This window comes from Odocoileus virginianus, chromosome 11 (genome assembly GCF_023699985.2).
Source record: "Odocoileus virginianus isolate 20LAN1187 ecotype Illinois chromosome 11, Ovbor_1.2, whole genome shotgun sequence".
Classification (NCBI taxonomy): domain Eukaryota; kingdom Metazoa; phylum Chordata; class Mammalia; order Artiodactyla; family Cervidae; genus Odocoileus; species Odocoileus virginianus.
Window position 1 is genome coordinate 55,810,164 of NC_069684.1, and position 288,358 is coordinate 56,098,521.

The window sequence follows — 288,358 nt, forward strand, 5'->3', positions numbered from 1 at the left end:
ATTTTGCAATGTTTTGAAAGTACAAGATGTATCTTGGCTATCTGACAACTAGGTGGGAAACTCCAGCAGGAAGTGTAAAACACAGATGTGGAGTGACAGTGAGAGCCTGGGACCAGAGATATAGCTATGGAGCCAGCTTTTCAAAGCCATAAAAGTAGAAGATCACCCCAGAGAGAGAATACAGTCTTCAGGGTGGAAGACTTGAGTCACCAGAATCAGGGGTTAATCAGTGTCGAGTTCTATAAAGATATCAAGTAAGATAAAGACTGGAGTAGGTTATGGGATTCAGAAGTTAGAACTCTGATAGAAATGGTTCTGATGTAAAGGCGGAAGTCATTACAAAGTCTTAAATCTGTGCCAGTACTTAAAAATGAGGCTGGGTCTGCTATTACACTGAGGCAGAGACCACTACATTCATTTAGCAAAATGGTAGAAATGGGGCCAAAAGGAGCCTGAATAGAAAATGTCTACAAAGGAAGGGAAATGGCTCTGAACCTAAAATGTTTGAAATTTATGTGAATATTTAGCTATATCTTCTGGATATAATGTGGCATAATGAAAGTTTCAGTCCTCTTTATTCAGGACTATGCATACATCACCAACTGTCTCTGGATCTCAGTTTCAGTATGTGTAAAACCATCATCCCTGAATTCTCTCCAGCAATAAAAATTCTTTGATTCTATGGCAGAACTAAGACAGTGTTAACTGGACGCCTTAATACACACTTGATGTTTCACAGGATAATTAAGAAATGTTAAAAAAAAATTTAGCTACTATTTGAAATCAGTATATTTTTTCATTTGCCATTTAAAAATTCTGGTTCGAAATTTAACTAGAGATTTATTGATGTTGAGGTGAAATTTTTAAAGAGAACCATTTATTTGCTTCTGCCAATTGCATGCTGTGGACTTAGGTTTTAAAACTTCTCTCTTGCTATATGATAGAGAAAATGGCTTAATACTTCATGCCCAATGGGAAAGACTTCCGTTGCTCAGGAACACCCCCACCCAATTTTTAAATAATTTTATTGGCAAAAGAAAGCATACCAGAAGAGGCCAAAATTAATATGTCAAGTAACTAATATGTCAAATGTTTCTCTAATTTCTATTGGACAAACCATTAACTGACTAGAAAAAATTGAGGTGGGAAGAAAGAAACAGAAAATGAAAACAGAGTGATTTTTTACTTAAAATAATACTATGGCCTTAAGAGTAGGTAGTGAAATGCCAAAATAAAACAAACAAATAAGTATGAATCTTTTATAAAAACAAAAACTGAAATAACAAGCTGTTTTGAAATCAGCTCTAAAATGAATTCAAAATAGAATAAAAAAGCATCAAACTTTCTCATCATTTCTTAAAGAAAAAAAAGAAGGAAAGAAAGATCCCAGAGGCTCTGAACTAAACTATTGGCAAAAACACGTCTCTTATGGGCATTTTGCCCAAAATATGATTTCTTCAAAACAGGATGTCCACTATTCATCATAGACCCATTAATTCTATTCCCAATATAAAAATCACATATGGCTTTTGCAACCAATCCAAGACTAAAAGGTCGAAATAATATCACAAAGGTAATGTATATAATAACTTGAGGATAGCACAAAGAAAGTGTATTTTAAAAGAATATTTTACATTTTAGTAAAATATCCACCCAATATTTCAAGTTAAATTTCACACTCATTTTCTAGAAAGGAAAGAATGAAGCTTTGCAGGGTGGTGAGCAGAATTTGAGGGAAGTCCAAGGGAAATGGCAACAAACACATTGAAGAAATTGTATGGTCAAATGGTCTTCCAGTTTAGTTGCTCTTAACAAGGAGAAATTATATAACAGAGAGGGACAAACCTGACTCCATATTAGAGCTAGTCTCCCTCCTGTGCCAAGTCATACTGGCTCTGCACCACTGTGGCCCATAACCTGAACTATAGAGGATAGTCCATGCTCGGGGCTCTGACCTCCATTTACATAGAGATAAAAAAGTGGCAGAGCAGAGGATAACAGTTGTCTTGTTGGAGATTTATAGGAACATATTGACCTGACCTGCATGGGCAGCTGCAAGAACAGAGGATTCCTACACCCAGAAGTTTGCCACAACTAACCACACCCCTCCTTCACCTTGCCTTTAAAAGTGTTTTGCTGAAACCCTTCAAGGAGTTCGGAGTTCTTTGGCCACGAGCCACCTGTCTTCTTGCATGGCTCTGCAATAAACCTTTCTCTGCTCCAGACTCTGAGTTTTCATTTTGTTTGGCCTCACTGTGCATCAGGCATACAAACTTGTATCCAGTAACAAGTAGGGAGGCCGTTGTGGGCTAACGAATGGGAGATCCAGACAACTATCCAGTTGGTACTCTGTTCATTGCTAATTCTTCTCCAGTGGAATGACCTTGGTCAATCTCAACCGTGGGCCCACCCCTTTAGAATAACTGATACTAACATTCATTCTGTAGGAGCAGAAGGATCTTCTCTCTTTCAGACAATAGTTACAGAGACAAGTACCTGCCTTGAATATGAAGGAGTGAAATTCACAACTTGTTTGAGGCAATTTCAGGCAAGTCTTCAGAATGTTCTCCAATTCATCGAGTAGATGGGGAGGATCTTGCACAAATGCTCCCCAGGGAGGAACGGAACAGCTGGGCTGGCTTATGGCTCAGACCCTCTTCCAGTCTCTTATCCCAAACGTATATCTATTTGAAGAAAGGAGTAAACCGCCTTGGAGCTTTGTTTTACTTTTTTGCAGTGGATCCTGCCTGCTTTCAGGGAGCTTTGGCCCTCTGGGAAAATTTCTCTGAGACAATTTCCCATGGGAAACCACAGATAGGTCATTGACTGCCACTGAGGCTTTCCTTGTCCTACACTTGGTTGACAATGCTGATGAGGTTGATCCCCTGAAGACAGAGAAACTGACTTCAACAATCTAAATAAATTATTGAATGCCTCCCAAAACAAATGTGACTTCTTGATTGCTACTGCATGGAGTTACTCTCCCTCAAGACGCCCCTGTGACTCTCCTGTCTCCTTTCACTGACCTCAGCTGGTTTAAGGAGCAAGATGGTTAGGGCTAGGTAACAGTGTTCCCAAAAGGGATGAGAAGTCACAATCCACCAAATAGGTTAGGGAATGTCAGGAAGAGAAGCAATTCAAATTTCTGTGGCTCTAGTGCATACTGGCAACTATGTTACCATCCAACTGGGTCCCATTAGTGAGTTTATGGCCAAATTCAGCTGCTGGGGTTTGGACAGAGTTCACAGTAACAAAGGGAAGTTAATATGACCCACAGAGTGGAGTCCTCTGTGCTGATTCAATGTATTATTGTTCTGGCTTCCAGTGCTGAATGTGTAATCTGTTTTACATGCTTATATTGTAAATGCCAATAAGATCCAAAAGGATCTTCCTGTTTGGGAAGAGCTGCATGTAGAGAGGTGCTGATACTTCTGGGGCCCTACATCTTCAGTGATCCCTTTGAGCTACAAGTCTCTGTGACTGATGATGTTGCTAACAGGAGCTTCCAGCAAAGGGAAGTGGCTTCCACTTGGAGATGCCCTTTAGGGTTTAGACTCATTGACTCGTCGACACAACTACCAGTTTTATCTCTTCTGAAAGCAACTCTCAGCTTACTATTGAACTCTTATTGAAACTAAGTGCCTGACCCCTGGAGGAACTGTGATTCTCTGTCCTGGTATTTCCATTTTGGGATAGACTGACAGACTCAGTGACTAACAAAGTGAAAAGGATCCAGTAATGGAAATGGTACCTTCGAACATGCGGCCAGCCTGGCCCCAGAAGCATCTTGGCGCTACATGAAAAAATGGCAGCTATTCCACTCCCCACCTGTAGCAAAGTTGCTGGCTCAACGGCACCCTTGATTCACAGAGGTTCCCCATAATGTCTGGGCCTGCTTCACTGATGGTTTGGCTAAGCTGACATCTGGTGATGTCCACTGGGCAGCTGCAAACAGTCAGGCTCAGGGCCAGCGTATTCAGAATTCAAAGTGGACAGGGTCATTCTGCTCAAGAAACTCAAGGTCATTATTATAGCTCTGGCAAATATGACACTTGATAAATCTCATTATATTTTTACTGATTCTTGGGTTGTGGCCATGGCCTGATTATTTGGACGGTCACTTGGAAAAACCACAGACTGGAAGATTCAAGACAACCCCCTTTGGCACTGCTAACATAGGAAACAAATAGTGCCTGCTGATTGAACCGTCTGAGTCATGCACGTAGGGGGACCCATTTGCTGCTGAAACGGACTGGAATCAAGCTGCTGGTTGAGCCTGTGGTGCCAGACTGTCAGTGTTGCTTACTTGAACCATCATTAGACTAGACAGGTGACACATCAACCATTATGTTGTAAACAAAGTAAAAGAACTTATGTTTTTGATCCACAGGCTACCCTTGCATGCCAAACTTTTGAGTCCTGACTAAAGCTGACCTAGTTGTCTGACAGCAAAGGCAAGTACATGGCAGGGGCATCGCCCATACTTGGTCCTGACACATTGATTACAGCTGACCTTTGACCTCTTCTTGGGGTTAGCAGTGGTGTCTCACTGCTTATTAATACTTGTTTAGCCTATGTGTTGCCGTTTCAGTGGGTCATGAAACTAATCTAATATTTTTGGCTTATATTTCTGGACGACTTTCAGTCTGGCAATGGTGTGCCTTTTGTTGCAAAACAATTCAACAATGAGCTGGTAGTCAGGTATTCGGCAGGCTTTGAACACTCCCTGCAGTTCACTGGGATTTGGTATTGTTGAGAATTCAGGGATTCTTTCTTGTCAAAAATGGACTCAAAAGATGTCTGGCTCTGCCTCCTTCACTTTCTTCCGGTCCACACACCTTGGTAAGGCAGTCTGGTCAAAGAACACAGCTGTCCTCAAAAAGGGACCATCTCCTCTCAACTGTTTTCTGAGTAAATAAAAAATGGTCAGAACAAAAGTGTTGGGAGATTATATAAAGCTCTTTTGAGATTCTGAAGTTCTTCTTGACCACAGAGTGTGATGCTTCCTCTTTTCCCCATTGGCAATCAGGCAAGTCTGGTTGGTAAACCTTCTGGAGGCTACATGTAAAAGCAGACAGGGAATTCAAATTACTCTGATTTACAAATACAGATTTATTTCAATGACATGATCTTAGATAAATAAGATGACTAATTGGCTGAGCACAGTGTTTGCTGAGTCCCTCTGTAGTGGGGAGCCAAAGTGTGGGGCATGATGGGTCTCTGCAGGTTTTATAAAAATACCTTTGTCCTGCTTGTACCCAACCTGCCTGGATGAAAGGTCTGGGTGCAAGTAATGGTCAAGTAGAGAAAAGATGAAGTTACAGCTGCTGGAATAGGACATATATTGGGAATAAATGGAGAGAAAGCAAAAGGAAAGAACGTGTTTAACTCCAGGAACTTACAGGAATGAGAGGGACATTGATTGTTGTCTTCAGGACTACCCCTGGAGCTTTCCTCAAGCTTAAAAACACCCTGGTGAGTTTCCCAAACTGTTACAAGCATCTTAAATTTAATTGACTGCTGGGCCTGCCACCTCTCTACCTCCTGCCACCTTCTTGAACCTCACAGAAGATTCAAGACTTGCTTACCAGTCTTCTTTACTAGTCAATCCAAAAGGAAATCAACCCTGAATATTCACTGGAAGGACTGATGTTGGAACTCCAATACTTTCGGCACCTGATGCAAAAAACCAATTCATTGAAAAAGACCCTGATACTGGGTAAGACTGAAGGCAAAAGGAGAAAGGGGCAGCAGAGGATTAGATGGTTAGATAGCATCACCGACTCAATAGTCATGAATCTGAGCAAACTCTGGGAGACAGTGAAGGAGAGAGGAGCCTGGCATGCTGCAGTCCATGGGGTCACAAAGAGCTGGACATGACTCAGCAACTGAATAACAACTTCTTAACCTTACTAAGTCTGTGGAAACAGCTGGGATGGCCCCCAGCTCCTGAAGAAACCCTTCCCTAACAAAAAACACCTGTCAGCATACCCCACCCTTTGAATTCTCTCTCCTACACCCCTTCTCATAACTGTCCCTTTTTCATTCTGTGGTATGGACAAATGCCACACACCAGGTGGTGTGGATAAAGAGCACAGGCCGGGGTGACTTCCCTTGGGGCATTTTCTGCAAAAACAAGGACTAAACTCGATTGTTAAACTGAACTGAGAACTTGGGCTTCTCAGCTGGTCAGGTCATGCTGGAGACAGTTATCTGTGGCCTTGGCTGACGCAGGTCCCATTTGAAGGGCCTGACAATTGTTATGTAGGTATTAACTTGTATCGCTGGAAAACAGAGTGACTTTCACCTGCCATAATAGGCTTTCAAGTGTGTTAGGAAATAACCACAAACAGCTCATGCAGGTCTAGGATGATTGGAGATCCTTCCAAGATGAAGCTACCTTGATTATTTGGGTGAGCTTACTAGAGAGATGATAACCAATTTGTTATTTAAGTACAGCCTAAAGGATGTGATCTTACAATGGAAACCATCCACTTTGAAAAACTGGTATGAAATTTGTGCCTATCTTGAGTTAAAATGATCAATGATACTATTTCATTCCTGGAAGTGTTCAGGTCCACTTAAATTCATGGCTGTGGCTGTTGTGGAGGCTACACTGTCCGAGATTGTGGCCTCACAGGCCAAGGTGGAGTCTGTGCAATTGCTCCCGCAGTGCCTGGGTGAATGCTTCAGTCTGAGTAGGAAGGTTAATGCAGAAACATAGGGACAGCTGGCCTCCTGGCACATCCTAACTAGGTCACAGGATTTGTCTGGCTGGACTGGACCCCAGCCCTGGGATCCACAGCTGAGGGCAGTGCTACAGGTTGACTGCATTCTGGCATTTGGAATCCTGTTCACAGTAGCCTTAATGCAATGCTGTATGAAACTCACTGAGCTGATCGGGTTGCAGCTAAATGGCAGAATTTAACAAATGTGACACAGATAACACATGTGGGGGTGTGCATCTTATCCTCAGTGTAGGAATAGGCTGAGACTACACCTCCCTTCAGAAGACTACACCCGTGTATACATACCCACAGAAACTATTTCTAAAGGGTAAATTATAAAGTAGAATCAAAATTTATACAACAGTACATTTGTTCTCTGTAAATATAATTCTAGCTTTTCTCGTGTTAAAATTATACACAAAGTTTTGTGAAGCAGCTGTCTTTGTGTATTATATAAACTGAGTTTTCTTGAAATGTCTGGATGGCTTTGGTAATTCTGTTCTCTTATTGTGTATTAAGAAATTCCTTTTATATGATAAAGACTTATGGTTTAAGCATATTCTGGCTGAGTGATATCTGGATATTTTATTTTACATATCAAAGTACAATGAATTGTCAACAACCAAATGGCTAGTATGCTTCATATTTTGTTCTGAGTACATCTTGCCATATTTTAGCTGAAGTAATTAACTTCCTATAAAGAAAACATTTAATTTTCTAACCAGAGGGTGAGCCTTCCTGTTCAGTCTTTAGTTGAGGAAAAATGCCATTAATAAACATTTCACTTCACTTTAAGGATTACAAAACCAGTAAAGCCCATTATAAAAATCCAAACATTAGAAATATAGAGTAAAAAGTGAATGTCTTCTTTCACTTACATGCTAGTTTTCTCTCTCCTCTTTTGCAAAATTCCAATCTCTCCAACAGATAAGCACGTATAATTTATTGTAATACTGATTTATGTTTTCCTCTTGTTGCCATTCTTCCTCTCCCAGGTAAAAAAGTCTCAAGACTGTTCCAACTCTCTTGCCTTAGGAAATGTTTATGTGGGTGAAGCAACAGAACAGGAAGAAAATGGCTGAGTGGTTTTCAGAGACCACTTGGCTTTAAGAGACCACCGTACGGATAATACTTATCTCAAGGTGAGTGAGCACTGGGTATTGGAGGGACTCCCCTGAAGATACTGCTCTATGCAAGGGGGCCCCAGACTGGCATAATTTGGAATGAGGTAAAACAGTAAAAGATAACTAAGGCTGAATATCCTATCAGCCTAATGGGTAGGGGACTAGAACTGGATGGAAGATTATCTATATAAAATATTTAGATATATCTTCTACGTGTAGACCAAACTGTGAAGACAGATTTATAACCATTACATGCACACATCCTGCTACCTCTGGTAAAACAAGTCTAGCAATACCTTTGATTTCTGTAACTTTATTTTAAAGGTTTTTACATGTGCTATAAAACTTGATCCTCAAACACTTTTACAAAGGAGTAATCTGTGGCAGAGACTGAGATTTATTCCAGCATACCTAATTATTAAGGGCTTCCCAGGTGGTACTAGAGGTAAAGAACCCACCTGCCAACGCAGACCTGCCAACGCAGGAGACGTAAAGAGATGTGGGTTCAATCCCTGGGTCGGGAAGATCCCCTGCAGGACGGCACAGCAACATACTCCAGTATTCTTGCCTGGAGAATCCCTTGGATAGAAGAAACTGGCGGGCTACAGTTCATAGGGTTGCAAAGAGTCGAACACACTGAAGCAACTTAGTACACACGCACATAATTAAGTTCTAGGACAAACATTCACCAATTAAATCTAGATTCCTTTCTCTTATACTCTATTTGGTATGTATATACTCAACATATATAAGCCTGACACCCTTATCTATGATATGTACATATGCTACTCTTAGGGCAAAGTGCAGCCAAAAGGGCTTTCAACATGAGAACAGGAATGATACCATGTATATTCAAGTCAGACCATTTAAAATTTCAAGAAATTGAAGTTCATTAAAAGCTTAAGATAATTAAAACACTGCAGAGTCTTCTCTGAGGGCATTATGGACTTTTAAGTCTCAGTCTCTCTTCTTCTCTCCTTCTGTTTCTTCCTCAATCCCTCCCTCTTCAAATTTATAGTTTATAGCTTCAAATAAAAGGAGAATAAGGGACTTCTGCTTAAGATAGCCAAGATGGAACAAGAGGGACCAGGTTTAGTTTTTGGCCTGAAACAACTAAGCTGGGCCACATCTGTATTTTCAGATACTGGGCACTGGTATTACAGGATGGTCACCTTTTAGGAAGGTTTAAGTGCCCAGCTTATTGTGTGAAGAGTTTTTTAGGCCACAGCGTGGAGAGGAGACTCAGAGGGAGCTGAGGGAGTCCAGAAGATCGAGAGGCTTAGAGTTACAGAACAGAGGATTAGAGAGTTGCAAGAGTGCCAGGGTTCTGCAGAAGGCCCTCTCAAATCTTTAGCAGAGTGTTCACCACCAGATATGTGTAAGAAAATAAGAGCCACCTAAAAGGAACATCGCTGAGGCTCAGAGAGGGCTGGAAAGGTCTGAGTTCCCACCAGTCAGTGTGTGCAACCTCACAATCCAGTATCAGCGCGGGTCTAAAGGAAGCTAGAGGGGCTATAACAATACCACACAGTGAGTATTTCAGAGCCCCCTCCCCCCCAAAAAATCTATCAGGGATAAAGATTATCATTTCATAAAGAAAAAGAGGCCAATTCATCAGAGGAACATAATCGTCTTACATGTTTATGCATTTAATAACACAGTCTCAAAATACATAAAGCAAAACCTGAAGGAATTGCCAAGTGAAACAAATTCACAGTTACAGTTCGAACTTTCAATCCTCCTCTCACAATAATTTATAAAATAAAGAGGCAGAAAATAGGTAAGGGTACAGTATATTTGAACAAAAATATCAACCAACTTGCCCTGACTGATATGTATGCCACCTAACATGAGCAGCATGTACTGTTTTCAGGGGTACACAAAACACCAAGACAGACCATATTCTGCTGCAAAGTCTTTTTTTTTTTAAATTTTTTATTAGTTGGAGGCTAATTACTTTACAATATTGTAGTGGTTTTTGTCTTACATTGACATGAATCAGCCATGGATATACATGTATTCCCCATCCCGATCCCCCCTCCCACCTCCTTCTCCACCGGATCTCTCTGGGTCTTCCCAGTGCACCAGGTCCGAACAGCATTGAAACATGTATATTATCTAGGGTGAAACATATTCTGGGCTATAAAAAAAGTCACAATAAATTTAAAAGGTTTCAATTCATGAAAAGAATACTTCTTAACCATACATTAGAAATCAACAGCAAAGATCTTTAGAAAATTGCCAGTATATTGAAACAAAATAACACAATTTTAAACAACCCAAAGGTTAAAGAAGAAATCAAAAGGGAATTTAGAAAGATTTGACCTGAAAGTGAAAACACAAAATATAAAAATCGTGGGATGCTTCTAATATAAAACTTGGAAGATTTATAGCACTAAAGGAGTATTTTAGTTGAAGAAAATATGAGAAAATTTTAGTGACCTTGGCTTTCTTAAGATTGGCTAAATAGGACTTCAAAAGCACAGATTATAAATTTAAAAAAATGAATAAACTGGACTTCATCAAATTAAAAACTTCTGTTCTTTGAATTACACTCTAAAGAAAATAAGGCAAGCCATGGATTAAGAAAATATTGGTAAAACATCTATTTATCAAAGGATTTTTATCCAGCATATATAAACAGCTCTTACAATACAATAAGAAAAACAGCCTAATAAAATACACACGAAAGATATGAATAAAGATATCATCAAAGACTTTATATAGATTGCAAATGAGCATATAAAAATTATTTTAAGAAAAAGCAAATTAAAAACACAAAGTGTTAGACGATATACCCACTAGAATGGACAAAATTTTTTTAAAAGACAGACCATACGGAGTACTGACTAGGGTCCGGAGAGCAACTGGAACCCTAGGGTTGGAGCAGAGCAGCAGTCTGGGTTCAGAGAACAGGAGCTCTGCTGGGACCAGAAAGCCTGGATTTTAGTCTTCACTCTTGAGGCTCTGGGAAAGTCTGTATTCCTTCTATCACTATTATCAAATACCAGTAACAACTGGTTCTGCTAACTTCATCAAGCTCTAGTGATGATCAGGTGAGATAATGGGAAACCACTTTGTAAACATGGGGTCCAATGTTATTTGGGCTTCCCTGTTGGCTCAGTGGTAAAAAAATCTGCCTGCCAACGCAGGAGCTATGGGTTTGATCCCTGGGTTGGGAAGATCCCCTGGAGGAAGAAATGGCAACTTGCTCCAGTATTCTTGCTTGGAGAATCCCATAAGCATGACAAAAGCTGGACACAACTGATCGACTGAGCATACACGCACTAATTTTATTCTTTCAAAAATAAAATAAATGTGAATACATAAACTTTAAAAAGGCAATTTAAAGAAAATGATAATGAAAATAATACCATGCTAAAATCGTTTAATGATTTCTCATTGCTGTTAAGCTAGTTTAATTATTGTAAAATTTCAATATTCAATTATTTACAAGGCCTCCAAATATTTAAAAAGAATTTGACAATACACCAATGTTTGCCTAAATTAATGTTTACCATTAGTAAGATCACACTACTCCCCACGGTGCTCAGTATGTTAAAAAAAAGTAAGTCAATAAACTGTTGATAAAGACACTACTTGTATATTAACTCATCAATCTTGACTTAGTCCGGTAGCTTTGTAAGAATCCATGACTTTAGTTTCTCTAGTTCCACTTTACTTAACTCATGGTAAACACCTGGAAAACTATGAAACTTCGTGCTCACTCCCAGAGATTTTAACATTGAATTTGTCTCTTCACCCCAAGAATGAAGAACTAACTCATCTGCAGTACCATGACACTGAAATAATTCAGGAAGAACACCGTCACTTTTCTGAAGAGCCTAGAGAAGAGGATATAAACATGGAGAAGTTTAAGAAATTCATTTAAGAACAGTATATACTCTTGGAAGTCAGGGAGGGCAGAAACATCTCAGTTTAAGCAAAGCTTCAATATCTAAAGGGGAAAAAGTGGTAGTGGCGGCGATGCCCAAGGTAAATACTGATGGCCTAGGCTCAGGAGCCTAGCTGGCTGATGGCACTACAGGAGCTGCAGTTGTGTGGGACCTGCACTCACTCCATAGAGGGCTGTTTCAAAACAGTCAGAGCACTTCCTGAAGAAACCCTGTGTCTTGGGAAGACAACCCTTTTCGCAAAGAGTGGAGAGAGGGAGGAAAACAAGGGAAAAATGGCATTCTTGTTCTCATTTCTGTACCTGCTGGTTCTATTCCTGGTAATGAGGCTGAATCACTGTTATATTCCATTCATAAATTAGGAATAATGCTGCGAAATAGGTGTCAGCTATGTAACTTATTCTTTGGTTTGATTAAGTCATAATTAGCAAACCGAGCTATAATTATCTATGTTTTTAATATGTAGACAGGACTCATATACATTATATACGTATTTTTTATCCTTTCCCCTTTGAGACTTTGATTAACAATATTGTTTGTACAAGGCATTTCCTAAACAAGAATGACCAGCTGGAATTAATCAATATAGCTAATTTGCCCATGAATTCCCAGGAATGCTCTGTGAAGCAACCGTTATTGTGTAATTATCAATGTCATTTTACTTTCAATGTGTGTATGTCTCATTTTTTTCCTTCTGTTTTGCTTTTTAAATCTGAAACTTACCTGGTAAACAGCAGATGCTTTATTCAGAAAACTGGAAAGAGCAAATACTCCTGCCACATCTTGATGATTTCTATATGCTAAATGCATTGCCATGCACCCTCCCATAGAAAATCCTCCTAAAAGAAGCAAAAATTCACTTATCAGTAAAATCAGAATAATGAAAATTTGGAACAAGATATAGCTATGCCAATCTTCCATAAATATCTGGAGACCTAAAAGTGATACAATGCAAAAGAAAAATTTAGTCTACTTTAGATCTTATGGAAAAAGACCTGCCACGAGTAAATAATACTATTCCAACTACATCATCACTAGTAAAATAATTTGCTATAAAAGGAACTAGAATTGTACTAAGAAATAAAGCTTGGTCATCAAGTAAAAATATTTATCATAATTCAAAATATATGAGTCATAACACAAGTGTTATTTACTTAAACGTGTAATGTCTACTTATATTTTGTTTATACTTATAGAAGTACTCATACTACAATTAATAACATGCACCTTTTTGTCTTAGTTGCCAAACTATAAGCTAGAGTTTTTCATATAACAGATGCTTAGTGATCTTTGAATTAGGAAGGATGATCAAAAATTTGGTGAGCTAATTAAAACATCTTTATATTATCATATTATTTTGGAAACTAACTTGTGATGGTATAATTAAAACATATATACTTATATGTACTTTTAAAAAAGCTTGGAAAAAATTCACTGAACAAAATTTTATTGTCTTTTATGAGCCAATCACTGTCACTGGAGTGACACTAGTCACTGGAGATATGCAAATTAAAATACATGGATCCTTCTGTTCGAGGAGAAAAGAGACACATCACAAAATGTGGAGATGGGGACACGTCACGACACAGCAGAGAGGGTGGCCTAACTTAAGAGATGTGGTGTGTTATTCCCCAGCTTGACTGAGAATTAAAAGACACATCTCATGATTTAAAAGAAATCCGCATGTTATAGAGAGCAAGCCTGAAAGAACACAGTTTTTATTTTTGGAGAAATTAAAAAGTGTAAACAATACTTTTGCCAAAAGTACCTAAGCAAAATATTGAATGTGACTAGTGTGACTGAGGAACTAAATGTTAATTTAATTTTACCTAGTTAAATTTTGAGTTTAAATACTCACGTGGCTAGGGGCTATCCGAGAGGACAATGAAGTTCTAGATAAACTAAGCTGCATACCAATGACTGGAAAAAAAGCTTCAAAAATTCACAAATTGAGCAAAAATGAAATTAATGTTTTATTAAGAAAATAAGGTAGCTGAGATAATTAAGACACACCTGAGGTCAGGGGCAGCGGCTGAGTGGAGCTACCCCACCTCCAAGGAGCAGCTGCTGCGGGGCGCAGGAGGGCTGAGAGGAGCTACTCCACGTTCAAGGTCAGGAGGGGCGGCCGTGAGAAGATACCCTCGTCCAAGGTAAGGAGCAGCGGCTGCACTGTGCTGGAGCAGCCGTGAAGAGATACCCCTCGTCCAAGGTAAGAGAAACCCAATAAGACGGTAGGTGTTGTGAGAGGGCATCAGAGGGCAGGCACACTAAAACCAGTCACAGAAAACTAGCCAATCTGATCACAGGACCACAGTCTTGTCTAACTCAATGAGACTAAGCCATGCCGTGTGGGGCCACCCAAGATGGTCAGGTCATGGTGGAGAGGTCTGACAGAATGTGGGCCACTGGAGAAGGGAATGGCAAACCACTTCAGTATTCTTGCCTGGAGAACCCCATGAACAGTATGAGAAGGCAAAATGATAGGACACTGAAGGATGAACTCCCCAGGTCAGTAGGTGCCCAATATCCTACTGGAGCTCAGTGGAGAAATAACTCCAGAAAGAATGAAGGGATGGAGCCAAAGCAAAAACAATACCCAGTTGTGGATGTGACTGGTGATAGAAGCAAGGTCCGATGCTGTAAAGAGCAATATTGCATAGGAACCTGTAATGATAGGTCTATGGATCAAGGCAAATCGGAAGTGGTCAAATAGGAGATGACAAGAGTGAATGTCGACATTCCAGGAATCAGTGAACTAAAATGGACTGGAATGGGTGAATTTAACTCAGATGATCATTAAATCTACTACTGTGGGTAGGAATCCCTTAGAAGAAATGGAGTAGCCATCATGGTCAACAAGAGTCCGAAGTGCAGTACTTGGATGCAATCTAAAAAACAACAGAATGATCTCTGTTTCCAAGGCAAACCATTCAATATCACGGTAATCCAAGCCTATGCCCCAACCGGTAACATTGAAGAAGCTGAAGTTGAATGATTCTATGAAGACCTACAAGACCTTTTAGAACTAACACCCAAAAAAGATGTCCTTTTTATTACAGGGGACTGGAATGCAAAAGTAGGAAGTCAAGAAACACCTGGAGTAACAGGCAAATTTGGCCTTGGAGTACAGAATGAAGCAGGGTAAAGGCTAATAGAGTTTTGCCAAGTCAGAGCAAACACCCTCTTCCAACAACCAACAGAGACTCTATACACGAACATTACCAGATGGCCAACCGAAATCAGATTGATTATATTCTTTGCAGCCAAAGATGGAGAAGCTCTATACAGTCAGCAAAAACAAGACCAGGAGCTGACTGTGACTCAGATCATGAACTCCTTATTGCCAAATTCAGACGTAAACTGAAGAAAGTAAGGAAAACCACTAGACCATTCAGGTATGACCTAAATCAAATCCCTTATGACTATATAGTGGAAGTGAGAAATCAATTTAAGGGACTAGATCTGATAGACAGAGAGCCTGATGAACTATGGATGGAGGTTGGTGACACTGTACAGGAGACAGGGATCAAGACCATCCCCATGGAAAAGAAATGCAAAAAGGCAAAATGGTTGTCTGAGGAGACCTACAAATAGCTGTGAAAAGAAGAGAAGCGAAAAGCAAAGTAGAGAAGGAAAGATATTTCCATCTGTATGCAGAATTGCAAAGAACAGTCAGGAGAGATAAGAAAGCCTTCCTCAGTGATCAATGCAAAGAAATAGAGGAAAACAACAGAATGGGAAAGACTAGAGATCTCTTCAAGAAAATTAGAGATACCAAGGGAACAAAGGGAACATTTCATGCAAAGACAGGTTCAATAAAGGACAGAAATGGTATGGATATAACAGAAGCAGAAGATATCAAGAAGAGGTGGCAAGAATACACAGAAGAACTGTACAAAAAAGATCTTCATGACCCAGATAATCACAATGGTGTGATCATTCACCTAGAGCCAGACATCCTTGAATGTGAAGTCAAGTGGGCCTTAGAAAGCATCACTACAAACAAAGCTAGTGGATGTGATGGAATTCCAGTTGAGCTAGTTCAAAACCTGAAAGATGCTGCTGTGAAAGTGCTGCACTCAATATGCCAGCAAATTAGGAAAACTCATCAGTGGCCACAGGACTGGAAAAGGTCAGTTTTCATTCCAATCCCTAAGAAAGGCAATCCCAAAGAATGCTCAAACTACTGCACAATTGCACTCATCTCACATGCTAGTAAAGTAATGCTCAAAATTCTCCAAGCCAGGCTTCAGCAATACATGAACCGTGAACTTCCAGATGTTCAAGCTGGTTTTAGAATAGGCAGAGGAACCAAATATCAAATTGCAATATCCGCTGGATCATCGAAAAAGCAAGAGGGTTCCAGAAAAACATCTATTTCTGCTTTATTGACTATGCCAAAGCCTTCGACTGTGTGGATCACAATAAACTGTGGAAAATTCTGAAAGAGATGGGAATACCAGACCACCTGACCTGCCTCTTGAGAAACTTGGATGCAGGTCAGGAAGCAACAGTTAGAACTGGACATGGAATAACAGACTGGTTCCAAATAGGAAAAGGAGTACGTCAAGGATCTATATTTTCACCCTGCTTATTTAACTTATATGCAGAGTACATCATGAGAAATGCTGGGCTGGAAGAAGCACAAGCTGGAATCAAGATTGCCGGGAGAGATATCAATAACCTCAGATATGCAGATGACACCACCCTTATGGCAGAAAGTGAAGAGGAACTAAAAAGCCTCTTGATGAAAGTGAAAGAGGAGAGTGAAAAAGTTGGCTTAAAGCTCAACATTCAGAAAACTAAGATCATGGCATCTGGTCCCATCACCTCATGGGAAATAGATGGGGAGACAGTGGAAACAGTGTCAGACTTTATTTTTGGGGGCTCCAAAGTCACTGCAGATGGTGATTGCAGCCATGAAATTAAAAGACGCTTACTCCTTGGAAGGAAAGTTATGACCAACCTAGATAGCATATTAAAAAGCAGAGACATTACTTTGCCAACAACGGTCTCTCTGGTCAAGGCTATGGTTTTTCCAGTGGTCATGTATAGATGTGAGAGTTGGACTGTGAAGAAAGCTGAGAGCCGAAAAATTGATGCTTTTGAACTGTGGTGTTGGAGAAGACTCTTGAGAGTCCCTTGGACTGCAAGGAGATCCAGCCAGTCCATCCTAAAGGAGATCAGTCCTGGGTGTTCATTGGAAGGACTGATGCTGAAGCTGAAACCCCAGTGCTTTGGCTACCTCATGCAAAGAGTTGACTCACTGGAAAGACCCTGATGCTGGGAGGGGTTGGGGGCAGGAGGAGAAGGGGACACCAGAGGATGAGATGTCTAGATGGCATCACCGACTCGATGGGCATGAGTCTGAATAAACTCTGGGAGTTGGTGATGGACAGGAGGCCTGGCATGCTGCGATTCATGGGGTCGCAAAGAGTCAGACACTACTGAGCGACTGAACTGAACTGGAGATATTGTGATTTACCTCTAATGTGGTAAAGATCTTAAAAAAATCATACAAAGACAAAATGCGAACAAAAATAGGTTGGTAAGCAAAAATATATTTAAAAACTATAATAAAAGCACACTACTGAGAAAATTTTACACATTAAATGCACCCAGCCCATCACTTCATTTTTATTGACTAGGGCAATCTAATCACTTCATGTGATTCAGAGTTCCTTGATGGGTCCAATCTAACAGGAACAACAAAAACTAAAAAGAAAACACTTTCCCACATATGAAATGTCATTATGAACAAAGGAATCCAGAAGACATTTAACCTCAAGTTCAATTCTCGTAATTTATAATGAAGAAAGATGTACTCACTGAAAATTATTATTTTAAGATTCAATCTAAGTCCCTTATCCATTTATAATCCTGTGAGGTAGTCTGCAATTCCTCACCGTGACCTCTGACGATACAGTCACCTTTAACATTGTGGACATCAGTGTGAAAAGGGACTTTATGTATTTTTTTCTTCTAATAGAAGAAAATTTAACACAAAGGACTAGTTATTTGAATTCAATTTCCATGTAAGTGTCTAAAATGCAATATAAAATATACTGTTCAATGAGTAAATACCAAATAGTAAACTCATTGTAGGTAATACTTACAATGTATATTTATAGTTGCTGGCAAAGTATTAAAATGTCAGGAGTTAACATTTCAACATACATTTAAGATTAACAGGCTGAATAAAACATGTTAAAAAAATAATAAACCTAGCTTTTATGAACTCTTTAAATGAAATAAAACAGTAACAATGTATAAAAACTACACTGGGAAAACCAAGCTAATCTATCTGAAAAGAAAGTTGGGGGAAAAAGGGTGAGGAACTTACAATTCAAGTTTATCATCAGTTGAATAGGATTTTTAAAATGCAATAAAATCCACCCTACATTCAAATTTCAACAATTTTTCCATTTGATTTATATATAATTATTCTTCAGACTGAACTGTGATAAAGTTTAAAAAATTTGGGAACATATAAATTATGCCAACCATATTTGTATATTTTCTCTTGTATAAAGTTTATAGGATAAATAAAATATTAATCATGTTCTATGGAAAGCTATTAAAACAGCAATCCCAAGTCTTAAAAGTTTTGATAATTGTTGTTAAAGAAACTCAAGTTATTTAAGACATATATATGTTGAAAGAAGGTAGAAAGATGCTATCACTTTCCAGTTTTACTCTAAAATCTTCAGAAGAAACATATGTAATGTCAGGAAAGTAAGCCTGCAAATTGTGGAGCTAGGTTTCATCTTGGTAACTGCAACCATCTCTTCATTTTAATTTTAAATCTTTCTTAAAATTAATATGCTAATATATGCCCACTGAGTAAAGTATTTCCATCATACAAACATAAAGAAAATGGGTTACTCAAAATCTCACGACTCATATACAATTCTGACATGTTTTAAAATTTTATTTTAGTAGTTAAACTCACTCTATATGTACAATTTTATATCTTACTTTCTTGTAATACTGATTTGAATGTCTTTAAACAGAGTTATGACATTCTATACTTATTTTTTTAATTCATTGAGCACACACTAAATATACCAAGTGCGTTCTAAATGTGTATATATAGTATATACTGGTTACATAACATTCAGTTGCATTAACTGACCATTATGCCCTTAACCGCTTTCCTCATAATGGGTATTGAGAGCATCCAAGTAAAATATTTAGGTGTAATTCCAGAAGCACATGATTATCCATGCTTCAATTCTGCTAATACACTTATATTATCAAAATTCTTATAATCTGGTCATTATCATTTGTCAGATTCTATACATCCTAGATCAAAATTAAACCTAAATTATGTCAATTTTCTCTTAACAACAAATTATCACCACCTAGTGGCTAAAAAAGGAATCTCATCATGGTACAAAGTTTCTGACTTAAGTCAATAGATCTGGGTTCTAGTCCCAACTCCATTTTAGCCAGTAATCTCTTTGAATTTTACTTTTTTCTTATCTGAAGGGTGAATAATCATTTTATATTTACCTATCAGAAGGGTCAAGAAAGATACTGTATGAAAATGTGTATAATTTAGATACTTTTTAGTGTTAAACTATACTTTTAATAAATTTTCTCAGAATGCAGGATCTGAATCCAGGTTTTAATAATACCTATGAGGCCAAATTCAGAAAGCAATTTAAAAGTCACTAATTATTGCTTGTGCTTCACCTAATTTTTACCACACACTCTGAAGAATTATGTGTGGTATAAATATATAAAAATACTCTTTCTTATATCTGATATTCTTAATGTACAGGGTGAGGATTCATGAGTGTCTCCAAGGAACACATTTAAAGATTTGGCCCAGATCCTCCTCCTATCGAATTGAAGTTTATTCTTTCCATTAAGAAAGAAATATATTCCCACTGATGAAAATAAGCAAAGGGAGAATTTATTTTTGCAGCTAAAACCTGCAGTTGAGCGCGGGGTCCTCAAGTGTAACCTTACAGCCTTGGACACTCAATGTACTGGCCTCTCATTCTACTGGCTCCACTGCCTCTTCCCCTGGCCTTCCGCCTCCACTGTGCTGTCAGCATACTCCTTTTATTTTTTTTGATAAAATTATTTTGAATACATGTAAACTATTTAATACAAAGGATTAGCAGCCAGCAAGCATAAATAACTTATAGAAATCAAGTAAGAATAACTTTAAACAACCAATATGAGAAACAAGCAAAGGTTTTGAATTCATGGGGAAGAAATTCAAATGGCCAATAATAGATGCTCAATTTCACTAGTAAAAAGCACCATAAAATGTAATTAATTAAATTTACATCCACAAAACTTGCAACAAACACGTTATTATGAGTGAGTAAATAGTAACTCTCATTCATTGCTAGTATGAAACAAAATTGGTCTGCCAACTTTGACAGTCGTTTTATAATAATAGTAAATTGATTTGAATAAGTGAAAATTGTAAATACTCTATGAATAGTCACTGAGAATGAGAAACAATGTATATTATTGATGTAATCTGACTCTTCTATATTATTTTAAAAGATGGACTAAATCTACTTGTATTAAATCAAGTCACTAAATTTAAAAAATAATGTTGACAAAAATATGTATTTAAATATTGAAGCAATCATGTAAATTTTTGGCAAAACAAAGAAATCACTGAGTTTCCCCAAGCTCAGTGGTAAAGAACACACCTGCCAATGCAGGAGACATGGGTTCAATTCCTGAGTTAGGAAGATCCCCTGGAAAAGGAAGTGGCAATCCACTCCAGCATTCTTGCTTGGGAAATCCCATGGATAAAGGAACTGGTGGGCAACCACTTGTAAAAGAATGAAACTAGAACACATTTTAACACCATACACAAAAATAAACTCAAAATGGATTAAGGACCTAAATATAAGACCAGAAATTATAAAACTCCTAGAGGAGAACATAGGCAAAACACTCTCCGACATAAATCACAGCAGGATCCTCTATGACCCACCTCCCAGAATATTGGAAATAAAAGCAAAAATAAACAAATGGGACCTAATGAAACCTAAAAGCTTTTGCACAACAAAGGAAACTATAAGCAAGGTGAAAAGACAGCCCTCAGAATGGGAGAAAATAATAGCAAACGAAGCAATGTACTCCTTTTAAAATGCTCATCCAACTGAGTCATTCTCTGTATGCAACTCAATAATCCCAGCAGCTGAAGTGCACACAAAACTAGTAGCTCCTGAGACATTTTAAGGTGTCGCTTGTTTTCTTTCATGAATGTGTTTCCCTTCTTGTTTACCAGGCATACTCTCATTCATTCTTTAAAACTCAATTGGAAATGATCTCTTCTAAGCAGTTCTCAGCTCCCCCTCCAAATTTATGTGTTCATTACTCACTGTTCACACTATATACCTCGTAAATCCTTTTACAATAATACTTGGATTGTATAAAACACTTTACTTTTGTTATCTCCCTCATTATAATGTAAAGCTTTTGATAGTATTTTTTTTTTCTTTTTTGGTACTCCAGCACTTAAAAGTTTTATGAATGATTTGGAAATTAAATTTAGTATGAGAAGCATCATTTTTGACCTGACTAAGCTGTGTAAACTACTGGAAAAGGGGTATATCATATACCATGAAAACATTGTTTTTAAACTAAGTTTAATATAATAAAATATCACTAATCAAAATAAAACCAGAAAAAAAGAATGGGCTGCCATTTATTCAAATATAGAGAATAGTTTTGTTTACAAAACTATACTGGTTAAAACCACAATCTCAGAGACAAGGGTTCCATGAGGATACAGTGTGATATTAAATCTGAAATTTTATCACATACTAAACAAAATTAATATGGATAATAATTTTGTACTTATTATCTCCATGTTTTCCTTTTTAATCCTTTAATTTTCAAGTTTTTTCTCTTAGAATTCATTAAAAAATACAACCTAACCTGTGTTGTTCATATATGTATTTCCTGCATCTCAAATGCATTGTTCTTTTAATAAAAATGACTCAGCATCTCAAATGCACTTTTCTTTGACTTCTCATTGAATACCTCCTTGATTAAAATGTTAAAAATAGCATTTAAATCTTAAACAATCTATGAGCAATGAAAATCAGCATGTATACCATTAGGGAAAGAGAACAGCTGGTGGGGAACGGACACTGAGCTCCTTGCGAGTCTCCCAAGGGCAGCGGGGTCCAGCAGAGCCTTCCTGCTGTGTGGAGAGACGACAGGGAGGTGGCAGGGAGAGTGTCTAACAACAGCATCATCATCACACACATGGCATGTTTCCAAGCATTTCACATGAATTAATTAATTGAATTATCACAACTCTATGAGTACTATTTATTATCACCCAAGCCCAGAGGTTAAGGACACTCACACACCCACAAAAATAGGCACTGGATCTAGGATTAGAAACTTGCAATTTGAGTGCACAGCCCAAGTTCTTAACCATGTTAAACTGCTGTCAGCTGCATTAGTGTGTTTGCAATTATGATATTTATAACTTGGGAAATGCATGTACAAACATTCAAATACATAATGATATTGCCTCATGTACCGCATTTTCAAATGAATTGAGAGTTCAGTCAGATAAAAGACAAAAAGAAAAATAATAATAACTACAAGAGAAAATCTGATAGGACTAGAATGCCATTTCTCTAAGCATCAATAGCCAACCATGTGAAGAATCCAGCATATGAAAAGGAGGCAGTATAACAGGTGTTTTAATAAAGGTCAAGAATCACATATATTTTGATATACATGTTTAACTGTATAGAAATGCTTCAAAGATTTATTTTCATTGAATGGTTAAGTAACTAACAGTATAGGTAACAAAGACAAACAACCTTGAATCTACACTTCTGTGTCTCTTTCACATCTCAAGCTATGAAAGAGGCTTTACAGGAGTTGATAGGCTCACCTCACAAATTCTAAATAAATTTTTCTCTTTCCCCATTATTTTATATTCATATAAGTGCATACAAATTTCCTATTACATATATTTTTGTAATAAATTGCAAATTTTATGATTTAGTAGTTTATAACTCTTCTAAGATGAAATTTGTTGTTAAAAATTCAATGGAGCTATGATAAAATAGCGATCTCATTACTGACTGCTTAATAAATAAGATCATCTTTTAACAAGGTTTTCTTGGTACTTCAGAAAATAATTAAAACCTTTCATGATACAGTAGAAAGAAACTAAAATAAATTCTAGATGAACCAAAGAATTACAAATTTAAAAAAACATTATGGAAAAGTCAGTAGAAAATCTATTTGAATATTTACTCAAATTCTAGAAGAATAACTTCTTAATCTGAGAAGTTATTTGGAAAAAAACAGACAACTAAAAACAGCTTTCTCATGTCAGAACATAACAAACAGAAATAAAAGGAAAGTAAATTAAGTGTAAATTAATTGCCAATTTTTACTTATTTTTATACTTTGGCCACCTCATGTGAAGAGCTGACTCATTGGAAAAGACCCTGATGCTGGGAGGGATTGGGGGCAGGAGGGGAAGGGGAAGACAGAGGATGAGATGGCTGGGTGGCATCACCGACTCGATGGACATGAGTTTGGGTAAACTCCAGGAGTTGGTGATGGACTGGGAGGCCTGGCGTGCTGCAATTCATGGGTCTGCAAACAGTCGGACACGACTGAGAGACTGAACAGAGCTGACTTATTTTTAGCAAAGATTTTTCAAGACAGTATCATTCAGCAAGGTATAATAAGATGGATATTCTAATAAAGGTGGGAGAAGAATCAACAGGTGCAGTGTTTTCATCAAAGGAATTTGACAGCATGTATTAAGAGTTTTACAAATATTCATACAAATGTTCAGTTAAACAGAAGAATCATGGGCTTTAAAATGAAGTAAACCTAGATTCACAATTCTTATCCACTCTCTGACCCTATAACAATCCATACATAGCCTCTTTTCAAAAATGAATAAGATGAAATAACTGATGGATATGGGGAAGGGCAAGGAGTAGGGATGGGAGAAGAGACAAGCAGTAAGTATCAATAGTTACAATTCAATGTGATACATGCTTTAACACATGCACATTAAGAGTACTAAGTGTATTTTCTACTTATTCACACTGTCATCACACTACTTCAGGATCTTACTATCCTATAAACATAAATTCAGGAACTTGTTCTTCCATACCCAACTTTTTATCTCCTCTCTTAGCCCTTCTGAGGATTAATTTTCCTAAAGCATAGTTCTGATTAACTATATGACTCAAAGACATACTTAAGTCATTGCTCCTCAATTACCTATAGAATAAAGGATAAAAGGGGAATCAGAAAGAATTTATTGAGATTGTAAAATGAGCCAAGTATTTGACAGACATCATCTTCTAGTAAGGGAGTTCCCTGATGGTTCAGATGGTAAGGAGTCTGCCTGCAATGCAGGAGACCCGGGTTCAATTCCTGGGTTGGGAAGAACTCCTGGAGAAGCAAATGGCAACCCACTCCAGTATTCTTGCCTGGAAAATCCCATGGATGGAGGAGCCTGGTAGGCTACAGTCCATAGGGTCACAAAGAGTCAGACACCACTGACTAACTTCACTCACTCACTCAGTCTCCCAGTAAAATAGATACTGTATCATTATTCCCAATTTACAGATGAGGCAGCAGAAAATCAGTGCAGGTTATTAAGTGATGAACCAGCTGGGCAATGGTGGACTTCAGATTTGAACCATTTTTGTCACTATGCCATCATGCTCTTCTAGCTGTTAGTCGAACTATGAGATCAATAGGCATTTTCAGTCACACAATAAACTTTCTGCTAAAATAATCTAACATCCAGTCAGACAACAACAAGCACTACTTTTTCTAGTTTTATTTGCCATTCATATCACTCTTTATATCTAGATATCCATACTACAATAGTTAAAATTTTATTTGCACATCTTAAAATCTCAGATGTCTTTGGCACTTCTTTCTTAAATTGTCTCCTAATAGACTTCATCTAAATTCCAATTACTTAAATCATCAGTTTACTGATCAGATCATGCCACTGATTATAAATGTTCAGTTCTGTGCCAGGCATTGCAATGGGTGCTGAGAAATAAAAATAAATATACATGATCATTCCCTTTGAAGAGCAGCCAGTTATATAGCTTTAGGACAACTTGTCGAGGCTAGCTGGCAGGACAGTTATTACAAGTACCTCATGGGCTCTTCTAGGTTATAAGCAATTGGGGCACATAGATCCTGTTGTATTTACCTGTTTCTCTTTGAGCATTCGACTTATTGCCTGACACACAGTACTTAGAAAATGTTTGCTAAATGATCGAATGACAGACTGTTATACACTCATATATCTTGAGTTCTATCTTGTAACTGTTTCATGATGCCTTAGATTGCACTGGAACCCCTTTAGTGGGTTCTTCACAACACTCCTATAATATTCTACATCCATATCTGTGACATGGTGTGAAACACAGAAACACAGTTAACACCGACGAGGAAACAAAGGCCCAGCAGGCTGATGTTACTGGGCTGGAGGGCCAGTTGCTTTTAACTCACGAAAGTGAATACTGAAGCCAAGACAGACAAGAATGGATTCCATCCATTATATCACACTGCTTCTTAACTCAATGAATAGCTTAGTACTTCAATAAACACAAAGGCAGTTTATTAGTTTGCTCAAATCCTGTCTGTACAGGATTTCAAAGTGCATTCTAAACTTCTTTACAACACAATGGTGGTGGTTTAGTCACTAAGTCATGTCCGACTCTTGCAAGCCCAGACTATAGCCCTTTTCACGGAATTTCCCAGGGAAGAATACTGGAGTGGGTTGCCATTTCCTCCTTCGGGGGACCTTCCCCAACTAGGAATGAAACCCACATCTTTTGCATCTCCTGCATTGGCAGGTAGATTCTTAACCACTGCGCTACCTGGGAAACTATGAATAGGTCTCATATGATATACAAAGTGCTTCCAAATAACATTCCAAGTAAAATCCAAAGTATAGAATTAAACAAGTGGATCAAAATATTTAAATTGCTAACATCTAAAAATCTTACCTACTAAAATTCTGTTCTTCTTGATGCCAGTTTTTACTTCATCATCAATCAAATCTGTAAGCACCTGACACATTACATCAATTGATTCAAGGTGCTCTGGGCAGTCATTTGATATTTTAAGTCTGTCAAACCATACATTGGAGATTCCTCCTTTCAAAGGAGTATATGGCCTGTTTAAAACCAAAAGAGAAAAAAGAAAAAAAAATTAAAACTTTTTAATTTCTAAAATATTAGTGCTTTGAATTAATTACCATTTCTTTCATGTTTTAAAAGTTAAAGAATTCATATTAAAGACATTCCCATGCTCGTCTTAACTCTCCTATACTTACATTGGTTCTATTAACATTGAGTAATGCCAGTTCATCATAGTCTCTCCAACTTTTGAGTTTCATACTCACCAGAAATTCCCAATGAAAAAAGAGTAATTATATTTTGCATAGTGTGTGTGCATGTTATTTTTTCCACTCAACTTAAATGATTAATTAATCGGGTCTATGACTTCTTTAAGTTTCTGCCTTGATATACTTTAATCTTTAAGTGTAAGGATCAATATTTAAGTATTCACAGCTAAATAAATAATGGCTGTCCATGCAAAAAGTCAGGCCTCAAGAGCAGAAAATATGATTCACCAAAATGCTTTTGAATGATGGTTAGTTTGTAGCACAGAAGTTTGAAGGCTGAGTTAATAATTTAAAGGTTTCTTGATCACATCCAGGCAGATTATCTTTAGAATAGGGGTCTTCAGGTTTTTTTTTCAATCAGGAGTTGGAGATATTTTATTTTTAAACCTTCTCAGAAACCTTGAAAGAATTTAATGGGATACAAATATCCACTGGCAGTGCTCTTCATACAGATATTCCAACACTGTCTGCAACACTCAATTTGGGTCTCAAACTGAGTGCTTTGCTGGACTTACAAAACATTCTATGTGCTAAGATACCCAGAGCTGGATGTCTTGTTGAACAAGATTGATATTTTAAGAAGCTTTACACTTAAATATCAGGTAGGATGGCTACAGTATTAGTGAATCTTGCTTTGGATTCTTTTAAGTATATGTGTGTGTGTGCACGCGTGCATGTGCGTGCATGCACATGCATGTGTATCCCAAGGTATTCCAAATACTCTGTTTTAATCAATTACAATGGGGTTAAGGGGTCTGGTGACAAGTCTTATGTCGGTAAATGTAATTAAGGGAACTGAAACACTCTTTCAGTTTCCTGTAGCAAACACAGAGAAGTTTATGGGGAGATATAGATATAAATATGTATGACACACATGGAGAACCAATGGTTTCTCAAAGATGAGGAACAGGATAGTTGAACGAAAAACACAGCTCTTCACTTAGCAAATCTTGCTTTCTATTTATGAGACAGCGAAAAATGGGTTTATGTTCTAAGTAAGAAGGCCACAGAAAATTCAAACAGTGACAGAAGTATACACTATAATTTGAAAGAAATCTAAAGCAATGCTGACCACAGATGCAGGGTTTCTTCTAGATCAACACTTCTATTGCTTTGCCCCATCTCAAATTAGCTATATATTCTCACCATCCAGAGTCAGTGAAATAAAAGCATAAAATGTATAGCCAGAACAAAAAAATGGAGGGCTAAAAGACACCAGCTGAGACCTGATTGTGCTTCCTTGCATATTCTTTAGTGAAAAACGAAGTGGAATCAACTGCAAACCCAAGCAGCTAGAGCTATTCAATTTTCATTCTGTCGTCCACGGTAGCAAAAGAACTCCACAGTCTATGCAAATCTGACTGTGGGGAACATCCAATTAATACTATCAATGGTGTGGTGCAGAAGGGAATGGGAGAACCATACAACTGTTGCTCTGTTTTAGTCTTAACTCTCCAAAATTAATGGATATCCACTTGAGGAACCTAAAAGTCAAGAGAAATATTCTGGAAACTTTCTCGGAGAAAGTGAAAGAAATCTAGAAACAAGAGAGTTGCTCAGACTCAGACTTGACAAGAACTCATCTGAAGAGATTCTTTCATTTACGAAAATATAACTGTGTTATAAACTTCACTCTGTAACATACTTTCTGCACTGTGAATGTATATTACCAGTATCTATATGCCAGCACATAAAACCCTAACATTCTTTCCTAGTTTATGCTGTGCTGTGCTCACTCACTTAAGTGGTGTCCGACTCTCTGCAGCCCCATGGACTGTAGCCCACCAGGCTCTCCTGCCCATGGCATTTTTCAGGCAAGAATACAGGAGTGGGTTGCCATTTCCTTCCCAGGGATCCAACCCGCACCTCCTGTGTCTCCGGCATTGCAGGTGGACTCCTCACCCACTGAGCCATCGGGGCCTCATTTATGCACATGTATGAAATGGTGCAAACATGGGATACTTCGTCTGCATGTGTTCTGCTCTGATGCTGACTGTCCTGCTTTTTTGTTGCTTATCTCTCTATTCCTCTTCTCCTCTCCCACCCCCTCACATATCTTGCCCTTCACGCTAGGTAAACTATGTCAACCTTCTCGAATATATCCCTCAGTGTTTTTCCCGCACATATATTAAAAGTTGTTTCTTTATATTAATTTGTTTTTTAACAGTGCTATATGCTTTTCAAAAATGAAATAAGCCTATCTGGTTTTCTTATGTGCATTATACTTTTCTCCTTTAACAACACCTCATGGAAACCCTTTCATGTGATGTAGTTCTTACCCATCTTTTTAAATAGCTATATAGTATCTTATAATTAAGATGCTCCATAATTTAATTGGCTACTCACTTACAAATGGGCATTTACTTGGTACCCAAGTTTTAGCCACTAAAAACAGTTCTGCATTAAACATATTTGTGTACATGTTTTTACGTACTTACATTTTTATTCTATGGAACAGAGTTTGTGGAATAGGCCTACTGGACTGAGAGGTATAATTTGATAATTTTATCTTAATAGAGGTTTCAGAGTTGCTTCCATGAAGGTTCTAAAAATTCACCTTTCTACAAGAAAAGTCAGAGAACATGTTTTTGCCCAACGGCTCTAATTACGATAGTTAACATACTTTAAAACATTACCACTGAAAGGTAGTAACTACACCTTTAAAATCAACTTTACTGAGATATAATTTACATATATAAATGTACACCTTTTAAATACACAGTTCAAAGACTTCTGACAAAGTATTTCCATCATACACAGAATATTTTCTTTACTTCAGAAAATTCCATCCTGTCCACTTGCAAGCAAACCCTATTCACTTCCAATGCAGCCACTATAGATTAGTGATGCCTTTTCAGAACTCTATGTGAAGGAATTACTTATTCATATCATTGGTTATTTTTTCCTATTGGAATTTTGATTTTTTCTCACTAGTTTCAAAGTGTATCTGTATATTATTCACCTAAATATTATTCATTTGTATTTCAAGTATTTTTTCCAAATAGATTTCTGCATATTGACATAGGTATATAAAGTATCTTTTATTAAGCCAAATCAAAGACTTCACAGTTGATATACTCTGAGAGGTATAATTTTAAATTAAACTGAATTAAATTAAACTAAAATTTTGGGTATTCTGATTTATTTAAGGTATGAGCAATTCATACACTATTACATGTAGAATCCAAGATTATCTTCTAAGATTTTTGTTTTCATTTTTACATCTAAGGTTTGAATTTTTCTGGAATTTATTTCCTGCATGATATGACCCAAGGGTTGAAATTCATTTTCTCTCCTATGTGCCAATTGTGCCTGCACTGCTACAAAAACAAAACACCTTTTCTCATAAAGGTGAAATTCACCTTTATGAGAATTTACCTCTGCCATATTGTAGTTCTGAAGAATCTAGTCTCTCTCGCCATAGGTTCTATAAGAGAACTAAACCGTGATGTCTAATACATTTACTACATATAATGAATGGACTTCTCTCCAAAGCATCTAGAACGGTACTAGTTCTATCCTTGGCAAAAATCAAGAAAATGACGAGTCATCTTCTGTTTTGTCACTCACTGGAAGAACTCTGGTTGAGAAAGGCTCTATTTTGTTCCACTGATTTATTGATCTACTCCTGTGCTGGGACCACACTGAGACACCACGATGGTTTTAGAGTAAGTTCTGAGGGTGAGTCAGGCGGTCCCCCCTCCCTACCATCACCACCACGTGTCTCTCAGACTTGTCCTGCCTATTCTTAGGTATCTCATCTTCTTTCTCTTAAAAATAGTAATCCAATATTTAGTAAATTTTAAAATTATTTCAAACAATCCCCCTTAAAAGCCCTTTGTGAGATTTTAACTAATATTGCATTATTGCCTTGGAATTAACATTTTATGACCTGAATCTGGGAGGAATGAAGATTTTTGCAGGATCTTTCCAGGATCTGCCACATTCTGGGCCTTACCTAAGGCTTCTCCTGCATCAACCCCTAGGCTCTCAGTGGGCGAGATAAAATCCCGCCTCAGCTCTGTATGGGGACTCCTCCTGCAGAGCCTAATTCTCCCTCATTCCTGTAGGTCTTCTGACTTCAGAAGCTGCTTGGCTCAAGACAGGGAGATAAATTGGAATCAGAAGGAGAGAAAGCATTCCGTCCACCCCTCCTCCCAGAACCCCCTTCTCAGGATTAACTTTCTTAACAGGACTCAGAAAATGAAAGCAGGTGCTTTCCATATAGCATTAATACCACCGTTAGACAAAATTAAATCCCAAACCAATAAAATTGCCACTAAAACCGCAATGATCTTCTGAATGAAAACAAAATACAACACTCGGGCTAAAGCCTGAATTGGATTGTGACTTATTTCTACTTCCTTTTTCATCTTATTCTATTTCTCTTAAGTGTTTACTTGTCTGTCTAAGCACTTAAATAAGGATGATATCATAGGCTAAAATATGAATCATTCTGGGAACTCAGCCATTAATAGAAAAAAATGACACTTAACTTTTTGTCTTTGACAGTGCCTTAATTAGAGATATATGCTCCACAGAATGTAAGTTTTACCAATTTAGCAGCTTTTTGTTCTCTCAGTTCTCTAACAAAACTAATTCTGTCCAAAGGGAGATAATAAGGAAAATGTGATGAGACAAAGAATAATTTAGATCTTTTTGTTAAGAAAACAATCAAGAATGCATAATTCTCCTAAGATGGTAGAGAAGTCTTTCAGTAAAGCATGAAAGTAAGATTGTTTTTTAAAGCAGCTAAACAAACTGGCACATATGGTATACTCATTCGCCTTCTTCCTCAAATAAATCACTTCATTAGCTGGCATGAGACAGCTCAGACATTATTACCATAAATAAGTATATTTGGCAAAGAACGTATGTGTGGCTTCTCAATCAATCGATCAATCAAACCACTACACACTGGTAAAATATTAAGCTGGAATAGATGTTCAAGGCCTATGAGAAGAAAAGAAGTTGCCGCTCAGCTTGTCACCAAGCTTTGTTCCCTGAGAGTCATAAGATCGCAAGGCCACTCGCAACCTCCCAGACGCTGTCTCTAGGCCCGAGGCTCCCTCTCTGCCCTCATCTCACTGCTCTCCCCCCACTCCCTAGGTTGCAGTCACACTTGCCTCGGCTCGCCTCAGAACCGCCTCACTGCTGACCCAAGGACTTAGCACCTGACATTTCCTCTCCCCGGAATGCCCCTTTCCACCGTGATTACCCCCACTGCCAAGAACAGGTATTTGTTGAACGATGCATGTCAATTAATTTTTGTCAGTGAGAAATAATAAAGATACCTAAAATTATTGAGCTTTGCTCTGCATATCTTCTAATTCTTGTAAAAACCCATTCTGTGATTTCTAGAAAAGGGTCAAATTTTTCTTTTGTTGATTTTTTTTAAAAGGACGTATTTCTAAGGAATAACATACTTAGAACACGTGTCTAACTCTTACAATCCCATGGACTGTAGCCTGCCAGGTTCCTCTGTCCATGGCATTCTCCAGGCAAGAATACCGGAATGGGTTGCCATTTCCTTCTCCAGGGGATCTTCCCAACCCAGGAATCGAACCCAGGTCTCCTGCATTGCAGGCAGATTCTTTACCATCTGAGCTATGGGGGAAGCCCAATAACACACTAATAGATACTTAATACTTAAAATACTTACAGAGAAGTAAACTACTTCTTCCAAATAGCATTCTTTTAGGACAGTTCCTTGCCAGTGAAGTGTACCTGCAGTACAGATCCACTGTTATCAGGAGACAGATCTCCTAATATCAGGCTTCAGGTATGAATCCTAAGTGATGGAGTGAAGACGAGCCATTACTGCTAAACCTCAATCAAAAGTGCCTAACCTTGTTCCAGAATATAAGTTTACTGAAAAATATAAACATGCACTTCACGTGGAAAAATAGTAGAGGCACGACTGACTGAATCTTGCTACTTTTAGAATTTTTCAAAACACTAAGAAACTGTATCATATAAATTATTAATAGCTTATTAAAAATTATTTTTAAAATGGAAATTCTACTAGTAAACTCAAACCAACAAGAACCTCTAATTACAAATACAGCTAAAGTATGTCACAGAAATAAAAATCTTTATTGAGCACTTCAATTAAATATAGTCTAAATTAACATAATAAAACAATGAAGCAACATTTTCCATTTAAATCAACACAGCAGCTAAATGCTGACTTTTACTGAGTATGCCCTAACTCAGCTGATTAAAAACATCTATTAAATAGGGTTGAGAAAAGGAATACCTTATAGCCAGAGTGGCAACTCACAGTTTAATCGAAACACACTGATCTGCTGTAAGAGGCCACAACAGGGTGTGAGCAGAATAGACCACTGTTCTCTTAAGTTCTTTAACGCATGTCTGACTGCTAGAAGCGAAAGCTATAACCTTGTTTGACAGAGTTTTCAACGTATGCTGATAAAACACATATAACAAGCAGCATGTATACATTAAGGAGGGGAAGATAAAGGAAGCTATATGGTTATAAGGCTTCTACATTTTGTGAAAAGTGGTAAAAAACTAACTCTAAGTAGGTAAAAGGTGTGATATATATCCTATAGTCTTTAGAACAATCAGGAAAAAAAAAACTATAAATGGTAACAAAGTATTAATTTTCTTAAATCCAAAAAAGATGGAAAAGGGAAAAAGAGAAATAAAAAGCAATAAATTTAAATGCACATATAGCAATAGTTACAATAAATGCAAATGGTCTAAATAAATCACTTAAAGGACAGAAACTGCTAGATTGATTAAGGAAAAAACAAAGCCCAAATTATGTTATATATAAGAAATAAATCTTAAAAATAATGGCATAGATGTTAAAAGTAAAAAGATTAAAAAAATATACACTATACAAACAGTAAACATAGAAAAGCTGATAAATCCTATATGATTATTAAACAAAGTACAGTTCAAAGCATTACCAGAGATTTAAAAATGAGCATTTTATAAGATAAAAGTAGCTCTTAATAAGGAAGACAGTAAACCTGCCTGGAAATGTACCTCATATAGCTTAAAAACCATGAGAGAAAAACTGGCAGAACCAAAGGGAGAAACAGAACAATCTAAAATCACAGTTGGAGATAACAGCACCCATTCTGTGGTAACTAATAAAATGACTTGGAATCACTAAGAAAACATAAAGATTTAAAATAAAAATATAAAATTTAGTATAATCACCTTGAACTACTGACATCTATCGAACCCTATACACAATGAGTCACCAAGAGAGACCACATGCCCATCGTGATACAAGTGCCAGTGAGCATCAAAAGAATGAAACTGTACAGAATACCGGCAGCAACAGAAACAAAATCAGGAATCAATAGCAGTAGAACACCTAGAAAGACCCCAAATGCTGGGACGCTAACAACATGTTTCTAAATAATTTATGGGTTAAAGAAGCTTGCAGAACTCTTGTTTTCCATATCTGGCCAGAAAAGTATCTTTCATCCCACATGTTCTTCTTACAATGTGACTCAGATGCTCCCATCAAGAGGTAGAGTCAATGTCTCTCTCCTTGACTCTGAGTGGTCCTCTGACTAGAGAGGACATAGCACTATGCAACTTCTTCTAAGACTAGGTCTTAAAAGGCAACACAGATTCCTTCTGGTTCTCCTTAGTGTATCTGCTCTTGGACATCAGCTTCCATGCTGCCAGGATGTCCAAGACATCAGACAGTTAAAAACTCATGTAGTTGTTACGGTAACAAGAGCAAAAGACCAAAGGAAGATCCCAGATATTATCGAGTACTAAGTGCCAGATACGAGCGAATCTTCAGATGATTCTAGTCATGCCCAGACTTCAAGTCTTCCCAACAGAGGCCCCAGTTTTCACAGAACAGAATCAAGACATTAGCACTGTGCCTTTTCTGAATTTCTAACCCATGGATGGATGACCACACAACAACTGTTGTTTGGGGTGCTTTAAGATCCCCTGGAGGAGGGCATGGCAACTGACTCCAGTATTCTTTCAGAGAAGGAAATGGCAACCCACTCTAGTATTCTTGCCTAGAGAGTTCCATAGACAGAGGAACCTGTCGGGCTACAGACCATGGGGATGCAGAGTCAGACACCATTGAGCAACTAACACTTTCACTCTCGTGAGCACATAGAAAAGATTTCAATATATTAAAAATACAAGAGAGAAAATTACTGGGAATTACCTAAGGCAGTAATAAGAGAGAAATTTAGAGCTTTAATATAAATAGAAGGAAGGAAATAACAAATGTAAAAGCAAATATAAACAACAGAAAAAGAGCACAAAATAACCAAGCCAAAACTCTATGAAAAGATTAACAAAATTAATAACCCTTTGACAAGATAAAGAAAAAAAGATATAAATTATTAATATTGGTAATGAAATAAAAAATATCAGCACAAATCCTAACATCATTAAAAAAGAATATGAACAACTTTATATCAATAAATTTGGTAAATTAAAGATACAAATTCTATGAGAAACACAAATGATCAAAACTGATACAGAAAGAAACAGAAAATCTGAATAGTCTCATTATATGAAAGAAACTGAATTTATTATCAAAACTTCACAGAAGAAAACTTAAGGTACAAATAATTTCACTAGTGAATTTTACTGAACACTGAAGGAAAAAATAATACAAACTCAGAAAACAGGAAGGTAACATTTTCTAACACATTTTAAGAGATCTTGGGAATTCCCTGGCTGTCCAGTGGTTAGGACTCAGTGTTTTCCCTATTGAGGGCTTGGGTTCAATCTCCGGTTAAGATCCTGCAAGTTACATGGCATGGCCAAAAAGTAAAATAAAATAAAAAGAGACAGTATAATCTAGATAACAAAACTTTATAAGAGAAAACTACAGATCAATATCCCTCATGAATGCAGATTAAAATTCTCAACAAAATCCTAGCAAATCAAATTCAGCTACACATAAAACAAATAATACATTATAACCAAGTGGGGTTTAAGTCAAGAATGAAAGGGTGGTTTAACATTTGAATGTCCACCAATGTAACAAAATAAAAGATAAAAACCACGATTATCTCAAAAAGTACAGAAAAATGATTTAACCAATTCAGAAAAAAAACTCAGCTAATTAGGCAAAGAAATAAATTTCCCTAATAAAAGGTGCACAGAGAAAAACCTGTTACAATATCATACTTAATGGTGAAATACTGAATTCTTCCCCTCTAAGATTATACAAGAAGGCATTCGTTGATTCTACTAAACACTTTTATCAGACATTCAAATAAGCACAATGATGCAAGACAATATAGTAAAAAGAAGATTGGGAAGGAAAAAGGAACACTGCCTTTATTTATAGGCAATATGATCATTTACACAAAAAACATAAAGGATCTACTAGATAATTACTAGAAATAAGTGAATTTAGGAAGACAGCAAGATATAAGAGTAAGATCCAAATGTGTTTCTTATATAGGGTACAGGGAACTATATTTGATATCATGTGATAAACCATAATGGAAAAAATCATAGAAAAAGAATGTGTTTATGTACATAACTGAGTCACCATGCTGTAGCAGAGACTGTCCCAGCACTGCAAATCAACTACGCTTTAATAAAAGAAAATTTAAAAGTGTTTCTATGGACTTGTAACAATCAAGTTAGAAGTCTAAACTTTTAAAAAATTCTCTTTACAATACAATGAAAAAACATGAAATATTTGTGACTAAATTTAGCAAAAGACCTCTCTACTGAAAATTCTATATCCCTGCTGAAAGAAATGAACAAAGATCTAAAATGGGGACATACCATGTTAACTTCCTGTAAATAAACCTGCTATGGATTACATGCAATTCTAATCAAAATCCAAACAGGTGTTCTGTCAAATTGGTAAGTGGATTCTAAAATTTACATACAAATGCAAAGAACCTAGAATGAAAAATGCTGAAAATGAACTTATATCACTTGATTTCAACATTTGCTATAAAGCTGTATTAATCAACCATTTTTGTATTGGCATAAAACTAGACAGACCAATGAAATAGAACACTCTAGATAAGAAGTCATTAAAATATGTTCACAAAAAGACTTACACAAAAGAGCTTTCAGCAATGATAATCATTGTTTTTAAAAACTGGAAATAATCCAAATGTCTATCAACAGTAGAGTGCATAAATAAATGTGTGGTATATTCACACATAACATCTACTCAAAAATTTTTAAATGAACTACTGATAGGCACATAAACACTATGCTGAGTGAAAGAAGACAGACACAGAAGGTTAAATTATCCCATTCAGTTGAAATTCAACAACTGGCAAACTATGCTCCAGTGATAGAAATCAGAACAATGGTAATCTATGCATGGTAGGAACGAACTGGAAGGAGGCATAAGAAAACTTTCTCGGGTGATGGAAACATTCTTGTAATTGAAGCAATTAAACAAGAACATATATTCATGAAAACAGACTGACCTGTATGCTTAAGGCATTTGCATTTCACTGTAAATTTTACTTGTAAGGAAACATACTAGGACTTCTGGTCATAAGATGTCATTACGGGAGTGAAAATGCAAACCAGACAGGGACAAGATGTTTGAATCTGTTTTAAAAAAGATAAATGCTTTAATAAATTAATAAGTAAAAGACATATAAAAACATGGGCAAACAACATGAGTGGATGTTTCTTTTGAGGATATACAAATGCTCAACAAATATAAGAAATAATACTCAGCATCATTAGCATTAGAGAACTACAAATGAAAAGCAGAGGACACTACTACACAGCTACCAGATTGGCTACAGTTAAAAAGACTGACAGTGGAAATTGTTTATGTGGATGTGAAATGAATGGAACTGTCAAGCATTGCTGGTAACAGTGTAAACTGCTCTAACCTCTGTGGAAATATGTTTGGCATTCCAAACCAGAGCCAACACAGCTAAACCTGCTTCAACATTTCATTCTTACTCATTTCCATAAATATCTAGCTTGGGTGAAGTTACATAACAGGAAGCATCATTTCAAAGATGGGAGACTAGATCCATTCTAGGACAAAACTGTGGTGAACAGGTCATTTAACCCTGCATACCAATTAGGTGGCATCAATGGAAAGATTTAAAAAGCCAGATCATATTTTCAGCATACTCTGGTAGGAATAACTTAGTCAACAAAATACTACAGTAGAGAAAAACTTACAGGCTTGCAGGTGATGGAAGGAAAAACAGGAGAGAAAATAAACACCATAAGATTTGGACAATGTCAGAAAGTGTGAAGGAAAATGTCAAAGCATGAAAATTTGCTGCAGTTTTAAAGTTTATTAAAATTCACTTTTATCAAGTACAAAGTGAGAGTTAAGAAAGGCATGCATCCACCACTGCCTCCTGATGCTATTTAAAAGATAGTAAACAAAGGAGATGACACAAGACTTTCTATGGGCAGCACAAGAGAAGTGTTACAAGAGATGTGAAGCAGCAGCTACTTGGTGCTACCAAATGAAGCCACATTATGCTACAAAAGCAAGGTCAATAAATCTGTGCCCAAACTCCTTGCCTAAACAGAGCAGACTGTTTGGAGTATCAGTCAGAGAACTTGAAACAGCAGAGTACACTGTAAATGTCAGATTCTTCTAATAACATACAGTCAAACAGTCTTCCAAGGTTTGGAATCCAAACTAAAAACTACAAACTGAGTGGCACTGCAGGCTTCCTCGATGTGGGACTTGCTGGTGAAAAGTGGTCCATGAAGCTTTACAGACAGCAAGTGACCTCATGCTCACTCTAGATTAATCCTACTACTGGTTAGGTCCTAGAACAAATAACTGCAAACTCTTAGGAGCTACACTTCTTATGTCATTTACTGCAAAAAAACATACTTTTAAAAAATGCATGTCAGTAGTTAAGTCATTACACAGTGAAAATATCAGTATTGATATAAATATCCATAGTTACACATTCCTAGAGCAGTATCCTTAATTATATCAAATTCTGTAAAGTCCTTCTAATTGATGCTATTTTAGGAACACCCTGCCAGTGTGCTAAATTAAAAATGCCTCATATAAAACACTGCATAATCAATCACTGAATGTACCATCTTCTTTTAGGTTTCCTATCTCAATATTACTGCCTTCCCATCCCCCCTAATTTTCAGTTTCTCCCAGTATCTGCTCTATATATCTACACCGAATTGACTGCAAGTCTTACATTTTCACAAATGTCCTGGATCAGGCTTTCATGATGGTTAGACTATCAGATCTCACTTTTGGATGTGTACTAAAACTCATGCTAGAATGAAGCTTTTAAAATATAAAAAAATCTTTCTGCTGTGGCTACATCCCAAACTGAGTCAAACTCGGGGGGTAACAAGTAGGTGGAATTGTAGATAAAACATAGGATACCAGTTACATTTTAATTTCAGATAAACAATGAATTAAAAAATTGTTCTGGAAAAAAAGGACCTCAATTTAAAATATTTTAAATACAGAATTAAGCTGCAAAACCATCCAGTGCTGTGTGTATATACATATATACATACATACATATATATACATATACATATATATACATGTATATATGTATATATATATATACATATTTTATGCCACAGAGTTATACTGAGTAATGATTTTAATGACCACATACCTGGGAGGAGCTGTTGGATAGATAACTTTTATGTGCTGGAATGCTAAATCTTGGTTTAAAACTTGCTTGATCCACGTTCTCAATCCTTGTCCAGAATCACCTGATGAATCACAAAGTCTAGATTAAGTTAAAACATTTTGCCAGCACAGTGTTTTGACAGAACAGTGTATTTAAAAGCAGTTTATAACTTTCAGGTCACATAGGCTGGAACAAGAAATAAAAACTCTTCATAAATAAACTGTATAGAAACCAACTTATCAATGTGGACTAACTGATCAAGCATCAATAGTTAGAAATAATTCTGATTATTTTACTCCTGACTCCACCCACTGATCACTTTAAAGCCCTCTTTAAGCTTTATTTTTTAAATTTCCCCATCTGCTTACATGATATAATAGGTATAAATAAATAAATTGATTTTTCTAAAAAAAATCCCATATATGATTTCAAACACTGTCATTTCTTATTTTATTCTTAAAAATAGTAAATTCCTAAAGTGCTTATAAACCTTTGCAATTGGAACAACCTAAAACAATTTTCTTGGTTAAAACAACAAATTCCTTCAAAAGATGTATTTAGCATACTTTTATTTTTGAACTTGAAAAAATGAAAAATTAATTTTGACAATATGTTTACATAATCTAAAATAATGATCATACATCCCATGGCTGAAAAATAACCAAGCCTCATGCAAGAATTGATATACATGTATTTCCATAAAAAAATTAAACTAGGTTCACTTTAGGTAGTCTTAAAGAGAAAAATTTCAAGTTAACAACTCTTAGTTTGTAATCAATCAATTCATTAAGATAGCAATTTTAAAAGTATCTACTGAATACCTATTAATGTGTGAGACATTATTCTTACTGCTAGAGAGGCAGGGACAGAAAGGTGATGGAGAGAAAGAATTCCTGCACTCATGGAGTATATAGCTTATTGTGAGAAACAGACATCAGTCAAATATCCATATACAGAAATGTGAAAGAAAGTGGCTGCAAATGTAACCACTGCAAAAGAAAGATACTAGGTGCTTCAAGGATTTCTTATATTTGGAATTACCCCCAACAAGATTCAGAGATAACTTCATTAGAATATAAGCTCCACAAGGATGGTTCATTTTGTGTTTAGCCACTGAGTTATTTGTTCATCAGATGCCTAAAACAGGACTGACACAAACTAGGCATCCAGTAGATAGTTGTGGAATGGTTTAAACTGAGATCTATGGGATGGTGAAGAGTCAAGTACAGAAGGAAAAGCAGCTCAGACAGCACAAGGCAGATGCTAAAACCCCGCAAAGGAAGGAGCAGCATGGCATCGAGAACTGAAAGGCAGAAAACGAGAGGAAGAGCAGTGAGAACATGGAGAAGCCGAGACGGTCATTTTTTGCAGAAAGGGGGCACACTTCTAAGGATTATTCTGGAATCCTTATTCTGGAAGCTGTGTGAAGACAGGCCTGAAGGAGGACAGAGATGTGGAAGAATCAGTCAGGTGGTTGCTGTTCAGATGACAGTTGCTTAGACTATGGAGTAAACAGAAATAGATACTAGACAAAATAAGGAGATGAAATTAACATCTCCTGCATTGGCAGGTGGATTTGACCACTGAGCCACCAGGGAAGTCGATGAAATTAACAGAAACTGGAAACACATTAGTTACCAGCGGTCAGTCATGACAGGTTTCAAGGCTGACAGCAAAAGTGTTTGGCCAGAGAGGAAACACAGGAAGCAGCAGGTCTGCAGACACCAAGTATGAGGTACAAAGGGCTGAGCCAACTACAGCCAGCTGGAGGACAAAATCCAGCTCCCTGAGGGCTGAGAGCTAAGAGAGGCTTTTTAAAGAATTAAAAAAAAAAAAAAGAAAGAAAGAAAGAAAAAGGAGAAAACAGAAGAGAAAAAGAAAAATATGTGAAGGAGAATTGATGCGACACACAAAACCTAAAATGGTCACTACCTGACTCTTTACATAAGTCTGCTGACCACCGCCCCACACTATCTGCTGCCAGAATCCTCCTCAGGTGTCTTTTCCTGCTCCTATCACTCTAGGCATCCTAGCCTTACTGCCATTCCTTGAATGTTCCTGGTCTTCCTCTTGTCTGTACAGTCTAACCCAATATTCACATGATTCACTCAAGTCTAGCAGCTAAAATATCGTCTATATGAAATCTATTCTGATCACCTTATTTAAAACTGTAATCCCATCATACATCTCATTTTCCTAATCTTGGCTTCTTTCTTTCCAAGGAATGTACTCTCTTTTACCATTAATACTTCCTCCAGTAGAAAGAAAGGCCCTTGAGAGCAAGGCTTTCTGTTGTTTTGTTCATTGTTGTATGCCCAGAGTCAGGAACAGTGCTTTGCACAGTGACCACATAATAGGTATTTCTTCAGTGAATGAATTCATGCATGCATGACTATTAGGCAATTGGATAAACAGGTCTAGCGCTCAAAGGAGATCTAAAATGAAGACGCATATTTGTTTCACATGAATGGAGATAAAAATAGAATCTGTGGGCTTGCATGGAATTTAGCCTGGGGAGAAAAATGTAGAGGGAATAAGAGAAGAGGAGCGAGGTATGAATTCTGAGGAAATCAATATTATGGCCAGGGAGAGGGAAATGAACGTGCAAAATAAGCCACAGAGCAAACAGCAGCAGAAAGAACCAGGAGGGTTTCCAGAAGAAAGCTGAATGCTGCTGACAGTTCAAATAAAAGGATGACTGAAAAATGTCCATTATATTTAGCAACACAGAGGTTACTGGTGACTTCAGTAAGAGCCGACTCAGTCAATTCACTAAGACCTACTATATGGGGAGAAAGCAAGTCATATAGGGTTTGGCTCTATGTGAATCTTAGAGCTCAGTGTGAAATAGACATTAAATTAGGTGAAGCATATAACAGTGTGAATTAATCTAACCTGAGAAGTAAATAAAGCTAATTAAGCTATCATGCTTTCATCATCCTGAAAGAAGATATTGGTATTGTAGTAACTGGAAATGCTAAAATTAAGTTGATTATATATAACACATTCATTCACACATGATGTTCTAGGTTGTTGTATTCTATAAGAGAACCTCAAGTTCTCAAGATTAAAAAAAAAAAAAAAACAAAATCTGCCTCTAAACACTTTTTTACCTTGAAAAGCAAAACTAAATGTTACAAAAGAGCATGGATCCATACATTCACAAAGGCCAATCCTTAAAAAGCCAGCACCTGATTCTAAGAGTATAGAAATTGTTAAAACTGGTTTGCCACATTTCTATCAATCAGAAGTCAAGCATATACTATACCACAACCACATATATCATTGTCTAGTGTAAAATCATATTCCCAGTAAGTTGGAGCACAAAATACATAGGAATTGCATTATACTTGCATAAGTGGCAGAATTCTTTGGATAAACTTTGTTGAAAGTACAAAGGGGAAAAAAAATTGCAGGTACAAGTCTGGGTTTCAGATACACACAGTCACAAATTTTAAAATGTCAGTAATTTGAAACTGAAAGGAGTAAGGATAGTAACTTTAAGCACAGTGGTCCAGGTGAAAATGAAGAAAAGTCTCACAGTATTTCCTAAAGATATTGTGGAATAATTTATTTATTAAAAGGACTGTAGCACTGGGGAATTTCTCGGTGTTTATTTCTGGCTGCTGTTTGCAGCCCCAAATAGTATTAGTATTAGTCTCTGAGTTATAAGCATTGCTGTCATCTTAGGCCTCTCATCTTCTAAGTATATTTCATCAGCCAAGTATTTCCCTTTAAATATCTTTGGCCCTTTTTTTCTCTATTTCCAAAATGATAAACACTAGATCACAATTTTTTTCACTTCACCTCTCCAGAGCAGTGATTTTGGAGTCAGAGATCTGGGTTCAAATTCCAATTCTACCACCACTGATTGCAATAGCCAAGTAACCTCAGACAAACTATTCAATCTACCAAGACTCATTTTAAAAATGAGGGCATTTCCAGGTTTCCACCCTGTACCTTTGCAATCCCCTCCATCATCCAATCACTGTCCTCTTTAAGCTTACACAAGTCTTGGCTCAAAGACCACTTCCTCTGTCAAACCTAACAAGCCCTTCATCTTCCAAAAGCGTTGATAACGCCTAACCATTTTTTTCCCCCTCTTAAAATTCATTTGGCAGTAAATCATGCCATCGTGGGCTCTGACCACTGCTGAGTAAAACTAAATGAACTGCCTTTACCTTTCGGTGGGCCCCCTAAGGACACAGGCTGCGTTTCATTTCTTTAAAAAACATTTCCCAAGAATTTACCCCAGGTTGCACTAGGAATGCAAAAATTCAAACAAGAGTTTGAACCTCTTGAGAAAGAGAAAGAAGGGAAGCGGGGAAGACAGGAGTAACTACAGGTGAGTGTAAGAAACGCTATTCAGAACTGAGTACCTTTATGAAAGGCAGGCAGTGGAAGAAGAACCTGCCCCTGGGGCTCCGCTTTATTTTGGGGGCTGAACGACAAGAGGGGCAAAGAGAAGAGGAAGGAGAAATGCGGGGCGGGGGGCACTTTAGCCCTGGCACAGTGTCTCACAGAAAGGAGTAATAATCCACTGTGGCTAAAACTCAAATCACTAATAACTGAGTATTTAAAGTACTACATAATGTATCTGTCTCTAGCAGAAAACGTATCTAACTTGCTCTGTTTAAACTTGGAGGAAGCGACGGGGCGGGGGAGGGATGTGTGTGGCCAAGGGCTGCAATGGAGAATGTGAACAGAGGGCTGACCAAGTGACGGGGCACAAAGGCCAGAAGCGAGGACGCGGGGCAGTGGCCGCAAGACAAAAAAAAGGAAGGCAAGGGGATACGGCTGTGGACCGGTTACCAGCTCCCGTGTCCACATCCGCGGGGGTTAACAAGGAGGCAAGGTCACCCGTGCCTCCACGAGGGCAACACTGGGGGAACCGAAGACGGGGGCGTCTCCCATGCTTCAGTAACCTGGACGGAAAGCTGTAATCCACCTGAGCCATGCAGGAAGATCAGCGAGGCGCTGTGACTCCCAGCCGGCGAAACCATGCAGCGATGCAGGCGTGCTGAGCCCGACGTGGCGGCCATGACTGCGGCCTGAACTAGAGCTGCGCGGGCCCCGCCCCTACGCCGTCCTGCGGGCCCGCGCACGTAGGCGCGCACGGGGCGCGCCTGGAGACGCGCTTGCGCAGCGGGGTTGCGCAGCCCGGCCTCTCGGCGAAGTCTGAGTCCGATTAGGCTGTACTGAGGGTTTGCATTTGCTAGGACTGGTGTCATACAGGTGACCCCTTTGGTAAGGTTAATGGATCTACTTATTTGCTGTAGGATTTTCAACTGCAGTCCTAAAATTCAAGATTGCTTTTTCATTTGGAGACATATAGGTGTTATGATTTACCACTGGGCCACTTGGGAAGCCCCATGTAAGTATCTGAAATAGGCAGATTCATCAAGAGAAAGTAGTGGTTACCAAGGGCTCAGGGGAGCAGGGAATGAGAAGATATTGTTCAATGGGTACAGAGTTTTTGTTTGGAATGATGAAAATTTTCTAGAAATAGTGGTGATGATTATACTACATGGTGAATGTATTGTATTTCATGCCACTGAAACTTGTCACTTATAAATGGTAAATATTTTGCTGCGTAGATTTTATCACAGTTTTTAAAATACAAAAAAAAAAAAAAAAAAATAGCTTAACAGTTTTCTATATCAAGCCCTAACAGTAGAGATCTTTTAATACTGATGGCTTCAGCCCCAGAAGGGGCTTCCCAGGAGGTGCCAGGGATAAGGAATCTGCCTGCAATGCAGGAGACTCAAGAGACGTGAGTTCAGTCCCTGGGATGGGAAGATCCCCTGAAGTAGGAAATGGCAACCCACTCCAGTATTCTTGCCTGGGATATCCCGTGGACAGAGGATCCTGGCGGGCTATGGTCCAGGACGAACACAGTCAAACATGATTGAGCAGGCTTGCATGCAGCTCTGGCAGGTGGCTCCTGCCTCCTGTAAAATTCAACAAGAAACTGCAGAACTTTTAAGTGCCCTTAAACACTAACCTCCCATTCATTGTAGACTGCACCATATTTAAGCAGTTGCCACTTTTATTTGCTCATGGTAATTTTGTTACTCCCAATTGACTAAACTGCTTATCTTCATGAATCAGATGCCAAGATAAGCTGTATGCTATCACAGTGTTATACCAATGCTGTCCACAGGAATGGCCCTAAATGCCATTACTTAAGCAGATCAAAAAAAGCTGAGTCATTTCTCAAGTCTCTAGACCTTCCGCAGAGAATACTGAGAACAAAGTAATTAAGGAGGAAAGGCTGGGATGGACAGAGCTCTGATAGCCAATTCTCAGAAATTGCTTCGGTGTCTAGAACCACCTTCCCCACTTGAATTCTGAATAACTTTCGAGAGCCAGGTGAGAAGAGGGTGGTGCTTAGGAGAGACCACTGGATGTATGCCAGGTAAGGCTTTGATTACTCTTAGAACTCCATTTACTGCCTGGAAAACTTTGCTGTGCCCCACCCCCCTGTGTTTGAAATGACAAGAAAAATCAGAAGCATAATTATGATGATTATTGTTGCTAATAATAATAATAAACTCCTGAAATTCATTGGGGGACTTACTAAGTGTGAAGCGCTGTCATAAGTAAATTCCTGTGAAACAGACAAGCTGGAACCTGGGCTCTGGGACCTTTTGCTGCAGTGCTTGCACCTGGATAGATGTCTCCTCCAGCAGCAAAATATTAATACAAGGAAACTATAAGGGACTAAAAATAACTGTGTGCATGTGCAGTTGGGGAAAATTATGGAGAACAAGATACAGAAAGACCAGCTGCCACTTAATGAAGAGCTAGGAGCTAAAGCAGGGGACTGCACATGCTTCATGCACATAACACCATCAAAGCAGTAGGCAAACCAGTTAAGCCACTCCTCCAGTCCAACATCTGGGCACACCCCTACCCTCTCCATATGGAAAGAGCTAGTTCATTACCACCATCCTCCCCCAACCCCCGCCCCCCACCGCCCTGCCTGGGTGAGCAGGGGAGCAAGGAAACCTCTTGCTTGTTCTTCCCCCCAGTCTGCTGCAGCAGGGCCTCCAATAAAGCCTTTGAATTTTTTGTCCAGCCTCTTATCAATTCCTATTGATTAAGGTGGCCATAAAACCTGATCTGTAACAAAGCTGCATACTATTACTCTGTTTTGGCCAGTGAGGCTCAAAGGGCTGAAGAACTTGGCTCAACGGTCATAACTGCTAGTCATTTGTAGAACCTGGATTCATATATTGGTTCTATCTGACTCCAAAGTCCAGGACCTTAACTGTTACATACATTTTATACATGAGTTTACAAAAATTAGTGTATGTTCCAACTATTTTATTTTAGGGAAAAAAAAAAGAAAAGTGCTTCTGGGATTTAAACTATAGCTCTTCAGAGTCTTATCGATTAGGAGTTCCTGTGTTTCTTCAGATATCCCCAAGTCTCCTGGTTTTAATTCCTGATTTGCTCCTACACCTTGAATAAGCACCAGTTCACCTTGAAGGAGCATTAGTTTAAGCAGGTACCTGAATGCTGGGATTCTGAGTTTCACCTAAAATTTGAGCCTTCCCAGATTTAGGATCATTATTGGAATAAGCCAGATTTTTCCAAACCTAATCAAAATACCCCTTTGTTTCCAGTGATTTCAATGCTTAGCTATTGTTGCTATTCCTTTCATCTTTATTTATAGAACAAACAGAAGGTTTAAGATTACTGTATTTAGAAATGCCATCTGGTAGGCAACTATTGAAAAAACTGTTTTGTTCCTTTCATGTAACTTTGTTTTGTAACTTTCATGGTCTTTTCATCCATTGCTTTGAAATGTAATTAAGTTTCAGGCTGGTTGTTTGCTTCTTTTTATGGTGGATCTTTTGCCCTTTTGAACTTGGGGGAAGAGTCATCCTTGGGAGATTCTTGCTCACACACTCTTTTACTCTTTTGTATCTCTTGTTGTTGTTGTTGTTGTTACTCATTTCCTTTCAGCTAATCTATGTGCCTTTTACTGATGCACTCCCTTTGGTAATTTCATTGTTTAAACTCAGAACAACAGGCAAATAAAAGCAAAAACAAAATAAAAATAAAAAACCAGTAACCAGCCCTCCCTTTTTTAAGCCCCATTTGGATCTAAAGATATAAATGGTAGTGTTGGTATTTAGTTTGCTGCTATATATTTAGAAATCCTTAAGGGCATGTTTATTAGTTTTTTAAAAAAGCTTGAAAGATTAGCCATTTAGAGTAGTATATTTGGTACTTTCAAATGATCACAGTTAAATGGAATCACTTTAGTCATGAAGACAAGACAGTTTTTATATTTTCTTTTGTCATTCTAGAGCATCAAATCTTACCCTCTCCATTGGTTGGTTTTTATCTGTTGCATTATTCCAATGGACAGAGAAAAATACACACACACACACACACACACACATACACATTTATAAATGATACATAGTGGACAGAATGTCTCAGCATTAGGTAACTTTGTAAATTTTGCAAGTTAGCAAAGTAAATTCCTTTATACTTTCTCCTTACATTTTATGAAAGAAAAACTAGAAAACACTTAAAGGTCCTGAATTCTTATTAAACAATAAAACTGAACTTTTTAGAAATGAATGGCTATATGAGATTATAAACTTTAGTATGGTCATTTTCTCAATTCTAGGGACCTTAAATTTTTTTCAGTTCAATGCTTCTGGATAAAGATGTGAAGAGTCCTCCTACTTTACCCCACTATTCCTACTAGATATACATGACATACACACATGGGGTCTTTGCAGACCAGGAGGTCACCTGGGGCATTGTGTGCTAGGCTGAGGCAGCATGGTGGGGATGATACATGACTTACTCAAATGTGGACCAAATACAGTCCTAGCACATGGGCACTTATCACTCCTGTTGTATTATTAACAGAGTGATTCACATCAAAGCAGTGTACAGGCCTTGGGTGAGGACAGTGGAAGTTTCTGCCTCAAACACAGGCTGGGTGTCAGTATATGTGACTGGACACTGGAGCAATGTTCTCAGCATCGTCATATGACTCTTCTTTAGGAAAGGGATCATCTCCCTTTTGACCACTTTGCATGATGAGTTCCCATATTCCTAAGCTACTTTCTGGAGACACCTCCTAGTCAGCTTTCTCTAAGTCCTTATAATCCTCTTGGGAATCCCTCTATTGATCTTCGTAATGTCTGTGGACTCTCCCATCCATTCTTGACTCTTGCATGACAGATCTTGATGGCTCTTCAATTTCAGAGCAAGAGTTATTAGCAGTGCCTAACCAGATCCCACTCCCTTGAAGGCACGGAAGGCTCAGTCTTCAGACTGTCCCATGGGCTGCGGGGAAGATGATGCTTGCCTTACATGTATATTTTTTGAAAAAAGGAAAGTAAAAAGAGAAGTTTCCCTATTAATACAGTTTGAACATTTATGTGCTGCCACATCCATTTAAGAACAGATGAAATATAAATGTAATCATAATAGCATGCAATGAGCAGAGTATTGAAGTGATATTCCAACTTCAGGAGTAACAAGCTGTATAACATTATACAGGCCATTTAGTCTCTTTGGACCGGTTTTTCCAACTGTGAAATCAAGGAGTAGGGCTTGGTAAGCTCTCAAGTTCTGTGATTCTATGATCATGAAAGAATTTAAATTTATGACACATGCCACTTTTATAAATATATTTAATTATGCTTTTAATATTATGGCTCAAAACTCTTTATTATACTGCACAAACTTTTGTTTAGTAGTATCAGAAATATCAGCAAATATAATTTTCCTTCTTCCTTGGGTGGCTGATTTTAGTACCTTTAGTCTCTACTTTCTTCCTGATGGTTTCTAAAAACCAGGAAAAAGAGAGTTTAAAGGATCTTTTAAAAAAACAATCAGATCATATGAATCCATCTTTGCAATTTATAAAGTAACTACAATTTATTCTGAAGTGAACTACTTTCTAGTTATCTATCTATCCCTATCATTGATCAATAGGAAATATTTATGTAAAGGTATGACAATGGATTTTCTATTGTCATATCTATATTTTATTAGAATATACAGAAACTGTAAAATCCTCTTCAATTCATATTGTAAAGGCAAATACCATTCCTTTGTCTAATTATATTTTCAGAGAGTTTTTTAAACAAAATTCTGGCAAAATGTAAGCCTTTAAGGGAAAAATTTTCTTTGTATAGGTTAAAAATGGATACAAGTAAATATATTAAAAATAACTGAAAGCAGGGTCTTGAAGAGATATTTGTACTCCTATGTTTATAGTAGTACTATTCAAAATGGTCAAGAGATGGAAGCAGCCCAAATGTCTATCTAGAGATGAGTGAGGACACGGTAACGTGTATAATACAATGGAATATTATTCAGCCTTAAAAAGGAAAGAAATCCTGTTACATGCTACACCTTGAGAGAACCTTGGGGACATTATGGTGAGTGAAATAAGCCAGTTACAAGGGGACACATACTCTTATGATTTCACATAGAGTGGTCAAATTCATAGAAACAGAAATTAGAATGCTGGTTCCCAGGGGCCAGGGCAAGTGAGAAAAGAAGTGTTGCTGTTTAATGTGTGTGTGTGTGTGTGCTTGCTAAGTCGCTTCAGTCGTGTCCAGCTCTTTGTGACCCCATGGACAGTAGCCCGCCAGGCTACTCTGACCATGGACTTCTCCAAGCAATATTACTAGAGTGGGGTGCCATTTCCTTCTCCAGGGGATTTTCCCAACCCAGGGCTGGAACCTGCAGTTCTTATGTCTCCTGCATTGGCAGGCAGGCTCTTTACCACTTGCGCCAGCTGGGAATCCTTAATGTGTTTAGAGTTTCACATTTAGAAGATGGGAAAGCTCTGGAGATTTATTTCACAGCAATGTGACTATACTTAGCGCTTCTGAACTGGACACTTAGAAATGGTTAAGATGGTAAATTTTATGTTATGTGCTACTGTCATTATTTAGGTAAATACATGCAAGGGACAAAACAGGAGTTTAAGGCAGTGATTATTCAGAAAGTTAATTTGGCATTACATAGTTTGGCATTACATAGTACATGAAACATTACATAGTTTCATTTGTATGCATTTTGTTTCATTTGCTTTCACAGGGCTTGAGAGAATATAAGGATACATGTGAAAAGATAAATTTTTATTAAACAATGTTGAAGATCTACAAACCCACAGACAATTTCAAACTAATTTAGACTGAATTGTCAGTGTTGTGTGGTGGAAGGTGTCTTTGCTTTGAGGTACAAAACCTAAATTTAAATACTTTTCCTGTCAGCCCTGTTACCTACTAAACTGTAATTTCCTAAGATGCAAGACCTATTTTACCTGCAAGAGCTATTTTACTCATCTTCCTGAGATGCCTAGAATGGAATCCTGAATATTACTTGTTGGAGTTAAATTATACTTTTAATTGAGTTATATTTTGAAGAAAAAGTGTGAAAGAAGGGTGAAACTCTACAACCCAATACAAATATACCTGACGTTGGTCAGTGTTGGCAGTAGCTGGGAAGAGCCAGAAATGTGGACAACCAGACAAGGCCAAAGCCAGGATGACAACATTAAGACTGGTTTCCAACTTCACTTGGAAAGCAGAACTTTTTGAAAATCACAAAATGCCTTGTCAAGAAATTGTGCAGTGGGAATACAGCAAACCTAGGATATGAACCTGAGTGAAAAGAAGAACCAGGTTGTAAGGACAAGGAAAAGAATGAGCCATAATCCAGGAAGGATGGTTGCTTAAAATGTGGCATATATGATTGGAGCAGATAGGATGTTGTCCTGTGACAAGGCTGTTGAATTGATGGTCATATTGGAGAGGGGATGGTCATGGTCTCCTTTAAGAGAGATTCAGCTTAAAGTTATGGGCCACCTCAAGTGAAAGGGACACACACACCCCCCAGCGCACTTTGGGGGTTTTCTGAATCCACCAAATGACTCCCTAGAAAAGGGTCGACCTCCGGCGCTCCATGCTCTTTGGTGTTTAACAATTAATGTTGACAGCAAACAGGGCTTATGAGAAGCCTCTACTTAAATTCTCAGCTAAACCTTAGCACTCTCCTCCTGGCACTAGCTATCATATCATCCAGCTTAGTTGGTAGGAGAAACATGATTAACTTCTATAGAGATTGTCTCCAGAATTTTTTCATTATAGACTTTGTCACTAAAAAGGTTTTAGCGTATCTCTTATATTTATTTATGTTATATAATGTATTATTTAGTAATTCATTATATGCGCATGCAGCATAAGTAAAAGTAGAAATCTGAAAGCTTGGGATAAAAATAAGATATAAACAAGTTTTAATATCTTCTTTCTGCAATCTAAAGGACTATCCTGTAAATTCTTAAGATCAAGTTACCCTATTTAGAAAACTGTTTTCTGGAAGATGATACTTGCATATCTGAGCATGGAAGAACAAGGAAATGAGGTCATTTTTATGGGAATGCTTCATTTTAGGAATGCATGATATACACCTCCAAGTCTATATATATCAGACAAATTAAATATGGTATAATTTGTATTCCAATGAGTGTCTATTTCTTTGACCTTTTGGAAGACACATTGGATTTTTTCCATCTTTCTATTCCCAGTGCCTCGATAGTAAAAGATTCCTCACAGTTCTTTCTTTCAAAAGTGCTTTTATATCTAATATAAAGTTTGCTTTTACAAAAGCAGTTTTCAAAACACTCTTCAGGAACACCCTCTATTTATTTTCCTGTATATTCTTGGAGACAACCAGTCTGTTCTACTCTTTTCATCGTGTTGAACAGCAAGAGTTCTCCCGATGTGCTGTGTCCCCTCTGGGCCCCTTTCCCCTTCCCCCTTTCCCCTTCTGATCTCTCAGCCAGGGATATCTCTCCCCTCCTTCACTTGCTCATTCGTTCTTCAAATCTCAAATCTATCTTCTCTTCCTTTGTCCAATCTTTATGGAGCCCAGATGCCCCACCTACCTGCTCCTCTGGTGTACACAGGCCACCACAAACCCCGCATTTGCACATTTGACTATTTACTTTCCTGTCTCCCACTTCCCACTCCCCCACAATGGCCCTAAAATACCAGTAAAAATAAAGATCTTGTCTAGCCTGGTTGCTGTATGATCACAGGAGACTTTGAAAGCAGACGAGGAAGGCAAAAGACCTGGTGGAAGGATGATGCAGAAAGGGTGATGCAAACCTTGAGAGTGACTTGACTCCCCGTTGCTGGCTTTCAAGCTGGAGGCAGCGGACTATAAGCCAAAGAATGCAGGCAGCCTCCAGAATATGAAAATAGCTGACAAGAAAATGGGAAACTCAGTCCTACAACCACAGGGAACTGAACTCTGCCCCACAGCCTGAATGAGCTTCACAGCAGGTTTATCCTCAGAACCTTGAGAAAAACTTGATTTTTGAATCATAGAGCAAACAGCCAGCTGAGCCATGCTGTGCCTAGACTTCTGACTTAATAAACGGCTGTAATTTTTAAGTCAAAAAATAAAGAGCTTCCATTTAATGTTGCCACTGTGCTAAAACCTATGCAATGATTCTCTTACTTGAAGGCAGGCTGAAGTTGTGTATTTGTGTGTGTGTGTGTGTGTGTGTGTGTGTGGGCATGTGCACACACACCTGCCCATGTGGAGATAGAATTGTTGTTTAAGTTTTTCTCCCATTCTCCCCATTAGTTTATATTTACGCAATTATTATAGAATGTGTAATAGACAAAGGACGTTCACAAATATCATTCACTACAGCTGAGTCATTAGGAAAAGCACAAGAGAGAAATAAGCAATCTACTTAATAATTTCCATTTTTAAAAACACTGAACACTAGCTTTTGGAACTTTCACTGGCAAAAAGCACAACTTCTTGCTTCAATTTGCAACAGTGATGGTCTTTGAAACGCTGTTTGTCCGGGTAGTTTATTTCTTTCTTCTAACAATTTGTATATTCTTCTTACTAGCATGGAAGTCTAAATGGAAAAACATTAATAATATTTTGTTTATGAACACAAGTGGGTTGACTCTAATAAAAATATTGATTCATGTCTTCCTTCTCTGTGAGAAATGCCACCCATTAAGTTAGCTGGCACTTGCTTCTAATAATAATATAATTTCATGAAAGCCAGAAAAAGTACATACCTTCCACTTGCAAAAGTGTGAATTATTTATTTTTCTTAACAAAAAAATATAAAGCACATCAGTGTTCAACGTTAGCTGAAAACAATTTAGCAGCAAATTATAACTAGACTATGTAAGACATCAAAAAGACTTGTCATAACATAGGCTGTAAGAATGTATATCCCTTTCTATAGAGCACAAACATAAAATTTTAAATCTAAAAAAGTTTAAAAGATAAGGAATAACCAGCTTTCATTGTTAGTTTATTTCCTGTTTTAAAAAAAGAAAGATTCACATATGCTATATAGATTTAAATCTTCCTCTTCTCCATGAAAAGTATCCCATTTATGGAGGTTTTTTATATCATGCAGGTGGAGTTGATAGACAAAAAAGTGTGCTTCATGGTTATGAAAATCATCACATATACTAACAATTCCCATCACTTACCTCTCTAGTCAGAGAATATTTCTGCTCAGTCACATGGCTAACATCTGGAAACCACTTGGGGTAATAGCTACCACCAATTTGTTGCTTATTCAGGGAAAACTTGGTAGAATGGGGCTAGAGAGAGTAAATTCTGTGTTTCCTTCAACACACACACAGACTCAAATCTCATCATTGTCTTTAAGCCATTCCTTAGACCAGAGAAAAGATTGAACTATCAATAAATATATTCCTTGTCTTAAAACAAACTTCCAGAAAACATAGTAACATGCAGCAAATGAAATGTCTTGATTATTTCAGTTCGCACAGGTCATGATTTTTCATTTCGACCCACGGCCCTGGTCATAAACACAAGGTACATGCAGTTTTTCTTACAAGCTGTGCATTGTGCAAAGCACCAAGTTTCCCTCATCACATCGTTCAGGGGCTTGTTCGTTCCTGAGTAAGGAAAAGAAGAAAACCAGGAAGTGTGGTATTAAAACTTCAGCCAGACTCTTTGGACCTAATGGCAGCCAGTTCTTACTGCGTCCCACTGATCTCCAAGGCGTTTTCAATAGGATCAATTCAAGAAGCCTCTAGGGATTTCATTTCAAAGATTCACATGATCTAAAGAAGAAAGAAAGAAAGAAAAAGACAAATACTGTAAAGAAACGTATTTTTTTCCCCTTTTCTATTGAGGTCCATGTCACAAGTTAGAAAAGATTTTCCTTTATATTCAAGGGTTATGCTAATCATGCCAATAATTTGGGGATCTGAACCTTAAAATGAAGTCCTTTGAAGAGAGAACTTTAATTTGTGGCTATGGCTGTTGTTCTCCAAGGCTGTCATTGTTTATAATTATTTTCTTTCTTAACCTGTGGTTGACTAAATCCAGTCCTCAAAAGATGTCACCACATGCCACATGGCTACAGTCCAGGCTGCTCTGCTCGGCTGTCTTGACTACCTCCTATATTGTTTGAAAAAAAGAATGCTTTATTTTATCCCTAGGAGGGTTTTTTTTTCAGGCCTGACTGTTTTGCTGTTGACTGGCTTAAGCTCACTTAAGCCTTTTGGTTTTTTGTGCCTAGTTCAATGAAGTTGTATTGTGATGGCCGTCATTTGAACTCAAGTAGAGGAAAAAAAATCTCATACTAAGTGATACAAAATCTCATCAGTTTAAAACTCTCTGGTATTCACCACTTCTCAAAATGAAGTCAGAGTCTTTTAAATGTATATATGTATATACATATATATATACACACACACTTTAATCTCTTCATATATATAAAATCTACTCTTCCAAAGTTTAGCCAAGTTAGATGGTGGTGGTTTAGTCGCTACGTTTTGTCTGACTCTTGTGTCCCCACAGAGTGCAGCCTGCCAGGCTTCACTGTCCTTGAGATTTTCCAGGCAAAAATACTTGGGTCAGTTGCCATTTCCTTCTCCAGGGGATCTTCCCAGTGCAGTGCAGGGATCGAACCAACATCTCCTGGACCACAGGCAGATTCTTTACAGCTGAGCCACCAGGGAAGGCAAAATGTCAATAGCACTGGTAGGTTACGAGCTATGTTCTGAGCACTAAAACAAAGATAACTGACAAGTCTATATTCTTAAAGAACTTATGGTTCCTCTCTATAGCTTGGAATATAAAACAGGGTGATGAGAAAAAAATACATTTCAATGCCACCCACTTAATAGTTAGAACCTACTACAATTATAGGGGACTGGAATACAAAAGTAGGAAGTCAAGAAATACCTGGAGTAACAGGCAAATTTGGCCTTGGAGTACAGAATGAAGCAGGGCAAAGGCTAATAGAGTTTTGCCAAGAGAACACACTGGTCATAGCAAACACCCTGTTCCAACAATGCAAGAGAAGACTACACGTGGGCATCACCAGATGGTCAACACAGAAATCAGACTGATTATATTCTTTGCAACCAGAGATGGAGAAGCTCTATACAGTCAGCAAAAACAAGACTGGAAGCTGACTGTGGCTCAGATCATGAACTCCTTATTGCCAAATTCAGACTTAAATTGAAGGAAGTGGGGAAACCCACTAGACCATTCAGGTATAACCTATATCAAATCCCTTATGATTTTACAGTGAAAGTGAGAAATAGATTTAAGGGACTAGATCTGATAGAGAGCCTGATGAACTATGGACGGAGGTTTGTGACATTGTACAGGAGACAGGGATCAAAACTATCCCCAAGAAAAAGAAATGCAAAAAAGCAAAATGGTTGTTTCAGGAGGCCTTACAAATAGCTGTGAAAAGAAGAGAAGTGAAAAGCAAAGGAGAAAAGGAAAGATATACCCATTTGAATGCAGAGTTCCAAAGAATAGCCAGGAGAGATAAGAAAGCCTTCCTCAGTGATCCATGTAAAGAAATAGAGGGAAACAATAGGATAGGAAAGACTAGAGATCTCTTCAAGAAAATTATGAGGTGGATGAAACTGGAGCCCATTATACAGAGTGAAGTAAACCAGAAAGAAAAACACCAATACAGCATACTAACACATATATATGGAATTTAGAAAGATGGTAATGATAACCCTATATGCAAGACAGAAAAAGAGACACAGATGTATAGAACAGACTTTTGGACTCTGTGGGAGAAGGCGAGGGTGTGATGATCTGAGAGAACAGCATCAAAACATGTATATTATCAAGTGTGAAACAGATCACCAGTCCAGGTTGGATGCATAAGACAAGTGCTCAGGGCTGGTGCACTGGGATGACTCAGAGGGATGGGATGGGGAGGGAGGTGGGAGGGGGGTTCAGTATGGGGAACACATGTAAACTCATGGCTGATTCATGTCAATGTATGGCAAAAACCACTACAATATTGTAAAGTAATTAGCCTCCAACTAATAAAAGTAATTTTTTTTTAATTTTCTTAAAAAAAAAAAAAGAAAATTAGAGATACCAAGGGAACATTTCATGCAAAGATGGGCTCAATAAAGGACAGAAATGGTATGGACCTAATAGAAGCAGAAGATAATAAGAAGAGGTAGCAAGAATACACAGAAGAACTATACAAAAAAGATCTTCATGACCCAGATAATCACGATGGTGTGATTACTCACCTAGAGCCAGATATCCTGGAATGTGAAGTCAAGTGGGCCTTAGGAAGTATCAATACAAACAAAGTTAGTGGAGGTGATGGAATTCCAGTTGAGCTATTTCAAATCCTAAAAGATGATGCTGTGAAAATGCTGCACTCAATATGTCAGCAAATTTGGAAAACTCATCAGTGGCCACAGGACTGGAAAAGGTCAGTTTTCATTCCAATCCCTAAGAAAGACCGTGCCAAAGAATGCTCAAACTACTGCACAATTGCACTCATCTCACATGCTAGTAAAGTAATGCTCAAAATTCTCCAAGCCAGGCTTCAGCAATATGTGAACTTCCAGATGTTCAAGCTGGTTTTAGAAAAGGCAGAGGAACCAGAGATGAAATTGCCAATATCCACTGGATCATTGAAAAAGCAAGAGAGTTCCAGAAAAATATCTGTTTCTGCTTTATTGACTCTGCCAAAGTCTTTGACTGTGTGGATCACAATAAACTGGAAAATTCTGAAAGAGACGGGAATACCAGACCACCTGACCTGCCTCTTGAGAAACGTGTATGCAGGTCAGGAAGCAACAGTTAAAACTGGACATGGAATAACAGACTGGTTCCAAATAGGAAAAGGAGTACGTCAAGGATCTATATTTTCACCCTGCTTATTTCACTTATATGCAGAGTACATCATGAAAAATGCTGGGCTGGAAGAAGCACAAGCTGGAATCAAGATTGCTGGGAGAAATATCAATAACCTCAGATATACAGATGACACCAGCCTTATGGCAGAAAGTGAAGAACTAAAGAGCCTCTTGATGAAAGTGAAAGAGGAGAGTGAAAAAGTTGGCTTAAAGCTTAACATTCAGAAAACTAAGATCATGGCATCTGGTCCCATCACTTCATGGCAAATAGATGGGGAAACAGTGGAAACAATGGCAGACTTTATCTTCTTGGCTCCAAAATCACTGCAGATGGTGACTGCAGCCATGAAATTAAAAGATGCTTACTCCTTGAAAGGAAAGTTAGGACCAACCTAGACAGCATATTAAAAAGCAAGGACATTAGTTTGTCAACAAAGGTCCATCTAGTCAAGGCTATGATTTTTCCAGTGGTCATGTATGGATGTGAGAGCTGGACTATAAAGAAAGCTGAGCTCTGAACAATTGATGCTTTTGAACTGTGGTGTTGGAGAAGACACTTAAGAGTCCCTTGGACTGCAAGAAGATTCAACCAGTCTATCCTAAAGGAAATCAGTCCTGAATATTCACTGGAAGGACTGATGTTAATGCTGAAACTCCAATATTTTGACCACCTGATGCGAAGAACTGACTCGTTGGAAAAGACCCTGATGCTGGGAAAGATTGAAGGCAGGAGGAGAAGGGGATGACAGAGGATGAGATGGTTATATGGCATCACTGACTCAATGGACATGAGTTTGTGTAAACTCTGGGAGTTGGTGATGGACAGGGAGGCCTGGTGTGCTGTGATTCATGGGGTCACAAAGAGTCGGACATGACTGAGTAACTGAACTGAACTGAACTGAACTACAATCACCAAAATCCTTCTTGTTTTTACCATTTCAGTGTATGTGATTGTAGACTGAGTAATAATTTGCAGTAGTAACACTGAGATTAATAACAGTTATGGGGAAATGGGTTCATTCTTGTAAATAATCTGCATTTGCACAATTTGCATTTGTTTGTGAGGAAATAGTCCAGTGATGCATTTTATTAAATTGTGAAACATAAAAATGATAATATGGCTGCACATGTAACTGTAGTCTTTGGTTGTGTCCTATAAAGTATATTCGAAATCTTTGGGGAGTTTGGGAAAGTCGCTTTTCAGTGACTTATTCATGTAATTCCACAATTTAAAATCTGTAGCCAGAGTTCCCTCATTTTTCCTATTAGTTATTAGTTGGCACATGATTTAGACTGTCTGCTTGGTACTTCCCCAATAGTAGTCATGCTTTTTAGTTTTCTCAATTAGTTTTTATATTTTTGTCTTTATTTGCTACCATAGTATTATCTGATGCTGTATTAGATTATGTATGCATTGACTCCACTGAAGATACTCATTCAACCAAATGATAGAATATTCAGAATGTACTCTGCTAAGTACTGTGGGTGAGTAAAGGATATATCAAACTTTAGTCTTACCCTTAGGAGTTTACATTTTATAGGGAGACAAGAGGTGTACATGTCTATAATGTAAGGTAAATACTCGTAACTTCTTTAATTAGGTTTCAGATACAGTTTTAACAAGTTTAGAGGAGAGACATTATATTTCTAGCTATGGAGAATCAGGTAAGGTATACATAAAATAGATAACCATAGTTATGTGAACGTAGTTGAGAATTCCCAGCAACATGGAGAAGCCTTAGAAGAGGGTCCTGAGTTGCTCTGCCACCTCCCTTCAGTGAGGTCCAGTGTCCCCTTTGGGGGTGGAATGTCCCGTGACTGTGTATGCTCTTGCCTCTGTGTTTGCTTACCTTGTTCTGGCTCTGTCAGGTGGGTTCCTAGCCCCTGCATAAAGGGATTTCTCTTCATGACAAAGGTGGGTCATCTTGCTTTAATGGTGTCACTCTTGTGACTTTAGACAGTCTAGTACGTTTATGCACTTGGACATGGTAAGCCTCCACTAGATGTTTGCAGATTGTGGGCTGAAGGAATGGCCGATGAATGAGAATGAGTGAATGGCCATCAGATAGGAAAGAAACCAACCCAAGGAGATCAGCTGTGTCCTGTTTTCAGTATTGAATGTAAGTTACCTAAGAGGACTCAGCCTTACTTTCTGAATGCTGTTATAGGTGTTTGATAAATGTTTCTTGTGTATGGGGTTCCTCAAAAATCTCAATGTGTGTGCATTCATATTATAGCGTTTACATTGTTAGGGAAAACTCAGTCTCCTTGTAAAAGGGATAATCCTGTTTCACTATTGGATAAATAGATCATTATTCAGTGTTTCCAACAGCTTTCCTAGAAATGACCCCTTTGGGGTTCAAAAAAGGAACAAAAGTGATTAGATTTTATAAATGTTATGCCACTTCTTATTACATATAGTATTCAATAAAAAGAAAATCCCACAAGACTGTTCTGTTTGTCCCAGGAGTCTAATACCATAAAATTTCATTCTTACAGCATCTACATTTTGCCATTTGTTTGTCAAAAATGGGGTGGAGGTAAAAGTATTCTTTTTGCCAGTTTATGTGATGCCATAAAGCAGCATTTTTCATTTTTCAACACTTATTAGCTCAGCTCCCCAGCTGTGTAGCACCACACCCTGGTGTGAAATTGAGAGCGAGAACTCTGACAAGTTTATATTTGCCTAAATTTATAACTTTTCTTTTAGATGGGGGAAGGGTTGTGTGTGTTTTTTTAAAAGAACATTATAATTGTGTGATTTTGTATCACGAAACTTCTATTATGTGGAGTAAATAGCTTATGAGAATGAGTTTCAGGATGTCATGTTTGGCTCCCCTAAACAAATATAAACAGCTATGTAAATAGAGAAAATGTGAAACAGGAAGTTAGTTAACTAGTTAATGAACTGATTGACCCATTTAATCTGGGTGTTTTTATATCCTGCAAAATATATATATAGCCTAGTGCCTTGCATGACAAATATGCTAGAAATTGTGAGCCAGTAGAGAAAAATATAAGTTCAAACTCTACTTAAATAGTTGGATTTTACTGTATTTATTCCTATAATCACTTCAAATCTATATTTTCCTTGTTTTTTGGAGAGAAATTTCAAAAGGAACAACTTTAAATTGATTTCACAGAAGGTTTGGTGTGGTCAGCAGAAAATGGGTTAAAACAATTACTGTAGCATGATGTAGCATATTAAAATGAAATGATTGACGACAAGCTAAAAATTTTAAGATAAACAAACTTAATCCTTGGCTTTTTCTTTCCTGCTCTCACACACACCCTCACTTGTGACGAACAAGGGGACGAGTCTTAAAGCATTTTTAAGATCCATCTTGAGTGAGACAGTACAAGTAAACTCAGATAAAGCTTTTTATATTTATGTTGTGTGAAAGGCTTAAAAATCAACACAAAATCAAGCTTTCAGTCTTCTATGAAATAATACTTTACACTGAGAGGTAGAGTAGAAGAGCCTTTACAAATCCTATATAAGGCTTGAAAAATATGATCAAATTCTCCCAGCTGTGATTGGTGGTGACTGGAGTGGGGAGATCCATGCATTAAGACTTGGATAATGCTCAAGCTGGCACTTATAGTGAATAAGAATGTTTATGTGCAGCGAGGGTAAACCAGAAGCAACTTTAATTGGCTTCATAGCTTAGTTTGCACATGTTTAATGCAAAATAACAATAGGAAATCTTCTAAAATAATTTCAAAAATCCAGGGTCTTCTTCTATGTAGTGAGTCCTTTTAATCCTAATCCTAATTTTATTCCAGATGGAAAGCCAGCATACTGGACATTTCAGTTTCAGCAAGTCATTTATAAAAGTGACATTAACTTTTATGCCAAGTGAAAAGATTATCCTATAGAAGTAAATGAGGTATCTTTAAGAGAACTCACTGAAACCCAAATTCCATCATTTGACATGGCTTCCTTGAGGTACAAGGAAACTGCAACAACAGGCAAATGAGTCTAGGATGCAACCAGTTACATGGAGAAACCTGTTTTGGAGCAGAGGGAACTGCATCTGGAAAGAGGAAGAAATGGTTTTACATATGTCATTGGAACTTTGAACAACAGAAGAAAATAAGAACAATCTTTCAAGTAAAAGCCACATGGCCAAAAGTTATACACTGGTCATCCCAACCAGCCTTTATAGGTAGACCATATTTTAACTTGGGAAGACAAAAAGGACAAGCTAACTTTTGAAACAGATCAGAGTTGATACTTCTTTTTAAATAGAGGAGTGACATGGTCATATATGTAACAACTAGCTCTGGCAACATAGAAATAACTTAAAGACACTAAATGGGTAGATTGAAAGAGGCTATATGGAGAGACTCATTAGGTCCTTTTTAATGGACTAGGGAGAGACAAAGATTACCTGAATTTAGGTAGTGATTTTCAGGATGGAGGTGAGGGCAGATTGGGAAATCATAATGGATTAGAACTGGGTTACCCACCGGAATTGGAGATAAGGTATAAGAAATAATCTAAAAATGACTGCCTGCCAGTGTTCTGGTGAAATTATTCCCAGGTGGTGCTAGTGATAAAGAATCCACCTGCCCATGCAGAAGACACAAAAAACACATGTTCAATCTCTGGGTTGGCAAGATCCCCTGGAGAAGGAAATGGCAACCTGCTCCAGTATTCTTGCCCAGAAAATTCCATGGACAGAGGAGCCTGGTGGGCTACATACAGTCCATGGGGCTACAGAGAGTTGGACACAACTGATCAATTAAACACAGCAATAACAAGCACAAAGAATATAGAAGAAGGAGCGAGAGTAAAGATAATGAGTCCAGCTTTGCCCAGGTTATTTGAGGTGTCAACACAAGTTGGTGACTGTTGGAAATACGTGTCTAAAGCTTAGACTGAAGGTGGAAGTAAATGTTGGGTGTCATCAATATTGGGGAATCAGATAAAGCCATGGGAGTTGAAGAAATTACTGTTAGAGAAATTTGGTAGTAGGAAGGAAGAGAAACTAGGAAAAAAACATTTTTAAAGACCCATATTAAAAGACTAGGCCAGGGAAGGGGAATCAGTGAAAAACTGATTATGAAGGTAGAAGGAAATATGGAGGAACGTCATGAGAGCAAGGAAGACAATTATTTTGAGACAGTTATTTAGGTAAACACCCGTGGGTGCTATAGAATGAAAATGAGGCCATTGGATTTAGTAGGTAGGAGGGAGACAACCAGGAATGTTTCCTTTTTTTTTTTTCCCCCAGTTTTATGGTTTTTCCAGTGGTCATGTATGGATGTGAGAGTTGGACTATAAAGAAAGCTGAGCGCCGAAGAATTGATGCTTTTGAACTGCGGTGTTGGAGAAGACTCTCGAGAGTCCCTTGGACTGCAAGGAGATCCAACCAGTCCATCCTAAAGGAGATCAGTCCTGGGTGTTCATTGGAAGGACTGATGCTGAAGCTGAAACTCCAATACTTTGGCCACCTCATGTGAAGAGCTGACTCATTTGAGAAGACCCTGATGCTGGGAAGGATTGAAGGCAGGAGGAGAAGGGGACGACAGAGGATGAGATGGCTGGATGGCATCATTGATTCCATGGATATGGGTTTGGATAGACTCCAGGAGTTGGTGATGGACAAGGAGGCCTGGCGTGCTGCAGTTCATGGGGTCACAAAGAGTCAGACACAACTGAGTGACTGAACTGAACTGAACTGAATTGAGATATAGTTGACATATAGCACCATATAAGTTTAGGGTATACAGCATAATGACCTGACTTACATGTATTGTAAAATAATTGCCACAATAAGTTTAGTTAACATACATCGTCTCATATAGATACAAAATGTTTTTCCCTGATGGTAAGAACTTTTATGATTTACTCTCTTATTAACTTTTAGATATACTCCACAGCAGTGTTAACTATAGTCATCATGTTGTATGTTACATCCCCAGGACTTATTTATAACTCAAAGTTGGTAACTTTTTGACCACCTTCACTCAATTCCCTCACTGCTCATAACTCTGGTAACCACAAGTCTAATCTCTTTTTCCGTGTGTGTGTTTGTTTTCAGATTCCACACATAAGTGAGATAATACAGTGTCTGTCTTTCTCTGTCTGACTAATTTCACTTAGTATCATGTCTTGAGGGTCTATCCATATTGTCACAAGTGGCAGGCTCTCCTTCCTTTTAGTGGCTGAATAGTGTTCTAATGTACACTTATACATTTTGGGGAACATTTTCCATGAAGCAGTGAATCTAGCCATCAGGTTTCTCAGGTTGGGAATCTGGACTGGAAAAGTGAGCACAGCCAGTGTAGTCTTTAAAAAGTTGACTTGTCAAATCCAGAAGGAGACAAAGGTTTAAAAAGGGGTATTTAAAAATATGGAATTGGTTTTAGCATATTATACAAGTTGACAAGAGATGCCAGGAGAGAGAGAACAATGGCTTGGACAAGAACTCAAAGAAGATGGAAGAGGAAGGGAACCAGAGCCTTACAGAGTAGGAATGCTCTTCCCTGTAAGCCTGGAAAGGAGCATAGGCACATTGGAATGTGGGGATCATGAAACCGAGCATGACTGTACCTTATGATGACCATTTTCTAAGAATGAAAAGGGTAGGACTTAAGAAAATCTGTGAAGGAAAGGAAAAGGCAGCTGCATAAGAATGGGGAAGAATTACTAAGTAATCATATATATATCATGCATATAGAAAATTTAAAGACACTGATATACATTGTCACCAAATTTGTACCCGTAGCTACTGAAAAGAGACCGAAGAAATGGCACAATTTATTAATCTTGTGTTGGAGTTGGCAAGGCAGAGGGTCAAGGGGAGATGGGACTATCAGTTGAACTGATGAGACTGTCATACTGTGTAAGGTAAGTAGGGAGAGCATCAAGCTGAGAACGGACAGGTAGACTGGGAAGATAACGAGAGAATAAAGCCCACAGATCCCAACAAAGTGTCTGAGCCAATATCGTGAGAATGAGGGACCGAGAAAGATGGAAGGACAAGCAGTTACATATAATTAAGGACTTTGAGAGTTAATTATTTCAGAGGTGAAATATTATTGTGTGGAGTAAAGTAGTGTGAGAAGATTCCCTGAGGAAGTAAGACTGAGCAGGATCTTTAAGAATGAGTAGAGTTTTGTTTGTTTGTTTGTTTGTTTGACACAACAGTGGGGAAGAGGGAGGACATTCTATGCTCAAAATCCAAGAAGAACTGGGGGCAGGCTGACAGAGTCATCATGCTTCCCCCAGCTAGAAAGGCAGCACTGCTATCCTGGAGTTTACAAGAACAAGCCAGACTGAGAGATACATTGAATTATGTTATAGAAGAGTTTGAAAACCCATTATGGGATTAGCACTTTGATCTAGTGGACAATTGGGAACCATAACAAAATATTAAGCAAAGAAATGCCGTGAAGCGAGTGATGTTTTAGGCACATTTGCCTGGACGGAGACTGTGGAAGGGATCTCAGAGGGGAGGTGTGCGTGCCCAAGGGGGTCCGTGAGCAGGATCAGGCGACAGAAGCTGGAACCATGACATGAAAGGAGGCTGCTTCAATCAAGAAGTGAAAGGATTTGGTGACAAACTAGAGGCAGGGAACATATGGAAGAAAGAGTTCAAGTGGTCCTCAAGTTCCTGGGCCAGGACACCAGAAAATAACCCTACAGCTGAGGGATATCAGGAGACTGGAAAGGAGGGTGGCGTGGAGATGCAGAGAGGGGGGCATGTGTACATAGAGTTTTCCATCCAGGAAGCCCTGCCCCAGTGCTTCTTGTTTGTGCTGTGAAAAAATAAGGTTCTTCTGAAGCCACTGGATGTCAAAGGCTCATAAACATAGTTATCATCATGTTATTTGCTTTATTAAAACTGACGTGTGATGGAGCCGTGCCCTGTTGAGAGGTGGCAGTAGCAGGCATCAGCCTGGCATGAAGGAGTCAGAAGTTGGGTGGCTCCTTTCGTCACTTGGAGCAAAGACTTCTGGTGAACAGGCTCTGTTAATGATGGCTGTGTTCCAATTAAAAAACCTTTAAGGGAGGATTATATGAAAAAGACTGTTTAATCACACCTTGAGTTTTTTCAGTCACAGCTGCACACGGATAGTGAGCACCATGCTGGGAGCACTACCTTTGATTGAAAAGCATAAAATCTTTACAGGTTTTTTTTTCCTACTAAGTTAAAATTTGAGGGTCTCTTCTGTGTTACACTTTGGGTAATAATCTAGGACAACATAGTCAAAAATGCATGAATGAGGCCAGTTAAAAATATGTTTTAAAATATCATCTTTGATGGTCCCTAGTTATTTAGGTTGTGGAAAAATGTGGATTAATGAATATTTTAAATAAACTTTACCATGTAATAGGTGCAAAACTGGGCTAGATAGATCAGTAGTAACCGAGAGTAATGAAAATATTTCTGGAAATGGTTGTTTGATGGCAGAAATATGACAGTATTTTATTATATTTTTGAAATTCATTTTTTACAATATATTTCCTTTAAGTTCTTTTTTTTTTTAATAGACTGTGTCTTTTAATAGCATGCTGTTTTATAATTACATGGAAGTATGCTACACAAGGGAAAAAAGTCCCTCAACACTTAAGTAGATTTTGTTCTCATTATTGAACCATCAAGAGTGAAAATAAATGTTGCCCGGTAATGACTTCTGCTTTTTCCATGTGGAATGTGATTAGTAGAATTTTCTCCCCCTGTAGAGTGCAATTTATAAAATTTTTAATTTAGTTCTAGATTTAGAATCTGATTCTTCAGTAAATTCTAAACCCATTGAAACACCTTTTCTAATTCTTTATGGAATAAGCAGTAAGAGTGTGGATTAGTTCTCTAGGGCTGTTCCAAGAAATTATCACAAACTGAATTGCATGAAAAGATTTAAGTTTATTCCCTCACAGTTCTGAAGGCCTGAAGTCTGATATTGAAGTGTCGGTAGGGTCATCCTCACTCCTAAGACTCTAGGGAGTCATTCTTTCTTGATTCTTCCAGCATCTGGTAGCTCCTACTGTCCTTGGTGAGTCATGGCCTTCATTTCTGTTTTTTTGTCTCTGGGTCTGAATCTCCCTTTCCTTTCTTTTATAAGGACCTCAGTCATTGGATTCCAAAATCTAGGATTTTATCTCAAGATCCTTAACTAGTTATATCTGTAAGACCCTTTTTCCAAATAAACTAATATTCTGAAGTTTTGAATAGACATTAATTTGGGGGGATAATATTCAATCCACAGTAAGTGTTAACAGTCTTGTCTCAGGCATGCATTATTTCACATCTTAAAAGTGGTCAGCCAGACCACCTGTGGGGGGGAGGGCCTGTCAGGATGAGTGGCCAAAAATGTGGAGGCCTCAGGATATAGCTCGGGAAGTAATATGGCAGTGGAACCATCCCTTGGGCCTTGCACGTTCCATGATGGAATTTGGATGGGCTGCAGCAAGATCCTTGGCCTTGCGAAAGTCTTCCAAGACCTCCTGACTCTTCCATACGTGGGCACATAGTCAGCAGCTTCTGCTATGATGTCTAAACCTAATTCACAACATACTACGTTAGACCAAGAAGGAGAAAATAAGAATAGGGCAGACCAGTCTAGCTGTCTAGGCAAGGCTATCATTTCTTTCTTAACAAATATTGCTAGTAGCTTCTTGCGTGCATAGTTGATTAATTGTGTCCAACTCTTTGCTATTCTTTGGATTGTAGTCCACCAGGCTCCTCTGTTCATGGAATTTTTCAGGCAAGAATACTGGACTGGGTTGCCACTGCCTCCCCCAGGGGGTCTTCCTGACCCAGGGATCAAACCTGCATCTGCTGTGTCTCCTGCATTGCAGGCAGATTCTTTACCTGCTGAGCCGTCAGGTAGCCTCTTAACACTTGCATGAAATGTGTTTTCTCTTTGAGACTCACACAGGTCAGTGAGGTGGGTGGCTGAAGCAGGATTCACAGACTTGTGAAAGAACATGTTGCGCAAGTGAGTTCAGGAGGTGTTTTATTAAGCATGTGTTTGGGTCTAGGCTCTGGCTAGAATGTCCCTAAAGTAGAACAGTGCAGGTTTGCCAGTCACTGGTCCAATGCTGTTTATTGTATCAAACATGTTATGCATTAGTGGTCATGAAATAGAGATTCTGGGCCTGGAATCTCAGTTCCTCCATTTACCTCTCTGAGCCTCAGATATTATACATGCAGAATGAGAAGAAAAAGAACTCCTTCATAGGCTTGTGGTAAAGATTCCATCAGTTTATACAAGTATTTAGAACAGTGCCTGACACATAGCAAGTGTTTGATAATGTTCAATTATTCTTACTACTCTATGCAAGGTACTTAAATTGAACAAGTGTTTATATAATCCTCAACTTCAGGGAGATTATTGGTATTAATACAAACATACTTACATGATACTTATATCTTGGTAGAATCTTCTTCCAATTCTTTCAAAACCCCTTCAATTTAGTCAGTAGTTATGGACTTGTGTGAAGTTAGGTGACTTGTTTAGTACAGCAAGTTAATGGCAGAGGTGTGCACTCAAATCTATATGACCTATTGGCCACACCTTAAATATTAAAAAGAGGGGGAAAACTTTGGTGGATATTCAGTAACTCTATTCCAGGCTTCAGTGATTTGGAGAATTGAACTGAGAGGCGTCCTGTGGAATGGAAAATATACTGGTTTAAAAGTCAGAAAGCTTGCATTTTAGCCTCTTCTCTGCCATTTGAGCCTGAAAATGATGTTCAATCTTTTGCAAAGTATCCTGACTATTCATGAGATAAATTCTCACCCCTCAAGTCCATGTAATGTATTTCAAGTAGTAGAGCTTTGAGTTGCAACAGGCAAATCCCTTTTTTTATTTGCTTAGTTTGTATTTTCTGGAAAATGACAGAGTCTAGCTCATGAAGCAAATGTGTTTGTATAACACGTTGGTTGCCATGCATTCTGGAGATGATCCCATGCACTGCTGTTGATGCAACAAGGAACGGGTTTTTAAATATTGGTACTATGAAAATGTAATGCAATTGGACTTCGGCAGGTGCCTGAACCAGACCACCCAACATATTTATTTTGCTGTTAAACACTTCAAACAAATTCACCTGAAGGGCTTTGAACTTTCTTGATAGTGAATAACTCACATTTCATTTTATATATGTGATGATATTCCTGCTGAAAGCTAGTTTTGGTGCATATTTTTTAGAGATCTTTTACTTTTTATCAATTTTATGTTTAGGATTTGCTTTGAAAGGGAGAGAAAAATCCTTTTTTTCTTTTCTTAACCTTATCATGGGATTTTAATCAATGTTCAAGGTGTTTGCTCAGAAGAATGATATACTTTGTTTTTTTCCTGAGTTTGTTCACCAGATCTAGTGACTAGGATCTGTTTTTTTCCCGTGACTCTTGGCCGTATGACATACCCTTCCATATGACCTGCAGGAAATTCTCCCATGAGAGACGAGCATTATGCCCAACATGTAGTGAGCATTCAGAATTTGCTTGATAAACACTTGAAGTGTGTGTCCATCTCACTAACACAGATAGTTCTGGGTCTTAGTTTCCTTTTAAACTAACCTGTTCCCCTGACTACTCCTCCTCCTCATTTTCCTTATGTCTTTTTGGGAACAAGCAGAGCATTAGGAAGCTGTCTCAGAAAGACATATCGAACATGTTCCTCTTGTTGATGACTACTTGGTGTCACAACTAGCTCTGTCTTGTCTTAATCTGCAAAGAAAGTGAATGGACCTCGTTCCTCCTCTTTCGAAAGGACTGAACTGTAAAGCAGGACTTCCCTGTAGCTCAAATGGTAAAGAATCTGCCTGCAGTACAGGAAACCTGGGTTCAACCCCTGATTCAGGAAGATCCTCTGAAGAAGGGAATGGCAGTTCACTCCAGTATTCTTTCCCGGAGAAACCCATGGACAGAGAAGCCTGGCAGGCTATGGTCCATGGGGTCGCAAAGAGTCAGACAAGACTGAGTGACTAACACACACAAATGTGAGGTGCCTGTCATCACCTACTCTGACTGTACAATTATTCTAAACCTAAGGGAGTGACTTTTCCCAACCCCAAGGAAACCGAATTCTCTAAGACAGTGACTTCAGGCTGGTGAGAATGACTTGGTCTGGAGGCTATACTTCCGTGTTCATTTGATTCTGAGAAGTCTCATATATCCTGGGCTGGCATCAAGGCATGTAAGAAATTCCTTGATTCTAGTTTCTAGTGTGTCCACAAAGAATATGTTCATTTCTGCTCCCTTAAATTTATATTTTTACCTAAGCCCTATATGGAATCTTCAGTTCCACTTGGATATCTACTGCATTATCTTAACTTCCCTATAACTCTGAGACTTCCCCCACACTGAGGACACAAGTCTCCTGGGTGACAGCACATACTAAGATCAACCAGAGCCGCCAGCTCCAAGAATGACATCTGTGGCTGGGGTGTAGTGGGTTTGAGAGCAGCTAAGCTTCTGTTGTTGTTGTTCAGTCACTGAGTTGTGTCTGACACTTGTGACTCCATGGACTATAGCTTGCCAGGCTCCTCTGTCCATGGGATTTCCCAGGCAAGCACACTGGAGTGGATTGCAGTTTCCTTCTCTAAGGGATCGTCCCAACCCAGGTCTCCTGCATTGTAGGCAAATTCTTTACCCATTGTGCCACCAGGGAAGCTTATAGCTAAGCTACTATTGTTCAGGAAAAGAATATCAAATTATATCTTCACAATGGCTTTAATAACTGAGAGTCAGAGACACACAGCATTCATATTTTCTCAGAAGTCTTCTTTTTATGGCAATACAATCATCTCTTTCTTTGAACTCCTTAGAACTTTGTTCTTTATCACTTGTTCTTGTCAAGCAGTTTAGCCTAGTGGCTCAGTGTGCAGACTTTAGAACCATGTTGCCTGGGTTTGAACCCAACCTCTACCATTTACTAATTGTGTGACCATAGGGAAATTACTTGTTTAGGTGTATCAGTTTTCTTATCTGTAAAATGGACCTAATAAGATACCTAATAAATAGGAACTAATAAGAATATTAAATAAAGAAATCTATATAAAACATGCTTAAAACAAAACCTGGTATTTTGCAAGTACTCAATACATTGTAGTCACTAGTCGTGGTCCCCCTCCCTGCTACCTCTACAGTAAGATCCCTAAGTCCAATTATGACAAATATGCACTCTTGGGATTCAATGGATTCTAAACAAAACAAACTGAGAAGCAAAAGGAAAGGTTAGGTCTCAAGAAATTTCAAAATAGAAACTATCCTTTATGCCCCTGATAGTTACCAGATATTGAAAAGGGTGAGGAACTGATGTTCCTCTTAGGCAGTGGTTCTCAAACTTTGCATGCCCAGAATTTCTTGGTGAGCTTATGAAAGTATGAGAGATTCAATAGGTTTGAAGTGGAGCCCAATACAGTGTGTTAAAACAAAGTCTCAAAAGAGTGAATGATGTGAACAGTCTACCAATTGCATTTTGGAAAACTCTTCTTGATTTTGGTAAGTTATTACCACCTTTCTCTCATGTACCTTTATTCATTCAGTGTATGTTTTGAGCACTTGCTCTGTGAAAAAAAAAATCCTGCTTGGTGCTCTGGGGGATCCAAGATGAATTAAAAACTACTTCTGTTTTTTCAAGAAACCAAAAATATACTAAGGAAGCTATGTCCCATAAAGATATTTTAATTTTGAAAGGAAATATTAATAAATAAAAATACTCCATTTTGTTTCCAGCTGAGCAGTGTAATTAGTGGGTTGAACTTGTTAGTTGGGTGAACATAAGAACTGACTCTCTAAACACCAAAAGGACACATCCAAGAATCTTAATTTAAGACTATGAATCATAATGTATTAAGAAAATGGGTCTTGAATAAACCATACAACCTAGGAAGTTCTCTATGTCAGAAATATGAAGATATAACTATGGAAGGTTTAGATGAATACTTACAAAAGCTGACTCTAAATTGTTAATTATTTTCTTTCTTTTTTCAGTTGTGACCTTGAGCCTTTATTTGCTCTCATTTTGAAGCCACTTTATTCAACTGTGCCCATAAACTGTGTCTTTAAACTCAGAAGCTTCTCCTGAGAAGGAGACACTGACATGTCACTGTCTAGGAAGGAGGACAAGCTGTTTTGGTACCCTCATTATAAAGATTATAACAGAATCGGAAAATTTATGAAGCTTTAAAATGTTCTTCTGCTCTTAGACTCCCAGCTCTTTGATGACAGTCTTATTCACCTGTTCAGTGGCAAGTCACTGTGAATTTCAAGTTCCTGGTTCTAATGTGTTCAGTGTACAGTTGGCATTTTGTCAAATAGGGACCACAGGCAGTACCTAATTTAATTTTGGACCTTCAAGTGAAAATTCAGAGACTCACGTGAGTTGTCCAAGGGAAAGCAGCTGAATAGTCACAGGTCAGAAACTGTGCCTCAGGTCCAGAATTACCAGCCCGGTATTTGATTTGATTGATTGATTGATAGGCTGATGTATATTTGCTGTACAATAATATCAAAGTCACAGGTGTACAATATAGTGTCACAATTTTTATAGGCTATCCTGCATTTATAGTTATTATAAAGTATTGACTATATTCCCCATGCTGTTTAACATATCCTTGTAGTTTATTATACCTAATACTTTGTACCTTTCACTCCTCTCCTCACTTGCCCCTCCCCCTTCCTTCTTCTCACTGGTAACCTTGAGTTTGTGACTCTGCTTCTTTTTTGTTATATTCACTAGTTTGTTGTATTTTTAAGATTCCATATATAAGTGATATCTTACAGTATTTATTTTTCTATGTCAGACAGGATTTATTTTCATAAGTCGATGGACCCGAAACCTATTTTTGATTTTGCATCTCTATTAGTAAAACAAAACAAAGGGCATTTGGAGCCTCTTCTTTTAATACTAGTGTATCTGTGAAATGTATACTTGTACTATTCAACTTGTATATTCACATTATACACTATATTTTTAAAAGAACATTTAAAGGAGGTTAAAAAATAAAATATATAGAAGTTCTAGGAATTTCTTCTTCTCCCTACTTTAGACTTTGATCTTAATAAGGCAGACTTTTATCTTAATAAGGCAGGATGATTTATGTAAATGGTGAAATAAAAAGTTTTTAATGATTATAAATGAAGGGTAACACACTTCCATCCCTAGTGCCTTATTTTCCCCAACACCTTGATCCAGGAATGTTTTATTAAACGAATGGCTTAGGACCCATTCTGCACGATTTTCTTTCACTGTATTTTTTTCCTGATAAAATTTTTTCCCACTCTTTCATTTGATAAAAGAAAAGCTCAGGACCTTCATTTATGAAACTCAGGAGGTACATTTTATGCTCTGTACTAAAAAAAACACTTTTTTCCTCCTGCAAATACCACGCATATCTCTTTCATCTCTCTCTAATTCCAGAGAAAGTTGATGAAAGAGAGCTGTTTTTCTCCCTAGGAATTTCCTTCAGATTATTCTTATTTCAGTATGCTAATCCTTTGTTTTTAAGTTTCTTCTACAGAAATTACATGTATCTCATAGCCAGAGGACTCTTATTTCTGTTTTTCAATGAGGAGCAGAAGAAAGGAATGCCTCTAGACCAAGATTTTGTCTCCAAAGAGTCCTTAGATGGAACAGGGAAAAAAGTGGAGTTTGGTGAAGAAGGACAGAGCAGGGGTGGGTGGAGGGAGAAGTAGATATCAGTATAAGCAGATTATCTCTAATGTATTACAGAGTCTTAAGGGTTTTTATAAACACAAACCACAGGGAAACTGGGACCTGACAAGCTGTTGGAGGAATGCCCGTGAAGGAGGAGGAGGAACAGGAGGTATGACTGCTAATTTCCTAAACCCAAATGTCAGCCATTTTAATGAGAAAGTAAAATCCCATGTGATGGTAGGCTAAGAGACATACTAGCCAATGGGGGAGCAAAATATCTCTCATTAAATACTCAGACATAGACCTTTAGTGTATGTTTTTCCAAGTTGGTAAGGAAAGGAAATGCATATGTCCCCATACTTTACATAATATACTGGGATTAGGTGAGTAAAACCAAGGAATTATCTGCTTGATGAAGTCATTAAATAGATAATTTTGTCCTTGTTCACACACATCCTGTAGAGAGTCAGGTAAAAATTTGTCTCTCTCTATATAGATAAGCAAACTGTAATAACTGTAGTGGTTGGGTCATGAGAGATTATAAGATCATACTGCTTGATCCTTTTAATTTACTACTGGTAGAGGAAAGCCTTTTTTTCAGACTCTGTGGATGAACAGACTTCCCTGGCAGTTGGAGCCTCATCCTGCGTAAACAAACAGAGCTGATTGGGTGTCAGCTGGTCTCAACGCCAACAACTTTTGCACCATCAAAGGCTTATAGTCTCTAAAATAAAAGTGACAAAAAATAGAGCCAGCTATCAAAATAATTCCTCCCAGCTGCAAGATTTGGAGCGAGGTGCCGTCAAAGGCAAAGTGTGCCTGATCCAGTTAAGAACTCTCTCATTCTTTATGGAATCTGAGTATTAAATAAGGCCCCAAGATTTCTGGGTTCAGGTTCTCATTGTTTACTAAGTAAAGTGAAAGAACCCACAGAAACTGTGCATGAGGCTTTGTGCTTCAAATCATTCTTACTAAACATGTTGATGAGTTAAGTATAAATGAATCAGAAACATACGGTTCACATTTCTGTGGAAATCCACAGGGTATATTAAGGGAATTAAAGGGAAATGTGTTAGGCCAAACATATTTAAGAATTTGACAAAACCAAAATCCACCAAAATAGTTTAACATTTTCTGGTGAGTCTGTTCCAGTTTATTCTTCTTCTTTAATAGTGGATTTTCTCAATTGCCTTAAACTCACATTTTCATGTGATGTGATAAATCTGTAAATAAATATCTTACAGTGAATTTACCCATCTACTTCCTTATATTAATCCCATGTAATGAAATTTATCTCAGCTAATGATGTGGTAGTTGGACATAATTCAAGTATATTGAAAACTCTGGGGAATTTGGGTCAATTGCAAAGAGGCTACATTGTGAAATGGTAAAGTCAGAGTAATATAATATATTGAACTTAAATCATTTCAAGTACCTCTACTATTTTAATTCAGCATCAATATTTAGTAGTGTTTAAGGCACTCTCCCTAGGTATTTTGGGACCAGGCAAATTTTAAAAAGTAAATAAATCAGACATGGATCATGCTCTCAAGGAATATACAAGACTTAGTCTGTGCTGTATATGGTATTCCTACTACACAGCTAAAGCAATATTGTAGGATTTCTTTGTAAAGTGATTCTTCTAAAGTGAGGAAGAATCTTATCCAGAAGAAGTTTGTGCAGAAGTGACAAACTTTCATATAATTAATATCTTTGTAACTTAGCATATTCTAGAAGGTATCTTTTCTCATTTTAAACATAAGTGGAAATTATCCTCTATATAAAATTCTTAAAGATGGTCTGGATTTTTAAGTAATAGTCATCTGAGTGAAAGGAAAGATTGGATCAGTTACATTTTATTTTTCTCACTGACATTTTAGAGTAATCCTTAATGAAAGTCTCTAATTCCACTAAAGCATATTATGCAGAAATGAATACATGATGAGGAGAGGGAAACTTAACTTCTTATCTATTTTCTAATACTAATGTAAAATCACTCAGAACCATGTTGCATCCAAACCATAAAAAGAAAAGGAAATCTGCACTTTAGGTATCAGAAATTAATACAAGATAATCCTAAAAAAAATTTCATCAAGCTATATTTTTTATTTGAATTTTGTGTAGGTGTATCCACTGAAGGACTTCAGTTCAGTTCAGTCGCTCAGTCGTGTCCGACTCTTTGCAACCCCGTGAACCACAGCACGCCAGGCCTCCCTGTCCATCACCAACTCCCAGAGTCTACCCAACCCATGTCCATTGAGTCGGTGATACCATCCAGCCATCTCATCCTCTGTTGTCCCCTTCTCCTCCTGCCCTCAATCTTTCCCAGCATCAGGGTCTTTTCCAGTGAGCCAGCTCTTAGCATGAGGTGGCCAAATTATTGGAGTTTCAGTTTCAGCATCAGTCCTTCCAATGAACACCCAGGACTGATCTCCTTCAGGATGAACTGGTTGGATCTCCTTGCAGTCCAAGGGACTCTCAAGAGTCTTCTCCAACATCACAGTTCAAAAGCATCAATTCTTCAGCGCTCAACTTTCTTTATAGTCCAACTCTCACATCCATATATGACCACTGGAAAAACCATAGCCTTGACTAGACAGACCTTTGTTGACAAAGTAATGTCTCTGCTTTTTAATATGCTGTCTAGGTTGGTCATAGCTTTTCTTCCAAGGAGTAAGCATCTGCAACTGAGGGACTTAGCTCCACGTAAAAGTACAGTTGTCATGGTGTTCATCATTTTCAGACTTTCCAGATTCCTTGGAGAGACCATTGTCCTTCTTACCTCATTTTTTTTTTTTTTTTTGAAAAGGCAACAGCTTAGGCTGACAATATCCATCAGTAAGTGTGTTACTGAACACAAATTTGTGTGCCCCATACATTTGAGGCCAAATTAACCAAAACATCAGAGTTTGTAGCTGAGAAAGGTTTGTTTAAGCAGGGCCATGCAAGGAAACAGGTGGCTCATGCCCCCAGAACCCCACACTCATTTCTAAAACCCCACAAGCATTTTTAAAAGCAAGGTGAAGGAGGGGCGTGGTGAGTTGTTGCAAACTTCTTGGTGTAGGAATCCTTCGTTCTTGCTTTGTCCTTGTAGGTCAGCTCACAATGTTCCTGTAAACCTTCAACAAGACAAATATTCTTTGTTCTGCAACTTTTCATCTCTACAGAATGGACTTTTAAAGCTCAGAGTCCTGAGAACAGACTATCCTGTATATTTCAGGCTATAGGCAACATTGTTTTACAAAAGGTACAGAGCCAGCATGGATAAGCTCGGGCAACAGAGCAGAAAGATTAAAGCAAAATGAACAGATCTAATATGGAGTTAGATTTGTTCTTCCCCATTGCACATTGTCCTTGTTACAGGCAACTCCCTCCATCTGGACGTATTCTGGAGCTGTGGTAATTTAGGGTCCCTGTCAGTAGGCAGTGTCTAGGTAGTTAGGGTCCCTGAAATAGATGTTCTGGTTGAGTTCAATCCCATTGGAGAGATGGACGTCTCAGGGGAATCTCGTTGTTATGGCTGGCATCTGGGAGCATGTGTGTGCCGGGAAGTTAGGGAGCAACTTCACCGCTGTGAGTAGACCAGAAGAGAGAGGAGGGGGGTACCAGAGCTCCCAGTCTGTGGAGGGAATCAGACAGGATGTTGGGTGTTTTTCATGATTAGTATGTTTTTAGCTGCGAGGTGTGTCATTTGCAGGACTTCTGAGAATGATGTTTAGGGGCAGTTGTGGGGAATGATCTGTGTAGCAGGAACTGTGGGCTCTTTAAAGAACATGACTAACTCTGATTCTGGCTTGTCTGGCATCAGTAGGCGAAGATCTCAGCAGTAGGTATGAGTAAGTACAGGAGGCGAATCTTCAAGGAGCTTTGGGTTTCAGCAGAAGTGCACAGCTGGGTGTTATCAATTAGGAAGAACTGTGTGAATCATTGAAAGCAAAAGAGTTGTGGTGTTGCAGGATTAGGGGAGTGGTAGAAATAGTGATGGGAATGAAGCGGCCCAAACATAGTTTGAAAATTAAGGTCTAATTTCATTCCAAGAAAATGGCAAGGAATTCATATAGGAACAGAGTATTGAGATAGTAGTAAGAAGTGAACGTGAAATTTGGTCAGTCTCAAAATTGTCTAATTCTGTTTATTTAAGATGTGAATTACCCAATAAAATGTTAAACATTAACTCAGAGAAAATTCTAAAGCATTTTAAGAAACCTATTAATATTTCATTGAGAATACAATAAAAGAGACCCCAATGATTTTAAGGATGGGAGGGACTAGCAGAAAGATGTTTAAATTGGTAACAGGCTAGTTTGTCTTTATAATAGATGAAGCTGCTTCATTATAACATTGTCTATATTAGTATTCTTACTCATTTCACTAAAGATTCTGTGAGAAGACAGACCATAGTGTGGCATTTAAAAAATTTCTCAAGTAACTTAAAAACAGGGATGGTAGAACCAGTTAATGCTAATGGAAGCAAGGAGAGCTATGTTCTGTAGGAAGAAGAAATAGTTCTAAGGAAAAGGGTGTAAAAAATGATTTTATTGAATTCTCTGTCTCCATAAAGTTTAGCCTTGCCAACAACTGAATCAAATATTTTATCTATTTTGCTGTGACTTTTGTTCAGTAAAGTCACAATACTTGGAATTTTTAACGATTGGCCAGTCACTTAAGCCATCCTGATGAAATGAAATCTACCTCCAGTGCACCAAACAATTGCTTAGTTATCTCCTGAAGTTAATATGGAAGTTTACTTTACTTCCATAAGGAAACAAATTTTTGGCTTCAGATTAAGGAAGATACATTTAGCATATGAAGACTTACTTTGCAGTGAAGTTGCAAAAAGAAATTAATAAGAGTTAGTGAATGTACATGCTTCTGTTTTGTGTGCCACTGACATTTAACTGTTAGTTATCTCACCCTTCCTCAGATGAATGTTTTCTCATACCATATATTTACATCTCTGTAAGAGGTGGCCTCCAATTTATCAATACTACCTAATTGAATTCCTGCTTACCTTTCAAGGAATTTCCTAAACCTGCTTCCCACCAGAGTTAGAGACGCTTCCCTTTCCTCTCACAGCATGTTTTTCATACTTTTAACAGCTCAACTTCATAAGGCTATGTACCTCCCTGTTTATTTGATCGCTACATAAAATAGTGGCTGAGAGACCATGGCCGCAGGTAGCCTAAATTCAAATCAGAGTGACTGGCTCTGTGATCTTTGGCAAGTCACTCAAATCTTGGAGCCTTTGTGTTTTCAACTTATAAGATGGGGATGATACTTAATCTACTTATAGGCTTTTTGTAAGGAATAACTGAGTCAATATATATATATATATATATATATATATATATATATATATAAAGGATGTAGATGTGTATGTATTTTCTCAGATTCATCATTGTATGAATTTAATACATATATTTGTACAGTTGATTTCATAACTTATTGGTATATAAATATTGCTGAAAAGTCTTAATCAAATACCTGTACTTCTTGTGCTATATTCAGAAAGCACAAAAAGGGAACCTGGTATTACACAGTTAATACCATAGAAAGATAATTTTAATAGTACAAGTTTTTTTAAAAAAAGGACTTGGAGGCTATCCATATTAAACAAATTAACCAGAAAATTACCAGATCTTTGGTACACACTGCTTGGGTGCCTCCTTTGATTTTAGATTCTCAACCTTTAGAAAAATAGTGTTTACTTCTGGTTTGAATTTTTACTAATCTAACCTGGCATAAGATACCTAAACAAGCTTACATCTAAACTAATTTTTTCTTCATTTCCTCTAAAACATGTGGAATATGTTTACTTTATTGTTTTAAAGGGTTGTTTTATTGATCCTTTTATATGACCCCTTTTCTCCAGAAGATGTTGACATAGTAGAACAGTGTGCTATTGATCTAGTAATAATAAGGGTATCGTATTAAGACCTGGTGTCTATTTTGCCTTATCTGTTTCTAGCCTTTTCACTGCTGTTTTAATTTCCATCATCTCACTTTAAAACATTTTTCCAGTTATTCCAGGAAATGGGTTCCCAGTGCTGGCCAACTCCCTTTTTTCTTGATCCTCCTCTTTAAGGAAGTAACAATCACTGGAGTTGGTATTCATGTTATTTTTTTCTCCCGTCTCTAATTTCTCATTAATATTTTGTCAGGAAAACAGCTTTTACCTTTGCTCCTTTATTCTGAAAATTTATTTCAAGAGCCAATTATTTTTCACTGAAATATTTTCCTGTGGTTTGGCATAGAGTCCTTTCACTCATTGCTAAAGCTAAAATCTTTTGCCTTGCTTCTACTTATTTTTACATATGGCACCTCCAAACCCTTGTACTAGCTTTCTATACATTTTTTGAAGGCTTTCTGCATATAAAAATTTTATATCCCTTTCCCCACTTTACTGTAGTGGCCTGTATTATTCTTACTCTGGCTAGGTTTAGCTTGAAACATTTTCTAATGCTGAATCTTTAACAGTTTCTTAAATGTATTTCATCTTTATATAGTAAGCTTTCCAGGAACCCTCAGAAAACCAGATCGGGGTCTTCTGTCTTTCTTTAAAAGACAGTTCTCTAAATATTCCCAACATATTTGGAACTGGCTATTGGACACATACTTAGTTATCTTATATATATTTTCCTAAAAGTTGGGTAAAATATATTTATGTTTCTCTTTCTTTGTGGTTTCTTGACCTCAAATACTTTTTAACATAATGTAAAATTGGGCCTCTGAAGCTTGCATTTTCTCAATCTAGCTGTTACCATGGCTTTTTGAAATGCTTTTGCTAGTGAGCAGAAATATGTGGGCTCATCATGAGTTTGAGTAAGCTCTGGGCATTGGTGCTAGACAGGGAAGCCTGGCGTGCTGCAGTCCATGGGGTCACAAAGAGTTAGACACGACTGAGTGGCTGAACTGAACTGAACTGATCTCTTACCCAGGGATACTTTAAAATGAAAAAAGAAAATAATTATTACATGCTAAAAGTAAGTGCTATATTCCTGTGAGGGAATTGAGAGGCCAATTGAAACCATTTACCTCAGATTGGGACTTGAACCCACGTGCTGGAACTCAGACCAAGCTGAAACCCAATTTGGGATTCGAACCCAGCCAAAACCCACAGTACCTGGTTTCAGGGCCTAATGAAGCTCAGGTTCTTTATGTTTCATCACAGAAAGAATTCAGTCAAAGACAAAGTGATAGGTAAGAAATGGATTTATCCAGATTCAGAGAGAAGTGCACTCCACAGACAGAATGTGGGCCATCACAGAGGGTGAGTGTGGTCTCAAAATGTGCTGTGGTTAGTTTTTATAGGCTGGGTAATTTAATATGCTAATGAGCGAGAGGATTCAGTTCAGTTCAGTTGCCTAGTCCTGTCCGACTCTTTGCAACCCCATGGACTGCAGCATGCCAGGCCTCCCTGTCCATCACCAGCTCCTAGAGTTTACTCAAACTCATGTGCATTGAGTCGGTGATGCCATCCAATCATCTCATCCTCTGTTGTCCCTTTCTCCTTCCACCTTCAATCTTTCCCAGCATCAGGGTCTTTTCAAATGAGTCAGCTCTTCACATCAGGTGGCCAAAGTATTGGAGTTTCAGCTTCAACATCAGTCCTTCCAATGAACATTCAGGACTAATCTCCTTTAGGATGGACTGGTTGGATCTCCTTGCAGTCCAAGGGACTCTGAAGAGTCTTCTCCAACACCACAGTTCAAAAGCATCAATTCTTCGGCGCCCAACTTTCTTTATAGTCCAATTCTCACACCCATACATGACTACTGGAAAAACCATAGCCTTGACTAGATGGACCTTTGTTGGCAAAGTAATGTCTCTGCTTTTTAATATGCTATCTAGGTTGGTCATACCTTTTCTTCCAAGGAGTATGTGTCTTTTTATTTCATAGCTGCAGTCAACATCTGCAGTGATTTTGGAGCCCCCAAAAATAAAGTCTGTCACTGCTTCCATTGTTTCCCCATCTATTTCCCATGAAGTGATGGGACCAGATGCCATGATCTTAGTTTTCTGACTGCTGAGCTTTAAGCCAAATTTTTCACCCTCTTCTTTCACTTGCATCAAGAGGCTGTATAGTTCTTCACTTTCTGCCATAAGGGTGGTGTCATCTGCATATCTGAGGTTATTGGTATTTCTCCCGGCAATCTTGATTCCAGCTTTTGCTTCATCCAACCCAGCATTTCTCATGATGTACTCTGCATATAAGTTAAATAAGCAGGGTGATAATATACAGTCTTGATGTACTCCTTTTCCTATCTGGAAACAGTCTGTTGTTCCACGTCCAGCTCTAATTGTTGCTTCCTGACCTGCATATAGGTTTCTCAAGAGGCAGGTCAGGTGGTCTGGTATGCCCATCTGTTTCAGAATTTTCCACAGTTTATTGTGATCCACACAAAGGTTTTGGCATAGTCAATAAAGCAGAAATAGATGTTTTTCTGGAACTCTCTTGCTTTTTTGATGATCCAGCGGATGTTGGCAATTTAATTCTGATTCCTCTGCCTTTTCTAAAACCACTTGAACATCTGGAAGTTCGCAGCTCATGTATTGTTGAAGCCTGGCTTGGAGAATTTTGAGCATTACTTTAATAGCACGTGAGATGAGTGCAATTGTGCAGTAGTTTGAGCATTCTTTGGCATTGCCTTTCTTAGGGATTGGAATGAAAACTGACCTTTTCCAGTCCTATGGCCACTGCTGAGTTTTCCTAATTTGCTGGCATATGGAGTGTAGCACTTTCACAGCATCATCTTTTAGAATTTGAAATAGCACAACTGGAATTCCATCACCTCCACTAGCTTTATTGGTAGTAACTATTTTTGGGAAGGGGTGGAGATTTCTAGAACTTGGGCCACCACCCACTCCGTGGTCTTTTGACAGTGCCTTGGAACTGCATGGCATCTCTGGGTGTCTCATTTCACTTGCTGACTGAAGATCAGGGTCTAGTCTTGTCCGCCATCTTGGCTCCATTTGATTCTAAGCTGTTTTCGTTCTGTCCCTGGGCTGTGTCATTCTTTCAAAAGTTGGGCCCTGCCCCTTTCCCTTTACACAATGACTACAGAAAATTTCCCAGATAGTAGGGAGGGGCATCAGATTTAGGCTAAAAGGAAATAGAAAGCCAAGGAAGAGTTTAGCTAAAGAACTTAACAATGTAATAAAGATGCTTGTACTTCATTAAAAAGATCTCTGATGTAAGCAAAGCAAAAACAAATAAAACAAGGGCAAAAAACTTTGTTTCTTTAAGAAAGTCATCATCCTGGTACTGTATTTTTCAAAGAGCTTACTCTCTACTATTACTTAACTCCTACAAAAATCACATGCATAAACTTTGCTTCCTTCCTCCTTTCTCTCCTCCTCTCCCACTGCCTTTTCAGTATCTATTCCATATAGCCCCTGATGCACATTATTCCATTTAAACTTCACTACAGTCTTCAAATTAGACATCATTATATCATTTTTCAAATGAGGAAATTGTGGCTTGAAAGGTTAGTTTCTCAAACTAATTTAGCGAGATACTGGTTTGGGATAAGCCATTAAAACATATATATATATATATATGTGTGTGTATACACAGATGCTCTTTCTTCTCTGTTTTGCTTCAGTAACAATAAAATTATTTTATTTTTAAAATTTATTTTTAATTTGAGTATAGTTGCTTTACAGTATTGTGTTGGTTGGGTTCTGTCATCTATCAACATGAATTGGCCATAGGTATATACATGTCCCCTGCCTCCTGAACCTCCATCCCATCTCCCACCCCATCCCACCCCTCTGGGTTGTCTCAGAGCACCAGATTTGAGCTCCCTGCATCATACAGCACATTACCTCCAGCTCTCTATTTTACGTGTGGTAATGCATGTGTTTCAGTTCCACTCTCAGTCCATCCCACCCTCTCCTTCCCCACCTGTGTCTACAGGTCTGTGCTTTATGCCTGCATCTCCATTGCTGCCCTGCAAATATGTTCAATACGTTTAAATGGAGAGTTCTGCAAAATGTCAGAGAGATGAAAGCGCCAAAGTGATAAATCATACAAGCCTTGGCTATAGTTTAGTATTAAAGGGGCTTCTTAATGTTCAAAGCTTTGGTATTCAGGAAGTCACTTTTTTTTTTTTGAGGCTGTATGAACAAAGACACATACATTACCATAAAAAAGGGATATTGAGTACGGTGAGAGTCATCATGCAATGATTCCTCAGTTGACATGAGGAACTGCAGCCTAGAGTTTATATTTCAACTTCATATCTTCCAACTTAAGAAACTTACCTGATGCTATCCAATATGTGTTTAATGACAGTCAAATGAATTATTGAATCAATCACATAAGAGGAATGAAAAAGAACTAAAGGTTGTCATGGAAGGAAACGTACAAGCCTGCTGAACACCAGCAGCCAGTCTAGTACCTGGCACATTAGTCAGTGCTGTGAATGAACCCAGCAGCCCTGAGAGCCTCCTTTAGCTAGACCTCTGGATCTGCACCACACATCAGCCAGTAACTTTTTGGCCACCAGAATGGCAATTTAACAACTTACAACTGCTCTTCCAGTTCCTCTGATGCTTTCACAGTATTTGAAAACAGAGGGAGAGAGGAACTTGGGGGAAGTAGGGGCTCAGCAGTATCAATGCTGGTTCTAATTCTGCAGTCACAGCTCCAAGGGGCACAATACTTGTGACCTTGCCCCCCTCCAGGTCTTGGGAAGAGAGGAAACCACCACATTTCCTCCATGCAGCGGATGAGAGCTCATCTATCATTAAAGGAAAACCAGCAGAGGAAACCCCTCAACTGCTGGCAGTCCAGGAGATGTGTGCATTGCTATAGCAGGCTCTGCTGAGAGGCAGGTTGGGGGAAGGCCCTTATGAGCCTGGGGACTGCCTGGCCTTGAGTTCCTACATGAACTGTGTGACACCAGGTAAGTTGCTTAATGGTATTTCTGTTCCTTCATCTGTAAAAGGTGGCCAGTAAGTGTCTATTGCACAGTGCTTGAATGAAGAGCAAAAGAGCCAGTATATATATATGTGTGTGTGTGTGTGTGTGTGTGTGTGTGTGTGTGTGTGTAGCCACTTTGTTTATACACTCACAGTGGCTAAAAGAGTGCCTGGCACTTATTAGGCACTGGTGTGTTGGCTGTTATCGTTATTACCTTAAGGCAACTATTTATATAATGGAGAAGAGCAATGAAATGGGATTTAGGAGGTAAGCCCCCTATGAAGAGGGCAATGCAGATGTGTAGACGTATCATGGTTCCCGGTGGCATTTTGCATGGCCTTAATGGTGAGGACTGGTGTTAACCCAGATTGCTGCCATGAGGAGGATGGCACAGCATGTGCTGGGGCCAGGGAAAGGGAGAAATTCAAGAACAGGGAGAAAGGCGGTTCCTCACAATTGCTGCTTGGTGCTGACTTTCTAAATAGGCCTGGTCAGCGGTTGGATAGGAAAAAGGCTGGTGAGTTTCCAGATGTGTGACAGGAAGAGGAGGAAGGAAAGTAATGATCCAGCAACCTGATGTTAGGATCATGACAGGGACATGAACTGTGATAAAAAAAGCTGAAAGAGCCCACAAAATAATAATAAACAGTCCAGCACCATTTGTCCTCAATCCTGGATCACAAACCACATTTCTGTTCAAATAAGTCGTTAGAAGATGCTGAGAATTAAGACATGGAAAACTCCATGGCCAACATGATCCCCTTAGAAATTTTTTAAAGCTGTCTTTCTGCAATTGAACCGTATCTACACAGCAAAAATAAGAGAGAAATGTTACAATTACCTGGTTGGCTTGATCAATTCAGACAGCCACACTGGATTACTCATTTTTGTATGATTACTTGATCCAAAAAATCCACTCAGAGGCTTGAATGTTCTATTTGAGCTGTCTAACTTGATCAGATAAATCCAGTCCAATGAAATTTTTGTGGGTATATCATCCAGTCCTGATTTTTACAGCCAATTATTTTCTCCATCTTGAGTTGAAAATAACTGTACAATCAAAGGCAATTAAAACACTCTGAGACGATTTAGTGATAATATAAAGTATCTTTATCTTTGTGTAATGATCTCAATAAGAATCTGTGATTATATTTGAAATATACCAGACATCCTCTCCTCTACATACATGTGCGTGCCTGTGAGTGTGCATGCTCACTAGTGTCTGACTCTTGCCACCGCATGGACTGTAGCCTGCCAGACTCCTCTGTCCATGGAATTCTCCAGGCAAGACTATTATAGTGGGTTGCCATTTCTTCCTCCAAGGGATCTTCCTGACCCAGAGATCAAACCTGAGTCTCCTCCTTCTCCTGCATTGGCAGGTGGATCCTTCACACACTGCACCACCTGAGCTGACCCTACATGCACAAAGTTCATCAGATCCATCTAGAAAGAAATCTTTCCTCCTCGCTCAGTCGTTTTCTGGCATGCCCTTGATCTGGTCTGCTGATGGGACCATGAGTGTTACAGAACAGTGGCTAGGGCAATGACTTGTAACCTATTCAATCATTTTCTATACTCCCCCCCGCTTTTTTTTCTTGCACATCCTTTCTCTCTCTTCTTTTTCTTTTCTCTGTACTTCTCTCTGTTTCCCTGATTTACTACAGCTCCTATGAACCTAGTTATGGTTGCCCAGAAGCTGTAAGTTGGGGCTGAGTTGTGGTGTGTGTGTGTACATACTCAATTGTGTCTGACTTTGCGACCCCATGGGCTTGTAGCCCTCCAGGCTCCTCTGTCCATGGAATTTTCCAGGCAAGAATGATGGAGTGGGTTGCCATTTCCTACTCCAAGGGATCTTCCCGACCCAGGGATCAAACTCAGGTCTCCCATGTCTCCTGCATTGGCAGGCAGATTCTTTACCACTGAGCCACCTGGACTGACATTCAAAGACTGGAAAAATCCAGTGGCCTAACAGGTATGACTTACACACAGGCTCTAGGAAAAACTATACAGGGGCCAATTTATCTCTGAAGCGCTGCCACCTCTTCATGTCCTTCCCCTTCTAGGATACCTCATTGTAGGTTTTCTAGGTAGTGTGAGATTTTATTTTGCCCTATTTCCACATTTCCTCCTAACTTTAGCCCATCCAAACCCATCCTTTTCCTGAAGTACATTGCTTAGATCATTTCTTCTTTTCTGCTACTTCATAAAAACAGCTCTTGCCTCAGTGTAAATATTTTATCTAAGAGGAAAGCAAACTGATTTTTAAAAACTCAGTATACTTTCAAAGTACATCCACTTCACTGCACATCCTTTTTTGCAGACAGCATCATCTTTGTGGGCTATTTCAGCAGCCTTCTGACTGGTCTCTCTGCTCCTGTTTTTGTTTCCCTGTGATTGTTCTTTTTGCAACCACCAGAGTGATTTTCTCATTGAGTGGTCATTCTTTTACTTAGATTCTTTCTTGGCTCCTCATTTTATTCAGAATAAAAGCCGACATCCTTATCTGAAATGCCCACAGCTCTGATCAGGCTCCTCGCTGACTTCTAAGTTGAACCTTCTGGTCCAGGTACACCGCCCTCCTGCCCTCTGAGGATGCACCAGGAGGGTCCTGGGTGCTCCCTGCTTCCCTTTCCCGACTCCTGTCTCAGCTGGCCCCGTGGCTCATCCCCTCACATCCTTTATGTCCTTCCTCAAATACATTTTCAGAGAGACTTCCCCCAAAACCCTAATTACATTTGCCACCTCTTCAACATATTTCTGTCTTCCTGTCCTTCCCTTTTCTTTAACATCAGCAATACATTGTATTTTTTACTTAGTTATGTTGTTCAGTGTCTTATCTGTCACTACTAGAATATAAGTTTTGGAGGGCAGGAATCCTGTCTTCATCAGTTTTCTCCCAACCATATCCCTGGTGCACAGAAAAGTGTTTGACACTTCCTAAGTACTTACTAAATATTTGTTGAATGAGCAATTATATAATCAATTTACAAATGCATCAGCATGTAGACAGCTGAGGATATGGGAATTTTTTGAGGTGTTTATTGCTATTTTTGAGGATATATTTTTCTAGACATGCTGAGAAATAATCACCTTCTTAATCTAATAGCAAACCATCAAATGAAAGAATGAATGGCTGTGTCTTTTTTAAAAATTTTATTGAAGTACAATTGATTTACTGTCTTGTGTTAATTTCTTCTGTGCAGGCAGAGTGACTCAGTGTTTTATGTATGTGTATATATATGTATTCTTTTTTATATTCTTCTTCACCATGGTTTATCACAGGATATTGAATATAGTCCCTGTACCATACAGTAGGACCTTGTTGTTTATTCACACCGTATATACTAGTTTGCATCTGCTAATCCCAAACTCCCAATCCTTCCCTCCCCTCCCCTTTCTCCTTGGCAACTACAAGTCTTTTCTCTATGTCTGTGAGTCTATTTCTGTTTTGTAGATATGTTCATTTGGATCATATTTTAGATTCTACGTATAAATGATCTTTTTCTGAATTTCAACTCATTTTTTTTTTTTCTCCCCTGCCTGGGCCTGCAAGAGTAAAGAAGAGCAGTTTGTTCTCTTAGTTTTAAATGATTCCCCGATCTGAAGTCAATGTGATTATTGTCTGTATTTTATAGTTATATTCTCATATCTTGAATCTCTTATAGACATGTATCACAGACGAAATCCATAGACGTGGATTAATGCTGATTTTTACAGGAAAATTAAAATGAATGAATATAATTTGTAGACCTGGTAACACCTATGTATGTAACTGAGGCAACTGTGTACACTCCTCAATTAAAGCTTTGCCTGTGTTCATGATCTTCACTTCTGCCCATCTGAAGAAACACGTGCTTGCACAGCTTGAAACATTTAACATCTTTCAAGTGAAGCTTTGTCACTTTAGTTAATGATAGGAACTGAAATTCTTACTTTCTGCCCTTTAAAGCCAAAACCTATTTAAGATTATCTTTCCTTTTTTCACATTGTTTCATCAAAGCAAAACGTGCAGATCATGAAACAATGTGGTTAGGGCAGCGGATTTTAAAAAAAAACAAAAACACACACACAGCAAAATCTAGAAAACGGCAACATTTTCCTGTGGCTGTGTAATGGCAAAGTCAAACCAAGCTGCCATCTGTCTGGATTCCTGTATTAGAATTCAAAAGGAGGCTCTGAACAACTCGGAAGCTTGCTTCATCAGGGACCAGCCCTGAAAAGGGAAACAGTCAGAGTCCTCATCATTGGTCTGTTCCTTTCCCCCACTGTGAACAGATCAACAGGAGGAGCTGTGTATTTTGGATATTGGGTTGTTTGTTACCTGGGAACCCAAGAGGAATTTCTCAGGCCTCCCCAAACTTCCTGCCTCCACTGGCAGGCTCTGTAGGCTGATTCTCTTCATCAGTTCTCCAAACTTATTTGATACTAATTCCATTCCAAGACCTCAATTCTGTCTCCAGCTCTACCCAGTTCACTTCTGCAGGGGAAGTTGTTCCCCCTTGCCCATATTCACCCTCTGTTCCTCCTCTTCCCCCAGCCTTAGCAATTTTTAAAATGAATTTTTAATTTTAACCTTCTCTGAGACCCCTTCTCTGGAGAAGCCAATCCACATGACCTCTGAGAGCTTCCCTTACATCAGATCCTGCTGGAAGTGATAGGGAGACAAAGGTGAGTAAGAATTCAGCAACTTGCAATCCATGATGAACAAAGATGGAAACTAACAGATTGTTCTGGGAATGCTTAAGAGATGTCCCGATTCTGCCTGATAGCTCTTGTTAGCTTTATCCAGGTTCACCACTTTTAAATTGTGTCACATTTGCTTTCCTCCTCCTCTCTCTCTCTCGTTGCTTTTTCTGAACCACTTGCATTCATTCAGTTGCTACCTCTTGTCTGACCTTTGCCACCCCATGCAGTGCAGCAGGCTTCCCTGTCCTTCACTATCTCCTGGACTTTGCTCAAACTAATATCCATTGAGTTGGAGATACCATCCAACCACTTGTAAGTAGATTGATATATCATGGCCTTGTACTCTTTAGCACTCTGTGTGTTTCCTAAGAACAAAGATATTTCTCATATAGCCACATTAAAATAATCAGATTTAGGAAATGTAAAACTGATGTATACTCCTACGCTTTGCTCTTTTCACTTCATATGTTCTGGGATTTAATCTCCTGTTGCTTCACTGATGTTTCCTGGATTCTCTTTTTGCAGCTATACATTCCTATGTTACTGCATTGTGTGCTTGTAACAGTATATTCAACCAGTCTCCTATGTTTGAAGTTTGAGGTTGTTTCCAATATTTTGCAATTATAAATAATGAGGCAATGAATAATCTCTTGCATATATCTTCATGTTGTTCAGGGAAAATACCAGGAAGTGGGAATACTGCATCAGAAGGCAAATACATACACGGTTTTGTTAAATATTGCCAAATCCATACCCCTTCAGAAGTGTTGTGACATTTTGTCTTCCCATCAGCAACTTCTGGGCGGATCTTACTGACAGTGTATAATAAGCTTTTGAAGTTATGCCAATGCAGTAGATGAGGAAAGTTATCTCACTCAGTTTTAATGTGCATGTCTCTTCCTATGAATAAAATGAAACAGCTATCATACACTTAAGGGCCACTTTTTGGTTTATCATATTTTTATGTTTTTGCCCTTTTCCATGGCATTTATATAATATTTTCCCCTCAATTTTCAGAGCCTTTTATATATGGACAGTATTGGCATTTTTCTGATATTTGTTGCAGTTTTTTTCCTATTTTCATTTGTCTTTGATTTTACTTAAGATTTTTTTCCTATTCACAATTTAAAAAAAATTGTATGGTCAAGTTTATCAATCTTTTATTCCATCTGGACTTTGTGTCATATAAAGTTTTCCTCTATACCAAGGTTAATGATGCAGAATTCACCCATGTTTTCTTCTTGAACATTTATGGTTTTATTTATTACATTTAAATCATTGATTTGGAGTTTATTCTTGATTATGGTATGAGGACTAAATGTAGCTTTACTTTTTCTAAATGACTGTCCACTCATTCCAGCACAGTTTTTTAAAAGGTCACCTTTGCTCCATTGATTGGACCTAGTACCCTTCACATAACAAATTTTCATACGTATACAATAAAAAGAGCAAGAGAGAATCTATTTCTAGATATTATCGTCTACTTGATTGATTGTTATTCATGCACCAGTACCATACTCAACTGATTCTAAAGCTATTTTATTTAATTCAGTAGTTATTAGCCACATGTTGCATTTATTTTTAAATTTACTGTAATTAAATAAATTTAAAAATCCAGTCCTTGAGTTGCACTAGCTACATTTTCAAGTGTTCATTTAGCCATAAACAACTAGTGGCTACTGTGTTGGGCAGTGCAGACACAGAAAATTTCCATCATCACAGGAAATTCTGCTGGACAGCTGTTGTTAAAGAAGCTTTGTAGTGTGTTCTAACATTTGGTATGGCTAGTTCTTGCTCATCTCTTCTCCTTTTAAATCTTTTCCTGGCTATTTTTATGTGCCTTTTTTCATGTGAATTTTATTGTCATCTTGCCTAGCTTAAGTAAAAAGCCCAGGGATATTATTTTAGGATAACATTTAATTTATAAATTAACTTTGGAAGAACTTGATACAATTGATGATAGTGAGATGTACTGTTTAAGAACAAAGGAGAGCCTTGCATTTGTTCATGTCTGTTTTTGGTCCTTTCGGAGTATTTTATCATTTTCCTCATATCAGTTTTACATATAACTTGTAAGTTCATTTTTGAGTATTTCATTCATTTTTATGTGAGTATTTTAAGTGGAACTTTTCCATTATATCCTTTATCTAGTTATCTGTGTATAAGTAGAATTTTGCTGTCTGCATGTTTATTTTATATTGTTATGTGACTAATTCTTTTATTGTTTTAGTTAGTTTTATCATCCATTTTCCAGATACACTCAGGTTACTATTCAATCATTTCCCCCAATTTTTATGTCTCTCGTTGTTTTCTCTTATCTAATTGCATTAGCTAATACCTCATGTACCATTGTTGAATAGTGTAGAGATAGTGGGTACCCTTACCTTTCTCTTCTCTGTGATAGCAATACTTGTAGTTTTTTCTTTTTTCTTTTTTTGCTTTTCCTTTTAAGCAGTATGTTGGGTTTAGGAAAGAGGCATGTACGTTCTTTCATGCTAAGGAAATAGCCAACCAATCCTGTTTTACTAGGAACGGATATTGAATATTATTAAAGGCTGTTATGAAGAAAAACAATATGTTTTTCTCCTTAGATCTATTAATTTGGTAAATTTAATTATTTTATTTCTTAATGTTGAACAGTTTTAACACTTCTGATACAAATACCGTAAGTTGGTTGTGGTGGATTGTTTTCTTAATATGGTGTTGGATTTGGTAAAATTTTCATTTATTATTTTTGCTTTGATATTAATAAGTGTATTGGTCTGTGATTTTCATTTTTGCATTGTTTATTAGGTTTAGCTATTGGCATTACATTTATTTCATAAAAATAATTCAGAAGTTTTATTTTCCATGCTTTGAAATAATTTATATAGTATTGAGACTCTCTGGCTGTCAACAATTATATGTCTGAATTTTGCCATATTTTTAAGCTAACAAGTTATTAGCTTGCTATTGTCTTGTGGATATTAGTAGAAGACATGAGATTCCTGGGTCAGAGACAAAGGTCTTAACTGGTAAAAGCAGAAGCTAGAGTTTCATTTTTCCATCAGTCACATTTAAGTCCCACAGGGCAATGCTGGTGGACCCAGATGGATGCCTGCCAACACAGTAGGTTGCATTGTAGGAGACAAACACTTTCAGTAGCTAGATACAGGTTTTCTCTTATTTGTAGAAAGTCTTTGGGGTTTTTTTTGCATTATTATATTAAATGTTGGTATGATCCATGGATTTGTGTTTTTTATGTTTTCTTTGTTTTATCTTCATTCTCTTGTACTTTTTCATTTTGTTTTTCTTTAGTGCTCCTTATTACATCTTCCTTCAAATTCCATTCAGATATCCTTTTGGTACCTTGCAATTTATTCTCAGTTTCTGAAATCATTTTATCTTTTACCTTAATATAGTCTAGGAAACCAAGCAACTAACATTACATTTTTCATGTTTTTGTTGATTTTTCCATTACTTTTTCTATTTCTGACTTAAGTCTCTAAATGGTTATTCGAGTTTATTTAACTCAGCTTGGAGAGAGATGATACAATGCTCCATGTTTGGTGCTTGCTTTAGGAAATTTTATCCAGTAAAATAATTTGATTCAAATTTTCTGAGTTATTTCAACAGTAGCTTTGTATGCAATTTGACTGCTTTTTTTGTACTCAGCAATGTTATAGATTGACATCCTAGTTCAGTAGCAACCTTTGTCCCAGAATAGTGAAGCATAATTTCTTTAATGGATGACATTGTTGGTGGTAGGAATGGGTAGAGATTGGCATGTTTTGTGATTCTTTTTTTGTTTCTATAGGCTCCTTGAAAACTGAAAGTTAGTAGCACAGTCGTGTCCAACTCTTTGTGACCCCATAGACTGTAGCCCACCAGGCTTCTCTGTCTATGGAATTCAGTCCAGGCAAGAGTACTGGAGAGGGTTGCCATTTCCTTCTCCAGGGGATCTTCCCAACCCAGGGATTGAACCCAGGTCGCCTGCATTGCAGGTAGATTCTTTACCATTTGAGCCACCAGGGAAGCCCTGTAATACTCCTCTTATTTCCCGCTTTTCCTCTTACAGCTACTTGTATGAAGGTATCCTTCTGTTTTTACCTCTTTATCCTCTACAAGCCCTCCACCTCCGGTACTGCCCTCTCTGGGCCTTGCTCACTTTCAAGAAGGCTTCCTATAGCTCTTGCTATAAACTGTCAAACCAGATCTGTAGTTTAAGGCATAGTGATCGTCTTTCTTTTTATAGAAATTATTTTTTTTCTATGCTTTACCTTTGTTAGCAACTGCTTCCTCTCGTCTTTTCTACAGCCTCTTAAAACTCCCTGCTGCCAATATTTGCATCCACAGGCTGGCAGCCATGGTGGGCATTCCAGGGGGAGTTTTGTTGAAAATTCAGTTTTATTTCTCCCATTTACAAGGATTTAAAATTCATGGTCTTTATCATTTCCTGATATGGCTGAAAGCACGATTCATGTATGGTTTTATTTGTGCTCCTTATTTTGATCTTATGGATTTTGAGGAGAGTTTGTGCGAAGATTTGGATTTAGGATGCTGCCATTATCCTGTGAAATCTCTTTAAAGTGAGAAATGAGTTTTTGATAAATTTTGATTACCCCATACCAACTGCCGTGTTGGAAGAAAAGGAAAACAACCAAACTGGCCATGGAAGATGTAGGAAAACTTATGTCATTGCTTAATAAATATTGACTGGGTACTTGCAATGTATTAGGCGCTGAAGCTAGACTAATTAGCTAAACAGGCAAGGTCTGTGCTCTCATTAGCTTACATTCTACTGGGAGAATGGTTACAAAATAAATACACAGTGTGATGTTAAACAATGTTAAGGACTATAAAAATAATAGCACTATAGGGGATAAAGGGTAGGCAGTGGCATGATATTTAGTTTAGCAAGACTATCTCTGAGGAGAGGACTTTTCTCTAAAGTCTTGAAGAAAGTAAGTAAGCAAGTCGTGCAAATATTTGTAGGGAAAAGAATTTTAGAAAAGACAGCATGTGTAAAGACCCTGAGGCAGGACCAAACTTGATGTATTTGAGGAAGGGAGGAGCATAAGGATGATTGGACCTGAGATTGTAAGAAGAAATATATTACAAAATGAAGTCAGAGAATCTGGCAGGAGCTAGGTCATGTATTGTCTTGTAGGCCATAATAAGTTTTTGGACTTTGTTGTAGGTATGATGGGAAGCCAATATAGGCATCTAGGCAGGAAAGTAATGGGATCTGTCTGATATACATATTAAAGGGATAACTCAGACTTCTGTGTCCAGCATATACTAAGGGAAAGAAGAAAAGCAGGAAGATGAGTTTCTGTGGTATTGCCTCTGTATAGCACTAATGACTGGACCTCTTAACTTCTCTTGACACAAAATTACTGTCTTATGACACGGTTATTAAAACTGGATATTTGCCTTTCTCCTTCCCATGCCTGTACACAAACTCTGCTGATGTGTGCAATTTCCCAGTCTTTCTGTATTACATCTGTGGGCTCCCAATAGGATCATTAAAGTGTCCTGACTCTGTTCTTGTTAACATGAACTTGTTGCTTTCCCAAAGATACCTCTAAAGTTAACACTTGTGAACATTTCCTGATCCAGGGTTTCTTATTACTGTGTTCCCATCGACCAATGTCTTCTGTTCTCTCAGCTATATCTTTTGATATCAACAGTTTCTTCTGGTCCTGATGTTCCATCACACATCAGTCTCTGCTTAGTGATGTCACCAGATCAATGGCCTTTGTTCTCCCCCACCTTCGCATTGTTCCTCTAGTCTCTTTCGGCTCCAGCTGTTCACATGCCTTCTTGCCTCCTGTGACCAGCCATATCATGTATAGATAGTAAGGGCAATCATCTATTAATTCACTCAGTGAATACTTATTGAACGTAAGTTAAATGTACAACTTGTATTAGATCCTGTGATATCTAGACTCGCAATCTCTGTCCCGAGTTTTAAAGTCTAGTGGGAGTTGCAAACAAAGAAATGTCTTTTAATGAGAGGAGTACTGTGTGCAATGGTGAAGCCAAAAAAGGATTCCAAGAGGAGATGATGTTTATTTAAAATCTGAAAGTTGAAAATGATGATCAGAGAGGAAAAAAAAAAAGATGTAGAAGCAAGACCCTCTGAGGTAGTGTGTATAGGTGGCTCAACAGCATGAGAAAACCATGATATGCTTGAGGAACTTAGAAAAGTCACTGTGATGGGGTGAGAGGTGTGAAGGATGCAGTGATAAAGTATTTCCATGACTGGTTCTTATTGTAGTCATCGTTTTCACTGAATAAATCAATAGCCAAAATGGTCTTTGTTTTTTGCCTCATGTCACTTTGGGTTTCATCTGTGGAACCTCTAGAGCCCTTGGCTTGACTTAAACTCATGGACTGTGGTGCAGGTATCTCTCCAACCCTCTTTTCAAGGCATAAATCAGTAATTGCTCCTTGTGAAGAAGCAGCTTTTGTTCTCTTTCATTAGGAACTTCATAAACCTCAAACTCTCTACTTGCACAGGCAGAACCTAAGTTAGAGTCCCTAGAGGCTGCACTGGACACTGGTTTGTGTGTTTGTGGCCAGTAGGGGTACAAGAGCAAGTTACTCAAGTAGCTTCAAGGATGGAACCAAAACTAAAAGCCAGGAAGATAGTTTAAGGGCTCAACCTTAGGAGGCAAATCAGAGGGGCAGAACCCACCAGTTTAACCAAGAATAAGGCACTTAGATATGAGGCAAGTGAGTACTAGACTAGGATGAGGGATTTGGACCAAAGAGTGGGAGTAGATCCTGGACATCGTCCATTGAATGTTGGAGGCGCCCCAGGGACATTTTTATAGGGCACATATGGTCTCAGCTGTGAGTGAGGAAGGAGCTATTAAGGGCTAAGCTAGTCCTTGAGGAGATCTCAGTCTTCTTGGGGTAAACATATGTGAGATCAAAAAATTACAGCACAACCTGGGAAGTTCTATAATCAAAGCATCTGCCAAGTGGGAGCATGTTGTAGGGTTTTAATGAAGACTTCATAGGGGTGGCATTTGAAAGGTTGGCAGAGGTTGGATGATTGGACAAAGGTAAGGAAAGCCGAAGAAGGGTGTATAACATGGGCCAGGGCTTATGTACAAAAGAGCATGGTAGTGCATTAGAGAATCAGCAGCTAGGCTGTCGGACTATCACTGATGTGGAGTATGCCAAAAGCATATTAGGCTCTCTTATTTACAAACTAATAAAGTTGGTGTAATCCTGCAGCAGGAGCAGCTAGGGTTTAGGAAATTACCCTTACTGCTGTCTCCACAAGGCTCAGTTGGTGCTATCTGAGTTAGAACCAACACACTAGAGAATCTGACCTATTGGAGAGAACACAGCAGAACCCCAGTCTTAGGGCAGCAGGACAAGTTCCAGATCCGAACAGTCCAATCCTCCCAAAAGGATAACTGGCTCATGCAGGATCAGTTCTAAACCCAAGCAGGGCTCTATCTTTGCTGTATCTTAGGACCTATGGCTGAATAGGGCCTGAATAGACTGCTGCTATATTAATTAGAGTCTGCTATTTCATCATAAGAAATCTGGGCTTTATCCTTTGGGTAACTGGGAATCTTTAAAGAATTTTGAGAGGTGACCAAACATAATATTTATTTTTGGAAGATGACTCTGGTGGTGATATGGAAGGCCTGGAAACTTGGAGTCCCAGCTGGAGGCTTTTCTGTCTTACTATAAGTTATGCAGTAATGGTTGGGATTGAGTTAGTGGTGGTGCGGGGTAGAAATAGGGGGTTTCTTATGAATTATTTGTTCTTTAAAAATGTGGCTTAGGACTTTTTGGAAAGGCAATCATATTCATATGTATTCCTTTATAGATACCTTCAGTTTCAGGTGTAAATGAAGAGATGTATTTCTTATATGTGTATCTATCTTTCTCTTAACACTCATTAAACCTTCTGTTTATTGTGTGATACACTAGACTACCATTAGTGTCCTTTTTGTTGTTGCTTTTGAATGCAACACTTGGCTTAGATATTTCCTGATACAATATTGAACCTTAAGCTATCAGTCCTTTTTTTTTTTTCATAGCTTGAATTAAATCAGATAATGTATTTGGAATGAGGAATAAGGTAGGTAACTGTATAAAGATCCTTGTTCCCTGGGTAACAGCAAAGAGGCTAGTTATGCTCCCAGATGGGGAGACTAAGATTACTGAGAATAAAGATTTTTGACTACTTCAAAGTCTTAACCAAGTGGTACAATAAGGGAAAAAAAAATTTTTCACTAGGAGTGAAGTGTAAGAAAACTGGGTTTCATGAGATGATTTGGAAAGTTTTCATTAAGTACACATGCAGAGATTCCAATAGCAAGTGATAATGGACTCCTAGAAGCTCTTCACATGCATTGTATTTGTACTAGATAATTCACACGAGAGAGCCGCAGTGAGCTAAGCCCAGTATTAATTTCAAGCCACCTCCCTTTTTGTTTAAAGGAAACTCATGCTGCTTTATAGAATTTTCAGATTCAACTGGATTTTGTCTACTTCTTTAATTGGCATCCATCCCACATGTCAGGTGGCTTTATCTAAACTAATGTAAATAGCCTTTTCTTTGTTTTCTTTCTTTCTCCCTCCATCCCTCCTTCTCTCTCTTCTTTCCCCCCTTCCTCCCCTTTCCTTCTATATTTTTACTTATGGATCATACTTGTATGCTGGTTAATATAGGATAATATTGGTGATCTTGTCACTTTTGACATCTTTTTTCCCCTTTTTGCCATAGATACACATTCTTAATTTTAACATTGGCTATTCTATTTCTAGCCTCTTCTCCTTCCTCCCAAGAATTAAAAAATTTAGTGTACTCTCAAAATAAGAAAAAAAAAATCTGTATACTTTCAAAGGTGAAGTGTCAGCCTAAACTGTATCTACATGGAAGCTCTGACTCAACCATTTCTATCAAAATTCATTTCATTGCCCATATAAAACCAGAAAATGCTACTCTCTCAATTTGTCCCACCACAGGGAGCTCAACCCAGTGGCTCTGTGACAACCTAGAGGGGTGGGATGGGGTGGAAGATGGGAGGGAGGTTCCACAGGGAGGGGACATGTGTATACCTGTGACTGATTCTTGTTTATGTCTGGCAGAAACCAGCTCAATATTGTAAAGCAATTAACCTCCAATAAAAAATTTTAAAAAAGAAACCCATCCCTACGGATGAAACAAATAGTCCAAGTGAAACTAAAAATGTTCCAGTCACTGATTTGAAGCAGCCAGGATGCTTAGAGGAGCACCTCGGGATTTTTATCAAGATATGCAACAAAAAGCAAAAAAGCACTTCAGAGTGTTTGGGGATGCAAAAAGTTAATCATGGTAATGGCCTGTCTGGTACAGGGGCATCAGCTACCCCAAAGCTTTGGAACACCATGTCTACATGTGTGTATAAATCCCACTTTCCGAGGGAGAATCCCTTCCTGCTGGGAACAAACATGGAACTTGGTTTCTAGAGATCAAAGGCACCTAGGGAAGATTTTGGTTTGGACCTGAGAGCCAGTGAGTGTGATGCCTGCATTTCTCAGAGTGGGCTGTGGCAGAGCGGTTACTAGCAGCCTCCTGTGTCTCCAGCTCCCTTAGTTTGGCAGACTCATCAGCTTCCTGGGTGGGCCGGTTGGGAGTGTGATTCTGGGAGTCATTCCTGGAACTTCGCCTAAAGTCTGTTTCCTTGGCCTCCCGATGATTCTGTGAGCCACCCAAAGCTCGTAATAAAACCCTTTCTGCTTCAAGTAAGTAGAGTGGATTCTGTTATCACAACTAAGAATATTAGTGTATCTGATAATTGCTCTTGTAGGATTGACAACACTGGCAGCCAGTTTCAACTGGGAGCAAACCAAATTATATAATAACAAGAGCATAGGCATGAAGGGACACATTTTTAAAGGAGACTGAGCTAGCTAGTTTTGACTGTATTAATTTAATCTTATATGACCAACAGTATTATCTGAGGATGAATGATGATGCTTTTAATTAATTTCATACAAAATAAGGCCCCTAATGTGGTTTAGAATACTGATCTTGGAAATCTTTTACTGTAGGGATATTCTAGCATTAGAATTTTGATAGCAGTGTATTATTTTTTGAGATGGTAATTTCTGATTGATACTGCCTCTTTAACGTATTGATTAAAGCCTGAGATAGTATAAATTTGTGTAGAGAATAAAATATTCTTCAGGCTTCATAGAAAACCAAAACAACCCAAACAAATATTTTGTTCCATCCTAGACCTCCTAAATCTGATATTCTGAGATTAATGCCAAGGACTTTGAACTCTTAACAAAGTTGCAAGTTCCTTCTTAAGTATACTAAGGTATTGGGACCAATGTTTTAGAACATTGAGAGAAAATTCCTGTTAGAGAACTCTAATAAATCTTCATTAATTAAAATGGTTAAAATTTATTAATAAATTCACCACCTGGTTTTCAGTTCAGTAACTTTCACTCTTAAAGTTAAATGCTGCATATCAAAAAGATGTTGTTCTTCTCTCAGAGATGAAATTGTAATAGCTTTTCCAACTATCTTTTAAAAGTCACAGCCAATAGCTTAAAAAAATGTTTAAAACAAACAAAAGTTCAGCTTTTACTCAGTCATCTTTCCCTAACCTCTCTGTGAGCCTTTTCCTGGTCAAAAATCATCCAAAGGGATCTAGACCAATTTATAATTCTCTTCCATTTAATTTAACATTTATTGAGCACTTGGTGTGTAAAAGTCATGGTTCTAAGTTCTAGATATGAAAAGAGGTGAAGTAAATAAAGTAAAGGAGGAAGCTATTGTCGAGGAGGGCAGGTAGACACAAGGACACACAGATTTGATGCAGTGTGCTAAGGGCTGTGACGAGGTCTGCGTATAATGTTCAGGAGCAGAGACTAATGACTCATGCTTGACCACACACTGGAATCACTTGGGATGCTTAAAAAGAAAACATACCTGATGCCTGAATCCTACTTCCAGAATGTCTGATGTGTTACTCTGAGATGTGTGGCCTGGCCATCAGGATTTTTTAAATCTCCCTGTGGGTTCTAATGTGCAGCTCAGTTGAGAATCAAGGTTCACAGTAGGCTCCTGGAGACAAGTATATAAAGCAAATGTCACAATTTATATCAATCCATATCACAGATCTAGCAAGATAAGCCATTCATTGAATTTATTGTTTACCAGATTAACCAAGCTAAATCAACTAAAGATTAAAGCTATAAGAAAGTTATCCATCCAAATGCCTTTACAATGTACAAAGCAGTTTCACATACTGGATCTCATTTGACTTTGTTAACAACACCATGGGGAGTGAAAGAACATCGGAGGGGCTGTTTTCAGAAATACGACGGGGAAGCCGCTGTGCACATGAGGGAGTGCTGCTACCTAGATTTCACTGTGCAAGATTGGGCTTTTGTCCAGCAGCATTGTTAGTCTTAGGATAAGTCAAGAAATTCAAGTTAAAATACTTTGGACTTGAATCAAATAAAAAGCAGAGACATCTGGAAAAGCGAGTGATGCAAGGCTATATACTTGGGTGGAGGTCAAAGGAAAGGCAAGAGGTTCAGTGGCCAAAAAGCAAGCAGAAGGGGTTGATGGGCCATGCTACCATGACTCCGCAGTAACAGTGAGCACTTGGGAAAATCAGCAGGTCATGTTGAAAACAACACATTCTGAGAAATGATGACAGATCCATTTATTTGCAACTTGGATTTAACTCAAAAATGAACAGGGGAGGCTGCTGAAAGAAGTCATCCTACAGGAAGAACCCTCCGAAAATGCAAGCTCAGACTGGACTTATCAAAGTACATGCTCTTAGTTTAAAGATAAATTAAAAAATTTAGAATCCAACTGTCGGTACATGCACTTCACATAGAAGTCATTTAACCTCACTGTTCATGGCTAGGAAGTATATGTTTTCTTCAACAGAGTATGGGTTAGCTTTGTTTAGTATAACTTGTTTGTGTCATAAAATAATCAGGCTCCTTTAAAAAATATTAGGCTGCAGAGTCATGCTAAGTCATTCACCCAGGATCAGCCAGAATTACCTAATTAGAAGCAGATGGTGCAAGGGTGGTACACAGTGCACATTTTAGCTGCACACCCTTCCAAATTCATATGGAGAAGGATGGATCATAAAAATTGGGACAATCCTATATGCAGGAAAACAAAATAATTTGGGGTAGAAAATAATTATTTTTAAAATAATTCTCCCTGCAGCCTATATGGGGAGAGAAAAATGGAAGCCACGATCCCCTTCCTTCTTCATTGCAGTAACTTGTTTAAAATGGATTGCTTCTGTGAAATTTCTTCCCTGACTCCAGCCTGCCCTCCTGCCAATCACTCCATCTCCCCAGTCTTACAAAGGTTGGATCTGGTGACTCTTCTCTGCTGCTGCCTCAATGCCCTATGTTTAATACCCTCAGTGTTTAACACTTTAAATTGTGACTGTGTTTTTGTCTCCTCAGCGATTGAACTTATCCGATATGACAATTTATAAGAAATATAATTTAGTAATTGTTGGATGAATAGTTCAGAGTTTGCTTCTCCTTTGTGTTAAGTCGCTCAGACTCTTTGAGACCCCCCAGGATGCATGGGGTCCTCTGTTCATGGAATTTTCCAGGCAAGAATACCGGAGTGGGTTGCCATTTCCTCCTTCAGGGGATCTTCTTGACCCAGGGACTGAACCCAGTTCTCCTGAGTCTCCTGCACTGCAAGCAGATTCTTCCACCACTGCGCCACCTGCTTTTCCTAGTAGAAAACCAAATGTAACTCAGGAAGGCAGAGACTGTATACTATCTAGCCCTGTGCCTCTTCTGATCCTGCATATAATAGGCACTTGAAAAAAATTTGATGGGTAGAAGAATGAGTGAATGAATGAATGGACCTGAATGAACTATCTGGGGATACGGACTGGATCTTATTTCTCTCTGTTCCCAGCACTTAATGGTCTTCAATGTCCAGTACTAAGAAGGTACTGTTTTTAAGGGCAAAGCAGTTAATATAAATGTGAGGAATTGCTCCATCTGCTTGATTATAAAACAGGTTTAATGGATAAGGCAGTTTCACTTGGAGAAATCATGACAAGAGCTTTGAAATAATACCTTGAATATATCTGAGTCTCTTTCATAGCTTCTGTTCTTTCCCCACATTCTCTGTGAATTTTGTGTTTATTCTTTCTTTTAAAAAGTTTTATTGTGTTAGCATGTATGCCTAAACTATATTTTTAAAATACAGAGACACACACACATATATGGCCATCCCTGGTAGCTCAGCTGGTGAAGAATCTGTCTGCAATGTAGGAGACCCTGGTTGAATTCCTGAGTTGGGAAGATCCCCTGGAGAAAGGAAATACCCACTCCAGTATTCTGGCCTGGAGAATTCCATGGACTGTATAGTCCATGGAGTCACAAAGAGTTGGACACGACTGAGTGACTTTCTCTTTCACTCATGTATATATAAACAGTGGAAACAGTGGCAGACTTTATTTTTTGGGACTCCAAAATCACTGCACATGGTGATTGCAGCCATGAGATTAAAAGACGCTTACTCCTTAGAGGAAAAGTTATGACCAACCTAGACAGCATATTAAAAAGCAGAGACATGACTTTGCCAGCACAGGTCTGTCTAGTTAAGGCTATGGTTTTTCCAGGAGTCATGTGAGGAAAGGAAAGGAAAGTGAAGTCGCTCAGTCGTGTCTGACTCTGAGACCCCATGGACCATAACCTACCAGGCTCCTCTGTCCATGGGATTTTTCAGGCAAGAATACTAGAATGGTGCCATTCCTTCTCCAGGGGATCTTCCTGACCCAGGGATTGAACCCTGGTCTCCTGCATTGCAAGCAGATGCTTTACTGTCTGAGCCACCAGGAAGCCAATGGATGTGAGAGTTGGACTATAAAGAAAGCTGAGCACTGAGGAAGTGATGCTTTTGAACTGTGGTGTTGGAGAAGACTCTTGAGAGTCCCTTGGACTGCAAGGAGACCCAACCAGTCCATGCTAAAGGAAATGAGTCCTGAATATTCATTGGAAGGACTGATGCTGAAGCTGAAACTTCAATACTTTGGCCACCTGATGTGAAGAGCGGACTCATTGGAAAAGACCCTGATGTTGGGATAGATTGAAGGTGGGAGAAGGGGATGACAGAGGATGAGATGGTTGGATGGCATCACTGACTCAATGGAGATGAGTTTGAGTAAACTCTGGGAGTTGGTGATAGACAGGGAGGCCTGGCGTGCTGCAGTCCATGGGGTTACAAAGAACCACACAAAACTGAGCGACTGAATTGAACTGACTGATACTTTAGCCTGTTTTACAGTTTACAAGTGATACTATCTTGTATGCGGTGTTCTGGGCCTTGTTTTTGTCTCCAATATTATTCTACTTTAATTCATCTATGTTTATTACATGTAGTAATACTTCTTTCCTAGGCTTCCCAGGTTGATCAGTGGTAGAGAATCCACCTGAGATGCAGGAGACGTGGGTTTGATCCCTCTCGGGAAGATCTCCTGAAGAAGGAAATGGCAACCCACTTTAGTATTCTTGCCTGGGAAATCTCATGGACAGAGGAGCCTGGAGGGCTATAGTCTACGGGATCTCAAAGAGTCGAAAATGATTGAGAGACTGAGCACACATACTTTTTCCATGTTCATTGTTATGTGATGTTCAAATATGTGACTACATCATAATTTTATATCTATTTTTCTTCTGAACACTAGATGGTTTTCCGTTTTCTGATATTACAAAGAGTGCTTCTATAAACATGTTTTTAGTCACCTGAAAAAGAGCAGGAGACTCTAGGATATAAGTCTAAGAGTAGAGTCCTTGTGTTGTGGAGTATGCAGTGCTCAACTTTGGAAGATGATGCTAAACGAGTTACTGACTTACAATACCCAGAGCAGTTTATATGAATACTCTCCAACGCTTGGTATGATCACACTTACTAATCTGTACACATTTATTGGATATGTGTGTGTGTGCGTGCGCTTAATTGCTCAGTTGTGTCCGACTCTTTGTGACCGCATTGACTGTAGCCCACTAGGCTCCTCTGTTCATGGGGATTCTCCAGGCAAGAACAGTGGAGTGGGTTGCCAAGTCCTCCTCCAGGGGATCTTCCCAACTCAGGGATCGAACCTAGGTCTCCCACATTGCAAGCAGATTTTTTACTGTCTGAGTCACCAAAGATTTCTGATTCTGGTGTCAGTAGTTATTTCCCTGATCCTTAATGAGGTTAAGCATCTTTACATATATTTAGCCATTTCTCATCTGTGAAACGTATGTTCATATCAGTTTTTCTTTTGACTTTCTAGTTCTTTATTTTTATTACTAATTTGTAGGAGTTCTTTATGGATTTTGGATTCCAATTCTTTGTTGAGAAAAGAGTATGTGTTGCAAATATTTTCTTTCAGTTTGTGACTTTTTTTTTTGTTATTCTGTGATATCTTTTGATAAACATGTGTTCATTGTTTTAATGTAGGTAATTTTATTATATTACTTTTAAGATTAGTGAATTTGTATTGTAGGTTAACAGGCTTCCTTAACTAAATCATAAAAATATTATCCTATATTTTCAACCAAATGCTTTGCTTTTTACATTAAACTTTTCACCTACCTAGAGTTGTTTTTCATTTTTTTTCTTTATGGATGATGATTTGTCGTAGTTCCATTTATTGGAAAGCCCCACCTTTCTCTGTTGACCTGCTATATATGTATCTCTCATATATCAATGTTGCCTAAATATTGAGGTTCCATCTTTCTGTTTTTTATTGGCAGATTTATCCCTCTCTGCCCATGTGTCCTACTTCACAATTTTACAGAACTATTTCTAAATATCTAATGCAGAAATTTGCTTACTTTCGTCTTTTATTTCAGAACATCTTGGTTATTCTACCACATAAACCTTAGAATTAGCTTGTCAAATTTCACTTGACTCCAGTATATATTTGGCAAGAATGAATACTTTTATAGTTTTAAATCTTTTTATCCCCAAACTGGTGTTTCTCCAACATCTTTAAAATATGTTTTTAATAGATTTCTATCATTTTCTCCATACAGGTCTTACATATCTTTTATTAGGTTATTCTCAGGTGTCATATGGTTTTCACTGCTATTATGAAAACTGTCACCTTTTCAAATTATACTTCCTAACTCTTGAGAATATGTACAAATAAAATTGATTTTTTTGCTTATTGATTTCCTTCTTAGCTCTCTTCCTAAGTTCTCAAGATTTCTAATAATTTGTTTGTGGTTCTTTGAGATATTGAAAGATTACAGTTATATCATTTAAAAATCATGATTTTTTTTTTCTTGTTAATCATTATGCATTTCTTTTAATTTTGTTTTTTTATCATGTGCTGGTAGGACTTCCAGGAAAATGTTGAATAAAAGTTGTGATACGGGAAAAAGGAAATTTTCCCAATGCTTTCTCACACTGAATGATCTCTTGTTTTGGGGAGACACATTTTCTAAGATGAAGGAGTCATTTTCCATTCTTGTTTGGTAAGAGGCATTATAATGAATATGGGTTTTTATAAATAACTTTTTATAAGTTTTCTTCATGAAATAATGTGTTAATTGCTCAGTCATACCTGACTCTTTGCAACCTGGTTGACTGTAGCCTGCCAGATTCCCCTATCCATGGGATTTTCGAGGCAAGAATACTGGAATGGGTAGCCATTCATTTCTCCAGGGGGATCTTCCTGACCCAGGATCGAACCTGGATCTCCTGCATTGCAAGCAAATGTTTTACCATCTAAGGCACCAGGCAAGCTCATAGAATATATGATATGACATATCTTCTATGTAGAAGATATATCTTCATTGAAGATATAATATATCATATTTCAATTTTTTATTTGATGAATGGCATGTATTGATTTCTGATACAAACTATTTTGCAAGTTTGCAATAAAACTCAGCTTGGTTACAGGTGATTGTCTATGTATTCTGCTGAATTCAGTTTGGTAGTTTTTTTTTTTTTCCCCAGAAGTTTAAATCTCTTTGTGAGTGAGAAAAAATCATAATTGTCTTGTCTATTATGTTTGCTGTGCTTTGGGTACCAAGGAGATTCTGGACTCAGTACAGGGACCTGCTTCTTAGAAGTCAGTTAAATCATCTGAATTTGGTATTTTTCTTTGTAGGAGGGATTTCAGCCTGATTCAGTTACTTTAATATGCACTGAACTTTATCGACTCTAGATTCATTTCTTGAATCCATTTGGTAAGGTATTAATTTTTAGGAATGAATTTCTTTTATCTAAAATTTTAAATTTATCAGCTTTACAGTATTGATTTTGTTTTCTTGTTTTTAAAATCCCTATTATTTTGTGACATATCCATGTTTTCATGCCTAAAAATTGTGTGAGTTTTCTTTCCTTAGTATCAGAAGTCTACTTTATTATTTCAAGTAACCATATTTTAGTTTATCCTAGTTCTTTTTCTTGTTGGATAGTTAAGCCACTACTTTTTGACTTTATTTCTAAAATAAGCATTTTAAAGGCTATAAAGTTCCCTCAAAGTGCCCATTTTATTGCATCTCATGTTTTGATATTTACCTTCTTGCTCATTTCTAAATATTTCATAATTTCTTTATGAATTCTGTTTTGAAAGAATTATTTTTAAATGCACATCAAAAATTACAGATACCTGGGATTTTAAAAATATCTTTTTTTTCCTGAGTTCTAATTTAATAGAATTGGAATTGTGATCACAGAATGCATTCCATCTGATATTAATGCCTTGAAATGTTTTGAGTCTTGTTTTACACGCCATTGGTGTGCCCCGTATTCCATTCTATTCCTATTTGGAGGAGTTATAAGATGGGAGACAGACCCACCTTCCACTCTAGAAATACAAGGAGTCTGTATTAACTCTTTATTCTGTAGATATGGGTACATGTCTCTGGCTTAACTAATTAGATTCCCTTGCCTGTGGCTTTGAATAATGCAGGAGTAGGATCAGTTAGAGGCTTTTCCTAGCCAACATGAGTTGTTGAGAGGCTAGTGGTGTGGCATTAAGGATCTAGTAGCAATAGAATCAGTTTCTGTGTCCTAAACAAACTATGATGATGTATAAACTGCTTCCCTTGGTTTTCTGCCAGAGCCTTGCTCTCTACTCTTTCAGTTGGTTTTCTAAGTTATTGGTATCTTGTTGAATAATTTTCTTTTCTATTTAATTTAGCCAAAGTCAGTTTCTACTTACTTAAAACTGAAAATCCTGAGAAGTGTAAAAAGTTAATACTTCTGAGGGAATGACAGTATATTAATTTCTATTTTTAGTTTACTTAATCTTACAACTCCTTCTTCAGTAGGCATTATTTATTTTCCTCATTTAACAGATAAAGACACTGGGCCTTAAAGAGTTTAAAGGTTATGTCCTAAAGCCACAGAGCTTGTTAATGGTGGAACCAGGATGCAAGCCAGCTTTTTGAACAGCTCCTCTTAACCATTATATGTAATCAACAGATAATTTTTAAGCTTTTTCACCCTGACTGTAATAGCCTATAAACTGAAAGAATCAATACAGATAGCCAAAGAATAGGTAAAGGTACTGGGAGGTCAGAAACTAGATCCTACAAATATTCATACATTCTTAAATTTTAATTGGGGAAAAGTACTTCTCCTAGGCTTTTAAGAAATACATGGTATTTCTTTAAATAAAAAAGAAACTTTTTAAACACTGGTTTTCTCCTAGCCATCTACCCTACCCCCGCCCCAACTCTGCAAATTTGCCACACGTGCCTTGGCAACATAAACAAGCATCACACACAGGGACCAGTGACATAACATCCTTCATCATCTCCCCGGCCTAACAGAGGGGTCCTTTTAGGTCATGGACCACTTTTCTTCCTGTAGGTTTACTGAGAGTTTGTGTGTTCATGCTCATTAAGTAACTTCTAGCAATCTTGGCTAAATAAATTGGCAAAAGACTGAACTCATAGTCAGTCAGTATTGCTTCATAACACACACATGCAGACCTCATAATATATGTGACAGTTGACTCACTTAAATCACCCAATTAATTTTTTGTAGTCTTGTGTAAATATAATAAAGTAGCTATAGAAATGAAAGATGTTTTCAAGTTTAATTTGACTCCACTGAACTCATGGAATCAGAGTTAACTTATATTTCAGTTTAGGTGATTTTACAGAAAGTTATTTTAAAGACAAAATATTCTTAAAAGATTGAAGTTGTTTCTGCCTCCATTTTTCTTAATTGCTTTCATGAAAAGCCTACTCATTTTATAATCTATTAATTTGCAGTGGAAAAAAATCTATACTCTTGTTGATGTAAAAAGTTTACCCTACCAATAATGCATATATATATAATATATGTATATTTACCTCATTTTTAATATGTTTGTTGTTGAATTACACAGTACTGGCATTTTTAGTTATTTCTTGGCTTTTCCCACAGTAGAATACTTCAGCGCTTTAAGTGGTCGATTCAGATTTAAGTGAAATAAAGCAGTGAGGACATTCTGACAAGAACATTTTGACAAGAAGCAATTTAAGTAAGTGTTAGTTATTTGTATTCTTCTCTCTTCCTATCAGTGGAGACATTGACCAAGTCACAGCAATTCAAGCTCTATCAGAAGAACAACGAGGGTCCCACAAGTGTTAGCCAGGTGCCAAAATCAAATTAAACTCTTCTGTGTCGACAGGGATTCATTTTTGGAAAGCACAATGACAATAGAAAGTCAAGGGAGAAGTGCTAATTTCAGCTGCCATGTACCAGTTGAATTATCTTGGCAAAAATACTGGTGTTTGCCCCATGACATAAAGAGCCATGAAAATTAGGCACACGAAGTATAAATCTGTATAAACAAAGGGAGAAATATCTCAGGAGTGATCTAGGGAAATGTATTTTGAAATGAAAACCAAGAATTCCTCATTCCGACTGTTATTCCCTCGGAGACAGAAGAGATTGCTCCCTGGATTTGTCTATAGATAAGCTATAGATAAGTATAGCTTATATATCCTAAATGTGTAGGAAGTAAAGTAGATAAGGGCAAAGAGGGAGCTGCAAGAATTTATTTATTTTTCCTTAAAAAATGGCCTCTGGAGGCAATCTGATTTCTTGTTCATTGTTTCACTCTGGCTTAGACTCTGTGTTTTGAAGACAAATTAAATAATAGATTGGTTGTTCTCTGGCTCATGTCAACAACCAAATTGATTAAGTGAGGGAAGAGTGGCAAAGATTGCTGATGTATTTATATGCAACTAACTGAATAAAAAAGGAAAGGTGCAGTTATCCACTGATTTTTCTTATCAAGTTCCAGCTTGATATGTTGACCTGATACATTATATGATACATTCGTAACTAAAGTCTCTGCTCTAGCAAGGGATGGACCTACCTCTCCAAGTTCCATGTTTTTCCATCACATGCCACTGATAATCCACCTGAGTTGGGGATGTTGATTGTCAAAAGATGCCCCTTCTTTCATCGTTTAAAAATTTTTTCTCATTCAAAAACCAACCTTTGAGACTTCCCTGGTGGTCTGGTGGTTAAGACTTCATCTTCCAACACAAGGTATGAGGTTTTGATCTCTGGTTGGGGAACTAAAATTCCACATGCCTTGTGGCCAAAAAACCAAAACACAGAGCGGAAGCAATACTGTAAGAAATTCAATAAGGACTTTAAAAAATGGTTCATATAAAAAAAATCTGAAAAAAAACCTACCATTTATTTAAAAGTACTATTTTCTAATTAATGCTAAATAAAATTATGAGCTCTTAGCTAATCAGGGATTTAAAAATTACTTTATTTCTACACTTATTTTCTCCTTCCATCTGCTGCTATTTATTGTTATTTAAGTTTTAATGCTTTGACAGGAAGCTAATATTTCAATAGCATTTTCCCTAATACTTAATAATAACTCATAGCTGAGAGATGTATTAAGGCGTGGGAATGCCTATTTTCCTCAACCATCATCACTTTACCTAAAAACTTAAGAATATTTCACACCTAGTATTCATTTTAATCCTTATTCTGACTCACAGATGGCATGGAAGAGTTTCTGAGTATTCACAGCAGTAACACTTGCTTTCTGTAGATTTTCCTTCCTGGGGTTACACTGAGATCATTTTCCTAGAGCATTCTCTTCTGTATTCTGAGAGGGTGCTAGCAATGGCTTAGATAATAAGATGTTTTTGAGGTTGTTTGTGTTTCTCACCTGTATGAGATGAAGATGAAAAGTTCTTTGAAGAAATTATTGCAAAAAAGAGCACTTTTCCTCCATTATTATTTAACTTAAGGATTTCTAATCAGTTAAATTCATAAACCCATACTTTTGGATCACATAATGAACATATGTGTTTGTGTGTGTATTTTATATATAAATATATTAAATATAAAATGAAATAATATATTGAAACATACATTAAATTTTAATATAATTATATATGTATATCTAGTAGTCTTAATAAACAAATTTTGTTTACATGCATCTTTTTGTTTTTCAAAAGTATATATTATAGTATTCCTTTATTAACTCTCAGATTAAACCTTTTTATGTGCTAAGCAATTTTTTGGGCCCTGGGGATTAAAGCCTAAGAGAAAGAAAACGGATCCAAAAACCCAAATCTGTCATTCTGGATTGTATATTCTATGGGAAGCAGGCAAACAATAATCAAATAACCAAGTATATGGATACTGTGTCAGATGCTAACAAGTGCTGTGAAAGGAAAAAATAAAATGGAGTTGGGGGATGGAGTGTGTGTGTGTTGATTTCTACTTTATGTTGGACTGCCATGGAAAGGAACTTCTGATTAGAGGACTAAGGAAAGTTAGAGAATGAATGGCCCATTCAGCCCATTCAAAGTAATGGGACTGAAGGAGTGAAGTCCCTGAGATAGGGTTTGCATAGCATGTTGAGGAAACATAAGCAGGCTAATAAAGCTGCAGTGACGTGAGCTACAATAGTAGTAAGAGATGAGGAGAAGTATTAAGGGGCTAGATTTTCAGGCCCTTTCAGGTTCATAGGGAGGGCAAGGTTCTATGTTTGATGAGATAGGAAACCAGTGAGAAAGACATGATCTGATTTAAATTTTAAGACAGGCTTGCTGGCTGGCTACAGTGGAGAGGAAAGTAGTGAAATTGTTAATTCGTTTTGAGAGACTACGTGCTAAGTCGCTTCAGTTGTGTTCCACTCTTTGTGACGCTAAGGACTGTAGCCCACCAGGCTCCTCTGTCCTTGGGATTCTCCAGGCAGGAATACTGGAGTGGGTTGAACGGACTTGTGGACACAGCAGGGGGAGGAGAGAGTTGGATGAACTGAGAAAGTAACACTGACATATATACACTAAGTGTAAGTTTTAGTCACTTAGTCAAGTCCACGTCTTTTGCGATTCCGTGAACTGTAGCCCGCCAGGCCCCTTTGTCCAGGGGATTCTCCAGGTAAGAATATTGGAGTGGGTAGTCATTCCTTTCTCCTGGGGAATCTTCCCCAGCCAGGGATTAAAATTGGGTCTCCTACATTGCAGACAGATTCTTTACTGTCTGAACCGCCAGGGAAGCCCATATACACACTGCTGCTGCTGCTAAGTCACTTCAGTCGTGTCTGACTCTGTGTGACCCCATAGACGGCAGCCCACCAGGCTCCTCTGTCCCTGGGATTCTCCAAGCAAGAACACTGGAGTGGGGTGCCATTTCCTTCTCCAATGCATGAAAGTGAAAAGTGAAAGTGAAGTCACTACCGTGTGTAAAATAGCTAGGGGGAAGCTGCTGTATTACACAGGGAGCTAAGTTCTGTGCTCTTGTGATGACCTAAAGGAGTGGGATGAGGGGGAAGTGAGAGGCTCTCAAGAGGAAGGGAATATATGCATAATTATGGCCGATTTACGTTGTTGTACAGCATAGACTAACACAACATTGTAAAGCATTTTTCCTTCAGTTAAAGAAATTACTATTTGTGGTCTGCACCTCTTTTGTGCATGTGAAAAAGCAAAACCAAAAGTTTTGGACACAATATTGAAGTGAAGTTTTTTTTTTCCCCTTATTTAGATACCTCTTGCAGATTTTTCACTGTGCATGTGAAAAATCATTTTGAACTATCAGTTATTGGTTCAAAAATGAGGCATGAATGTGGACTTAGTCACTTGGACAGCAAGAAGATCAAACCAGTCAGTCCTAAAGGAAATCAACCATGAATATTCTTTAGAAAGATTGGTGCTGACGCTGAAGCTCCAAACTTTGGCCACCTGATGGGAAGAGTCAACTCTTTGGAAAAGACCCTGATGCTGGGAAAGACTGAGGGAAAGAGGAGAGGGGGCGACAGAGGATGAGATGGTTGGATGGCATCACTAACTCAATGGACATGAGTCTGGGCAAACTCAGGGAGATAGTGAAGGACAGGGAGGCCTGGCGTGCTGCAGTTCATGGGGTCACAAAGAGTCAGACACAACTTAGTTAACTGAACAACAACAGCAAGAAGACTGAACAAAATCTACATTATCTCTGTATGTTTTGCTACCATAGTAAGTTATAAGCTCTAGAAAATGTACTTGAAAGTATAAAATCAGAGAGCGAAATAGTTTTCCAAGCCATTCTTCTCATTTAATAGTCAATATTTCTACTAAGCACAAACAGAATTTATTTTTCATGAGTCTGTTTTTGTGATCACTCTTCATCTGTAAGCATGAAGCAGCACTAGATACAGTATCATGTAAACTAACTAAGAAAACACATAGCCAAACACATAGAAAAGGAAACCCCTAAGTCTAAATATGAGAAATTAATATAACTCAAATCCAAAATGAACCTGAAGTGATGCCCAAAGGACTATCAGGTACAGCCTTGACTCTCTTTAGGATAGGGCATTAGAAGAGAAATCCCCATAGAGAGACCCAGGCAAGTGCAAAGATGTGTTGCTGAATTGCCAGGTCCTAGACAGAAGTATAGGTAATATCATGAGAGAAAAATCGAGGACCCAAGTCTCCATCAAAAGCTAGTGTGTGGTCAAAACTTATAGTAACTACATGAAGCAGAAATAACAAGTTTTGAAATTAAATAGAAAAATTTGTCAGAGACCGAAAGAATCTTTTGGGACTGATGCTTAAGGAAACAAGAAAGAAAAAAAAATTATTCTAAGGATAATTCTGTGCCCCTGGATCCATGGGATACACAAAAGAAAAAATAAATTACCCACTGAGGATAATCTATTGATGCGTACCCTATTTGTATATATTACATATATATACATATATATTTATATTACATATACCTATTTGTATTATATATTATCATGTAAGTTATTTTTTACAAAGACACAATCTTTGCTGTGAGTTAACAGAGGCAACAAGCAATCTCCCACTGAAGATGATATTTAAAATATGTTTATATATATGTACATTTTGGGGTACAAAGTATTTTAAGGGAGAGACAAGCATAACTATAAGGTATGAAGAATTGATGCTTTTGAACTGTGGTGTTGGAGAAGACTCTTGAGAGTCCCTTGGACTGCAAGGAGATTCAACCAGTCCAGCCTAAAGGAGATCAGTCCTGAATGTTCATTGGAAGGACTGATGCTGAAGCTGAAGCTCCAATACTTTGGCCACCTGATGCAAAGAGCTGACTCGTTTGAAAAGACCTTGACGCTGGGAAAGATTGAGGGCAGGAGGAGAAGGGGACAACAGAGGATGAGATGGTTGGATGGCATCACTGACTCGATGGACATGGGTTTGCGTAAACTCCAGGAGTTGGTGATGGACAGGGAGGCCTGGCGTGCTGTGGTTCATGGGGTCACAAAGAGTCGGACACGACTGAGTGACTAAACTGAACTGAACTAAGAAACAGTGATAATAATTAATAAGTATGTTTATAGTTCTTCTGCTAAATATAAAATTATTAAATAGTTGAAGAAGAAATAGTAATCTAATGTAATGATAGGTTATAAATATTAATAAAGCTTTTTGAGAAAGAACAAAATGAACTACTAGAAATAAAAATACAGCCTTTGCAAAAACAAAACCCTCCATGGATGTGTAAAGTTGAATATAAATGAAGAAAGAATTAATAGAATTGATGGACAATATTCAAGAAATATAGACAAAGAATTATTTAGAGTTGAAGGAAGACTTGACTTTTCAGATTGCAGAAGCAAATTATTTACCAAGTAGGACAAGCAAAACAAATCTACATAAAGCCATAGCACAGTTGAATTTGGTGTCATATGCCAACTTCAAAAAGAAAGATCTTGAAAATAATAAAAATAAAAATAAAGTTACTGATATAGAATGATAGCAACTTACTTCTCATGAGCAACAAGAGGGATAAGAAGACCGTGGATTGATATCTTTAAAATTATGAGGGCAATGAAATGTTAATCTATAGCTCTACATCAAATTAAACAATTATTTAAGAATGAAAGGTGAAAAAAGACTTTAAAAATTCTCAAGGAATGAGCAGGCTTGTGTTCATAAACTTCATTGAAATATCTTATGTATTTGGATCAGCAAGATTAAACCCAAAGAGAAAGTATGTAATACAAAAGCAGTGGCTACGTTTGAAAATTTTTAAACAAGACAGTGAATATAAATATTCTTGACAGTAAACCACTTAGAATTATAGTGTTTATTTGAGAGGATTTTAAAACAGATTAGAAAAGCAATAGAGAAAATCCCACACCTTTTAGTGATTAAAAAAAAAAAAAACCTGCTCAAAAAACAAAGGACCAGAAATGAACTTCCTCAACCTAATAAATGCATCAACAATAAAACCCACAACTAACATTATTGTTAGTGTTGAGACTCTGAAAGCTTTCTCCAGAGATTAGGAATACGACAGGGATGTCCACTCTCACCACTTTTATTCTGCACTGTATTGAAGTTTCTACACATGGAAATTAGGAAAGAAAAGGAGGCATCCAGATAGGAAAGGAAGAAGAAAAAATGTTTGTATTTGCAGATGACATTTTCTTGTATATAAAAAAACACTAATAAAGAAGTTCAGTGAGGCTGTCAGATACAAACATGGGCGTGTGTGCATGCTTAATTGTGTCCAACTCTTTGTGACCCCATAGACTGAGCCCACTGGGCTACTCTGTCCATGGGATTTCCCAGGCAAGAATACTGGAGTGGGATGTCATTTCCTCCTCCAAGGGATCTTCCTGACCCACAGATTGAACCCACATCTCTTGCATTGGCAAGTAAGTCCTTCACCACTTGAGCTACCTGGGAAGCCCGTCAGATATAAGATCAGGATGCAAAAATCAATTATATTTCTATACAGTAGCAATGAACAAACCAAAAATGAAATTAATAAGAAAGTCTCATTTGTAATAGGATCAAAAACCATGACATAGGAATAAAATTAACAAAAGAACTGTAAAACACATTTGAAAAACTATTCAACATTGCTAAATTAAGGAACAAGCAAATGGTAAGGCATCCCATGCTGTCATCTCATCCCCAAAGGATGTGTAACTAGAATTTACAGAGTTCTTACAACTCAATTATAGAAAGAAAAATAGTCCAATTAAAAATGGGCAAAGGATCTGAAGAGAGATTTCTTTGAAGAAGACCTACAAGTGATTAGTACATGAAAAGATGCTCAAAATCATTAGTTATTTGGGAAATGCAAATTAAACTAAAAAATGAAAGGCTACTTAACACCCATTATGAAGGCTATAATCAAAAAGACAGATCACTCATTATCAGAGAAATGCAAATCAAAACCACAATGACCATTACATGCCAGTCAGGATGGCTGCTATTCAAAAGTCTAAAGCAATAAATGCTGGAGAGGGTGTGGAGAAAAGGGAACCCTCTTACACTGTTGGTGGGAATGCAAACTAGTACAGCCACTATGGAGAGCAGTGTGGAGATTCCTTAAAAAACTGGAAATAGAACTGCTATATGACCCAGCAATCCCTCTTCTGGGCATACATACCGAGGAAACCAGATCTGAAAGAGACACGTGCACCCCAATGTTCATCGCAGCACTGTTTATAACAGCCAGGACATGGAAGCAACCTAGATGTCCATCAGCAGACGAATGGATAAGAAAGCTGTGGTACATATACACAATGGAATATTACTCAGCCATTAAAAATAATTCATTTGAATCAGTTCTATTGAGATGGATGAAACTGGAGCCCATTATACAGAGTGAAGTAAACCAGAAAGATAAACACCAATACAGCATACTAACACATATATATGGAATTTAGAAAGATGGTAATGATAACCCTATATGCAAGACAGAAAAAGAGACGCAGATGTATAGAACAGACTTTTTGACTCTATGGGAGAAGGCGAGGGTGGGATGTTTCGAGAGAACAGCATCGAAACATGTGTATTATCAAGGGTGAAACAGATCACTAGCCCAGGCTGGATGCATGAGACAAGTGCTCAGGGCTGGTGCACTGGGAAGACCCAGAGGGATGGGATGGGGAGGGAGGTGGGAGGGGGGTTCAGGATGGGGAACACATGTAAATCCATGACTGATTCAATTCAGTGTATGGCAAAAATCACTACAATATTGTAAAGTAATTAGCCTTCAACTAATAAAAATAAATGAAAAAAAAAGACAGCTTAAGTGTTAGAGAGGATGTGGTAAGAATGAAAAACTGTTGGCAGAAATGTCAAATGGCATTTCTATTTTGAAAATTGTCTCCGTTCCTTTAAAAGCTAACCATACAGGTACATGTGACCGAGTAATTCCGTTCTATCTAGATTTATACCTAAAAGAAATGAAAACCTATGTCAGTGCCAAAATATGTACACAAACCTTCATAATAACATTTTTCATACTAACCAAGGGATAAATGACCTAAGTGTCCATCAACTGGTGAATGATAAATAAAATAGGATATATCCATACAATGCAATATTATTCAGCAAAAAAAAAGAGAAATGAAATTCTAATACATGCTACAACCTGAAAAAATCTTGAAAAGTCATGTTGAAGTGAAAGATGCAAATGATCACATATTGTAGGATTTCATTTATATGAAATGTGCAGAGTAGGCAAATCTATAGAAACAGAAATTAGATTAGTGGTTTCCTAGGGCTGAGGGTCCCATCACTTCATGGCAGATAGATGGGGAAACAATGGAAACAGTGACAGACTTTATTTTCCTGGGCTTCAGAATCACTGCAGATGGTGACTGCAGCCATGAAATTAAAAGAAAAAGCTTGCTCCTTGGAAGAAAAGCTATTACCAAACTAGACAGCATGTTAAAAAGCAGAGACATTACTTTGCCAACAAAGGCCCTTCTAGTCAAAGCTATGGTTTTCTCAGTAGTCATGTATGGATGTGACAGTTGGATTATAAAGAAAGCTGAGTGGCAAAGAATTGATGCTTTTGAACTGTGGTATTGGACAAGAGTCTTGAGAGTCCCTTGGACTGCAAGGAGATCAAACCAGTCAATCCTAAAGGAAATCAATCCTGCATATTCATTAGAAAGACTGATGCTGAAGCTGAAACTCCAATACTTTGGCTACCTGATGTGAAGAGCTCACTCATTAGAAAAGACCCTGATGCTGGGAAAGATTGAAGCCAGGAGGAGAAGGGGATGACAGAGGATGAGATGATTGGATGGCATCACTGACTCAATGGACATGAGTTTGAGCAAGCTCTGGGAGTTGTTGATGGACAGAGTGATAGTTTTTAAGACTTAGAGCATTCTTACAAATGCTTTCATATGTGAGAAAAGCAATGTTTCACTAAGAACATAGAATAATTTTAAATGTCCACAACCTAGAAAATAGGCTCAAAATATAAATAAATAATAGTAAAGGCCATTAAAAGGAATGATAGTAGAAGATTTTAACTTAACTCTCTCAGAAACTGATAGATCAAGCAAATAAAAATTAGTGAAGTTGGAAGAGATTTGAACAATATACTTAACAAGTCCAATCTAATGTACATGTTTAGAACCACGTATAATGTGGCAATACACAGTTTTTAAAAGCATTCCCATGCTTCTATTTTTAAAATTTGTATTGGATTATAGTTTATTTATAATGATGTGTTAGTTTCAGGTGTATGACAAAGTAATTCAGTTGTACATATACATATATTTTTTTCTTTTTCAGATGCTTTTCTCATATAGGTTATCTCAGAATATTAAGTAAAGTTCCTTGTGCTATACAGTAGGCCCTTGTTTTTTTTATCTATATTGTATATAGTAGTGTGTGTATGTTAATTCCCAAACTCCTGATTTGTTTTTAAAATATATAGAACCTAAACCTCTATTAGAACACAAGGGAAGTCTCCAAAATACCAGCTATTGTCTAGGTAGATGATGTTCACTGATCACACTGAAATAAAAATAGAAATCAATAAAAATATATAGCTTTATTTCCTTCCCCATGTTTAAACATCAGAAGACATGAGTCTAAATAATTTATAGGTGAAATAAATCATAATGGCAATCACTCAGTATTTAATACTGAATGTCAATGAAAACACTACATATCAAAACTTGTGAAAATACTGCTAACACAATGTATTGGTTTATATTCTTAGGTATTAATATTAGCAAGAAAAGTATATAGAGAAGAGGCTGATTAATTTTAAGTATCAGTTCAGTTCAGTCACTCAGTCACGTCCGACTCTTTGCGACCCTATGGACTGCAGTATACCAGACTTCCCTGTCCACCAATCCCCGGACCTTGCTCAAAATCATGTCCACTGAGTTGGTGATGCTATCCAACTGTCTCAACCTCTGTCATCCCCTTCTTTTCCTGTCCTCAATCTTTCCCAGCATCAGGGTCTTTTTCAATGCGTTAATTCTTTGCATCAGGTGGCCAAAGTATTGGAGTTTCAGCTTCAGCATCAGTCCTTCCAATGAATAGTCAGGACTGATTTCTAAACAACAAAAATTTAAACAGTAAATTCTTATGAAGTAGAAGGAAGGTGAAATAACTTCACTTGATTAGATAACTGACATCAGTAGACCCTCAAATAATTTAAGAAATTATCTTAGCACAGAACATGCAAATGGACCATGCGTATTCTCCAGTTCTACCTTTTGTTTATCACAGACAGGGAAAAATGAGATCACACTGTCTTGCTGATACTCACATGGCCGAAAAAGAGGCACAAAAAGACTAGATTATTACCCCAAGTTAAGAAGGTAATACCAGAAATAGGTATTACCACTGTCAATCCCATTGAATTACCCCAGTCTCTAAATTAAACTGGCCTTCATATTGCTAAATAGGTATTTAAAATTCAGATTCTTTAATGCCTTATAATGAACAATGTTTGAAAGTATAAATAATTATTGAGAAAAACCAAACATCATATTGTGGGACACAGAACACAACATATCCTATAATGAACGTTTTTTAGCATTATCAAAATCTATGACAACTCTTACATAGAATATATAAAATAGTTTGAATAATTATAATGTTAACTTTGGTAATTGTAAAGAAATAATGGCCTGGTGAAAATTACTGTTTCTCTTTTACTTATTATTCATGTACTTTTCAGTTTATCATACAAACCATGCTGATCAGTCATAAAACTGCCTTTAGCATCAGTATCAGTTCAGTCACTCAGTCGTGTCCAACTCTTTGCGACCCCATGGACTGCAGCATGCCAGGCTTCCCTGTCTATCACCAACTCCTGGAACTTGCTAAAACTCATGTCCATCAAGTTGGTGATACCATCCAACCATCTCATCCTCTGTCATCCCCTTCTCCTCCTGCCTTCAGTCTTTCCCAGCATCACAGTCTTTTCCAATGAGTCAGCTCTTTGCATCAGGTGGTCGAAGTACTGGATTTTCAACTTCAGCATCAGTCCTCCAATGAATATTCAGGGATGATTTCCTTAATGATTGACCTTGGATCTCCTTGCAGTCCAAGGGACTCTCGAGAGTCTTCTCCAACACCGCAGTTCAAAAGCATCAATTCTTTGGTGCTTAAAATAGTGTAATGCCTTAATATACAAAACTGCCTTTCAGTTCAGTTCAGTTGCTCAGTCGTGTCCGACTCTTTATGACCTCACGGGCTGCAGCACTCCCTTAGTATAGTGTAATGTAGACTTTGTCATTGAGCTGTGCTTTTTCATAAGCACAGTTTGTGATATGTGAGTGAGAACTTACTATGCTGTAAATAGCTTAGTTCTGCAAATAAAGAATTACTTTATCTGTAAGATAGCTGGCATATTTTTTAATTATTTGGCTATTTTCCTTATGTAACATTGTACTAAACTTCATGGGATTTAGGTTCAGTAGACTTTTTTTTTTAATTGGGGAATGTTTGCTTTACAATGTTGTGTTGGTCTTTGCGATACAACACATGGAACCAATCATAATTATATAAATATATACACATGTATAAGTGTGTGTGTGTGTGTGTGTGTGTGTGTGTGTGTGTATCTCCCCTCCCTCTGGAGCCTCCCTCCCACCTCCCGCATCCCACCCGTTAGGTCTCACAGAGCACCTGGCTGAGCGCCCCGTGCTATGCGGCAGCTTCCCACTCGCTATCTTGTTTCCCTCATAGCTCAGCTGGTAAAGACTCTGCCTGCATTGTGGGAGACCTGGGTTTGATACCTGGGTTGGGAAGATCCCTTGGAGAAGGGAAAGGCTACCCACTCCAGAATTCTGGCCTGGAGAATTCCATGGACTTTCACTTTCAGTGTGTGTGTGGACTTTTCCCAGGTGGCTCAGTGGTAAAGAATCCACCTGCCAATGTAGGAGATGTGGGTTCAATCCCACAGGAAGATGCCCTGGAGGAGGAAATGGCAACCCATTACAGTATTACCTGAGAAATCCCATGGACAGAGGAGCCTGGTGGGCTATAGTCCATGGGGTCCCCAGAGAGTTGGACACAACTTACCGACTGAACAACAACAGTGTATGTATGCCAAGGTTACTTTCTCAATTTATCCCATCCTGTCCTTCCACTGCTGTGTTCACAAGTCCGTTCTCTACATTTGTATCACCATTCCTTTCCTGCAAATAGGTTCATCGGGACTCTTAGCTGAACCACTTAAACAGCTCTGTAACTAAAAAAACCTCTGTGAACCATTGTTTCTGATCTGTGAAACAGGGCACATACCTCACAGGACTAATGAGAATTAAATTAGATAATACACATGAAAGTCACTTTGAAACTATCACGTGGTGTGTCCCCATTATCTAGATACTTGATAGACTCAAGTGGTTTTCATTTGCATATTGGTTGCGTAAAATGACAGCATCTTACTGTCACAGTTCTACCAACCAAAAGGATATGGAAATCCCCAGGCAGAAAATTAAACAACCTGACTTGAATTTTTGACTGCCTATCTTCATTCTGTGATTCCCAAGATGATTTGGGGGAAAGTGCCAGAAACAGATTCATAAACTGCCCAGGAGAAATGCTATAAACACAAAATGCAACCAGATTTATGCCAGAGCAGGTGACTGAAAAATTAGAGGCATTTGGGATGGAAAACTCTGCATATCCAGATGGCCTTCGGGCATGGAGCTTCATGTGCAGAGTCGTAAGTGATTTGGGGGAATCTGTGGCTGAAGTGTGTGAGTTATCTTTGGAAACCCGGGGCTCCACAGGTGGCTGGTGCTGGATTGAACACTGCCTGTCTGTAATAATGCTTGTGGCCCCATGATGCCTTTCATCAGAGCTCCCCAACAAGCTTTGCAGACACAGCACTTCAGCTCTTAGAGGAGATGTGAAACCCCTTCTGGAGAGTGAAATCTTAGAATCTTGTGACAAAGTCAATGTTTGAAGGTTGCACAGTAGATTGGAATAGAACAAAGGCATCCTGATAGTCCTCTTTCCCTGAATCTGATGTATGGTGTACTTTTCACTTCTGTTAAAATCAATCTCTGTTTAAGTCTGGCTTAGAAATTAAACAAATATTTACAAAGCACTTACTATGTAGGAGACATAGTATGCAAGGCATGAAGATAATACGCAAGGAATGAAGAATATACAGAAATGAGTGCTGACTGTTCCCTGTATAAATGGAATTTGTATTTAAGGAACAGAAAGGTGCCCATTCATAACTTGCAAAACATGGAAGCATTGTAATTGTGGTATAAATAATGTTAAGTGAGCATAAAAGGCAGCAATTTTGGTAGAGTTGTTGTAGAAACTTCATAGAGTGAATGGCAATGGAATAATTAATTGGATGTTTACAGAAGTCGAAGGAGGAAGGAAGCAGTGAAGACAGAAGTAGTTTAAGTAAATGTACATGTATGTGAAATGTACATGTTTATGACAGATTTATAAATGAGCAAATCATCTGGGATTAGTCAGTAGTCTGACTGACTAGATTATAAAGCATATGTGTATGCCTGTATAGAGAATATGAAGGCTAAGAGACAAGAATGATTGTTGAAAGTCAGTAAGGTTGGAAGGGTAGGCAGGGGTCAGACTGTGAAGATCTCAAAACTGAAAATGAATTTGTTTTCTGTAGAAAATGGGGTAGGGGTGGGGGCCAAGGTGATGAAGTGAACATGCTGATTCCGGTGGAAATGTGATTAGTGGATTAAAGAGGGAAGGACAGAACTAGAGCAGTTAAGTGGCCAGTAAAATGAATTAGCTCACAGACTTGGAGAAAGATGAAGTCAGATATTTGGCATGGGATATAATCTTATCTCTGATTGAATCCTGAAGGTTAGGTAAGAGAAAGGTTGAAAATGACTCTAAGACCTTTAGCTAGTGACTATGTGGATGATGAAGCTATTAACTAAGAAAAGTGATGAAGCCATCCACAAACATGGACAGGCAAGTATAAGATGAGAAGGAAGATATTGACTTAGCTTTTGATATTTTAAGTTTCATGTGCATCTTTAAAAAAGACCAGTATGAAGTCAGAAATTCATGTTGACTTTAGATAAAAAACACTCATGTCTTTCCCTAAGATTTGTGGGTCCTCAGGTAAGAGTAAACATGGAAGACCACAGAACATATGCCAAATATTTAAAAGCTAGAAATCAAGTCAGAATTGCTAAATGAAATGTAGTCTACCCTCCTACCATGACAAAATTGCCTTCATATCAACCTTGAAGGCCAGGTTTGAATTAGAGTTCTGTACTAAAATGTTGGAGACTAGCTAAGAAAGAGCTTCCCCTTTTTCTTCCAATGCTGGAACAGGTCTCAAGTGCACTTCTGGGAAGCCCCAACCTGCAGGCATAAGCCCTGTCTACATTCCTGTTGCCTACAATTGCCCCTTCTCACCATCACACACTCCTTGGCCACCTCCAGGATCTCAGAATACATTTTACACATCAGAAGTATTAATATAACTCAGATTCAAGAAGAAAAGACTCAATGAGATTCAAGTAAGAACTCTGAAATCCTGGGTACCGAAGTGTGGTTTGGATGGAAGGATGTAGGCTCCAGATGAGCACAGTCTATTGGGCTTGCAGGCTGCTCGGCTCATGAAAGGCAGAACAGGTGTCTACAGCTTGAATTTCAGGAGAGGCCTCTGCTTTCTCTAATATAAAGGCAGTGATGAGAAGGCATTCCTAGAAAAGCAGATTTGGGAGTCTAACATGTTCAAGGGAAGGAAGTAGAATGTACAGAGAAACAAGAGAGATGAACAATAGATCTTATAATTATGAGGTAAACAGTATCGAACTAAAAAGTCCCTTGATGAAGGTTAAAAAGGAGAGTGAAAAAGCTGATTGGAAATGCAAAATTCAAAAAACTAAGATCATGGCATCTGGTCCCATCACTTCATGGCAAATAGAAGGGGAAAAAGTGAAAAAAAAGAAAAAGACAGATTTTGTTTTCTTGGGCTCCCGAATCACTGTGGATGGTGACTGCAGCCATGAAATTAAAAGATGCTTGCTCCTTGGATGAAAAGCTATGATAGACCTAGACAACATATTAAAAAGCAGAGACATTACTTGTCTGACAAAGGTTTGTATAGTCAAAGATATGGTTTTTCCAGTAGTTGTGTATGAATGTGAGAGTTGACTGAGCTGAGAAATTGATGCTTTTGAATTGTGGTGCTGGAGAAGACTCTTGAGAGTACCTTGGACTGCCCAGAGATCAAACCAGTAAATCCTAATGAAAATCACTCTGGAATATTCATTGGAAGAACTGATGCTGAAGCTGAAGCTCCAATACTTTGGCCACTTGATGTGAAGAGTCTACATGTTAGAAAAGACCCTATTGCGAGCGAAGATTGAAGGCAAAAGAAGAAAGGGGTAACAGAGGATGAGATGGTTAGATAGTATCACCGACTCAATGGACATGAATTTGAGTAGACTTGAAGACAATGGAGAACAGAGGAGCCTGGCATGCTACAGTCCATGAGGTCACAAAGAATCGGACATGACTTAATGACTGAACAAGTATAGAACCTGAAGATGGAGCTGCGGAGGAAGCAAAGATAGCATGTGCAGAGCATCCTTTCAAGAGTTATCAGAAGAGACAAGCTGAAGAAGGAACTTACAATGGATCAAGAATAGAGGAAATATTTAAATTATTTCAAAATTAAAAATAAAATTATAAGAGTAGAGGTCAGTTTTTCTTGTTAATATGTCATATTGCAATTGTAAAAGGTCACCAATATGACATTCAAAGGTTAAAAACAGTGCATTTGGAACAAGGCATTTAACTGATTAAGCCTAGATTTGTAAACACAAGAGGTTAAACATCTGAGTCTAGAGATATCCTTTATTTTTTTTTAATGAAATAAAGGCTCTACTGAACACTGTTTATGCCAACTTTAATGCATTAAGTTTGGAAATAGAAACATTTCTATAAAGGATGGAGCTAATGACATTTTGGTCAATATCGTGACATTAATGTGTATGCTTCTGGAAAGGAAAGATAGAGCAAATGTATTTTCTGTACCTAGAGCTCTTCTAAGAGAAGAATAGAAGAATAAAAATTACACCTTGACATGAGGCAGCCTCACTCAGTGTTATTGGACAGACAAACCCCAAATGTGTAAATAACAAAAGGCCCCATCGAGTCATTAGTAGGAAATTCTAGTGATAAAGTAAATCAGTGTAGCTAGGCTGGAAGTTCAAAGATCCTAGAATTTTAGCCTAGTTTTGTCCTAGACTGTTTGTAAACCAGGATAAGATATTCAGTGGACAGCCTTCATTTATCTCTCATTTTGGACCATGGGTTTAACATCCCCAAAGCTCCAGAATTTAGTGTTCATACAATTTCTTTCTTGGAAAGGTGGAACAATTGATATGATGAAAGCAGTGTTGGATGAAAGAGGGTGAGGGCCCTAGGGTCTGCTGCCCACTTAAACTGCTGTTTCCATTCCTGACTTTCTTTTGAAATGTTCCTAAGTGTCTCCCTTTCGCACATTTGGAAAATATTTGAACTAGATAATCTCTAAGATCCATTCCAACTATAAAATCCTATGACTCTCCTAAGTCAGGTAGAACTTTGCCTATGAGGTGGGGTTTGATTGGGCCTTTGAAGCAGGGCCATATATTTGGATTAGTGGGTAGGAAGAGTGAAGATATTTAAAACAGGAAGAGGAGCATCATAAAAATAATAAAAGAAATAGTGAAAGGAATAATACTGGTTTCCTTGGCAGAGGATGTGTGGAATAATAAAGAGACTTTGCTAACTAAACTGTAGGGATTGTAAGGGAGAGCAGTGGGAAATAAAATTTAAGTACAGGGCACTTGCTTTTCATATAAGAGAAATGTTATTCCTGGAGACTTTATATAACTTACAACTCAAATAATTCAAAACAAATTTTCCCAAAGGGAACATGCATTTTCGAACTTATAAAAATTCATAATTATTTTAGTGTATGTTTGCTTTGAAGTTGTTTTTTACATTTCCTTTATTATTTTGCTGAGGGCTTTTTCCAAAATTAATGTTGGTGATTGTTTGTTCTCCTTCTAGTGGTTTATCCCATCTTACTTCTATTCCTAAGTTATTGATTTTTGGTTTGTTTTCAGCACTAGCTTTGGCAGCACCACTTAATGAAGTTGGATAACACTGTGAAAGGCTATAAAAAATGAGATTTGAAATGATAATAACAGTGTTTGCTTAGGTTATAAAACCAAAGCTCACTTTCAGAAATTCAAATACAAGTAACTAAGAGTTCTCATAATACTGACAAAGGAGGGCTTGTGTTTCTTTTCACTAGTGCCATAGGTGATGGCAATCACAGAAACACAGTTTGCAATTAACTCAGTCTTCAAATTGGGCAGTTTTTCAAGAAGTAAGTAAATTGAATTTCTCATTGGTTCAAATTAGGCACAATCCTTTTTTTTAATCCCACAGTTTCAAGTTTTTCATAATTTTGAATCCCATTTATATGTATTGCGAAATTGGTCTGAGGTCAGTGGATATATGCAATTTATCTTTGTAACCCCTGAGGCATCTTTGCAGTATGCCTTTCAAGAAACAGGCATTGAAGTCAGCTTTGGCTAAATGAAATTGAATTGTTCCATGCAGTTCACACTGGGAGAGGAGGTAGGATTAGAGAGTGGAAATTCATAAGTTAGGCCCTCAGAATTCAGGACCTGGATCTATGTTAAACATAAAGGAAGTGCTCGATAAACACTTTTGATTGCTAGATTAGGGGAGTGGGCATTTCTGATCACACCTTACCCATTGAAATCTCCTGTAAAGCTATAAAGGAATACTTCGACACCCAGTGACTTATGACTGGGTTCAAGGATTCAGGAAAGAAGTGTGTCTTGGACAGGGAACAGAAGAGGCTTGGTGCTCAGTTAGGCTGGGATGACATATGGAAGGGGAGAGGGGGCGGAAACATTCAGAGGCCGGGCTAAGTGTAGCCAAGAAGAAAGGTGAAGCAGAGTGTAGTGCAAAGCATGCAGCTGCAAGCAAGTTACAGACTAAAGCCCAAAATGATACAGCTCTGTCTATGCAATGCCAAAAGTCTAGGTGAAGAGTGGAAGAATCGAATCAATCATTGGGATGATTCAAAACATCCAGATGTGTGTTGTCATCAGGGCCATCACTAAGAGGTACGTGGGGTTAAGGCAAATATCAGTCTTCCCACACTCCCCCTAGATATTTTATTCAGTTGAAATCATACTGAAACAGAGGTTTCAGTAGAAATAAGTCATAAAAGAGCTCTGCACCTTCAACTAATAGGGAGCTTGTGAAAAGATGGGGAACAGTTACCGCTCATTGCCTTAGTGGATTCAAATGGTTAGATTCTACTGACCAAACTATATGTTAGAAATGTTTGCATAATTAATTTTTCAAATCAATTTTATCTAGTTCTTTAAATCCTGCCTTCTGAGCCAGGCTCCTCTGTCCATGGAATTCTCCAGGCAAGAATACTGGAGTGGTGAATAGGCATTCCCTTCTCCAGGGGATCTTCCCAACCCAGGGATCAAAACATGATTTCCCACATTACAGGCAGGTTCTTTACCCTCTGAGCCACCAGGGAAGCCCTGAGAGGAAATTTAAATAAGTTTAAATACATAATGGCAACAAAAATACCAGAATGATGCAACATAGACCTACATAACATGATATTTAAAAAGGAATTCCAAGATCAAACTTAGGACAAAACAAGCATATCATCAGAAATGAGGCCGCAGAGGCTTTTTTTGTTTGCTTTTTTTTTTTCCAAGGATCTCTATGACCAGTTTAACTTATTTCTAAGGCCAGAGGTTTTGACTTACATGCCCCTTATAGTGCATAATAGAATGTTTTGTTTGGCCAAAATACCATTTTGAATTCACAGTAGTAGAAAGGGAAAAGACCTTTGGCCTTTGGGTTTGGCCACAAGATCACGAGTAATCAGCATTTATTTCCAGGTCAGACCTTGGATTCTCAAGTCAAACTCTCAAGCAAATAGTTCAGTTGGGAAGAAGGACTAGGATTTTAGACTGGGTTCAGAACACTTGAGGGGATTTTTGAGTAGAACAGAAACTCTGACCTTTGGAGCAGTTAGGGCCAGGGATGCATAAGTGCTCAGAACTCACAGGGTTGCAGGCAAGTCACCATCAGAAAGGGCAGGGCTTAAGGGACGACTTGACATTCTTGACTTTAAGTATTACGTAACTCTAGTGTTAGTTTTCTTCCCCATTGTCTAATGGAGAAAAAAATTTACACTATTTTTTTTCTCTCTCGTCTAACATTTCTTCAGTGCCTCCCTTGCTCTGTGCCAGGTACTCTGCTGTTTTCGGTCATGCAGATACAGCAGTGAACCAAAGCAATATCTTGAAGCTTACATTCTAGAGGAAGATAGGCAATAAAGGAAAAGATAGTCAAGCTGGAAGTCAGCTTTGTGTCCATAATACAGCTTCTGCTTGATTGAATCATATACTTTTAAAACCAAAGACCTGCTTTAAGAGGTAATTTTGTCCATAATAGGTACTCTAAAAACATAGGGACTATTGTTAGTAGGTAATATGCTCCATTAAAGAAGTGGTGTTATTGAGGGGAGAAAAAAAATCGTGTCCAATCAGAGCTTTCTTTTGTAGGGATAATGACAAGACTATATTGATTTTATAAAAGAGATGAAGAAATTAGGGTGAAAAAAGGAAGATTCTGTAATATTGACTCAACATAGCAGAGAGATCAAGATGGTCTCCCTGAACTCCTTCTGCCTGGTAATGTCCTACTATCAAGGACCCTTAACCAGAATGAACAAACTATTAACACTTTTTTTAAAAAATTGAACTTTGGTGCTTGGTGAAATTCATGGGAAAGACAGGTCAGTTCTACTCTTGTGGCTGGGTCCAATGGCCTGACTGAAAATTGTAGTGTTTTCTATCAGATTGTTGACCATTTAGCTTGCGAGCCCCTGAGTAGGGGAGCTTTGTCATCTGTCCTGTCCTGGGCCTCTCATTCTTTTGGCTTTCTTGAAATCTGTGAATAATGTCTGCCTATACAGCTGAGAGAAATTTGTCATCTTCTCAATTGTAATATGTCATCGCTTTCATGCCCTAACTCCAGCACATGCTAGCCACGGGGGCCTTGAACCCATTTGAACGCTTGTGCTTGTCAAAATGTCTACAAGAATGGATTTGGGGTTTGGAGGCAACCCTCTTCCCGCCTCTCCAAAGAGCGGCACGGAGACAAGAGTTCTACAGTTATTTGTTGAACTTGGATTTTCAGTCATAGCCAAGGCACGGTCGTGCCTTCTCTGGGTTGTTTTTCTCTTTTCACATGACAGTACTTCATTATTGCCACAGGGGGAACTGTTGGCTTAATTTTGCTTTAGAGACACTGCTGCTGAAATTATTAAGCTAATGATTTATGCCCCCTGTGATACAGCAATCTCTTGTGCTTAAAATGGTTACTATGTTTTGTTTACTGTTTATAACTACCAGTGGTTATGCCATGAAAAGCCCCTGCCAGCTTGCAGGGTTTATTTATCCCTGTGGATCTTTAGAAACCACTGATTAATAGAGAAAAAATTTGAATGGTTTATATTAAAAAAAAAATCTCATAAGCCATGAATTAAACCACTGTGCTGTGCTGTATAGAGGAAAAGTTCAGTGAGAATAAACAATGGATGTCAAAACCTACTGACTCTCCTCTGTGCTTCTGCTTTTATCAAAGTGGAAAGTATGAGTGCTTTTCAGGAATACAGTGCTGTGACTCCATCAGTTTTGGGCTATGAGATCACCAGCATTTCCCCTTGGGTGCCGCACATTTTACCATATTAAGGAACCAATTTGCTTAGAGAAATGTTGCACATGTTTAAAGGCTGTTAAGTTTGATGGCTGGCAGAACTCTCCATTTTAGCCCCGAGGCTGGGCCTTGGTGAAAGAAGCTTTACAGCCAGCCTGCATTTTTTGTTCTGCAGTGCTTTCCATAACCAAAGGATTACACGGGGCAGATGAACCACGGGGCAGGGAGGGATATGATTTGTGAGTGTTGATTTGTTTAAAATGGCAAAATTGTTCTTATAGAATGTGTAAGTCTTGACCCTGTTACCTCTCCAGGAGAAATAAAGTAAACATCACGGTTGTTTTGGGCAGCTTCAGCCCAATTCCACACCTTCAGTCCTAGGCATCACTTGCTGGCTCTTCACCTACACCTTCCCACTGGCTCTTGAATGAACCCCGTCAGTCCATTTGGCTTTATTTCCACTGCAAAATAGCTCCCCTGCCCCGCCGTCTCTGGGACTGCTTCACAACTCCACTCCTGCAGTGGGCCGGTTCTGCTTCTTTACTGAGCTCCTTTCCTCTGTGGTCTGTGGTGGTCCATTCAAACAATGACTGCTCTTCCCTCCAAGGACCTCAGGCCTCCCACAAACCAAGCCAGGCCAAGGTACAAGAGAGGTCTGGCATTTGTGCCATACTTAGTTCAGTCACTCAGTCATGTCCGACTCTTTGCGACCCCATGGACTGCAGCACGCCAGGCCTCCCTGTCCATCACCAATTCCCAGAGTTTACTCAAACTCATGTCCATTGAGTCGATGATGCCATCGAACCGTCTCATCCTCTGTTGTCCCCTTCTGCCTTCAATCTTTCCCAGCATCAGGGTCTTTTCCAATAAGTCAGTGCTTCGCATCAGGTGGCCAAAGTATTAGAGTTTCAGCATCAGTCCTTCCAATGAATATTCAGGACTGATTTCCTTTAAGATGGACTGGTTGGAAGACTCTCAAGAGTCTTCTCCAGCACCACAGTTCAAAAGCATCAATTCTTTGGTGCTCAGCTTTCTTTATAATCCAACTCTCACATCCATACGTGACTACTGGAAAAACCATAGCTTTGACTAGACATACCTTTCTTGGCAAAGTAATGCCAACAGGCTGAGTATAATAACAAAATATTTTTCAGGTAGGGGTTTGTAAATGTGATGAGCATACACCATCCAACCCAAAAGGCCACACTTCAGGAAACTAGTTTGGCAATAAGAAAGAGGACAAGGCCCTAAACATTGGTTTAAAACTGAGTTCCAATGTGCACATCTGTGTACACAGTTTGAGCCTCAGATATTCTCTTGCTACAGAACTCTCCACACCAAAATGCAATCGGATCCTTGAGAGAAAGAGATAAGCTCATCATTGAACACTACACCAAGGAGTAATAGTCGCTCAGTCCTGTCTGACTCTTTGCAGCCCTATGGACTGTAGCCCACCAGGCCCCTCAGTCTATGGGACCTCCTAGGCAAGAATACTGGAGTGGGTTGCCATTCCCTTCTCCAGGGATCTTCCTGAACCAAGGAGTGAACCCAGGTCTCCTGCAATGCAGGGAGATTCTTTACCACCGGGAAACCCATGGAGTAATAATATCTATTTTATTCTTCCTTATAACTCATTATTTTTCTTCATGAAAATGCAAATTTTAGCCCAAAGATATTTATAATATTATAACACATACATATGAAAAACAAATATCCATTATTGATGTAGCAATTTTGATTGGAAATACCTGATTTCATAGGTGTCTTCATTCAGTATGTATTTTCAGTTACTCTTAAAATTACTCTTCTTTTTGTCTTAGAAAAATAAAATGAAAGAAATAGAAATTCTGATGTAGTATATTCTAAAGATTTTTTTATGAACTCCATGTATGATTTTTATTTTTACACAATATTTATGAAACTAAATCCTGTACAGCTTAAGTGTGTTGCTGATCATTTTTTTAAACCCAAAATGTGATTTAATTATAAATTATTTTTAAGTCACAGAAAATCTAAACACCAGCATGGTATGTTATTTGAAATTTTATACAATCACAAAACAGATTAAATATAAATTGTAATAAGCCTGATGGGTAAAAATATCTGTAATGTGTAGGATTTTCTAGCATGAAAAATCCCAGGCTTCAATAGATGTGGGGATTAGATTTCTCAGAGTCAATTGACAGAATAAATTTTCAAGGATCATGAGTGAAAAAGAATGAAAATAACTTGAAAATTGAATGCTTTTTTTGGGGAGAGCAGTGACCAATTATTAAATATATCAACAAAAAATTGATATTAGTTTTAAACATTATTCAGGATGATACAGTTTTACTCTACAGAATCATAATATTTTCTAGGAATGTTCATTTGTAACATTATTCTAGATATAATAGCCATATTATTTATTGAATTTCTTTGTACCCTAACAGCTCCTCTTGTTTTTCTAAGACCACTGGATTCTGAAGGTAGAATGTGAATTCTGAAAGTATCAGAGACACTTTAAGATTTAACCTTAGCTCCAGAACACATAAAACTTCATTACTCAAGAAGAGGAAAAGCAAGAGGACTCCTCTCACTTGGGATTTAAAAATAAATAGAAGATGTTGAGGCTATGGGCTTACTCTGATTTTTTCACTTAATTAGCTTTCATTGAAGTAAAATAAACATACAAAAATTTACTAACTTTATAGAAGTATGATTTGAATAGTTTTGACAAATTCAGTTATGTAACCACTACCACCCTCAGGATATAAAAATTTCCATCCTTCCGCAATTTTCCCTCATATCCTTTGAGTCAGTCTTCAAACCCCCAGCCCATAATAATAGATATTCATCTCCTTATGTTACTCTCTATCATTTCATACATTTCACACAAATGTACTCGTACAGATCATGCAGTGTATCACTGTGAGTTACATGCAGAGTACATCATGCAAAATGCTGGACTGAATGAAGCACAAACTGGAATCCAGATTGCCAGGAGAAATATCAATAACCTCAGATATGCAGATGACACCACCCTTATGGCAGAAAGTAAAGAACTAAAGAGCCTCTTGATGAAAGTGAAAGAGGAGAGTGAAAAAGTTGGCTTAAAGCTCAGCATTCAGGAAACTAAGATCATGGCATCTGGTCCCATCACTTCATGGCAAATAGATGGGGAAACAGTGGAAACAGTGGCCGACTTTATTTTTGGGGCTCCAAAATCACTGCAGATGGTGATTGCAGCCATGAAATTAGGTTACTCCTTGGAAGGAACGTTATGACCAACCCAGGCAGCATATTAAAAATCAGAGACATTACTTTGCCAACAAAGGTCCGTCTAGTTAAGGCTATGGTTTTTCCAGTGGTCATGTATGGATGTGAGAGTTGGACTATAATGAAAGCTGAGTGCTGAAGAATTGATGCTTTTGAACTGTGGTGTTGGAGAAGACTCTTGAGAGTCCCTTGGACTGCATGGAGATCCAAGCAGTTCATCCTAAAGAAGATCAGTCCTGGGTGTTCATTGGAAGGACTGATGCTGAAGCTGAAACTCCAATACTTTGGCCACCTGATGTGACGAGCTGACTCATTTGAGAAGACCCTGATGATGGGAAAGATTGAGGACAGGAGGAGAAGGGGAAGACAGAGGATGCAATGGCTGGATGGCATCACTGACTGAATGGACATGGTTTTGGGTAGACTTCAGGAGTTGGTGATGGACAGGGAGGCCTGGTGTGTTGTGGTTCGTGGGGTCTCAAGAGTCAGACATGACTGAGCGACTGAACTGAACTGAACCCTTTCCTTTCTGAATTACCTTGACATCTTTGTTCAAAATCAATTTACCATGTATGTGTCTATATTCTCTTTATTCTGGCCCGTGGATCTGTATGTCTATCTTTATGTAAATAGAGTAAGCCTTGAAATCAGATAGTATTAGTCCTCTAAATTTGTTCTTCTTTTTCTAAACCATTTTGAATATTAAGGATCCTTTGAATTTCCATACAAATGTAAAGTCAATATGTCAGTTTCAACAAGAAAGTCTGCCAGAATTTTTATTGGGATTAGCAATTTTAATAAATAACCCTATTGATCAACTGAGGGAATTAACTTGAGAATTAGTTTGGGGAGACATCTTAATAATATGTTTTCCAGTCAATAAACTTGGCATATATCTCCATTTATGCCTCCTTTAATTTGTCTCTACATTTATCTGTAGTTTTCAGTATAAAGCTGTTACACATATTTGGTTAAATTTATCTGTAATTCATATTTTATGTATTGTAAATAATTTGATTTTAAAGTACAAATTATATATATTACTTGGAGATGGAAATGGCAACCCACTCAAGTATTCTTGCCTGGGAAGTCCCATGGACAGAGGGGTCTGGTGGGCTACACTCCATGGGGTTGCAAGAGTTGGACATGACTTAGCGACTAAACAACAACAAAATATATATTTCTACTTCTGTTATATCCTATGATCTTGCTAATTCACATATTCTCAAAAGTTTTCAGCTTACACGATTGTGGCATCTGTTAATAAAGAAATTTCTACTTCCCCTTTCAGTCTGTATGTCTTTTATTTCTTTCTCATATCTTTTGTTCTGGCTAGAATCATCAGTGTAGCATTGAAAGGTATTGGTGAGGGCAGCCATTCTTGACTTTTTCATGATCATTCATTGTTTTACAATTAAATATAATGTCTACAGTAAAGAATTTTTGTGAAGTTCTTTTTAGAATGAGAAAGTTCCTTTCAGTTTTTGGTTTGCTGAGAGTTTTTATCAGGAGTGGATACTGTATCAGGAATAGGAATGATCTTCAAGGGAAAGCTCTCAGTTTTTCATTAGTAAGTATTATTTAACTATGGTAAATATAGATGTATATTATATATATTTATAAATATAATTTCTTAGCTTGAGAAAGTTTTTTCTACTTTTAGTTTGCTAAAAGTTTTTATCATGAATGAGTGTTGCAATTTGTCATGTTTTTTCTCTATATCTATGGATATGATCATATGGCTTTTTTTCTTTATTCTTAAAAACAGTGAGGTAAATTTCAAATGTAAAACTAGCTGCATTCCTGGGATAAAGCCAGTGATCATAATTTATTATTTTTATTTATATTTGTTAATTTAACTTTAACAAGTATGCCTGTGTTCATTAGGAATATTTGTTCTTGGTTTTCTTTTTTTATAATGTGTTTGTCATTTTTTGGATATCTGGTTACTGCTTACCTTGTGAAAGAAAGAATTGAGAAGTGTTCCTTCTTCATCTATTTTCTGGAAGTTTGTACAGAATTCTTGGTATCTATTTTCTACTTAAATAATATACATTTTAAAAATTCACCAATGAAAGCATTCAAGCCTAGAGTTTTAATTCTAGGTTGAAAATTTTTAAAGCATAAATTTAATTTCCTGGTTTATAGATATAGCATTTCCTCATTAGCCTTTTAATTTTTATAGGATCTATGATGTTTCCTCTTTTCCAGATAGTTTTTCTTTTGTGGTCCGTCTGGCTGGTTGCTCATCAATTTTATTGATCCTTTCAAAGAACCAGTTTTTGGTTTCATCAACTTTTCCCATTGTTTTTCTTTTCTCTATTTCATTGATTTCCATGCTTATTTTTAGTTTTTCCTTTCTTGTTCTCACTTTGGTTTAATTTGCCTCTTTTTAAGGTGGAAGATTATGTCACTGATTTGAGATCTTCTCTTTCATACTATATATGTTTTGTTTTTGCTATAAATCTCTTTAAACCTTGCTTTTCTATAGTCTAGAAATTTGGTAATTTTTATGCTGATTACTAATTTGTCGCTTCTCATTTCATGTTTACCTTTCTTTGTTCTACTTTGAGAAACTGAAGATGAGTCCTGTAAAAATTTCCTATTAGCCAGTTAATGTGATGTTAGCATTAATCAACAGTGGGTTCTAGAAGACTAAATGACATAAGCCATAGAGCATGCCTTCTCATGTGATATATAGTGTTCTCCCATACCAGCCAGTGCTGTGAAGGAGGCTTTAAATTCTCAATCACTAGTGAACTTTTTCAGCACTCTAGTGGACTGTTTCTGGTGGCCCGGCTCCAGACTACCAGCATCCAATGGAGGCCGCCTCCTACAGAGAAGCTGTCTGACCCGCTGGCACTCTACAGTACGTTTCTCTACCAGTGAAAGGACTGTTTATTTGGACCAGCTCTGGCTAGCCTGCACTGTTCAACTTGCTTTATGGTCACTTTATGGCCACCTGCATGTCATTTCTATAGAATAGCTGCCTGGACCCTCTGTTGAGTTTTTCAGACATTCAGTGGGCTCCTCTTACTGGCTTAAGCCTCTGGCAAACCTGTTTGTCACAGGCAGGTTGCCGTTTCCTGTAGCAGTCATATTCTCTCCAATAAGATCTTAAAATTATACTAGTTGGGTAAGGGGGATTTCTTCCCATTTCTGAGTTCCTTCCTGATATGTTCTTCTTTAGCTGTAGAAATAGTAGATGGTTTCTGGCATTTGCTGATAGTATATACTCTAGTTCATTGCCTTTTATTAGTTAAAAATTCTTAACCTTCAGTTTTGTCTGTTGCTGTGATTTCTAGATACTGATTGGAACCTGACTTGATGCACTTGTGTTTTTATACTTCAGTTCAAACTATTTTCTAATTTCCCTTGTAATTTCTTCTTTGACCAACAACATTGTTTTATTTTCATGTATTTTCAGATTTGGGGAATAACTTCATGTTATTCTAGTTTTAATTTTGTTGTGGTCACAGATCATACTTTATATAATTATAATCATAAAAACACCTTATTAACAAAATTTTAAGTGTATAGTACAGTATAATTGTATTTTATTCTTTTTGATGCTATTGTAAATGGACTGTTTTCTTAATTTCCTTGTTATATTGTTCATTAATAGTTTATAGAAATGTTGATTTGCTACAACTTTACTGAGTTTGACTATTGGTCCTAACAGATTTTTGCATTTGCAATCTTTAGGGATTTTTATGTATAAGATCTTTCACATGTTCATCACTGAATGTGTTGTTGGCTTTGGGTTTTTGTATGTGGCCTTTATTTTGTTGAGATCATTTTCTTCTATTCCTAGTTTATTTAGTGATTTTTATCATGAAAGGATATTGAATATTGTTAAATGCTTTCTCTGTATCTATTGAGATGATTATGTGATTTTTTCCTTTGTTCTGTAATGTGGTGTATCATATTGATTTACTTTCATAAGTTGACCCATCCTTGCATCCGCCAAGTAAATCCCTCTTAGTAATGGTGTATGAGCATTTTAAAGTACTATTGAATTCAATTTGGTAATATTTTATTAAGAATTCTTGCATCTGTGCTCATCAAGGATATTGTTTTTGGTTTTCTTATACCATCTTTGTCTAGCTTTGGTATCAGGACAATGTGACTTGATAAAATTATTTTGGGAACATTCTCCTCCTTTCTATATTTTGGAAGAATTTGAAAAAGAGTGGTGTTGATTCTTTAAATGTTTCATAGATTTCTCCAGTATTTCACAGATTTCAACAATGTTGGTTCACAGGAGATGTGTTATGGTGTACAGTGCAGAAACATATTAAAGGATGATGTGAACAGTATGAGAATATAGCTCAAATTGGACACTTAGCAGTTATAAGATAAAGGTTTAAGCAGTGGTGTACTGGAGTTAGCTCATACTAGTTTGTGAGAATGGATTTTTAGTTTGATAGCTGGCTATTAAACACAACTATAATTAGAAATTAAATTTACAGATTTTATTCTTCAGTTTGTGAGTGTGGTGTGTCACAATGATTGATTTGCAGAAATTGAACCATCCTTGCATCCCTGGGATAAATCATGATGTATGATTCTTTTAATGTATCGTTGGATCTGTTTGCTAATACTTTGTTAAGGATTTTTGTATCTATAGTTGTTATTGATATTGGACTGTAATTTTATTTTTTGTGTGATGTCTTTGTCTGATTGTGGTATCAGGGTGATGCTGGCCTCCTAGAATGAGTTTGGAAGTATTCCCTCCTCTGAAACTTTTTTGGGACAGTTTGAGAAGAATAGGTGTTAACTTTTCTCTAAATGTTTAGTAGCATTTACCTGTGAAGTTACCTGGTCTTGGACTTTTGTTGGTTGGGAATCTTATTTTTATCACTGATTCAGTTTCATTACTGATAAATTGTTTGTTCATATTTTCTCTTTCTTCCTGGCTCAGTCTCGGAGGTTGTATGTTTCTAGGAATCAGTCCATTTTTTAAGGTTTTCCATTTTACTGGCATATAATTGTAATAATCTCTTATGATCCTTTGTATTAAACATTTGTAAGCACATTCAGTTCAGTTCAGTCACTCAGTCAGGTCTGACTCTTTGCGACCCATGGACTGCAGCGCACCAGGCTTCCCTGTCCATCACCAACTCCCAAAGCTTACTCAAGCTCATGTTCATCGCAGCAGTGATGCCACCCAACCATCTCATCCTCTGTCATCTTCTCCTCCCACCTTCAATCTTTCCCGCATCAGGGTCTTTTCCAATGAGTCAGTTCTTCGCTTCAGTTGACCAAAGTATTGGAATTTCAGCTTCAGCATCTGTCCTTCCAATGACTATCAAGCCTGATTTCAGTTCAGTTGACTGGTTGGATTGACTGGTTAGATCTCTTTTCAGTCCAAGGGACTCTCAAGAGTCTTTTCCAACACCACAGTTAAAAAGCATCAGTTTTTCGGTGTTCAGCTTTCTTTATAGTCCGACTCTCATATCCGTACATGACTACTGGAAAAACCATAGCTTTGACTACACGGACTTTTGTTGGTAAAATCATGGCTTTGCTTTTTAATATGTTGTCTAGGTTGGTCATAGCTTTTCTTCCAAGGAGCAAGAGTGTTTTAATTTCATGGCTGCAGTCATCATCTTCAGTGATTTTGGAACCCAAGTAAATAAAGTCTGTCACAGTTTCCATTGTTACCCCATCTATTTGCCATGAAGTGATGGGACCAGATGCCATAATCTTAGTTTTCTGAATGTTGAGTTTTAAGCCAACTTTTTCACTCTCCTCTTTCACTTTCATCAAGAGGCACTTTAGTTCTTCTTCATTTTCTGCCATAAGGGTGGTGCCATATCTGCATATCTGATATTATCCCAGCAATCTTAATTCCAGGTTGTGCTTCATCCAGCCTGGCATTTCACATGATGTACTCTGCATATAAGTTAAATAAGCAGTGTGACAATATACAGCCTTATACAATATATGTACTCCTTTCCCAGTTTGGAACGAGTCTGTTGTTCCATGTCCAGTTCTAACTGTTGCTTCATGACCTGCATGCAGATTTATCAGGAGGTAGGTCAGATGGTCTAGTATTCTTGTCTCTTTAAAAATTTTCCACAGTTTACTGTGATCCACACAGTCAAAGGCTTTGGCATTGTCAGTAAAGCAGAAGTAGATTTTTTTCTGGAACTCTTTTGATCTTTCAATGATCTAAGTTTTTATTTAGATTGATCACAATGATCAGTCCAGGTATTGCCAAACAGGTATCTTCATTTGACTGTAAATGATTAAAGTAATTAGGGTAACTGATTATTTTTATACAAAGAAGTTTTACAAAAATTTAGTTTTGTTCTTCTTTTCTTTTTTTGTTTGCAGTTTTAAAAATGTTATGCAAATTTAATGTTCAGAAATATAAATAATACAAAGTTTAAAACTCTAGTAATGTTGCCCTTTGGAAATATCCTTATTAAGTTTGGTAAAAATACCTCTGACTTTTTTCTTTATATCTATGAATATTTTTGTATTCTAAAGTTATTATTTAAAAATTGAATTACTATTTCTATAATATACTAAACTTACTTTAAAAGAAAAATTAACAGTATATCTTGAATTCTCTTACATGTTCTGTTAAATCAAATACATCTACCTCATTCTTTTTTTTTAACTTTTTTTTTAATTAGTTGGAGGCTAATTACTTTACAATATTATAGTGGGTTTTGTCATACATTGACATGAATCAGCCGTGGATTTACACTGTTCCCCATCCCGATCCCCCCTCCCACGTCCCTCTCCGCCCGATCCCTCTGGGTCTTCCCAGTGCACCAGGTCCGAGCACTTGTCTCATGCATCCAACCTGGGCTGGTGATCTGTTTTACCCTAGATAATATACATGTTTCGATGCTGTTCTCTTGAAACATCCCACCGTCGCCTTCTCCCACAGAGTCCAAAAGTCTGTTCTATACATCTGTGTCTCTTTTTCTGTTTTGCATATAGGGTTATCGTTACCATCTTTCTAAATTCCATATATATGTGTTAGTATACTGTAATGGTCTTTATCTTTCTGGCTTACTTCACTCTGAATAATGGGCTCCAGTTTCATCCATCTCATTAGAACTGATTCAAATGAATTCTTTTTAATGACTGAGTAATATTCCATGGTGTATATATACCACAGCTTCCTTATCCATTCATCTGCTGATGGGCATCTAGGTTGCTTCCATGTCCTGGCTATGATAAACAGTGCCGCGATGAACATTGGGGTGCACGTGTCTCTTTCAGATCTGGTTTCCTTGGTGTGTATGCCCAGAAGTGGGATTGCTGGGTCATATGGCAGTTCTATTTCCAGCTTTTTAAGAAATCTCCAGACTGTTCTCCATAGCAGCTGTACTAGTTTTTATTCCCACCAACAGTGTAAGAGGGTTCCCTTTTCTCCACACCCTCTCCAGCATTTATTGCTTGTAGACTTTTGGATAGCAGCCATCCTGACTGGCGTGTAATGGTACCTCATTGTGGTTTTGATTTGCATTTCTCTGATAATGAGTGATGTTGAGCATACTTTCATGTGTTTGTTAGCCATCTGTATGTCTTCCTTGGAGAAATGTCTGTTTAGTTCTTTGGCCCATTTTTTGATTGGGTCATTTATTTTTCTGGAGTTGAGCTGGAGGAGCTGCTTGTATATTTTTGAGATTAATCCTTTGTCTGTTGCTTCATTTGCTATTATTTTCTCCCAATCTGAGGGCTGTCTTTTCACCTTGCTTATAGTTTCCTTTGTTGTGCAAAAGCTTTTAAGTTTCATTAGGTTCCATTTGTTTATTTTTGCTTTTATTTCTGAAATTCTGGGATGTGGGTCATAGAGGATCCTGCTGTGATTTATGTCGGAGAGTGTTTTGCCTATGTTCTCCTCTAGGAGTTTTATAGTTTCTGGTCTTACATTTAGATCTTTAATCCATTTTGAGTTTATTTTTGTGTATGGTGTTAGAAAGTGTTCTAGTTTCATTCTTTTACAAGTGGTTGACCAGTTTTCCCAACACCACTTGTTAAAGAGGTTGTCTTTTTTCCATTGTATATCCTTGCCTCCCTTGTCAAAGATAAGGTGACCATAGGATCGTGGATTTATCTCTGGGCTTTCTATTCTGTTCCATTGATCTATATTTCTGTCTTTGTGCCAGTACCATACTGTCTTGATGACTGTGGCTTTGTAGTATAGTCTGAAGTCAGGCAGGTTGATTCCTCCAGTTCCATTCTTCTTTCTCAAGATTACTTTGGCTATTCGAGGTTTTTTGTATTTCCATACAAACTGTGAAATTATTTGTTCTAGTTCTGTGAAAAGTACCGTTGGTAGCTTGATGGGGATTGCATTGAATCTATTCTTTTCAAAGATTGTAATAGTCCATTGTAGGAATGTACTACAATTTTATCCACATATTAATAAATATTTAAGTTATTTACAATTTCTGATTATTAGAAACATTTTGATGAGCATTCTTGGATCTATATCTTTGTGCACATGTACATCATTATCCTGTAGGATAAACTCTTTAGAAGTAAGACTACTAGGCCAAAATATATACAGGCATAGGATGTTAATAGCTGCTGCCTGATTACCTAAAGTGTTGTAAAAAATCACACTTATATCAATAGCAGATATAATTTATTAAAAATTTTCATTGCAAAAAATTTATTTTTTTAATATGTACTTCTTTAATTATTGAGATAAAATTTATCTTTCATATACGTGTGAATGTCCTTTGATCACTTTTTTAATTAGGTTTTCTTCCTGATGTGATTTGTAAATAACTTTTAAAGCACTAGCATTTAGATTTATCTTTACTGTTTCCATTTATAGTTAATTTTTTTCTGTTTTTGTCTGTGAGGTTCCTTGTATTGTTCCCTTATGCCCACTTTGTAGTTTTTCTAACTTCTCATTTAAATTATTAATTTACTTTTATTTTCTTGCTGGGAAATAAACATATTTAAGGCTATCAGTTTTCATTTTATTAAAACATTGGTTTATCTTACATTCTTTGGTTTGTTATTGTTGTCATTTTCCAAATATTTTCGGTTATGTTTTGGTTTTTTCCTTGATGTAAAAGTTCTTTAGGAGAAAATTTTAAATATAAAAGCACTTTGAATTTTATTATTGCCCCATCTTTGTTATTTATCTAGATATTTCATTGTAAAGTTAAATCTTAGCACTTGCAAATAAAATCAGAATTGAATTGCTATGAATATATGTGTATGTGCATGCATATGTGCAGACACACACACACACAAAATAAAAAACAATTTTTCACATGAGTCTTTCATATTGAATTTGGGATACCTTTCCCTGTGCCTTGTGGCCTATTTGGGTAGACTGGCTAAATATGTGCTGGATGTGTTTAAGGAGAATGAGAAGATTTAAATATGTTCCCTTAATTGTTTTTCTCTACCCCATTTTGTTTCTTCTATTTCTCCCTTTTCTCTGTCTTCTTTTTCCTTCCTCAATAAACTTATCATTCTTTTCAAATCTTTTCTTTGACTTAAGTTACTTTAAAAACAAGCATTTAGATGAGAGGAATACTTTGAAAACACATATCTCATTCTTATGTGTGAGAGTCTGAGTTAAACATCTTTCTTTTTTAACGCTGAGCGCTAGTGGAGACTGGAGGATTTGTCGGTAGCAAATGAAGAGAAAAACAGCATCTATGTTTGCCTCGTATCAGGTCTTTCAATCCAAGGTCAAAACTGGTGTACTTTAGCAAATAACATAGCGCTTAACACAGTCAGTTCAGTTCAGTTCAGTTCAGTTGCTCAGTCATGTCCGACTCTTTGCGACCCTATGAACCACAGCACCCCAGGCCTCCCTATCCATCACCAACTCCCGGAGTCCACCCAAACCCGTGTCCATCGAGTCGATGATGCCATCCAACCATCTCATCCTCTGTTGTCCCCTTCTCCTCCTGATCCCAGTCTTTCCCAGCATCAGGGTCTTTTCAAATGAGTCAGCTCTTCCCATCAGGTGGCCAAAGTATTGGAGTTTCAGCTTCAGCATCAGTCCTTCCAATGAACACCCAGGACTGATCTCCTTTAGGTTGGACTGGTTGGATCTTCTTGCAGTCCAAGGGACTCTCAAGAGTCTTCTCCAACATCACAGTTCAAAAGTATCAATTTTTGGGTGCTCAGCTTTCTTTATAGTCCAACTCTCACATCCACACATGACCTGGAAAAACCATAGCCTTGACTAGACAGACCTTTCTTGGCAAAGTAATGTCTCTGCTTTTTAATATGCTGTCTAGGTTGGTCATAACTTTCCTTCCAAGGAGTAAGTCTTTTAATTTCATGGCTGCAGTCACCATCTGCAGTGATTTTGGACCCCAGAAAATAAAGTCAGCCACTGTTTCCACTGTTTCCCCATCTATCTGCTATGAAGTGATGGGACCAGATGCCATGATCTTAATTTTCTGAATGTTGAGCTTTAAGCCAACTTTTTCACTCTCTTCTTTCACTTTCATCAAGAGCCTCTTTAGTTCTTCTTCACTTTCTGCCATAAGGGTGGTGTCATCTGCATATCTCAGGTTATTGATATTTCTCCTGGCAATCTTGATTCCAGCTTGTGCTTCTTCCAGCCCAGCATTTCTCATGATGTACTCTGCATATAAGTTAAATAAGCAGGGTGACAATATACAGCCTTGACGTACCCCTTTTACTGTTTGGAACCAGTCTGTTGTTCCACGTCCAGTTCTAACTGTTGCTTCCTGACCTGCATACAGGTTTCTCAAGAGGCAGGTCAGGTGGTCTGGTATTCCCATCTCTTTCAGAATTTTCCACAGTTTATTTTGATCCACACAGTCAAAGGCTTTGGCATCATCAAAAAAGCAGAAATAGATGTTTTTCTCGAACTCTCTTACTTTTTTGATGATCCATCAGATGTTGGCAATTTGATCTCTGGTTCCTCTGCCTTTTCTAAAACCATCTTGAACATCTGGAAGTTCACGGTTCACATATTGCTGAAGCCTGGCTTGGAGAATTTTGAGCATTACTTTACTAGCATGTGAGATGAGTGCAATTGTGCGGTAGTTTGAGCATTCTTTGTGATTGGAATGAAAACTGACCTTTTCCAGTCCTGTGGCCACTGCTGAGTTTTCCACATTTGTTGGCATAATGAGTGCAGCACTTTCACAACATCATCTTTTAGGATTCGAAATAGCTCAACTGCAATTCCATCACCTCCACTAACTTTGTTCGTAGTGATGCTTCCTAAGGCCCACTTGACTTCACATTCCAGGATGTCTGGCTCTTGGTGAGTGATCACACCATCGTGATTATCTGGGTCGTGAAGATCTTTTTTGTACAGTTCTTCCATGTATTCCTGCCACCTCTTCTTAATATCTTCTGCTTCTGTTAGGTCCATACCATTTCTGTCCTTTATTGAGCCCATCTTTGCATGAAATTTTCCCTTGGTATCTCTGATTTTCTTGAAGAGATCTCTAGTCTTTTTCTTCTCTTTCTTTGCACTGATGATTGAGGAAGGCTTTCTTATCTCCTTGCTATTCTTTGGAACTCTGCATTCAAATGGGTATATCTTTCCTTTTCTCCTTTGCTTTTTGCTTCCCATCTTTTCACAGATATTTGTAAGGCCTCCTCAGACAGCCATTTTGCTTTTTTTGCATTTCTTTTTCAATAAATGTCTGTTGAATTAAAAAATACGCATTTTAACTCTAAACCTTTCCACCCATTTCTAGCATTTTCTGCCTCCCCATCCATTCTATCTAATGTCCTATTTATTTGTTTGGATCCTACCTTTGGAATATACCTTTGGTTGATATTCTGAAGCTTTACAAAATAACAAGTGCCTGTCATAATTCCTTGATTTTCCAAGTATTTTTACATTGTTCCTTCAAAAGCACTACAGAGCCTCGCATTCTAACTCTGTCTCCTATATCCTCTGCCTTTTATAAATTAATGAAATTCATGGAAGGAAAAATGTGTGCTGTGACGATGAACATTTAGTTAGTTGATTTGTTTTGTGCTCTCAAGTTTGTGTCCTCAGGAGCATTTATGAAGAATCAACTCTCTTAGCCATAAAAAAGAATGAAATAATGCCATTTGCATGAATGGACCTAGAGATGGTTATACTAAGTGAAGTAAGTCAGACAGAAAAGAAATATCAGATGACATCGCTTATATATGGCAATCTAAAAAAATGATATAAATGATTTTATTTGCAAAGCACAGTCAGACTTACAGACATACAAAACAAATTGATGGTTACCAAAGGTGAGGGAGGGATAAATTGGGAGTTTGGGATTAGCAGGTATAAACCACTATACACGAAATGGTCTTCCCTTGTGATTCAGACAGTAAAGAATCCTCCTGCAATGTGGGAGACCTGGGTCCGATCCCTGGGTTGGGAAGATCCCCTGGAGGAGGGCATGGCAACTCACTTCAGTATTCTTGCCTGGAGAATCCCCACGAACAAAGGAGCCTGGTGGGCTACAGTCCATGGGGTTGCAAAGAGTTGGACAGTGAGCGATGAAGCACAGCACATATACAAAATAAATAAACAACAAAGTTCTACTGCATAGCACAGGGAACTAACGGTATTCAGTATCTTATAATAAACTATAATGGAAAAGAATCTGAAGATTATGCATACACACACACACACACACACATCATATATATGTAACTGAATCACTTTGCTGTGCATCAGAAACCAACACCACATTGTAAATCAACTATACTTCAGTTAAAAAAGAAATGAAATTAACTCTCAGATGATTAGGGTGGGGCTTACTTCCAAGAGAGCTAAACAGAGTTAGATTGGTCTTCTAGAAATTTATACTCTGATGGTTTATTAGATTTTTAGAATAGAGATATCTTTCCTTATCATTTTTCTAGGTAGTTGAGATTAAAGCAGAACAAGGAAGTGTTCCCCATGGCTAGAGAAGAGAATAATCCAAGTGACCTAGTGAAAAAGAACATGAAATTCAAAAAACTGTAAATGGTTTTGATTATTTGACTTTTCTTATAAAAATTATAGTCATGCCATGGGAAGCTGCTGGCCATGATTTGAACTGATCTGAATTGTCCTGTTAACATATTCCCCTCAAGAGTTGGATGAAGGTAACCTTTATGTACTTCTGTACTTAGCACTGTTTCAGTTGGGATTTTCCAGAGAAATGGAACCAATAGGGATTCTATCTATATCTAACTATATCTATATATAGCTTAATATATATATAATATATGTATTAAATGCAAAAAAAAAACTATCAAAAATTGATGTAATTATGGAGGCTGTCAAGTTCAAGTTCAAAATCTATAGGATTGGTGAAAGGCTAGAGACTCAAGAGCTGATGCTATAGTTCCAACCTGAAAGCAATATGCTGTAGAATTCTCTCTTGCTCAGGGAAGGCCAGTGTTTTTGTTCTAGTGAAGTCTTTGACTGGATGAGGTCTACCTACAGTATGGAAGGCAGTCTGTTTTAAGCAAAGTCCACTTATTTATGTATTAATCTCCTCAAAAGACACCCTCACAGGAACATTCAAAATGATGTTTGACTAAACAGTGGGCATCCCATGGCCCAGAAAATTTGATACATGAAATTAGGCATCATAGTACCCAAACAAACTTCAGGATAATTTTCTTTTCCAGATTCACATGTAGAAGATAAATAAAATATGAAATGATTTACTGATGTTTCAATGAATGTCCTGGTATAGACTAGTGTTCAGGGGATTACCAAGAATAAGAAATAACTAAACAGAGAACTTATGAATAAAGTATACCTCGTGAGAAAGTCATAGTGTTTAGAATATCCCCAAAGAGCCATAATTTCCTGTAACTTGTATCCTCAGGGGTAAAATGAAAAGAAGCTATGTCAGCAGGAAAACTAGATAATTTATATCAGCAATAAAAATTCCTTTTCCTATGTTTTGTGGTAGCTCACCACACAGATATCTCCTGTCTAGGTAACTGTTGAATTTAGTTCTACAATTCATTTTACAGAGGTGTTTTAAAAAATATTTTAGATTAAATCATTTTAATATCTTAGGTGAAAACAGTTACAAAAACAAAGTTATCTGCACAACCACTCAATTCCTTCACTTCATTTTGTTAAGATATTTTCTCATTGGTATGTAATCAAAGCATATTTAAGCTAAAAACAGACAAGTAAGGAATTATTCGTACATATTATAAGAAGACTATTTTTATTCAGGTAGAAAAGGCTGGAACTTTTCTAGTGGTTCATTTTCCTATATTTATTAAGTAGTATGAATGCTTAAAGAGACAGCATAGAGCAGTGTTTTTTTAAATCACTCAAAATGCATTACTTTTAACAATATTTTGTCCTTTTTATTTCTGTTTATAAATCCACATTTTATATGAATAATGATGACTGTACCTTGGGCTTTTCGCTGAAATATCAAAAGCCAGTGTTCTTAGCTGCCCAGGTCCTATTAGAACTTTGCAAATATGCCTTTTAAAATTTCAATTGAATAATGTTATAAAAACAGACCAGGCAACAGAAACTCATTTTCAAAAATTTAGTCTTGAACACTTTATGTGACTTTCAGGATAATTTCTTTTATGTATTTTCTTTCCCTGAACGAGTTCCTGTACTTTAGATTATAGGACTGTCATGGTCCCTAAGGCAAACCCCTGATTTATCAATGTCTGCCCTTAAAAACCTCAGGACATACAAATCAAACTTCAAGTCATCATTATAGCTTTAGTCCTTGACTTCTCATTTCCCAGTCTACTGTTTTGTTTTGTTTTTGTTTTTAAGTATGTGCTAAGCCTTTTGGGTAGGCCAAGAGAGATTTTTGGACTTTTTGATAGATTTTTGCTTGTTTTTTTATCACTACTTTTTAGAACTCTGAAGACAAAGAAAACCATAATCAAATGAAGTTTTAACAATTGAGCTTCATCACATTGCATCCATCTTTTCACCAAGCGTAAATCCACTAGGGACCCAAATAAACATGAAATAGAGTAATATCATGCCTAGAGATGATAAAGGGAAGAAACTCTTAGATAAATGTTAACCAGTGAGACCACATGAAGAGTGAAGATTGAGTCCCTGAAAGGTGCAAGTGGCACACGCTGGCACCACCAGTTTTTGTGAACTGTTGCTGATATTTCAAATGGTGGTGATGTGTTCCACACCCTCCCGTGAGTGGAGTCAGCAGAAATTCACTAATTGTATTTCTATTTAAATGGTTAGCTCCAAAAATCAGGTTAGAGAGTTGAGGCCATATACCTCTCAGATTTGAAATAAAGAACACTAGTTGGATATAAAATAGAAGTATTTTGTATCAGATTGGCCACTGAACCAGTGAGAAATGTAGAAGAGAAAGAGGTATTGAATCTTCTTTAATTGAGAAAGCAGAATTCTCCGGTCATTATTAAGGGAGTGGAATAATAATGTCTTGTTTTTGTAACCCCTTTACTAAGGAATTATGCATGATTTTGATCTCTGTGGTAGTCAGTATAACACTAGGCAACTTTATAGGAACAAACTATATTCTGGGTGGCTTAATCCACAATGGTGTATTTCTCATTCATGACAATTCTGGTGTGTGATGGAATGCTGTCCTTCATCTGGCAGCTTCACTATACCGATTTCATGATCTCGAGCTGTTTCTGTGGGAGAGAGAGCTGGATCGGCCTGGAAGAGACATCCACCATGTTCTCCCGTATGCTGGCCTTACTTACCTACCTTACTTACCTGGCCTTACTTACCTACCTTACTGTATGGTCTCGATGAACAGCCAAGAGCTCAGTCATTTCAGTCGTGTCTGACTCTGTGCAACCCTGTGGCCTATAGCCCACCAGGCTCCTCTGTCTGTGGGATTCTCCAGGCAAGAATACTGGAGTGGATTGCCATGCGCTGCTCCAGGGGATCTTCCCAACCCAGGGATCCAACCCACAGAGCTCTAACTGCATTGGCAAGCAGGTTTCTTAGCACTAGTGCCTCCTGGGAAGTGGTCTCAATCAACAGCAAGGGTGACTGGCAAATAAATGTAAGGACTACCTCTGGTCTGTTGTATGGACTCTTTTTTAAAGACTAAATGTCTCTGCTACAATCATAAACTGGAATTAGAGAACTAGATAATGTGCTTGTTTACATGGGTATAGGAGAAACAGATTCAATCAAAGTTTGTTTATTAACATTTGTTCCCCAATCAGCTACATGGCATATGATAATCATTTAATGGTTCTGAGTTACTGAGGACTTAACTAAATTCCGGAAACCATTCTAAGCACTATACTTGCATTATCTCATGCAGTACTCACCTGTGCTTTTATGGTAGGCATTATTATTATTACCTCTATTGTGCAAGTGGGGAAACTGTGGCAAAAGATGGTAAATGACTAGTCTCAGGTCACATGGTAAATAAGTGATAGAGCCACTTTTGAATCTGGGAAGTTGGGCTCCAGACCTAGGAACTTTGCTTTTGTGTTAAGGTGAAGATCAACATAAAGCCACTAAAAGAAAAAAATAAAATAAAATCAGCCCAGGTATGTTTCTTTATACTCACTAGAAGATTGCATTTATGCAATTAACAACATCTCATAGAAATAGCAACAGATCAAGTAGGTAGGTGTGTATGGATGGTGACCAGATAGGGAATGAAGAATATTAAAGCTCTTTCTACCATTAGTTACAGTTACAAATTTAACAAGGAACTCAAAACAATTTTTTTTATTAGAATGAACCATTTCCTTAGATGTTTACATCTGTGCTTTGCACCTTAAATTACTGCTGATGTCACTAGAGAATCAAAATTTCATTAGAAATTGCTTCTTGATACTCTCAGTTATTCTTCAATAGAATAAACTGAAAAATAATATTAAAAATCTCTCCCCTTTGTCTTCTGCATTTCTCTCCTTATCTTTTTCTTTTTGTTTTAAACTCATTTCTGCAGACATCCTCTGTTTCCTATCTGCTTGCCAAATTTTAATCTATTTTAATACTCCAGTGTTGCTGACATATAGTTCCTAACTTTTCAAATCAAACACTGAATGCTTTCTGTTAACCAGTAAATTTCACATAATGAGTTTCTATAAGTATGCTTCTTTTATGGAAAGGAATAAAAAGTGTGATTGAGGTTTCTACTATTTCTGAAGAATTAAAACTCTTTTAAAAAGCAGTGGAGCTCCATCATCATATTTCTTTGACTTTAAACTTTCTAAGACAATGTATTTTCTCTCAGTGCAGCATCATAAAGCTTAAGTAGGATAATAGTAAATACAGCTTTTCTATGAGATGAACATTTCTGCTTTTGCTCTGGACCGGTTAAGTCTTTGCTGTGATTTGAGCACTGCATCACATGCCTTGCTTTGTCTGATCCATAATGTTTACATTTATCCCTTAGTAACTCACTACATCACGTTTAAATGTAAAGAACTGAGATTTGTTTCCCTCCACTGGAATTTCTAAATAACAGTTCTGCCTATTACAGCTTAAAAGATGTGTCATGGCAGCTGCAAATAACTTTCAAAAAGAAATGTTGTGCAGCAAACTATCATATTTCATGTACACTCTGGCAAATGGTGCTTGCTTTTTGGCCCCAGATCAGCCTTCTTTTGCAAACCAACTTCCTGCAGCATGAGGATATACATTTTCCTGGGCCAAATATTCCAAAGTGGACACCAATTTGGGACTGCTAGCTTTTTCCAGCTCTCCAGCTTTTGGACATATGAACATTGAAAATACTAGATTTCTACTTCTGATGCCAAACGTTTAGGCTTTGGAGGCTGAAAAGTCAAGTCTTAATTTTAGTATTTAATGCCAGAAGCAAGCTGTCCTTTTGAAACAATTCCTCTCTGGCAGTGGGTCAGCACAGAACACCTCCTTTTCAGGCAATCTCCATGTCATCTGCTCAGCACACCCATAGTGGTCAGTTACTTCTAGTTCTGGAGTAGAAAGTGGATAACATGGAGTGAGGGTGGAGGGGTGGGAGGATCGTGGATATGACAGCATGGATATTTGGTAAAAGGGAAGCTAACTCAATTTTACTTTTTCATGTTTTTTTTTTTTTCTCAGCTAATGTGCAATTTTCTTTTTTTACTTCTGCATCTTTGAAGTGTAGGGAAGTAGTTGCCCTTCTATTCTACCATCCTCTTCATTCTAAGTGCTTTAATAGTGTAATGGGATAAAGAGTAACTTAGGTTTGGGGAGGACAGTTGTAAACAGGGTAGTCAGTGAGAGTCTCTTTGAGGGTATGACATTTAAAGTAAGACCTGGATGACCAAAAGAAGGAAGACATGAAAAGTTATAAAGGAAAAACATTCCTGACAGTGGGGATAGCTTATGAAAAGGCCCGGAGGAACTAGCACTAGCTTAGTGCTTTTATGGAATAGAAAGGCCAGTGTGGCAGATAATATTATTTGACTCATCGAGTAGACAATTTCTTTCTCACCTATTTGAAAGTTAGATAATAGCTTTCTCAGCACCTCTCATTACCAAGGTTGATCGTTAACCTATTTTGAAGCAATGAGACTTAGAGAAATGTCTATTTGTGGGTAATGAGACATAAGGGAAAACTTCCCCAGTAGCTCACTGGTAGAGAATCTGCCTGCAGTGTAGGAGATGCAGGTTCAATCCCTGGGTTGGGAAGATCCCCTGGAGAGGAAATGGCAACCCACTGACTATATCTTGCTGGGAAAATCCCATGGACAGAGGAGCTTAGCGGGCTTACAGTCTGTGGGGTTTCAAAGTGTTGGACATGACTGAGCACAGCAAAAGTTTTTACTTTTCAAATAAAAAGTTAGCTACAGCTTCTCTCCCTTCCCTTCTCTTCCTACCTAGAATGCAGATGTGAAGGATGGCATGACAGCAGCCACACTGTAATGATGAGGCAATAAGGCTAAGGACCACAATCCAACATACTAAGCATGGTAGAATAGAAACTTAAAAACTAACCTGGATTCTTGATCACATTGATTTTTTGAATTCTGAGTTTACCTATTTATGGGTTTTGGGGTATGTAAATTATTAATGTCCTTATGGTTTAAGCCATTGTTTGTCAGATATTCTATAAACCTACACTAAAAGCATTCCTACCCATTTCTAACAGTAAAGGTAGTAGAATAGTATAGAGTAGTGAGTGAACATAGTTCAGTTCAGTTCCTCAGTTGTGTCTGACTCTTTGTGACTCCATGGACTGCAGCATGCCAGTCCTCCCTGTCCATCACCAACTCGCGGAGTTTACTGAAACACATGTCCATTGAGTCAGTGATGTCATCCAACCATCTCATCCTCTGCCATCCCCTTCTCTTCCCACCTTCAATCTTTCCCAGCTTCAGGGTCTTTTCAAGTGAGTCAGTTCTTTGCATCAGGTGGCCAAAGTATTGGAGTTTCAGCTTCAACATCAGTCCTTCCAATGAATATTCAGGACTGATTTCCTTTAAGATGGCCTGGTTGGATCTCCTTACAGTCCAAGGGGCTCTCAAGAGTCTTCTCCAACACCACAGTTCAAAAGCATCATTTCTTCAGTGCTTAGCTTTCTTTATAGTCCAATTCTCACATCCATACATGACCACTGGAAAAACCATAGCCTTGACTAGATGGACCTTTGTTAGCAAAGTAATGTCTCTGCTTTTTAATATGCTGTCTAGGTTGGTCATAACTTTCCTTCCAAGGAGTAAGCATCTTTTAATTTCATGGCTGCAGTCACTATCTGCAGTGATTTTAGAGCCCAAGTAAATAAAGCCTGCCACTGTTTCCACTGTTTCTCCATCTATTTCCCATGAAGTGATGGGACCAAATGCCATGATCTTAGTTTTCTGAATGTTGAGTTTTAAGCCAACTTTTTCACTCTCCTCTTTCTCTTTTATCAAGAGCCTCTTTAGTTCTTCTTCACTTTCTGCCATAAGGCTGGTGTCATCTGTATATCTGAGGTTATTGATATTTCTCCCGGCAATCTTGATTCCAGCTTGTGCTTCTTCCAGCCCAGCATTTCTCATGATGTACTCTGCATATAAGTTAAATAAGCATGATGACAATATACAGCCTTGACATACTGCTTTTCCTATTTGGGACCATTCTGTTGTTCCATGTCCAGTTCTAACTGTTGCTTCCTGACCTGCATACAGGTTTCTCAAGAGGCAGGTCAGGTGGTTTGGTATTCCCATCTTTTTCAGAATTTTCCACAGTTTATTGTGATCCACACAGTCAAAGGCTTTGGCATAGTTAACAAAGCAGAAATGGATGTTTTTCTGGAACTCTCTTGCTTTTTTGATGATTCATCAGATGTTGGCGATTTGATCTCTGGTTCTTCTGCCCTTTCTAAAACCAGCTTGAACATTTGGTAGTTCATGGTTCACGTATCGTTGAAGCCTGGCTTGGAGAATGTTGAGCATTACTTTACTAGTGTGTGAGATGTGTGCAGTTGTGTGGTAGTTTGAGCATTCTTTGGCATTGCCTTTCTTTGGGATTGGAATGAACACTGACCTTTTCCATCTGATGGACGTTACCAGATGGTCAACACCGAAATCAGATTGATTATATTCTTTGCAGCCAAAGATGAGAAGCTGTATACAATCAGCTGAAACAAGACCAGGAGCTGACTGTGGCTCAGATCATGAACTCCTTATTGCCAAATTCAGACTTAAATTGAAGAAAGTGGGGAAAACCACTAGACCAGTCAGGTGTGACCTAAATCAAATCCCTTACAATTATACAGTGGAAGTGAGAAATGGATTTAAGGGATTAGCTCTGATAGACAGAGTGCCTGATGAACTATGGACAGAGGTTCGTGACATTGTACAGGAGACAGGGATCAAGACCATCCCCAAGAAAAAGAAATGCAAAAAAGCAAAATGGCTGTCTGAGGAGGCTTTACAAATAGCTATGAAAAGAAGAGAAGTAAAAAGCAAAGGAGAAAAAGAAAGATATACCTATTTGAATGCATAGTTCCAAAGAATAACAAGGAGAGATAAAAGCCTTTCTCAGCCATCAGTGCAAAGAAAGAGAAGAAAACAGTAAAATGGAAAGACTAGAGATCGCTTCAAGAAAATTAGAGATACCAAGGGAACATTTCATGCAAAGATGGGCTCAATAAAGGACAGAAATGGTATGGGCCTAACAGAAGCACAAAATATTAAAAAGAGGTGGCAAGAATACACAGAAGAACTACACAAAAAAGATCTTTACAACCCAGATAATCACGATGGTGTGATCACTCACCTAGAGCCAGACATCCTGGAATGTGATGTCAAGTGGGCCTTAGGAAGCATCACTACAAAGCTAGTGGAGGTGATGGAATTCCAGTTGAGTGAACACAAGGGTAGAAAAATAGGAAGGGACCAGCTCATGTAGGACTTTGTAGACAATGATAAGGGATTTAGGATTTATCCTTATAGGGAAACTTTAAGGAGAAAATTCTTGTTATCATAATTATGTTTTGTTTTTGTTTTGTTTTTTTTTTAATGAAAAATTTACTCATATGTGAAGGATAGACTACAGGGAGACAGAAGCAACAGTGAGGCAAGTTAGGAAATTGTAATAGTCAAGGGAAAAGATGAACACAGTTGTGACTATGATGATGACAATGGAGAAGGATATGAATTCAAATTCAGTATACATTTACAGATAGAGCTAAGTGGGTTTTCTCTGGCTCTGCACATGGAAGTGAGGGAAGGAGAGTGAAGGATGCCTCCTAGATTGTTTGCCTGAAATAATTGGTGCTCAACGGTGCCATTCACTGAGATGGAGGAATCAGGGAAAGGGGCAGATTGCTAGGAGTGGTATCGTGGCAAGGGAAACCGGGAGTTATTTTTGATATATTAACTTTGAGATACTTAGTACCCATCAGAGTGGAAATGGAGTTTAGGGAAGAGGGTATGAGTAGATATATAAATTATGGAATTTGTAATTCTTTTATCTTCAATAGAAAGTTAGAAAAAAATCTTCTAAGTATTTTTATGACTACAATGAATCTTCAATAAATTCCTTAATAATGCTAGAAAGAGAAATGGGATTTAAAATTTCCCAGGGTTTTCCTAACCATTCAGCAACTTTCTTTTTTCTTAGCATGTCTTTGATAAGTGAGTGTGATATTGGGGTTGAGAGTACTTTATTTTAGGGTTGATTGTCCATTTATCTATCTATTCCCCTGATCAAGTGGAGTCATCTTATATGATTTCCTCGTTTACATAGGTCTTAATCAGCTGCTGTACTACTCTTGTTTTCACCTCTAGTCTGTCCTTTTCTCCTCCTATTATTTCTTTAAACTTCCCATGATTTTGTATTGTGCAACCTTCTGGACCATCTGTAGGAGTTTTTTATTTTCTACAGACTAATTTACACCAAACTTTAGGTCATATCCTTCTTTGTCTAAAGGTAAAAACCAGCAAGATTTATCATTATCTCTGGATTAGGAAATGTATAGTGTTATCTGCTATGAGGTAGAGAATCCATCTCTTCCTCTGAGACCAGTATTATTATAGTAGTGTTTCTCCACTGACTTTTGTTAAAAATAAGGATTAGAAGTGTCTCCAGTTACAATCTAGTCTAATCTGTTTATTTTGAAGAGGCAAGGATTTAGGTGGAGACAGGTGAGATTATTTGCTCATGAATATTTGAAAGCATATAATTCATCTTAATGATAGGCAAGTGTCTGTGTATTCATCATTATTGGGGCTATCTGTCCAGCTACTCTCATATTCATGAGCATGATGAGTTGTCAGTACTTAAGTAATAATGAGGAACACTTCTTGACCATTTACTGTGTGACAACATGCTGCTCAAAATGCTCCTTCGATCTTGTTCACAGCAGCGTCCACTGTAGTTTGCGGATTTTTCCAGGAAAAAAAAAAAGGCATTTTTAAAAAAAAGTTAAAATGGAATTGTTTCCTAGATGTCAAAATACAAGAATTTCATTTCTTTATTGTCCTTGTTTATAATTTTTAGCTTTAAAGGATACCTTTGGGAGCAAAAATCCTAGGAGTGAAAATGTGAGCACATTGAGATAGGACACCAGTTGGGAGAGTGTTACTATAGCCTGATGACATGCTTAGGCTGTCGCCATGGAGATGTAGACAAATATAGAGGAAAAAAACCATTTAGTAGGTACTCAACATATTGATTAATCTTTTCATCACAGCATATGTCACAAAGGCTAACACAAAGCAATTTCTTAATAAATAGTGTTAAATGGAAAAGCAAGTTTGATGTGGAAAATAGGGGAAAAAGGAGAAACATGAAAGGATTCCTAGGTTTCTTACTTGATCTCTGTGTGGGTATTTGTGTGATAATAAAAGAAAGGCCAAAGGTGGTTTATGTTTCAAGAAGGGGAAAAAGCATACTAGGTTTGAGTTTGAAATACTCCTAAGACATCAGGTATCTGGCAGGCAGTTGAGTCTGGCACTCAACGTAAAGATACAGATTTGAGGGAGTGTTATAGGCATTTTTGTTGATAACTCAGTCCATGGGAATAGACAATGAATAGAGTAAAAAGAAAAGGAAGACAATAGGCACACCAGACATACACCAGTCTCCAGGCTCTTTTCCAGACTCTGTTCGCTTTGCCTGGAGTGGCCCTCTTCCAGATAGCCCATGACCCCACCTTCACCTCCTACAGGCTTTTGTTCAAATGGTATCTCAGTGAGATGCCTTGACAATCCTGTTTCTACTGGACACTCTCCTGGAGCTTTCCTCTGTGACTCTTCTTTATTTCCCCTTGATAGTACTTTAAAGTATCTAGTCTATTAAATATTTTATTTCTTTTTGTTTTTTACCTATGATTTACCCTTTCTAAAAGTTGCATTCCATAAGGGCAGGCTTCTGTTTGTTCCTGCTTTGTTTATTACTATAAACAGGGTGCCTACAACAGTGTTAGGCACCTCGGAAGTACTTAATATATATTAATTCTATGAATTAAAAGCCTAGGAAATCCCAAACAATGAAGGGTATTTAGATTATACAAAGGTCAGAGTAAAAATTGAGAGAAGACCAGAAATACAGATAGAGCATCAAGAGAAATTCACGCCATGGAGGATTAAGGAGAAAGAATTTCAAGTTAAAAATAGTGGTCAAAATGTTCAGAAAATCATGGAGATAATAAGAAAGAAAAGAACTAAAATTTCAGTTGGATAAAAGCAATAACAGATCTTAAATTACATGGGAGAAAAAGTCTCCAATGAGCATCATGCATTCAGACTTATGCGTGTAAGAATTTCTGTGGAAATCTGGCTCTCACAATGAAGCAGGAAGTAAAAGCAAGCTACAAGAGCATCTGTTCTCATGAGATTTTCAGACTTGAATCACAAACTAAAGGAAGTTTGGATAGTTCGGATAAAGTTCAGATACTTATCTGAACTTTGGGGGTGGTTTTTTAACCACACTGAATACAATCTACAACAGTTCATCTCCTAAAGACTAAATCATTTGAGAACACTAACCATAATGGTATTCACACCACATATTTAATTACTGACCTTTCCTATTTTCTGTATATAATAAAGAGGAAATGGAGAAAATACATAGATTTTTGTGCTATCATTATATTGGTTAGAGGTGAAGTTAAATAATCATGTAATCTGTTTTTGCCCAGTGTTTAATGGACTAACGTGTTTATATATTTACATCTTAGTTTTATAGTAATATTCCAGTGAAATTTGAAAGCAATATCAGAGCTATTAACACAACATTGAGAATAAGTCTGTCTCAGGTGCACATCAATGAGTGTTTTGTTTATAATACAAAATGATGGCTCACAATTTATATACCTAAAAGATATTTTTAACCATATTTTAAGTTGAAGTATAGTTAATTTACAACATTGTGATAGTTTTAGGTGATTCTTCAAATATATTTGTGTGTATGTGGATGCTAAGTTGCTTTAGCTGTGTCCAACTCTGTGCGACATTATGGACTATAGACCACCAGGCTTCTCTGTCCATGGGATCCTCCAGGCAAGAATACTGGAGTGGGTTGCCATGTCCTCCTCCAGGGGATCGTCCCAAACCAGGGATCAAACTTCACATCTCTTATATGTCTCCTGCATTGGCAGGTGAGTTCTTTACCACTGGAGCCATCACACAGATATATATATATATACATATATATATATATATTCCTTTTCAGATTTTTTCACATTTTAGGCTATTATAAGATATTAACTATATTTCCCTCTACTATACAGTTAGTCCTTATTGTTTATTTATTTAATATGTAGTAGTGTGTATCTATGGAGAAGGCAATGGCACCCCACTCCAGTACTCTTGCCTGGAAAATCCCATGGACGGAGGAGCCTGGTGGGCTGCAGTCCATGGGGTTGCTAGGAGTCGGACACGACTGAGTGACTTCACTTTCACTTTTCACTTTCATGCATTGGAGAAAGAAATGGCAACCCACTCCAGTGTTCTTGCCTGGAGAATCCCAGGGGCGGAGGAGCCTGTGGGGCTGCCGTCTATGGGGTTGCACAGAGTCAGACATGACTGAAGCAACTTAGCAGCAGTGTGTATCTATTAATCCCAAACCTTCAGTATATCTCTACACCACACCCCCTCGCCCTGCCCCGCATCCCCTTTGGTATCCATAAGTTCATTTTCTTAAAAGACACTTGTTTTTGACCTACATTAAAAATCAAGGCTACTCATATGGACAATAAATCATAATTGGGTTGCATTTCAGTCTGATGCAGAGAAACAGAATAATTTCCTTTGTTTATGAAATGTTTTGCTGAACTTGGTCTATATTTGAAAGCAGTCAACTGATGTGCTCATTCTGGGAAGCAACCCACTGGGAAATGGGCTTAAATACGTGGTATAAATCAGAATTGGGTGACTATAACTGCATTTTTGGCTTGGCTAACACCTTAAACCAGTTTTCAAACATCTAGATTTGGCAAAATTTGAATATATATTGTACAGCACAGTTATCTCCTCTTTTTTAAACTGATATGCATTTAACAGGAATTAGAACCTGTAAATCCTTCTGCTTTTATAGCTAATTCATCATCATACCTTATAAAATCTCTGTAATGCCCAGAAAGTCAACAGATCCAGTTTTCTTTAAAAGGCATTTTTATAAGGAACACCTACAACTAAAACCTTGGTTCTAAATTTATGAAATGTGCAAGCCTATATTGATCATAGGGCATCAGGCTGAGGGAAACACTCTTCTATCTTGGATTGGATTATGTTACAAAAGGAAGGGATCTCTGGCAGAAACACAAACCTAGAAGAGAAGTCCCCTAAGACAGGATTTGTCTGTTCTCTGTACTTGTCTCTAGGAAGCTTTTTATCTTGGCTTTCCAAAGACAAACATCTCAGAAAATTTTGTTACAGACAAACTAAGCAATTAGGATTATAGGCAATGGCATCATTAGGTTCTAATGAAAGAGAAGAGCCTTCAGTACAGTGTATTCTGTCCCCAAGAGGTCAGGGAAGGGCTAAAGCTCCACTTCCTCCCTTCTCCAGTGAAAGTTCCATTTCAAATGATCTTAGAGCAAAAGGGTGTCATAGGAAAGGTTAAGGAAAGGCCTGGCAAAGAAGAGGATTGCAAAAAGGAGCTTATGTAAATCATCGAAGAAAATAAGGTTGAGGATTCCTCTATAATGAATGTGTTTGTAGGATTTTTTTTTTTTTAAGTGCTTGTAAGGAAGTGAGGGCTAAAAAAGTGTGGGAGTTGTAGAGATGCAATAAAGGGATTTAGGATATTACGAATAATCAATTTGTAACCTTTTGTGATAAGGTTTTAAAATATTTTTGACTGATAACAGGATGCTGTTAGAACTGTGCTTTGGGTAATTATACAGCTGGATTTAATCAATACATGGTTCTGTGATTTTACTGAGCATATATGTTTCAGGATTAAGGATTAGAGAATGTTGCTAATGTAAATGGAGAAAACTTTAGGGTGAACTGAAGACCTGAACTTCATATTTCTTCTGATGTATTCATAATACTCTTGAAAGTTCTGTTTCATAGCTAGATAGTGCAGTAATAATCAATAACCAAAGTTAGTTGTTATTGATGATATTTATGAGAAATATTCATCACATGCTCCCATCACTACTTTTCAATAATTCTACTTTATTCAGTTGTTCTTTCTGTGATGTGGTCTGTTGCATACAATGGTGCAAAGCTCTCCAGGTAACTACAAAGTACAAAGAAAATGAAAAAGGAGAAATGAGGAGGTCAAAATAATAGAATGGAGAAGAGTTTGATCCAAGGTTTTGATAAGCTAAAAGATGTTAAGAAAATATGAGGATATAGAAAATTAAGTTGTCTATATGATTTAAGGAGATCAATATGGGTCACTTGAATGAGGGAAGTCATTTAGAAAACACTGGAAACAGTTAAGAAAACAAAAACTACCTCCTTGATGTTTGGATTTTCAATATGAGGACTCAAATCATTTTTTAATTTAATTCTGGAAAATTTTCAGGGGATATTTTGTTTTATTTTTAGTTATGGTAATTACTACTATCATGTGTGTATATCTTACTGTTTGTGTGTGTGTGTGTGTGTGTGTGTGTGTGTGTGTTAAAAAAAACAATATTGAGTGAATTTGAACGTCTGATTGGCTTTATTTGATTATTCATGAATAGGGTAGCATCCAGTCTGGCAGATAGAACAAAGCTCCAAGGAGCTGTACAAAATGGAAAGGTTTTGTAGGCTGAAGAGGGAGGGAAAAGGAGGTTTCTGGCAGAGAGTGGATTGTTTCAGGCAAGGTCACCTTATGTGGGGTCAGGAGAGGTCTATTGGACAGTTTACCTTACTAGTACTGACCAGGTAGTTCCTGACTGGTTAGAGGTCATACTTTGGGGAGAGGTTGAAATTGCAGTTAGACTAGGTATTAAGTCTTTGTTTGCTCACTGAGGTTTAGCACAAGTAACTCCATTTTGGGCCTGGTGTTTCTCTTTCTTTCTTTTCTCTCTCTTTGTCTTTCTTTTTTTTTTTTTTAACAGTTTGCCAGTTTTGATAGACTTTAATAGACTTTTGATAGACTCAAAAATAAGAGATGTGATCAACATTTAAAGAGCGCTAACTCCCAAATATTGCTTGGTAATTCTCACAGCTTTCCTGGATCCTCTGCTTGATATTCATAAGTGATGATGTTTTTGCTGGATTTTTGTGGTTTTCACAGCCCACAAATTTAGATTCATGTTTTTTAAGTTGGTCATTCTCTGTTTCACTTTTGGTCTTCCAGTCTTAGATTATTTACTTGGTGGTTAGCAGCTGTGATCATGCATTTAAAGCTTTCAAGAGAATACCGAGCATAGGGGAGAACACTATGATTATTATAATTCCCAATATTTAGAGAGCCCTTCAGACCCATTGTCCCCCAAATCCTAACCAATAAAAATCAAGTAGATCAAAGAAAGACTCCATTGACGGAGTCATCATTTTAGGCCAAGTGTCTTTCTCAGTGATCTTAGATAACTAACTGAGTTTTAACTTCCCCAGAAATGCTAATCAAGGTGTAGCAGGTGGTGTTGGCCAAACACAGATACCTCCTGGCTCAGCTAAATGATAATCAAAGGCCATCCTATCATCAGGAACTACTTTGGCCAGAGAATATGAGGATTTTTACTGGGCAATTGTTGCTTTAGCAGCAGATTCTGCAATACTTTCCAGAATTAAGGAGAGGGTCCCATCATAGCTTCATTTACATTTACTCCTAGTCAGGGGGATCAGTGACGAAGCAAATTTTGAATCATGAATTGCTGTTATTGTTCAATTGCTAAGTCGTGTCCGACTCTTTGTCACACCATGGGCTGCAGCATGCTAGACTTCTGTGTCCTTCATTATCTCCCAGAATTTGCTCAAATTCATGTCCATTGAGTTGGTGATGCCATCCAACCATCACATCCTCAGCTGCCCTCTTCTCCTTTTGCCTTCAATCTTTCCCAGCATCAGGATCTTTTCCAATGAGTCAGATCTTCACATCAGGTGGTCAGAGTGTTGAAGCTTCAGCTTCAGCCTCAGTCCTTCCAATTAATATTCAGTATTGATTTCCTTTAGGATGTACTGGTTTGATCTCCTTGCAGTCCAAGGGACTCTCAAGAGTCTTCAGCACCACAATTTGAAAGCATTGGTTCTTGGGCACTCAGCCTTCTTATTGTCCAACTCTTATATCCATACATGACTACTGGGAAAACCACAGCTTTGAGGATAAGGACCTTTGTCCTCTTGGTAATTCCCATTTGAGTCTGTGGCTCTGGGCTGAAAGATGATAGCCACGGAGGCCAGTAAAACTTAAGAGTCTGTCAACCACATGGGTAGTGTTACTCTGGGTGCCCTTGCATTGTGTCCTCATGCTTTCCATACTAAATTTTTTGGTGTGGCACCAAGTACATTTACTAATAGATCATTTACTATCATTTACTAATAATACAATGCAATTGGTTTATCTGTGAAAGTGAGGTAGAAATCGCTAGGCAGTCAGTGTAGGACTCTGAGACTTTGGTCTTGTTTTCAATAAACATCTTGTTCCATTAGCCTAAACCTATACCCTTTGTCCCAAATTCCTGGAATGTGTCCTTGGTCTGATAAATTATCAGCACTCAGATCCAGGGAAGGGCAGTAATTAACTTCTGTTCCATATGCCTGAGGGAAAAATAACTGGTGATCATTAATCTTAAGCCCATACATCTGGTCCATTGTAAAATGGCCAGGGGACATGAAAAAGGTGATCTGAAGATCAAGAGAAGCCATAAAGATGTTAAGCATCTTGAGAACTGATTGGTTAAAATTAAGTATTTTAAGGACAGGAGCCAACCAAAAATGCACAGATTAAGGATTTAAAAAGTCCAGCCTTTGGGGAACTCTTTACGCCTTCTCAGTGTCTATGCTGAGAGCTTTGTACTTTCTTTCTCTTTAATAAATCCTGTTCTCTTGCTACCATGAGTGTATGTGTGTTCATAAAGTTCATTCTTTGGCCCTGTGAACAAAAACTTGGATTCCTGATTCAAAAGGAAGCCAAAAGTGGATAAAAGTTCAGTAATTAATGTTTTAGTGTTTTACCATTTTATCTTATTTAGAAATGATCGATATTTTGAATTTCCATCATTAAACAACTGAGAGGAACCTAAGTTTCCAAGTTACCAAAATATTTTAGAAATTAATTTTAGGTAAACATTTTCTAAAACCTCTACATCCTTGAAAAGTTGACTTCTAAATTTTGTTCCTCTTTGATCTGTTTAATTCACTGCTTCCAATGATTACGCATAGACTAGCCATAAAAACTTAATAAGATATTAGGCAAAATTAGCTATCATTCTAAACTTTTTCTTGCTGACAAATTTTGTAAGAGATAACATGAACTTGTTTGAACTCTCCTAAATCTAGGTAGAATAAAATATTGTATTTAATACTGAAAACTCTAACAACATGCCTGTTTTAATTAAACCCCCATAACTAGCTTTAATCCCAAATAAATTTCCAGATCATGTAAATTTGAAAAGCATTTGGATTAGTTTCTATTATGTTTCTGGGAGTTTTAAGAATCCTTCATTCATATAAGCACTTAATCTTCTTTAAGCCAATAAAATAGAGCTCTTTAACAAATTAATTTTAGTAATGCCATTCACAGGTAGAAAATATCACACATCTACGTAGACACACATAAACTTATAGACAGAAATCCTTTTAAGCCAATAAAATAGAGCTCTTTAACAAATTAATTTTAGTAATACCATTCACAGGTAGAAAATATCACACATCTACGTAGACACACATAAACTTATAGACAGAATCCTTAAGGCTGTTTTTGAAAATTGCAGTCATGAATCAGGTGCAATAATACAAAACTCACTAGTTGGAAGTTGGATTCAAATTACATTTTTGATGTATGGAGTAATTTAAGGTTACCCCCTCAACCTCAACTGGCTAAAGTTTTTTTAATACTTATAAAGAAGACACTTTAAGATTTTTTAAATTTGTTTAGGTTTTAAAATAACCTTTCCTCCTTTTGTTTTTCCTTAGAATAAGAATTACCTCTCTGAAGTTTGTATTTTAAAGAGATGACCTAGATAAGAGATCATGCAGAGATCAAGAAGGACATTCACATCTCAAAGGCACAGGGAAAGAATGCTAGTTCCTCTAAGAAGGACTTTTGTTTCCTATGACTAGAATTTTTACAATACCTGTAAGACTTTTGAGATGAATAGAAGAAAGAAAGTGAAGTTGTTGGGTCCTGTCCAACTCTTTGGGACACCATGGACTGTAGCCTGCCAGGTTCCTCTGTCCATGGAATTTTCCAGGCAAGAAGACTGGAGTGGGTTGCCATTTCCTTCTCCAGGGGATCTTCCCAACCCAGGGATCAAATCTGGGTTTCCAGCACTGCATGCAGACTCTTTACCCTCTGAGACAGCAGGGAATGAATAGGTGAGGATAATTGTTTAAAAAGGTAGGTGGACTCTGATTGTTTCTAGAACTGCATTTCTGGTTTTGCAAAGATTTGTACTACAGGGACAATTGCTTTTAATTCCTCAAATAATTGGTTTGCAACTTAAATGACATCATAGCTTGATCCACCCTTCCAGTCCCATTACCTTTAATTTGCTTTTTTATATCATGGAGATTTCCAACTAAAATGGAAATCAGGTTTCTATGTTCTGGGTTTAGAGCTGCTTGTCTTTGACATGTTTTAATAAATCCTTCCACAAAGACTTTAGAAAGATTTTCTTTCCCTATGGGTACATAGTTTTATTTTAGCTTGAGGAAGAAGGCCTAAACATTTTTCTGTTAGACTCTGAAAATCGATCTTTATTTCGACCAACTACTGAAAAAAAGAAAAAAATTCTTTTAAATACCTGGTCAGTTTTCAGCTGGGACAAACAGTACACATTTCCAGCAGTATTAAATCATCCCTTAGACTCAAGAAGTATGTCCAAAGAGGGTACAAAGGACATTTATTTTCCTCTTTCTGTTGAGAACTAGGGACTGAGATCCTTGAGAGCTGACTATGTTGAGAATTCTCATCACTCTCCAGCTTTTGCCAATTTTCCCAGGTTCCCATCTGTAAGCTTTAAGTGGAGTTTAAAGTAGAGAGTATAGCTCTGATATCTACCAGAATTTGGAAAGATGTCATTGATTTGAATTTTCAGTTTTCCTTTTGCTGACTAAGGGGAAAATGAAAACTCCCTCAGAGTCCTACCAACTCTAGCAGAAACCCATATGGACTCCCCACCTTCGAGGGTGATCTGGAGATTCCTGTAAGTCCACTGATTTGATGGACTTTTGTTTACATTCTTATACTAAAGAGCCTCTTGATGAGGGTGGAAGAGGAGAGTAAAAAAACTGGCTTAACACTCAACATGAAAAAACTTCATGGCAAATAGAAGGGGAAAAAGTGGAGGAAGCTGTAGTATTTTCTTTTCTTGGGTTCCAAAATCACTGCATTGGTGACTGCAGCCATGAATTTAAAAGATGCTTGCTCCTTGGAAGAAAAGCTATGACAAACCTTGACATTGCATTAAAAAGCAGAGACAGCACTTGCCACCTGGTTTTTCCAGGAGTCATGTGCAGATGTGAGAGTTGGGCTGTAAAGAAGGCTGAGCACTTGCTTAAGAATTGATGCTCTCGAAATGTGGTGTTGGAGAATACTCTCAAGTCCCTCGGACTGCAAGGACAGCAAACCAGTCCATCCTAAATGAAATCAACCCTGAATATTCATTGAAAGGACTGATACTGAAGCTGAAGCTCCAATACTTTGGTCACCTGATGCAAAGAGTCAACTCTTTGGAAAACATTTTGATGCTGGAAAAAATTGAGGGTAAGAGGAGAAGGGGGTGAAAGAGGATGAGATGGTTGGAGGGCATCACAGACTCAATGGACATGAATGTAAACAAACTCCGGGAGACAGTGCAGGACAGGGAAGCCTGGTGTGCTGCAGTCCATGGGATCACAGAGAGTGAGACATGACTGAGCGACTGAACAGCAACAAGATATGTGTAACTTCTAGAACTATTATTCTTAGATGTAAAATAGGCATATATGTTGGAGGTGCCTTGCTTGACTCTATGGAGCTTAAAATTATTAAAATTAAAATTATTGTTAAAAATTTCTTAATTATTTAAAACTAAAACTATTAAAAATTATTATCCATTAGTTTTTTAGCTAAGTCTTTGGACTTCTTGGTGCCAAATTAATATCTTAAAGGGTTGTGCTACTGGGTTGGGAAATTGTAATTTCCCAATATATCTCATTGCATGGAAATTTTCTTGAGGTTGGCAGGTAACATGTGTCCATCTAACTTGTCCTGTAACCAAGTTATCCTAACATGGGAAACTTTGGATTAGGTGGAAATTATCCTAATAGCTTTTAAATGCTCAATCAGTGCTCACTGATTTTTTTTGTGGCTTTTTGGTTCCCATTAGTGTAGCTTCTATCTACTCAGATCAAAACTAAATGGCCAAAGGATTAACTAAAAGATGTGGAAGTGTTTATTTCTGGAAAGAAAAAAATGGGGCAAGGTTAGTGGGTTTGGGCCACTGCTTTTATTTTTAGCAAACCTAATAGAACTATTTCATCCTTTATACAATATAAGTGTAGGACCAATAAAAAATAAAAACTGTAAAACAAAGAAATTAATCCTTAAAAAAAGAAGCAACAGGCCCAAAATGGAGTCACTTTTGCTAAACCACAGGTCAGCAAACCAAGACTTAAAACTTAATCTAATTTCTAACAATCTAATTTTAATTTCAGGCTCTCCCAGGAAGGTAAATATACCAAATTTACCTGGAATTACTTGGCCAGTATTAGTGAGATAATCCACCCAGTAGATCCTTCTGTCTCCCATAGGAAGGTGACCTTGCCTTAAATAATCATTCTTTGCTAGAACTTCCTTTACCCACCTCCTTCTGCCTATAACAAGTTCCATTTTCTAAAGCTCCTTAGAGTTCCTTTCTATCTGTTAGATGGGTTTGCTTTAAGTTGAAAGCTGGTGATGAAAAATTATTGCAAGATTTACTTTGAGCTCAGAAGCAAAATATAGATACTTATTCAAAACTTATCTTATTCCCTTAAATGTAGCACCTTCACATGGTTAAAAGCCTCCAGTAACTAATTTCCATGTGAATTTTCTAAGTTTTTCTTCTGCTTCAGAAATATTTTGGAACTTTTTAAAGGATTAAACTGAGACAGAAAATGAATTACTTAGAACTTCAGTTTTTAAGAGCTTCAGTAGTAGTGAGTTAGTTTTCAAATTCAGATAAGTGAGTACTTAAGTATTATTCAACAGCTGTTGACAAATATAATTGATGGAAAATGTGCTTGTAGATCATGTGTTCTATTTTCTTACCAAAATATGTGAATTATAACTGGAATTCTATGGTTTGGAACAAACATGAACTTGAATTAGGAAATTTAATTAAATGTGAAACAGGGGGGGGAAATGTGAATGGTGGAGTAAAGAGAACCAAAACTCACACACAGTTATATTGTTTACTAAAACCTGCCAAATTTTGAATCCCTGTATGCATGTGATAAAGCACAATATGAGAATTCAGATTCTGTCTTAGTCATCTGTTCATATACACTATATTAGCTTGGGACGTTAAAGAAATATTTTAGTAACACTGCAAGAATTGCAGCCAACAATCTTTTCCGGGTTATGTGCAAAGTAAACAGTGACTAGGAAGAAAACTTATTCAGTGAGAGAACTTTTTTAAATTTTATAGCTATAACTTTTGGTGTTCAGGGAGGAAATGAAATTAAACTGCATGGCTATTAGTGAATTCTGGTTTTGTTTAGGTATAGTATCTTTTCACTAAGATTGCTGCATATGTTTTTAGCATGATAAGATCATAGGAAGAATAATAAAGATTATTCTAATTTGGGCACAAACACTAAAAAATTATTTGTGAATTGGAAATGAAATAGTTGTAAACCAAGAGAGGGATTTGTTTTTTTAAATATATGGAGGTTTCAGTTCCTTATTACCGTGAAGAAGAGCCCATGGGCAGATTTTGCACCAAAAGATGTTACAATAGAAGAACTAGCCATTTTAATGTTCAATATTATTTTGTTTATATTTTCCCAAGATAATTGTATATCTTCATGCTCTCTCATAGTTTATCTGTGTAATTTCCGATTTAGGTAGAAAATTGAAGTTTCATTCAATTCTTTTTGTACAGTACCTTATGCTGTCATCAAATAAATGATGAATAAGTGTATTTATTCAAATACTCAACATTGTAAGAGGATCACTAGATTCTTTACATGTTCTTTTTTGGGGGGTAGGGGCTGTGCTATGCAGTATGTGGGATTGTAGTTCCCTGACCAGGGATGGAACCCATGCATTGGAAGCACAGAATCTTAGCCACTAGACCACCAGGTATGATCCCTATATGTTCCTATTGTATTTATGAACTTTTAAAAATGTTGCTTGTATATCCTCCTTCAATTGCTATAGATTATTCTTGCAGAAAATGTTCACTTCTCACTTTTTTTTGCACACCCCCCTCACCACTCACAAGTCTTCAGGTTCTATTAGTCATAGTAGTCATTTTCTGGGTGGGTTTGATAAAATATAAAGTAAGCAAATCAGAAGACCCGCTTATTTTATTTTTTCAGCTTTTCCACTCAGTGCTTGGTGTTTTATTTTCCTTTTCATTGAGATAGACGTCATTGCAATAATTTTACAGATCCAGGCAACATTAGATTCCTAATAGCTTCATTGTTGATATGTGTTATTTGTCCCTGTACAGGTCTCTGATGTCCTGAACTCTGGAGCTATGATTTTGTTTCATCATTACCCCGTTGGTTTGACCTTAACACTTACCCCTGTCTAGGGATCCTTATTTCCAATAGAAAAGGCTTGGAAAGACTTAGGAAAATATTTACCTCATAACCAGGAAGGAAACTGGTTTACACCCTGAAACATCTGAGCTCAGACTAAGAGGCAAACATATCATTGGGCTTATTTCATTAAAAAAAATAATCAGTAGCCTTCAACCCTCTCATCCAGACTGGTAGTAGCACAGCAAAGTAATAGGTAGCCTAACTCTAAACTATTTTGACAACAAAGACTTTTTTTTTAATGTGTTTTATTGAAGTATAGTTGATTTATAATGCATTAGTTTCTGGTGTATAGAAAAGCAATTCTTTCTCATATTCTTTTCCATTATGGTTTATCACAGGATATTGAATATAATTCCCCATGCTATATTGTAGGACCTTGTTTATCCATTCTATATATAATAGTTTGCATCTGCTAATCCCAAAATCTCAATCCATCCCTCCACTTCCCCTCCCCCTTGGCAACCATAGATTTGTTTTCTATGTATGTGAGTCTGTTTCTCTTTCATAGATAAGTTCATTTGTGTCATATTTTAGACTCCACATAGAAGTGATACTATATGGTATTTGTCTTTGTCTGACTTCACTTAGTATGATACTCTCTATTAACATCCATGTTGGTGCAAATGGTATTATTTCATTCTTTTTGTGGCTGAGTAGTATTCCATTTCACTGTTGTTTAGTGGCTAAATCATGTCCGACTCTTTTGTGACCCCATGGACTGTAATCTTCTAGGTTCCTCTCTCCATGGAGTTTACCTGGTTAGGATACTGGAGTGGTTTCCATTTCCTTCTCCATTGGATTTTCATGACCCAGAGACTGAACCCATGTCTCCTGCAGTGTAGGGAGATTCTTTACCACTTAGCCGCCAGGGAAGCCCTGTTCCATTGCATATATATATGTATATATGTGTGTGTATATATATACACACACACACACACACACACACACACATACATACATACACCACACCTCCTTTATCCATTCATCTGTCAATGGACATTTAGGACACCTGAGACCTTAATCATGTCCCCACCACTTCCTAAAGAGGTAACATTAAATGTATTCTTTAGTTTTAAAAATATGAAAATCTACAGTCCTCTTTACAAAAAATGGGTGCATATGATCTCCCTGTTAATAATCCCCTTCTCTATATTCCTGTAAACTAAGGCTTCATAAACATGCACTTTAACCTCACACCTCTTTTTCTTTTCACTATTAGGGTTAAAAGAAAACACACAAGCACCTCCAAATAGGAACAAAGCAAAAATAAAATTAAAAACTTCGATTATAAAAGTAAATCCTGGTGCATAGGAAAAATCAGTTAAGACTTAAACATACTCTGCCGCATGAAACATTTTGACGTCTTACTTTAAAAATGAAACCAAGATAAATAGAAAGATTAAAGAATCTCATTCAAGAGAAAACTGTGGGATGTAGTCTATATGTTCTGACCAAATTCTAAAGGTGAATATCAGAAGAAAAAAAAAAAAAAAGAAAAGATGGAGACTATAGTTATATGGTTGAATGTTGAACTCATCCTAAGTTTGGATATAATGATTACTTATGAACAAGGCACTGATTTATGCTCAAAAACTGAGTTGTATTTTGTCAGTGAAGTGTTATGTTACCTTGAGAAGATCTCATCTTATAGCCTTAAAATCTTAAATCAGAAGTAATTGGTATCTCCTTGCCTAAAGGTTTAGCTTGATTATTAAATAAGTAATGGGAAAATAAGTGGTTGTGGAAATAAATGTTTGAAACTGAGGTTTCCACTTTGATAATAGGTAGTATTCCTAATAGCTAAGTCTGTTTTCCGAAAATGTCAGAAAAATTAATAAAGGAATGATTTTTGAGAGTGTGTGTTGTGAATTGTTACCACTTGGTTTCTTTGAGGGCAACAAGAAAAGTTGAATTTACTTATATCTTTAAAAATATCTGTTTGGAGTCAACACATAGGCATAAGTATAAGAGATTAAAAATGGAAAGAAACCGAAATAGTGTTACCCAAATCAGAGAAATGTATTGTGAAATGAAGATGTGAGAATTATAAACTTTATTTAGAGACATCAGATATCATTTTTACTGATATCAGCATTTGTTTTCCATCCAAGGCAATCATACAAGAGGTAGGTTTTCAAGCTGTCGGCCTTGGTCTGATAGTCCTTATGCTGCATTTCTCTCATGGCGTGTCTTGTGATAATTAAAGTCACAAACAAAACCAGATCCAGAAATGGTCACTTATTATTTTAGCAATGGGAAAATACAATCCATACTAGAGAAAAATATGTTGTTTGTTTATTGACTTCCTTTGGATTTAATTTTTTCTTATTGATGAGAAGACACAGTTTACTCAGCATGCATTTTTTTTTTCATTCAGTGATCAGAATTTGAATATTTGTATTACTTAGACTTCTGAGAAGCAAAATGTTTCCTGACATCCCATTTATTTTTGATGTGTTTACCAGACTGTATAATTTGGGACTTAGAATTCATAGGCTGAGTATCTTCTTATAATTTGATTTTAGCATCTGGCCTAACAGATTCAGTACCTCAGTCTAGCCTCAGTAAACAGTAATAGTGTGAAGTAGGAAGCCAGAGTCCAAATACCACTGACCCTGAAACTTCTGGATCCTTATCCATGTTCTTCATTGGATAAAAAACATTTGTTTTTACCTGAAAATATTGTTCAAGACTAAAAGAGAAAGTTTATGGATACAGGCAACTAGCTAGAAGTCCCTAACTCTGCCTCCCCCAAATTCCCATTAAAATACTTATGCAGGCAGTGAAAAATATGAAAATTCCTCAACCTCAAACACTTGGACTGAGCATCAATTTACTTCTAGGATCTGAGAGAAATGTTTGCTTGGCAGAATACTCCTTTCATGCACTTCTGCTAGGAACAGTTTCAGTTGCCAAGCATTAAAGGGGACAATTTTCCCTCTCTAAAAATCTTCCTGCTGGCATCTTATTTTCTCCTGATGGAATTTCTTCTCCTCTTTCAAGGTATTTTTTTTTCTTGAATTCTATTGATAATGGTAAATAGGATTACCATTATTTTAAAACCATTAAAAAAAAAAGGGTTTCTTCTTTCTTCAATAAATAATCTTCATTTATGTTCTTATGAGGGTCTGGAATGATATTCTGTATTTTGTTCTTTAGTTTGCATAATTTTTCCACAGTGAGCCTAAGAGCTACACTAAACAGAAAACTGGGCAGCATTTTTTTTTTTTTTAGGTACCATCTTTTCAGCTAATCAGACTACTTTCTCTCTACTTCCTCTCTCTTAGGACTCACCTGTTAGAGAAAAATTGTGAAGACATTAATTTGAGCATATCACATCCTTAGTCTTAAGGTGGGAGTGGGGCTAAAATTCCATAAGTAAAATAAGTTTGAAGAAAGCAAAAATTCAAATAGGAATACATGTTAGCATTACATTTTTTAAAGTGAGAAAAAGGCAGGGAGCATAGAAAGAGCCTTAATTTATGAAATATATACAAAATAAAGAATTGCTCTATGCTGGGAAACATCTTATATGAAGGATTACTACTTCTAATTTCCAGTCTGACATGTAAGAAGCTTGGAAGTCACCATTCTGCCCTAACAATAATGAAAAAACTGAGCAAACTTTAAAGTCATCCATTCTTCTTAGATCACTTAGAGAAGTGGGGTCACAGGGCAAACTGCTGTCCTAAAACTTGGAGAGACAGACAGGAGAACACAGAGAGCCCTGACTGATTGGAGCAAAAACTGCCCCATGAATCAGTGCTGGAAAATCTAAGCTACAATAAACAAATCACTGTAGACAACAGCAGAGGAAGGGAAACGTTGCTATTTGGAATTACTCAAGAGCATTTAGTTCTTCTTCACAAGGCCTGAGTTCAAGAAAAATTATTTTACCAAAGTTTAACATACTGGATTTTTTTTTTTTTTTCAGAGCCTGGCCAACCTTAGGGAAGTGAAATATTTAACTCCAGTTCCTCTAGCCTTCCATATGTGGAGATAAGAAATACTGAGTTCCAGCCTATTCCAGGCATTCTGTCCCACCTAAGGGAGGGTGAAGTTCACAATTCAGCGGCGTAGGCTTGCCAAAACTGAGAGCTAATTACAGAGAGAGCAAATAACAGAAACACTCAGATACGGCAGTATACCTCAGTTGGAAGTATTAGACTAGAAATATAAAATAACTATGATTGATATGCTAAAAGGACTCTAATAGAAAAAGTAGACAACATGCAAGATAGGTAATATAGATAGAAATTTTAAGAAAGAATGAAAAAGAAGTGGTATAGATATAAAACATCAGTCAGAGTAATGAATACCTTAAATGATCTCCTTAGTAGACAAGACACAAATGTGGAATCTCTGAACATATGTTAATGGAAACTTCCAGAACTGAAAAACAGAGAAAAAGTGGAACAGAATAAATGATCCCCTTGTAGACAAGACACAAATGTGGACTCTCTGAACACATGTCATTGGAAACTTCCAGAACTGAAAAACAGAGAAAAAGTGGAACATAATATCTAAGAAATTTGGAACAGCTCCAAAATATGTATCATACACATAGTGGGACTATCAGTAGCAAAGTAGAGAAAGAAGAAAAAATACTTGGAGTAATAATAACTGAGAATATCCCCAAATTAGTGTCATAGATCAAACGGAAGATATGGGAAGCTCAGAGAACACCAAGCAAAATGAACGCCAAAAATACAATGCCTAGACATATTATGCTTCCCTCGTGGCTCAGATGGTCAAGAAGTTGCCTGTAATGCGGGAGAGCTGACTTTGATCCCTGGGTTGGGAAGATCCCCTGGAGGAGGGCGTGGGAAACCACTCCGGTATTCTTGCCTGGAGAACCCCATGGACAGAAGAGCCTGGCCAGCTACAGTCCATAGAGTCACAAAGAGTTGTATATGACTGAGCAACTAAGTGCACGCACACACACACACGCACACGCACATACACACACACACACACACAGAGGTATATTATATTCAAATTGTGTGCCTTGTGTGCCTTTAACTGTTGTAGGTCAAGAGCAACAGTTAGAACCGGACATGGAACAACAGACTGGTTCCAAATAGGAAAAGGAGTATGTCAAGGCTGTATATTGTCACCCTGCTTATTTAACTTATATGCAGAGTACATCATATGAAATGCCAGGCTGGATGAAGCACAAGCTGGAATCAAGATTGCTGGAAGACATATCAATAACCTCAGATATGCAGACGACACCACCTTTATGGCAGAAAGTGAAGGGGAACTGAAGAATCTCTTGATGAAGGGGAAAGAGGAGAGTGAAAAAGCTGGCTTAAAACTCAACATCCAAAAACAAAGATCATGGCACATCCAGTCCCATCACTTCATGGCAAATAGATGGGGAAACAACGGAAACATGTCAGACTTGATTTTACTGGGCTCCAAAATCATTAGAGTTGGTGACGGCAGCCATGAAATTACAAGATGGTTGCTCTTGGAAGAAAGGCTATAAGAAACCTAGACAGCATGTTAAAAACCAGAGACATCACTTTGCCAAGAAAGGCCCGTCTATATAGAGTCAAAGCTATGGTTTTTCCAGTAGTCATGTATGGATTGTGATAGTTCGACCATAAAGAAGGCTGAAAGCAAAAGAATTGATGCTTTTGAACTGTGGTGTTGGAGAAGACTCTTGAGAGTCCCTTGGACTGCAAGGAAATCAAACCGGTCAATCCTAAAGGAAATCGATCCTGAATATTCGTTAGAAGGACTGATGTTGAAGCTGAAGCTCCAATACTTCAGCCACCTGATGTGAAAAACTGACTCATTAAAAAGACCCTGATGATGGGAAAGATTGAAGGCAGGAGGAGAAGAGGATGACAGAGGACAAGATGGTTGGATGGCATCACTAAGTTTGAACATCATCTGGGAGATGATGAAAGACAGGCAAGTCTGGCATGCTGCAGTCCATGTGGTCGCAAAGAGTCGGACATGACTGAGTGACTGAACGACAGCAAAAGGAGATTATAGGAAATCTCCATGCCTTCCCACTCAATTTGAAATTAAGAAGTGGGAGCACTAATCCTATTAAAGTTGACCAGAAAGATGTCTGACCTCTCAAATCCTTATGACCAGAAAATGTCCCAGACTTTTGTATCCCTTTACAGTAGTAAGAGATTTGGACCACAGACTGGAACTCATGTCAGGGCTCTAGGCTCAAGTGAAAAACTCGACTGTGGTTAGAGTAGCTATTCCTACATTGGTAGGTGCCCAAGCTTTCTCTCAGTAGGTGTCATACTTTGTATCTAAAGCAGTGACAGTTCCAAATTCTACTAGACCTACCTACTGGCATGCAATCATTTGTATAAGACATTTTTGGCAGAGCTAATTTAATATGGAAGAAGACTCTAGAGTAGGCGTGTAGTACCTCCACATCTGTGCTCTGAATTAGATACTCTTTTATAAATAAAGACATTGAAATTCAAGTATATTCACCTACTTGCCCAAGCTTGAATAGTTAAGTGGAAGATCCAAGATAAAAAGGCAGAACAGGGAATTCCTTGGTGGTCCAGTGGTTAAGACTCAGTGCTCAGGTTTAGTATCTGATTGGACAACCAAGATCCTGCAAGCTGTGCAGCATGGGCCAAAAATAAATTAAAAAGGAAAAACCAGAATATGGTAAACATTCAAATTTAAGAATCTGGATAGAGTTCAGTAAGTTCTATAATCAAAGTATAAGCCAGTATTAGAAGAGAGCATTGAGAGGTAAGATACTGGAATTTGCAGGAAGGTTTCAATAGGGCTGAGCTTTGAATTAGGTCTTGAAAGGCAGAAAAAAAAGTTCCATTCATTAAATGTTACATTTGGTGGGCAAAGACAGATGAGGAAAAGAAAGTAAACAAAGACAGAGACAGTAGGAAATTCTGGGTGTGTTCACTTAATAGGTCTTATTGCATTTGAACAAGCATTGCAGATATAGTCAGGTTGAGTAAGAGAAATGTATGGATGTATTAATATAGTTGGGGACTTCCCTGGTGGCTCAGATGGTAAAGAATCCACATGCAGTGCAGGAGACCCAGATTCAATCCTTTTTGGGAAGATTCCCTGGAGAAGGAAATGGCTACCCACTCCAGTGTTCTTGCCTGGAGAATCCCATGGACAGAAGAGTGTGAGAAATACAGTCCACAGGTCACAAAGAGTTGGACACAACTGATCGACTTTACATGAACTGTGAACTTCAAGATGTTCAAGCTTGTAGAAAAGGCAGAGGAATCAGAGATCAAATTGCCAACATCCGCTGGATCATCAAAAAAGCAAGAGAGTTCCAGAAAAACATCTATTTCTGCTTTATTGACTATGCCAAAGCCTTTGACTCTGTGCATCACAACAAACTGTGGAAAATTCTTAAAGAGATGGAAATATCAGACCACCTGACCTGCCTCTTGAGAAATCTGTATGCAGGACAGGAAGCAACAGTTAGAACTGGACATAAAACGACAGACTGGTTTCCAATCGGGAAAGTAGTACGTCAAGGCTGTATGTTGTTACCCTGCTTATTTAACTTATATGCAGAGTACATCATGCATAATGCCAGGTTGAATGAAGCACAATCTGAAATCAAGATTCCCGGGAGAAATATTAATAACTTCAGATATGCAGATGACACCACCCTTATGGCGGAAAGCAAAAAAGAACTAAAGAGCCTCTTGATGAAAGTGAAAGAGGAGAGTGAAAAAGTTGGTTTAAAACTCAACATTCATAAAACTAAGATCATGGCATCCGGTCGCATCGCTTTATGGCAAATACATGGGGAAACAGTGGAAACAGTGGTTGACTTTATTTTGGGGGGCTCTAAAATCACTGAAGATGGTGACTGCAGTCATGAAATTAAAAGATGCTTACTCCTTGGAAGAGAAGTTATGACCAACCTAGACAGCATATTAAAAAGTAGAGACATTATTTTGCCAACAAAGTTCCATCTAGTCAAAGCTATGGTTTTTCCAGTAGTCATGTATGGATGTGAGAGCTAGTTGGTCTATAAAGAAAACTGAGCACTGAAGAATTGATGCTTTTGAACTGTGGTTTTGGAGAAGACTCTTGAGAGTCCCTTGGACAGCAGGAAGATCCAAGTCCATCCTAAAGGAAATCAGTCCTGAATATTCATTGGAAGGGCTGATGCTGAATCCGAAACTCCAGTACTTTGGCCACCTAATGCTGGGAAAGATTGAAGGTGGGAGGAGAAGGGGACAGGAGAAGATGAGATAGTTGGTTGGCATCACCAACTCAATGGACATGAGTTTGAGTAAACTCCAGGAGTTGGTGATGGACAGGGAGGACTGGTGTGCTGCAGTCCACGGGAGTTGGACATGACTGAGCTACTGAATGGAACTGAACTGATCGACTAAGCACATTGGCATGTTAATATAGTTACTCAGCCCTCTTTGGGTAATACTGCATACAATACATTTTTATCCTTTCATTTTCAACCTATTTGTTGTCTTGGATCTATAGCAAGTCTCTTTTAGACATAAGACAGTTGGATCATGTTTATTTTGCCATGTTTATATTGCCACACATTCTGCCAATCTGTGTCTTTTGATTGGATATTTTAATTAATTTACATTTAAAGTAATTACTGATTAAGGATGAACTTATTTTCCATTTTGCCACTTTCTATATATGCTTGGTATTTTTGTTGTTGTTTTTCTTATTTCCTCCATTACTGATTCCATTTGTGTTTGTTTTTTGTTGTAGTGAAATGTTTTGATTCACTTCTGTTTTCTTTTGTGCATTTTCTACATTTTTTTCTTTCTATTTTCCATAAGATTGCATTTAAAATTCTAAAGTTATAATAATCTAATTCAAATTTATATCAATTTGACTTCAATAGCTTATGAAACCTGTGGTCCTCATTTTTTGCTGTTTTCATAAATTACACCGTTATACACATGTTCCCCAAAACATAAATTTATAATTACTTATTCTATGTGAATCTTTTAAATAATATAGGAAACAGAAAGTGAAATTATAAACCAGAAGTACAAAAATACTAGCTATTATATTTACCCTTTTTTTTTAAACTTTACTGGGGATATTTATTTCTTTATATGTCTCCCAGTTACTTCGGGTGTTTTTTTATTTCAGTCTGAAAGATTCTTCTTAGGATTTCTTTTATGAGAGGTCTAGTAATAATAAACTGCCTCAGCTGCTGTTTATTTAGAAATTTGTTAACTTCCCTATCATTTTTAAATTGAAATATAGTTAGTTTGCAATATTGTCTTAGTTTCAGGTGTATAACATAGTGATTTAGTTATATATATATGTGTGTGTGTGTGTGTATATATATATATATATATACATGTGTATATATATGTGTATATACTGCTTTCAGATTCTTTTCCATTATAGATTGCTCCAAAATATTGAGTATAGTTTCCTGTGTTATACAGTAGGTCTTTGTTGATTATATATTTTATGTATGCTGCTGCTGCTAAGTCGCTTCAGTCTTGTCCGACCCTGTGTGACCCCATAGACAGCAGCCCACCAGGCTCCTCTGTCCCTGGGATTCTCCAGGCAAGAACACTGGAGTGGGTTGCCATTTCCTTCTCCAATGCATGAGAGTGAAAAGTGAAAGTGAAGTCGCTCAGTCGTGTCCAACTCTGTGTAACCCCGTGGACTGTAGCCTACCAGGCTCCTCCGTCCATGGGATTTTCCAGACAGGAGTACTAGAGTGTGGTGCCATTTTATTTATAGTAGTGTATATATGTTAATTCCAAACTCCTAATTTCCACCACCTCTCCCCCCTGTTTCCATGTTGGTAACCATAAATTTGTTTTCCGTTTCTGTGGAGCAGTTTCTGTTTTGTATATAATTTCATTTGTGTAATTTTTAAAGATTTCACATATAAGCAGTATCATATGATATTTCTTTTTCTGTCTGGCTAGCTTCACTTAGTATGTTGTACGTGGTCCCATGTGACTGCAAATGGAGTTATTTCATTCTTTTAAATGGGTGAGTAACATCCCATTGTATACATACCACTGGGAAGATCGTAATCTTGACAATATGGACTTTTGTCGGCAGAGTAATGTCTCTGCTTTTCAATACACTGTCTAGGTTTGTCTCTGCTTTCCTGCCAAGAAGCAGTTGTTATCTCATTTCATGGCTGCAGTCAGCATCTGCAGTGATTTTAGAGCCCAAGAAGAGGAAATCTGTCACTGCTTCCACCTATTCCCCTTCTATATGCAGTAATGGGGCCAAATGCCATGATCTTGGTTTTTTTAATATTTAGTCTTAAGCCAGCTGTTTCACTCCCCTCCTTCACCCTCATCAAGAGGCTCTTTAGTTCCTCTTTGCTTTCTGCCATTAGAGTGGTGTCATCCGCATATCAGTGGTCATGTATGGTTGTGAAAGCTAGACCATAAAGAAGGCAGAATGCCACAGAATTGATGCCTTCCAACTGTGGTGCTGGAGAAGACTCCTGAAAGTCCCTTGGACAGCAAGGAGATGAAACCAGTCAATCTTAAGGGAGATCAACCCTGAATATTGACTGGAAGGACTGATGCTGAAGCTGAAGCTCCAGTATTTTGGTCATCTGCTACGAAGAGACGACTCATTGGAAAAGTCCCTGGTGCTGGGAACGATTGAGGGCAGGAGGAGAAGAGGGCATCAGAGGATAAAATGGCTGGGCGGCATCACTGATGCAATAAGCATGAACTTGGGCAAACTCCAGGAAATAGTGAGGGACAGGGCGGCCTGGCATGCTGCAGTCCATGGGATCGCAAAGAGTCAGACACGACTGGGCCACTGAAAAACAGCATACATACCACATCTTCTTTAGCCATTCAACTTTTTTTTGACATTTAGATTGCTTCCACGTCTTGGCTATTGCAAATAGTGCTACTATGAACATTGGGGTTCATGCATCTTTTTTTTTTTTTTTTTAGTGTTTATTTATTTATTTTTTCTTCCATTTATTTTTATTTGTTGGAGGCTAATTACTTTACAACATTGCAGTGGTTTTTGTCATACATTGAAATGAATTAGCCATGGATTTACATGTATTCCCCATCCCGGTCCCCCCTCCCACCTCCCTCTCCACCCCATCCCTCTGGGTCTTCCCAGTGCACCAGGCCTGAGCACTTGTCTCATGCATCCAACCTGGGCTGGTGATCTGTTTCACCCTAGATATACATGTTTCGATGCTGTTCTCTTGAAACATCCCACCCTCGCCTTCTCCCACAGAGTCCACAAGTCTGTTCTATACATCTGAGTCTCTTTTTCTTTTTTTGCATATAAGGTTATCGTTACCATCTTTCTAAATTCCATATATATGTGTTAGTATACTGTAATGGTCTTTATCTTTCTGGCTTACTTTGCTCTGTATAATGGGTTCCAGTTTCACCCATCTCATTAGAACTGATTCAAATGAATTCTTTTTGATGGCTGAGTAATATTCCATGGTGTATATGTACCACAGCTTCCTCATCCATTCGTCTGGTGATGGGCATCTAGGTTGCTTCCATGTCCTGGCTATTATAAACAGTGCTGCGATGAACATTGGGGTGCACGTGTCTCTTTTGGATCTGGTTTCCTCAGTGTGTATGCCTAGAAGTGGTATTGCTGGGTCATATGGCAGATCTATTTCCAGCTTTTTAAGGAATCTCCACACTGTTTTCCATAGTGGCTGTACTAATTTGCATTCCCACCAACAGTGTAAGAGGGTTCCCTTTTCTCCACACCCTCTCCAGCATTTATTGCTTGTAGACTTTTGGATAGCAGCCATCCTGACTGGTGTATAATGGTACCTCATTGTGGTTTTGATTTGCATTTCTCTGATAATGAGTGATGTTGAGCATCTTTTCATGTGTTTTTTTGCCATCCGTATGTCTTGCATCTTTTTGAATTATTGTTTTCTCTGGATGTATGTCCAGGAGTGAGATTGCAGGATCATATGGTAGCTCTGTTTTTAGTTTTTTTTAGAACTCTCCATACTGTTTTTCCTAGTGGCCGCACCAGTTTATGTTCCCAACAGTGTAGGAGGGTTCTTTATTCTCCATACCTTCTCCAACATTTATTATTTGTAAACTTTTTGGTAATGGTCATTCTAACTGGTGTGCTGCTGCTGAAGTCGCTTCAGTCGTGTCCAACTCTGTGCGACCCCATAGACGGCAGCCCACCAGGCTCCCCCATCCCTGGGATTCTCCAGGCAAGAACACTGGAATGGGTTGCCATTGCCTTCTCCGCAGGGCATGTTGTGTGAGGTGATACTTAATTGTAGTTTTGATTTACATTTCTCTAATAATTAGCAATGTTAAACATTTTTTCATGTGCCTCTTGGCCATCTGTATGTCTTCTTTGCAGAAATGTCTATTTAGATCTTTTGCCCATTTTTTTGTTTTTATTTTTTTAAAATATTGAGCTGTATGAGATTGTTGTGTATTTTGGAGATTAAAGACAGTCTATTCAATAAGAGGTGCTGGGAAAACTGGACAGCTACATTCCAGGGCAGTCTCTAATACCTCACACAAAAATAAACTCAAAATGAATTAAATACTTAAATATAAGACTGCTAGTATAAAATCCCTAGAGGAAAACATAGGCAGAATACCATGACATAAACTATAGTACTATCTTTCTGGATCTGTCTACTAGTGTAATGAAAATAAAAACAGAAATAAGCAAATGAGACCTAATTAAACTTAAAACTTTTGCATAGCAAAGGAAACTATGAGCAAAATGAAAAGACAACCTACAGAATGAGAAAAAAAATTGCAAATGATGCAGTGACAAGGGATTAATTGCTGTCATTTTTTGAAGGACAGTTTTGTTACAATCTTGGTTGAAAAAAATTTTTTTTCCCTCTCAGCACTTAAAATATGACATCCTGCTGCCTTTCTACTTCTGTGGTTCCTGATGAGAAAATGAGTGTTAATTTTATTGAGAGCCCCTCATAAATGATGAGTCATTTCTCTCTTCTTTCTTTCAATATTCTCTAGCTTTTAAGAGTTTGATTATAATGTGTCTCAGAGGGGGCATCTTTCTTTTCATACAACTGGGAGTTCATTTGGTTTCTTATATTTATAGAACTATGTCTTTTATCAGGTTTTAGAAATTTTTAGCAATTATTTCTTCAAACATTCTTCCTACAATTTTCTTTTTCTTCTTCTTCTGCGACTCATAAAGTGTATGATGGCTTGCTTGATGCTATCCTCCAAATCTCTTAGGCAGAATTCACTTTTATTCATATTTTTTTCTACTGTGCATACTTAGTCATTTCAATTGCCTTGTACTCAAGTTTGCTGATTCTTCCTTCTGCCAGTTCAAATCTTCTTTTAAATTCCCCTAGTGAATTTGTTTTTTTTTTAATTTCAAGTATTGTATATCTTAGCTCCAGAATTTACATCTAGTTCCTTTCTACACTTTCTGTATTTTTATATTCACTCTTTTATCAAACATCATTTTCTTTACTTCTGTTAGTTCTTTCCTCATGACTTCCATTAGCCCTATGAGCATGTTTAATAACAATTAAAATACTTGGCTAGTTATTTTGATATCTCGGTGTCCTCAGGGATGGTTCCTATTCATTTATTTTGTTCATTTGACTGCAGTATACTTTCTGTTTATTTGTATGCTTTGTCAATTTTTGGTTGTTGTTTGAATCTGGACATTTAAATGTTATACTGTGGTAACTGTAGTCAGATTCTCCCCTCTCCCTAGGGTTTGCTGTTTTAGTTGGTTGTTGAAGGCTATAGTACATTCGTTCAGATATTCTTTTAAGCTATTTTTGCAAAATCTGTATTTCTTGTCCTGTGGTCACCAAAGTCTGTTTTCCTTTCTGTCTGTTCAACAAAGGAGTTGACAGATATGTCCTTGCCTGAAAGAAGCTAAAAAGAAAAACAGAATGAGAAGCCAAAAAAGTAAAAACAAAAAAATGGGAAAAATAAAAATTAATGGTTAGTCCAAATAGAATTGCAGATGTATACAACAAGGATTTATTAGCATTTTGAAAAGCCTTCCAGTTTTTATTTCATGTTTGTTTTAGTACACCAGCTTATCAATTTTAATTTGTTTTTTCCATTCAGACATCAGAAAGATCCATTCCATTCTCTCTTATACAAATCTAAGATTGCAGATCAACTCTATATTAGAAAGTTTTCGATGTCCCAAAGAAGTTCCCTAACATAGTATTCTGTTTACCAGTTGTTTCCAGGCACGTAATTTTCTACCTTTCTCTCTTCCTCTCACCAAGCAAGAGGAAGAAATTTTCAAAATGGAAAAGATAAGCAGCAATTATTTTGTGTTGACTAAATTATCAGTAAGTGATTGAAAAGAAATAAAAAGAAAATATACATCAGAACAATTGACTTCCAATACTAATAAATATTCCTTGTAGTTACAAGAAATAAGAAGCATTGCCTCTTCTAACAATTATTTATAGGTTGTAACTATTCTACAAAGAGATAACTGAAACGTGAATTAAATGATACATCACTTAGAAACTGAGGTTGCTGCTGACATCCTATAATTTTACAAACTGATGAAATCCTTTTTGAAAGAAATTATATCTTTCACCACAGTCCATTACAGTTTGGGAAACATTTTAAAACAAGAAACTATAGCAGAGTCTGTATAAATGTGTTCATCAGTTTCTCTCCCCAAATTCTCAATATAACATGGTTCAATGAGTGTTTGCATATGCTCAAAAGTGGTCAAAGCCAAAAATAGCTGTCAAATGGATATAGTAACTTATAAGTTATAGTAATATTTATTTTGTCCATTTAATATAACTCTTGTAGTAAGTCAATACAATCCTCAAGAGTTAAATATATTATGTTTCAAATAAAATCCAGTCAAGCACTTAATCTGTGTTTACTATTATTAACAACACTTCATGGCAGCAATCTTTCATATTTACTACATAAAAGAAGTAATAGTAAGTCCTGGATTAAACATATGAGTAATTCATGTTCCACTTAAACTGGAAAAGCAAAGATTGATATGTTTTATATGGACCATGATTATAATCAGAAAATTTTAATGTTGTTTTTGGTTATGGCTGTATAGTTTTCAATTTGTTCAAAAAGTTGTCTCGCTGGAATTATTTAAACATAGTAGAATATTAACCTTTCTTTTAGGTGACATGAATTTAGGCTAAAAATGACTTAAAACTTTACATGAATATATTCTATATGATTATCATAGTCTTAATGAAGCAGACTGACTTTTATCACTTTACATCAACTTGGAGATTAATCATAAACACTACAATTTAAAGTTCAAATTAATTCCACTTGAAATTGTCATACTCTTCAAATGAATAATAAGCATCTAGCCATTTTCTTTGGTTTTCAAAGAAAAGAAGTATCTAAACCGAAAGCAAAAGCAACCAAAATAATTTGAGTCGGTGCCATCCTTTTTCACCTGAGAGGGTAATGTCTATGACAAGGGAAGATGACTCATCCTGTATTTTAAGAAAAAGTGTACATTTCTTACTTCAACAGAAAAACAACTGGTTAAATATAGAAAGCTTGTATGCTATTTCATGTACAAATTCCTCTGAAAATTTGTACATATTGCTCTCTCCATTTACTTGTCCATTTATTAGTACCTTATATGTACCAAACATTATAGAAGGCACTATAAAAATCAAGATCAGAAGAGAATCTCCAATTTCTGGAATAAGAGCTTATAATAAACCAGTGTTCATAACAAAAATCTTCGACTCTGGACTAAACAAAATGAAATGAATAAAAAATAATTCTTTAGGGGTATGGAAGAATGACTAAAGAAAGCAAAACACCAAGGGAAAAAGCCATTCAGGATGAGATCCACGTTTGACCACTTTCTCAATGAGCATACTCCTAGCCTGTGCTATGTATGAGGGATAGAGACCAACAAGAAAGTGACATTCTTGCTGGCTAACCAGTCAGAGACTGGAATTAGGAGCTTCCAGAATATAGAACTGAGGAAGAAGATCTCTGTCAAGAAGAATTCATAAAGGTGAGGGAGCCGATGATCTACAAGTGAATTCCCTCAAAGTTTTGCCTTGACCACTAGACAGTGAATTAAGGACGTTGAAAGAATATTTTGAGTTGAATGATAAAATTTTGCCTACATTTGGAAAATATCACAAAAATAATAATTAGAAGGAAATTTATAGGTGTAAGTGTGTTTGTTTGAAAAGAAAAAAGGCTTCAAAATCAATGAGATAAACTTCCAACTTATGCTAGAAAAGGAGGAGCAAATTAAACTCAGAGTAAGTTGAAAGAAAGAAAGATAAAATAAACAGTCAAGAAAGAAAGCCAAAAATGTGTTCTTTGCAAAAATAAATTTAGTAAACATTTAATAACTCTGATCAAGGAAATATAAATAAAAAACACAAATTACTACTACTAATAATGAAGGAAACACACCACAGAGCCTATAAATATTAAAAGAATAGTAAAGAAGCATTATAAATAATTTTAGACCAATAAATTCAGCAACCTAGAAAAATAGACAAAGTATTGAAACTCACTGGTTAATAAATAGAATACCTGTGTATCTGTTTTAAAATTTAAATTTGTAGTTTAAAAATTTCCTACAGAGAAAAGTCCAAGCCCAAATTATTTTACCACTGAATTATTTTACATATTTTACATAATTAAGGAAAAAAATAATGTCAGTTTAAATAAAACCTCCGTTAGTTTCCTAGTGCTGTTGGGAACAAACATTACGGCACAATGGTTTAAAAACAACAAAAATTTATTCTTCTTTAGCTCTGGAGGCCTGAAGTCTGAAATTAAAGTATCAGCAGGATTGTGTTCCTGCAGACTCTTGGGGAAATCTGTCTACGCCTTTCTCTCAGCCTCTGGTGTTGCCAGTGACGCTGGGTGTTCCTTGGCGAGTAGAAGCATCACTCCATTCTACCTCTGTTGGACACGGCATTCTCCCTATGTGTCTCTACCTGTGTCTCTTTCCGTTTTCTTAAACAAATACATCAGTCGTACTAAATTAAGGCCCACCCTAATGTCCACAGTAGATGTAGCTTAATTATATCTGCAAATGGCCAATTTCCAAATATCTGCAAATGGCCAGTTTCCAAAAGGTCATGGTCACAGGTATTGGGGATTATGACTTCAACATATATTTCGGCTTCCCTCGTGGCTCAGATGGTAAAGAATCTGCCTGCAGTGCAGGAGACCTGGTGTTCGATCTCTTGGTGAGGAAGATCCCCTGGAGAACGGATGGCTCCCCACTCCAGTATTTTTGCCTTGGAAGACCCACTGACAGAGGAACCTGGCGGGCTGCAGTCCACGGGGTCTCAAAGAATCAGGCACAACTGAGCAACTAATACTTCAACCCATAACAAACTATTTCTGAAAATAAAGATCACATCCCAACTCTTGAGGCCAACATAACCATGATCCCCAAATAAAAGAGGGATACCGCAAGAAAAGAAATGTATAGCCCATTGCCTTCGTGAACATAGATGAAGAAAATTCTTGGAAAAATTTTAATCAAATCCCTCAATATATAAAAGGATAGCTCATCATTTCTGTTGGGGTTTATCATAGGGAACAAGGTTGGTTTAATATTGTAAATCTAGGAGGTATTTCACCACACTAATGAAATAAATGAGAAACTATATCCTTTCAATAAATGCAGCAAAAACATTTGTTTCTTATTAAACATTGTCAAGATAAAAGCCACTCTTATCAAACTAAGAATAGAAAGGAATTTCCTCAATCTGATAAAGTATGTCTATGAAAAAAGGGCGTCTATACAATAAACCTGCCTAGTTTTAAGAAACTGAGAAAAATGAAGCTTTCTTTTTAGGGTCATCTATTCAGCATGTATTGGAGGTCTCAGTGCACTAAGACAAGAAAAATACTTTTAAAAGCGTAAAAAATTGGAAGTAAAGAATTCAAAATTTTTTTTACTTGTAGACAGTACAATATATACACGCCTGTGTATATGGACAATCCGAAGTAACTTACTTAGGATTTTAATTAAGAACTACAAGAACCAGTAAACACATCTAGCAAGGTTACAGGCCACTGAGGCAACATACAAAAAACAAAACAAAACAAAAAAAACAAACAACCAAGTTCCTGCCTTCCAGTAGCTCACAATCTGCTGAAAAGAAATCTCTATACAAATACAGTTTTAGAGTGATTTCAGTAATATGGCAGAGTATGCTGGTCCATGTTCTCATTCCCCCACAGGCAGATCAAAAAACAAGCAGAAGCTGTCAAAGCAACTTTGTCAGACCTCTGGAAAACAGAGGTTTATAATCACCCAGTGAATGCTGAATAAAGGTAGAAGGAACTTGAAAATGGTATTTTTCATTTGTGTCATTCATGACGCATAAAAAATGTGTCATTTTTACTGGCTTTTCTGGCTGAATCCCTCTCCTGGTGTGGCAGCTGGTGTTCCCAGAGTAGGACCCCGGTTTTGGAACGAGCAGAACTGACCTTATTTGAAAATTATTGTGTATGTCCATTCTCACTGGTCTAGGGGCTCTCTAAAGGACCGACAAAAGATAGCTTTGCCTAACTCAAAACTCAGGCCAGAAAAGCAGAGTGCATTGCTAGGAAAACAACAACAAAAAATAGCAGGGCCAAATAACCACCCATGGTGATGCTTGGATCTTTTTTCTTAACTAATTTGTTTCATAATTATATAAAATGTTTACTTGAATCCAAAATTAAATCTGCAACATATATTATATTTTATAAAAAAATCCATCTATCCTTGTATTCTCCACTACATTTCCTTCCTCTTGTAATCATTATCTTAACATATAAATTTGTTTCCAATTTCTCTATTTCTAACAGAGAGGACACAATACATGCTTTTTTCCATCTTCCTTTTTTTTTTTCATTCAACAATACTTCTTTGAAATAATTTCATAGTGATATGTAGAGATATCACATATTTAAGGCTCTACTCCACTGTGTACCATAGTTTATTCTAATCTGCCCCATACCCCATATAGAAGAATATTTGAACCCTCTTACACTGTTGATGGGAATGCAAATTAGTACAGCCACTATGGAAAACAGTGTGGAGATTTCTTAAAAAGCTGGAAATAGAACTGCCATATGACCCAGCAATCCCACTTCTGGGCATACACACCAAGGAAACCAGATCTGAAAGAGACACGTGCACCCCAATGTTCATCGCAGCACTGTTTATAATAGCCAGGACATGGAAGCAACCCAGATGCCCATCAGCAGATGAATGGATGAGGAAGCTGTGGTACATATACACCATGGAATATTACTCAGCCATTAAAAAGAATTCATTTGAATCAGTTCTAATGAGATGGATAAAACTGGAGCCCATTATACAGAGTGAAGTAAGCCAGAAAGATAAAGACCATTACAGTATACTAACACATATATATGGAATTTAGAAAGATGGTAACGATAACCCTATATGCAAAACAGAAAAAGAGACTCAGATGTATAGAACAGACTTGTGGACTCTGGGAGAAGGCGAGAGTGGGATGTTTCAAGAGAACAGCATTGAAACATGTATATTATCTAGGGTGAAACAGATCACCAGCCCAGGTTGGGTGCATGAGACAGGTGCTCGGGCCTGGTGCACTGGGAAGACCCAGAGGGATCGGGTGGAGAGGGAGGTGGGAGGGGGGACCGGGATGGGGAATACATGTAAATCCATGGCTAATTCATTTCAATGTATGACAAAAACTACTGTAATGATGTAAAGTAATTAGCCTCCAACTAATAAAAATAAATGAAAAAAAAAAGAATATTTGAATTATTTTCATTCTAGTTTTATTATAAAACATCCTACAATGAATATCTTTATTCATACATATATTATAGTTTTGCCCCTGTATATAAGGGAGGTTTTAAAACATGGATTTATGAATTAACTGATAAATATATATGTAATTTTGCTAGATATGCCTTATCACCTTTCACTGGGAATGTATCATTTAACATTTATCCCAGCAGCGTATGAAAGTTCCTGTTTTCCCACAGCCTCACAGAGTATATTGTCATACTTTTATATTTTGTTACCAATCAATCTGGTAAGAAATGGTAGAACAGGGTAATTTTAATATGCACTTTTCTTATTATGAATGAAATCTTATTATGAAGTCATCTTTATCTTTTCATATTATAAAGTCATCTTTTCCTATTATTAAGAGCCATTTTTATCTCTTTTTACCTTGTCTGAACTGTTTTTCTATCTAATTTACCCCATAGGGCAGTGAGAATTTTTCCTTTTCTATTTTCAGAGGTTTCTTATATGTTATGAATATTAACCCTCTGACTATAATTTTAAACATTTTGCTCATTTTATCATTTTTATTTGTACTTTGTGAAGAACCATTCTGCCTGCAAAATTATAATTAAATGTATATACTTTATCCTTACTGTTTCTAGATTTTGATTCATCATTAGGAATATTTATTCCTACTCCAAAGTTATAAAGGAATTTGCCTATCATTTGTTTTTAAAATCTTGATTTTTTTTTTCTACACACAAGTCTCTGTTTCATTTTGAATTTATTCTTGTGTAATACTCCAGGGAATCTTCCCCACCCAGGGATCGAACTCGGGTCTCCCACATTGCAGGCAGATTCTTTACCATCTGAGCTACCAGGAAAGCCCATAGTATAAAAAATGAATCTGATGTCTAGTTTTTAGCCCTAATGTGTAAAGAGTTCAGAAGTCATCATTCCCATCCTTACATCAAGAACATCTGCACAAACTGAAGATCAATGACTTTCTTAAGACTCATGAGAAAACTGAGGTTCCTGGGCAAATAATCACCCTGAAATCTGGAGAGACAGGGCAATCTGAAGAGAAACAATTGAGTTCTGCTTGTTTGGATCAGAAGCCACTGGAGCTATTAACTGCTAGGAACCCTGAAATAGTAATTTTGTGATTGTCAAATTCCTCATCGTTGTGGGCTGTAAGTCTAGGAACCCACACCTTGTTCTCATGTTGAGGTTCTGAGAAAGATCCTTCCACAGATCTGGCAGAGCAGTGGGAAGAATAATCATTATACATTTTGCATCGATATATATTGGAATATTTGAATGTTTTTTAACATGAAGAAGTATGGAATTTTGTCAATAGCCTCTTCTCCATTTAAGATATGATCTTTATATCTATGAATATACCATATTACATTAATGGATTTCCTTATTTCAGATCATCCCTGCTTTCCTGAAGGGATCAGTTCTTGAATGTGCTGTATTATTTTTGATGTGCTTCTTGTTACAGTTTGCTAATATTTTAAGATTTTTACATGGACCGCCACACACATGAGATTGGTTTGTAGTTTTCTTTTTCAGGGCAATCTTTGACATGTTTTTAGAATCAATGTCCTATTAATTTTTAAAAGTTATTTATTATGATTTATTTACTTTTGGCCGTTCTGGGTCTTTCTTGCCTTTCTCTAGTTGCAGTGAGCGGGCGCTACTCTTTAGTTGTGATGCGAGGGTTTCTCATTGTGGCAGCTTTCTTGTTGCAGGGCGCAGACTCTAGGGGCAGTGGGCTTCAGTAGTTGTGACTCCTGAGTCCTAGGGCACTGGCTCAGTAGTTGAGGTCCATGGGCTTAGTTGCCCCATGGCATGTGGGATCTTCTCAGATCAGGGACTGAACCCATGTCTCTTGCACTGGCAGGGCAGTCCTCTACCACTGCGCCACCAGGGAAGCTCTTTATTAATTTTATACAATAAATTTAGAAGTCTTTATTTCATTTTTCTCTATCCTCCACATTAGTTTTAAGTAGAATGGGGATTTTCTATTCTTTAAAGTTGAGATAGAATTTCCCTGTGAAATCTTCTGGGGCTTATGCTTCTTTACTCCTCCTTATTCATCTCTCATAATTGAGATTATTTAAAATTTTTGCCTCAGCTGAGGACGGTTTTGGCAATCTTTCATTTCCAAAACAAAAAATTCATTTCATCTAGCAATGTGTCTCTCTCCTCACCTAAACTGGAGGTTCTTGGGGGTATATTCCAACAGCAATTTTATGACACCAATTTGGTGTCCAACAAGTCAGTTTAATTCTAGCATAATAATATATTATATATAACCAACTGGAGTTAGAACCCACAGGTTAAGGAGCTTAGTCTCATGATACTGTGCCCACTTGAAATGCTAAGTACAAGTCCCAGGTCCTCAGTCCACGTGTAATTCTGACCAACCGTCTTTTCTCTAAGGTCAGAGGATCTCATGACCCATCTTTAGGTCTGATGTTTTTCTAGAACCACTCACAGAATTCTCTGAAAGCACTATACATACAGTTATAGTTATGTTGTAAAGAATGCAATCAAATGGAAGATGGAGCCACGTATAGAACCTCCCTGCCTTCTCCAAGCATGCCACCTTCCCAGCACACTGATGTGCCTACACCCCAGAAACTCTGAGAGTGTCTTTGTTTTCAGAGTTTTATCTGGACATTCATTACTAAGGCTTGCTTGATTAAATCACCAGCCACATGATTAAATGCAGTCTCTAGCCCCTTTCCCCTCACCAGAGATCAGAAAGTGAGGCTGAAAGTTTTGGCTTTCCAATCAGATTGTTGTTCAGTCGCTCAGTCATGTCTGGCTCTTTGCAACTCCATGGACTGCAGCTTGCCAGGCTTCCCTGTCCTTCACTGTCTCTCTGACTTTGCTCAAACGTCTGTCCTTTGAGTTGATGATGCCATTCAATCAGAAGCTTGGTATCATTTCTAGGCAACCAGCCCCTCCGTAGAAACTAAGAGCCCACTGGTGCATTACCTCGTCAGTTGTAAACTCTAGTGTGGTAGAGTGGGGCTCATTACGAATAACAGAAGACACTCCTAACTTTCAGGAAACTGTGTTTTAAGAGGAGCCTGGTGGGCTACAGTCCATTGGGTCACAAAGAGTCAGACACAACTGAGCTCACATGCACACCAATGGTACTAGTAGTAGCTGTACAATCATTATTAAATTAGTGAACACAAGAGTGAATAAATTATTGTGCCAGTTAGTAAGGCTATGCTTTATTTGTGGAAGAAAACTTGAACTTTCCTTTGCATATGTTATCTGGTAGTGCTAATTCATTACATTCCCTTCAGGATCTCCCCAAAGTGCAGGTTACTCTAAAGCTGTGCAATCCACAAACCCGAAACCTTGATTTAGGAAATACCAATGTGATCTTATGACCAGAGCTTTCACTGTAATGTACCTAGTCTCTAGTTACATGAAAGTATGCATCTTGCATTGACAGAAGTAGGTGAACATTTGGGATCAGGTCCAAACATCAGTTCTCTTCATTGCTCTTTTATTGACACAGGTATATGTGGAGATTTTCAAATTGTATGTTCCCTAAAGGTTGTAAAATCTAGTACAGTGTGTGTGCGTGTGTGTGTGTGTGTGTGTGTGTGTGTGTGTGATCTCTCACATATTTCAATGGGAAAAGATCCAGTGCTCAGCTAGAACCACTTGAGTATAGAACCAATTCCATTTGACAGTCATACCTGATGCTCTGTTAATCCTCAACATTTTGATCATCTGGATTTTGTAATTCTGTTGTGTTTTGTAGGAAAAGCAACTATGTCATGTGAGAGAGGAAACTTCGCAGTTTTCTCATGTTTTACTTTTTCAAGTATGTCTTGGAGAACTTTTCCAGCTGGATGACTAATGCAGAGGGATTTTTCTCTTCCATTGCTATCATCCCTTATGTGAATTATTAATATATGTTTTTATTTATAATCCATTACTTTTTTTTAAAAAAGTCATGGATGAGCAAAGACCCAGCTGCACTTGGGCTCATCCAATGTCCCGAACTATTTTTCAAAGTTTGAGCATATTCCCAAACTTGTTTCCATGAACATTCTCCCTTTATTTATAATCCCTGGTGTGTTTAAGGGAAATGTAAGCCTTATGTTTCTTTTTCATTTATACTTAACTCATCAAGATGTTTTGCAAAACAATTTAGATGTCCAAGAAGATTTTTATTACTGGTTTTCTTAGAAACAGAAAGTTCTATTCTGCCAATAGTAGAAGAGAACAACACCTATATATAAGCCCAAGGACTAATGTTTACTTCAAAATGTGAAACCAACAAAGTTTGATTAGGTTGTGACCTTGGCAATCCTGCCCTAAATCACTTGTAGGATATCATCATCTATTAACTACAAATAAGCAGTTTCATGTGTAAACTGAAACTATAATTACACGCCTTACTGCCCGTTTTGCTTGTGCTTGTATTGATAGCGAGCTGTGAGTCAAATTGTAATATTTCAGAAAACAAGAGTTAGAGGTACAAACCATGTGGGCAAGTTATATTGGGTTGGTCTAAAATTTCATTCAGGTAAAACCAGAATGAACTTTTTGGCCAACCCAAGAGAATGAATTTGTCAGCCAACCAGGGATGAAAAAGATGCAAATTCTAGTTTGTGAAAAACAGTAGGAAACTGAATTTTTCTGTGTCTGTATAGTTTTCCACGTGACCTAATTAAAAACATAGAATTGGAGTTAAAAATACTTCATTTCTTTAAAAGTTCCAAATGTTTTTCAAATCTTTTAGCTGTTTTTATATAGACAATCAGTAGAGTTCAATTAGTCTAGTTTAGTCTTTAAAGTAAGACAATCAAGACTTCAATTTGGCACTAATAGAAACAGATCAAATTCATATACTGAAGAATAAAATAGAGGCTCACCCTGAGCTTGGGTGGGGAGGGGTGGCAGTGGGGAATTTGATACATTTTATGAAACACTATCCATTTACCCTTTAATTTCTTCAAAATAGTGAAATTGATTTTGACTTATTAAATAAAGTACTTAAATAGAGGTCTATTATTTCTTTCATAACTTTTCAAGGTTGGGTTTCTTGGTAAGGCTAGGAATTATGACATCATAGAAAAAAGTCATTTATCTGTTTTCAAATCCCGACTCATCTGTATAACCACTCTGCACTGATTTTCCCAGCTGTAAAAAAAAAAAAAAAAAAAATCACTTTTTCAGGGTTGCTGTGTAAAGAGTCTAATGTAATACCTGAAACTTGGCAGGTGCTCAGTAAATGCAAGTTCTCTGACAGCAGGAGAGCTCCCAGCAATCAGTGGTGTTTAAGCTTCAGTAAGCTCATTACCTGGTGGAAGAATTATAAAGTTGGCCTCAGCATCTGGATAATGAACTTGATGATTTCAAGGCTCCTTCCAACACCAATCTATTTCTTTCAGGTTCCTTTTCACCCAAGGATGTGTTCATAACTGCTTTTTTAAGTCCATGTGCCCTAGACTAACAATGGCATCATTTTGACCTGTAACCTATAATCTCACAACGCTGAAGTCAATTGAGAAACTCCATGTGCCAGTTTGACAGAGGTTAACACTTTAAGAAGTCCCTATTTTTAATAAGACCTGAAAAGGATGCAGAAGGAGGCTTTAGGGAAGTGTATTCCTTTCTAAAAAGTACATTTTGAGTACTCCAGTGCTGGTAGGAGAGGACTGTACTTCAACGAGAAACTTTTGTTTGTTTTTAGGCTAGGATTTGTTAAAGCATGTGTTCATTAGAAAGAAAACAAAATAGAACAAATTTCTTTATAAAGCTATAGAAATAGAATGGACCCTCAGAGGAACTAATAAAGGGGGTGTCCATTTTACACACATCTGGCTCTCTTACCTCATACCCCCAGGACAGACTTTGCAAGTCAGTCAGTCAGTCTTTTTGACCACGGAGCTCTTGCTAAGCCTCAGAGTACTTTACAGTGAACATTCATTCCACAAACGTACTGTAATTCTGTAATATGCACAAGTGGACTTTTGTTTTTAATCTAGACCATTCTTTCACTCATGATCTAAGTCATATGTTTATCAACTTCATCCCTAGCATTATTAGAAAAACTTGTCACTAGTTTCTTTTTTATATTTATTTATTTGGCTGTGCTGGGTCTTAGTTGCAACATGCAGGATCTTCGATGGCATGCAGAATCTTAGTTGCAGCATGTGGGATCTAGCTCCCTGACCAGGGATGGAACCCAAGCCCCCTGTATTGGGAACACAGAGTCTTAGCCACTGGACCACCAGGGAAGTTCCTAGCTTTCTTTATTATAAAAACTCTCAAAAGAGAAATTCTACAAAGAAATTCACTTTTCGTAATTGGTCTAGTTTACTCAAATTGGTTGCCATACTCAAATTGATATGCCATTGGTACATATCATGAAGATACTAACCTGATCAGAGAAATTTTGGGTTAGTCTTGGCAAGTATCCACTACTAACCAAAAAAGTACGCTTCCTTTCTTGTTTGTATTAAAAGGAGAATTTCTTTTTTGTCATACTTGTTACATGAGATACAAATCAGCATGGTACTGATTTATTGTATTGATTATTTTTGACCAGCAGTTTAAAAAGTTTGATGAAAAAGACCATCTAAATGTTAAACATGAAAAATATGAAGAAAACTAGGGGCTTCCCAGATGGTGCAGTGGTAAAGAAAAAAAGAAATACAAAGAAACTAGGGGATTCCCAGGTTGGCACACCTGCCAATATAGGAGACACAAGAGAGGTAGTTTCCATCTCTGGGTCAAGATAATCCCCTGGAGGAGGAAATGGCAGCCCGCTTCAGTATTTTTGCCTGGAAAATCCCATGGACAGAGGAACCTGGCAGGCTACAGTCAATGGGGTTGCAAAGAGTTGGACACAACTGAGCGACTAAGCACACACATACAAACATGAAGAAAAATAGAAAAATTTAACTCCTTGAAAATGTAAAACTCAGTACCTCAGAAAGACCAAAATCAAAGTCTAAAGACCAAAAAGCACTGAAATAGATATTTATAATGTTCAATTAAAACCTGGAAACATGTTTGGTAAAAAAAAATTTCATTTATCAATCAATAAAGGTGAAACTTAATACTCCCAAAGAAAAATGAAACAAACAAACAAACAAAATGAGTGGAAGAGTCATTAAATAAGTGACAGAAATGGATTGTAACTTAATTTAAAATATTCAGCTTCTTTAATAAAAGAATTTTCAGTTGAATTAACATTAGATTCATTTTTTTCCACGTGTCTGATAAATACGTTAAAAAAAAAATATGAAAGCACCCAGTGTTGGCAAGTGTGTGGGTAACCAGAGACTACTGTGCCACTGGGAGGAGGTCACCTACAGCTGTTGAGAGCCACGTGGGGTCTATGCATCAAGAAGCTTTATAGACATTCAGTCCTTTTGCCTGAGTATTTCAAAATCTCAACGTCTCCTTAGCAATAATGAGATTAAAAAAATAGAGTTCACAATAGCACTATTTATAATGAAAAACCTGGAAACTATTTAAATGCCCAATAATAATAATAATAATAATAATAATAATAAATTCAATATAGTGAACCCATATAAGAAATCAAGCTAGACTTAGAAAAGGCAAAGGAACCAGAGATCAAATTGCCAATATCTTTTGGATCATAGATAAAGCAAGAGAATTCCAGAAAAATATCTACTCTGCTTCATTGACTATGCTGAAGCCTTTGACTGTGTGATCACAACAAACTGGGGAAAATTCTTAAACAGATGGGAATACCAGACCACCTTACCTGCCTCCTGCGAAACCTGTATGCAGATCAAGAAGCAACAATTAAAACCAGACATGGAACAATGGTTTGGTTAAAAATTGAGAAAGGAGTACATCAAGGCTATATATTGTCACTCTGTTTATTTAACTTGTATGCAGAGTACATCATGCAAAATGCTGGGCTGGATGAAGCATAAGCTGGAAACAAGATTGCTGGGAGAAATATCAATAACCTCAGATATGCAGATGACATCACCCTTATGGCAGAAAGCAAAGAACTAAAGAGCCTCTTGATGAAAGTGAAGGAAGAGAGTGAAAAAGTTGGTTTAAAACTCAACATTCAGAAAACTAAGATCATGGGATCCAGTCCCATCATTTCATGGAAAATAGATAGGAAACAATAGAAACAGTGAGAGACTTTATTTTGGGGGGGTTCCAAAATCACTGCAGAGGTGACTGTGGCCATGACATTAAAAGATGTTTAATCCTTGGAAGAAAAGCTAGGACAAACCTAGACAGCATATTAAAAAGTAGAGACATTATTTTGCTGACCAAGGTCCATCTAGTCAAAGATGTCATTTTTCCAGTGTCATGTATGAATGTGAGAATTGGATCATAAAGAAGTGTGAGCACCAAAGAACTGATGCTTTTGAACTGTGGTATTGGAGAAGACTCTCGAGGGTCCCTTGGACTGCAAGATGAAGCTAGTCAATCCTAAAGGAAATCAATCCTGAATATTCGTTGGAAGAACTGATGCTAAAGCTGAAGTTCTGATACTTTGGCCACCTGATGCGAAGAACTGACTCATTAGAAAAGACCCTGATGCTGGGAAAGATTGAAGACAGGAGGAGAAGGGGATGACAGAGGATGAGATGGTTGGATGGCATCACCAACTTCATGAACATGAGTTTGAACAAACTCTGGGAGATGGTGAAGGACAGGGAAGCTTGGCGTGCTGCGGGTCATGGAGTCACAAAGAGTTGGACATGACTGAGCGACTGAACTGAAGTGAACTGAACCACTGAACAGCAATAATAATATGTAAGAAAATATCATAGAAGTATTTAAAGTGAAATTTTTGATATATGCCCTACAGTGTCCATTACAACACTATTTGCCAGAACATGGAAGCAACCTGAATGTCCATCAATAGAGGAATGGATAAAGAAGCTGTGGTACATGTATATATCTATATATATAATGGAATATTACTCAGTCACAAAAAAGAACAAAATAATGCCATTTGTAGAAACATGAATGGACTGAGAGATTGTCATACTAAGTCAAGTAAGTTAGACAGAGAGAGAAGAATATTATATGATATTGCTTATATGTAGAATCTAAAAAAAATGGTACAAATGAATTTATTTAAGAAAAAGAAATAGAATCACAGATGTAGAAAACAAACTTTTGTTTGCCAGAGATTAAGGGAAAGAAAGTGAAAGTGAAAGTTGCTCAGTTGTGTCCTACTCTTTGTGACCCCATGCACTGTAGCCTGCCAGTGTCCTCAGTTCATGGAATTCTCCAAGCTAAAATATTGGAGTGGGTAGTTGTTCCCTTCTTCAGGGCATCTTCCCATCCAAGGGATTGAACCAGGGTCTCCTGCATTGCAGGCAGATTCTTTACCAGCTGAGCTACCAGGGAAGCCCAGAGAATAAGGGAGGGGAGGGATAAATTGGGAGTTTGAGATTGAGACGTAAACACTACTATATTGCACAAGGAACTCTGCTCAAAACACTGTACTGGCCTATGTAGGACAAGAATCTAAAAAAGAGTGAATATATATATACCAATTGGACAAGAGGGGAACTGGGTAGCCATGCCCCTCTCCAGGGGATCTTCCCTATCCAGAGATCGAACCCAGGTCTCTTGCATTTCAGGCAGATTCTTTACTGTCTGAGACGCAAGGGAAGCCCATGACTTTTATATTTAAGAGAAAAAAACATTAAATATAAAAAGTGTAATTCCAGTATAACATATTTGGCTATCCATGTCATTCTGAATGCCACACGCTAATTCTTAGACTTTAGTTTTAGAGTGGAGAAGGAATAGTTTTTCCATTTCCCCTGAACAAAATTGAGTCAAGTTGACAGCAGGATTGCAGAGGTGGGCAGACCCAGCGCAAGGCAGGCAGGGTTTTAAATCACTGCTATCTGTTTGTCATTAGGAATTGTTTTTCTTTCCCCTAAGACGTAAATGTCTTTTAATTATAGGTCAACTGATTCTGTAACTGAAAAGTTGAGCTGCAGATTAAATACAGCCTGCTGTTCTTATAATGAGGAGTGATTAGGATCTGAAACAGTTTTCTCCCTTGCCTGGAAAAAAGCACCAATTAGTACTAATGAATCACTACTTGTAGGAGGCAGCCAGGCTTCCAGTTTTCCCAAAATATGAGAATGACTTAATTTTGGCCAAGATATTCTGTTCCCTTCTTCTCACTATTATTTTATTTGTGTTATTTTTAAATGAAGTCTTTGTTTTGAAGGAGTATCTGAAGTTTTTAGGGATAATCTTTACAAATAATGATTGAGATTGTTTCGAATGAGGAGTAGGTTTAAATTTCTCACATTGAATACAAATGTACCTAGGCTGAAAACTAAGAGGTTTTTGTTTGTTTGTTTGTGGTTTGGTTACATATCTGAAATTACTTGTGTACTTTTATTTTCCTATCTTTGTTTAAGGTGAATTTTGTCTTAATTGAAAGAGATCCTGTTTGTCAGGGAATATTGAAGTAGTCATGATTGTACATTTGTGATGTATAATATAAATTTTACAAGTCTTTTGGGAGATATTTTGGCATTATTGTCAAAAAGTTTAAATATGTTTATACCATTTACATAATAAAAGCATTTCTAGGAATATATCCTAAGAAAATAATGATAAACACCCAAAGATTCATGGTTACAGTGTGGAAAGTTGGAAAAAAATGTAAAATCTACAATAGAGATTTCTGAGAGAGGCAGGAATTTTTTCTGTCTTGTTCAGTATCATATCACAAATGCAAAAAAGTACCTGTTCATAATAGATAATAAATATTTATTGGGTGAATAAATACATAATATGCAATGAATAAAAGTAATCTAAAAAGCCATTTTCTCTGAAAATATTTAAGATCTAAGTGAAAAGGCAGGAACATTTTGCATGTATAGTATAATAGATATTAAGCTTATTTGAAAGTGTATATATTTTGGAAGGGTAAAGAACAAATTGCAAAAGTGATTGCCTCTGGGAAACAGGACTGGGGATTTGGGACAGGAGAAAAAGTTTTGCTTTCAATGTATAACTTTGTGTAGTTGGTGCTTGATCCATGCATATTCTTTTAAATTTCAAAAAGCTGACTAAAAGTGGATATTGGAATTTTATTAAAACCTTTTTCAGTATCAAGATGATCATATGGCTTTTATTCAATTTGTTAATGTGGTCTATCACATTGATTTTCAGATACTGAAAAATCTCAAATTTTTTGGATATTTTTGGATACATTGAAAAATATATCCAAAATTTTATATCCAATTATATAATCCAAAAATATATCCAATTATATAATCTAAAAGTATATAAATTATATGATCCAAAAATATATCCAATTTTATAATCCAAAAATATATCCAGTTTTCAGATATTGAAAAATCCCTGGGATAAATCCCATTTGATCATGATTTATGGTCCTTTTAATGTATTGTTGGATTCATTTGGCTAGTATTTTGTGGTGGATTTTCACATCTGTACTCATAAGTGATATTGGCCTGTAATTTTCTTTCTTTTTTTTATTTCATGATATCTTTGTCTGGTGTTGGTATCAGTGTGATACTGATGTCAGATAATGAGTTTGGAAGTGTTCTTTCCTCTGCAATTTTTGGAATAGCTTAGAGATAGATATTAACTATTCTTTAAATGTTTGGTAGAATTCATTTGTGTATATGTGCATTTTTCTCTGTGTGCAATATTTGAAGTATGTGTGCTCAGTTACCAGTCATGTCTGACTCTGTGACCCCATGGACTGTAACGCATCAGGCTTCTCTGTTCATGGGATTTTCCAGGCAAGAAAACTGGAGTGGGTTGCCATTTTCTCCTCCAGGGGATCTTTCAGACTCAAGGATTGAACCTGTGTCTCCTTCATCTCCTGCATTGGCAGGCAGATTCTTTACCACAGAGCTACCTGGGAAGCCCCAATAAACCTTAAGTCAACTATTTAATAGTAAAGCTATAAGGGTGGTATGCCTAATGCAACTATTTAAACAGAACTGGAAAATTCACTTTAAATAAATTAAATGAGGACTTACTTGAACCCATGTTCTCCTTTTAAAATCACACATATGGGACCAATGCATAATGACCCCAGTTAAATACCTTATTGACATGAACCCACTCAAAAATGCCAAGACAGCAACCATTATAAATATTTTAGGCTATTGTTAAACTGGTACCATGCCACTGGCTTAGGGTGGTTAAGATGCTGTAGCTTAATGTTGACATTTGGCATGAGAAGCTTATGGTCTGAATCATGTTCCTTTTTATGTAATTCTGGCTCAGGAATCAGATTCAGAGCAGCTGAGAAATAAATTACATTGTTGAGATTGAAGACGAGGCACAGCAGTATGGCTCCGGCTATCTGAGAGAACAACGGGGTCCCGGAATGGGCCAGGAGCCATCCCTTCCTCAGAGTCTTGTCCAGAATGATAGCTTCCATCTGCATGTGTGTGGCCAGGATCCCACACACGTGAAACAACTGGTGACTGTGACAGATGTAGTCAAAGCATCCAGGGGCCAGGAGCTGTGGCAGATGTGCAGAGTAGAAGATAGAGGCCAGGACGGTCACGGCCTATTTGCAGATCAAAAGCCAAATTGGAAAGCTCTACACTAATTTATATTTTTTTCTGCTTTGTAGAATTACTGTAGAATTGTTTCCTCATTATGTTTTTTTTTTTTTTTGGAATTTTCCAGCCTTCTCTATGAACAGTATTACATTGTAGTTAAGATTTAAAAGATATATAATAAGTAAACAGATAAGATTGGTGGAGATAAATATCTTTTATCGTTCATCTATCATCAACAGAGCAGTTTACCTGAGCCATAGGTTATAATTCCTGGGGGGTGGAAGGGCCATGCATAAGAGGAGATCATTTTTATACTTGAGACTGTGATGCCTTGACAACTAAAATTAATAGAGTAAGTTCTTAAACAGGGGTTCCCAGATGGCTCTAGTCCAAAAGAACCTGTCAATGCAGTAGACATAAGAGACGTGGGTTTGATTCCTGGGTGAGGAAGACTTCCTGGAGGAGGACATGGCAACCAATCCAGTATTCTTGCCTGGGGAATCTTATGGACAGAGGAGCCTGGTGGGCTGTGGTCCATAGGGTCACACAGAGTTGAACATGACTGAAGCATCTTATCACACATGCACATACTTTAAAACAACAAGCATGAAAATTTTTCTATGGGCTCTACTGGAGGATGGGTAGCTAATAGGAAGAGGAGGTTGAGGAAAAAGTTTGCAGCTTGATTCAGATTGGTACCTCTGCATCTCTGGTGAATGGAGACCTCTTAAGTGACTTGGAGCTCCTTGTTGAGTGCTGGAACAAATGTATCAGAGTCAGGTCAGAAGACTGAAGAAGAACAAACAGATGAGAGTGAAAAGTGGAAATATGGAACAGAGAGCATGGTCTATGGGAGCTGAGACCCTAGGGGGATTCTGAGTCTGCTACAGTATCAGTCTATTCATATAAAAAGTGGTTCATAAATAGTCTCTATTGGCATATTTCTAAAACTTTAGGCCCTTCATGTGAACCACACCACTGTGCTTCTCTACTTTAATTGTAATTCTGTGTAGAACATGGTATATCCAGGCAGGAGTTTGTATGTATAGATGGATCTGGGGAAATTGGCAGCTTCATTCCCTTGTGGGAAGCACTGTGGTTCATCAACAGAAAGTGAAAGTGTTATGCAAACACTCTGCTGCAGGAAAACTGGTAAATGTTTGGAGTGTGACATGATATATCAGGAAAGTTGTCACAGTTGTTCCTTATTACTAGAGAAGAGCTTCATTGCCTTCTTTTCCTCATCTCCCCTCCTCTGCTCTGCTTAAAGCATTCTGCCTTTTGCAGGGATCAGAATTTGTTGATGCTCTAGCTGCTCCCATCCTGGTCTCAATTGCCTCTTACTGCAAGTTGGGAAAATGACATTTTCCATTCTTCCTCTTGCTCGATCACTCTGAGGTCCTCGTGCCATTGACCACTTTCTCCTTCCTGACATCTTCTTGTTACTGACTTCTGTGAATTAGAGATTTTCCTGAGTTGTACAGCACTGGTTCCTTTCTGACTTTAAGTCCTGGCTGCTCTGCTGTGCTCAGTCACCCAGCCATGTCCAACTCTGTGACCTCAACACTGTAGCCCACCAGGCTCCTCTGCTCACGGAATTTTCCTGGCGACAATGCTAGAGCGGGTTGCCTTACCCTCCTCCAGGGAATCTTCCTAACCCAGGGATCAAACCCACGTCTCCTGCCTTGGAGGAATGCATTTACCTCCTCATTTACCACCGAGCTACCAGGGAAGACCTTAAGTACTTACTGTGGATAATCTTAAACAGACATATAACAACCGCATAACCACTCTAAATTTCCATCCCCTGCCCTCGTCTCTCTTCTCAGTTCAATGCTCGTAGTTCTAGGTGCATACTTACAGTTGTGACCCCCATGTCTTATGCATTTGGTATTTTTAAATTGAACCAGCTATCTTCCAGAAAATATGATCCTCTATCTTTATTTCTCTTAATTAACATAGAAAAGATCTACCCAGTCTTCTGAGCTAGAATTCTAGAGTCTTCCTTCTCCCCTTGATGGCTTTCACCCATTGCCTTTCTCCATCCTCATCACACCACATATCACAATCTCACCTCATGCCACATTCTTGCTTCCTTCCCCACTGCCCGCTCCACAGACCATATGCTTTCATCCCAGTGAACCTCTGCATGGCCCCTAGAGACATTACATTATGCAATGACACACGATGCCCTTAAATATGTTCTTTCTTCTGCTTGAAATGACCTTTGCTGCTTTGTTCACCTGATGAAAATGTATTCATCCTTCCAGGTCTCTGCACATGTGCCTCCTCTCTGAAGTCTTCCCAGACTTACATTTCCAGAAGAATGAAACACACTTGCAGTTCTGGTTCAAAAATAATATGTAGAGTTCTATCATAATTCACATCAAGTTATACTTTTAGTGTAATATCTTCATGTCTTCATTTTCTATCATTCCATGAAAATAGGGATCCAATTGACATAAGAAGCTTTCTAAGAATACAAAGGAAAAGGAAAAATAGATGAAAGTAATGAAAAGAGAATAGCAGGCATCTAATGTGAGGATTATGGGTTTTCCAGGACAAGAAATCAAAATAATTGGAACAGAAGAAATAACATAATTAAAGAAAATTTTGTGAAGCTAAAAATTGTTTATTTATGAAATTCAAAGGCCTCAGTGCATTCTTGGCAAAACTAATTAAAACAAGAATTTGCATGTTATTTGGGGAAAATGTAAGATAACATGAAAAAACAAAAACTCAATTTGACTTTTCAATTTCCTGCCATACTGACAATTTTTAAGGCAGAAATTTGCATTTCACTCACAGCCAATTAGTCCTTATATGTGAAAGCAATAGAAGAATATCATGAGATATACAAAGGTTTGGAAAATAAATTGCACATGAACATTTTGAACAATTTTCCCAGAAATGGAGTCCATCTGAACTCTGTTATGTGTGAAAAAATGTATGCACAAGGTAGGAGGAGTGCTAAGTGATTTATGTTAAGTCGCTTCAGTTGTGTCCAACTCTTTGCAACCCTATGGACTGAAGCTCGCTAGGCTCCTCTGTCCATGGAATTCTTTCAGGCAAAAATAGTGGGGTGGGTTGCCATTTCCTCCTCCACGGGATCTTCCCAACTCAGGGATCTAACCCACCTCCTTTATGTCTCCTGCATTGGCAGGTGGGTTCTTTACCACTAGTGCCACCTCATAGGTCAAACTATAAGACTGTCACCAGCCATTAGGGACTGTCACTGCAGGAGTTATAACAATAATTTGTTCTTCGGCATCACAGATGGCTGAACTGATCACAAAAATGAATCAGTAAAGAAGCATACAGCATGGTAATGCCTTCCATTATTAGACCTGAGTCACAATTAAACTGAAGCAATTTCACTGCATATTCTTTAGCTTATTATAGAAATAATCTGATGATTTGATACATTCATTCCTGCTATGACAGGAACCTCTCTCAGGCAAAATGTATCTCCAGATTTAAAGCTATCAGTTAAATAATATTATTAAATAGTGTGACAACTATTATTTAATGCTGTGGTAGAGATTGTACTGCTCACCAGATCTATGTTAATTCTCTTTTTAGTCACACAGCTAGACTACTCCCAGGCCTAGCCTTAACTTTGGCCACATGACTGGATTCCAGCAATAGAATCTGAGCTGAAGTAATATATAACAGTTCCAAGCCTGGTCCATGTAAATCATGCAGTCTTTGCTTTTTATTTTTTCTCACTCATTGGCTTAATGGAGAAGAATGCAATAGTATAGAAGAAGACAGAGCCTCAAGATGTAGTGAAAGTTTGTCCTTGAATGATTGTATGAAACTGAGTCCCTCATTAAACTATTGTTGACTTAAGTCACTGAATTGGGGCATCATTTTGTAAAGCTATCTCATTCTTACAGACTTAAGTACCTACAAAAAGTAAAACATCGAACTGTCATTATGGCTGTGTTTTGTTGTTTTATAATTTTCTTCTTTCTATTCATTTTATTAGTATACTTTAAGTGAAAAATCCTTGGATCTTCCATAGTGATATTAGTCTTACAGCCTAATATCTCCAATGTTCCATGCTTGAGCTCCTTGACATACCTTTCTTTCTCCATTCTTCAAGGCTCTTATCACGGAACTAAGTATGTGAGAGGAGTTTAGTAGTTGACTTTAATTTATCTTATAATTGTATGGAAGATTGATATTTTCTGGCTCTATAGACTGAAACAGTAGTTCCCAATTTCCTAAAAGATGCCAAGTCTTGCTTCATAAGTAGTAAAAAGTGTTGAGTGCTCCTTCCAGAAAACACAGTTGTGGCTGGGAATATGGTAGAAACAAAACAAAGTTTCTATTGTCAAGATATTTACATGCAACCAACAGGGAGATGGACAAATAGGAAGATACATAATATAATTTCAGGGAATAATAACTTCTATGGGAAAAAATAAAGCAAAGTTTAGATGGGAAGGACTTGTTCAGTGAGAGAAGGGGACTATTTGAGGCAAGAGTGATGTCTGAGCAGAGACTGGTGAGATACTGGAGTACGTCCTTTGAATTCTGGTGTAAAGGAGCAGCCTTGAAAAGTTCTTGAGACAGAAAGGAGTTTGGACTATTCAAAGAGTTGAATAAGTTCCAGCATAAATTATGAAAACATGGGAGGAGATGGTATCAGAGAGAAGTGACTCACAGGGCACAGCAAAGAGTTTGGACTTCATACTATATGACAGTTTCTTTACACTTAAATCCTCGTTTGATTCTCACTGCAAACCTGAAAGGTGATGTTAGTATTTTTGTAGTTTCAGAGAACTGGGCTAAGAGGGTTGTACTCCAGACTACAAAATCAAAAGACCCGGAATCTACGTTCTACCCTCATTCTGATTGTCTCCAAATCCTGTTGTTCAAGTAGACACCTGGACACTCTGCCTCCAGAATGTAGTCCAGCCCTTGAAGGAGCCTAGATGTATGTTGAAAGTGAGTGTTAGTCGCTCAGTTGCACCCGACTTTTTGTGACCCCATGGATTGGGGCCCACCAGGCTCCTCTCTGCATAGACTTGTCCAAGCAAGAATACTGGAGTGGGCAGCTGTTCCCTTCTCCAGAGTCTGAGCCACCGGGAAAGCCCCGAGAATACTGGAGTGGGTAGCCAGTCCCACCCCAGGGATTGAACCCAGGTCGCCTGCATTGCATGCAGATTCTTCCCCATCAGAGCCGCCAGGGAAGGCCTCATGTATGTTGCGCGTCCCCCTTTCCAGTTCACAGTTCAGTTCCCTCACTCAGTCGTGTCCGACTCTTTCCCTAGGCCTCCCTGGTGGTCTAGGTCTGTCCCTTCTCCTTGACAAAAATCAAGCGTTCCTCCTCCACTCAAGAAGATGGAGGAAACCTGCTTTGAGGCAGTGATACCCATTTCTTCTCCTTTGTCCCTAGAGTATTCTTGGGACTTGGGGAATTTTCTATTAAAAAAAAAATAAACGTTTTACTTTTTCATTTGAGTGCCATCCTAAAAAATACTATATCCTGGATTATCTGAACTCTTCGTGAATTCAGTGTCTACATTGTCTAATCTCCTTGTGAATTTAGTGTCTGTATTTGTGTTTATGTCTAGGATTTTCATGGTCCTTAAGCCAAACAGGGCTATTTTAGTGTTGAGTTAGTGGAGGTGGGGGAAATGAGTGGCAACAAGCCCTCAAATGATGGTCACTAGCAAACAAAGGCTAAGTGATGTTAAGATAATCTATTTAAGTTGAGAAAGGACAGGGAGAACAGAACCATCCCAGGACACCCACAGTCTTCCAGGTGTGCTTAATAGAGGGTAACCTGCACAATGGTATTTAATTTCAGCAAAAGCAGCATTATCTGGTGTAATAAATTGTCATTCATTCAAACTGTATCTGTCCTAAAATTTTATCTTTACAAAATTTGTTTGATTAGATTACCATTCTGTTAGTAGTTTATACCTATTTTTGGTCCCTATGTTTGTATGTCTTTTGTGTGTGTGTGTCTTAAAGAAGCACTTGATTAAAACATTTACATTCAAATTAGAGTCTTCAAAAATATTTTCCTTTAAAAGAGATTCACACATTTCTTAAATTTAAGAAACTCTGGTTTAAAATGTACATCACATATAAAGGAAAGAAATGTTAATAGTCTTTGGTAATTTTGTAGCTTCAGGACTGTAACTCCAACATTTGTAAGATTATTATAGCTTAATCCAGATGGCTTATTTTAATTTAAACAACAAAGGTGTCCATTGCAATGCTGTTCATGATGGTAGCTATTGGAAGCAATTTAAACTTTTATCATTACATGATTAATTGAATGAGAAACATTATACAATTCAGTATGTTTTATACTTCAAAATAATATTACAGATGCAATTTTATTGACTTGGGACAATGTTCACTATATATTGTTAGGTGAAAAGACTGAACAACAAAAATGTATATATAATTTAATCCTATTCGCACAAAAAATGTACGTTTGTGTTACATGTGTGTGTAAATCTATGCATGTGAAAAGGCCAGGCCTGAGAAAACATATACCATGGGATTTAGAGTGATCTTGTCTGGACTATTGGATTATGATTTTTTTCCTCTTTTGGTTTACCTGTATTTTCTAACTTTCCCACACTGATCAGAAACTGCTTTTGCAATTAAAAATAACTTAAATTCTAAAATGTAGTTTGAATGTTTTAAAAATTGCACAAGATAACCATTCCATTTTAAAAAGAGGCATCAAGGAGAACTTTCATCAGGTTACATACAAAAGATTAAAGAGTGGGTGAGGCAAAAGATGGTTCACAGATTTTGATAATTCCTTGAGAAATATGAAATAATATCAGAAATATTCATTGGAAATAACAGGTTGGGGCATCACACAACCACACCTGGGAATAACTTACTTAAACACTAAAATGTGGGTCTTTTCATATAGTCTGGGATGTAATTGTAGTCTTTTATCTTCCTTAAATGAAAATAACAGAAACTGTTAAAGTCAGGTTGCAATTTTGTACTAAGAAGTAAAGGCATTTTTTTTGAAAGAGTTAAGTTTTACAATTATTTCCTGATAACTCATGATCATAAAAAGAAAAATCCTAATCATTTATATATTTCATCATTTTGAGAAATAAAATGGTGTGTATAAATCCAGAAAAGTAATGCTTGAAATAATTATCTGTTTCTCCCAATTATTCCTTTTTATAAACATTTATAAAGTATAGAAAATTTCAAAATATAACCCAGAGCATCCGCATTTTTAGCACTCAGGGAAGATTGTTATTAACACTTTAATTCATGTAGTTTTGGTTATTTTCATTTTTAGTCACATTTTAAAAATACTTGGATTTAATAAACATACTGTTTTACAAACTAATTTTTATTTAAAATACCCTTAGAACATTTTTTCTGTATCAGAACAGTCTTAGAAAAGAAAAACATTATTTCATAGTAATCTTTTATTAAATAGTTTGCAGGCTGTTGTATTTTTGTTTAAATATTACTATCTTAAATGGTACTGAGAGGATCATGTTTGCACATGAAACTTTGGGCTTCTCTTTAATTGTCATCTTAGGATAAATTCCAGTGGGTCAATATGTAAGCAGTTTAAAGATATTTACACATATTGTCATTTTTGTTTTCCTTCTAGAAGACTATATCTGCTAATACACCCATCCTTGTTGAATATTTACAGTTTTACCCAACTCATGGTAAGTACCTTGAAGGAAGAAACCCTGAAGATTCTACTTTAATTTCTACACACTTCTGTACTTTGTATTCAGAGCTGAAGAGAAAACAGAAGAGCTATAATAACTTTATGTTCTTCAAGAATTTCCTCACTGATCAGAAAGAATGATTGTAAAAAATCTTCCCACCTCAGTCCTGCAGATGGCAGAAATCAAGTTTGACAGTTCCCAGAGCTGACAGCTCCTTCACGATACCATTTCTGAAGAAAATGGAAGACAGGACAGGGATCCTCTATCGCTTTGCCTTTGACAGAGTTACTTTCCAGAGTGCAATAAACATCCCAGGATATGCTATTGAACTGAGTTAGAAATAAAGACCCCCAAGGCCTGGAAACCATTTAATTGCTATCCAAGCATTTCTGAAAGTGCTTGGAGCCCCTCACAGGAAAATTCCCTTATGCACAAGACAAGGGAATTGCTAATAACAAGGAGGGGAAGGAAAGCCATTTTTAAGGGTAAGAATTGGCTTGGGATGCCAGAATTAAAACATTCAATGTGTCAGGTCAACCTTTATATTAAATTATAAATATTTACAGTTTCCTTTTCTTCTAAGAAGAGGAAATAGTTTTATGCTTGTTTGTTTCTTTGTTCATTTTTAATGTTGACTTGCAGGAAAAGTGTTCCATTCTCTGGCCTTGCCCCCTCCCCGCCTCTGGGGATGTCATAGAGAGACGCTCTGCTATATAACATTGCTTCTTCACACTGAGCTATACCTTATACATCACATGCACCCCTAAATGATTTGATTCCAGCCTTGCTAGTCTGTGCCCGAACCACAGGGTTAGGGGAGCAGTGGGATAATATATGTGTATCCTACTCTGAAGCTACGCTTAAGGTCTTAAACGCTTTGACTATTTAATGCCTATCTCTGTCTACAGTGTTTTCCCCATAGACCTAGAGTTCCACAGGGGCTGAATCTGTCTTTCTTATTCACTTTTCTATCTGCTACACAGAGGTACTGTTGAACTGGCAGCCTATAAGAGCATATGCTTTCCCATAATCTTACCATCACAGGGAATTCATCTTGGTTTTAACCTTTGCCAATTTGATAGCGGAAAATGGAACTCATTGTATGATGCTGGTGAAGTTGAACATCGACTCATTTGTTTATTTTTCCTTTGTAATTTGCCTCTTTGTGCCCTGTGTATTTTTTTCAATTAAGAACTCCTCTTTTTCCTGTTGATGTAAAAGAAATATTAGTTTTTATAATTAAGGATAGCAACCTTTTGTCCACCATATACTTTATAAATATTATTCCCCTAGTATGTTATTTCTAGTGTTTTTAGTGTAGAGAGAATTTTAACTTTTTTCCTCAAATACATTGTTTTCCTTTATGATTTTTGCTTTATTCTTAGGAAGCTCTTCTCTACTAGATGTCAGTTCTTACTTTTTTAATAGCTAAATTTTAAAATTAATCTAACTCATCGAATTCAACAAAATATTATTTCAAGAGCTTTAAATTATTACCTCAAATAATGTAATTTGTGCAATGGAATTTTTATATTTCCAAGCTTCTTAATCTGCAAATGCTACAATGGAGAATGTCTATTTGCATGCATGCATGCTAAGTCGCTTCAGTCGTGTCTAATTCTTTGCAACTCTGTGGACTGTACCCACCTGGCTTCTCTGTCTATGGGATTCTCTAGGCAAGAACCCTGGAGTGGGCTGCCATGCCCTCCTCCAGGGGATTTTCCTGACCCAGGGATTGAACCCACATCTCTTAAGTCTCCTGCATTGGCAGGCAGGCTTTTTCTCACTAGCACCATCCTAAATTCAACGAGGAATAATTCTAATAAATATCACTAGGTTCCCACTTGATTTCCTCTTTGTATAGATAATTTCATAGAAGCCTTGAGAAATAATGTTGAATTTTTCCTACAGTTTTTCTGAAAGGATGTGAGGCAGGGGTTTTACTCTAAATGATACGAGGAAAGCTTCCTGAAAATATTGTCTGAATAGCTTCCCCTTCCCCCAGGAATTCCATATTGCAGAGTGGTAGCTAAAAATATCTACCCCAGTTGTTCTCATTGAAATAATCCATGCTACTCACTATCTCACAATTTTCCTTTCTCTGCTCCTCTGAGCCAAGGTATTGGGGAGTAAAATTTCCACTCTGCTTCCATCTAGTCAAGGCAATGGTTTTTCCAGTGGTCATGTATGGATGTGAAAGTTGGACTATAAAGAAAGCTGAGCACAAGAGAATTGGTGCTTTTGAACTGTGGTGTTGGAGAAGACTCTTGAGAGTCCCTTGGACTGCAAGGAGATCCAACCAGTCCATCCTAAGGGAGATCAGTCCTGGATGTTCATTGAAAGGACTGATGTTGAAGCTAAAACTCCAATACTTTGGCCACCTGTTGTGAAGAGCTGACTCATTTGAAAAGACCCTGATGCTGGGAAAGATTGAGGGCAAGAGGAGAAGGGGATGACCGAGGATGAGATGGTTGGATGACATCACTGACTCAATGGACATGAGTTTGAGTAAACTCTGGGAGTTGGTGATGGACAGGGAGGCCTGGCATGCTGTGGTTTATGAGGTCACAAAGAGTCGGACACGACTGAGTGGCTGAACTGAACTGAACTGAACTGCCTCTCATCAATTATCGGGAGAAATAGCCTGCTATCCAGATTTCAGTATTACAAAGAACATGAAAGGTGACATAGAAATCCAGAATCCTTTCCTTTTAGAAAGTGGACAGAGAGTTCCAGTTTCTGGTTTTTCACATTAGATGCTTGGAAGTTGCTACTTTGTCCTAAAAGGAAAAAGCTGAAGAGAGTGGCAACAACGGCAGCTCTTCTTGTATTCAGAGGAGAAGGATAGACACAAGGCAGACTGCTTGGAGAGGCAGTCAAGTCTATGCGTGGAGTCTAGGTTTCCCCGAGTGAAAACTCACAAAGTAGAAACCACTGCAGGAGTTAAAAGCCTAAATGGCAATTGATGGATTACTGGTGGCTCACTGGAAAATTCTGGATTAACAACTCCAGGGGATCCAGTCACAGGCGTGCTCCCACAACACTGTGACATTTACCTCCAAGAGCTCCACCAGATTCCCACAGTAAATACTAGGGAAAAATCTCCTAGAACTTCCTGCAGGGGAAGCTGAAACAAGAACCATTTTGAAATACACCAGAGGAATCAGTTCTGCATCAGGGGAAGCCAGTTAACCAGAGCCTACCCTCCTGGGCATTGTTATCAGAACTTAACTGACCTAGACAGCATATTAAAAAGCAGAGACATTGCTTTACCAACAAAGTCCATCTAGTCAAAGGTATGCTTTTTCCAGTGGTCATGTATGGATGTTAGAGTTGGACTATAAAGAAAGCTGAGCACTGAAGAATTGATGCTTTTGAACTGTGGTGTTGGAGAAGACTCTTGAGAGCCCCTTGGACTGCAAGGAGATCCAACCAGTCCATCCTAAAGGAAATCAGTCCTGAATATTCATTGGAAGGACTGGGGATGAAACTGAAACTCCTGTACTTTGACCACCTGTTGTGAAGAACTGACTCATTGGAAAAGACCCTGATGCTGGGAATGATTGAAGGCGGGAGGAGAAAGGGACAATAGAGGATGAGATGGTTGGATGGCATCACTGACCCAGTGGATGTGAGTTTGAGTAGGCTCTGGGAGTTGGTGATGGACAGGGAAGCCTGGCGTGCTGCAGTCCATGGGGTCACAAAGAGTCAGGCAGGACTGAGTGACTGAACTGAACGGACCTAGGGAACTAACGCAACTCTATCCAGCTCTACCCATCCTGCCTCAACTAAGGGAGAAAAGAAAAAATGCAAGAAACTCTTGTGAAGTTCACAGTCCAGAGGCACAAGCTCACTGAAAGTCTGAGACCTAATCATAGACCTATTGAACATTTTCCTTCCCATCTCACCACCATGTTACTAAGGCTTATTTATAGTAGTTCCTTTTGTCTTTTACATGATATCTGAGTATCACGAAAAAATTGCAAGGCATATCAAAAGGTAGAAAACACAGTTTGAGAAGGCAGAGCAAGTATAAGACCCAGACATGGCAGGATGCTGGAAATATCAAATGGGGAATTTAAAATAAAGATGATTAATAGGTTAAGAGCACTAATAGATAAAGTAGACAGCATGCAAGAAAAAATGGACAATGTAAGCAGAGAGACAGAAATGCTAGGAAAGAGAAGGAGGGAAAAGTTGGGAAGGAGGAAGTGTACAGATACTGATTCAATAATAACTTTCAGTGCTATCACAAAGTAAAGCTACTGTTCTTGCACAGCAGGTGATAGTAATTTAATGCCACTTTTGATGAAAATGGTAATGCTCATAAATTCTTCATGCTAAATCATTGAATAAAGCCTCTTTCCCTCTGATTCTCTTACAATGTCACTTTTTACCCTATTCTCAAAGGGGGACTTTGGTGATATGTTTCTTGACATGTTTTATAAGATTTCCTGATTCTATTTTTAATCAAAGCTGAGATTACTGATGGCCAAGCTGCCAGCTAGCTCACCCAGTACCTTTGATCTGATTTTAAAAAAAAAATTTCCCCCCTTAGAGATGGATGCCAAGTGTTCCTTGAGTGCAGGGGTGAGATCTAAGCCTCCTGGACAGGCTCTCTTATGCAGGGCACACCCTAAACAATTGTACAGAGCACCAGGGATCTTGAGGCCTCTTACTTAAGTAGTTATGAACATGAAGTTGAAAAGTGGCAACAGAGTGGGCAACCACTGGATTCATCATAAAGCAATCATGCTAATTTATTGAGTTTGATGAACCCTAGCTCTGATCAAAAATTTTTCCATATTGAAGAATAGTTGATTTACACTGTTATGTTAGTTTCAGATACACATCAAAGTGATATATATCACTTATTTCTCAGTTTCTTTTCCATTATATATTATCACAAGATTTTGAATATAGTTCCCTGTGCTATACTATAGATCCTTGTCTATCTATCATATATATAGTTATATGTATCTGTTAATGTCAAACTCCTGATATATCCCTCCCCCTCATTTCCCTTTGGTAACCATAAGATTGTTTCCTATGTCTGTGAAGCTGTTTTTGTTTTATAAATAAGTTCATTTGTATGGTTTTTTTTTAAGATTCCACATATAAGTGATATCATGATCTTTGTCTTTCTCTGCCTGACTTACTTCACTTAGTATGTTAACCTCTGGGTCCATCCATCTCTCTCTGCTGCAAATTGTCTTATATCATTCTTTTATATGGATTAATAATATTTCATTGTGTATATACACCGTATGTTCTTTATTTGCTCGTCTGTCAATGGATAGGTACATTGCTTCTGTGTCTTGGCTATCGTAAATAGTGCTGCTATGACTCTTTTTGAATTAAAAACTTCATATTTTCCAGATATATGCCCAGGAGTAGCATTGCTAGATCATATGGTAACTGTATTTTTAGTTTTTATGAGGAATTTCCATACTGTTCTCCATAGTGACTGTACCAATTTATATTTTTAACAACAGTGTAGGACGGGTTCCTTTTCTCCACATCCTCTCCAGCATTTATTATTTGTAGACTTTTTGATGATGACCACTCTGACTGGAGTGAAGTGGCACCATATTGTATTTTCTATTTCCTTTTCTCTAATAATTAGTGATGTTGAGCATCTTTTCATGTGCCTGTTGCCATCCATATGTCTTATTATATAGAAGGATGATACTTTGAATTAATGATTTCATCATTAAAAAAAATGAGCTAACTAAACAACCAATGGATCACTGAAGAAATCCAAGAGGAAATAAAAAATTACCTAGAGACAAATGACAATGAAAAGATGACAATCTAAGACCTACGGGGTGCAATGAAAACAGTTCTAAGAGGGAAGTTAAGACTGAAGCGACTTGAGAGCAGCCGCAGCAACAGTATTACCTTAGGAAATAAGAAAAATCTCAAATAACCAACTTAACTTTATACCTAAAGCAACTAGAGAAAGGAGCAAATAAAACCCAAAGTTAGTATAAGGAAAGAAATCACAAAGGTAAGAGCAGAAATAAATGAAATAGACATGAAGAAAACAATAACAAAGATCAATGAAACTGAAAGCTGGTTCTTTGAGAAGACAAACAAAATTGTTAAGCCTTTAGCCAAACTCACCAAGAAAAGACGAGGACTCAAATCAATAAAATTAGAAATGAAAAGGAGAAGTTGACACCAAAGAAGTACAAAGGATCATAGATTGCTACAATAAAATGGGCGACTTAAAAGAAATGGGCAAATTGTTAGAAAGATACAACCTTCTAAGACTGAACCAGGAAGAAAAAGAAAATAGGAACAAACCAATCACAAGTACTGAAGTTACAAAACTTAAATTTTTTAACAAAAGCTTAATAAAGCTATGCCACTTAGTCCTCCTTCCCTCAAACACATACTTTTTTTTTGAAAAAGAAGTTTCTGGCTAATGTAGTATAACTTCTGTTTTATTTTACCTGTGTCAATGTTTGATATTCTTCTATGTTGGGAGGCTGAAAAAGTCTACATTTATTTTTAGTTAGTGCTATGTGAATTCCAGCTTTATTCATATTAAAAAGTATAAAAAGAAAAGAAATAAAAATGTTCATATTCTCACTCTCTAAGGGAGATGCATGGAGCTCTGTGATTATGCAAGTATCTATGGAGAGAATGCAGCTAACCCAGCTAACCTAAATTCAGGGTCTGGCTACTGAGTTCCCTTATTTTAGCATGAATTTCCTTGATACCTAATTGGTACTGTATCTTTTTGACTTGTGATTTGGCTAGACTTTATTTTTCAGTACCATATACTCCAAAGAGATCTGCATCCCTCTGATTTCCTTTTCCATATCTTCGGATTGTTGGTGGGGTAGAGGGAATGTGGAGTCAGGTGGGACAAATACAAAGGAGAACAGTAGAGTCCAGGCTACCTGAGCACCTTGAGGAGTATCAGATAGTGGAATGCACTGCATGTTTGGTGCTCTAAGTCATGGGGAGCAAGCTCAAGGGCTTTTTTACTTAATCATGGTAGGACTCAGTGGGTGTGTGTATAAGCAGAAAGCCATGTCTGTTCCTCTGATGGAGTGAGCTTTCCCATGGGCTTAACTTTTGGCCTTAACCTTATTCTTCTCACTGCTGTCTTCATGGACATCTGTGTGTCCTCTAAGGCAGCAGTGCCCAATCTTTTTGGTACCAGGGACTGATTTTGTAGAAGACAGTTTTTCCATGGACTGTGTGGAGGGATTTGGGATACTTTGAGTGCATTACATTAATTGTGCACATTATTATTATTATTATTATTATTATTATTATTACTATATCAGTTCCACTTCAGATCATCAGGCATTAGATTTTGGAGGTTGGGGACCCCTGCTCTAAGGTGACTCAGTTCTTTGAACCTTGGCTGATGTCTATTACAGAATTACTGGCTAGTGGTGCCTGACTCAGTTCTGTTTCCTACTCATCAATGACGGTGAAATCATTCCCATTCAAGATTGAAGGGACCATTCCAAACTTCTAGTTATACTAGATTATATTTCAGAAAAGAAGCTTTATGTTCTCAAAGCATTTATTCATATAATCATTATGACTGGCAAATGTTTCCTGTCCTTCACTCTTGCCTCAGGTTGGTCAAGTCTTTGAGAGTGTTTGCATAATATTTATTTCCCGGATAGGTATTGTGTTTGAATACCTCTGCTAGCTTTAGACAGTCACAGGGAAACAGAAATCAGAGAATGATTCATTAGAAAGAATATTGAACTAGGTATCAAAGGACGTTAGCTCTGATTCTGACTGGCTGTCTGTGAACCTTGAGAAAGACCTTTGACTACTCTGGTTCGGATGCTTCATATATAAAAAGAGGGAAACAATGCTTGCCTTACCCACATCAGAGGCTTGTTCTGAGAATCTTAAATGTGAAGATACTTTTGCAAACTGTAAAGATCTTCCTAAACTCATGGTTTCCTTATTAGGAGGCCCTGCCACCTCCCTACCTGGGGGTGCCTTTTACAGACTCTCCCTGCCTCCACCCATCATGGGCATTTCTAATGCTCTGTTCAGAGAAACACAATTTATGGCGGCACAGATACAGACCTAGATCACAGGGTCCCTGCTCTATTTCCATTACAAACACACAGGCTTCAGGCTTCAGGCTTCAGCCCTTTCCACATGCTGAACTTCACTGGAGTCCCATGTGTTGAGAGCCTTCTGGAAGAAACCCAACAATTACAGAGCAGTGCACCGTACAGACTTGGCCTGAATGCAGTTTCAGCCTGAACTTTCTGGGGAATGTTATGGGGTCCCATCCTGCAGTCTTTCAACATGCAAAACTCTCCTGGGCATGGAAGGTTTGGAAATTATTCAAGACTGAGGAGTACTGCCTCTAGGATTGAGCATCAGGGAGGACCCTTTAGCCAGAATGGACCTTAAATCTCAATTCACGAGCCTGCTGCTTTTCTGTGTCTGTGTGGCCTTCTACTTAAAATGAATAAGCAAAGGATATCATTTTAAGTACAGTGGTTTCTACATTCCTAGGGCTGAATTTTCCTTTGCCCCGCAGGTTGATAGTAGTAAAATAAATGGATCCAAATGGATTTTGCAGAGAGAGTCAAAAAGTCATGCCAACTTGGCCTCTCTTATACAGTAAGTACAGTATAAGCAGCTGCCATTTAGAGAGGATATGACCTCAAGTCAATTATCAATTCTTTCACCTCCTCCTTAGGCCAGCCAACCACAGTCACACATCATGTTCTAGCACCCAGAACATGACCTTGGAGAATGAGGGACCACATGTACACAATTTTTGCCAAGGCAGAAAGGTCAGCATGTAGCATGAATACTGTAACTGGAGCTCTGATCTACAAGTCAGCTTTCCATGAACCTGTGTCTTTTGTCACATGGTTGTCCAGGGTCTCCATGTGGTGATCTTTCACATGAGTCCAAGGTAGACAGGCTTCCCAGTTGGTGTTAGTGTTAAAGAACCCACCTGCCAATGCAGGAGACATAAAAGACATGTGTTTGATCCTTGGGTTAGGAAGATCCCCTGGAGGAGGGCATGGCAACCCACTCCAGTATTCTTGCCTGGAGAATCCCATGGACAGGGGAGCTTGGTGGGGCACAATCCATAGGGTCACGAAGAGTCAGACACAACTGAAGTGACTTAGCACACATGCATGCACCAGGGCAGACGTGCAGATCCCGAGGAAGACTGGGAATGAAAATAAAATCAGTGGTATTCATTTTTCCTTTTGTGTTTACCTTAGCTTTGGCTTTATACTGATAGTCAGCATGGAGGGGTCCACCCTAGGGCCTTTAGTTCATCCTCTGCAGTATGGTACCCTTCCTCCATCAAGATGCCTACTATAGCTAGTGACATGTCTCAGCACATCATCGGTACTCTTTGTTTTTTTTTTTATTTTTAATAAAATTAGGTTCTCCTTTAAAAAAGCATTGAGCAAATAATTCCCTTGGGAAAATGAAACCTCTACATTAAAATATAATCTTCAAAGAACCACATGGTGTGTGAATTAGAGGTTCTCCAAGAGCCCTCTCTCTATCAGGCAGAAGTGAATAGGTAACTCAGTTCCATAGGCCAGGGTTTGGTAAAATTTCTATACAGGACCAGGGCCAGATGGTAACTATTTTTGACTTTGTGGGCCATGAAAGATCTCTGCAGCAAAGGCTTGACTCTCCATTGCAGCACTAAAGCCACATAAAAACAGTACTTGGATAAATACATGTGGCTCCATCCCAATAAAACTTTATTTACAATAATAGACAGTGAGCCAGATTTGGGTCCACAGGCTGTGGCTTATGGACTTCTGTTATAGGTTCCTGTGTTGGTAATACTTGTTTTGGGCTATGAAAAAATTCAGCAATCATTAGTGCATATTATGTGCTATTGTGGATGCAAAACTCTGTTAAACCCCATTTTGTGCAGATCCAGTATCTGTTTCTGGCATCCAGCAGGTTAAGATCTGGTCCCTCCCCATCACGTCAGCATGTCTCTCCAGCATGCTTGCTTTTCATCACTGCCTCTCTCCCTGTGTCCTCCTTTTCCATCTACCCAATGTGCCTTGAGGGCAGAAAATGGTCATTTCACCCCTAAAACAGACAACTGATTCACATTTAGCTTCAATTTACACTGTGCTGGGCATGCTCACATTCACATCTTTAGTCTTCAAAACAATCCAGTGAAGTAAACTCCATTATTCTTTGTTTAAAAATGACACAGTACAGGTTCAGAGAATTTAGGTCATGTCTCCCAAGGATTCTACACTAGTTGGTAGTGGATCTAGGGTCCAACCCAAACCACAGGAACATTACCACGAGTGTCCTACATGGCAGATTTTCTTTGGGCATAAGTAGTTAATTTTGAACAAGAGGAAAAACGATAAGAAACATCTTAAATCCAAATAAGGGAACTGGGAAGAGGGTGGCTGGGTGTCCAAGACCACTGGAGGGTGGAGTTTTGTTTTGTTTTGTTTTGTTTTAACATTAACATTGTGGCTCTCTGCTGGAAAGGACATACATTCTTCATTCTTTTTTCATTACTTGAAAATTGTTGCAACCATTATGCAAAACCAATAAAGGGAAAACTTTAAAAAAAAAAAAGTCATTTGGCAGGCAGGCAGTGCCCAGTTGAGGAATAGCACAGGTCTCAGGGGAAAATAATATGCATTTTGTAAAATTTCTTACGAGACAATTTATGGTTTTGAGAAAACAAAACAGGAAATTGAATTAAAAGGAGAAACATATTTAAATAATGCTCAAGTGATGACATAACCAACTGAAGTCCAACAATCGCAACTTAGAATCAGGCATTGTCAGCTGCAAGAATCTTCTAGCATCGGTTGGTGGTGTCCAGAGTGCACAGGGATGTTTTATTCCTTAGTTGGTACAGCGTCACAACTTTAGGGTAAATAAAAGCTAAATTTTAAAATTGGAATTTGGCCCTAAATATCAGGTTCCTGGCATATCTTTACTGAAAACACAGAAATATGGCCCTCCTTCTTAATGTCCTTTATGAATTAATGACTTAATGAATTTTAATCCTTGTTTCTGAATTGGCAGTTTTGGCCCTGGAATGAATTTAGGTTATGTCAAGTGGGTATTCTTTTTTTCTATTATTCCATACTCAATATGTCTTGTGGAGTAAGAGATTTGAAAAATAAAATCTATTACAAGAAAGCAAGAAAAAAAGAAAATCAGAAGTCATTTGCTACCATCAGTAGTAAATACACACACACACACACATTTTTTTTAATGTTATATCCAATTAAAAAAAAATGTTTCAGGAAAAGACAGTTGATCCCAATTCAAACCAGTATACTACATTTAAACCTTCTTCTATTAATTTTTGTTTGGTTTTTCAAAATCCTTGAAAGGTAGGGGGTAAAGGAGAGAAACTGTTGACACTTAAGTTCAGATTCTGAATCTTTCAGCAAACAGTTCTAAATGAGGGTCCTTTTTTCTTCACCAGTTATAAAAAAATAATATTGTTATATATGTAATGAAGATTTTTATACACTTTGCACTTTCTTTTTTCTATTCCACAATATAACTGTATGAGATAGATTATAGTATAGCTTCTATTTTTTGGTGAGAATATGGAGACTTCACTTATATATGAAAAAAGAATATATATATATATATTTTATATATATATATATATATATATATATATATTTCTGTTTTCTTTTGCATAACCAAGTTCTTAACTACCACCCTAATCTGCTTCAGTGGGGATCGAAACCTGTTTCGTCATGCAAGTGTGATGACAATGTAATTAATTTAGTCTTAGCCAAAGAAAAAAGTGTATTTGATTTGCTTGCTTCAACCCTCATGAGAAGAGTTGACTCATTGGAAAAGACCCCGATGCTGGGAGGGATTGGGGGAAGGAGAAGTGGATGACAGAGGATGAGATGGCTGGATGGCATCACCGACTCGATGGGCATGAGTTTGAGTAAACTCCAGGAGTTTGTGATGGACAGGGAGGCCTGGTGTGCTGTGATTCATGGGGTTGCAAAGAGTCGGACACGACTGAGTGACTGAACTGAACTGAACTGACTGATTAATTTACTGTCATGAAGTAGTGAGGCTGAGTTTGCAAACAGCACATGTAAACTTTGTTGCCCAGTCCATTTTGTGATGAATGGCAGACACCTCTGCAGTGCCTGGTCAGGTTCAGCAGTTCAGCTGAACACAACTAATTGCATCACATGGTCACTGAGCCACTTCACATCCAGGAAGTGTACTAAACTTTACTCTCTGGCAGAGATAAAATCATTTAGACAAGAGCTGTATACACACACACACACACACACACACACACACGTATATAGCTCCTTCTGTATCACTAGCACCTGGCACATAGTGTAGTAAGGAAAAAAGTCATCTAAGTGAATCAGGAAGATGAGCTGAAATTAAGCATGGATTAATTGATTCTTACAAAGGTTTATGTGGCATGGCGGAGTATTTGCAGTGTGGATGCTGTAATTCCTCTCTGTGTACACATGTCTCTGGGCTTAGCCACATGACGCCTTGACCAACAGAATGAAGTGGAAATGATGGCATGTGAATCTAATTCTCAGGAGGTCTTATGGCTTCTGAACTTGTACTCTGGAACCTAGCCACCAGCTCAGGCTCTCCAGCTAGAGACATGTGTCCCAGTCAACTGTTACTGATAATTTCCAGAGATTTCCGTGAGGCCAAGTTAGCCCATGACACTCCAGTTTCGTTACTGGTTGACTGCAGCTTCATAAGTGACCGTAGGTAACACAAGCGGAAGAGTCTCCCAGTTGAGCCCAGCCTGAGTGGCTAACACATAGAGTAACAATCAAGTAAAACGGTCATTCCTGTAAGTCATTAAGTTTGGGGGTAGTTTTCTATACAGCAATAGATAACTCATACCTATGAGCTTTTGACAGCTGAATATTTTCATCTGTTACTCCCTCAAAATGAATAAAAACAGACAATGTAATAATAAGAAACCAACTAAACAATACCCATCTGAAAAACCTCTTAGGGTCGACACCTCTCTATCACATGAGGGAGGTTCTTCAAATATAATCAGCAAGGGCAGTCTGTTCTTATTTTGTTTCTTTTTCTTAGAAGAGTCAGTGATATGAAACCAAATTTGTGGTTCAACTTACGGGCATTTCTTCACATATTGAGGGGATGTGTTTTGTTAGATCTGTGTTTCATATTGTCTGATAATACATTAAGTGAAAAGAAATCTACTGATACTGTTTTTCTTGGGAATTTGATTTGCAACAATAATAGTTCCAGGATAATACACTTGGACTTCAGGAGTGGTCATTAGAGTAGAGTGAAAATGAAATAAAACATTGAGAGAAAGTTGTCCTGCCCATTAAGGCATGGAGAGCTTAGACCAATGAAAGGGGTGTGGATTTAAGAGGGGAGAAGTTTGAACTTACTTGATAAAATAGTAATAACATGTTGACTCGATGTAGGTTGGGGTCATGAGCAGTAACCACATTCTGAAAGGCTGAGGGTCTTGTCCTGGGGGTGGGAGTCCTCGACATTTTACAAGGCTTGTAGTTTTCCTTAGCCAGATTGCTAAGCAGCAGATAATCACTCTTTAGTTTAAAAATTTTGCCAATGTGATATTAAATATAGTGCAATTACTACATACTTAGCAGTGAATGAACCATTTTTTACACATTGTCTAAATTTCAAAAGAATTTTACAATGGAAGAAATAAGGCCACTATGTTATAGAGAAGGAAACTGGGCCTAAGGAAAGTTGAGTAACTTGCTCAATTCACAGTTATAAGGAGTTGGTTGAGATCTCAGGCCCAAGATGTCTCACTCCAGAACACTTTACTACCACAATACTAGATCGTAATCTAGAAACTAGAGTGTGATGAGAGACCCTGGGAAGAAGAACACCCAAAAAGCCATAACATTGATTCATTATCAAATTGCAAGACATTTTCACTAAAAGGTTATTTTGCCCATATCTTTACCACCATGCCACCTAAATCATCTCAGATGAAAATGTAACTTCTTATAAGGAAGACACTAATTCTCATTAGTACTTTTTCTTTTCTTTCAAAATACAAAGGGAAAGGCTTTCCTTGAAAAACATTCCCCCCAAACTAAAACAATATTATTTTCAGTTAGGATTTGCCATTGTGTAGAAATATTTCTTTTGTTCATTGTGTCGATTCTAATCAAGATTGAAACAAATTCAAAAATCTGTCTTAAAGATATTACTGAAAAGTACCAACAGATGTAAATTCTCTAATAATGTTGTACTACCCTGAGCTATGTCTCCTTCTTCCAGTGAAATTGGAAAGCAGATTATGAAAATAAGCCCCCTTCCTAAACTATCTCCCTGAAAGAAATGCTCTGTGTTATACCATATCTGCATAATTCTTTTTGCAATTCAGCTGCAAGTCATAGTATTCTGTTATGAACCTCTGGGTATAGAATCACATAAATATGGAGTCAGTATGAAGTTGTTACAGATGGCAGATGAAATGAACGGAGTGGAGCTGCTTTCCAAACCTGTTTCTGCACCAAAGGAAGTTTTAATATCAAATTGGTTTAGGGTTTATAAGTGATAATAAAATTTGGGTACTGTTGAGAGATTTTCACCTACAAGTTTCTGTTTGTATTTCTTTTCTGTTACCCACAAAGATAAGAAAGGTCTCCAGTCCAGTCACCTATTAATTGAGGTTCTCATACCCCATAATTGAAGTATTGATGCCCCATCTGGAAGCAAATGTCTGTTGTTATAGATCCTAAGCTATAGGAAGAGTAGGATCTATGCTACTAATTAATTCAGGCTGCCCTTCTAGCATGCCTTTGATATCGACTGTTTTTTGGTTTTTTGTCTTTTTTTTTTTTCTTTTCAATAGTTGACTTAGTGTAAATACAGACAACCAGAGATAGGAAGAAAGGATGGAATGCATTTCTATCCTTTGAAAAGTTTCAGGGACACTTTGAAAAGCTTGAGTCTTGTAGTAAAATAACACCTATATAATTGAAATGAAACAGACAGCCATTCATGCTGTGACTACTTCAGGTTGTCTTAATATAATGAAATCATCACAAAAGGGACTTTCAGTCCAGGTGTATTTGACAACCCTTCTCTTGCAGAACTGGATGACCTCGCTCCCTTTCCCAGTTACCGTCCCAGCTGGCTTTTCAATTATTATTTTTTCAAATTATGTTTCAGTTTGAGTCATCTCTGATCATTTCAAATGTAGCAGTTAATATTCCTATCAGATAGGAAAATATGTTTTGTGAAAATATGTATCTTTTATTTTATTTTTTTTTCTCTTCAGTGGTATTTGGTAAAGTAAGGAGGACAATAAGCAATTTGAAAATGCTCTCTCTGTTCCAGGTTGCCGGGATGTGAAATTTGGGAGAAAGAAGATGAAAGTATAAGATGATGGCTTTTCTCAGTGGTGTGGATGCTGAAATGTACAGAACACATTGTTTACAGCATCTCTGGGCTGTGAATCAGCCGTGATTACAGCTGGCTGGGGCAGAGCTGAAAGGGCAGAGGCATCAAAACCCAGCTCATTTTTAAAAAACACAAATCCTTCTCACTGCCCGTGGACGAAATGACTGACTGACATGCTAAACCTATTAAATATGTATTTTGCAAATTTCGAAATGAGCAAAAATGCTATGTAAAAATTTTTACAGATGCTGAATGGTTGTAGATGTGGTTAAAGATGTGGGACTGGCTCCAACTTTGTTCTTTCGTGGGCTGCTATTAGCTTACATTTGAAATCTCTGTTGGCCACGTAGTCCACATTGTTCTTCCAAATGTAATCATTTCTCTCTTTTATCTGATCTCCTACAGTCTCTCTGTTTTCATCAATATCTGACAGCAATTCCCAAAGATCCAATAGCGTCCACTCTAATATCCTTATGTGTACTCTCTTTCCTCTTTGAAATCTAATATCTTAGCAGTGAAATAATTTATTGTGCTTTATTTAGTCCTTTTATTTTTTGCATGTGTTTTGATACTATCCTTTTGAAAAGAGTTATTTGGAAATTTAAACCAACTGTTCACCAAAAGTTATGAAAGCATGATTAAGAAATTTTCTGTTTTTAAATCTCTTTTTTAAATGTTCATTTTTTTTTAGAGTGCCATGGTCAATGCCACCAAGTTCATGGATCTGGCAGTGATGGGAAATGAAGATGCATTTCTTGGAGTCCAGTTAATGGGTAAGCCATACAGAAGATCAGATGAGCCAGAGGATTCAGTGACAGTCCTAATTTTTCTCAAAAACTGTTAGTTTATGTGTTTGTCCCAACCTGGAGATGTTTCATTTCTTGAATTTGATCTTCTGATAAAACAACGGTGGTACCAACACATTCTCCTAGTAAGTGAGAGCCATACTTGGTTCTAAATGGTGCATACTGTATTTCTATTTGTCTTAGGTCCTAAAGAAATGCATTTTGTAAGCACTATCTGAGAAGAAATTTTTATGGGTACATTACAGTCTAGTATGTGCATTGTTAAAGGGAAAACTTGTTCCAGTGAAGTAGTTGGCAGAGAACTATAAATCTTAATGGATAGGAAAATATGTCTTTCTGTAAAAAGGAAAGAAAGAAATAGACACGGAAAGCAAGCAAGACACCCTGCTAAAGACTCCTCAAAAAAAATCACACCTCTGACCAGCATCTAGAATGTTCATCCTTTTCCAGTGTTTATGATCAGTCCACTTACATATTGCCATTCTCCTCTGTGCTCTTCCATTCTATTTGAGAAAATTGTTCCTTGGCTGTGCCAAAAATTTGAGGCAAAAATGAAAAATGTTTTGCTTTATTGCTAACCTGTGAAAATGTGTTTTTTTGCCAGTGTTGTGATGGTTGGGTTTTGGGTTTTTTTGTTTTTTTTTTTTTCTTTCTCACATGGCTCTAATCCTGGCTGGATAGATCTTGACGTGCAAATAAAATTCCATCCTAAATAAGTAAATTGTGTTTCTCAGTTGGAGGCTGGAAAACCCTATTCCTTAATCTTCTGCTCATACAAAATATACTTCCCACTTCTCGTTACTGAAGTTCATGCCTTACTACCAGAGTGGACAAGCAAAGAAAGTATCCAGATAAGAGAAGTATCCTTTTTTCTTTAACTGAGATATGAGAAGTTGAATTAAGGAAGCTCTATGGGAAGGCATAGTCAATGAAGCAGAAATAGATGTAAGATCATGGCATCTGGTCCCATCACTTCATGGGAAATAGACGGGGAAACAGTGTCAGACTTTATTTTTTTGCGCTCCAAAATCACAGCAGATGGTGATTGCAGCCATGAAATTAAAAGATGCTTACTCCTTGGAAGGAAAGTTATGACCAACCTAGACAGCATATTAAAAAGCAGAGACATTACTTTGCCAACAAAGGTCCATCTAGTCAAGGCTATGGTTTTTCCAGTGATCATGTATGGATGTGAGAGTTGGACTATAAAGAAAGCTGAGCACAAAAGAATTGATGCTTTTGAACTGTGGTGTTGGAGAAGACTCTTGAGAGTACCTTGGACTGCAAGGAGATCCAACCAATCCATCCTAAAGGAGATCAGTCCTGGTTGTTCACTGGAAGGACTGATGCTGAAGCTGAAACTCCAGTACTTTGGCCACCTCATGCAAAGAGTTGACTCATTGGAAAAGACCCTGATGCTTGGAGGGATTGGGGGCAGGAGGAGAAGGGGACGACAGAGGATGAGATGGCTGGGTGGCATCACCGATTCGATGGACATGAGTTTGAGTGAACTCCGGGAGTTGGTGATGGACAGGGAGGCCTGGCGTGCTGCAATTCATGGGGTCGCAAAGAGTCAGACATGACTGAGCAACTGAACTGATGGGAAGGCAATGGCACCCCACTCTAGTACTCTTGCCTGGAAAATTCCACGGGCAGAGGAGCCTGGTGGGTGGGCTGCAGTCCATGGGGTCGTGAAGAGTCAGACACGACTGAGCGACTTCACTTTCACTTTTCTCTTTCACGCATTGGAGAAGGAAATGGCAACCCACTTCAGTGTTCTTGCCTGGAGAATCCCAGGGATGGAGGAGCCTGGTGGGCTGCCATCTGTGGGGTCACACAGAGTCGGACACGACTGAAGCGACTCAGCAGCAGCAGCAGCAGTAGCGTGGGTACTTCCTACGACTCTAAATATCTTTTAGATATTTGCAGGGTACTCACTCTGTTGACAAAATTTTGTCTGTAGAGACATATCTACATTACAAAGACATGAGAGACTGTACTCAGCCATTCAACAAAAAAAACATACTGAGAGTCTTAAGTGCTCTGGAATAAAGTGTGAACAAAGCAAACTGATCACAGAGATAGCTGTCATCAGGGAGCTGTCTAACTGGCATAGCGTTCAGCACTTATATTTAATTGTTCAACCAATGAATTAATTATTTGGCTGTGTTGTTGAACCTGCTTTATGCACCACAGCTATGTCACTACTATGTTAGGTTTTAGGATTCAGAGACTTGATCCGAACTGTCAAGAAACTCTCAGCCTAATAGTAAAGAAAAACATCTAAGCCAATACACTCAATAAATTACAATCAGCCCTGGTTGCTGGGAGAGGGTGAGTGCTCAGTACTAGTGGTCGTGTGAGTAGGGGAGATACAGTTTTTTAATCTAACTATACTGTCTCCAGTGACTAGTATCCCCTTGAGATTTCTTCCCTGGAATTTCTCCAGACAGGCCACATTAGAACTTCTATTATCCTGATGTGACTGTGAATTCAGCTTTTCTCCTGTAACTTACCTGTGCTTTGCAAAATTCAGTTGTTTTTCTATAGCAAGTTTAGGTCATCTCATAACTTCATACCCCACCAATTCAAAAACTTTGATTTACCACACATTTTCTATAATAATTGCTCTAGAGATATAAAGCCTATCAGTCTTGTTTCTCATACACTAAAGATTGGTTATTGAGTGACAAAGCTAGACTTAACGTGTCTTTTTTAGCAGCAGGGAGCTCTCATAATGTGGAGTTCAGAGCTGGCTTTGTTATGTGAGCAATAGTTTAATTTAGACAGGGTAGACTGAGTATCAATTAAGACTGAGTATTCTAAGGATTGTGTTGGTGTTTTAGCTGCTATGTTGTATCTGACTCACAACAAACTGTGGAAAATTCTTAAAGAGATGGGAATACCAAACCATCTGACCTGCCTCCTGAGAAATCTGTGTATGGGTCAAGAAGCGACAGTTAAAATAGGACATGGAACAACAGACAGGTTCCAAATCAGGAAAGGAGTACGTTAAGGCTATATATTGTCACCCTGCTTATTTAACTTATATGCAGAATACATCATGAAAAATGCCAGGCTGGATGAAGCTCAAGCTGAAATCAAGATTGCCAGGAGAAATATCAATAACCTCAGATATGCAGATGACACCACCATTATGGCAGAAAACAAAGAAGAACTAAAGAGCCTCTTGATGAAGGTGAAAGAGGAGAATGAAGAAGTTGGCTTAAAGCTCAGCATTCAGAAAACTAAGATCATGGCATCCGGTCCCATCACTTCATGGCAAATAGATGGGGAAACAGTGGAAACAGTGAGAGACTATTATTTTGGGCTCCGAAATCACTGCGGATGGTGACTGCAGCCATGAAATTAAGAGACGCTTGCTCCTTGGAAGAAAAGCTATGACCAACCTAGACAGCATATTAAAAAGTAGAGACATTGCTTTACCAACAAAGTCTGTCTAGTCAAAGCTGTGGTTTTTCCAGTAGTCATGTATGTATGTGAGAGTTGGACTATAAAGAAAGCTGAGTGCCAAAGAATTGGTGCTTTTGAACTGCGGTGTTGGAGAAGACTCTTGAGAGTACCTTGGACTGCAAGGAGATCCAACCAGTCTATCCTAAGGGAAATCAGTCCTGAATATTCATTGGAAGGACTGATGCTGAAGCTGAAACTCCTATACTTTCACCACCTGATGGGAAGAACTGACTCACTGGAAAAGACCCTGATGCCGAGAAAGATTGAAGGCAGGAGGAGAAGGGGATGACAGAGAATGAGATGGTTGGATGGCATCACTGACTTGATGGACATGAGTTTGAGTAAGCTCTAGGAGTTGGTGATGGACAGGAAAGCCTGGTGTGCTGCAGTCCATGGGGTCACAAAGACTCGGACATGACTGAGTGACCGAACTGTACTGAACTGCTCCTACTCTTTTGATTCTATGGACTGTAGCCATCTAGGTTCCTGGATCCATGGGATTCCCCAGGAAAGAATACTGGAGTGGGTTGCCATTTCCTTTTCCAGGGAATCTTGCTGACCCAGGGATGAAACCCATGTCTCCTGCATTGCAAGCAGATTCTTTACCAACTGAGCCACCAGGGAATCTCCATTCTAAGGATAAAATTTAATAAATAAGAGTGTGATGGCAATGCTTAAAGAAAAGCTATTCTGAAGATGATACAGATTATTCTGCAAAAATTAAGCCAGGATCAAAATATCTTTTATATCATTTGACATGCAGGTAGGGAATGCTCTTCCTGGTTACATGAGGATTAAACAGCCCTTCTAAGAGCTGCCACAAGATAAAATGTATGTCCTAGTCTAGCCTCGTCATGTGGAACTGTAATTGCCTGCTATCATGTCAGCATCTCCCACTAGACTGCATCCAGTGATGAAACCAGTGATATCTGTTTGATTCTGGCTGTGTACATAATGGGTACACAATATTTGTTCATTTTAAGTTCAGTCAACAGCAAAAGCTTTGCAAAATGTTTAATTATCATTCAATTGACCTTCATAGCAGATTCTTTTTTTTTTTGCCAAGTTAATATATAAATTTATTTATTTATTTAAAAATTTTTATTTTTATTGGAAGGATAATTTCTTTATAATATTGTACTGGTTTCTGCCATACATCAACATGAATCAGCCATAAGCACACATATGTTCCCTCTTCTTGAACCTGCCTTCCACCCCACTGCATCCCTGTAGGTTTTTACAGAGCCCCCCTTGATTTCCCTGAGTCATACAACAAATTTCCATTGGCTATCCGTCTTACATATGATAGTCTACATGTTTCCATGTTACTCTTTCCATTCATCTCACCCTCTCCTTCCTTCCTCCACACCCATGTCCATAGTTTGTTCTTAATATCTGAGTCTCCACTGCTGCCCTGCAAATTGGTTCGTAAGTACCGTCTTTCTGGATTCCATATATATATATGTATATGGAAATGGGTACAAAGCTTTAAAAAGCCCCACTAAGGTATAAAACTAAAAAAAAGAAAAAAGTTTTATGATGACCAAGTGTAAGTTTTAAAATCAGGTGGTACTTAATCTTAAAACTTTATACTTCTATTAGCTCTGTATCATCTTCAAGCAGGGAGACTTGTCACTTGAAGGGCCTTGAAAAGTCATCTGAAGACTGGGACATCAAAGCTTAAATTCAAGATATTTGCCACATTTCAGGCAAAGGGAATGTACCCAGCATTGGCAGGGAGGAAATGTCATCTCTGGTCACCTTGTAAACTGCTAACCTACCAAGATATGTCCAAGGATAAAAATCAAAACATTTTCAACAGGGTTCTATTTAGTGGTCACATTCTTGAATATTTCATCTTGTCATTATTTTATTTCCAATCAAATATAGAAAGTGGTCTCAAAATTGTCTTTGTTTTTCTTTTTGTGAGATGGCAGAACTGTTTTTGCTTAAATTGGAGTAGTGCAACTTATTTTTTTCCTAAAACTTTCTGATAAATTTAAAAAAAAATTCCAACCTAAGATGCTTTTTCAAGCATTCCTTCCAACAAAAATAGTGGATAAGGAACAATGTGTGTATTTATTTATGCACAAAGAACTTATTGAGCACCTACCATGTTATGAGAGGGCAGGAGGAATGGTTATACAAAAAGAAATTGCAAAATGATTACAACTGGATTCTCTTTAGAGGTTCAGAATCTAATGGAAATGACAGACATACATAGAAGTAGCTATATTAAAATCAATTTATATATGTATATATATGATATGTGATTATATATATTATATAATTAAATACATAATCACTATATATTTAGTCATCACCTGCAATGTGATGGACATAAGGCTAAGCACTAGGAATATAATAGTGACTAAGACGCAAATTCGTGCCCTTGTGGTGCCTACATTCAACTTGGCAAAGCAGATGATAAATGAATGAATACCAAAAAATGATTAAATATATTATCAGTAAAGAAGGGGATTAACTGTAGGAAGAAGATCAAGAGGGGGCTGTGATAGAGTGGTAGAGTTAATCATCACAGAAAATGTGATCATGAAGATGCTCATAACTAGGAAGCATTTAGACAAATACCTGAAGAATAGTTTTCAGTCATGCGAAGAAGGAGCTGGGAAAGGATGCTTCAGGCAGAAAGAATTGTCATCCTAAGGGCTAGAGGTGTGATTCAGTTCAGGTCAGTTCAAATGTCGCATCTCTGTGTTAAAAACTTTCCTGAAACCCTCCAGGCAAAGTAGCAGAGTTTACTCCTTTCCCAGTATTTGATTCTGTTGTTAATCCTGCTACTCTGATCTGTTCCTCGTTATGTTAGAATTATTTGTATATGTGCCTGATTTCCCACTAGACCGAGTTTCCATTTGCCATTCACCACTGCGCCACTGAACCTGTGGCAACCCCTGGTGTAGGTGTCGCGCTGTTTTATTTTCTTCTCCTTCCTTCCGGCAGGTTGGAACACGTGCCAGGTGAGAGGGTGAGAAGGGTGCAGAGTTTCTCATATAATGCTCGTGGAATAACTGATCTTGATGGTATGAAAAAATGTTCTCACTGACCCCCCACATTCTGAGGGAAGAATGGGTTTCTTTTCTCTTCACTTTCCTTTAAAAAAGAAACTATAATAACCTGTACCACTGCAGTGGAAAGCCCTTGGAAGTGAGACTGATAACTAGCAGAGAAAATGTGGGACCACAGGGGTAAGAAACAAAAAGACAAGGTAAATGAAAGAACGGAAGAAGAGAGAGGGGATAAACGGGGGGGAACTTCTCAGCTTATCTTAAATAACAGAAAGATATTTAAGAACAGAGACGTGACATTCTTGAATGCGTAAGAGAATCTGGGAAATTACCTAAATCTCCAACTTGTCTTGAGAATATTTTTTATAGGTTAAAGTATATAAACCCAATATGTGACGTTGGGCAATATTATATTATTTTCTAGACATTGTGTGTTTAATTTACTAACAGCGAATACGTGAACACAGGTAGCCCTACCCTCGCCTATCAGTGATTAGAGTAAAATGAGGGATTGTAAATAATAAGTTTTCAATATTTTGTCAGTGGATGTTAAATAAAGTTCAAAGCAAGAGCTATTTATTGACTGCTTCCCTTGTGGCTCAGCTGTTAAAGAATCTGCCTGCAATGTGGGAGACCTGGGCTCAGTCCCTGTGTTGGGAAGATCCCTGTGGAGAAGGGAAAGACTACCCACTCCTGTGTTCTGGCCTGGAGAATTCCATGGACTGTACAGTCATGGGGTCACAAAGAGTCGGACATGACTGAGCGACTTTCACTTTTCAAAATTCTATTGGATTGTTTGAAATAAAAGTAGTTTTATCAGTTCAGGCTCCTGGACATATATTATAAATGGGGAAAGAAGCCCTGTATCATTTTATAATGAAACAAAAACTCACACAAAGAATTAGCTGGTTTGGTTAAAAGGTTTAAGTTTTAAAATGGGGAAATACAAAGTGTCTAGAGTAATTTGAACTGTAAGGAAAAGAAAAATGGGATATCTCAGGGGGTTCTTAGTGGGTAGGATGTAGGGTGATAATATGAAGAAAATCAGTGGTGAATGAATAATTTATTATACTTTTAGGGGGTTACTTTTCTGAAAAGTACCATGACTAAGAAATTTTATCTTGCAATATTGATGTCCCAGCAAACTTATGAAAGCCAATAAAAATGATATTATGCCTGTGAATACCTTATATAAAAACTCAAGAAGCTCTGCTTCCAAACCAAACTGAATTATTAAAAAATAAAAAGAAAAATACTGTGCTGGTACCTTGTACTAGTTAAGATAGCCTAAATCATACTATAGTACAAGAAACTTCCTAAACCAGTGAGTAACACAAAATTTATTCCTCACTCATGGGAGGGTGTTACTTCTCATAAAAGCCAAGTAACTCATTGAACTAACCCTACATCAGGTAATACTTGTAAACGGTGGGAAAAAATTTTTTAAACTAATCCCTTGAAAGCTTGTGAAAATGGCGAAACCAGGAAAATATTGGAGCAGTATCAACACTTATAAGAAGGGAAGAACACAGGGTAAATTTCCAAATGTTTAAATACAGTTAGGCTGATAGCAGTCCCCAGTGTAAACACTCCTCTGTCCAAAGAGTTCTCCAGCCAAGAACACTGGTGTGAGCACCCATTCAGTTCTCCAGGGGATCTTCCCGATCCAGGGGTTAAAGCCGTGTCTCCTGCATGGTGGGCAGATTCTTTACCACCTAAGCCACTGGGAAGCCCATAGGGCTGAAACCCAGCTAGAAAACTATCAGACTTCTGGCTTCAAGAACCAGATTCCAAACAACATAGTAAAGGCTGGAAGAATGAAGTGGGAGTCTGCTGCTGTCAAGTACAGAGGAGAGAGAATTTGTTGTTGGAGTTTCAGCTAATTTAACTATCTGCTATAAAATGGTTAATACTTCTTGAAGGAAATAACATAATCCAGTGTATCCACACACACACACACACACGCACACAAATCCACAAAAGAATATATTATCTGGGGAGTGGGGGAAATTGTTTGAAATTAGTAGGTGAGGATTTTAAAACAACTATTAAAACTATGCTAAAGTATAAAGAAAGCTATGTTCCTAGTTACTGAAAAGTTACAAAATCCAAACAGAAACATAAACTATAAAGAAATCAATATAGCTTCTAGCATTGAAAAATAAAATATCTGGAATAAAAAAAAATCACTGAATGGATTAACAGCAAGTTGGAAATGACAGAACACAAAGATAGTAAACATAGAAATGGATGAATTGAAATTATCCAACATAAAAAACAGAGGCAGAAACAGTCTTTTTTCTTTTTTTTTAAATGAGTAAAGTCTTCAGGCCCAGTGGAGCAATTAAAAAAGCCTAATATGTATGTAATTGCAGCCTTGAAAATAGGAGACAGGTAATAGAGAAAAAACTTTGAGAAATTGCTGAAATTACCAAAATTAATAAAAATTAAAAAAAAACAATTTTAGTTTGAAAAAGTTCTGTGCATGAGAAATATAATGCAAAGAAAATCAACCGTGTATATCATAGTCAAGCTGCTAAAACAGAGATAAAGAGAAAATCTTGAAAGCAGGCAGAGAGAAAAAGACACAGACCTTCAGGTGAACAACCATTTGATTAAAACATAAGTCACATAGAAGGCCAGCAAAGAGTAGAACAATATATCTAAGGACTAAATGGGAAAACACTCTCAATGTAGAACTTTATATGGAGTAAAAATATTCTTCAAGAATGAATTATGCCTCAAAAAAGCTGAAAGAAAAAGAATGAAATCAAAAAACATTTTCAGATAAAAAGAAAGTAGGAGAATTTGTTGTCAGCAAAACCTACACTATAAAAAGTGCTAAAGGCAGTTCTTCAAGATGAAAAAAAAAAAATGATACCAGATGGGAACTCAGGTCTTCAGGAAGAAATGAAGAACCCTGGATATCATAGATGCAACATCACATTGAAAGATATTTTCCTCTTAATTAAAAAGATACATATAATTTTAAAGTAAAAATTATAATAATTTATTATGAAAGTTTGCAGTGTACGTAGAGGTAATATATGTGACAAACTTAGCATAAAGGACAAAAAAAGAGGTAAATGGCCATATGTATTTGCAAGCCTCTTATGTTTTGGGGGAAGTAATGGAATATTAACAGTAAGTAGACTCTAAAAGGTCAAAGATTTATGTTTTAATCTCAACAACAAAAGATTAATATAAAGGTATACTGATAAAAATCCAATAGATAAATTATAATTGAATTCTAAAAATATTCAGTTAATCTAGAAGACAGAAAAGGAGGAACTGAGGAACAGAATTGAGGGAACAACCAGAAAACTTATAGTAAAATGGTAGACCTAAATCCAAGTATCTCAGAACTGATATATAGTGTAGATGCTCTATGCACTCCAATGAAAAGGCATTATCTTGTTAGATTTTTTGAAAGACCCAGTTATGTCCAATCTATAAAATATGTGCTTTAAATATAAAACATAAATAAGTTGAAAGCAAATAAGGCTAGTGTGACAATCAATATCAAAGAATATGTCAAGACAAAAGATTCCCAGAGATACAGGGATATTTTGTAATGATAAAAGGCCAATTTATCAGGAAGACATATATATGCACCTAATAACAGAACTTAAAAATGCATGAAACAAAAGTTGACAGAAACAAAGGGAGAGATTAAAAAAAAAATCCACCATTATAGTGAAAGATTCTTAATACCCTTTTCTAAGCAGTCAATAAAAAACTTAAGAAAAAAAGATATTAAAGATATGGAAGATACAATAAATAATGCCATCAACCATCTTGACCTAATTGTCACAAAGCACTCCAGCCAACAGCTAGAGAATGTACTTTTTTTCAAGTATATATGAACACTAGAATCTTCTATTGGAAAAGAAGAGTCTCATATCAGTGACCCAAGAAGTCTTTACTACGTTTGCACTGTAGGGAGATAGAAAAAAATATCCAAAAGAGGTAGAAAGAAGGAAATAATACAAGAGTAAGATAGTCAATGAAATAAAAGGAAATAAAAATATAGAAAAGTGGACAAAGATCTTATATAAATAAGGTGTTAACTGCATGGTTGAATCAAGATTTATTGTGACAAACAGATGAATGGCATCTTGAAATACACATTGTGAACATCAGTGATACTTCAATTTCAAGATATCACTCTACTTGTTAAGGGCCTCCCTGATGCTCAGTTGGTAAAGAATCCACCTGCAATGCAGGAGACCCCAGTTCGATTCCTGAGTCGGGAAGATCCGCTAGAGAAGGGGTAGGCTACCCACTCCAGTATTCTCAGGCTTCTGTTGTGGCTCAGCTGGTAAAGAATCCTCCTGTAATGAGGGAGACCTAGGTTCAATCCCTGGGTTGGGAAGATCCTCCTGAAGAAGGGAAAGGCTACCCACTCCAGTATTTTGGCCTGGAGAATTCCATGGACTGTATAGTCCATGGGGTTGCAAAGAATCAGACATGACTGAGTGACTTTCACTTCACTTCACTTCACTTCACCACTTATAAAAGAAACAAAGTCCCTTACTGAAACTCTTTCCACAAAGAAAATATCAGGCCCAAATTGTTTTCCCATTGAATTATATTCCTAACTCACATAAAATGTGCTACAGGTTGTAGTGACTCCACAGGGAAACATTTCCCAGACTCAACATTGCAGGAGATTTTGTCTCTAGCATCTCGGTACGTGGCTTCCAAGGTGGTGCTAGTAAAGAATCCGTCTGCCAAGGCAGGATATGTAGGAGATGTGGGTTCCATCCCTGGGAGGAGGGTATGGCATCCCACTCCTGTGTTCTTACCCGGAGAATCCCATGGACAGAGGAGTCTGGGGGGCTACAATTCATGGGGTCCTACAGAGAGGGACGTTAAAGCGACACAGCACACTCCTATCTCCTACGCGACCCCTTTGATCACTGAGGGAGCACAACAGAGAATTGAATTTCCTCCTTGCAGCCTCATCCTGGAAGGGACTCTTCACTTCTATTAACTTTTATTGGCTAGAATTTACCATATGACTTCACCACCCTTTAAGGGGTGGGAAAATATAGCTTATTATTTTGAGGAATGAAGAACATGAAACAGGATGCAGTGAATCTTTAGCACTGTTTGCGACCCAGAACTCTTTTTCTGTAACCATCTTTGTCACGTGATCAGAAAGTATCACAATCAGTGAGGCAAAATTGTCTCCAAATAGTATTTGTTCAGACTGAACTTGGAAATTTGTATATTATGTTTTCCAATTCGCTATCTTACTTTTTTCATTTTTGTAAATCTTTATAAAATTCCTGAACTTAAAAATATGATCATATTAATTAAAGGGTATTTCTTTTGCTGGATTTGATATTTTAGTCTTTTATCCATATTCTGAAGGGATGAGTGATTAAAAAAATTTCTACTCTTTGCTATACTCCCAGGGACATGCTGTGTTGTGTTGTGTTGCTCTGTGTTTGGGAAGGACAGAGTCAGCAACTATGATCTTTGCCCTGCTCTTTTGTTTAAGGGAATCAAATGGCATCAAATTTTGGTATGCAGATATAATATAAAATATTTTCAAACTACATGTTGGCTAGTGAGTACTATGTTGGGAAAATTGAATAAGAGCCTTAGTTGAAATTGCTCTGCTCTGAAAAGCCTAAAGGATGGACATATGCACTCGATATTATGTATACAATAGATAACTAATGAAAACCTACTGTAGAGCACAGAGAACTCTACTCAATGCCCAGTGGTGACCTAAATGGGAAGGAAATCCAAAAAAAGAAGAAAAAAGAGGGGATATATGTTTACGCATAGCTGATTCACTTTGCTGTACCGCAGGAACTAACACGATGTTGTAAAGCAACTGTATTCCAAGTTTTCTAAAAAGCTATGGAAAAAAGCTATTGTTTGCCTCAAGTACAAACACTCTGAAGAAGGCAATTGTCATCAAATGAGTGGGAAGGTAAGCCTGGGTAGCTGATTCGATAACTTCAGATCCTTAGTCTGAGAAAAAGAAAGTCGTGCAGTTAGTCATCGACACACACACACAGCACTTACAGACCTATAGGATGAGCCACGTGAGGGAGAAGCATTGAACAGCGCAGGGTGGATACTGTCAGCTAGAGGGCAGAAGTACAGTGGGAGAAAAATGCCATGGTGCCTTGGAGATCTAACTTTCAGAGCAGACAGCCTTGGTTTCAAACCTTCTTTCTTCCCCTTAGTAGCTTTATTACCTGGTTGGTGCCAGTTATTCCAGTTTTGTAAGCTCAATTTCTGCCTCTCCAAAATGGTGATAATTGTGCTTTCTTTGGAAGGCTCACATGGGGATTAAGTGTGTCTGGGACGTAGGAAATGCTTGGTGTATCTAGGGGCTGTTATTGTCAAGGATTCAGAAATTATCAATGCTTTGGTCGGTGAATTCAGAAAACTTTTGCCTGAAAAATGTTTTAAAGTTGTGGGGACCTTATCACGGTTGCGATTCACTTAGTATGCATGGGCAGAGCCAGCAGCAAACAAAGTAGATTATGCTTCTTTGTAGTTTTCCCTCTTTCTAATTTATTTACATGTTTAATGTACATGCACACACACAGAGACACACATACACACACAGAGACACACATACACACACGTTCACACACATCTCCATCTATTTTTCCTTTCTTTGTGGTGGTTAGCGCGTGACTGAATTGAGACTTGTTGAGACAAAGCGAGACGGAAAATGAAGTCCTGAAATAAACAGTGTGAACATCAGTAATACTTTAATTTCCATGTTTCATGGTTATGCAAGCCCACTGCTCTGGAATTTCAACAGAACCTTGAACCATCACCAACTTTAATTTTCCTCACACTTCAACCAGTAGTAATTGGGTCCTCCCTCCTGCTGCTGCTGGGGCTGGCATTTTTGTTGTTGCCTTTCCTGTGCTTTCACTCACTGGGTCTAATTCTTTTTGGCAGCTGCAAGAGCTGGATGCCAAACTCCTGTGTTTGTCCCACTCTTGCAGCGCAGCGGGCTGAACAAAGCCTCTGATTCTTCACGTCGCCTTGATGAGGTCCCTCAACTCACCAAGGCTCTTCTGAGCTGACGCGAAGAGCAGGCGTTGTGCTAGGGTCAGGTACCACTGTGTTCAAGTCCTGGTTCTTCCTCTCATTACTGGAGCACATTGGGCAAGTTATTTCATCTGTGGGAGCCTGAGCTTTCTCTTTTCTGATACGACAATCAAAATAGTGGGTTTTATTTTTTTGAGATTAAATTAACTAATGTAGGTCATGTGTGCCCGGAAGGTATGAAGCCTTCAATAAATGTTAGTTATGTACGACTATTTCCATTCCTCACGGTAGGCCAGCTGTCCCCTTCAATTCATCTCTAGTTCAGTGCTTTGACATCCATGACTAGCTGTTTATGGTGGGGCTCGAGAGCTCTGGGGACGTTCCAAACACCAGCCTGTGCTTCATTCCCACACACAGGATGCATTACAGAGTATCACAGACTGGGTGGTTTAAAGCAATAGAAATTTCTTCTCATAGTTCTGGAACCCAGACATTTGAAATCAGAGTATTGGCCAGGCAAGCTCCCTCTAAATCTATAGAATCCTTCCTTGCCTCTTTCTAGCTTCTAGAGTCTGCTAGACATCCGTGGCATCTTTTAGATGCATCACTCCAGTAGCTGCCTCTGTTGTTCACATGACTGTCTTGCCCCTGTGTGTCTCTGGATCCTCACATGGCCTTCTCCTCTCTGGGTGTCTTCCTTCTAATCTTCCTACAAGAATGCTGGTCACACTGGCTTAAAGCCCCACCCTACTCTAGTATGCAGTCCATGGGGTCACAAAGAGTTGGACATGACTTGGCGACTGAAGAACAACATTCTAGCAGGACTTCTTCTAAGCTATGCTGACAGTAACCATATTTTCATGTGAGGTCCTCAAGGTTAAGACATATATTTTGGAAAGGGGGCCACAGTTCAACCATAACCTGTGAACTCCTTTTGTTTTTCCTAATTCTGGTTGTTGTTTGCAATGTCTGTGCCTCTTGGTAGGGGGTGTTATCAGGGTCTGATCAAAAGAGGTGGCTCCAATGGACTTCTGATGGGCTCAACAGGAAAGGACTGTGGGAAGGACCAGGTTAGGCCCAGACAGTTATTCTTAAGCTTGGGTAGACATTGAGATTGGCTAGGCAGATTCGGAAATGATGATGCCTAGGTCCCGCCCTCAGTGAGTCTGATTAAATTCGTCTGTGTTTAAGCCTAGGGCTTAGGATTTTGTCAAGTTCTCCAGGTGACTGCACTATTCAGGTAGGTCTAAGAACCACTCAACTAGAAGAACTCAGACCAACGGTGACAGCTTTTCTGCTTGATTGGATTAAAAATAATTGAAAAAATAGGCCTGTATTTTTTTTTTCCAAAATCCTTTCGGAATTCATATTTAGGATTTTTTTCAGAATTTGAAAAAGGAATAGTGAGTGTCTACACTATAAAACATAAAACTCCCAGTATTAAGGGGGTGTCTGGATAGTACCTCTTGATATAAAACATTTTTTCCAGTGAAATATGTAAATATCTTCACATTATAAGGTGGCCTATGTCCATTCAAGTCAGATTTTGCTGCCAGAAGAGAATTGGTAGTCAGTTATTCAATTTAGAAAAAAAAAAAAAAAGCAAACAAAAACTTAGCTTTCAGTTCTTTGTAGATTCTAGACTCAAGGATGGGGGATTGTGAATGTAAGTATAAAACTCTGTGTCGATGGAGCTCAGGTATTATATATCAACACTGACTAAAGAGATCTTAGGTAGAAGTCATGTGCAAAAAGAGTTCTGATGTGTGGCCAAAAGGGTCAGCCCTGATCACCAGGTTCTTTCTACCAGAATCTGCTCCTAAAGCCTCTTCAGGTTAACTTCTTGCTTTTGTTTAGGCGCTGAGTCATGTCTGACTCTTTGCAACCCCATGGACTGTAGCCTGCCAGGTTCTTCTGCCCATGGGATTTTCTAGACAAGAATACTAGAGTGGGTTGCCATCCCCTTCTTGAGGGTGTCTTCCCAACTCAGGGATTGAACCCTAGGCTCCTGCATTGGCAGGTGGATTCTTTACCCCTGAGCCACCGGGAAACCCTCTCAGGTTAACTTAGTCATCTGCAAATATCCCTTCAAAACAACAAAGAAATAGCAGGTTTTGATTTCTGGCTGCTGCCCCAGGGGAAATCTGTACTGATTGGGTTGCAGGGTAGCCCCCAATTCCTATCTTTCCCAGAACCTCAAAATGTAACCTTACTTAGAGATGGAATATTTGCAGATGTCATGTGTTTAACTGAGGTCATATTGGAATAGGTTGGGCCCTTAATCCAATAGGATTCATATCCTTATAAGAAGACGAAGAGAGTCGCAGTGACAGGCATGCACCAAGGGAAGACACCGTGGAGACACAAGGAGATGGCCATGTGACCGGAAGAGCGGGGGCTGGGCTGTGCAGCTCCAGGCCAAGGATGGCTGCCATCACCAGAACCTAAGAGAAGGTGTGGGCCCCCCAGAGCCTCTGGGGGAGCATGGGCCTGCTGACACCTTGATTTTGGATTTCTGACCTCCAGAACTGGGAGAAAATACATTGTTGTTGTTTAAAGCATGTAATGAAGGGCACTTTGTTATGGTGGTTCTGGGAAATTAACAGAGAACCCTAAGATTAGCACTTCAGAGAGAAAGAAACCATGTCCTGTGTTGTGCTGGATAAGATCTTCAGTATCACTCTGTGAGTTGCAGGAGAGTAGTCTCACTGATCACAAAGATTAATTTTATATATGTGTGGGTTTTCTCAATGACTCAGCAGGTAAAGAACCCACCTGCCAAGGCAGAAGACACAGGAGGCTCGGGTTTAATTCCTGAGTCAGGAAGATACTCTGGAGGAGGAAATGGCAACCCATTCCAGTATTCTTGTCTGAAAAATCCCATGGATAGAAGAGCCTGGCAGGCTACAGTCCAATGGGTTGCAAAGAGTCAGATACGACTGAGTGACTAAGCATGTGCACATATATATGCTTATATAAACAGAAAATTATACACATATATGTATAAGAGAGAGACATTGGAACTGCATTTTTCTCTAATAGGAACAAAAAATGATCTTGAGGCACACCAGGACACTGGTGCTATTTTTACTACAAGGAAATTTTTGGGTAATATTTCACTTAGCTTCTAACTGGAGTGAAGCTGAGAAGAAGATCAGAAAAATATCCAGGTGCCCAACTATTCCACACATACTTATGGAACAGATCACTATGGGGAAGTCATGAGAAAAAGGGATAATCAATGCAGAACATATAAAAGGTGGAATAGATAAATACATAGAGGAAAAAATGGTTAGACATTTCAGGAAAGCTGACCAAACAAATTGACTAATAGAAAGAGAGGGATGGAAATTATGTTAAGGAACGGAAGTCTGGTAATAGTTTTATTTTAAGAGACATAAACCAGAGCTGCACAAGTTGGGTCTGTTTGAGCTTTCTCCTTCAGTCCATGCCTTGTCAGTACACGCACACCTCACTGCACATTCTAGAACTCAGCAGCGGCACCCAGCAGTCTTGGACTTTCTGCAATTCCCCTCTGCCTTTTCTCTCCAAGGGACAGAGTGTGTGATAATCAGGTAAAGTAAATATGAGAACCTGAGTGGAGTGGGGTAGGAGGGGCTTTTCTATTGAGCACAATGTGAATTCTGGGAGCAAACAGCTGCAAGAAGTGATAGACGAATTTCTACCCTTGTTGTTCAGTCGCTAAGTCCTGTCTGACTTTTTTATGACCCCATGGACTATAGCACGCCAGGCTCCTCTGTTCTCCACCATAGTTTACTCAAATTCATATCTATTGAGTCAGTGATGCTATCTAACCATGAGGAGCTTACTATCCATTTTCAGACAAAGAAAATCTGCATTAAAAAGTGACTTTAGAATGCTCCCTAAAGATAAACAAGGACCTGCTGGATAGCACAGGGAACCACATTCATTATTTTGTGTTAACCTATAATAGAAAATAATCTGAAAAGGAATGTGTATATATGTGTAACTTAATCACTTTGCCATACACGTGACACTAACATGACATTGTAAATTGACTATACTTCAATTTTTAGAAATCTAAAAATAATGCTTCCAAAATAACACAATGCCACATACTTAAACAGTATGTTGCAGCTGGCCAAGCATTTCCCATGTGCTATTGAAATTGGTGCTGATAAGGAGGGTAAGGCTAATGTTATCAAAACCCATTTTACACGAGGAAAGGTAGGCAAGGTGCCCATAACTGGCAAGTGGTAGGCCAGGCTTGGAACCAGGTCTGGTAACTTTGGGTCCAGGGCTTTCACCACTGTCCACCAAACACTCCATGCGCCTCTGAGTAGTAGAGTGGAGTGGGGGCAAGTTGAGCTCTATTGCCTAGAATTTAAGAGGCTGGACTTCAGAATCAGATGGACCTGACCTAGGTTTGCAAAATAACTCTGCCTCTTAACTATATGGGTGACTTTGAACCAGTTACTTGGTTTCAGCTTCTGTTTTCTCAGCTGCAAAATGAATTTTCTTCTAATTCCTGAAGGATGTTGGTGATTATTAATGGACTAGTGTCCACAAAGGTCTTGACTTAAGGGTTGGAAGATGGTAGTAATAATTGAAAAATAACACAAAAACTTTTTAGAGGTACTGAGAATATCCAAAGTAATGAAGTGGTCTCACAGTCTGGTGAGATGTGCTAGGAAAGGAAGCTCTGTGTTCCTTCTTCTGTGGTTTCTATTGCTAGATATCTGCTTCGTCTTAGCCTGAATACCATTCAGTATGGAGTAGGGACAGTGTTTGGAATAAAACGTAAATATAGGCATCTCTATATAGTTATTAAGCTGTTGCTGTTGTCATCACCAAAATTATTATCATGCTTAGATGGCTGTTGGATAACAGTTCTTCCATGTTGAATCGGTTGGATCCCCTCCCTGATCCCTGCAGTTTATCAGATTATTCTTTTGTAATCAACAGCTCTGTCAGAAACTGCAGGTTGTGACATTTGTTTTGATGAAGGCTACTCTCTATTCCTAATTAGGCAAGTGATCACGGGATATGCCACTCACTCACAGGAAATAATAAATAACCATAGTCATGGAAAACGATTTCCTAAAACATTAGTTGCAAAGGAGAAACAGTAACCAGTGAAAGGAAATGGTCTATTCAAAGAACAGGAGTGTTCCCATCCTAATTGGTAAAATAATTGACTTGTAAAAAATTAATTATCAGGGGATTTCCAAGGGCAGTTAGTCAGACAGTCTTGATTCAGGCTAAAAAAATTACAAAGTGGAAATAACAATGTGTGTGTGTGTGTGTGTGTGTGTGTGCACGTGCGCATGCATATGTGTGTTTGTGTGCTCTGTCATGTCCGACTCTTTGCAACTCCATCGACTGTAACCTGCCAGACTCCTCTGCTCATGGGATTTTTCCAGGCAATAATACATGAGTGGGTTGTCATTTCCTCCTGCAGGGGAATCTTCCGACCCAGGGGTTGAACTCGTGTCTCCTGCATTGACAGGCAGGTTCTTTACCACTGAGCCACCAGGGAAGCCTGCAAATAGCAATGGAGAAGATTTTTTAAAAACTCAAATATTACATAGTTGGTCAATATGCGAAATAATAGGATTGGGGGTAAACTATCATAGTATTTGGTGAAGTCCTGTTGCACCTATTTGGCTTTTTCCAGGCTATCTCTTGCCATTTCTTCTGGAAAAATAAAAGATGAGGGAGTCTAAGAGGAAAAAATGTAACATCCTTATGCTGAGGGGTCACTAAGAAAGTTGCTAATGCTGAATTACACAGCTTTATATTTCTCAAATTAATCTGAAGCATGAAACAATGAGCAGTGTTTAAGCTCACAACTGCCTTTTATTATAACACAAAAGCAAAGGCTTCAGTTAGTAGTTATTGCCACTCCTACTGATACTGGAGAAATATTTGTAGTAAATAATATGCAAGGGAACAATATCCACCAAACTAGTTGTTCTGTAAAATATAATATAGAGTACATACATATATAGCATACATAGGTTCATTTCAGTTCAGTTCAGTCGCTAGGTAACCCCATCTAAATACATATAAATGTAGATAGAATACGTATATAGATAAAAACGTGTTAAAAGGAATCAAAATTCCTTTAACATGTAAAACTGTCTTTAGTTTAAGATACACTGATAGGATCTTTTATATGAATGGTGATGGTACCCAGGGTGTAGCCAAGATGTGTTAGATGGAAAGAGAACTGAATTGCTGGACAGACAGATAGAAAAGGGAATATCATGTATTCAGGGGTATACTTCCCCCAACCTTTTTACTCTTTGTATTTTACAAATTAGAAAAGTGAAGTTTAAAAAAGCTGAATGATGAGTCTCATATGTTCAGTCTATAAACATATACTGGGTGGCAGTTGGGTGCCAGTCCCAAAGCCACCCTCGTGGAACTTACATACTCTATGGAGTGATGGGGGAGCAGACAATGAAAAGGTAAACAAGTAAATATGTAATATAATTTATAGTTATCATAAATGCTATAAAGAAAGAAATTAAAGACTAAGGGAATAAATAGAACGTGGATGAGGAGTGTACAGTCTAGCTTAGAGCAATTCAACACTAAAAACTCACACAGTATGGATTAAAATTAATCACAAATAATCATGTCAGGTTGAAGAAATCTAAACTAAATTATAAAGAGTAAAAAATGGTGAAAGAGCACTCCATATAGAAAAATACCAATTACAAATGCCCTGAAATGCAAACAGCTTATTGTGTTAAAGGAAGAATAAGAAAGCACCAGTGCCTGGAACTTTAAGAAACAATGAAGAACATGGTTGGAGGCGAAGATGGAGAAGTAGGTGTCTGCAAGATCACAGAGGACTTGAAGCTAAAGTGTTTGGAGGAGATGCCACTGGACAGTTATGAATTCTGGAGTGATGATTTGCTCGTGGGCTTCCCAGGTGGTGCAGTGGCAGAGGATCCGCCTGCCAAGCAAGAGACACTGGTTCAATCCCCGGGCCAAGAAGATCCCCTGGAGAAGGAAAGGGCAACTCACTCCCATGGGCAGAAGAGCCAGGCGGGCTACAGTCCATGGAGTAGCAAAGAATCAGACATGACTTAGTGACTAAACAACAACAATTTGTTCTTTTGTTTTGGAGGGTCCCTTTTGTGAATAGATTAGAATCGTGACTTTTGTGAAGAGCTGGGAATGTGGAGTGGCAAGCCTTAAAACACTAAAACAATAGTCAATAAAAAGGCTATTGCTGCTGTCCAGGTGAGAGAACATGAAAATATCAGAGGCAATGAGAAACCCTTGGATTCAGGATGTGTTTTAAAAATAGAGCGGACTAATTGCTGGGTGTGTGGGAAAGAGAACAGTCAAAGATGACTCCTGGATTTTTAGCTCACAGAATTAGGTGAATGGTCCTGCCATTTTCTGAGATGGGGGAAATTACAGAAACAGGTGTGTGGAGGGGGGTGAGTCCAGTTTTGCGTACTTGAAGTGTGAGATGCTTATCAGATATCCAAGTTGAGTGTTGAAAAGGCATTTAGGAAATTTATTCCAGCACTCAAGGGAGAGATCAGATCTGGGAGTCATTGGCAGCTGTGCAGCACAAAGAAAAAAGCAGCCCTTAAGACTCAGAATTTAACCAAAGCAGGAAATTGGAGCACGAGATGGCTAGAGAGGTGACTAGTAGAAATATAAGCTGCCATTTTCTCCCACCTGTTCTCTCTTCTTCAAAAATTCCTGGAGAGATCAAGAAGGATGTTATATGGGTTGAGCCTTTCAGCTTTTCCCCCCTTCTAATAATTAAAGAATCCCAGATGTCTGGATATTTGGGGGCATTCAGGATGCAGACACTTAGGTTATGATTATAAAAGCCAATATAGGACATCTGTAGCTACACATGCATGTTTTTATACAAGGACTGTTACCCGAGTGTTTCATCTAAGGTATTTGAACAGGTTCATCTAGGTAAACAGGGCAGGTAAGCTGAAATATTGGCTAATTGGAGATACCAGTTTGAATCTCAGAGGAGGAGTCATGATCAGAATGTAAGTTGGGGAACTGTTATCTAGAAGTGGGAACTGAGATTCACTGATATACCTAGAGAAGGGCAGATAGAGGAAGGAAACAGAATGATGTCCTTCGGGGGATTCATAGACCTAGCATCTGAAAACAGCAAGAAGACAGAGAAAATGTCAAAGAAGACAAACAGTAAGAATGAAGAAGGTAATTTCAGTAAAGTCAAGAGAGAAAGGACTTAACATCTGTGACAATGGCTTTAATATGATAAATATTTTCTGCAATAGAGTGCTTACTATTCTTGAACAATCTGAAGTTTTTAATGTGCTCATTTTTCTGTGTTTGCTGGCAAAGTGCAGTGTAAGGCTACACCTTTAGATAATGTTTTCACAATAAGAGCTAAAGTGCTTTTTCTGGTTAAGCTTCAGTGTCAGACTTGCTGAGGTGGAAAGAGAACCCAGTTGCCAAATCCCATTTCTGGTGACCTTCATAATAGTGTAGAAATGGCACCCGCCCTAGAGAGTCCATGCAAAGGATTTAAAATAGAAACTCAGAGAGTCAGCCACTCACATCCAGCCTCCACCCTGCTTTCATCTCCCTTTGTTTTCATTTGCTTGTTACTGGGAGCTCTTGATCTAAGGAGGGTTCCCATCCTTCCTGGCCAACCTCTGAACTCTGGCATCCTGCCCAGTGCTGAATAGTAGTCCAGGATCCCTTGACTGGAGAGATGAGCAAAACGTAGAGAGGACAAAACAAGGACTGCTCTTTGATATCCTTGGCCTATGACTTGTAAATAAAGCTGACATTAGATACGAATGGAATTATTTGGCTAAAATCAGTCCTGATGTACTGAAAATCTCCAGAGTTTTCTCCTTAAATAAATCTTCAGGGTCTCTACTTTATGATGAAGCTTTCTTTGTGTCTAAAAAAAAAAAAAAAAAAAGGAAAGGCAAATTATATTTTTGATTTAGAAAACATGTTTTCAAAATCATAAATGACTTTTAGCTATTGTGGTCTCCAATAAATTAGACTGCAGTCTACTGTCAAGCACTTAAAAATAGTTCAGTACATTCTCCACTGTTAAAGTGAATTGAATTATTAATGATTGTTGTTGTTCAGTCACTAAGTTGTGTCAGACTCTTTGCGACCTGGTGGAAGGCAACATGCCAGGCTTCCCCTGTCCTTCACTATCTCCGAGTTTGCTCACATCCATATCCATTGAGTCGGTGATACTATCTAACCATCTCATATTCTTTGACTATTCTCTCACTAAAATGTTCTGCTTTTACACTAAGCCACACTCAGTACTTGCAGAAGGAACCATGATAATACAATGAGAAAATACTGGCGGAAAAGAGTATTGAAATATGGAATTTGGCTGACTTTAGGTCAGGGGAGAGTAAAGGCCCTTGCTACATTTCCATTTCCTTTTTTGGCCATTTGGAAATTTCTATTCCCAACACAGTCCTTGGGCATCACCAATTCCCTTTGGTGACTCACAGTCCCACATGTAGATATCCAGTCCTTAAATTGCCCTTGTAGGCAACTCATAATCAATCAATGAACTAATAGAATTCCTCTCCCCTTGCTTTCAGTCTCTAGCTTACTTACACAGCTACTTTAATTTAATCAAATTTCCTTCTGCCTCTACCTCAGCACATATCACCAGCAAGTTCACAGACATATAACAAATCAATAAATACAATAATATATATTATTTCCCTTGTTTTCCCCAAACCATTTAATTTTTTTTTTTCCTCAAAGTCCTGCTGTGGGCTTTCGAAAACAAACCTCACTCTAACGAATTTAAGGTAAAGTGAAGGATGTTATTGAATGTGGTTATTTGTGAGAACAGTAATTCATGCTGTTCTTCGGGAAAAATAAACAAGAACTCCATTCTTGATTTTGACTACCCCATTTTTGTGTGCTCTTTAATTTTAGAGACATCTTGACTAACTGCAAAAAAAAAATTAGTATTTTAATTGTGGTCTTATAATATTTAAAAATGTAACTCAAGGAGTTTGCATCTTTTTTCTGTTGAAATTTCCTATCCAAGACTCTGGTATGGCTTTCCATTAATGGTTTTAAAAGTTTTACTGTATAGTTTTTCACATTTCTTGTTCTACTCATTCTATGTGTTTTGTGTGTGTTTTTACTATAAATAAGGAATTGTATTCAATTCAGACTATTATGATTAAATTTTTATATAGACTGCAGACTGATTACTCTAGCTAAATTTATACCCTCTTTCTTATTCTTTCTTAAGATTTTTAGAAGTTTTTGCATTGGCATTTAAAGCAAAAATTTGGTGCTGGATATGCTCATTACTAATGCTATGTCATTGCTCATAAACCCTATTGACATAGAACTAGTGGAATTAGGTAGTTGTGCAGGTACACACCCACATCACATATTGCAACAAAGTAAATTACACAACTTTTTTTGTTTCCCAGTGCATGTAAAAGTTATATTTACATATTGCAACATATTGCAACAAAGCAAATTACATAATTTTTTGGTTTCCCAGTGCATGTAAAAGTTATATTTATATATACCACAGTCTATTAACTGTACCATAGCATTGTCTAATAAAAAGTGCATACCTTAATTTAAATATTTTTTATTGCTAAAAATACTAAGCATCATTTGAACCTTCAATAAATCATAGTAGTAGAATCAAAGATCACTCTTCACAGATCACTATAACAAAATAATAATGAAAGCATTTGGAATATTGGAAGAATTATTACCAAAGTGTGAGAAAGAGACATGAAGTGAACAAATACTATTGGAACAATGAAGTCAATAGATTGGCTCAAATGCAGGTTTGCCACACACCTTCAGTTTGTAAAAAAAATTCAGTATCTGTGAAGCTTAATAAAGTGAGTGCGATGGAACAAGGTATGCCTGTACTCTCTTAACAACTACTGAGTGTATCACACAGCAGTGTGAGCTACAGTCACAGTGTAGAACCTGTTGTTTGTTCAGTTGCTCAGTCGTGTCTGACTCTGTGACCCCATGGACTACAGCACGCCAGGCTTCCCTGTCCATCACTGTCTCCCAGAACTTGCCCAAACTCATGTCCCTTGAGTTGGTGATGCCGTCCAACCATCTCATCCTCTGTCATCCCCTTCTCCTCTTGCCTTTAATCTTTTCCAGCATCAGGGTCATTTCCAGTGAGTCAGTTCTTTGCATCAAGCTCCAAAGTATTGGAGCTTCAGCTTCAGCCTCAGTCCTTTCAATGAATATTCAGAACTGATTTCCTTTAGGATTAACTGATTTGATCTCCTTGCAGTCCAAGGGACTCAAGAGTCTTCTCCAACACCAGAGTTCAAAAGCATCAGTTCTTTGGTACTCAGCTTTCTTTATGGCCCAACTCTCACATCCATACATGACTACTGGAAAAACCATAGCTTTGACTAGACAGACCTTTTTTGGCAAAGTAATGTCTCTGCTTTTTAATATGCTGTTTAGGTTGGTCATAGATTTTCTTCCAAGGAGCAAGCGTCTTTAAATTTCATGGCTGCAGTCACCATCTGTAGTCATTTTGGAGCCCAAGAAAATAAATATGTAGTACATACACCTCTAATACTTGTTTTATAACTGGAAATTTGTACCTTTTGACCACCTTCCTCCAATTACCCACCCCTCACTCTGTGCCTTTGGTAACCACAAGTCTGACCTCATTTTCTATGAGTTTTTTTTTTTTTTAACTCCACATATAAATGAAATCATAAAAATATTTGTCTTTCTCTGTCTGAGATTTCACTTAGCATAATGCCTTCAAGACCCAACCATGTTGTCACAAATGGTGACATTTCCTACTCCAATATAGGTATAGACACATATATAAATATATATGTATGTATGTATGTATGTATGTGTGTGTATATATATATATATATATATATCTCCCACCTTCTTTATCTGTTTATCTATTGATAGATATTTGTTTCCCTATCTTGGCTAATGTAACTAACACTATAATTGTGGAAGTGCAGATATCTTTTTGAGTTAGTGTTTTTTGTTACCTTTGGAAAAATACCAAAAGAGCAGTGAAATTGGTGGATTATATGGTAGATAATGTTTTTAACTTTTGAGGATCCTCCATGCTGTTTTCCATTGCTACTGGACCAATTTACAATCCCATCAACAGTGCACAATTCATGCCAGCACTCATTATCTTTTGTATTTTTAATAATGACCATTCTAACAGACATGAGGTGATCTGTCATTGTGGTTTTGCTTTGCATTTTCCTAAAGAATAGTGATGTTGAGCATCTTTTCATGCATCTGCTTCATGCATATGTATATTTTTTGGAAAAATATCTCTTCAGGTCCTTTGCCCATTTTTAAATAGCTTGTTTTTCTGCTATTGAGTTGCATGAGTTCTTTATATGTTTTGGATATTAACCCCTAATTAGATATATGGTTTGCAAAGATTTTTGCCCATTCTGTAGGTTGTCTTTTCACTTTGTTGATGATTTATTTTGCTGTGCTAAAGTTTCTTTTTTTTTTTAGTTTGATATGTCCCACTTGTTTATTTTTAATTTTTGCTTATGCTCTAGATGTCAGAGTCACAAAAGTGTTACCAAGATCCATGTCAAGAATCTTTGTTCATGTGTTTTCTTCATGAGTTTTATAGTTTCTAGTCTTACATTTAAGTCTTTAATCTACTTTGAGGAAATTTTTGTGAGTAGAGTTACCATGTGGGTCTGATTTTATTCTTTTACATGTAAATATCCAGTTCTCTCAGTACGATTTATTGAAAAGATTGTTCTTTCTTGTGAATATTCTTGACTACTTTGTCAAATATTAGTTTATGGTACAATCATACGTTTATTTTTGAGTTCTTGATTCAATTGTGTTGGCCTATTTGTTTTTATGCTGGAATTGTACTGTTTTTATGATTATAACTTTATAGTCTGAAATCAGGAAATGTGATACCTCCTGATTTGTTCTTCCTCAGAATTTCTTTGGCTATTTGGGATCTTTTATCAGTTCAGTTCAGTCACGCAGTCATGTCCAACTCTGCTACCCTATGGACTGCACTTCCCTGTCCATCACCAACTCCCAAAGCTTACTCAAACTCATGTCCATCGAGTCAGTGATGCCATCCAACCATCTCACCCTCTGTCATCCCCTTCTCCTTCCACCTTCATTCTTTCCCAGCAACAAGGTCTTTTCAAATGAAGCAGTTCTTCTCATCAGGTGGCCAAAGTATTGGAGCTTTGGCTTCAGCCTCAGTCCTTCCAATGAATATTCAGGACTGATTTCCTTTAGGATTAACTTGTTGGATCTCTTTGCTGTCCAAGGGAATCTCAAGAGTCTTTTTCAACCACAGTTCAAAAACATCAATCCTTTGGTACTCAGCTCTCTTTAAAGTCTAACTCTCACATCCATACATGACTCCTGGAAAAACCATAACTTTGACTAGACGGATCTTTGTCAGCAAAGTAATGTCTCTGCTTTCTAATATCCTATCTAGATTTGTCATAGCTTATCTTCCAAGGGGCAAGCGTCTTTAAATTTCATGGCTGCAGTCACCATCTGTAGTGATTTTGGAACCCAAAAAAAGAAAGTCTGTCACTGTTTCCATTTTTTCCTCATCTACTTGCCATAAAGTGATGGGACTGGATGCCATGATCTTAGTTTTTTGAATGTTGAGTTATAAGCTAGCTTTTTCACTCTCCTTTGTCCCTAGGATTTTCCAAGCAGGAATACTGGAGTGGGTTGCCATTTCCTCCTCCAGGAGATCTTCTCAATCAGGAATTGAACCCTCTTTTGCCAGGCTTCCCTGTCCTTCACTATCTCCCAGAGCTTGCTCAAACCTATATCCATTGAGTCAGTGATGCCATGCAACCATCTGATCCTCTGTCGTCCCCTTCTCTTCCTGCCTTCAATTGTTCCAAGTATCAGGATTGTTTATGGTTCCATATAAATTTTAGGAGTATTTTTTCTAAATCTGTAAAAAGTACTGCTGGAATGTTGATGCAGATTATGTTGAATCAATAAACGGCTTTTGGTAGTATTGACATTTTAATAATATTAATTCTTATAGTTCACGAGTAGAGAATACCTTTCCATTTATTTGTGTCTTCTTTGATTTCTTTCAACAATGTCTTGTAGATTTCGAGTAAAGATCTTTCACCCCCTTAGTTAAATTTATTCCTAAGTATTTTATTGTTTTTGCTTGATTACTTTCTTTTAGAAAATCTGTCATTAATGTATAGAAACACTACTAATTTTTGTATCTTAATTTAGTATCCTGCAACTTCACTTAATTGATTGATTAGAGCTAATAATTTTTGGTTGAGTCTTTCAGATTTCCCGTATATAAAATCTTGTCATCTCCAAATAGAGATACTCTCACTTCTCTCTTTCCAATTCTGATACTTTTTATTTCTTTTTCTTGTCTGACTGCTCTAACTAGGACTTCTAGTACTTGTTTGAATAGTGCTGGTGAAAGTGAGCACCCTTGTCTTGTTCCTGATTTTAGAGGAAAAGCTTCCACCATTCATCATTGAATATGATAGCCATGGGCTTGTCAAAAATGGCTTTTTTATGTTGAAATATATTTCTTCTATGCCTAATTTGTTAAGAGTTTTTATCATGGATGGATGTTGAATTTATCAAATGTTTTCTCTGTGTCTGTTGAAATGATCATGATTATTTCCCTTCATTTTATTAATGTAATGTATCACATTGATGGACTGTATGTTGAATGATCCTTGCATATCAGGAATAAATCCTCTTCATATGCTGCTGAATTTGGTTTTCTAGTACTTTATTGATAATTTTGCATCTATATTCAGCAGGGATATTGACCTGTAGTTCTCTTTCCCAGTAGTGTTCTTTCCTGTTTTAGCTGGTCTTATAAAATGAGTTTGGACGCTATTATATATAAAATAGATAAACAACAAGGACCTACCATATAGCACAGGGAACTATACTTAACATTTTGTAATAACCAATAAGGGAAAAGAATATGAAAATTGTGTGTGTGTGTGTGTGTGTGTGTGTGTGTGTGTGTGTTCAAGTCACTTTACTGTGTATCTGGGACTGGAACAACCTTGTAAATCAACCATACTTCAATGTAAAAAAGAAAAAAATAATAAAAGAAAATAAAATGACTTTGGGGATGTTCCCTCTTTTTCAGTTTTTCAAAGAGTTTGAGAAGAATTTGTTTTAATTTTTAAAATGTTTGGTAAAATGTACTATTGAAGCTATCTGGTCCTGGGCTTTTTGTTGTTGAGAGATTTTTGATTACTGATTCAATCTCCTTGTAGTAGTTGATCTAATCAGATTTTCTATTTCTTCCTGATTCAGTTTTGTTAAGTTTTATGTTTTTTCTTCTAGGTTGTCCAGTTCACTGGTATATAGTTGTGCATGGTTGCCTCTTAGGATACTTCAGTTTCTGTGGTAACCATTGAAATGTCTTCTTTTTCATCTATAATTTTGTTAATTTGGATTCTTTCTCTTTTTTTCCTTGTTTGATGTAGCTAAGGATTTGTTGATTTTGTTTACCTTCTCAAAGAACCAATTCTTGTTTTTCTTTTTCCCCTTCTGTTCTCTATTTCATTTATTGCAGCTCTAATCTTATTTCTATTCTTCTGCTACCTTTGGGCTCATTTGTTCTTCTTTTCTCTGGTTTCTTCAGGTATCAGTTCACTTTAGTTCAGTCGCTCAGTTATGTCTGACTCTTTGCAACCCCATGGACTGCAGCACGCCAGGCCTCCCTGTCCATCACCAACTCCCGGAGTTTACTCAAACTCAGGTATAGAGTTAGGCTATTTGTTTGGAATCTTTCTTGCTTCTTAATGTAGGCCAACAAAGGTCAAACAAAAGTCTGTCTAGTTAAAGCTATAGTTTTTCCAGTAGTCGTGTATGGATGTGAGAGTTGGACTGTACAAAAAGCTGCTGCTAAGTCGCTTCAGTCGTGTCCGACTCTGCGCGACCCCACAGACGGCAGCCCACCAGGCTTCTCTGTCCCTGGGATTCTCCAGGCAAGAATACTGGAGTGGGTTGCCATTTCCTTCTCCAATGAATGCATGCATGTTAAGTCACTTCAGTCGTGTCCGACTCTGTGTGACCCCATGACAGCAGCCTACCAGGCTCTTCTGTCCATGGAATTCTCTAGGCAAGAATACTGGAGTGGGTTGCCATTTCCTTCTCCAATACAGAAAGCTGAGTGCTGAAGAATTGATGTTTTTGAACTGTTGTTTTGGAGAAGACTCTTGAGAGTCCCTTGGGCTGCAAGGAGATCCAACCAGTCCATCCTAAAGGAAATCAGTCCTGAATATTCATTGGAAGGACTGATATTGAAGCTGAAACTCCAGTACTTCGGCCCCCTGATGCGACGAGCTGACTCATTTGAAAAGACCATGATGCTGGGAAAGATTGAAGTGGGGAGGATAAGGGGACGACAGAGGATGAGATGGTTGGCTGGCATCGCTGACTCAATGGACATGAGTTTGAGTAAACTCAAGGAGCTGGTGATGGACAGGGAGGCCTGGTGTGCTGCACTCCATGGGGTCGCAAAGAGTCAGACATGACTGAGCGACTGATCTGAACTGAATGTAGGCGCTTATTGCTATGAATTTCCCTCTTAGAACTGTTTCTGCCACAACCCACAAGTTCTGGTACATGTGTTTTCATTTTTACTTGTCTCAAGAAATTTTTTTATTCCTTCTTTTTTTTTTTTTTGATTTTCTGGTTGTTCAGGAGTACCATGATGGAATTAAATTAAAAAATAATGAACTAGTGAAATATGTAGAAATCCCCCAGATATTTGGAAATTCAAAACCACCTTTCTCAATAATGTGAGTTAAAGAAGAAGTGAAAAGAAAAAATTCAAACCAAATAATAGTGAAAACAAAACATTTACAGTTTTGTGGTGTGCAAGCAAAGTACTTCAGAAGAAATTTATAGCAAAACTTTCTACAAGTGGAAAAAAAGACAATGACTCAGTATTCCAGCTTAAGAAACTAGAAAAATCTAGAAACAAAATAGAAAAAAGAATAAATTATACCCAAAGTAAGTAGAAGGATGGAAATTATATAAAGCAAATAAATAAAAAGAAATAAATAATGAGTAAATAAATAAAATGTCATTGAGACGGGCAACAGAAAGAAAACTAAGGAAGTTAACACTGATTCTTTTAAAGAGGAATAAAACTTCTTTTAAAGAGTTTTAAAATAGCGAATGTTTGGAAAACAGTTACTTATACAGTTAAATACATAAGTATCATCATCAGTTCAGTTCAGTTCAGTTGCTCAGTTGTGTCCGACTCTTTGCAACCCCATGGAGTGCAGCATGCCAGGCCTCCCTGTCCATCACCAGCTCCAGGAGTTTACTCAAACTCATGTCCATTGAGTCAGTGATGCCATCCAACCATCTCATCCTCTGTTATCCCCTTCTCCTCCCTCCTTCAATCTTTCCCAGCATCAGGGTCTTTTCTAATGAGTCAGTTCTTCACATCAGGTGGCCAAAGTATTGGAGTTTCAGCTTCAGCATCATTCCTTCCAATGAATATTCAGGACTGATTTCTTTTAGGATGGACTGGTTGGATCTCCTTGCAGTCCAAGGGACCCTCAAGGGTTCTCTCCAACACCACAGTTCAAAAGCATCAATTCTTTGGCCCTCAGCTTTATAGTCCAACTCTCATATCCATACATGACTACTGGAAAGGTTTCATATGGCCCAGTAATCCCATTTCCAAGGGAAATGAATGCATATATGCCCCTATAATCCAGTAATTTACTCTAAGAAAGATGAATGCATACATATGTAAAAAGACTTGTACATGAATATTCAGAGCAGTTTTATTCATAAAAGTTTCAAAGTAAAGGTAAGCCAAATATCCATCTGCAAGTTAATGAATAAACAACTTGTGATATAGTTACATAGAAGAATGCTATCTAGTAATAAAAATGTATGAACTGCTGATACCTGCAAAAAATAAGGATGAATTTCACCGACATTATATTGAGCAAAAAAACAAGTCTAAAATAGGCAACATTAATCCATGCTGACTAGTGATAGAGATCAGAGCAGTGCTTACCTCTGATGAGTAGATAAGCTTCAAAGAGACATGGGTGGGATTTATAGGATACTGGGAATGTGCTGTATCCTAGTTAGATTGTTGATTATTTGAATGTATACATTTGTCAAAATTCATTGAACTGTATACTTTAAAATGGTCTGACTTTTTTCTAGGAAAATTATACTTCAATGACATTGAAAAATTAGACCAAATCTTCAATCATGTAGCCTCCTGGTTTTCTTTGTGGAAAATATGCATAGAGATGCTGCTTTCTACCTCTGTGTGTCTACTCTGTGTCAACAAAGAACAGAAAAGGGATAACTTGGGTATTTTTTCCATTTATTTTTATTAGTTGGAGGCTAATTACTTTACAATATTGTAGGGGATAGCTTCTTTGACTAATACCTGGAAGTTTTAGAGATGCAATTTATTGACAGTGCCCTAAAGTTATTTCATTCTGAATATGAAATATGAGTCCATTGTCTTTTGAATGAGATTAATCCAATCTAATTGAAATAAGTGAAAAAAGATCCTCATGTCTTTGGGGCAAATAATTTATTCCACTAAACATATCAGGAGTACCTTAAAGACAGGAATTGCACATGCTGCCTCATTTAATTCTCAATAGAGCTACAGATCTAGTAACAGAGAAAGAAAATAGTTGCTAATTGAGCATCAACTATGTATGTGGTCCTTACATATACAACCTCATAACAATTCTAGAAGGTAACAGTCATCTTGTTATCCACTTCAAAAAAGAAGAAACCAAGTTTGAGTCCAATACAAATAGTAAGAAGTACACTATGACTCAAAGACTGTGCTTTTAATCTACCCGGTGACTAAGAATTTGGTCAAAAGATGTCCATTTCAGAATAATATAAGGTGTCTTATTAACATGCAGATGTATAGGCCTCATCCAAGACCTACTAATAAGAATTTTTAAGGATAGGGCTTGGGAATCTGAATGCATGACAGCTTCTTCAGGTGATTTCTAATTAGCGCTGCAGTTTAAGAACTACAGTTACAGACAGTATCCAACGCATAGTTAACACTCAGCAAATTCTCTAATTAGCAACTGACTACACATATTTACGCGTTTTCCATCTGAACTTTGGATAGGAACTAATTGTTGCTCTTTCAATCCAATTTTATAGATCTAAGATTTCTCAGTCTTGGATTCATGAATTCTTTAGTTTGCAATTTTTTTTTACTGCTTAAGTGTGCATTGTATTTGTAACAACTAAAAAGCAAAGAGTTTTTATAGTCATGAAAAAAGCTCCCAGCAATAATATTAAATGCAAATGACCATGACAATCCAAAGCTTTTAAAGAGACAAAGTAAAATTTTAGGAGTTTTTATTGTCCATGCATGTGTGCTCAGTCATGTCTGACTCTTTGCAAACCCATGGACTGTAGCCCACCAGAATCCTATATTCATGGAATTTTCCAGGCAAGAATAATGGAATAAGTTGCCGTTTCCAGTTCCAGGGGATTTTTTCGATCCAGGGATTGAACAGGCATCTCTGTCTCTTCCGTCCCCTGTATTGGCACACAGATTCTTTACCACTCTCACCACCTGGGAAGCCCACTGTTATTCATTGTTGTGAATTAATTTTATCTTCATAGTTGGCTTCAGATTTTGTCTGAGTTCATAAACAAGTAGTTTATTTCAGTCTGTGCTTTTTCATACAGAGTATTCCTCACTCTCTTCCACATGGAAGACAGCAAAAGAGCAAATAAACATTGGATTTCAGGCATTTTTGTTTATCCTTACCTAATAAAATATAGTTTTAAAATGTCTTGAACATTAATTTATTCCTATTTTTCTTAGCCTTGCAGATATTTAGTGAACTCATTTGTTGTTGTTCAGCTGGTAAGTCATGTCCAACTCTTTGTGACCCCATGTACTGCAGTACACCAGGTTTCCCCGTCCTTCACTATCTCCCGGAGTTTGCTCAAACTTGTGCCCATTAAGTCAGTGATGCCATCCAACCATCTCACCCTCTGTTGCCCCCTTCTCTTGCCCTTAGTCTTTCCCAGCATCAGAGTCTTTTCCAATAAGTTGGCTCTTTGCATCAGGTGACCAAAGTGGAGCATTGGAGTATCAGCTTCAGCATCAGTCTTTCCAATGAATATTCAGGACTGATTTCCTTTAGGATTGACTGGTTTGATCTCCTTGCTGTCCAAGGGACTCTCAAGAGTCTTGTCCAGCACAGCAGTTTTAAAGCATCAATTATTCAGTTCTCAGTCTTCTTTATGGTCCAGTTCTCACGTCCATACATGACTACTGGAAAAACCATAGCTTTGACCATGTGGACCTTTGTCAGCAAAGTGATGTCTGGTTTTTAATATGCTATCTAGTTTTTTCATAGCTTCTCTTCCAAGGAGCAAGCATCTTGCCCACTACATTTCTATTATGCTCATCAACCTGAAAAAGTTATTTTATCTTTCAATCTGCTTTGCCCCAAAGCACCATATCCACCAATAACTGTGGAAACAAGCAACAAACATTTGACATCTGTACTTCTCCCATCCATTGATTTCACTCTGAAAGTACATCTCCACTCTTCTGGCACAAAATGTTCTAAATGTAAATCATTTGCTTGTATAGCCATTTTGACAATATTGATTCTTCCAATCCATGAATACGGTATATTTCTCCATCTGTTTGTGTCTTCTTTGATTTCTTTCATCAGTGTTTTATAGTTTTCTATGTATAAGTCTTTTGTTTCTTTAGGTAGATATACTCCTAAGTATTTTATTCTTTTTGTTGCAATGGTGAATGGTATTGTTTCCTTAATTTCTCTTTCTGTTTTCTCATTGTTAGTGTATAGGAATGCAAGAGATTTCTGTGTGTTAATTTTATATCCTGCAACTTTACTATATTCATTGATTAGCTCTAGTAATTTTCTGGTAGAGTCTTTAGGGTTTTCTATGTAGAGGATCATGTCATCTGCAAACAGAGAGAGTTTCACTTCTTCTTTTCCTATCTTGATTCCTTTTACTTCATTTTCTGCCCTGATTGCTGTGGCCAACACTTCCAAAACTAATGTTGAATAGTAGTGGTGAGAGTGGGCACCCTTGTCTTGTTCCTGATTTTAGGGGAAATGCTTTAAATTTTTCACCATCGAGGGTAAAAATGGCTATACTACCCAAAGCAATCTATAGATTCAATGCAATCCCTATCAAGCTACCAACGGTATTGTTCACAGAACTAGAACAAATAATTTCACAATTTGTATGGAAATACAAAAAACCTCGAATAGCCAAAGTAATCTTGAGAAAGAAGGATGGAACTGGAGGAATCAACCTGCCTGACTTCAGACTATGCTACAAAGCCACAGTCATCAAGACAATATGGTACTGGCACAAAGACAGAAATATAGATCAATGGAACAGAATAGAAAGCCCAGAGATAAATCCACGAACCTATGGTCACCTTATCTTCGACAAAGGAGGCAAGGACATACAATGGAAAAAAGACAACCTCTTTAACAAGTGGTGCTGGGAAAACTGGTCAACCACTTGTAAAAGAATGAAACTAGAACACTTTCTAACACCATACACAAAAATAAACTCAAAATGGATTAAAGATCTAAATGTAAGACCAGAAACTATCAAACTCCTAGAGGAGAACATAGGCAAAACACTCTCCGACATAAATCACAGCAGGATCCTCTATGACCCACATCCCAGAATATTAGAAACAAAAGCAAAAATAAACAAATGGGACCTAATGAAACTTAAAAGCTTTTGCACAACAAAGGAAACTATAAGCAAGGTGAAAAGACAGCCCTCAGATTGGGAGAAAATAATAGCAAACGAAGCAACAGACAAAGGATTTATCTCAAAAATATACAAGCAACTCCTCCAGCTCAACTCCAGAAAAATAAATGACCCAATCAAAAAATGGGCCAAAGAACTAAACAGACATTTCTCCAAGGAAGACATACAGATGGCTAACAAACACATGAAAAGATGCTCAACATCACTCATTATCAGAGAAATGCAAATCAAAACCACAATGGTACCATTACACGCCAGTCAGGATGGCTGCTATCCAAAAGTCTACAAGCAATAAATGCTGGAGAGGGTGTGGAGAAAAGGGAACCCTCTTACACTGTTGGTGGGAATGCAAATTAGTACAGCCACTCTGGAAAACAGTGTGGAGATTTCTTAAAAAGCTGGAAATAGATCTGCCATATGACCCAGCAATCCCACTTCTGGGCATACACACTGAGGAAACCAGATCTGAAAGAGACACGTGTACCCCAATGTTCATCGCAGCACTGTTTATAATAGCCAGGACATGGAAGCAACCCAGATGCCCATCAGCAGACGAATGGATGAGGAAGCTGTGGTACATATACACCATGGAATATTACTCAGCCGTTAAAAAGAATTCATTTGAATCAGTTCTAATGAGATGGATGAAACTGGAGCCCATTATTCAGACTGAAGTAAGCCAGAAAGATAAAGACCATTACAGTATACTAACACATATATATGGAATTTAGAAAGATGGTAACGATAACCCTATATGCAAAACAGAAAAAGAGACACAGATGTATATAACAGACTTTTGGACTCTGTGGGAGAAGGCGAGGGTGAAATGTTTCAAGAGAACAGCATCGGAACATTATATTATCTAGGGTGAAACAGATCACCAGCCCAGGTTGGATGCATGAGACAAGTGCTCGGGCCTGGTGCACTGGGAAGACCCAGAGGGATCGGGTGGAGAGGGAGGTGGGAGGGGGATCAGGATGGGGAATACATGTAAATCCTTGGCTAATTCATGTCAATGTATGACAAACCCCACTATAATATTGTAAAGTAATTAGCCTTCAACTAATAAAAATAAATGAAAAAAAAAATCACTTGCTTGTTTATCTTGCCACTGAATCTGAATTAAAAACAGAAACAAATATACAAGCAATATCTTAATCATGAAAAAAATATTTAGCCTCAAAATTCCCCAGAATGCTCTTGGAAAAAAATCATGAAGATAAAATGATTAGATTTTTTCCTTCCAACAACTAATTCCTCTCCGTGCATGAGTGTGTTTAAATATTAAAATAATTGAATATTAAAATAATTTTAAATATTAAAATAACCTTGTGCCTCAAACAATAATGTTTGTAAATACCCTGGACCTGAATGCATAGTAGGGTGAGAAACTTATACCCAAAGAAGGTAATAATCTGTCCAGTTTTAAATGTCTTTTTTCTAAGAGGCTAGAACATTTGAAGTTTATATTGTAGCAATTTTTAAAGTTTCCCCTGCCAGATCCAACAGGCATTATGTAATTCTACTGTCATTCACAAATCTCTCCAGGTAATTAAGTTATTACCCAAGACTGTAACATTTGTTAATTGAGGTCATCAGTTCTACAAAGTCATGTTCAGGAAAGTCTCTATGGTATATTACATTGCTTTTGAATTGGATTTCAAGAGACTTGCAATCCCCACTCTAGATTCTTCCATTTATAATTTAAGTATTAACCTCTAAATCTCTTCATAAAGTAAAAATTATGATAGTTGTTTCAGTCTGCCCATCTGTCCTGTGCTGTGCTCAGTCATGTCAGAGTCATGTTAGGCTTCCAGGCTCCTCTGTCCATGGGATTTTCCAGACAAGAACACTGGAGTGGGTTGCCATTTCCTTCTCCAGGATATCTTCCTGACCCAGGGATTGAACCCACATCTCTTGTGTCTCCTTCTTTGGCTGGCAGATTCTTTACCACTGCACTACCTGGGAAGCCCCAGTGGCAGTCTCCCCCTAGGAAATTCATAAAAATTAAACTGTTAAGTAGGTGAAGTACTTGGAGATCTTAGAAGAAGGAGGTTTCTTAAAGTGTAACATATCTGTAATTTATGTGAGGTTCTGCTTTATGTATGAGATGTCCCCCTGCTGAAAAGATTCCTGGAAGCGCTCACAGGCATGTGAGATGAGGGCAACCTAAACTTCCTTCTTGCTCAGCTCCCTGTCTCGATACCATTGTTCCCTATTTTCTGGCTCTCCACCGGCAGAATCCTTCGATGTTGAGCAACCTTCTGGCTTGGAGAAAAACTAAGTGCATACTTGCCTATATTCCAAAACCAAGATGACATATACTTTCAGTCGAACAGATGTGGTCAGCCGTTGATTGGGCCCAGAGGAGAAGAAATTAAACACATCCAAAACAACAGTGAATAGGAAATAGGGGTGAGCAAAGGTGAGTAGATGCACAGTGTCTCTCCTTTTGGGTCACTGTGTTTCCTTTCCTCATACTCATCCAAGTTTCCCCTTTCTCTCTGTAAGGAGATTTTCCAAGTCTTTTTCTTTCCTTGGCTTCCTTTGCTTGGTCATAAGCATAGGTGTGTCCAGGATAGCAAATCTTTCGCGTTACCTTCCAAGCACTCACAATTGAGCTGGAATTTTGAATGATGCTCAATAAATATTGCCAGTTTCCATAATTCAGAAACTTATATATCCATCAAGAGGGTTTCCAAGCCCCGTGGCGTTTCTATTAGCCATTTCATTGAAAACTAACCAACTAAATTCATAGTCCCATAGTGTAATTAAGTTGGAAGGGTAAATTCCTTCTCTCCCTAATGCAGTATAACAATCCTCACAATGCTATCTGTGCAGAATTTCATTCAGCCTCAGTTCAGACAATTTCAAGCAACTGGGAGTTCACACCCTTCCTAGACATGTCTTCTAGCTCTAATGATAAGAAAGCTCTTCATCGTGAGCCAGAATCTGAATTCCTATGATGTTTCCCCTCATTCTTAGTTCCCCTCTAGAGCACGGAGTAAATACAATCCTCCTTTCACACTCAATTTCTCCTCTGGATTAAGCAGCCTCAGTTCTTCCATTCTCTGTGCAAAATCCACTGTGTTGTCCAGTTTGGCACTCTTGACTTATACTGAACTTGTAGTCAACTCTAAGGCCTTTGTCTTTTCCAGATACATTGCTGCAATCCCCCTCTCCCTCATGTTGCGCCTTATCCAGATGATTTTTTGAAGCTAAGTGGGAGGGCTTTATTTTTATCTTCTTCAAATTTCATTGTTAGTTTGCACCTATCATTCAAGATTTTCCCCAGTCTTGATCTAAGTTATTAGCTATTCCTCTCATATTTCTGAGTCATTCACAGATTTGATGTCTGCTTTCTCAGTCGTGTTTGACTCTTGGCGACCCCGTGGACTGTATGTAGCCCACTAGACTCCACTCTCCATGGAATTCTCCAGGCAAGAATACTAGAGTGGGTTGCCATTCCCTTCTCCAGGGTATCTTCCCAACCCAGGGACTGAACCCAGGTCTCCTGCACTGCAGGCAGACTCCTTACCATCTGAACCACCAGGGAAGCCTTTCTATATATTTCTTCTGGTCAGAACTCTGAAAAAAAAAAAAAAAAAAAACAGGGTCCCTACATGTGTGAGTGATGCTCTCCCTCAAGGGAGTGGAAAATCAGCTGTTGGTACTCCCCCAGAACCCCCTCAAATCCCCTTTCCTTTTCCTACACGCTGGTCACAGGTGAGCTTTTCCTCTCTCAGCTGGGAACCATCTCTTTGCTGGAGGACTATCCTAGGCTCTCAGAGCCCATGTTCCCTGCGCTCATGGCAAGATTTTCTGGGAATTAATGTTTTCCTAGAGGCATGGCAACCCACTCCAGTATCCTTGCCTGGAGAATCCCATGCACGGAGGAGCCTGGAAGGCTACAGTCCTTGGGGTCGCAAAGAGTTGGACACGACTGAAGCAACTTAGCAAGCAAGCAAGCAAGGGGCAGCCCTTAACTGATGACAATTGAATACACTGGAGTATAAATACTCTGGCTCTCTTGTACTTAATGCAACCACCTTTGAGGTGTGACCTCTACTGCTGAGAGCCCCTCTACACAATTAAGTCAAAGCAGCCTCCATGCTTGATAACATGCCCTTGCTTATCTTCCCAGTGTGTGTGTGTGTGTGTGTGTGTGCGGAAAAATCACCATCCCATCCCTAACTGAATAGTCTGTTCTTTTTCCCCATGTGTGTGTGTGATGGCTTCTTTATCATATATACACACACATATATGTTTAATTTTCTATTGGAGTGTAGTTGTTTTACAATGTTGTGTTAGTTTCTACTCTACAACAAAGTGAACCAGCCATATGCATACATATTTCCCCTTTTTTTGATTTCAGCCACATTCAGGTCACCACAGCACTGTGTAGATTTCCCTGTGCTATACACTAGGTTCTCGTTAGTTATCCATTTTATCTATTATACCAATATTGTGTAGATGCCAGTCCCAACCTCCCAGTTCATCCCACCTCTCCTTTCCCCTCTTTGTGTCCATACATTTGTTCTCTCCATCTGTGTCTCCATTTCCACTTTGCAGATAGGTTCATCTGTAGCGTTTTTCTAGATTTCATATATATGCATTAATATAAGGTATTTTTTTTCTTCTTGACTTAATTCTATCTGTATGACAGTTTTTGTTTTTTAGAATAATCTATCTTTTGTTGATTGATCTGAGTGTTCTGCACTGACAAATGAACATGTGGTAGAGAATATTCTTTTTTCATCCGATTCTTTTAACCACAATGATATGAATGCCTTTTTAATTTGAAGATTCTTCTCCTAAGTAGAGAATATGGAGAAAAAGTGGAATTAAATAATTCTGCCTTTTCTTAACTCTTACTATTATGTTTCTATACCCCTTGTATTAAGCCTCCTTAATGTTTTCTTTCTTTATAAATGTAATTTTAAAAGGCATTTTCAATACTGATGCCACTTGTTACAAATTGAAGTTGTTCTGGAATGTATCATTCTTGACTATTTTTACCATCTGATAGGTAAAAAATCCATCAAGGCAAAAATCAAAGAGGTTTCAGGTGCTTATCAGGATGAAGTGGCAAGAATCTGTGTAGCTAGTTGAAGTTCTCTATTTCTACTTGCATGTGCTCTGTATTAAGAGTGCATAATCTGTGTCCTCCTTCTGACAAACAGTTTACAGTCTACCTTGATGAAAATAGCATCTATAATACTATCGCAAATGCTTTCTATCATCATATCAAATGTCTTTCTTTTTTCACAATGCTTATATTCTTGGGTGGGGTTTCCAAGAAGTGAAAAATAGTGTTATCCCTATATCCATCTAACGGATACTTCTGGATTGACCTAGGTAGACTATTTCATCATCATATGCCAGCCCTGAGTCCATTACATATGTTCTTAGTCTTACCATTAATAGATTAAAGCTGAAGCCTTGCATTTGGTGCCAGACATTTTTTTCCTACTATTCTATTCAGTGAATCTGAATATGTCCTCTTATTTCTAGCCAAGATTTCCTCTTCTTCCCCTTCTCTTCCCACCTCCTTCTTCCCTTCTCCCCCTCCTCTTATCCCTTCTTGTTCCCCTTCTCCTCCCTGCCACCTAAACCCTATGTCAGTGAACAACAGCAGGTATGCCAGCTGATGGCTTATGACTGTCTGTGCGAGACTTGAAAGCAAATCAAACTGAAGAGAGACCTGATTTCAGTTGGGAGAGAGAGTGACGGATATACTTCAGGGAGAGGCAACATTTTTGCTGAGTTTGAAAAGTAGATAGGATGAACCTTTAGAGTTCATGCCTGAGTTTGGATTGGGCCCCAGAGACCTGACCAGACTAGAGGCAATTGACTATATTCAAACACCATCACTAGGTTGAGAAGATTCCAAGAAGAATGTACTTTTTTTTGCTTTGTTTTTCAGATGACCCAAGACACTATATATGCTTGGGTTTCCCTATTGATCTTAGTATCTTGTGTGTCTTTTTGTTTTCAACAGATGAGTAGATAACCCGACAGTATACAAAGTTAAGAAGTTTCTCACACACTGGATATTTTTCTAAAAACACTGAAGATATCTCCTTCCATCAAATGTATTTAAGACAACAGAGATTTTTCCATCTAACAAATATTATAGTGAATCTCTTTACTAAATGATGTTCATTCGTACATGTATGTTTTCAATAAAAGTGAATTTTTAATGTATAGTTATAATAATATGTAGGATAATTTTTGAAATGTATAGGTTTTTCCACTGGAAAAGTCCCTGATGCTGGGAAAGATTGAAGGTAAAAGGACAAGGGGCAGCAGAGGATGAGATGGTTAGATAGCATCACCTACTCAATGGACAGGAATTTGAGAAAACTCAGGGAGATGGTGGAGGACAGAGGAGCCTGGCGGGCTACAGTCCATGGGGTCGCAAAGAGTCAGACACCAATTTAGCGACTGAGCAGCAACAGCAACAATGTGTAGTTTGTTTGAGGTGGAATAGATCTTTCTTCCCACCCACTCTGATGTTGATAGTAAAGGAACATAGATACAAGTGGAGGGGAACAAATATCATCCCTACCGTAAGAGAGAGAAGCATCTCACAATGTGTGAAGAGCTTTCAACCGCTATCAGAGAGGTTGTGAACAACACTGGTTCATCTGCTTCATTCTTTGAGGGAAGACATAAAAAGGGAAGAGAATAATGTCCTCTTTTTCCTGGTTATGAGACTGTCATCGACATTGGCTCTAATCCTGGATAATCAACTTTTCTAGCAACCTGATAGAAGGAAGGAGAGTTTGTTAGTGATTTGAGCAATTTCCAAACTAGAGCTGACTTGGTTCTTTCTGCTTGCTGACATATTGGCAAATCATTTTTATGAGTCTTCATGTGATTCATTGAGCCGTTTGGGGAGGGTCAGAGGGCAAGGGTGCCATTTACCAGAGTGGGTTTAAGCCTGGAGAAGGCAAGGTCAGAGGGGAAGGGAGACCCTCATTACTCTGGGAGGATGCTGGGGGCCGGCCTGTGTCAGGCTCACAGGGGGTGTTTGTCAGCACGAAGCAGCGAGCTGCAGGTGTTCGGTGCTCCACAGAGTCTTCAAAGATCAGCCTCAATGTTTCTGTTACTATAAAGAGGATTAAACGGATTTAAAGACAGAGTTGGCCTGTCCAACTGCTAGCATATTTGCCAACATTTGCCAAGAAGGAGGAAAAAGGGTAGGCTATATCAGCTACAAGTCCTGGTAGTTAGGGGAAACATACTTTTCAGGTTCCTTTTTTTCTCTCTCTCTTTTTCTCCTTTTTTTTTTTTTTTTTTAATAGCCTGAATGTGGAACTGTAGCACTTTCAACTGGAACTCATTAAGAATTCATGGGGCAGAAAATGTAAGGAGTTCTGGAAACAGGGACTTTGAAAGGCCAGAAGTGAGCTATAAATAAACCACTGCTGATATTCATTTTTTTTCTGCTGTTTAAATACACTTATTACACCAGAAAGCTAACGTGGAATAAGCCAGGTGATTTTTGACCTGGAAACCCAGTTTACGTTGAAAAGCACATTGACATTTATGGACTCACTTACCACAGACAGATATCATAACAGCCGTTACACATTCTCAAAAAGCACTTTGGTCTCCTGTATGGGCTGCAGAAATTGACAGCCATCACCTGCAGGTGAAAGCAAGAAGGCCAGGCATCTGGAATCCTTGTTAAGGCACCACTGAAACTACTAATTGTTAATGGTTTTTAACATCAAATTCCAATTTCTTTCCTTTCAGCTTTGTTCTGGTTCAATAATCTACCCTTGGTGGTGTTCATTCATCAGTAGGGCCCAGAGAAGAGGCAGAGAACTGAGTTAGTTGTGTGATCTTCATAGTATGGTCTTGCACACTCATTTGTGTCCAACTATTTGTGACCCCATGGACTGTCCCCACCAGGCTTCTCTGTCCATGGGATTCTCCAGGCAAGAATGCTGGAGTGGGCTGCCATTCCCTTTTCCAAGGGATCTTTCTAACCCAGAGGCCAAACCCCCATCTCATGTGTCTCCTGTATTGGCACGTGGATTCATTACCACTAGTGCCACCTGGGAAGCCCATTCCAGTATTCCTGCCTGGACACAACTGAGTGTGAGCTTCAGTTCAGTTCAGTTCAGTCACTTAGTCATGTCTGACTCTTTGCGACCCTATGGACTACAGCATGCCGGGCTTTCCTGTCCATCACCAACTCCTGGAGTTTACTCAAACTCAAATGCATTGAGTCAATGATGCCATCCAACAGTCTCATCCTCTGTCAGCACCTTCTCTTTCTGCCTTCAATCTCTCCCAACATCAGGGTCTTTTCCAACGAGTCAGCTCTTCACATCAGGTGGCCAAACTATTGGAGTTTCAGCATCAGTCCTTCCAATGAATATTCAGGACTGATTTCCTTTAGGGTGAATTGGTTGTATCTTCTTGCAGTCCACGGGACTCTCAAGAGTCTTCTCAAAGACCACAGTTCAAAAGCATCAATTCTTTGGCATTCAGCTTTCTTTATAGTCCAACTCTCACATCCATACATAACTACTGGAAAAACCATAGCTTTGACTAGATGGTCCTTTGTTGGCAAAGTAATGTCTCTGCTTTTTAATATGTTGTCTAGGTTGGTCATAACTTTTCTTCCAAGGAGCAAGCGTCTTTTAATTTCATGACTGCAGTTACCATCTGCAGTGATTTTGGAGCCCAAAAAAAATAAAGTCTGTCACTGTTTCCATTGTTTCCCCATCTATTTACCATGAAGTGATGGGACCAGTTGCCATGATCTTAGTTTTCTGGATGTTGAGTTTTAGGCCAACTTTTTCTCTCTCCTATTTCACTTTCATCAAGAGGCTCTTTAGTTCTTCTTTGCTTTCTGCCATAAGGGTGGTGTCATCTGCATATCTGAGGTTATTGATAATTCTCCCAGCAATCTTGATTCCAGCTTGTGCTTCATTCAGCCTGGCATTTTGCATGATGTACTCTGTATAACTTAAATTAGCAAGGGAGAAAAGGAAAGATATACCCATTTGAATACACAGTTCCAAAGAATAGCAAGGAGAGATAAGAAAGTCTTCTTTAGTGATCAATGCAAAGGAATGGAGGAAAACAATAGAATGGGAAAGACTAGAAATCTCTTTAAGAAAATTAGAGGTACCAAGGGAACATTTCATGCAAAGATGGGCATAATAAAGGACAGTGTGATCTTAGGTAAATCAAATAACCTTTCTAAGCTAGCTTCTTCATTACCAAATAGAAATAATAATGAAGTACTCTATCCCCTTACTAAGGGTTGGCATTTTTAAAATAGGAATACGACTGAAACAAGAAAACTTGCTTGTTGCATTTATAGGCAGGCTATAAAGACACACACACCCACACATACAGAGCCAGATCTCCCATCCATATCACATCAAGTCTCCAATTTCTAGGATAATACTGTAAAAGTTTGCTTGTACAGTGTTAGTCGCTCCATCCTGTCTGACTCTTTGCGACCCCATGGACTGTAGCCCACCAGGCTCCTCTGTCCATGGGATTCTCCAGGCAAGAATACTGGAGTGGGTGGTCATTCCCTTCTCCAGGGGATCTTCCCTACCCAGGGATTGAATCGAGGTCTTTTGCATTACAGGCAGATGCTTTATGGCCTGAACCACCAGGGAAGCCTTTGCTTGTATAAAGGTGTGGATTTTGGAAGATACCACAGAAAGCTTTGATTCAAATGTCATACTATGTGTACTTATTCTAAGAATTACTACCCTGGGTCCATGGACACTGTAGACTCAAAAGATGGGCCTTCAAAGTCAATATCCTAGAAATTGAATGCAAACATTTAGTGTGCAATACAAATTTGTTTGTTTGTTTTTGCAGAGACATTCTATAGCTTTTATCTGATTCTTGAGTGAGTCTGCAGCCTTGGAAATATTTAAGAACCAATATTCTTCTAAGTTCTTGGACTGTAAGACAGTAGGTGAAAATATATGCTGTTTCTCCAAGGAAACAGATGACTCTCATCTCTCCAAAAGGGAGACAGCTCTTAGTTTTTCTCACAGCTCTTCCTCTAAACTGCTCTTTCTTCCATCTCATCAGTTTTTGGCAATGCTCGCTAAATGTTAACTATTGTTTTACTATGTTGGTATCATGTAGCATCTTGATAGGCAAGTGAGACATGGAAGGAGATGTTGCCCTTGACTAACTTGCTTTTGAGTAACTCAAGATCAGATACCTTAGTATGAAACCATCAAAAACAGTGATGAGATTATATGGAAAAGAACTCAAAAGAAATGATACAGATCATTTTGCTTGTGTTCAGATTAAGGAGAAATCTATGTAATTTGAGATAGGAAAACTGGGTAAAGAGAAGTGGGGCAACTCATCATGAGACTGGGTAGGGAGAAGGAGTTGGCTTCAAGTTAAGAAGCATCCAGAGGTCAGTTTATCCAGACAGGTTGAAACAAACTGTGGGGAGTCCAGAATATTATGCTGCAGAATTCAGACCTGACCTGGAGGTGATGGGAGCCTTAAATGGCTTTGAGAAGGAAAATTGCATGGTGAAAACACTATTTTTGAGGCATTAATTTGGCATATGTGGGTGGGATGGAGTTGTGTGCGGAGGGACTGAGGTTGGGGAGCAAGCTGGGAGCCATGGCAATAATCGAGGTGTGAGGTGATGTGGACCCGCCCCAGGATGGGGATGCTAGTGGGAGGTGTTGGGGTGGGAGTGGGCATTGTATCCACCTTAATTGCTTGTTTGCTACAATTTCTGCTTCTAACCACAGTTTGCCTTGGCTACTAAACCTTCCTGACTGAAATATTCATTCCTGTTTTCCAACAGAGGAAGGAAGGTGGGAAGGAAGGAAAGGGAGGAAGGAGGGAGGGAGGGATTGTTGGAGCAGGCAGACCGGGGCTTCTGGTGTGGAGACTGGATTTTAATGAAAGAGGTGGTCTCAGGAAAAGAAGGAGGAGGGGGTAAGGATGTTCATTTGGATTTATTTAACTTAGGAATAGCTTCCTTAAAAAGAACCAACTTGAGTGCAGAATGAGTGATCTGTTCTCCTGTTTACACCAGAAAAGGCCATAAGATTCTGAGAAAGACATTTGCTCTTGTAATTGAGTACCTAAAGAGATGGCTTTCAAATTTCTTGTCCAGCACTTCATGATAAAAAGTAAACTACATTATAATTAAACACAACATATCCCTGGTGGCTCAGTCGGTAAAGAATCCACCTGCAATGTGGGCAACCTGGGTTCAATCACTGTTTTGGGAAGATCCCCTGGAGATTCTTGCTCTTACTTATTCTTACTCTTATTGCCTGTGATTCATTCTGATACTTTTCCAACCTATTTATGTTATGTTTTGTTTTGTTATGTATGCACAAGGATTCTTCTGACTGGCTAATCAACTAAGGGATCCCAACCTGCTCCTTACAAATCTCTAAGACCATGGGACTCAGAACCAAGATCAAGAGATTCATGATTCACAGGCATAAGGGAAATGTTTTTGTCAGCTTCTGCTCCCTACCCACCTGCCCCACCCAAGGCTTTCTTCTCTCTGGCATTTCAAGAACTGAGAATAAAGGGAGACAGCTGTTCCATTAAGTTTAGAACTCAGTTTCAGAACCCGATTTCAGATTCAGCAGTTGTACCCAAACCCTCTGGCGGTGTCAGCCCCCTCACTAGCTTGAGGGTTCTCACTTGGCACATAAGGCCCACACACAAAGATCCATCAACCAGGTCTGCTCCCTAATGAGACCCAACCCAGACACAATAGCCATGAGTGGTGCAGACATTTTAATGTCTTAGGCTGGTTCCTTATATTATCCTTGGCTCTCGTGGACCAAGGCACACACAGTAACATTCTTTACCTGCAGTAAGCTGGAATTTCAAACTAGGTGGAATTCTTTCCTACCTTTGAAACCACAAAATAAAATCAAAGAAATAGGATCTTTTGCAAACCGTGGCTCTGTGCTGATGAGGAGGCGTGGACTGCAAGCACATGGCCTCAGGTCGGAAATAACTTTTTAAATGTCTGATTTTGATCATGAGGCCAACTTATCTGGGCACACAGTGGTCATTAAAGCCTCCTGTCTAGAAGCCACTTATGTGTGCACATGCATACCTGTGATTTAGCATTTAGAACATCAAAGCAGAGGAGAAAAAGTGAACGAAGGCAATGAAAATCAATCTGGTTCAAGGGAATTGGGTCTGGCTAGTTATCAATATCCTGGAAAGAAAAATGCAGAGTATCAATTCTAGGAGCCATAAATCAAAATAGTGTGTACAATTATTCCCACTTATGTGCTCACTGGTTTTTTAAAAAAGGCAGAAGTTGTATGGATAACTCTGGTGGGAGTGAACTCTGGTTATTCTTCTTTTAGGAACAGTGACCCACTTGTAACCTGACCTTGACCATTTCCCTGGAAATTTAAGTTTATGCTGGAGACAGTGTTGAGTGTTTGGGTGGGCCCCTGGTTTCCTTTACAGTCTGAGGATTCGATGGATGTGTTGTCTGCTTAATTTCCAAGTCAAAGCCCTGCCAGTCAAATGGTTCTAGAACTATGGTATGTTAATCCCAGAAGGAAGTCTCTGGTTGAGTTTTGGAATTATATGGAAAATTATATGTGTATGTATGGGCATGAATTTTCCTAGGAAGGGGGCCATACCTTTCATTGGTCTGCCAAAAAGATCTATTAAAAAGTTTACAGATCACTGCACCAGAATATCACCAACACCTAAAGGTAGCGAAGTAACAGAATCATGAGGCTCAGCGACCACCCAAACCATTAACTGGAAAGTGGAAACACCAAAGGTGGTTGTGTGAGATCACATGGAAAGTGGCTTCAGTCAGAGTGGAGTGCTGGGGTAGCCTGGGATGGTTTGGGTTTCTATATGGGCCAGCTTCCCTATGCATTTCATGGTAATAAACTTACAATATGAGGGAACTGTTTTGGGGGGGGGGATAAAAAGAGACTATGAGGAGAAAGATGGTTTAAGCCCACCTCTGCCACTGAGAAATCAGCTCAAAACTCATGATCAGCTGACTGCAGCCCATGTTATCGTTGTTGTTCAGTCTCTAAGTCATGTCTGACTCTTTTGCAAACCCATGGACGTAGCCCACCAGCCTCCTCTGTCCATGGGATTTCCCAGGCAAGAATACTAAAGTGGATTGCCACTTCCTTCCCCAGGGGATCTTCTTGACTCAGGGATAGAACCCATGTCTCCTGCTTTGGCAGGCGGATTCTTTACTACTGAGCCACCAAGGAAGCCCTGGCAGTCACCCACACACATGAGATGATATCAGAGTTTTAGTTTTGGAAGAAACGTCTGGGCATGTGGGTGAAATCTCCACTCAGTACAGCGGTCCTTCCAAACTGTTGACAATCAATGGCGCTCACTCTCTACTTGGCCTTCATCACTCTAGAAAGGCCTCCAAGGCTGTTTGGACCTGAGTCCTGCCTGTCCCTCCCATTTTTCCTGACATACCCAGCTTTTCTTTTACCCTCTTCCAGTGGATGCTCTGGAGGCTGTAGAAGCTACCCTTAAACACTGAACATGCAGTTTCCCAGCTATTTGGAGTGCTGGCAGCTGATGGATCAGATATATTCTTCTCTAGGAATCCCCAGTCATAGAGTGCTGCCTTTCCTGTCCTGGGGCAGCCCGTATCCACTGACTGACAGATGCAGTGGTAGAAAGGCCTGGACCTTTGAATCAATTTGGGATGACTCTCAATGACCATCCCAGCTATAGAGTTCCCTTGAGATTGGCCAAGTTCTCTGTGGCATCACTGCTTCTCAGCTGAGCATCCCTCTCTGCCCTACTGTGTTCCCTCACTCTCTTCCAGGTAATATTCCAAAGCAGGGCTCAATGAACCTCCTGCTTACAAACCTCTGTCTCAGAGTCTGTTTCCCAGGGAACCAGGCCCAAGGTTCCTAGTGACATCAACCTGTTTATAATTTCCTGGACAGATCATATTCCCTCATACTGCCCCTCATTTTGTTTCCTTTGCCTGACTACATTCTTTTACCTAGACATCTAGATAACATCTAGACAACCTAAATCTCATGACTTGTCTCAGACACTATCTCATATAGAAAGTCTTTCTGGAGGACTACATGCACTTCGCTGGTGCCTCCTTAGCATCCAGTTCCCCACTTTGTAATGAACATTGCCATGTGATTTTGAAGTCATCTGTCTCTTCAACTAGATTAGTGGCTACTAGCTCTCAGAGTTTGTGGCTAATTCACTTTATCTCATTCTTGTGTCCTTGCTTGGAGGAGACACTCAGTAATTCTGGATTAGCCTGATTTCTGAGAGTAGAGTTCAGATTCTGCATTTATATAATCCATTAGGGTCAGTAAAGACATTGGCTGGCCTGCCGATTGCTGCTGGTTACAAAGATGTGGTGCATTTAGGGAGCATTTGGGTTGCCCTAAATGAGCAGGTAAAGCTTCTTGGAACCATAGGTCAAGGTTCTGCAAACCTATAAGAAATTACTGAGCCAGGTCCATCGAGCATTGAAACCAAACTTGGAAATATGGTGAGTATGTGCTGATGAAAGAAAGCTACCTTAGGAAGAAATGTTTGCATCTTGTGGAAATATGCCTCTGGAAGCAGTAAAATTTAATTACAGTGTTCTTCAAAAGTCTCAGAAACCCTCACCTAAAAATTCCCCAAGTGACCAGAAAGCTGTCCTTGAAGGCCTTAGAAGTTTCCATACTATGGCAATACCTAATAGTACATGTTCTCCTGATATTGAGACATTTGCAATTGAATCCCTGAAGTCTACTGTGATAATCATCCTCCAAGATGGCCTCCATTGATGTTTTCTCCTCCTGTTTACTCCCTTGGGTAGTCCCATGCCACATTAAAACATACTGATCTGGGTAACCAAAATGATATTGAGGAGTGTGATGGAGAATGACTGCCAAAGGAAGCTCGTAAGTCATTCCATTATGGTTTCTGCCCTCCAGTCTCTGAATAGCCAGTTTGGGAGGAAGCAAGCTGCCATGTTTTGAGGACTCACAAACAGCCCTGTATTGAGGTCCATGTGACAAGAAGTTGAGGCTTCCTGCTAACAGCCAGTGTTATGTTGACAGTCATGTGAGTGAGCTATCTTGGAGGTGAACTCTTCATATGCCTTGACCCTGGCCAATTTCTTGACTGAATCCTTTTGAAAGACCCTGAACCACATCCATCCAGCTAAGCTACTCTTTAATTTCTATGTTTTAAGCTTATTTGTTGCATAGCAATAGATAACCAACACATCTGTTAAGTAAAGTAAGTGAAACTTTGCTCTGTCATATGCTTTATATTCACATTCAGATAAAAATATGGATCAGCTAACATAATACCATATATTTTATGAAGTGTTTTAAAATAAGTTATTTTGTTCTTTTTTTATCATAATTCTATTATGGTTGTATAATTAGCCTTTCTTTTACATAGCAGAGAGCTAAATTTCAGAGTAAAACAATTTAACTGTGATCTCATATCCCTGGTGGCTCAGATATTAAAGAATCTGCCTGCAGTGTGGGAGACCTGGGTTTAATCCTTGGGTTGGAAAGACCCCGTGGAGAAGGGAATGGCAACCCACTCCAGTATTCTTGTCTGGAGAATTTCATGGACAGAAGAGCCTGGCAGGCTACAGTCCATGGGGTAGAAAAGAGTTGGAAATGACTGAATGACTTTTACTTCACTTCACATCTAGAAAGTGAATAAGTTAGAGCTAGCACCCAGTTCTCAGTGGCCAGAAATCTCATGTTCTGCCTACTAGGGTATAGTTTCAAAAGACAGAGGAAACCAAAAGATCCATAATAGAAGGTGATGGTGCTCAGTGGTTGAGCTAAACACTAGATCTTTACCTTCATCTACTGGTACAACTAAGTTTCTTATACCTTAATTAAAAATATGACATTGCTGCATAATCTATTTTCTTTTATGTTTCATTTTAGTTTTGCAGAGTTCTTTTTTAGACAAAACATCATGTGAAAAAAATATGAACTCTAGTGAGGGAGTAGACTTTGAGAAAGTCAGTGTGAAAGCTATTATTATGTGTTTTATCTGGGTATTTAGATAGAGGGAGAGTCTTCAGCACTTCACATGATCACTAAGTCACATTTAACACCTCTTGCAGACATCTGTGTACTTGACTATAATATCGCATAAAAACAAGTGAAATCCACATCAGGACAACAGGCCATATTTTATTTTCACCACTGTACTCCAATGCCTAACTTCTTTGATACAGTAGATACTTAATAAGTTTGTTGACTATTATAACATATAATAGGCTGCCTTATAAATCAGTTAGACTTTGACCTTTTTTTGTTTTCCATTTATTTTTATTAGTTGGAGGCTAATTACTTTATAATATTGTAGTGGTTTAAACCAAGATAGACTGTCACTATAATATTTACTTTTTTTTTTTTTTACTGTATAGAAAGAAACGGAAGAATCTGAAACAGAAAATTCACATGAACACATTTTTTTATGGGGATTATTCAAATCTTATATAGCAGTATAGTGAATGATGTTCTAAGTCTGAGCTTATTATTTTTAGTCACGTTAAAGAAAAAAATTTGAAAGTTAGGGCAGTGACTTTTTATGACATAGCTATGTGGAATTTTTTTTTAATACCTTATACTGGATGAGCTTGGTTTTCTTGTTTATTCTTGTTAACATTTAGCTGCTATGGATAGTATTGTCATTTTGATTAAGACAAATGTTTCATGAGAAGCCTGTAGTAAGCAGCATTTAAACAAGTTAAATTATGGTCCCCATAAAAATTATACTTGTTTGCTGTGTGAACACTTGATTATTACAGTTATAAATACAAACTTCAATATTTTCTACTGGGTTAGAGCAGACAAATTAGTGGATTTTAGATTGCATGTTTAAGTCTTAATTATGCTAATTAGTCTTTCACTCTTTTCCACTAGAGTCTATTATATGCCAAATTCTGTTTGGAATACAGGGATTTCACTGTTGAGAAGAAAATAAAACAGATTTCTTCAGTTTAATGTTTAATTTCAAATGCCTAATAATGGTATCACTGTATGCGATAACAATGACCTGATTCGACTCTCTTTGAGGAATTTCACTTCATACAATTTCCTGTAGAACCAGGACTTACTAAGAAGATCCCATTCACTGAAAAATAAGTCAAAAAGAAATTTCAACAAAACAACTAGTGTTTAATGCTTAAACAGATTAATAGGAAGACAATAAGGCAGTTCTGTGCTAATGATTGCTTGATTTCTGGGCTTTCAGGAAAAACAAATCTTCCAGATAGACTTTTTTATGTAGTTAGTCTGAAGTGATCAATTTGCCCAACTTACATCACTTAATCTTCTTCCATTTTGAAGAGGAAAACTTACAGCCAACTGCCCAATGTTATTCATTGTTGTTTGACAATTCTCAAACAATGTCTGTAACTCAGGGATCTCTTTCACATAAGGTATTTTCTTTCACTAAATATGGTCACATGAAAGTTTCGGATTACCATAGGGGGTGTTCCCATAGCAAACAGAGAAATTCTAATGGATTCCCATAGAATACCTCAAGAGGTCATGGGAAAAATTTTCCCGGCCCCATGCAGTTGATTAAAAGTGTGTTTCTTTTCTTCTGTACCGCATCTGCTACTTATGGGTAGATGGCATTTACAAGTGTTGGAAAAGAACCCTGCAATTCAGGAGATAAAAACACTTGGGAGGGGTAGTTTTTCCCACTCCTTCCGTATGGTGTAATCTTTTTAAAAAAAATTTTCCAAGCATAAATAGAAACTTTGTTTGTTTTTAAAATTTTTATTTTATATTGTTGGAGTGCAGTTGATTAGGGGCTTCCGTGATGGCTCTGATGATAGAGAATCTGCCTGCAACGCAAGAGACCTGGATTTGATCCCTGGGTCGGGAAGATCCCCTGCAGAAGGGAATGACTGACAGAGGAGCCCGGCAGGCTCCTGCCCGTGAGGTCACAGAGTCAGACAGGGCTGAGTGACCAACACTTGCACTTTGCACGTTCACAGTTGATTAGCAACATTGTATCAGTTTCACATGTACAGCAAGATATTTCAGTTATACTTGTATCTATTCTTTTTCAAATGATTGTCCCATTGTGGTTATTACAGAATATTGAGCAGAGTTCTCTGTGCTATGAAGTAGGCCCTTGTTGGTTATTTATTTTAAATATAGCAGTGCGTACATGTCAGTCCCTAACTTCCAATCTATTGCTTCCCCTCACCTTTCTCCCCAGTAACGATAAGTCCATTCTCTATATGGTGGAATCTTTGCTAATGTATTTTTTTCTCTTCATTTATTTTTATTAGTTGGAGGCTAATTGCTTTACAATATTGTAGTGGTTTTTGCCATACATTGACATGAATCAGCCGTGGATTTACATGCATTCCCCATCCCGATCCCCCCTCCCACCTTCCTCTCCACCCAATCCCTCTGGGTCTTCCCAGTGCACCAGCCCTGAGCACTTGTCTCATGCATCCAACCTGGGCTGGTGATCTGTTTCACCCTAGATAATATACATGTTTCGATGCTGTTCTCTTGAAACATCCCACCCTCGCCTTCTCCCACAGAGTCCAAAAGTCTGTTCTATACATCTGTGTCTCTTTTTCTGTTTTGCATATAGGGTTGTTGTTACCATCTTTCTAAATTCCATATATATGCGTTAGTATACTGTAATGGTCTTTATCTTTCTGGCTTGCTTCACTCTGTATAATGGGCTCCAGTTTTATCCATCTCATTAGAACTGATTCAAATGAATTCTTTTTAATGGCTGAGTAATATTCCATGGTGTATATGTACCACAGCTTCCTCATCCATTCGTCTGCTGATGGGCATCTAGGTTGCTTCCATGTCCTGGCTATTATAAACAGTGCTGCGATGAATATTGGGGTGCACGTGTCTCTTTCAGATCTGGTTTCCTCGATGTGTATGCCCAGAAGTGGGATTGCTGGGTCATATGGCAGTTCTATTTCCAGTTTTTTAAGGAATCTCCACACTGTTCTCCATAGCGGCTGTACTAGTTTGCATTCCCACCAACAGTGTAAGAGGGTTCCCTTTTCTCCACACCCTCTCCAGCATTTATTGCTTGTAGACTTTTGGATAGCAGCCATCCTGACTGGCGTGTAATGGTGCCTCATTGTGGTTTTGATTTGCATTTCTCTGATAATGAGTGATGTTGAGCATCTTTTCATGTGTTTGTTAGCCATCTATATGTCTTCTTTGGAGAAATGTCTATTTAGTTGCCAATGTATTAATAATACACTTAACCTCTCTCTACCCTTACTCACTTCAGTGTGGAATGGTTGGGTTTGTAGAGTGAGATAAACACATGCATTATTTTGCATGTCTTTGCATCACACTTGTATTTGAAATCTGCTGTAAACTTATTGCCTCAGTAGCCAGCCAGTTCTACCTAGTAAGTGGGTATGAGGGTATGTGCAGATGTGCTTAGTCGCTCAGTCGTGTCCAACTGTTCTGCGGTCCCATGGACTGTAGCCTGCAGGCTCCTCTGTCCTTGGAAGAGGTGCAGGCAAGAATACTGGAACAGGTTGCCATTTGCTACTCCAGGGGATCTTCCTGGCCCAGGGGTCAAACTCACACCTCTTGTGTCTCCTGCATTGGCAGGCAGATTCTTTACCACTAGAGCCACCTGGTGAGCCCTCGGGTGTCAAGGAGTCCAAGTCAAAGATTCACGGCAGGGTTATTTAATTTTACAGATGGAAAAATAACAGAAGTCAAGTCCCATAACTGCTCCAAGACCAAAAGGCATATGCCTTAGTAATACTTTAAAATCTTGTTCTTTGGCTTCTGATTTTTAAGCATACTCTCCAAATGACAGATTATTTTGTTCATTTATATGAAAAAACACCTTCCAACCATTTATTCACTTATTCTCTGCAGGACTCTTCTCATATCTGTGAAGTAGGGATATTCGTAGGGAATATGAAATCAAAGGAGATGATCTATATGAGCTGCTTAGCAGTTAGTACTGGGTAGAAAAATACTCAGTTAACATTTGTCACTCTTATTATTATTTTTATCATAATTATTAATAGCATGCCAGCTAGAGAAAATGCCATAAACCGAGGGAATTTGCTACCAAAGAACATAGTAGCTCCAGAGGCCAGAAAATGGTTAGGTTTACTGGCCTATTAAGTGCATGTCTGACCGTGTCAGGAAATGGAGCTGTAATCTGAAACCCGAGGCATGTTCAAAGTCTTTTAAAATGTTAAATTTCATCTTAGAGACAAGGGGAAGTCATTGAAATTAAAGTGTTAAAGTGTTGAGGATCTGGTTTTAGACATATACTTTCTGACAGCAGGATGGAGATTATACTGAAAGTGTAATTGTCTGGAGGCTCTGGGCAGGGCAGTCAGGTCGCAAAGATTCTAAAGAACAATATATGGTAGAGAAAAGTCTTGGATTCTTTATTTTAAGAACAGGTCATTGAATAATTCATAGATCAGTGAAACAGAATGGAGGGCTTAGCAATAAGCCCAAGAATTTATGATTAATTAATCTATGACACAGGAGACAAGAATACACAGTAGAGAAGAGAGTCTCCCCTAAGTGGTAAACTTGACAGCTACATGTAAAATATTGAGATTAGAACATTCTCTAATAGCATGGATAAAAATAAATTCAAAATGGATTAAATAACTAAAGGCAAGACCAGGTACTGTTAAACCCCTGGAGGAAAACATAGGTGGAATCCTCTGACATAAATTGTAGCAATATATATATATATATATTTGGATTTGTTTCCTGCAGTAATGGAAACAAAAGCAAAACTAGACAGATGAGACCTAATTAAACATAATCAATATTTTAGTGATAAAAACACACTTCTAAATATAGTCTCCAATAGGCCAGAAATCATGTTTAATATACTGTGATTTTGGTGATTTGAATTTTTCATTTTAATTCCTAAAGATGAGTAAAGGCAGATTTTCTGTGTGTTCACTTTTGTTTCTAAGTAGTCAGGATAGTGGTTCTAGAACCCCTGAAAAATTGATGAAAATATTTAGCAATTTATTCTACAAAGAAAAGTTTGTGTATGTATTAAACTTGAACTGTTTGAGAACTGGAGCAATTAGGTTGAGCCAGGTTTTTGTTTTTTTGTTTTGCTTTTTCCCCCCTTTTATTTCATAGACTTATTAGAGGGCAAAACATAGTCAGTTATACACGAGTTATTTCTTCCAAGGCTATGGTGTGTTGACAGATACGTGTAATTGGTGTTCAACCACATTTCTTTGTTACCTTTGGGTGACAGATCCTGGCATGTAAAACTCACCGTATTAAGAAGCAAATCTCTGACTGCAGCCTCAAACCTGTCAAGCAAACTATTAAGACACTTTTCTTTCTTTACAAAATGTTGCAAGAGTCAGAAGGTATGATTTTTATCATGGTTTTAAGTAGAGGATATCATTATCATCATCACCATTATATATAGTTTGAGGGAATGTCAGGTTTGTTTTCATTTGTGTTTGATTTGATCTGGCTTTATTTTGTAAACCCCTACTCAGAGTCAGAATTCAACCTTTGGATAAAGTCACCTCCACAGATTGAACTGTGTATGTTTCAGGCTACACTCTCAAGACATTTTTCAGTTCTGAAAGGTCATAAATGTTCACTGAAAACTTTACTACTTCAATATAGATGAAAATATCTTCTCCTTTAGTCATTATTTTCTAAAAATTCTATGAAGAGTTAAAAAAGAAGTCCCTCATAATTTAGAGACAAGCAACTTTTGGAAGGCTTTCTCAGACATGGGAAATCTGTGTTTGAATCCCACTTCACTAAAGGAAAATTCAGTCTTCCAGCCTTTCTTGCAGCTGGGGTGTAGGCTCCTCCACTCAGATGCACCCATGCAACAGTTTAATTTGTAAGATAATAATATGAAGGAGATGCTCTATGAAATTAATTTTTCTGGCAGTAGTGGCAAAAGACCTAAAGGAACATCTCTGGCCCAGCATCTACTTGGAAAACTGTGGTTCCAACCCTAATAATGGCAGCATTGCCCTCTTATGTCACTGGGGTACATTCTTGGTTGTCCAGCCTCCAAACCCAATCTCTTGACCATCCTGGACATTCTTTAAGTTATTCCATACCACTTACTGCATTTATTTTCTATTAAAAATAGCCAGAATGGGCTTTTTTTTTTTTTTTTTTTTTTTAGCAACCAAGCAGCTTTCCAGGTGGTGCTTGTGGTAAAGAACCCGCCTGCCAATGCAGGAGACATAAGAGACGCAGGTTCAATCCCTGGGTTGGGAAGATCCCCTGGAGGAGGACATGACAACCCACTCCAGTATTCTTGCCTGGAGAATCCCAGGGAGAGAGGAGTCAGGGGCTACAGTCCACAGGGTTGCAAAGAGTGGAATACAACTGAAGCGACTTAGCACGCACGCATCACACACACACACACACCCTGATAGGTATGTGTATTTGTTTACACACAAACATCTTTTAAAGTACCACATAATTGCCACAGCACACAACCTCTCTCCAAGGGAGGTAATTATTTATTTATTAATTTATTTTACCAAAGTATACATTGAGTGCTTGCTACACACACACGAGACGCAGCACTAGACGTTGACAGTGAAAGCATGCTCTCAGCCCTCTTTGGGCATACAATCTGTGGTCCATATAGCCACTCTCACATCAAGGCCTGTCTTTAAAACACTACTTCACTGTACACATCTGCTCAAACTTGTGGCACATAAACCACACTTACTGCTTTAGATGACTTTAATCCCTCTTTTTTTCCATAGCTTCAGAACCCAGGGAATCATCAACAAGATGATACTCTAACGCGAGGAAAATAAGAATGCATTGTATTTCTGAAAATACCAAAGCTATATCTTTATGATTAAGAATAAAAAAAAATTGTGATAGCAAAGCTAATTACTGTGTGTATGCTGCTGCTGCTAAGTCGCTTCAGTCGTGTCCGACTCTGTGCAACCCCACAGTCGGCAGCCCACCAGGCTCCCCCGTCCCTGGGATTCTCCAGGCAAGAACACTGGAGTGGGTTGCCATTTCCTTCTCCAATGCAAGAAAGTGAAAAGTGAAAGTGAAGTCGCTCAGTCGTGTCCGACTCTTAGCGACCCCATAGACGGCAGCCCACCAGGCTCCTCCGTCCCTGGGATTCTCCAGGCAAGAGTACTGGAGTGGGGTGCCATTGCCTTCTCCAACTGTGTATATAGTGAGTAGCTATCTTATACCGAAGAATATGTTAATTGCTTGAAAAGGAGGAATATATTAAAAACTCATGTGTTTGCTTTCTTTACTTACCTTAGCACTAGAGTTGAATAGGGTAGGCAAACATTAAACTATTGGAAAAGAAAATTAGGTATAGCAAAGTATAACTTTGCAGGTTAAGGAAAACACATTGTAAAATGTTAATTGTGTTACACAATAAGCATAACATGAGGTAGAGAATGAAGTAATAAACGTGGACTGGAAAAATCAGAGATATTTTCCTCATGATACAGGCGTAAGCTGTTTCTCGGTAATGGTGATGTGGGTTTAAATTCTGGTTCTTGCACTTACTGTTGTGTAACTTTGGGCAAGTTACTTAACGTTTCTGGTTTTAGTCTTCTTACGGATAAAATTGGGCCATAATAGTATCTGCTTCTGACATTGTTGTGAGGATTAAATGGTTTAATACATGTAAAGTATTTCTAGTAGTACATACTTTAGCTGTTAGCAGTTTATTTTCACTTTTAATATTGTTAGTGTGTGATATGTCTGGCTATTAGTTTTGCCTTGAATGGTAAAAAGGGTATAGTTTAGGGAGATGGAGTAGCAACATAAATGGGACAGAACTGAGCATCGTATCAACACATTAAATTTGTCCATCCCATCAGAAAATGCATTGCCTCCACATTTCTGCAATAGTTGATTACTTCCTTGTATCTACATTAGCAATCTCATTCTTCTTTACTAAATTCATCTTTTTTACCCTAATTGTTTTTATTAGCAGGATAACCATGCTCTATTCCTCATGCAGACTGCTTTATAGAATTTTCTACTCTTCTATAAATCATAATGGACAGAATAATCTTTCATTCCTTTTCTGCCACATAGGTGGCATTGCTCTCTCTTCAATGCCCACTCTGAGATGCAACTAATAAATTGAAGGAAAAGTGATACATAATATATAGAGCTTGTGGTATAAATACAGTGCGTGTAGTGGAGATCTGTGCTCTGTGTCCCTTAGAGCATCTTTATTTAGTAAAAAAAAAAAAAAAAAAAAGAAAAGAAAAACATTGATTTCCCATGGAATTGATGCTTGCCAAATCTCAGACCATGAACCCATGCCAATGGTGAAACACAAAACCTGAACTTGACCAATTTGGCTAATATAATGGCTTCAGGGATGGGCTTAACTTATGATTTAAGTTCTGCCAGTGAGTGTCTTCCTGGAATTGTTGGGAGGAAAAAACACTCTGTTGTTGCCAATAGAATATAAGCTCAGAAAGCCTGGTGGTCTCTTTGCTACCTCTTGGGAAATACCTTCCAAAGAATGCACACAGAAAGGCAAAGACAAGAATAGAATAAATACTGTTGATGACACCAGCTGGGCATTCATAGCCACTTGGTAGAGTGAGCTTTTCAGTTATATCACCAAATAAACTCCCCTTTTTGCTTCAGCAAGTTTGAATTTGATATCTGTCTCTTATAACTCATAGAGTTCTAAGACACCTCTATACCCTTTCATATCTTATTTTTTACTCTTTTTGGAGTATGAAATAGTAGCTATTCTAATGACAAATTGATATATCTAGTGTCTAGATTATAAATTCTTAGGAGGCAAAATCATAATCATTTTATTGTTACTTCCTAGAATAGTTCCAAGCATATATACTAATTCAATCAAAATTGCCTAAAAACACAAGAATTAGCATAAAAGAATGAGGAAAAGACGTGACACATATAATATTGAGCACCTACTTTGTGTCACGCATTCCTCTGGTAATTCAGAAGCACCATGAATGGATAAAATTCCTATTGTTGTGTAAGCACACTTTTCAGTGGAGCAATGCCCAATGAACAAGGAAACACAAATAACCAAATATAGCTTACAGATATTAAGTGTTAAGTTTTTGGAGAAGAATAAAGCAAGAAGAGAAGGCAGAGAGAGGTAGTGATGGGATTTAGGTAGAGTGCAACTGAAAGGTCTTTCTAAGAGGTAACGATAGAACAGAGACAAGTGTGGAAATGAACATTTCAGGCATAACAACATGTTCAGAAATGTTGAGATGGGAATGAACTTAATGGTCTGAAAATCAGCAATATGTGGACAAGCTCCTACACTGTTAGCATGCTCATTTTTGTTGACTCAAAGTTGGTGTATGCTATTGTGAATTATGAAGAGATGAGAAGATGCAGGTGTCAAAAAAGCTACTTCATTTACCAGAAGATGATTATTTCTCATTTTCATATATTGCATATGAAGGGCTGTGAAGAAAATAAAGGTGTGTTAACCCTTTGATGATGTGATTGTATACTGTCCCCACTCCACTATTGAACTGGTTAAGAATATGGCCTCAGAAGGAAAATGAATGGAAGAGCTTATTAGGCATCCTTATTTGACATTCTAGAAAGTTAAATAAGTTGTCAAAGTTATATATCTTGTTCCTGTTGAATGAAATATTGGTCTTAGATTAGGAATAATTTCCTAGCCATATCTTTCACATGACATTTCATTGACTATTCAGTAAATTTTACCCATTTACCTCTTTGTAGGGAGTGGAGGTTGAACAGGAGGGATACAATTGAATATTGCATCAGGAAAAAAAATATATAACAAACCCTAACACTGTTTATATTAGACTTCCAGTGTATTATATGGCTTTGCATACAAAGCTTTCTTTAATAACTGTACTTTTCTTAGGCTATCACTTAGTTTATAGTCCTTCAGACCACTATTGTATAATATTGCTAAATTTTTAGAATTAGATGAATGATATATTAATGAATGAATAAATCAACACTGATAATTTTTTTTTAGCAAATCTTGGAACAAAATAAATGTGTAAGCTTAGTGTGAAACAAAATGGATATTTAACATTAATCTGTTAAGAATTAAACACTCTCTGTCTCCATTAATATTATTATATATGCTTTACTAGAGATTATTCATTCATTATACATGTAAGATTGTTCTTGCTCTGTAGAAATTCATAGCCTAGCTGAGTGAGCCAATTATTAAGCTATTTATTGTCTCTCGTTTCAACCCTGTCTCCTATACTTACTTTTTGAGGCAAAAGCTGGAGCTCTGTAAACCACATTCTACTTTGCCGACTGCTCCCTGGTGGGCTCTGCTGTTAGGGGTGCCAGACAAAGCATTTAATACTGGAGAAGGAAGAGAGGAAGTAGCTTCTAGTTTACTTCCTGCTTCCGATTTTACTTCCTTTTCCTAATCAGTGTTATTTAGCAATGTCTCTTCATACTGAAATCAGCAGCCCATTCAAGTTGCAGGAACTGATTCTAGTTTGCAGCATTTTCAGCACTCACAGAATCAGCCTCATTATGCTTCTTTAGACACACCAGTATCAGCTGGGCAGTACCCCCTGCTCAGAGGTATGAATACAGTTCCACTGGGCTTCTTCTCCAAGGAAGGGTTGTGGGAGGCTGCTTCCTGCAGTTATCAGCTCTATGTAAACTTAGTGTTCACTTTGATGTCTCTTTACTTTTTCTGTTTGTTTTCTTTAACTCTCATCTTATTTTCAATTTTTTAATATACATATATAGTTCTATTTATTTATTCATTTTTGGCTGTGCTGCCTTCATTGCGGCACAGGCTTTTCTCTAGTTGAAGCAGGTAAGGGCTACTCTTTGTTGTGGTGCAAGGTTCCAGGGCGTGCAGGCTTCAGAACCTGCAGCTCCTGGGCTCTAGAGCACAGGCTCAATCGTTGTGGTACATGGGCTTTGTTGCTCTGTGGCATGTGGAATCTTCCTGTATCAGGGATTTAACCTGCATCTCCTGCACTGGCAGGTGGATTCTTTACCACTGAGCCACCAGGGAAGCCCCTCTTCAATTTTCAATACCTCTCTGAGAGTTGTTTGCCTAGGGATTTGAAGAACTACATATATAAAACAATACACATAAGTACATCAGACCTGTGAAGAAAGATAAATCAGTGCAAGGTTGTGAGAATACTTTTTTGCTAAAACATATGACTGTGTGTTTTGTTTGATAAGAATATTTTAATAAAATTGTTTCTAGTTTTCAGTATTGTAATCCATCTTGCAAGCTTTCACATGTGTACCAGAGAGCATGAAATGGATTAACAGGAACATTTAGTGAGCTGCTGATGCATTAACGCTGTTTTCTAGGAAATGTCAGAAATCTGTGTTGCTTCTCAATGTGTGGAAACCATTTGCATTTGGCTTATGCCTCTCACTAAAAAGATTTAAAACAGTTTAGATTTTACTTGTTGGGTGAAGAGAACACAGCTTACAAGGAGACTGTACATTAGCAGTTAGAATATTTTTGTTTATTTTGTATCATTCTGTACTGAAGAACATCCCATCAGTGGCATGAATTATTTTTATAAATAGAAATAAAATATCATTTGAATGAAAATTAGTGAAGAAAGAAAAACACCAAAAAATTAAAAAGGGAGAAAGGCAGAGATTTTAGATTGGTGAAGACTGGCAACAAACAAAACCTACATGAAATACAGGAAAGTATCATCAGAATTAAGAAAACAGAAGGATACATCAGAATAGAAAATGGAATGATCTGAATTGTATGACCCAATAATTTTCACAAGAACCTTGATGAGAAGAGTCTAGAAGTTTCTATGAAAACCTCACATTAAAGTGTTTATAGTTTGAGGTTTGATGAGATTTAGGGCAATTTAAATCAACGTATTTCATTTCCCTATAAAACCATGTTAACCTCACCGCCTTTGCCACCTATAACAAAGAGAGCATCGTCACTAGCCTTGGGGTATCCGTGCTGACCTTTGGCATGCCGGATGTCTTGGGAGGAGAGAAGAGGATTCTTAAATATCTTTTGATTATTTTTATATCAAAAGCCTGGCTGATTTAATCGGAAAATTTTATGTTAGAAAAATCTGTGCCAAAGAGAAAAAGTGAAAAGCCCAGCTCTTCCTACCCAAGTGATTTGTGGGAAGATAGGAGTTAGAAGTAGAATGTGAAGCATTCTTATACCTTTGCTTTTTCTTTCTTTTGCTCAAGTGTGGCCATGGTGAGTGAGTGCTAAGTCGCTTCAGTCGTGTGGGCCTCTTACCACTCTATGTACTGTAACCTGCCAGGCTCCTCTGTCTAGGGGATTCTCCAGGTAAGAATGCTGGAATGGGTTGCACGCTCTCTTTCAGGGGTTCTTCCCTACCCAGGGATGGAACCCACGCCTCCTGTGGCTCCTGCATTGCAGGTGGATTCTCTGCTGCTGAGCCACCAGGGAAGCCCAGAGCTATACTGAGATTAATAAAGAGGAAATCAAGAAGAGAGAGGAGGGTAAAACAAGTGAAGGTTTCAAGCTGTGGAGCTACCCCCTCACCATGGGGAAAATAGCACGACTGGTAGATGGTGGTATCTATGTGGATAAGCCCCACACAGTATCCTGGCTTCTTAGGGAATGTGTACCATCTAAGAACTTTAGAAATCCCCCTTTGCTCCCATGAAGGAGAGCAGAGTGCTGAGAGGCACACGGGACAAGCAGGAGCCCAGGGCTGGGTAGAAGAGACCGCCTTGTGCTGGGGACTCAGTGGCTGGGACCACAGCCTGCTGCGGTGGGTGCCAACATGTTGAGCAGGATCAGTTTTACCTCAGCCATCACTGGCCCAGAGAACCAACCAGAACGTAGCCGTGTCACTCAGGAAGTTGTCATCGTCCTGCTCAGTCACTCATTGTGTCCAGCTCTGCGAGCCCGTGGACTGTAGCCCGCCAGGCCCCTCTGTCCATGGGATTTTCCAGGCAAGAATACTGGAGTGGGTTGTCATTTCCTCCTCCATAGAATCTTCCCGACCCAGGGATCGAACCCACTAACCCACGTCTCCTGTGTCTCAGCACTGATAGGCAGATTCT

At 37.9% G+C, this 288,358-nt stretch overlaps 1 protein-coding gene and 1 long non-coding RNA gene across 3 annotated transcripts; one reads left to right on the plus strand and one right to left on the minus strand.

Annotated features, from left to right (window-relative positions):
• Positions 1–9,754: 9,754 nt before the first annotated feature.
• On the minus strand, positions 9,755–43,877 carry LYPLAL1 (lysophospholipase like 1). Its single transcript, XM_020904153.2, has 5 exons — positions 43,745–43,877; positions 38,779–38,878; positions 25,782–25,951; positions 12,490–12,605; positions 9,755–11,697 (listed from the first exon to the last, which is right to left on the minus strand). The coding sequence occupies exons 1-5, from the start codon at positions 43,836–43,838 to the stop codon at positions 11,479–11,481; spliced, it is 699 nt and encodes a 232-aa protein (XP_020759812.1). The 5' UTR covers positions 43,839–43,877; the 3' UTR covers positions 9,755–11,478.
• Positions 43,878–43,892: 15 nt separating this feature from the next.
• On the plus strand, positions 43,893–224,521 carry LOC139037528 (uncharacterized). 2 transcript variants are annotated; one of them, XR_011490408.1, is made up of 4 exons: positions 43,893–44,043; positions 207,643–207,703; positions 223,064–223,143; positions 223,818–224,521. It is a non-coding gene; the product is annotated as an uncharacterized lncRNA (long non-coding RNA). The 2 variants fall into 2 exon arrangements; XR_011490409.1 differs by lacking the exon at positions 223,818–224,521 and having other exon boundaries at positions 223,064–223,731.
• The last annotated feature ends 63,837 nt before the right edge of the window (positions 224,522–288,358 follow it).

Coding starts and splice junctions, on each gene's coding strand:
- LYPLAL1 (XM_020904153.2), bottom strand. CDS start 43,838: ATGGCCGCCACGTCGGGCTCAGCACGCCTGCATCGCTGCATGGTTTCG. Junction 38,879..43,744: donor GATCTTCCTGCATGGCTCAG/GTGGATTACAGC, acceptor GTGATTCATCAG/GTGATTCTGGACAAGGATTG. Junction 25,952..38,778: donor TATCCAACAGCTCCTCCCAG/GTATGTGGTCAT, acceptor GGTTTTAAACAG/GCCATATACTCCTTTGAAAG.